The 252,189-nt window shown below is 34.6% G+C and overlaps 24 protein-coding genes and 2 long non-coding RNA genes across 54 annotated transcripts; 11 read left to right on the top strand and 15 right to left on the bottom strand.

Moving 5' to 3' along the window:
* Nucleotides 1-4,860: 4,860 nt before the first annotated feature.
* On the bottom strand, nt 4,861-10,753 carry LOC110669329 (protein N-terminal asparagine amidohydrolase). 4 transcript variants are annotated; one of them, XM_021830949.2, is made up of 10 exons: nt 10,538-10,751; nt 9,652-9,837; nt 8,731-8,795; nt 8,523-8,622; nt 8,368-8,406; nt 7,847-8,038; nt 6,928-7,106; nt 6,596-6,715; nt 6,053-6,253; nt 4,861-5,239 (listed from the first exon to the last, which is right to left on the bottom strand). In XM_021830949.2, exons 1-9 carry the CDS (start codon nt 10,580-10,582, stop codon nt 6,088-6,090), a joined length of 1,092 nt encoding a protein of 363 aa, XP_021686641.1. In that variant the 5' UTR covers nt 10,583-10,751; the 3' UTR covers nt 4,861-5,239; nt 6,053-6,087. The 4 variants fall into 4 exon arrangements, with proteins under 4 accessions (XP_021686641.1, XP_021686640.1, XP_021686642.1 ...); XM_021830948.2 differs by having other exon boundaries at nt 4,861-6,253; XM_021830951.2 differs by lacking the exon at nt 4,861-5,239 and having other exon boundaries at nt 6,115-6,253; nt 6,575-6,715; nt 10,538-10,753.
* Nucleotides 10,754-12,539: 1,786 nt separating this feature from the next.
* LOC110669359 (uncharacterized) lies at nt 12,540-18,084 on the top strand. Its single transcript, XM_021830997.2, has 7 exons — nt 12,540-13,247; nt 14,719-14,771; nt 14,883-14,928; nt 16,178-16,255; nt 16,838-16,945; nt 17,233-17,312; nt 17,506-18,084. The coding sequence occupies exons 1-7, from the start codon at nt 12,606-12,608 to the stop codon at nt 17,612-17,614; spliced, it is 1,116 nt and encodes a 371-aa protein (XP_021686689.1). The 5' UTR covers nt 12,540-12,605; the 3' UTR covers nt 17,615-18,084.
* Nucleotides 18,085-19,646: 1,562 nt separating this feature from the next.
* Nucleotides 19,647-21,103, top strand: LOC110669354 (protein FAR-RED IMPAIRED RESPONSE 1-like). The gene is made up of 3 exons (XM_058133263.1): nt 19,647-20,146; nt 20,240-20,749; nt 20,929-21,103. The coding sequence occupies exons 1-3, from the start codon at nt 19,647-19,649 to the stop codon at nt 21,101-21,103; spliced, it is 1,185 nt and encodes a 394-aa protein (XP_057989246.1).
* An 11,102-nt stretch (nt 21,104-32,205) lies between these two features.
* On the bottom strand, nt 32,206-33,912 carry LOC110669308 (homeobox-leucine zipper protein HOX11). Its single transcript, XM_021830912.2, has 4 exons — nt 33,489-33,912; nt 33,040-33,350; nt 32,870-32,949; nt 32,206-32,776 (listed from the first exon to the last, which is right to left on the bottom strand). Exons 1-4 carry the CDS (start codon nt 33,823-33,825, stop codon nt 32,392-32,394), a joined length of 1,113 nt encoding a protein of 370 aa, XP_021686604.2. The 5' UTR covers nt 33,826-33,912; the 3' UTR covers nt 32,206-32,391.
* An 11,494-nt stretch (nt 33,913-45,406) lies between these two features.
* On the top strand, nt 45,407-49,492 carry LOC131173356 (uncharacterized). Its single transcript, XR_009143664.1, has 3 exons — nt 45,407-45,922; nt 46,799-48,277; nt 48,676-49,492. It is a non-coding gene; the product is annotated as an uncharacterized LOC131173356 (long non-coding RNA).
* Nucleotides 46,096-54,925, bottom strand: LOC110669311 (disease resistance protein RPV1). Of its 2 annotated transcripts, XM_058135645.1 has the most exons (8): nt 54,584-54,925; nt 53,299-54,400; nt 52,920-53,210; nt 52,301-52,802; nt 51,621-52,018; nt 51,018-51,502; nt 50,552-50,846; nt 46,096-46,826 (listed from the first exon to the last, which is right to left on the bottom strand). In XM_058135645.1, the coding sequence occupies exons 1-7, from the start codon at nt 54,772-54,774 to the stop codon at nt 50,828-50,830; spliced, it is 2,988 nt and encodes a 995-aa protein (XP_057991628.1). In that variant the 5' UTR covers nt 54,775-54,925; the 3' UTR covers nt 46,096-46,826; nt 50,552-50,827. The 2 variants fall into 2 exon arrangements, with proteins under 2 accessions (XP_057991628.1, XP_021686606.2); XM_021830914.2 differs by having other exon boundaries at nt 50,934-51,502; nt 51,621-52,802.
* A 9,371-nt stretch (nt 54,926-64,296) lies between these two features.
* Nucleotides 64,297-65,106, top strand: LOC110669339 (protein VACUOLELESS GAMETOPHYTES-like). The gene has a single exon (XM_021830969.2). It carries the CDS (start codon nt 64,431-64,433, stop codon nt 64,992-64,994), a length of 564 nt encoding a protein of 187 aa, XP_021686661.2. The 5' UTR covers nt 64,297-64,430; the 3' UTR covers nt 64,995-65,106.
* A 141-nt stretch (nt 65,107-65,247) lies between these two features.
* LOC110669338 (callose synthase 1) lies at nt 65,248-90,946 on the bottom strand. Its single transcript, XM_021830968.2, has 43 exons — nt 90,646-90,946; nt 89,744-89,972; nt 89,062-89,162; nt 88,602-88,723; nt 88,425-88,512; nt 88,158-88,268; nt 87,947-88,063; nt 87,775-87,867; nt 87,484-87,575; nt 87,063-87,189; nt 85,854-85,991; nt 85,688-85,764; nt 85,518-85,611; nt 83,724-83,846; nt 83,494-83,611; nt 82,270-82,604; nt 82,134-82,186; nt 81,978-82,038; nt 81,271-81,352; nt 81,026-81,075; nt 80,853-80,939; nt 75,958-76,095; nt 75,727-75,821; nt 75,537-75,621; nt 75,305-75,465; nt 75,075-75,198; nt 74,890-74,987; nt 74,675-74,801; nt 74,201-74,352; nt 70,905-71,014; nt 70,665-70,790; nt 70,479-70,547; nt 70,210-70,399; nt 69,921-70,086; nt 68,462-68,581; nt 68,262-68,380; nt 68,080-68,163; nt 67,784-67,896; nt 67,462-67,691; nt 66,547-67,344; nt 66,390-66,440; nt 65,921-66,106; nt 65,248-65,794 (listed from the first exon to the last, which is right to left on the bottom strand). Exons 2-43 carry the CDS (start codon nt 89,928-89,930, stop codon nt 65,546-65,548), a joined length of 5,847 nt encoding a protein of 1,948 aa, XP_021686660.1. The 5' UTR covers nt 89,931-89,972; nt 90,646-90,946; the 3' UTR covers nt 65,248-65,545.
* Nucleotides 90,947-93,497: 2,551 nt separating this feature from the next.
* On the top strand, nt 93,498-95,595 carry LOC110669335 (uncharacterized). The gene is made up of 3 exons (XM_021830966.2): nt 93,498-93,678; nt 95,002-95,109; nt 95,243-95,595. Exons 1-3 carry the CDS (start codon nt 93,613-93,615, stop codon nt 95,462-95,464), a joined length of 396 nt encoding a protein of 131 aa, XP_021686658.1. The 5' UTR covers nt 93,498-93,612; the 3' UTR covers nt 95,465-95,595.
* Nucleotides 95,596-96,327: 732 nt separating this feature from the next.
* Nucleotides 96,328-99,275, bottom strand: LOC110669336 (uncharacterized). Of its 2 annotated transcripts, none has more exons than XM_058135651.1 (2): nt 98,945-99,275; nt 96,328-96,634 (listed from the first exon to the last, which is right to left on the bottom strand). In XM_058135651.1, the coding sequence occupies exons 1-2, from the start codon at nt 99,103-99,105 to the stop codon at nt 96,388-96,390; spliced, it is 408 nt and encodes a 135-aa protein (XP_057991634.1). In that variant the 5' UTR covers nt 99,106-99,275; the 3' UTR covers nt 96,328-96,387. The 2 variants fall into 2 exon arrangements, with proteins under 2 accessions (XP_057991634.1, XP_021686659.1); XM_021830967.2 differs by having other exon boundaries at nt 98,969-99,245.
* Nucleotides 99,276-113,227: 13,952 nt separating this feature from the next.
* On the bottom strand, nt 113,228-120,198 carry LOC110669333 (citrate synthase, mitochondrial). Of its 2 annotated transcripts, none has more exons than XM_058134846.1 (20): nt 120,084-120,198; nt 119,768-119,834; nt 119,595-119,657; nt 119,159-119,200; nt 118,974-119,039; nt 118,751-118,816; nt 118,500-118,613; nt 118,320-118,383; nt 117,920-118,002; nt 117,044-117,093; nt 116,888-116,965; nt 116,459-116,587; nt 116,264-116,306; nt 116,014-116,100; nt 114,702-114,803; nt 114,299-114,406; nt 114,148-114,198; nt 113,897-113,970; nt 113,697-113,748; nt 113,228-113,612 (listed from the first exon to the last, which is right to left on the bottom strand). In XM_058134846.1, exons 2-20 carry the CDS (start codon nt 119,816-119,818, stop codon nt 113,514-113,516), a joined length of 1,422 nt encoding a protein of 473 aa, XP_057990829.1. In that variant the 5' UTR covers nt 119,819-119,834; nt 120,084-120,198; the 3' UTR covers nt 113,228-113,513. The 2 variants fall into 2 exon arrangements, with proteins under 2 accessions (XP_057990829.1, XP_021686656.1); XM_021830964.2 differs by having other exon boundaries at nt 120,012-120,168.
* A 755-nt stretch (nt 120,199-120,953) lies between these two features.
* LOC110669323 (GTP 3',8-cyclase, mitochondrial) lies at nt 120,954-125,204 on the top strand. 8 transcript variants are annotated; one of them, XM_058134158.1, is made up of 8 exons: nt 121,233-121,251; nt 121,477-121,547; nt 122,259-122,876; nt 123,071-123,238; nt 123,330-123,521; nt 124,252-124,320; nt 124,578-124,667; nt 124,975-125,204. In XM_058134158.1, the coding sequence occupies exons 1-7, from the start codon at nt 121,242-121,244 to the stop codon at nt 124,659-124,661; spliced, it is 1,212 nt and encodes a 403-aa protein (XP_057990141.1). In that variant the 5' UTR covers nt 121,233-121,241; the 3' UTR covers nt 124,662-124,667; nt 124,975-125,204. The 8 variants fall into 8 exon arrangements, with proteins under 8 accessions (XP_057990145.1, XP_057990143.1, XP_021686632.2 ...); XM_058134159.1 differs by having other exon boundaries at nt 124,935-125,204; XM_058134160.1 differs by lacking the exons at nt 121,233-121,251; nt 124,975-125,204 and adding an exon at nt 121,036-121,100 and having other exon boundaries at nt 124,578-124,917.
* Nucleotides 125,205-126,160: 956 nt separating this feature from the next.
* LOC110669362 (VQ motif-containing protein 25-like) lies at nt 126,161-127,366 on the bottom strand. Its single transcript, XM_058134163.1, has one exon. The coding sequence runs from the start codon at nt 126,968-126,970 to the stop codon at nt 126,485-126,487; it is 486 nt and encodes a 161-aa protein (XP_057990146.1). The 5' UTR covers nt 126,971-127,366; the 3' UTR covers nt 126,161-126,484.
* A 3,070-nt stretch (nt 127,367-130,436) lies between these two features.
* Nucleotides 130,437-133,464, bottom strand: LOC110669298 (putative RING-H2 finger protein ATL71). The gene is made up of 2 exons (XM_021830893.2): nt 132,635-133,464; nt 130,437-130,765 (listed from the first exon to the last, which is right to left on the bottom strand). Exon 1 carries the CDS (start codon nt 133,352-133,354, stop codon nt 132,635-132,637), a length of 720 nt encoding a protein of 239 aa, XP_021686585.1. The 5' UTR covers nt 133,355-133,464; the 3' UTR covers nt 130,437-130,765.
* Nucleotides 133,465-133,556: 92 nt separating this feature from the next.
* LOC110669300 (uncharacterized) lies at nt 133,557-140,531 on the top strand. 9 transcript variants are annotated; one of them, XR_009143577.1, is made up of 6 exons: nt 133,557-133,860; nt 136,639-136,728; nt 136,881-136,941; nt 138,117-139,689; nt 139,863-139,961; nt 140,041-140,531. XR_009143577.1 is itself a non-coding variant. In XM_058135481.1 (6 exons), exons 3-6 carry the CDS (start codon nt 136,911-136,913, stop codon nt 140,121-140,123), a joined length of 369 nt encoding a protein of 122 aa, XP_057991464.1. In that variant the 5' UTR covers nt 133,562-133,860; nt 136,639-136,728; nt 136,881-136,910; the 3' UTR covers nt 140,124-140,531. The 9 variants fall into 9 exon arrangements, 4 of the variants coding, with proteins under 4 accessions (XP_057991463.1, XP_057991462.1, XP_057991464.1 ...); XM_058135481.1 differs by having other exon boundaries at nt 133,562-133,860; nt 138,117-138,272; XR_009143574.1 differs by having other exon boundaries at nt 139,863-140,531.
* Nucleotides 140,532-140,637: 106 nt separating this feature from the next.
* LOC110669299 (uncharacterized) lies at nt 140,638-141,414 on the bottom strand. Its single transcript, XM_021830894.2, has one exon. It carries the CDS (start codon nt 141,185-141,187, stop codon nt 140,756-140,758), a length of 432 nt encoding a protein of 143 aa, XP_021686586.1. The 5' UTR covers nt 141,188-141,414; the 3' UTR covers nt 140,638-140,755.
* A 1,564-nt stretch (nt 141,415-142,978) lies between these two features.
* On the bottom strand, nt 142,979-144,885 carry LOC110669304 (AAA-ATPase At4g25835). The gene has a single exon (XM_021830906.2). The coding sequence runs from the start codon at nt 144,738-144,740 to the stop codon at nt 143,187-143,189; it is 1,554 nt and encodes a 517-aa protein (XP_021686598.1). The 5' UTR covers nt 144,741-144,885; the 3' UTR covers nt 142,979-143,186.
* Nucleotides 144,886-150,258: 5,373 nt separating this feature from the next.
* On the bottom strand, nt 150,259-150,633 carry LOC131172478 (uncharacterized). Its single transcript, XM_058133257.1, has one exon. The coding sequence runs from the start codon at nt 150,631-150,633 to the stop codon at nt 150,259-150,261; it is 375 nt and encodes a 124-aa protein (XP_057989240.1).
* A 2,244-nt stretch (nt 150,634-152,877) lies between these two features.
* On the top strand, nt 152,878-153,953 carry LOC110669317 (non-specific lipid transfer protein GPI-anchored 14). The gene is made up of 3 exons (XM_021830927.2): nt 152,878-153,330; nt 153,497-153,598; nt 153,696-153,953. The coding sequence occupies exons 1-3, from the start codon at nt 152,913-152,915 to the stop codon at nt 153,839-153,841; spliced, it is 666 nt and encodes a 221-aa protein (XP_021686619.2). The 5' UTR covers nt 152,878-152,912; the 3' UTR covers nt 153,842-153,953.
* A 1,305-nt stretch (nt 153,954-155,258) lies between these two features.
* Nucleotides 155,259-162,284, top strand: LOC110669316 (uncharacterized). 6 transcript variants are annotated; one of them, XR_002497666.2, is made up of 14 exons: nt 155,261-155,497; nt 157,357-157,585; nt 157,776-157,845; nt 158,882-159,078; nt 159,393-159,468; nt 159,568-159,651; nt 159,736-159,815; nt 160,084-160,210; nt 160,418-160,477; nt 160,597-160,647; nt 160,744-160,902; nt 161,490-161,622; nt 161,792-162,094; nt 162,188-162,284. XR_002497666.2 is itself a non-coding variant. In XM_021830925.2 (13 exons), the coding sequence occupies exons 2-12, from the start codon at nt 157,428-157,430 to the stop codon at nt 161,691-161,693; spliced, it is 1,245 nt and encodes a 414-aa protein (XP_021686617.1). In that variant the 5' UTR covers nt 155,259-155,497; nt 157,357-157,427; the 3' UTR covers nt 161,694-161,699; nt 161,792-161,938. The 6 variants fall into 6 exon arrangements, 5 of the variants coding, with proteins under 5 accessions (XP_021686617.1, XP_021686616.1, XP_021686615.1 ...); XM_021830925.2 differs by lacking the exon at nt 162,188-162,284 and having other exon boundaries at nt 155,259-155,497; nt 161,511-161,699; nt 161,792-161,938; XM_021830924.2 differs by lacking the exon at nt 162,188-162,284 and having other exon boundaries at nt 155,260-155,497; nt 161,490-161,699; nt 161,792-161,938.
* Nucleotides 162,285-162,324: 40 nt separating this feature from the next.
* LOC110669319 (fatty acyl-CoA reductase 2, chloroplastic-like) lies at nt 162,325-165,363 on the bottom strand. Its single transcript, XM_058133255.1, has 9 exons — nt 165,176-165,363; nt 164,991-165,094; nt 164,627-164,826; nt 164,329-164,429; nt 164,009-164,210; nt 163,422-163,583; nt 163,241-163,322; nt 162,627-163,027; nt 162,325-162,499 (listed from the first exon to the last, which is right to left on the bottom strand). Exons 1-9 carry the CDS (start codon nt 165,264-165,266, stop codon nt 162,325-162,327), a joined length of 1,518 nt encoding a protein of 505 aa, XP_057989238.1. The 5' UTR covers nt 165,267-165,363.
* Nucleotides 165,364-176,598: 11,235 nt separating this feature from the next.
* On the bottom strand, nt 176,599-177,264 carry LOC110669348 (uncharacterized). The gene has a single exon (XM_021830987.2). The coding sequence runs from the start codon at nt 177,143-177,145 to the stop codon at nt 176,678-176,680; it is 468 nt and encodes a 155-aa protein (XP_021686679.2). The 5' UTR covers nt 177,146-177,264; the 3' UTR covers nt 176,599-176,677.
* Nucleotides 177,265-178,116: 852 nt separating this feature from the next.
* Nucleotides 178,117-183,578, top strand: LOC110669361 (uncharacterized). Of its 3 annotated transcripts, none has more exons than XM_058134909.1 (5): nt 178,117-179,409; nt 179,725-179,982; nt 180,053-180,144; nt 181,687-181,786; nt 182,787-183,578. In XM_058134909.1, exons 1-5 carry the CDS (start codon nt 178,792-178,794, stop codon nt 182,823-182,825), a joined length of 1,107 nt encoding a protein of 368 aa, XP_057990892.1. In that variant the 5' UTR covers nt 178,117-178,791; the 3' UTR covers nt 182,826-183,578. The 3 variants fall into 3 exon arrangements, 2 of the variants coding, with proteins under 2 accessions (XP_057990892.1, XP_057990891.1); XR_009143371.1 differs by having other exon boundaries at nt 178,126-179,409; nt 181,687-183,029; nt 183,129-183,578; XM_058134908.1 differs by having other exon boundaries at nt 178,126-179,409; nt 181,687-183,578.
* Nucleotides 183,129-185,365, bottom strand: LOC110669351 (protein SOSEKI 1). The gene is made up of 6 exons (XM_058134910.1): nt 185,219-185,365; nt 185,048-185,117; nt 184,834-184,949; nt 184,050-184,695; nt 183,808-183,909; nt 183,129-183,282 (listed from the first exon to the last, which is right to left on the bottom strand). The coding sequence occupies exons 1-6, from the start codon at nt 185,361-185,363 to the stop codon at nt 183,129-183,131; spliced, it is 1,233 nt and encodes a 410-aa protein (XP_057990893.1). The 5' UTR covers nt 185,364-185,365.
* A 25,137-nt stretch (nt 185,366-210,502) lies between these two features.
* Nucleotides 210,503-211,368, top strand: LOC131173237 (uncharacterized). The gene is made up of 2 exons (XR_009143461.1): nt 210,503-210,546; nt 211,103-211,368. It is a non-coding gene; the product is annotated as an uncharacterized LOC131173237 (long non-coding RNA).
* Nucleotides 211,369-234,093: 22,725 nt separating this feature from the next.
* Nucleotides 234,094-236,743, bottom strand: LOC110669350 (cation/H(+) antiporter 15-like). Its single transcript, XM_058133254.1, has 3 exons — nt 236,501-236,743; nt 235,421-236,410; nt 234,094-235,320 (listed from the first exon to the last, which is right to left on the bottom strand). The coding sequence occupies exons 1-3, from the start codon at nt 236,741-236,743 to the stop codon at nt 234,094-234,096; spliced, it is 2,460 nt and encodes an 819-aa protein (XP_057989237.1).
* Between the last annotated feature and the right edge of the window lie 15,446 nt (nt 236,744-252,189).

Below are 252,189 nucleotides of genomic sequence, written 5' to 3'. Positions count from 1 at the left end.
CTTTGCTCTTCCGCTGTCATCCACAGCATAGCTAATCTCTATCTGTCTGGCTCGATCAACTACCACATCAAAAGATTGATCAGACATCATGGCCAGGTTTGCATACCTCCTGTCCAGCCCCTTTAGGAATCTCTTCACCTTCATAGTTTCTGTATATACTGCTGTAGGGGCATACCTGCTCAATTCTAGAAATTCTGTAGCATATTTATCTACAGACCTGCCATTTTGTCTTAAGGCCTCAAAGGCCCACTGCTTTTGATCCCTGAAGCTTTCTGGCACAAACCGATTGATGAACAGTTCCACAAACTGAGTCCACGATAAACCCTCCATCCGAGGTAATATGTAGTCATTCATCCATTGTTTAGGCATAGGCCCCATGACATGCTGCATACACTCCATAAGTCTTCTATCAGTCAACTACAATTCTGTTCCTGCCTGTCTGCAGGAATCCAAAAACCGATATGCATCGTCTGACACATCATAAGTACCAGGCACCAACTTCTTGAAATTTATGATCTATTTGTAAGATTCCCCTCTTGGTGCGGTGGATTACTGCTGCTGTGGAGGGTGGACCATATACTGCGCCATCATGTCGATGGTTCTCTGCAACCCAGCTAGAGTAGCTGCCATGGGGTCCATGGGACCCTGTGCCATGAAAGACTGATCCTGAACTGTTGGCAGCTGCTCTTCTACTTGAGCAGCTCTAGGCCTCCTACCCCGCCTCCTCGGGACAGGCACCTCATCTTGTGCTGACACCTCGTCAGGCACATCTGGTTCTGGTGCAGTGGCAGCTCTCCTGCTTCTACGCATTTTCCTTAAATTCAGCAGCATTAGCCCACAAAATTCAAAATTACTCATTACACAGCTCTATAGACTCATATTTACACACAATATATAAAGCAGAAACTAGAAGCAAAGATAACAATGCAAGACGAATGTGGACCCTATTTTTCCGCATGTGACTCCTAGTAGACTCTTCCCAACACTTTAGATGAACATTCCCTAAGAATCTGGAGCCTAAGCTCTGATACCACATTTGTCACGACCCAACCTATGGGCCAGACCGGCACTAGGACCTGGGCCAGCCTAAAGCCCCCGAGGCCCGTAGTAAGCCTAACTATTCACTAACCCAACTCTAAGGCCCATTTGGGCCCAATATCAAGAAATCAACTGACGAGTCCCCATAAAGTGGACCTTTCAACGGGGAGTTTTTGACTCACCCGACCTGTAAACAAAATATATCATCAATTGGGGAGCTCAGCTCACCCTCCACATACTCATATCAACATAAAGATAAATGGGAGCTCGGCTCCCTCATCCAGTCCATCAAACATGCATATAGTAATTTTACAGGTCCACATAACAATTTATATTACAGACCTGAATCAATTAATATTTCTAACACATGCGAAAATTCTAGCAGTAAATAAAATTACACAAATATTGATAAACAACCTGCGAAGGAGAAAAACAGGTTAACCACAATAAAATCTTCCTGTAGCCTGAAAAAAATATTGAACAGGAGTGAGCGTTCGACTCAGAAAGTAAAATATCAATTTTAACCATAATCTCTATAACTATCTAAAACTAATGCACCCTGTAGAGTGAAATGCAACACCAGCAATAATTTCACATCATAACATCAAAAAGGTAATTTGGAGCACTCACGCACCCGGTAATATCAATCATAATATATATGGGAGTTGATCCCCTATACAGCTCTCTTAATTCCAACTGTGCCAGCAAAAAACTCAGCTCGGACTTCCACTTAATAACCAAATCGGGGTCCCAGCGAAGAACTCAAGCCGTGTCTACCCCGAAGGATCGGGTCCCAGCGAAGATCTCAAGCCGTGTCTACCCGTCCTATCCATAGTCCACACCACATCACATGCACGCCAACGCACGCACACTGCTCCAAATTACCACAACAACATACATGGCACTTTCACAATTATGAATGCAACATAAATCGTGCCTAAAGTTTATCTACATAGATATATGCATATAAGTGATGCATGGGCATGCTTGAACATATAATAATAGTGAAATTACAATTAAAATTAATATTTTACTCACAGACTTGACAACGGTCATTGTGGCGGCTGGGCGGAGGAAGAAGGCTGTCCCGGCTCACCTGACAATTATATTACAATTATTGAATACAAATGACTCAATACAAATCAAGAAAAGACCAAATACGTCCTAAGTCATATCGAAAATCCGGCAGAGTCTCCCCTATACCTAGAACTTACCCAACCTGCAAAAGGGCTCAAAATACACTTCTATATTCACAACCCATATATCCACAACTCAATCACATCACACAGCCCCTCCTGGGCCCATCAAATCAATCATCAATCACAATATGTAAATTTCAATTTAGTCCTTATAATTGATCATTTTTGCAAAAACTGCCCAAACACGCTCTAAAAATTCTAAAACTTTGCCCCACGGTCCTTAGCAATATTACTAGGCTATTGCAAAAAGAATAATAATTTTCTGAGCTACCACGAATATTTTATGGATTTTTAATCCTATTTAAACACTAGAAAATTACGACAAAGCAAGGTTCGGGTTTACCTTTGCCGATTCCGACTCCGGGGACGCGCTCGGGACGTCTGACAATGGTGGGGTAGCCAAAACCTCGATCCAGTTTGGAGACTTTTCCGGTAACGGGTCTGTCTGGCCGGAAATTCACAGACCCGGACAACTGTCAAATTTCCGCGAATTGAGGATACCTACACGAAGCCCACAATACGGGGGTTAGTACATAAATTTTACGGAATTTTCTAAGCTCATTTAATGCTTGAAAAAACACTGCGAAGTTTCGTGGGACCCACCAAAAATGGTGTTAGAAAAATTCGAAATTTATGTCGCCACGAAGTTCTCGACGAGTGGAGCGCTCTGGTACTCTTGGTTTTCTCGTGGGGTTTACGGTTTGTGAGAAATCTAGCCCAAAAGTCAAAATGGGCTAAAACTTCCCGGGCAAAAATTGGACAAACTGCTCGATGGATTTCGGTGTTCTTAGTGTCTATGGAAAGCTCTCGACGAGTAGATGAGTTTAGACACAAGATCCGGTCCGATTGGTGGCCGGATCGGCCGGATTTTGGCCGGAAGATTTAATCATGCGTCAGACGCATTGCTTCAGAGTCGCTGGCGTTCAAGGCGACAATACCGTGGGGGAGGGGTGAGGCGGTGCGCCGGCGAGCTGGGGTGGCAGGGGAGGTGGCGGCGCGGCAAGGGGAGGAGGGAGGAGAGAGAAGAAGAGAGAGAAAGGGAGAGGGGTCGGGACGCGCGAGGAGGAAGAAGGAAGAAAAAGAAAAGGCCGTTTCGATTCGACCGGTCCGATCCGGTCCAGTTTGATTCGGTCGGTTCGATTCAGGATACAAAATTTTAAATTTTTACTCTGCATTGGGAACGAAAATGAGGTCCAAAAATTTCAAAAAAATTCTAGAAAACTCAAAAAAATTTGTAGACTCCAAATATATTTTTAGTTTTGCCACGTGGTCTTTAAATAAATTTTTAAAAATCATCAAAGTTTATATTTTCGAAAAATCGAACCCGATTTTTAAAATCCGAAAAATCTCAAATAATTTCTTAAAATTTAAATAAAATTAAAATATCAATAATACTCATAAAATAATAAAATTTAAAATTTTGAAGTGTTACACTCTCTCTCACTCATTGTTATCCAATAATATATATACAACTCTCTGCTCATTGTCTCTCTAAAAAACATCTATAATTAAAAAAATACATAAAATTTTAATTATTTTTTAAATATTAAACCTAAAATAAAAGCACAAAAGGGAATAATAGGCACAAGTTAAGCTTTGTCGGCAAACATAATAAGCTTTTTCCTATCATAAAAGCGTAAAAAAAAGTGATTAATTGTATTAGGAAAACAGTACGTATTTGGGATAATATGTTTCAAAATCCTCTCCGTTCTCACTATTTTTGGGTTTTCGCGTAGGAAACAAAAGGTTGGGCGCTCCGATCAAACGGCATTTATTATTTGGGAAAAATATAAATAAATATCTTGTATTTTCGTGCTTAAGACACATGAAATATTGTAATTTAATTTTTCTTAATTTATACTTTTTATTTTATTTTATTAATAAATACGATCTAAATGGGTATGTGACGCCAATAGCATAATATTTATATAGTATCCATGTGATGTTTATATAATGGGTACATGACAGCTTATGCATCAGTCATGTCTACGCTATATATTTATCACAATAATATTATTTAATGATAATTAATTATTTAAGTTAAATTTAATAATAGAAAAAAATAAAGTATTACATTGATAAAAATTTAAATCATAAGATTTTTTTATTTTTTTATTTCTTAATTTATTATGATTTAATTATTATGAGTAGAATAAATTAAATTTAAATTAAAAATTTTAAATTAAAAATAATTTATTTAAATTAATAATTCATTCAAATGCCAATAGCATTCACCACTGGTGCAGTCACCCACCTTTGAAAAGGGGTTGATAGAGATATGGGCACTTTAGTGACCCCTTGATTTAAGGAACAATCAATGGCCTAACTAATTTAAAAATTACTACTTCCATTCAATTTTTGAATGATGATAATGAAAATGATAAAATCATTTAAATTATAATAAAATATTTTTTATTTTAATTAAATTATTACTTATCTTTCTAATTAAGAGGAGGGAAGGTTATAAAATATATTTTATAGAATTATAAAAATAATTATTACATTCAATAAAAATATGGACAAAATTAAAACAAAAATAATATCTCCCTTAATATTCTCAAAATAATTAATAACTATGAATAAAATCACTTCTAAGAGTGACAGATAAAAATGGATAAAATAATAATAACTAAAAATCTCAACTTTCTTTATTCTGTAATTCAGCACTTGCCATTGTAATTTGTATTTTTGTATAACAATAATAACTAACAATTAACTATTTCATCTCGAATAATTATAAAATATATATTTAAAAAATATATTATCTAAAACTACAAACCCTAACATCTCCCCTCCCTTACGTTAAAATATAAAAATAAATAATTAAATAAATGGATAGAGTTTATGTAAGAGGTATAGCAATGAAGTCTATATTTCAACACAGCCATATCCAAGAAGTAATCTCAGCCATCTCATCTGTCTTTGAAAAATCATGGTACACAAGAACCTTACCACCGCCAGCTTCCTCACCAGCGCTGCCTTTCTTGCATTCACGTCCAAGCCTGAAAACATCGTCTGCACCACCTTAGAACTGGTAATATAACTTTCTTGATCCTCTCCTGGAGTCTTGAAGCTGAGTCTTAAGGGTTGGAGAAATATTATTGTTTGGACCTAATAGGGAAGTCAGCCAGTTCAGTTCTACAGTGGAGGAAGGTAGGTACAGCCAACAGGCACCGGAGTGGTGAGTGAAGAGCCAAAACAAGCAACTGCAGCCCTGACTCCGAAGGTCAAATGGTTACAGGAGCCGTAGGGACAATTTGAGAGCTTGAAAAACCGACCTGTTTTCTTTTCTCCGGTTATGAATCCAGATCGGTGAAGGAAGCCTAAGATTGAGAAGGGAAGTTTTGATTTAAAGAGCGGCCTCTGGTCATTGGGGAATTTGATGGAAATGGTACTTGCTAGAATGGAAACCCTACACCAGAGTTAAAGATGGGCGGCTAAATTTGGAGTAGGTACATAGTTGGGTTTAGTTGGTACTGAGCTTTCAGTGTTAAATTTGTCAGCTACCACATTTGGCTGAAGTTAAGGAAAGCCTCTATTGACTTGTGGGATAACTTTTGAAGGCAACGTGGCAATGGTTGATCCCTCACATCCAACTTCCCTCTCAAATTAAGGACAAAACATGTTCACATACGCAAATGCGAGAAATTCTCACATGAACCTAGTCTCTATCAATTGCATAATTGTTTTGCAATCAATAATCCAGTTATGGAGATATGGTTATCACAAGAATTGCAAATGAGTTGCCATGGCCTAATAAAGTATAGTTTCAAATAAATGAAGATTTTACATTTACCATGATCATCAACACTCACTTGGTGGAGAGAAGAAGCATATTCTTCCATGAAATTTAGGTCATCTGCAATGAAGTTTCAGCCTGAGGTTCTTGTGAGGAATCCTCTGATGTTGGTAAGCAACTCTTCCAGCCTCCATCAGCAGTCCTCTTAAAAATGCGTGGCTGCCTCAGAGGAAAAGTATATTGCCAGTCTGGATGTTTAATTATGTACTCCCATTGCCTGGAAAGAAAGGAAATATTTAACTCTCTGCAATTATCATTTTTAGTGAATTATGGTCCTAAAACAAACCAAGCTGATAATGATCTGTTAGAGCTCAAAACACTAAGACCCTTTCTGATCAGAAACAAGCAAAGCAGACAACACAGCATTAAAATTGATTGATTTAACAAAGCAAGCTCGAAAAACCACATTCTTGGCTCAAAATGCAGAAACCACATCCCTGTTTCTACTCCCAGAAATTCTCAAGTCCAGTGATTATGAAATGAATGGAACTCAAATTATTGCTTATGTCCCACAGCTAAAAGCAGACAGTGAAATGGCCTTCTTTTGAACAGTATTCACCTTCTTTCATTATCCACAAAATCTGGACCCTCTGCAGATGGTGAAGTGGAACAGTTAAGTAGGATATCTGCATCAGAAAGTTGTTCCAGTCTCAAAGCAATGTATCGTTGATTTGAGGTCCTGCATCAGTAAAATAATAAATAACACCAACATATTTTCAATGAATAAAGGTTTGGTAATTACTTTAGACAGAGGTAAGAAGACGACAGAATTTGTGGAATGTATACTATGATAGTGACCAGCATGTGTAGACCTCTATAATATTCATCATCAAGGCAACAGCTTTTGAAAAATTTCAAAGGCAGGGATTTATGCAAATTAAGCAACAATACCAACAACATGAAGCAATCACAAATCGATCAGCTAGAGTATCATATGTCTCCAGCAACTTGCCATTCCAAGTCGGATCTTCATATGCTGCACTCACTCGAATTCTTCTGACAATTTCATCTGGACATCTTGTAGCTCTCTCAAAACTGGCTGGAGTGAGAGATCCAGTGGATGTTTCAACCTGACAAGGTGGAAAAAGAAATCAGAGTCTACATCATTGAAACCAAATCTTTGTAAAAGTTTTAACAACTAAATGAAATGCTACTCAATATACCTTGTCCTAAAAACATAAGTACCACACATTTAAATTATTGGCAAGCAATATTGAGTACTTATTGGTCCATAAAGAACAATTTCCACCAACAGAAATAAGGGCAAGTTAGAATCCTTTGGGAAATTCAACTGCAAAGGAAATTAATACTTTGATACTAACAAATGGTTGAATTATTTTTGATGAATTTAATATAGCTTACATTTTAACAGCATTTCATAATTGCATTCTCTCATTTATTGAACTTTACTCTTAGCCACTCTTCTTGCCACTTTGGTATTGTCTGCCTAGACTTCAGATCCAGCACTGCTACAAGTTTACCATTAAATAATAATATATTTGTCTGTATATGACTTGGCCCTTCCATCGCCATGCTCTGGTCATGAATTTACAGTTTCTTTAGCATCGCTTCTATATAAAATAAGGCTAGATGAGTAGACAGGACAGGTAGATCTAATCTAAGAAATGTTAATAAAAGAAATTTCCTAGGCTCCTCATTTCACAGGTAGATACTTTGCTCCACGAATGATATACCTTTCAACACATAGAAGTGAACTTTCCATAGTGTTTAATCAAATGTAAACAACTAGTTCATTATTTATTCATTTCAATGCAAACAATAAAAAGAAGGAATTAATACTTGAAACTACCAAGAAGCCATTGAAGATTGGGTATGCATTCCCTTGAGAATCTCTCTTGGTGTTATGCCCAAGGACAAAGAGAGTTTGAATGTGAAACTTTTCTCGTCTCTTCTCCATAGTTTCAATCATTTTTTTGCATAATGGAAAAGAATAACCATCTGATTTCGCATGGCTTTCAGACCAAGTGGTGCCATTAGCATGCTGCAATGCAAATAAAGTTAACATTTGCTTTAATCACTCCACTTCTGAAGATGAAACTACGTATCTGTAATATCAAAAAAGAAAAGCCCTGTTTGGCATTGAGTTCCAGAGCCTGAAACTGCTTTTCTGAATAAAAGCACAATTTTAGATGCTGTTGAGAAAAGCAGTTTGGAAAAAAACTGTTTTGTTATTTTAGTGTTCTTATGACTAAAACTGATCAAATTTAATTTTTAATTATTTTTTAACACTCTCTAACTAGTATATTTAAAAAAATGATTTTCTCAACAACAATGCCAAACGAGCCCAAAGTAGGAGTTCTTGGACCAGACTTTGAGGGTAACATCTTCAAAACCACCAATCATGTGCACCTGCATTTTACAATTATGCAAAGGGCTCACTTAATGCAAAAATAGTTGAACTACATTAAGAGAAATCACCAATAATGCAACAATAGTGTTGGAGGAAAATAAGCATAGAAGAATACATCCAAGTCAATGTCAACATTTTGATCAACAAGAAGTGACAACATCTGGTCAAAGCCCATATCAACAATTTTTGGAGAATCCATATGGGCAACAGATACCCTGCAAGTAAATGAAGGAATCAGAAATGCAAAGTAAAAAATTGTAACTTCAATGATGAATTTTCAAATTCCATATTGTAGCCAATCTCTAATGAAATCGATTCCTTACATTCCATTTTTCTGGTTGCGAATAACAAGGCCCACACAAGTAGTTGCTTCATCAGTGCCAACAAACTATTCGCGCATTACAAAGAACAAGAATAAGAAATGGAAGTGAAAATATCTATTTCTATGTAGGTTTGGACATTTAAAATATCAAAGAATACCAATTAACTTAATCACAAGAGACTACAATGATAAATTATCACTATATGCAGCTGAATTCACACAACTTCTGGGTATAATTTCATATGCATGATGTATCAAGCATCTGGGACCTTAATTTACAAACAAGAAAACAGAGAAGGTCCAAAACTCAGATGTCTAAAGGATTTGGTAATATGATATTTTTCTTTTGATTTTATAGCAACATGATTAGAAAAGAACCAAAGATGGTTAATAACTAAAGTCACGCTCTTGCACATAAGAATACTAAGATACTATGATGAACTGCTTTTACACATGCAAAGTCATCAAGGACTGACTTTTCCAAAGGCAACTACTTATGCTTCATCAACAACTACATATGCCTGCCCCCTCCCCACAACACCCCCCCCCCCCCCCCCTTCCCAAAAAAAATATATAAAAATAAAAATAATAAAAAAAGAGTTCTGCTCTGTCACGTTCCTGACTACATATTAACTAAGAGAAGTGTCCATCAAGTATGAGAACCATTTTATAGGTCTGAGTGTTTGTAATACCAGATAAAATCATACTGACACTTATGAAAGGGATCCAATTTTTACTAATGAAAACAAAATGAGACAGTGGAAAATAAAAAACAAATTAAGCTGAAGTGATACCCTAAGATAAAATATGAAAAATAGAAAAAGATATACATTACTGATATAGCACAAACCTCAAAGGTCTTGACTTTCATAAACATTTTCCTAAAGAAATGAATAATGCATGAAAAAAAAAAAAAGCATACATCCACAAGTGCAGGGTCGACAGTTGCGTATTCTCTTTGGAAGATGTAAACATATCGACTCTGTGTTGATCTTTGTGAGCCTGACTCCTCAGAGACAGAGAACTTCCTCTCCTGCTTTGCCTTCAATGCATGTGAGGCAGAAACCAGCACAGGATGTTCCATCAAAGCTGCCAAGGTATCACTTTCCTGATGACAAATACAATTTCCAGGTTTCTTAGCCATTGGCTGTATTAAGGGGCAAACGAAAACCAAAAAAGGATTTGGAAAAGTTGCTGAAACAAGATGATTTGACTGTTGGAACAGAGATTATTAAAACAAAAATCTAGACATAGAACAAGCCCTGAAGCACAATGGGTATAAATATGCAGAGCAGACTAAGAATCCCAGTTAGATCCTAGGTTCACAAAATTTATAAGGTTAGTATTAATATCCTTATTAATTTATTTTTTTTTTTGGGTGTCTTTCTTGGTACACCACCAATAAAACTCCAAATCATAACAGGTAAAATAGAAGGCACCCACCAAAAATATCCATAAACTTTGGATGCAAATCATTAAATACCCGATTTTCCATCAAGAATTATCATTTTGCAGTGAGTTCAGGTAGATTCAAGTCAAAAACTCTTTTCAATATCAATATTATAACCATGTCTTTGTTTTAGAGGTTAATTTCCCACGTCTTCTCAGCAACCAAAACAATTAGATAACTGCTTAAGCTCAGAGAGATGTAGTACGAATATCGTGTTTCATTATCTAGGCAACCAAGCAGATAGCTTTAAAACAAAATCAATGATAAGAGGATCAATATACTAAGTCGAAGCAGACGGGTATGTGAAAAAAACACTCAAGTATTAAAAACGAATAATCTGAAAAAGTGGAGTGAGTACCTGAGAGGAAATGGTAGAAAATGGAACCCCATCAACGAAGATCATGGTTGCGTGATAACCAGAGAGAGAGAGAGAGAGAGAGAGATGAGAATTGCCCCAAAATAGAAGCAAAAGATACCAGTTCCTCCTCTTCTTCTCGATGAGTCTGGTGGAAGGAAGCAGGGAACCTGATTCTCTTCCAAGTTGGCCTATGGTGTGTTGACTGTAATACTGAATAATTTAATAAATTTACTTAATTCTTTGTTTTAGATAATATGCTCTTTTTTTTGGAAAAATTTTAGATAATATATTTAATTCATTAATAATAAAATTATATAATTTTAATTTTAATTTATTAATATGTATTAATTTAATTCACAGTTTCTTTTAAATAATAATTTTTGAGATGTATTTCTGTTAACAGAAATATCATCTTATTATTTATTTTCAATATAATAATAAAAAGTTTTGATTATTATAATAACTTTTATATCAATATTTATTAATTTAATAGTATTTGATTTAAATCGAAATTGCATATCGAAGTAAAATAAATATATAGAAATTTATGTAAAAAAAATTCTTAAAAGATAGATTATAATAGAATTATGATGTTTTATATTTTTAAATATAATTCTTAATTTTTTTAATTTGATCAAATGTTAATTAATAATGGGTAGAAATGTCAAATTTTATTTATTATTTAATATTAATAATTAAAAAATACAATTTAAAATGAAAATGAAAATTCAAGCTCATATAAAAATAAAAATATTAAGTTAAACACTATTTAATATTAATAATTAAATTTATAATTAATAAAAGATAAGTTAAAATAAAATTTCAAATCGAAATTTATTTTATATTTTTAAATAAAATTATTTTTTTAATTATTTCATATATTAATTAATAATGAATATATATATATATATTTATATAAAAAATAAAATTATTATATTTTAAATTTTATAATTTCTGTACATTAACTGAATATATTTGCTTTTTATTTTATTTTATATTTTAAATTTAAATAATTATATATTTAAAGCTAAACATCATGTAAAACTAAATTAAAGTAAAAATTTTAAATAAATTTATTATTTTTAATTATGTCAAATTTTAATTAAAGGCAAATTCAAGTGTCAATTTCAAGTTAAATGTTTTTAATCTTTAGCTTTCAATATATATATGTGTATGTGTTGTAAATGTTATATTAACATAAACATACCTCAAAACTTTTTTTTCTTAAAAATATAAATATTAAACCTACTTTGATAATTAAATTATAAAGTACCATTTTTTTTTTAATTCAAAGAGAAAGAAAAGAAAAATTTATAGATGTTAAGTATATATTTTTTTAATTAAAAAAATAAATAAAAAATTTATAAATAGTAATAAATAAAATATTCACATAATTTATTATACTTAAATTTAATTAATAATTTAAATATTTAAAATTCATCTGAAATCTACTTAAAATTTATTTTAAACTATTTATAATTTATAGTATTAAACACAGTTCAAAGGCTTACCTAATAGATGAATTAAGTTTTGATATATATAAATAATTATTAAACTAATTAAATTTATTAAAAATTTAAAAATTTTGATGTGACATTCAGTTAAAATTTAGTGAATTTGTTAACATAAAAAATTTACTCGTGTTAATTAATTAGATCACATTAATTTATTAAAAAAATCACATTTAATTTTTTTTTATTTGATTCAATAATATATTTAAATTAATTTAAATTTTAATTTATTAATTTAATTAATAATTTCAATAATATTATCATATATTACTGTTTAAATCCATTTAATTTTGATATCTTAATTTAAATTTTATATAAAAAAATATATTAATATATTTTAAAATATTAATAATTTTATAAAAATATTTAAATTTACTTAAATAAAATTTTAAATTTAATAAAATAATAAAAATAAGACACGCTCGACGCGTGTTTTGTGGGACGAAAGATGATTCAAACTTTCCAATAAAAAGCAAAAGTAGCAAATCGCATCGTTGGTTTCAATTTCAAAACAAACTCACAAAAACCCTCCAAATTCCCCGCCACCGCCCTACCCCATGGCCACCACTTCTAATCTTCCATCCTCCACAGCCTCCGCCGCCACCACCACTACACGTCCCTTCGCCTCCACCACCACCACTACTACTGCTGCTGCAACCGTTAAGTCCCCCTCAAGGCCTCAAACTCCCCACGCTTCTCCATTCCCACTTTACCACTACTACGCATCTCAAAACATTCAAATTAGACCCCAAACCCAAACCCAAGCAAAAACCCAAATTTCAAATCCAATTTCATCGTCTCAGCAACAACAGGGGATTCTCTACCCAGTTGCTTCCTCTGGCCGCGGTTTCATCCCCAGGCCTATCCGCCCTCTAGATCAGACCGTTACCCTGGCTAATAACCAAAACCTTACCCCTGGCGCGTACCAACCACGTGCTGTTGGAGTTGCTTATAGAACTCCAATTGGGTCTGGTTCCGCGTCTGCTTCGGGAGCTGGCACCGGTTCTCCACGGTCTCATCCTCATTTGGATTCTGGATTGGCGCAACATCCTCATCCTTCTTTTCATCATCCCGTGCACATGATTAGACAGCACCCAACTCACTTGCAACATCAGCAGCAGCAGCAGCATTATTTAAGTGGTTCCGTTGGTGTCGGATTGGCTCCGATTAAGGGAATTCCGGTTGCTGGGCAACTCAAGGTTTGTTTTTGGTTTTGTTTTCGTTTTCGTTTTCTTTTTCTTTTCTTATAAGAAAGTTTTTAAACTCAATGGTTGTTATTTTAATTTTTTTTTTTTGAACTGTGTTTGTTCGGATAGTACTTACTTGTTTGATATTGTAGCAGGTATAATTGATTGCTGAATTGAATACCTTTTTCTCTTTTTTTTTATGGAATTTCTTATATTAGGTTTTCGGAGTGTGAATTGTAGTTTAATCAATATTTTTTGATTGTTTGACGAGGGCTGGTTTTGATCTTTACAGAATTTAATAGGTGTCTGGTTTGATATTTTGAAGGTAAAGCATGTTTGGCGATCGGAATGGAGCTTGAATTAAATAACTTTTTTTCATATTCTAATATTTTGTTTGAATTGAAATAATTTTTTATAATCTAATATTTTATGATTAAGAAAACATATAAGATTGAGCTTCATCTTTCAGGTAATTGTGGAATACGTGTGAGGAAGTTCTCCCTTGATAACAATTAGCCAGTAAATAATGCTATAGCAGTGCTATGTGGAATCAAGATTTCTTTTTGCAAGATATTATATTCAAATTCATTTAAATCGAATTGAATGGTTTTTGAGGATTAGGATACAGTGATAAAGAATGATGACGTTGTTTAACTTATTAAATACTAAAATATTTAAAGGATTCTTATGATATGCTGGAAATTCAAACTAGTAAAAAAAATCTTTCAAAATTTTGAAAAGTATGGGAGTTCGATCTCTGAACACATACCTGTACTCTATACTCATACCAAGTTCAAAACGAAATAGAAGTATTAATGAACTGTCCAGGGTTAGTTCTAAAGCACGTAATACTTTGTTGTGTTTGTAGCTAACCTTTCTTCCAATCAAACACAATCAAGAATCCTAAAAACTTCCTCTTCCACAAGATGGGGCGTTGCTATGAATTTGTGCACTGTTTTAAAGATCATTAGAGAGGAAAGATAAAGTATTTGCTAAGTACAAATAAAGTATTTGCTAAGTACAAAATTATTTAAGATCTTCTTTACTTCTCTTTTACCATTATCATTTCATTGCATCCTATATTTTTTTTGCTTTCCAGACCTGTTTAAGCACTATTTTGGCTTACATTCAATATTCTCAACTTATTCAACTTAAACATGTTTGAACTGTTTTTGCAATGATGGTTTCTAACACTACTAGTTGAATAATTTTACGAGTTCAATGTATCTGTGTGAGTAACTGAATATTGTGGAGCATGTTACACTTCAGTGAATGATCCTGATTGAAACATCATGGTTCATGTGCTGAAGCCTATAACATCAGATTGTTGCATTTGATATTTTGCTTGCAACTTCATTTTTTTTTTCCATTTGCCTAAATATGCCTTCTGCTGGTGTTCTCATAATTTCTTTTATTGCATGCTGCTGGTGTTCTCCTAATTTCTTTTATTGCATGCATTAAATTTTTGCTTATTTCTGTGTAGGCTGCTTCATCTCCATCACCAGTTTCTGATTCTAATGTCTATAAAAGTTTAAGGTAACTTTTGTATTTATATTGTCCTATTATTTTTTGTTGCTTTTGGCCCCACTTTAGAAGTACGTATGGGCATTCAACAATAGTTCTGCTTCTTTTGCTTTGCTCATACAGGGACAGAAGCAGAGATGATACTCTTACTGTGATTAGGGATCGAAAAGTAAGAACCACCTCCCTCCTTTTCGGGAACTTGTATACAAAATTATCATGAACAAGTTACTATATAAGTAGGAATAAACAGATAAACTTATTGAAAACTATTTACACTTGGTTTGAGAGGTTATTCTGTCTCCAAAAAATCTTATTGATGTTTAATTTTCCATATGTTTTTCGGTTGTAGAAGCAATGTACAGATCACACTAGCACACAATTCAGGCTATTATTTAGGTTTATCAATGTTACATAGGTTTAGTAGGCCTTTTCTTTTTGAGACATAAATGGCTGGTTCCTAAGTCCTTAACCATGGGATCTAAAACCTTACACTTATGCATTACGCTAGAAATTTTAAAAGATCATCTGTTGCCTGTGCAATTAGAATTGGAGGAAGATAGCATTCAAGGCTTCTTTATGCCATTGTTCTTCCTCTTATTCCCCACCACGTCCCCCCCACCCCTCTCTCTCTCTTCCTCTTCCGCTTCTCCTTCCCCTTCCCCCTTCTTTTCTCCCCTTGATGAGGATGTTTCTTTAATGGTTAATTGGTCATGGAGTGTTCCGTGTGTTTGATCATTGAACAAGTAGTTGTTGGGGTTCTAGAATTCTACGTTGTTTAATTTGTTTTTACAAAGAAAAAAAAAAATTAAAGTCCCCTTTAGTGTGTGATAACTTTGAGTCTGACTTTCTTTTTTCTGGTGCTGTAACTTTCGAGGATGTGGTAGTGTGTCTTATTCTTGTCAAACTCAATTTGTGGTGTTCTAGGAGTCCCCACTTCCTGCGAGTGTGACTGCACATATACATATTTTAGGGGAGAGAGAGAGAGAGAGAGAGAGAGAGAGAGAGAGAGAGGAGGGGGAATCTGTTAATATCCCACATTAGTTTGGGATAGGGGTAATGTGCCCCTCATATAGCCTTGAGTACTTCTCCCCCTAGCTAGCTTTTGGGGTGAGTTTGGCCTTGCCCATTTTCTTAAGATGGTATTAGAGCCTCCTCAACTAATGTTCGGCCTCTCATAAGTGTTTTCGCTCTAGGTGTTTGGCCCTGGATGTTAGGAGGTTGTATTAATATCCCTCAATCTACAAGGGTCTTCTTAGCTATGTTTTGCCATCTTTTCCAGAGAGTTATTTGCTGCTGTGTGCTTCTATAAAATCATTTTAGATACTGTGGATTATATTGGGAATATGCTTAGTGCAAAACTATGACATATGGTTATGACATCATTTTCAATGTTAATCACCTGTTTTTTATGTTTGTAGGTAAAAATATCAGATGAGGCTTCTATTTATGCACTTTGTCGATCATGGTTGAGAAATGGATTTCATGAGGAAAGTCAGGTTCGAGTTATCTTTGGTTGAAACTGCCTTTTGCATGTATTTTAAGTCTGCTGCTTTTGATTAAATATTTATAGACATTTCATGCACTTATTGTAATAGAGATACCACCGAAATGGTTGCATATTTGTGGTGTTTATTAGAATGCCCATGTTGAAATAACTGAGTCCAAAGCCCCTTTCTCCCCACGTAGTTGTAGCTTTTAAGTCTTTGGATAGGATTGATGTTTGATATTGACTAGAGAAACACCTTGTTGTACTAGGGTTCGCTTTTACTTTTATCTGGTCGTGATTATTGGGAAGTTAGTTACATGGATGGCCATCATAAAACTGAAGTGTCATTGTTTCACTCGTGTGCTAGTCATAAAATTAACTTTGTGGGACATTACCTATTACTGCCTTCTTGTTAGCAAAGCTAACCATTTAAACTGGATATTATGCTTGCAATTTTATATATTTTTTTAGTGATTAAGAATATAGTAATGGCAATGCTATTGAAGTATGTAGAATACATAAGACAGAGAGATCCTATGAAGCATTGTTCATTGTACCCTTCTCATTCCTTGATTTTTAATGTACTGGGCAGCCACACTATGGGGATGTTGTAAAGTCTCTTCCAAGACCTTTACCTATGCATGTTTTAGGCACTCATTCGCCAAAGAAGGAAGGAGAAGAAGTAGAAGATGATGAGAAGGTTGGTACTTGTGATTATTTATTCTCTTTTGCTTAGTTATGAATCTATTGTCATATTTATAGGTCTGTCAGATCAAATTGTCTTGCCCCCTGTATGAATTATTTAATTTCTGCTTGCATTTTATTGAGTTAGTCCTCTTGAGAGATTTCATTTGTCTAGCATATTAATAGTCTACACCAGGTGGTTTTGTAGGAGTTTCCACATAAGATTATTTTGATGTCTCTTTTACATTCTACACAGAAAATTTTGATTTAATGTCCTTTCTTTTTGCCTATTTCTGCTTTTAGGATGAGCAGTCTGTTGATCATTTATCTGCACAAGATCTCTTAAAGAGACATATTAAGCGCGCTAAAAAGGTTCGGGCACGGTAAGCTTCTTTCTTCACCTATTGGTGCATTTGTGATTTATCTAAAATCTACTCAGAAGTGTTATTTAAATCTTGAATGGCATCTCAATGCTTCATTATTTCAATATGACTCGGATTTCCCAGTAAGCATGAAGCAAGGTTTTGGCTGTGTAATTATAACACAAGTGAAACAATATTTGTGTTTGCTTTGTAGTTTAAGGGAAGGAAGGTTGAAGCGAATTGCAAGATACAAAACCAGGCTGGCACTTCTCCTTCCTCCGCAGGTAGAACAGTTCAGAAATGACACTGCTGCTGGAAACTGATCCACACTGATGAGACAAGACATTTAGATATTAACACACCCTCACATAGAATGAGTGAGGGAAAAGCGAAGTGCTCAACAATGGTGGCAGAGTTGAATGATCCAAGTCACAGTTGGAGGCAATAGGGTAAAACTTGTTCAGTTGGTTTGTTTATGAAGTAACTGTGTGATGATCTAACATTGTCCAGCCTGAAAACAGAAATTGTTCTCATGTTTTTCATGGTTGAAGGGGCTGGAATAGGAAAATGTGAATCAGAAATGCCATGATTTTAGTCTCGGGAGATATTTCAACATCGCCTGATTTCCATCTTGTTGCTGTAAAATGTATTATTTGGCTGTTGAATTTCACCAACACTAACACATATTTTGTAGTGATAGCTGCAGATTTCAACATTGGATTGTTCTCTAAATGTCATTATGCTTTTATCTTTTCAATTTCAAGAAATAAAATGCTTTACGATTTGCAGTTGATTGATTGGCTAGTGAACTATGCTCGACAATGAAAATTGTGCTCCCATTATTTTCACTCAACCAATATGCGATTGAGTTAGACATGGCCAGCAATTCAGGTCGAAACGGCGAGTCCTGGTTTATTGGTTATGATTAGTTGCGCTTTCAATTTCATATCGGTTCGATTTTATTCAAATTTAATGATAATTAATCGTATTAATTTGAATGAGTTAATTTGGAGTTGAGTTATATAAATTTTAGATGTATGCTTAATTGATCTTAATTTTATAAATTATTTAAATTTAGATTAATTTAAATTTTATATAAATTAAAATGCAATAATTTTTTTTAATTGAGTCAATTTATCAATTCTATTTAGCACTCAATAAATTTGGAAGTAGACATTATAGCTATAAATTTGGATGGTTGAGACCTTGAATTCCCAAAAAAATAAAATAAATTAGCATAGTTATGAGTTTGACTCGTTCCTAATGATAATTATTTTTGAAAATAAATATGAATAGGGATGCGTGAGAAAACCAAATCAACAAGATTCAACCCACATGAAAATTCAAGTCAATGTCCACAGTATTAAATAAGTTAAATGTACTGTAGTTGCATCAAAAATTCATTTCTCTTCCACTAACGACCATATGCATTCAATTCATATCCATTTTTCCAAAGCTAATTTATATTTTCTTAATTCCAATATGAACAAACAATCCATTGAATTTTCTTAAAACTTTGTCTTCTTACCATAGAGAGTTAGCCAACAGAACCAAATTAATTTGACCCTTAATTTTAAATTGAACACTTGGGATTGGGATTAAGGCAGATAAAATTTTTTAAAAAAATTGAAAATGGGAAGTGGTGATGAATTCAAGCAATGGGAGTTGAAGTTGGTAGAAAGTCATTAGTGTCATATGTTTTCGCCAACCTCATGCACCACAACAAAATTCCTATTGAACTTTTCTTCAATCTCTTCATCATCATCATCAATGACTATTGAGTAAATTATTTATTTATCATTAAATTTTTTTATTATTAACACTTTCATCACTTTATTTTAAAAAAATAAATTAAAATATCTTTAAAATTTAGTTTAGTCTAAAAAAATATCCTTTCAATCCATCACATTTTAAAATAGATAGAGATATTATTTTATTAAAAATGGTTGTTGGATCGATTCTATCTGGATAGAATGACCTTCTAGCTGGATTTTGAAGCTTGAATGACCAAACTAACCTCATATGGTTTCGGGGGGAAAATATGGGAGGGAATCATAATAGTGGTTGGCCATGCATTGAGAGGGAAATGAAGATGAGTTTGGCACTAACCAGTCTTGCATCGAGAATTACTACTCTTGTATCGTGAATGAATATCATTAATGAGTTTTAGTAATCCTAGAGAAATGGTTCATTAAACCGATTATGTAATCAAAAAAATTGGAGGGAAGCTTGCAATTAAAATGAATTATGATCAACAAAACAATAAGTTTCTTTTGCTTAAACATGTAAACTGATTGTATTCACTTGAAAAATAACATATCATTGCCTCATAAGTGTGAAGTCAGACTGCTGAAAATGGAAGACATGAATATGGCAGACATTAATAGGGTTAATCGTAGGATGATAATTCAAGATGTGTTTGGGTGTAGTGAGGATGACAACATTTTTGATGAAGATGGGGAAAGTTTTGCAGATGTAGAGATGAACCCATCAAGTAATGCATTTTCAAATGCACAAATTAACCACAGTAATGAGTCCTTCATACTTTCAATTGAGGAAGGTCCAAAAAAGGGCATGTGGTTTGATTCTGTGGATAGGTTATATGAGTTTTACAAAGAACACACGAGGTTAAAAGGATTTAGTGTTGCTAAGAGATGTGCTTCGAAAGGAAAAGGAGAGATGTATAGATATCAAACAATCTATTGCGACAAGGGAAGAAGACCCGACGCTGAGAAATTTACTAAGAGGATTAATTGTCCTGTATGGGTGAATGCGGTTTTGAGAGATAATGGGTTGTGGGAGGTCACAAAGATTATTTCAGAACACAACCATGAATTGGATCCTTCAACATCTAGGTTTATGGCAGGTCATAGGAAAATTACTCCTAATATGAAAAGGGTATTGGAGGCTAATGATATTTGAGGTATAAGGCCTTGCAAAAGCATTAGGTTGTTAGAAGTCCAAGCAGGTGGACCTGAGAATTTGAGCTGCATCCCCAAAGATATCAAAAATTTTATAGAGAGTAACAGGAGGTCACATTTAGAAGATGGTGATGTCGAGGCAATTCGAAGTTTGTTCGTTACTATGCAAAAGAAGGATGGAAATTTTTTTTATACAATAAGAGTGGACAATGAAAATAGGCTGTCTGATGTATTTTGGGTTCATTCGCGTGGCAGGGCTGTGTACGAGGAGTTTCACTATGTAGTCAGTTTTGACACTACATATCTAGTTAATCGTTATAAGATGCCTTTTGCTACTATTGTTGGTGTTAACCATCATGACCAATCCATTCTACTTGGATGTGCCTTAGTAGCACATGAGGATGCAGAAACCTTCAGGTGGTTATTTAATGCATGGCTTGAAGCAATGGGAGGCATTCATCCCACTGCTATCCTAACTGATCAATGTGAAGCCATAAGGAGAGCAATTAGGGAAGTAATGCCGAACACTAGGCACAGGTATGTTCGAATGATGAATATGACATGGACTTGAATATGAAGTTCAAGTGGATGGACTGGAGAATTTAATGTATAAAATTATGTTAACAAATTCATGATATCCGATATGCTATTTTAATGTGTGTGTGCGTGATTTTGTTTGTCACAATTTTAATTATATTTGGCTTTTCGTTTGGGAGGTTCTGTTTATGGCATATTTTATGCAAGGTTCCAGAAAAGTTTCAAAATGTTGCTGATTTTGGCAATGCAGTTCAAGAATTCAAGGCTGTGATTTACGATAGTTTGAGTATTGAGATGTTCGAAAGTAACTGGACAAATCTTAAGACAAAGTATGGATTGGAAACCAATGATTAGCTTGCAAAGTTGTAATATTATCGAGAGCAATGGGTGCCTATGTTTCTAAATAAGTGGTTTTGGGCCGGTATGCTTTCCACACAGAGAAGCGAAAGTATGCATGCTTACTTCGATGGTTTTGTCAATTCGAGAAGCACGCTAAAACAATTTGTTGAGCAATACGAAATTGCAATGCGAGATAAGAATGAAAAGGAACTACAGGCAGAGCACAAGTCAAGATATACTGTTATTAAATGCAAGTCGCATTTTAGATTTGAGAAACAATTCCAAAGATGCTTTACAAACTCAATGTTCAAGCAAGTTCAAGATGAAATTCAATGCATTATGTATTACCATGTGCTTCCTCCTAATGCAGATGACAATGTTATTGATCCTCCTCTTGGGGTTGAGGTCTTTATGGTGAGGGAGAAATCATTAATCAATCATTGGTACGTTAAGGAACTTATGTACACTGTGGAGTTTAGGTCAAATGGCCAGTACTTGAGCTGTATTTGCAGAAAATTTGAATCAAAAGAGATCCTTTATTACCACATATTCAAAGTGATGGACGTGAAACATTGAACAAGAACACAAAAGGTATTTGAGTAGAAGGTGGCAGAAAGATGTGTTAAGGCCTCATACCAAGATTTTATTTGATGGAATTTATCCACAAATGACGAATGAGTACAAGCTGTACAAGGAGGTTGAAAAATCATTTGTGGAAGTTGTGGATTTGTCATTTGATAATGAGCACAAATTCCGATTAGTGAAACAATGATTGCTCACATTAAAGCAAGAATTGTTGAACTTTGATATTGTAGATGATCATAAAGGTGGTCATACTGGTAACACAAATGTCTCAGACAGTGCAAAGCAAATTGGCGGTGTTGAAAGTGAAGGAAATGAACCAAATGTTCGTGATCCACAAGTTACTCGAAGTAGAGATCGGCCTTATATAAATAGGTTGAGGTCACACAGAGAAGTAAATCGGCGAAATACACCTACTAAAGACACAGATGTTAGAAGTAGTGGTGGCGATGATCGTGGCGAAAGAGGTAATACTGGAGGCAGGGGTCATAACTGTAGAAGGACAAGTTAGTCTAAGTTATTTGACTGTGTTATTCATGGATCTTTTCATATTAGTATTATAAGCAAACGATCTGTTCTATTTATAATACCCCTATTTGCATAGCTTGGTATATTTCACTATTCCGATGACCGGTGTCGGTCCGGATAATTAAGGAGATTAGAACCACACTTAAGACAACTAGAAAAGCCCTGAACACAAATAATTAGTAATTGTCAATTAGTTAAGTATAAATAAGAAAAACAGAACATAAGAAGTTAAATGAGCCGAGAGTCACAGCGATGGGTGACCTTTTCGGGAAGGATTGCGAGGTTGATTTAAACTCGAATTTCGAACCATAAAATGTGACGCCGCAGTCCTTAGGACTATTGCGAACATAGAGGAAAGGAGAAAATCACGAAAGATAATTGTTAAGCCGGTCAAATAATTAGGTCAAGGATTCGAAAGAAATATTCAATTATTTATAAACCGGGTCGAATCGACGATGGGCAATTTGGTCAATTGACCCCAAGAGCTGACTCCTGACCTAACTATCAAATAAAATCGAAGAAAAGAAAATTTCAGAATCGGGAATTAAATTAAAGAACTAATAGAAAAATAAAAAAAAAAAAGAAAAAGGAAAAGTAAAAAGTGATGACATTATGCATGACCTCATGCATGATGCAATAATTATTATAATTAAAATTTATTTTATTTAAATTTTGGTCTTCCTAAGGGATAAACTAATAAAAGAAAAAGAAAAGAAAAAAAAGAAAAAGAAAATACTCATCTTCATCCTTGCCGTCCCTCACCTCTCTCTCCCTCTCTCTCACCAAAACTCTATTGAAGCTTGCACTCAAGCTTGAATTCCCTCACTTAACCCTAATATTTTCCATAAACACCTCATCAAAGTTTGTTACCTCAACTTAAGAAGAAGATTGAAAGAGGAAAGAAAGGCCAAAAGATAGAGAATTGAAGGATTTGAAGTTCTAAGAAAGGTTAGTAAGCTAAACTTTGTATTTTTAGTTTAATTCTAGTGTTTATGATTGAATGAACTTAGAAATTAATATAAAATGAAACAAACATAATTGTATGTGGACTATACATGAATTTCGACCAGCCTAGGGTTGATGGGAATTGGAGTGTTTGATGAAGCTATAATATGATTTGGAGCTTGGGTAATGTTGAATATGTGATTAGTGTAATGATTTGATTAGGAATTAATCAATGGCATGAACTAGGGTTTTGGCACCTAGGGTTTTGAAAGAAAAAAATGTGAGAAATTGTTAAATGATGTGTTTGACCTAGTTTGAGCTGAAAAATGGTCATTTGTGACCTATTGGAGTATGTTAGAAGTGTTGGAACCAAATGCAAATTCGGATTGCTTAGGGTCATGATGCAGGCAGCAGGACCAAGGTCCCTTTTAGGGACCAAAACTGAAAATTTACAAGACCAATTGGTGTGAGACCAATTGGGAATGAAAATAGACACAAAATGGAACATTTTTCATTTAGGAATCATGCCCAAAAAGTGACCAAAACCTAGTGAACAAATTGACCAAATCTGGACTTAGGCAATCTAATCTGTACAAAAATGACCAAATGAACAGTATTTGTTCATTTGGCCATAACTTGGGCTAGGCAGGTCTAAATGACCTGAAATTTTACCAGTGGAAAGCTGAGATATAGAAATAAAACCTTCATGAAGAATACAAACCCAAATTATGCCCTTAACCAAGTCATTTGGCCACCCAAAATTGGTGACCTAAAACTGCCAGAACCAGTTTGGTGCCCAAAAATCTGGGTTAAGTTCAATTCGGTAGCCATGATTCAAATGGCTATAACTTGAGCTACAAAACTCCAATTGGAGTGATTCAAAAAGGAGAATAAATTTAAGACAATAGGGAACATTTTCTATGAAGAAAATTTTGCCAAATTCTAACAGTAAAATGACCAATGGAATAGTGCAACATAAGACACCCAAAACTGAAAATTTGCAAATTTGCCTAAAAGACTTAAAATTTGAGTAAACAACCAAAACCAACAAATTTAGTGACCAAAATGTGGTATGTGAGTATAGTTGGAATTCCCATACCTATTAAGCTTTAGAAAGTCAACAAATTGACTTAAATAGTATCGTGAATAGTAACCCCAAAATACAAATTTTAAAGAATGTCAAGTTTAGTATATTAAAGCTAGGTATAAGTGAATTTGAATTTATTTTTCGATTAATAATAAGTTATGATACTGAAACACTGTAAAACTGTGTGTTTCAGTGGAAAAGAACACCAGGAAAGAACCCGAGGAATCGAGTCGAGGCCAAGAGGCGACTCGCTTAAGGTTTGTGCACAATATCAACATGCTTTAAAATTCATTTACAAAGTGCATGAAATGTGTAATATGCTTTTGCTTTGAAGTGTTGAAAGTTTATTTGTATATATTTGAAATGACAATGAATGTTTAGTAAATTGTTAAGACAGTTTTAAAACCACAGTGTCATGACCATATATTTGAACACCTCACTAGCATGACTAGTGGGGGAAATTAGTTTCAAATTTTGATTCCTTGGCTGAATTGTTGAAGTGTGTGCCAGTAGAAGAAGAAAAAGAATGGGTTTCCATATATTTGAGCTAGCTAGCCTTGTGATGTGACTTCTCCTTAGCCTTTGGCTATTGATATGATATTTATTTCAAATGGCATGATATAACTGTGTTTTTATGTAAATGGTTTTGAGACTTTTGAAATAAAATTGTTTGAACTAAAATCTTGTAAATCATGTTTTCTATTGATATCGCATGTTCAGTTTAATTTTTGAATAAATATATTTTAAATTCCGCATAAAGATTATTTTAGTATGTTGTGCATCACTAAGTCCTAGTACTCAGCGATAGCTGTTATTGCTGTCGTAGATATAGAGACTAGAGGAGCAGCAGAGTAAGCTGCTGAGGATTGAAGAGCTGCCTGCCTTGAAGTCTATCAGGTATATTTTATACCCTGATTGTAAAAACTATTTTGATGTATGTAAATGTATGGACATGTAAAATTGGTTATGAGCAGTTGTATAAAACTTGTAATAAATTTTGGTTTGGATTTTTTTTAGTGTAAATTTTTAGTATGATGTATATAAATTGTTTTACATTTAATTACATATGAATCGAAGTATTTTGTTTTAATTTGAATGAAATTAATTAGTAATATTTTGGATGATATTTGAATTGGAAATTGTGGATTTGAATTTTTGGAAATTGATAAGTGATGTTGAAATTGATTGGGATGATTGTGAAATTGAAGAATTTATTGAGACAAATTATTAGAAGTGCTTTTTACAAGAATTTGAAGAACTGTTTTCTCAAAATACAGACGGCACTCTGCCGAAATTTCTATAAAATTTGCAAAAAAATAAAATGGGACAAAAATTTTACTAGTTTTAAAACTTTGAATAAATGATTTTAATATCTATTTAGAAATGCTCACCACTTATAAAAGTAAGAAAATTGTTTTAAAATCCCTTGTAGGGTACTTAATGAGTTATCGATAGGTAAAGTTCGGTAGTTCATTAGATATTTTACGGGATCATGTTATGCCTTACAGACGGGTAAGGTGTGACATGTTTTAGTGGTATCAGAGCAAATTTTTAAAGTATGTTTTAACTTGTGAAATTGTGTCTTTTCTTTGTTAATTACAACACTCAATGTCCTTTTTTGTTACATACAGTGCATTACATCATAAATATGAACTAACGGAGGGAAATCTCCATGTGTTATTTGTTCAGGAGCTATCCTACTCCAGACTGTTATGGAAGAAGGGGATCGCTCAGTTGAGCTTTGTGTTGAAGCTGAGGCATAAGGGGAAGCCCCAGCTCTACAGAATGTCAGTGGGTCAGTGGCACCAGCCCCACAAATGCCGCATTTTTCTGCACAATTCACACAGCAGATGGCGGCAATATTCCAACAAATGGCTGGGGGTATGCCTGTTCAAGCTCCACCCCAGACACCTGTGATACAACCACAGCCTCCAGCCAGACAGTATGACAAGCTGTTGAAGTATGGGGCTACGGAATTTAAGGGTACAGTAGACCCAGTAGAGGCAGAGCAATGGCTGGAAAGAATGGACAGAGTGTTCAAGAAGCTGCACTGCCCAGATGAGCTGAAATTTGAATACTCCGCGTTACTACTGCAAGGGGATGCATATGATTGGTGGAAGACCATTCCCCACAGTTTGGCTAAACCACCAGTACTGACCTGGGATGACTTCATCAGAGAATTCAGATAAAAATACATCCCAGATGCATACGTGGATCAAAAGTTATAAGAATTTCTGAGTCTAAAACATGGCAACAGAACAGTGGCAGAATATGAGAGGGAGTTCTCTTGCTTAAGCCACTATGCTGGGAGTCTCCTTTCTACCAGCAAGGAAAGGTGCAAGAGATTTGAGACGGGTTTGAAGCCCAGCCTTCGGATGCAAGTAGTGGGATTTAGACATAGTAATTTCTTAGAGCTCATCTCTCAAGCACTTGAGTTGGAAAGAATTGAATCAGAAGCGATCCCAGCAGAAGAAAAATCAGAAAAAGCTGAGAAATCAGAGAAAGATAAGGGGGAAAAGTCAGTAGAGCCAAGTTTTGGTGGTACTTATGGGAAGAGGAAGAAATTTGGTGGACCTAGCAAAGGTCGAGGTGGAAGGTTTGGAAGGGGCAGATTCTCTGGACAAAGACCCCCTAGGTCTGGTCAACAGTCGAGCAGGGGTTCACAACCTCTCCGCCCCTGTGACACTTGTGGCAAGATTCATGGGGGAGAATGCTATTGGGCCACAGGAGCCTGTTTTAACTGTGGAGGCAAGGGTCATATTGCAAAAGACTACACTAGTACTCCTAGATTCGGTCCAGCTCCTACGACTGCAGAAGGAACTATTTAGAGTCCTGCTCTCAGAGGTTTATAACCGGTTGGCAGAGGAAGAGGTAGAGTTAGAGCCTTTGCAGCGATCGAGTCTTGTTGGTCGATCGGCCTGAGGAAGTATTTCAGCCAGAGTTTATGTAATGAGACAGCGAGAAGAGGCTGAGACTTCTGATGTTGTAGCTGGTACATTCTCTATCTCTGATCAAGATGTATTTGTGTTAGCGATGGCTGTTATTGCTGTCGTAGATATAGAGACTAGAGGAGCAGCAAAGTAAGCTGCTGAGGATTGAAGAGCTACTTGCCTTGAAGTCTATCGGGTATATTTTATACCCTGATTGTAAAAACTATTTTGATGTATGTAAATGTATGGACATGTAAAATTGGTTATGAGCAGTTGTATAAAGCTTATAATAAATTCTGGTTTGGATTTTTCTTAGTGTAAATTTTTAGTATGATGTATATAAATTGTTTTACATTTAATTACATATGAATGAAAGTATTTTATTTTAATTTGAATGAAATTAATTAGTAATATTTTGGATGATATTTGAATTGAAAATTGTGGATTTGAATTTTTGAAAATTGATAAGTGATGTTGAAATTGATTGGGATGATTGTGAAATTGAAGAAGTTGTATAAAAGTAAGAAAATTATTTTAAAATCCCTTGTAGGGTACTTAATGAGTTATCGGTAGGTGAAGTTCGGTAGTTCATTAGGTATTCTACGGGATCATGTTATATCTTACAGAGGGGTATGGTGTGGCACTATTACTATCTTAAATTATCTTCTTATTGTAAAAAATTCTTCAATAATCGTAGTTGTTTTCTACTTATGGCAAAAAATGAAGATAATTGGCCTTTGGGGTTACCCTAGATAGTGCCAAAAAATGGGACTTAAAAAGAACATGTGATTGGTCGTATAACTCTTTAAAAATAATACACCTCATAATGTTTTTAATGGCAATATGAAGTTGGCAACCTTATATCAATTAATAACTAACTTCATATTCAAGTCCATATCACCTAACAACTAACTCCATATCCAAGTCTATATCCAAGTCAACATAAGTTACTGCCTGGAATGCTATATAAAGATTGGAGAATGAATTTTTACTCAATATCCAAGTCCATATCCAACTTCGTGTCAATTTTTCACTAACTTCATGTTCGAGTTCATATTTAAGTCCATATGAATTATACGCATTAATGGCCTCATCCATAGTACCATAAGCCTTGTAAATACTTTTACTTACGCCTAAGACAAGAGGAGCACATTCTTTCCATGAATGATAGATTCCGGGTTTGATTCCCTTGAACATAACATATAGCTTAGATCTTTGTCACGACCCAGGGATGGGGTTGGGACATGCTTGTTCAACCAGCTATGCACTGGGGTGGAACTTCATGTCTCACATAGGAAACGAGAAGGAAAAATTTGGGCCATATATGTGGGTGCCTTTCTCACCTAGTCAGCATGCTTTTGGTAATGAAACCTCTCAAGGGACAAATCCGTGAGGCCCACGAGCCAAAGCGGACAATTCTAACTGGAGATGGATCGGGTTGTTACATTGTGGTATCAGAGCTGGACTCCCTCTTATATGGTGTGTGGTGTGAGGACGCACCAGGCGAAAGCTGGTGGGCTTGTCACGACCCAGGGATGGGGTTGGGACGAGCTTGTTCAACCAGGTACGCACTGGGGTGGAACTTTGTGTCTCACATCTGAAACGGGAAGGAAAGATTTGGGCCATATATGTAGGTGCCTTCCTCACCTGGTCAGCGTGCTTTTGGGAACGAAACCTCCCAAGGGACAAATCCGTGAGGCTCACAGGCCAAAGCGGACAATACTAACTGGAGATGGATCGGGCTGTTACATTGCAAAAAGGTGCCTTAGGCAAATCCCACATCGGCAAAGTACGGGAGAGATCCTGGACTTAAATTAGGTGGTCTTGGAATACTGGTTAGCGCACTTTTGAGTGTAAAAGTCTAAGGGACAAATCCGTGAGAGGCCTAGTGGTGTTTTGCCAGCAGCGCACAATATAGGATGGATCGGATCGTTTTATTTTTATTATATTATACTCCTCTCTCTGTGTGTGGTGTGTGTGTGTGGTGCAGGGCGTGCAGGTGGGCTTCCACCGTCACGACCATGGAATGGGGGGGGTCGAGCACTCTGGTCTCGGTCTCTCTGGTGGGTGACCGGCAAAGCCCGAGGCCCCCAAAAAGAGGGGAGGAGGGAGGAGAGGGGGGTGCAAAAATCCCACATCAATCCCAAATCGGAGAGAATCTTGAGATCTTGGAAATCTTCTTGAAATTGATTACTTGCCTAGCGCTAGCCGGGACAATACTAGCCATGGGGAATACAATATGCTTATTATGTTACCACATGTTTTACGATTCTTCATAATCTTCTGAAGAATAAAAAAAAATGCTCTGATGGTTTTTCTATGAATGTGAACGTCCCTTTGCTTGAACTTTGTTTAAATAGAAATGAAAATGGTGAAACGAAAACCGTGGCATGAGTACTGGAAATCAAATAAAGAATTAAATGCTGAAGCTCTATTCAATTGAAATACTCCAACTAATAAACGCTACAGCTGGATATCTTCTCAATTGTAGAGAAACTACAGCGAGATATCCATTTAATAGAGAGAGAGTTAAATTCAAAGTCAAAATATAAGAGAAAGAGTAAAAAATTTTAAAAATATTAATTCAAATAGACAAGGGTTAAAGTGACATTACACAACAAAAAAAAATCAATTCTATCCGGATAGAATTGATCCATTTAGCAAAGCTCTTATTTTATAAATGGACTAAATTTCTTTTAAATAATAATTAAAATTAATCATGCTGACCTAACTACCACCATCCATCTATCTTCAAATTATAGATAATTAATAATTGAATTTTTTATTTATATAAAATGTAATTTTTAGGTTTGGAGGGGATAAGAATGAGGTTTGTGAAGAGTCAAAAAGCATTTATTTTTTTTTCCAAATTTCAACTCCTTTAGGGTTCTAACTTCTAATGTATTGGATTGTTGCCTTTCACACTTCCATATGATTGCAATTTAGCGTGTGGTACATGCCACCCTCCTCATGTGGGTCCTTGACACGTGTATTTGAATTTTTTTTTTAATTATGATTCTCTCCCAGATCGCAAGAATTGAATAAGAGAAAAATAGAAAATAAAGTGTTCAAGATCTTATAAATGTTTATTGATTGTACACCTGTCCTTTTTCTTACTCGTTCAATGTGAATTTAATGAAATATATATATATATATATATATATATATATATATATATATATATATACACGAAGATGATGAGATATTCTTGTGATGCTGTTACGTGGCATTGTTTTTCATAATTATAATATTTTTATAAATATTTCTACATAGATGCGAAAGGTGTGTTATCCTATATCAATTTGAGATAAAAAAATTATAATAAATATAAAAATTTAGACAATTTTATTTATTAAATTAATAATTTTTTAAATGAGTTGAATTCTATTTATTTTCTCTATAATAATATTAATTATATAACATATATTTTATAACATTTTAATTAATTTTAAAGGAGAAACTCATTAATTGATATAAATAATAAAATTTTGATAAGAAAATATTAGCTAGCAGAGTCAATCCGAAATTGACTAGGCAAGAGAGGAATGGTTGAGTTTTGAGGGAGTGGTGGCAATCTAATCATAAATCAATTCATGCAAACCTTTAATTTATAACCCAAACCTAAATAAACAAATTTAACAAACTCTTTTTTACTTTAATTAAGTGATATCCACATCTAATTCGAAAATATTGTAAAAAAAAAAATTAACAATTAATTCAATAATTTATGATTAATATATAATTTAAAATTATTGAAAATTTGACCTGACTCATTTATCACCTTTAATTATATCTATGAGAGAGAGAGAGAGAGAGAGAGAGAGATTGGTGAAGAAGTGTTCCATTGGGGAGCAGACCCCACAGAGAAGCAAAGGGGCAGGCAGGTAACAGGTGAGACCATTTACGAGAGAGTGTAGTTTTCTTGGAGCCATCAGTTCACAATCTTTGAATCCACTATCAATAATGGCTCTTTACCTAGGAATTCTTCTCCACCATATAAACAAGATAAACCCATCTGCATGCCCCCTTTATTTTAATAGGAAAATTAGGAGAGTCTGCCTCTTTCTTTATCACATTCTTTCAAGAGCTAACAAATATCTTAATTTGTACATCGATGTTTCCATTGAACAAATTATATATTAAATTTTATTATTCTATTTTAATGGATGCTTATGAAATCATTAGTGAGATAGACACAGCACAAATCATTGGATTATATATAATAATAATAATGTAGTTCAACTTTCTAATTAGGTGATTAGGTCATGTTCTCCTTTAGCTTATATAATTCCCAATAAGGATTTCAATGTGGGCCTTTGGTCGTTATTATTATTATTATTTGAAGTTAAAGATGGTGCTATATTATTAAAAAAAAAATAAGATAAATAAAATCTGAAATTTCAATATATATATATATATATTCTGGTGAGAATTCACGTGCCTTGCAACCTGTGTATGCAGAGAAAGAATAATGAGGAAACGTACTTGCCTTGTGTACACATAATTGGGAGTGTCCCAAAATGTGTAAAGGGTACCCTACTTTAAGGGACATATTAATGAATAGAGCATCCCTAACGCCTGACCCCTGTCCTTGTTCTGTCCCTACTTTCCTAGAATATAACACTTTAATTTCCTCTTTATAATCAATGTTGGCTTTGAATGCAATCATCAAAACCAACCCCACACATATATAAAATCTACCCTTTCTTAAAGCAGCCCTTAATCCACTCCTCCCATTTCTTTCATTAATCTATTCCTTTTTATTCATTAATTACACACTAATCCATTCAATATTTACATATCATATCAACTATATTTTATTACCGACTTAAAAACTGAAGAGATTATCATATTCTTTATGTATTGCACGTCAAAACTTGTGTAGATTCTCAGATAAACATCAATACTTATGAATTGCATTAATTTTATCGAGTATAATTTATTGATTATATTATACAATAACATTAATAGTTAACGCATGAATATCCTCTATTTTTTTTTCTTAATTACTCTGTTTTTCTGATGCATTCTTTCATATGACAAAATTAAACCAGAATACAAAACTCCAAGTTAATTTAAAAATTCCCCTCCAAGAACATGATCCCAATAACTAAGTAATTTTAACCCATCAAATCATCAACAGAATTAATTTGCCTATCAAGATTCGCTCCAAAACTTTGCATATTTATGTACAGATCTTCAAAAACGAGAACCTTTATCTATCTCTAATTTCAAGAAGATGAGGGCTGATGATGAGAAAATGGATAGAACCGGCCGGGTCTTGCCAGGGACAACCCTGTGGCTGTGACTGTGGGTTCAGCACTGCTATTATTATTATTATTATTGGTGGTGGTATTACTGGTGGGCTTCATCGTTGTGCTTGGAGTAACGGTGGTAGTGGTGGTTGTCACGGTAGCCGACGTGGTAGTGGCAACTCTCTCACAAGAAGGGCACATAGTTAGAGTGGTGGCAGGTAGTTGCATGTAGAATGGATTTGAAGTCTTTAAAGCTCTCAATTCTTGAAGCTCCTTATGAAGTCTTCTATTCTCTTCTGTTAATGTCTCGCAGCACCTCTTCAAGTACTCACAATCCACCTCTGTTTGCTTCAACTTGGTCCTATATATAAACATGTATCAATATTAAAAATCCAAGCCAACGATTCACTAGATTTTTCTTTCAAAGAATCAAGATCGGAAAGCACCAGCATACCTTGCTCTTCTGTTCTGAAACCAGACTTCTACTTGGCGAGGACGGAGATTAAGCTGCTTTGCAAGTGCAAGTTTTTGTTTCTGTACCATTATTAACCAAGAAATATCTAATCAAAATCAAGAAATCAAGATTAATAATAAATTACAGATTAAAGTTGTTTAATTCCTTACAGGATTTAGAGTACTGTGTTCTTTGAAGCTTTCTTCAAGGAAAGCAGACTGTTCCTTAGAAAGCCTGAGTTTCTTCCTGGTATTACCGTTGTCATCCTCATCACTAGCTCTAGAAGAAGCTCTCTCAACCTCAGTTTCTTGATTTCCATTTTTACTGTATATGGAGAAATCCATCTGAAACGATGAAGCAGCACTGTTGGGAGGAGAAGATGAAAGTGCAGCCCCATCCTCAGCCTCCTCAACAGCTGGGAGCCTATTCACATCTAACCCTGATCTGGCCATGTTCCCTGATGAAGCCACTTCACAACTCCCTGTAGAAAACAAAAGGGAAAAACACATTTAGATAGAAGCACTGCAAAGTCTGAGTTCGAATCCGAGTCGAAACAGATATAAGAAACAAGAAGATGCCAAAATGAAAAGAAAGAAAAGGGCATTGGGAGATAGCATACCGTTATCAGAGGAAGGCCAAGGAAGGGCATGGAGGTTGCTGCGAGTGACAGGAGTGTTTGGTAGAAGATCAAGTTGGATCAAAGGTGGATCTAAGGGGGAGAGATTAGTTGGTGTTTTGATTTTGGTTGTTGTTGCTGAATCTGTAGAATTATCATTGCTGTGTTCTTGTTCTTGTTCTAGTTGCAATTCTTGTTGATTTGTAGGATTTGGACCAATAGATAAGGCCATGCAAAAGCCTAAGCTGCTGCTGCTTCTGTTGTTGGTGGTGATATCTCTAGATTTATCGATGAACCCAAATGGCTTTGAAGCATCTCCTAAGCTTAAACCAAGCTCCATCTTCTTTGCATGAATCAGAGACAAAGAAAGAAAGGTGGTGTTGGAGTGAAAGCAGTAGAAAGTCTCTTTATAGAGATCCTTTGCTCTTCTCCTGTCTGTCAAATAATATATATTTTAAATATTTAAAATTACAATTAAAGAGAAAAATTTTCTTTTGCTTGATTTTGGGGTTGGTTGTGGGAAAGCAGTTTGACCAACAATCCCAGGTTGACAAATACACGTGAAACCCGGGTAATTATCACACGCCAACTTTAATTTTATGAATATTTTTATAAAAATTATTAAAATTTAATTTAATTTTATAAAAATTATTATAATTAAAAATTAAATATTTTTAAATTAATTTATTGATTTATTAATTATTTTATAAATAAATTATTTAATTATTAATTAATAATAAAAAAAATAAAAAAATAAAAGAAAAGATGTGTTTTATTCATTATATTTTTTTAAATTAATAAAATAATATAATTTAATATATAAAATAATTAATAAATTAATTTAAAAATTTTTAATTTTTAATTATAGTAATTTTTACGATGTTAAATTAATTTTTATAAAATAACTCATAAAATTAAATCTGTATGTTTACCCGTGAAACCCTATTTTGATTGGGAGGGTGGGAGGGAGATGAGATGTTAGTTTAGTAAACCCAGTCTCAGAGGAGCAGCGCGTGGGCAACAAATGATTGGGAGTATAATAATTGGGAGAAGATTTGAGAGCAGGCGTGATTCATAACTTCTCTTTGAAATTTTTGGCCCTTCATGTTTTAAATGACTATGGACATCACATTGCAAAATTTTGTTTATGATCGCTGTAACATGAATTCAATATATAAAATATATAATCTAATTTATATATAATAATTTTTTTATATAAATTTTATTTATTATTAATTTAAAATATAAAATTTTATTTATTTTATAAAATTTTTTATTATTTATTTATAATGTTAAAATTAATGATATGTATTTATTTTATATATGTATAATTATATTTGTATTTTAATAAAATTATTAAAATTTATAAAATAGAAAATGATTTCCACTTTTGAGAAAATAGAAGTCATTTTCCTTAAAAATGACTTGATTTTCTCTTTAACTAAAAAAATATTTTTTGTTAACTAATTTTTCTGAGTGTTCTAAATACTAAAAAATATAGAAAATATTTTTCAGTAAAATATTTTTTATGAAACAAACGAAGTTCAAATATGTAAAATTTATTTATTTTATATATTAAATTCATAAAAAATCAAATTTAAAGTAATTATACATACTTAAACAAGTCACTTAAGCATGAATATTATATGAATATTTGTATGTCCATGTTTAGAACATGATCTATTAATCCAATTTTCTACCTTCATTAATTATTTTGTGGTGTTGTTTCAATGATTAATTCTGATTTTATTTAGCAAATCAAAATCTCATTTGACATCTTTGAAAGCAAGGTTGAAAAATACATAAATATAATTGAGATATGATAATAAAAAAAAAAAATATTGACGTTGAATAGGATCATAATGGTGTCAAAAAATTACTTGACATTTAATTAGACTTTTGTTGTTATCTATTAATTATGATGAAATTACCCATTTATAAACGTGATTAGTTCAAGAGTCAAATTAATTAATTGTCTCTTTATATAAATAAAGCAAGTAATTAGCTAGGCTTGAAAATATAGAAATGAAAATTCATAAACCCTAAAAGATTAGTTAATTTTGGTTGTAAAATCCCATCCATTAGCATAATGACAAACATAATACCACATTTGCTTCAATGCTATTATTATCACTCCATGTTATTATATCTCAATATGATCTTAGTCTTCTTAGATGATAATAAGAGAGTGTCTTGATTATGGAATAATTGATTTTATGAATTTTATCTTTTAATATATTCAAAATTTTTATGGGATCCACATAAATAAACGGTTCAAATATGTGCTCGTAATTCACGTTAATATTTTTCTTAATATAATTATTGTATATGCATATATGTTGCATTCACATTGTACAATGATGAAGATGTTGATCATAATATGACTTGCATTATATGTATAGACATTGATCGCAATACATCATTGTGAAACATGCATGATTAGTTGAGCTCATTATAAATGTCTGTAACAAGTTGATGAGATTTCAAAAACTTTGACTGGGGCTAGGGATGTGAAAAATGCAAGTCTCGAGTTAATTAATTACATGGGTATGCCAAACAATTAATAATTAAACAATTTATATAAATCCTTTAGAGTGATGATGTGGTTCCCCTGCCATACTCAAAATTGTTAGCAATGTATGTAGAGATGTCTACCCCACCCCAAACAAGCTTCATCATGAGCATATACACCATATAGTTTTATGGAAGAGCATCATTTCAACAACTTTTGTATGTGTGTGTATTTTTTTTTTCTTTTAATATGCAAAGTGGCATTCAAAGTAAAAAAATAAATGGTAGTATGGGGCCATGGAAAAATTATATAATAAAACTGATGACAATTTCATTGTAACGATTGATTATAGTGGGTCCTATAATAATTATGATTAAATTGTTGTTTATATAACGGTTACGCTAAATAAAAATTCAGAGTGATGGTTGGAAGAACATGTGAAAATGGAGCGTAGTTAAGGGGGAAATGGCTTCCCAACTAACAAAACGCACTTCCGGTTAAATATGGACACATTTCAAAATCAGTTGGCCAATGGAAACAACTTTAGAAGTATGAACCGTTGGAATTCGTTGGAAAATATATGATAAAGCCAGACTAAGAGTCTAAGAAAACAAAGAAAAATGCATCCATTAAGCATAGTTAATTGGCATTGGAGCTCCCTTTTTAGCTCATGCATTTGTCAAATCCACTAGATTTTAGTTTATATAATAAGATTCACTAATAATAATAATAATAAAATTTATTATAAATGATTCACTAACTTATTATAAAAATAAAATCATGTAACAATGATTAAAATAGTTTATCTATTCATGTGCCCTAACAAAATCCATTAGTAAAACTCTTCTACCATAATCAATACTTTAATTTAAGTGTATAATTTCAAAGTTGAGCCGAGTAGGGTATTGGATCTAATTTACTCCCTATTATGTTGATTAAAGTTTAAATTTTGAGGTATTAGAGTAATTCTTTTGATGTGGAGGAAAAGACCCCAATGATAATAATGGTGAAGGCATAGTCCAAGTTAGACTTAGGGTTAGGAATAATATAGGGATGTGATGTTTGAAAATTTAGAAGAATGCAGAGAGTTGTTTTATGATACGTAAGAAATTAGGGTGAAATTAAGAAGAAATATTAGATTAGAGAAATGTGATAATAATCCAATTATATGCCATATATATAATTAAGAAGGTGATTAAGATCAGTTGCACATGAAGCCTAGGCCCAGAGAGACTAACTGTAACACCCCTAATTTTCAAATCATTATTTTATATGCAAATATAAATATTTTATTCTAACCCTTGGTGTTGTAGGCTTTGCGTAAATACTTTCGTTTCGTGGCAATTTGATCATCGCTCGGATTTGTAATTTCGGGCCGAGCAAATAAGCTGCTGGAACCACTTCAGAACTGAATCGAAGTTATAGGCTATCCCATCATTTTTAGATGCCCCGAACTCATTCCAAGCGTCAGAATTAACGTAGGTAAACCCGAACCCTAAGTTTTTTCAATTATATAGTGCCTAGTTTAGATTAAAAATCCATAAAATATTCGTGGAATGTTAGAAAATTATAATTCCACTTGTATTAGCTTCATAATATTGTTAAGGACCGTGGAGCAGAATTTTAGAAATTTTGGAGCTTGTTTGAATGATTTATAATAAAATGATAGTTATAGGGACTAAAATATAATTTTTCAAATTATGAGTATTGAATATTTTAGAGGGTCCAGGAGAGGCCATATGATGATGATAAGGTGTGGATATGAGATTTGGGTATTAGAAGTATTATTTGGATCATTTTGAAGGTTGGGTAGGCCCTAGGTGTAAGAGAAATTTTACCGGATTTTTGGCAAAACTTAAAATTTGTCCTTTGACTCTTTCAAATTTTGTTTGAATAAATATTGATAAAATTTTTTATATAATGTTTAGGTGAGCCGGGCCAGCCTTTCTCCTCCGCTCAGCCGCCGCAGTGACTTTCGATTAATTTGTGAGTAGATATTGATTTTATTTACAATTTCAATATTATTATATAAATATATGTATGTAGTTAAATACTAGACACGTTCCGTGTTGTATTTTTTTATTTGAAAAATGGATGTAGATGTCACCTTAGGGTAATTTTGAACTGTGTGCGTGTGTCGGCGTGCATGTGGTGTGGTGTGATGGATATCGGTAGGACGAACAAATAGACTTGAGCTAGTCTCGCTTGGGGCCGGGTCCTTTTTGAGAAAGTCGGGGTGAGTACGGCTTTGAGTTGATCTCGCTGACCCCCGCATTTAAATTATTAAGAGAAAGTCCGGCTCGAGTTGATCTCGCTGACAGGCCTTGGATTAAGAGAGTTGTATAAAGGATCAGTTCCCATATGTATATACATGTTGTGATGTATTGGTGTGTGTGAGTGCTCCAAATTATTCTTTGTGCGAATATTGCTTGAAATTGGTGAAGTTGCTGATCGGTGTTACATTTCATCCTTAGAGATTCATTAGAACTAGATAGTTATAGAAATTGTTTTTAAAAATCAATATCTTATTCTATAAGTCGAACGCTTACTCCTGTTTACCCTATTTTTTCTAGGATACAGGGGGAGTTCCTTTTTCAAAGTAACATATTTTTTTCCTTGCAGGTTTAACATCAATTATTTATTTATTTTATTATTTTCTAAATTTGAAATTTAGAACTCCGTATGTATTAGCTGTAGCATGGCTCTTGTTGAAGACTATGTTAATTTAAGTTTTTGATATCAATAAATAAAAATTTTTATGATATTTATATAGTTTGTAATTGATGTATCAGGATTGAACTCAACTCCCTTGGCTTTAGATTTTAATAGTTATCGGGTTGGGTTGACTTGAATAAAAATATAACATAACACTTTATTTTTATTTTATTTACTTGTTGGACCTCAGTTTTTGGGTATTGGTTATGGATTTGAGAACAAAAAGACTTATTACGGGCCTTGAGAGCTTTATGTCGGCTCAGGTCCTAGTGCAGGTCCGGCTCATGGGATCCGATTGTGACACTAACTGGCAAATAATTAATACCTAACCAGTCTTTGGACTTGTACGGCTGCATGCGATTCTATAACACTAATTTTTTAATTAACCTTTTAATTTCAATCAACATACATAAAAAAAAATGTAGAAAAAACTCAAAAAAGAAAGGCAAAATCTGGCTTTAGGTGGAAAAGTCTGAGAAATGCGTAGGAAAAGTGAAGTTTCAAAGAAAGAAAGTAAAAGCAAATGGAAAGATGAAAAATCATGAGAAAGGATCTACGTGGGAATCTTGTTTAAAAGATGATTAATTTAGCGGGTGATGTCATGGCATGCGTTCTTCAAACAGAGTCTACTGCATGAATTAAGAGAATGTCAAATTTATTAATTATGTACCCACCATGCATCAAATCATCCACAACAGCTACTTTTTATTAACACATTTACAATCACTCAGATCAAAACTTAAATTAGAGTTAATTGAAATCCACACACCCAATGGCGAATTTTGTCGCCTGTTTTATATGGAGAAGGTAATCCTCTATTCCATGAAGAGGATGAGCTTTGGGGTGTGGATGAAAGGGATTAGATGAGCCAATAATACAAGTAATGCAATGAATAAAGTGTGGGTGGGTTGGGATTGGAAAGTTAGGTTTCCGGCCAGGGAAGGAGGAGGGACAGCTGCACCGTTTGAAGGGGACAAGTCCTACCATTTATTTCTTCCAAAATTTCCTTTCATCTTTATTTTTTCAATCCTTCAATCCAAACAGAGTGCTAGTACAGTAGTAACTTTTTCCAATTTTAATTATTATTTTTTTATTGCTTGAGTTATGTGGTAGGGGGCCACTTTTAAGTGTGCAATAATTATATGTGTGATTGAAACATATTGAATAAGGGATTATGCCTTGTTTGGGTAGGGCAAATTGTCCCTTCCTCATCATTGCCTAATTTCTTTTCTCTCGCAACATTATTCTTACATTCTTTATTTCCTTCAATATTATTAAGTGTACATGTTTTTCACCTGAAGAATTTAATCATTTTTCATTGAAGCATGAGCAGTCCCACCCATTAAAGTTGTCAAACTTAATTATCCAGATGGGTAGATATCAGTTGAAAGTACCGAGAAATTTTATTTTTATCAACTAGAATTTGATTTTATTAAAGTATTTTATAATTTTTTTTAAAATACATTAAATTGATATAATAAAATATATCCTTAAAATTATCTAAAATAAAAATTTATTCTCTATGGGTGAAAATTAGTCTAATTTATGAGATTAAAACTATCAATTTCGACCGAACCAAACCGTAAGCCAGGCCTACATTGGTGGAAGCGTGTAATGTGATTACCTGATAAGAAGATAAGAAAATGATGAAGAAGAAGAAGAAGGGGGTGGTAGGGTAGGAGAGTTGCTGTCTAAAAAGTTAGGCCCTCCCCTACAATGGTCACATCATCTGTTGTTAGGCGTGCATATGACAGTCAGTCAATCCTCATCATTGCATATATATATATATCATCTCCACATCACTTTGATAACATTTCATTTTCATCTACAAAATCACTTGTATATACATATATTTCATTTGGACTTTTGTTGGTGATGACAACGGATATGAATCTGCCACAAAATCTGCCAATTATTGATTTCTCAACATCTCCCAACTTAATATATTAATCAACAATCAAGAGCAAGAGATATTCACCAAAAGGAAAATAATAATAATAACAATAAATCATATCTCTTGCTTTGTGCGTGCTTCCCACAACAGTACAAGCATATTGATTGATTCTTGTGTATGCATGCTATGCTTTCATTTGCAAGGATCATCATTCAATATACATAATATTTATATTGGACATGATCAAAGTAATCTAGACTCATGTACATGTCAACTGTTGAATATAAATATAGATATAGACATAGAAATACTCCTCTCTCTCTCTCTCCCCCTGCTTCACAATCATGGCCATTGTCTGGTGCAATCATTATTCAGAGACTGTGCTTTCTTTTTATCATTGTCAGCCCCATCACCTTCATATCATCATCATCATCATCAGATGCCTCCTACTGGGGCCATCTAAACAAGTTGCCAGGCACAAAGACATGGCTTAGATCAATTTTGCTAATTCAATTCCTATCATATAATTATAAGGTGTTCCCCATGGGCAGAGTTGTAGGGTTCATGCTAAAGAAAATGAAATAACAATAAGAGACAATAGATGACCACCCAACTCATAATGCATAAGAATTTACAATATCATGTATATAATTAATTTTTTGAAGGAAGACAACCCCACCCTGTGATGTATTATTACACAGCCAAATATCCAACATGATCATGAGGCAAAATCCTCCACTGTCAGCCTGGTCAGGTTTGATTGAATGATGAGCACTTGATTAATCAGCCATAATCAAGAAAATCAATTTGACATAAATCTAATGATATTTATATAATTTATTAAACAAAAACATACAGAAAGAATAAATTTAAAAGCTGTAGCGTAATTTTATGAAATGATGAACATGATTATTTACAATTGATAGAGTTTTCTATGTAATCAATGTATTGTATGAAGTCGATAGATGATGGTAATGTAATGATTCTTAACTAGCATCCAATAAAGACCAAAACTAAAGCCCAAGGCACAGTTTGAACACAGGCATCATAACAGGACAGTTGCATTTGTGCTAGTGGACCAATCTCTGCTCTTTTTGTTAAAAACACTCAAATAGAAAGGAACTCATGACTGCAGATAGAAAAACTGATGGCTAATTCATTTTAGTACCTTATCATTTAAGGTTTCCAAAGAATTCTATGCTTCAAATGAATGCCACGGTCAATATATAGCAACCCCATAGTAAACAGGCAACTAATTCGCTAAAAAATCCACATGAAAGGTACCTTGTGGTTAGGCTCCACTTTTATTGAGAAGCACAGCAGGTAAACCCATTCTCAGGCTCAGCACCATAAAGCATATCTAGCGTGTGGGAATTTCCTTTTCTCTACTCAAAGCAATCTAATGTAGTTTATGCATATTCACATTCTATGAAAATGTTTCATTCCTATAATAATGTTGTATGCACATGCAAGAGCTTTATTGGAAGATGAGTCTTGGAAACTGTCAGGTTACCTTTTCATGACTGAGAGTGGTGCATTGAGATACCTTAACACAAGATTGAGGATGAAGTTTTAATGCCTTCTTACCCCCTACTGCCCCACACAAATGATGTTGTACCGCATCAGAAAAAACAATGAATTTCAAAATGACTGTTGCTTTCAGAAATAGTCTACACTGACGATTACTTCATATCAGTTCATAAGTAGTTGCTCCTGTAGCAATTCAAGTCAATCAAAAGAGGATGTCATTTATAAATTGAGCAATAATCTGAAGATTCAAGGATAAATATTTGAAATGGGAAAGAGTTCAAGATGGAGTTCAAAAAAAAATTTACATTTTTCATTTGTAAGAATCTGTCTTCATCTTCACTATCGAGTTGAAACGCAGACCAAGCTCAACAATCAAGTTACAAGACATGCATATGCAAAAAGGCATAGGCTTAATTGATTTCTTAACATTACAATAAAAATGAATTTCCCTGGTTCTCTAGGCAAAATTACTCAATCCATTATACATTTTGTCTGGCAAGTCCTATGAATCAAGGACTAAACTTCAAAGAGCAATATATTCCTACAAACCTTTCCTAAAAGAAAGTTGCTGCCAGTGCCAATACAAATAACTAAATCATCTGTTTGGGCTACTTAAAGCCAACCGTTCCTTGCTTTCTTCTGAGCATACTACTGGTGATGGATATTTATTCAGATTAAGAGAAAGTAGTCTAAATTATTTTATTTAAGTTCTTCTAAATTTGCAACTGCATTACAATACTTAAAAGAATTAAATACATCAGCACTTCAAATATTTTAAAAAGAATCTGCCTCAACATGTGAAAGCAGATTTCATTTCATAATTGCAAAGTGCACCTTTTGACTTGTCAAGTAAGGGTATAGGGACAGAGGGGCAGGGGGGCGGGGGGACGTGGTGGGGAGATATGGCCAGCGCTTCCTTTTTTTCCTTCAAGATGAATCCCATTAATCAGGAACCCATCTTAAGTGGGTTTTCTTCTTCCAGATAATTCATCTCTTTTACAGAAGTCTCTTCTCAATCCCTCACTTCATTTTCTACCTCATCAGTTTGAGTCCTCTAACAAACTATACCATTCCAATGTTCGTGGGATTTAACTATACCGCTCACATTAGATTGTTTTGGAAGGTTTCACAAATCAACTCGCCATTATTTAATTAGCCAAATGAAATAACTAAAATTTATATATGCCAAGCATCCATATATGGCCTTAAATAATGATTAAGCAAATGCATTGAACATGAATATGTACGAACAGGGTCTGTGCAATTCAACAAGTAGATAGGCAGTACTTCCATCCGTGTAGAACTGATGCACATAATATGTTACAAAATAGGAAGGAAAAGCCACCAATTTGTATATCTATTGGCAGTATAATACTATGGGTTGGCTAGAAAGATCCACACTCAAAACCAGACAACGGGTGGCATCGCCTTTTGAAAAAAGCATCACTAAGAGTTCTGGTTAACAGTTTGATCTAAATAATTTTGATTAAAGCATAGTGTCACAAGACATAGAAAAGAGTAGCTAGTAGTTAACAATTAGAACATACCACTGATAAGGCTGAAATATGATTAGAAGGTGTTAAGTTTGTAGATCAAAAGAGTGGGAAAGCAAATGAAGGGAAAAAGAAAAAAAGAGAAGGGCGAAATCACCAATAACTTCTAAGCTGTTAAACATGGATAATACTAAGCAACGAACAAAAACAAACGAATTTTGCACCAGCAATTAATACACTTGCCAGTTAAAGGACTGCTCCCTAGATTAAAGAAAGACCTTACGATGTATCCAAAAAATATATTGTATTCCCAATAGGCGGACAATTTTATCAGATGCTTCCATAAAAGGAAATACAAATTTGCAACTATTTACTGTCAACACTTTCAACAATTCTGTCACTTTAATGCCCCTATGCTAATCCCAACACTGGTTAAACATCAGCTCAGAGAAATAAGGACACCTAAATTTTAAGAACAATAAAAAATTGCGGTAAGCCAAGGAACAGGTTATCAATTGAGTGCTCCATTCTAGGGCTGTATTATGTCAACCTTCTCCTTGTACTATCGCAATACAATCCATTATCCACGTCTGAAACTCTGGGAAATTCGACTCTTCGCCTGGAAGATGAAGAAGAATGGAGCATGGTTGAATTGACTTCCATACCATTGTCCATTTCTGAAATTCTTGAAACATCAGCTCTTCTGCTAGAGGATGATGAACAAATAACCAGAACATTATTGTTTTCTACAGAAGTATCCCTTCTCTGGCTTTCTAATAGCAAAACAGTGGCAGCACCATTGGTCCTGAAAGATGAAGCAGGATGGGCCACTGTAGAATCAGTATGAGAAGCATTATCTAGAATTTGTCTGTCTTGTTGAGTAGCAATAGCAAAGTTAGAAACTGAACCTCTGTCAACAACACTTTCATAAAGCCTAAATCACTCATCCTCTTGAATCCCCTTAATTTTTCTCAGAAATCAGAGTCGTTCAGGGATTAAGGAAGCCAAAATTCTGCTAATTGAAACTGACAATTATTTCGTTAATTAACTCAATGGAACCCAAGAATTAAAAGAAGAAGAAGAAGCAGCTCACTCAATCTTTTTTTTTTTGCATTATTTGTTAAACCTGGAAATTGAAGACTCCCTTCTTTTCGTTTATTTATCTCCTGCTAACGTTAATAAACGGACCCACTATTTTTTGAGGATGAAAGATTGTAAATTTCTAATCAAAACCTGAAACTCTAACAAGATAAACTAACTGCAAAAAAAAAAAAAAAAAAGATGATGAGGTTACAGGTCTTTGACGATATGGAAGGTTGTCATTTAGCGACGATAAGGCAGATTGAGAAGGGTTCATTTTTCATGGCGCAAAGAAGATGAAACGTGCTTGAGTTGCGCTTTTGCCTTTGTCTGCTCAAGCCCAGCGGGCCACTAAACGTGGTGCAAACGATGTCGTTTTATCTTCGGCTCTTGCAATTGCAACTTGGAAAATAGATGGCATTTTTATTTTAAATATGTATATTATTGAGTTATGATTGGGCCTGGCCAGGTTCGGCCCTTCAAATGGATGGAGATCAGCTGAAGTCAAATTTCAGATCAGCTAGAGTCAACAGTTCAATGAGTTAGTTTCGTCCTGAAATGGGTTACAGGGGTCGGTTAATAACCTCTCTTAAGGCTCAAAACTGAAATCGATGGTCCCGTTTTAATTTGGTTCAAATTATATATATATATATATATATATATTTAAAAAATGGCTGAGCTGTATGGGCTAAATCGTTTTCGAACTGAAAATAAAATTATAAAAAACTAAAAAAAAATTAAGTCGGACCAGAACCGACTGAGAGTTTGATCAACCTATCCGATTTCGGTTTATCCCCTGGACTAGTCTTGAACCACAGCTTCCTGGCTAAAACCGGTGGTCAGGCCAAGTTATCATTGATATTTATCGAACTAAAATTTACTATTTACTACAGGACTCCAATAAAAAAGAATGAGATTCACGGAAATGTTCAAATAAATGCAAATTCCACCAGCCCATGGTTTTGTAAATCATGATGTGAGATATGAAGAAAGTAGTTGCAACTGGGTGAACATGGTCAAATGGGTGAGTGATCTGTTGAGGCAATTGACAACATGAGACATGGAAAAAGTAGTGGCAATTGTTGCAAGTGCAGATACATCCAAAGGCTATGAGCATGCGAGCAGAACATGATCTGAGGACCTGCGTTTTGTGGTTGTTAATTGGAGAGCTGCTATAGGTGTGCGTGGCTGGAATGCTGAATTGCAGGTTGAGGTTGGCTAACTAGTTTCCCATTCTAACTTTGCTATCTAATTTCTCCTCACTTTTTAATTAAAACTTTATGCATTATGTATGGTGAACACACTTTATGCATTAGGCCTAAGTAAGTTTTTTTTTTCTTTTTTTTTTTTCAAATAAATGCAAATTCCATCGAACCACAGTGCCTCTGAAAGAAAAATAGAATACATAAACCCTAGAACTATAATGGCTTTTAAAATGACCCCATATAATTGCATATAGTCTAAGATACATGAATCCTCATCGATCCTGTCAAGTGAAATCCAATTTCCTGAGTTTCAGAATTAATTAAAACAAAGACTATACATCTTGTTGTGTGAAATCCAATTTCATGATCCATGGCAGTGGAGTTTAACCATGTAGAAACTCCTCAGCCTAACCCAGAAACTGCTGTAATTTGACTTAAGAAGAAGACTATGAAGTACTAATTTGTCAGCCTTTTTTTTTTTTAACAATTTCCACATGATATAGAGAAACACTGCACAGATCAAAAGAAACACCGCGACGAATGCATATCACAAATGTTAATATACAAGCAGCAGTGCTATTACAGTCCAGTTTCCGAGCTACAAGTACCTGAGAGTGAACAGATGCTCGCTCATTCCAAATATTGTTGGGCATCCATCATGCTTTTGAAGAAATTCTTGAACAAGTTCCTTAATTTGACGGCTTCTTCATCCTATTATATTTTAATCAATTCAGTTTCTGTAAGAAGTTGCATTTCTTCTAATTTACAATGTAATGTATTATAAATATGGTACCCGATTCATATTTATTGTTTGCAATCCTTCTCCCCGTGTAAATATAATGGCATGATTCTGATGTTCAAGCTTCACTTACCTAATATTGCAGGTTCTGGAAGCTGTATCTGATATATTACCTGGGCGAGAATTCACGCAGTAATTACAATGGATTGCTAGGGATGCAGTGCCTTTGTGTAGATTCAAGTAATGTATGCTTATGTGCTCATGTATGTTTGAGCATGCATGTACATGCTTATCAATGGCATACAACATAAATCCAACATCATAACAGTCATTGGTGCTCCTATCAAAAACTAGGTAGTGAAATGGCCAAATTGACTTCAACCAACCAAAGCCTCTGATAACTCTTCTCCTGTTAAATTTAATAGGTAATTATAAGGATTTGCACACAAAACTTTCCTCTTTAACAACAAAATAAACTAACTTGTATCGGGTGACATAAAACTCTCTAGGAAGATATGAACATCTAGAGTACATTCATCATTTCATCCTCTGCATTTGTGAGGTGGAAAAGGAAAAGAAGGTTCAAAATGTTAACTTACATTCCTGCAGTATTAGAAAAAATTTACAAGTGTAATATAGCTATATTTGGTGGGATGGAACGTAGAAACAAAGTAATGGAATGAGAGATGCAATGGAGATCATGCTCTTCTTATGTTGGATTACGGAAATGAAATCAATGCAATGAAATGATAATTACCATCTTTTTTCGTTTAGTTTATTTGATGATGATGGCAACAATGGTGGATTGGTGAGAGTGAAAAAATAACTTTTGCTGAATTTTAATTCTTCATTTAGAAAAACAGATGGGGGGTTAAGTCTTGGTGTATTATGATAAGGCTGCTCTTTTGAGATTAGATCAAAGTTTTAAGGCACCAAAAGCAACTAATCTTTTCCTAATTTGAGTAGGAGAAATATTTCTCAACAGGATGGAGGAATATTTCCTATAATGAATAGAACTTTTATTTTAGTATTATTCCTAAATTGAGTGACTCCTAATCTGATGTAGTGTTATAATAGTAAATATGTTGGGTTATGTTTAGAGGAGAATAAGAGGGACTAACTAATATATTTACTATGAACAGTTTGATGTACTGTGGGATCTCTTGAGTGTAATTAGATTGATGGGTAGTATAGTTATGAGTTTGTAATGATGATTTATTTATTGATGATAGTGGAAGATGACATGTCTGTAAATGTAGTCCTATGTTGAGAGGGTGAACCACGTAAATATTAGTATTTTGTATGTTTGCTTTATTTCTTTACAGTTTACACGCTTTTTGCGGTGCACAACAAATTGATATCAGAGCATGGGGATGATCTTGGTGAGTTTGGTTGAAGGTGGAGCTGTTGCTACATGTAGAAAATCGCACATGCAATAATGGTGGTGATAGAGAGTTAAATTGAGATGGAGCTCTTGATACAAAATCAAGATAGTTGATGACGTGAAGATTTTTTGAAGAATAAAGCAAGTTACACCCAAGATAAAGATTGAAGAGTTGATGATTTGAAGGGTTTAAACTCAAACATGGAGATTTGATAATTTGATGACACCCAATAATTTGAGGTATGCGATGGTTGATGGATTTTGAGTCAAGGTGGAGATTGTTGAAATTATGACTCAAAATTCTAATAGGATTTGGAGAGAAATCTTGTAACACCCCTAATTTTTAAATTTATTATTTTTGGGTAAATATTGATATTTTATTTTATTTGAATTTTAGGAAATTATTTGAAATTTTACATATTGTGATGGATGACTATTTGGATGCTGTGAGATGTGATTGAGTTGTGGATATATGGATTGTGAATATAGAAGTGCGTTTTGAGCCCTTTTGCAGGTTGGGTAGGTCCTAGGTATAGGGGAGACTCTGCCGGATTTTCGGCATGACTTAGGACGTATTTGGTCTTTTCTTAAGTTTGTATTGAGTTAAATTTATTAAATGATTGTAATAAAATTGACAGGTGAGTCGGGACAGCCTTCTTCCTCCGCCCAGCCGCCACAGTGACCGCTGTCAAGTCTGTGAGTAAAATATTAATTTTAATTGTAATTTCACTATTATTATATGTTCAAGCATGCCCATGCATCACTTATATGTATGTATCTATGTAGTTAAACTCTAGGCACGTTTTATGTTGCATTCATAACTGTTAAAGTGCCATGGATGTTGTTGTGGTAATTTGGAGCAGTGTGCGTGCGTTGGCGTGTGTGTGATGTGGTGTTGACTATGGATAGGACGGGTAGACACGGCTTGAGATCTTCGCTGGGACCCCGATTTGGTTTATTAAGCGAAAGTCCGGCTTGAGTTCTTCGCTGGCACAGGTTGGATTTAAGAGAGCTGTATAGGGGATCAGCTCCCATATATTATGATTGATATTAATGGGTGTGTGAGTGCTCCAAATTACCTTTTTGATGTTGTGATGTGAAATTATTGCTGATGTTGCATTTCACTCTACAGGGTGCATTAGTTTTAGATAGTTATAGAGATTATGGTTAAAATTGATATTTTACTCTTTGAGTCGAACGCTCACTCCTGTTCAATATTTTTCCAGGCCACAGGAGGATATTTTTGAGGTTAACCTGCTTTTCTCCCTCGCAGGTCGTCTATTCATGTTTGTGTAATTCTATAAACTTCTAGAATTTCTACATATGTTAGAAGTATTTATTAAATTGGGTCTGTAATATAAATTATTATTTTGGACCTGTAAACTTATTATTTTATGCATGTTGATGGACTGGATGAGGGAGTTGAGCTCCTATTTATTTTTATGTTGTTATGAGTATGTGGAGGGTGAGCTGAGCTCCCCACTTGATATATATTGTGTTTACAGGTTGGGTGAGTCAAAAACTCCCCGTTGAAAGGTTCATTTTATGGTTGGACTCTGTCCGGTTGAATTCTTGAAATTGGGCTCAAATGGGCCTTAAAGTTGGGTTAATGAATAGTTAGGCTTACTACGGGCCTCGGGGGCTTTAGGCTGGCCCAGGTCCTAGTGCCGGTCCGGCCCATAGGTTGGGTCGTGACAAATCTTTTCCTAATTTGAGTGGGAGAAATATTCCTCAACAGGATGGAGAAATATTTCCTATAATGAGTAAAACTCTTATTTTAGTGTTATTCCTAAATTGAGTGGGACTCCTAATCAGATAAAGATTGAGAGAACTCTTATTTTAGTGTTATTCCTAAATTGAATAGGACTCCTAATCAGATAAAGATTAAGAGAATTAACACTATAAATAGGAGAATGATGAAAAAAGTTATTTAGCTCTCAGCCCATGGAGTGAGGCTGTCACTTATTGTAGAAAGGGGTTTTGTCAATTGCTGAGGATTTGACTCTGCCCATTGATGAATGGCACTTACCCATTGCAGTGGAGAGATGTTTCAGCCTAAGGTGGAGTAAGGACATAGAATTCAAGAGGAAGGAATTCTTGTTTATTGGTGAAATGGCTCTTACCTTTATAGTTGAAAGCACTCTTTGTGGTGTAGTATTGTAATAGTAAATATATTGAGTTATGTCTAGAGAAGACTAAGAGGGACTAATTAATATATTTACTATGAGCTGTGGGATCTCTTGGGTGTAATTGGATTGATGGGTAGTAGAATTATGAATTTGTAATGATGATTTATTTATTGATGAGAGTGGAAGATGGCATGCCTATACATGTAGCCCTATGTTGAGAGGGTAAACCACCTAAATATTGGTGTTTTGTGTGTTTGCTTTATTTCTTTACATTTTACACGCTTCCACGATCAAATCAAAATTACACAACATGACCAAATCAAAATTATGAGTTATGGAATTTCGCCTATACCTTATTTAGAGTACGTTTCCGATCATTTCTTACCTCTCTGTGTCACACCTCTCTTTGTTCAATTGTCGGCTTGCTGGCCACAACTTTGGTTAGCAGAGGACTTATCGACGGCTAGAGGAGACAGAGAACTTCTTGCATGCACCACCATTGAATAACTGGTGGATCCGATGAGTCCTCTTATTGCTTGGGTGTATATACTTTGGTGCAACTAGGAATTTTCGGAGGAGACGAGGAAGCTCGCACTGAGCTCTAATGGCGTCAGAAATGGCGCTTGAACCCCAGAAGCCGCATGGGTTCTTCTTCCTCAGACTACGATGTCGCAGGTTTTCTTGCAAATAAATTAAATTGCATTTAGTCCCATTTATATAATTTAGCAAACGTCAAAAATCTATTCTGGAAGGAAAGTACAACTTACCAACGTGTTAAAAGACAATGCAAATCCATGAAGAGACAGAAAACTGAACAAACGAAGGAAAGCAAGTTCAAACAGAGAGTTTACTTTTCTTCGTCTTTCGTCTTCCCTCTTGGTTTCCTCTTATGTTTGAATATTGGATGAACCCCACATTCAACTATCAACTCCTCGCTTATTTCCTGCTTCCCACCATCATAATATTGAACGAAGAACTGAAATGAGGCCTTGCAGATACGGTCTATGGAATCCAGAATGTCACGTTTTGTGATTGGTGTAGACCAAAGTAACACGTTTTCTGATTGGGATTCGCTTCCATAGAAAGACTCAAGGAATGCTTCGCATGAATTTCGTGTAGACTCGCCTGTGAAAAGGGCCTCACAATAAATAGTCGCAAATTTGGGAAAAGGATGAATTTTAGGATCAAGGACAGCGCAGAAAGAGAACCCCATCAAGTCATGCGGCCCGTCAAGTGAGAAAGACAAAGAAGATCCATTACTATTCCGATACCTCATCCCCCGCGGCACTTTACTTCCGGCAATTCGTAAACTAACACGACAGTTATTGACCATTGACTACATAATTAAACCCAAAAAAAAAAATTAAGTTTAATAAAATTGTCCATAATTTATATTGTAAGATAAATATTTAATTAGAGAAAATTATAAGGGTTTTCTAAGGCCAGAGAAATACCTGAAGTTGTGCTGCCAATGCACATTCCATAATATTTTTACATGAAACTTCATATAAATTGATGCAATTTTCGAATTGTAAATAGCGAACCGAACCTCGAGGGCCATTTTTCACTTGAAGTAGGAACAAAATTGGTGCAGATGCCAAAGACGTGCAATTTGATGCACATAAATAATAATGAAGAGATGACAATGAAGACTCTGGTAAAACTTTAGGTCTCTTGCAATCTCTTAAATCAGGACTCCACAGCTTAGGAAGTTGTTTAGTGCTTTCATGTATGCTCTTGAAACCATTCCTACGAAATCTTAATCTATCCCGTGAGGATAGAGAGCCAATACTGTTGGGAAATTCGAAAATCTTACAGTAGTCCAGCCTAAGACTCTGCAGACTGGTCAAACCTGTCAAAGAAGGCAATATTAAACCTTTACATCCAGAGCAATTCAATATTTGCAATTGCCTCAATTGATTCACGGAGGATGGTAATTTCGTTATTCCACTTTCATCTGCATCAAGTATCCATAAAGATTCTAAATTTCCCAAGTTCTCTGGCAATCCACCGAGATTCAAGCATTTACTTACGACAAGCATTCTAAAATGTATGAGATTGCAAATAGTGTCAGGAAGACTTGAAAGTTTGAAGCATCCACTGAAATCAAGCTGATATAGACATATCAACTCACCAATGCCACTTGGAATACTCTTGAGGTTCTTGCACGATTTCAACTTCAATGCATGGAGCTGAGGGAGGCATCCATTTAACGAAGTTGAGGGAATTTTAACCAAATTTATACATTTAGAGCAATCCAATAGTTCCAATTTCCTTAATTGATTTATGGAGGATGGCAGTTTCGTTATTCCACTTTCAGCTGCATCAAGCCTCTTCAAAGATTCTAAATTCCCCAAGTTCTCTGGCAGTCTATTGAGATTCTTGCATCCACTTACGTTAAGTTCTGTAAGAGATTTGAGATTGCAAATGGTGTCAGGAATACTATTGAGGCTGATGCATGATTCCAAATCCAAGATCAAAAGTTTAGAGAGACACCCAATTGATGAGGGAATCTCAACCAATTTTGTGCAGCCTCCGAAAATTAAAACCTCTAGTTTTGGGGATTTAGACAGGTGTGGAATTCTGATCAGATCCACAGAGTTCGCCAATTCAATAACCTTCAAATTTTCAGCAAACTACACATAACAAGAAGACAAGAATAAAGTAGTATATTGGAACCTGAACTTGATAATATATATATATATATATATATATATATATATATATATATATATATATATATATAATTGAACCTGATCTTCATTCCAAAGTTGTTCAAGTTGACTTCTGGGCATGTGAAGTTCAACAAGATTCTCTGGACAAAATTTTGATGGTAAACATTTCAAAGGATAATTTTCCCATTCCAAATATCTCAGCTCTTCAGGGAGAGATTCAAGACCTTCAGGAAGAACTAGTTTGATCTGACCATTAGAGTATAATTTGAGTAATCTAAGATTACTCATTTTCACGAAAGCTGTAGAACTTAGTTCGATATATCCAATCTGGGACATGTTTGCTAAAATGCTTTCAACTCTTTTAGTCCTCTAAAAAATAAAACAAGAGCAAATAAGCATTAACTATATAAATAAGAATTACAAAGAGACAATGAAAGCAAATATGTTTGGTTCTTACCATATCTTTGTTCAATAATTTGTATAAATCCTTAGAATTATACAATCTACTTCGTTTCCCAATCTCTTTCTCCTCACCAACAATATCTTTACCCATTTGTTGTACCAAGTCATGCATCTGCAATGTATTATTTCCTGAAATGCTTATGAGAGATTTATCAATGAGCCCACTTATTCCACATTTTGCATGGAACCCACAACCTTCTAATATACTTATAGCTCTATTTTTATCCCACAATTTGAAGAAGCATGCAATGTCAAGAAATATTTCCTTTTCATTCTGATCCAGGCCGTCATAACTAATTCTCAATATTTTTTGAATTTTTCTGTCAGGAATATCTTTTAGTTTCTCCAATTCATCCTCCCATTCTTCCATACTCTTGCGAAATAAATTGGATCCCAAAACTTTAAGAGCTAGTGGGTTACCTCCAGCATAACCAATTGCCTTGCTTGACAAGGCCATAAACTCTTTCTTCACAAAATTTTGTTTGAAGGCATGGAAACTAAACAGCTTAAGGGCTCCATCATCTTTCAATTTCTTGACTTCATATATTTTGGCATCCAGATTCTTGAGCAATTGTTTATCTCTACTTGTTACAATAATTCTACTTCCTGGACCAAAAATAGCATGCTTTCCTATTAAGGATTCAATTGGCTCCAAATCCATATCACTCACATCATCGAGAACAATGAGAACTTTTCGTCGTGAGAGCTTTCTCATGATGACAGAGGATAAAACAGATGGCATCCCTATATTTAAACCTCCATCGTTCAATGCATTATAAAGAACTTCAAGTTTTCGATTAAATGAGGTGTATTTTTCTAATTTTTCTATCACATTTGCAATAAAGCATTTATCTTGAAATTGATTGTAAATTTGCTTAAATAACTTGCTAGCAATAGTTGTTTTTCCTATCCCTCCCATTCCCCAAATTCCAATACACTGCACATCTACTAACTCAAGGCATAATAATTCTTCAACATCCTTGACGCGTTTGTTAATACCCACCAAGCCATCATCATAAGAATCACTTGGAATCACACGATCATTTAGTTTTTTTAAGGTGTGATTCATAATTTGCTCGATTAATTTAGCGTCCGGCCTGACCATATAAAGAAAAAAAAAATGAAAAAACAGTAATGAAAGCCAAATCTTTTATTATATTTTAATTTTATCCCAATTTTTTATTTTAAAAAATTTTCCCAATCAGCAAAAACGTAAAATAACCTTTTTTTTAATTAAACCTAAAGAAAATGCATAATACAAATTTTTAATAAAAACTTACTTAATATTCCTTGAAACACAGCCTGAGAGGTTGCCTACTGTCCTCAAAGCATTCATCCAACTGTCCAGCTTGTTTGAATTATAATTGGGATCTTTTTTGTGCTTGACAAGTGCATCGCCATAGCTACTTTCCAGCTCTTGAACATGGGTTGGATCTACATGGTAAAAAACTGGTAAGATCATTTGTTTCATCTCTTTGGAGCATTCAAGTATTTTGACCAGCTCGTCCAAACACCATGAAGAGTATGCATAATTCGCTGAAAAAATGACAATTGAGAGATAGGCATCTTCAATTTTTGCCAAAAGGGATGATGAGATGTCTTCTCCTCTCTCAAGGCTTTCATCCACATTTTGGCTCAATTCTTTTTGGAGATGGCTGAGAAAACCATCACGGGTATCTTTGACATAAAAACTAATGAACCCGTCATATGTCTTCAATTGAGGGGCAATGGAAGAACAAGAAAAGGCCATTATTACAAAACCAAAGCTAAATTCTGAGCAATGAAACAAGTAAGAAAAGGAAGCTGGGTGGTTGATGATAGAATGGGTTCGTGTCTTTTTATTAACGTGTGAGAAGTGAGGAATAATCCTGCCATGTGAAAGGATGACTACTAGAAACTTGAGAGGCATCTTCAAGGAAGCTGCATATATTGACTCACTTTATCTATAGCGGATCGAAGACATCAAGCTTGAGTAGTTTTTCTTCTTAAGCTTTTGTTTTCCTTTCTTTTCTTTTTCTTAGAATTTCCTCTTCCTCCTCAATTCCGCTTTCTGTTTCTCCTTCTTCTTCCCTCTAGTTTGTGGTTGGCAAAATGTGAACTGTAAATGATGAGAAATTTAGTGTTTTAATTAGTTATTGACTCTTATAAATGGGTCAATATTTATAACACTATTAATTATATTTTTTTTTTGTGATTTTTTTTATGACAATCACAAATCTGACACATACAACACATATAATAAAAAAAAAAGAATAAATATAAAATTATGTTGATGAATAAAACAAGTAATAAATATTAAAATTTTATCATTTTAAAAAGAATAAATTACAATTTTAAAATTCTCAAAACCTAATTCTAATATATATATATATATATATATATCTCTTAGGCCCTACTACAATTTGTCCGTATCAAAGGAGCAAGGTTGATTGCGGTAGCAAAAGGACCAAGCTGATGAGTCGCACTGCCAACTTTTGGAGTCAAGCCATAATTTAGATATTTTCAAATTTTATATAAATTACTTACATTCAAATCTCATTAATTAAATGAATTTAAAATAAATTGATTAAACCTAATACGGTTAGTTCAATTAATAAAAATTGAGCCCTTTCTTAGCAATTAGGGTTTGAATTTTCTATTGATTACTTCAAAATTATTTTTCTTGATCAATGCACTAAGTCAAAGTCAATGTCGAGGAGTATATCTTTAAGGTTTGTGTTTAATGTCATTTTCGAGAAAAGTTACAAAAGAAGCTTTTATATCAAAGCTTTACAAAGAGTAAGGGTGAGCATTCTATTCAAACTGAATCGAACCGAATTGAACTAAATTAAATTATAAAAATTAAATTATATATTTTAGAAATCAAATCGAATCAAAATAGATAAAAAATCAAATCGAATAGAATTAAACCGCTCTATTTCGGTTCGGTTCAATTCAAACCGATTAGTTTTGATTTTTGATTGATTTTTTAATTTAAACTTGATTTTCAAGTTATTTGGTCTAATTTTGACTTTGGTTTGAACCTAATAATCATTAATCAATGAAATTAAACAATTTATATATATATATATATATAATTAAATATAATTCATAAATTCCCCATAAAAATAAATCAATTCAAAAATCAATTTCGGTTCGATTTGAATATATAAAATTATTATTCGATTCGGTTCGATTTAATCAATTTTTTTCCTTTCAAAATCAAATCGAATCAAAATAACCGAAATTTTTATAATATAAACCGAACCAAACTGATTGAATTTTAAAATCGAATCGATTGAACCGAATTGATTCGATTCGATTCGATTTTTGGTTTGAATCGAAATCCACTCACCCCTAACAAAGAGTCAATACCTAACCTTACAAACTCTAACTTTTACAACACATGAATCCATAAAATCTGGATCACTACATACAAAATAATAATTCAGCTAGAATTAAGGCTAAAAATAATACAAAATATCCTTGACTGGTTTTTAAAATCCATCTCAGTCAGCTTAATAAGATTATGTTTAGTAAAGCGTAATGTAATGCAATCTAATTAATTATATAATATAATCAAAATTGTAAGGTAATATAATTGTCATTACATTTCTATATTTAGTTATAAAATAAAAATATAAATGATTTAATGTAATGATATTTTTTATTTTAATTTTATTTTAATATTTAATTTATTTATATAGTATTAATAATAAGTGGTAATGACTGCTATAATTGGTAGTCGAGTGATAGTAGTAATTAATATAAAGGAAGAATGAATCTTCATTCCTTAATCAAAGGAATTCATTATCAGCACCTCTAAAATAGCATAATATAAAGCACAATATCAGCTTATGTAAACTAGCACATTTTTTGATTTGTTACCTTGTATTCTTAGCATTCTTTATATATATATATATATTCACACTACAACATCAATAAAAATCAACTCAGAATTCCACAAATCATTCAATCTCTTTATGGCATTAGAGCCTCTCATGCTCTAGCGAGTTTTTGGTTTTCTATTTGTCTATCTTCTATTTATCACCATGATTGAGTCCCCACCTCCAACAGTTAGCTCACAAAGGGTTGTCCAACCCATGACCCAAACCTCCTTAGACACAACAGCTACTCTTATTACCCATAATCCAACCTCACAACTGCCAATAAAACTCACTGGCAGTGGCAATTTTTTGACCTGGCAAGCCCAAATTACCACTCTTCTCCTTGGCTATGACTTAATGTCATACGTTGATGGCACTTTTCCATGTCCTTCACCATTTATCACTGACAACAATAAGCAAATTGCAAATCCAGAATATAAATCATGGCAGTGACAAGATAATCTCCTCCGGAATGCTATTATGGCCTCTGTAGATCCTACCATTGCATCTATGGTTGCATCTGCAACCACCTCAGAACAAGCATAGTAGAGGCTAGTCACTACATATGCCAATAAATCCCAAGCTCGAATTTATGGTCTCCGAGAGAATCTCACACATGTGATGAAAGGGACCAAGTATGTTGCTCAATATCCCAGTGAAATTCGTAGCTTCGCCGATGAGCTATCTCTTGTAGGCTCTTCTCTTGGACAAGCCGAGCTTATTATCAAAATACTAAGTGGTCTTAGCCCAGAGTTCAAAGAAATCAGTGCAGCTATTTGTGCTCGTGATCATCCAATCACCTATAAAGAACTTTATGACAAGCTTAGTGCACATGAAAATTTTCTCACTCATGAAGCCTTGAAGAAAGATGCTCAGACAATTTCAGTTCATCACACCCAGCATGGACAACAGAATTCCAATTCAAATAGGTCTTTCAATGGCAACAAGGCTACTTTCAACAATAATCGCAAGAATGGTGGAACAAATGGAGGTTTTTCCCAAAACTACAATCCTCACCAATACTCACAACACAACAATAGAAATTTTAATGTCAATTCAGGATGGCGCAACGCAAACAATTGGTCTTCTCAACGTGTTCAATGCCAACTTTGTGATAAATATGGTCATGTGGCAAAAGTTTGTCGCTCTCGTTCTCACAATGCCTTGGAAGCTCAGGCCAATTTTACATCTCGGCAGACATCTCCTGCACCTGGTTGGATCATGGACACTGGAGCCTCTCATCATGTTACACAAAACATTCAGAATCTTCAAGCTTACTCTGAATATGCAGGCTCAGATGATATTATCATAGGCGATGGTAATGGTATCATTATCACACACACTGGCACCACCACTCTATCTGCTCCCAAACACAATTTTAAATTAAATGTTGTCTTATGTGCACCCCAAATACACAAAAATCTCATTTCAGTATCCAAATTATGTACTGATAATGACACCTCTCTTGAATTTTTTCCATCTTACTTTATTATGAAGGATTAGAGCACGGGGGTTCCTCTCATTCTCGATCGGAGTAACTCAAGGTTATATGAATGGACTAGCGCACCCATTACATCACAACCAGCGGTCTTACTCTATCAATCTTCAAAGCAAGCAGTCTTACTCTCTCAACCCTCAAAGCCTTCCTTATCTATTTGGCATTGTCGTTTAGGTCATCCTCATTTACGCATTTTGAATAATATTATTGCTCACTCAAACTTATCTGTGTCATCCTCACAACTGGATTCATGTAATTCCTATTTATGTAATAAAAGTCACAAGTTACCATTTTTTACTAGCACTCTTACCAACTCTCATCCTCTTGAGCTACTTTATACTGATGTTTGGGGACCATCCCCTATCGTATCTGATCAAGGATATCGTTACTATGTCATTTTTTTTATCACTTCTCTAAGTATACTTGGCTATTTCCTCTAAAACAAAAATCTGGAGTTTCATAAGTTTTTACTAATTTCAAAGCCTTGGTTGAACGTTATTTTGCCACTACTATTCTCGCTGTTTATTCAGATGGTGGAGGTGAATATGATGGGTTGCATCACATACTGGTTCAACATGGTATCCAGCATCTCTATTCTCCTCCTTACACTCCCCAACGTGTAAGCATTGCTGAAAAGAGACATTGTCACATTATGGAGAGCTCTCTCACCTTATTACACCAAGCTAAAGTTCCCTTAAAATTCTGGAGTCATGCCTATCAAATAGCAGTCAATCTCATAAATCGCATGCTAACTAAAACTCTGAACTACAACTCCCCATTTGAAAAATTATTTAAGCAGACACCAAATTACAAAACACTTAGCATTTTTGGTAGTCTCTGTTATCCATGGCTACGACCATATACACCTCACAAATTGGCTCCAAAGTCCACACCCTGTGTTTTTGTCGGATACTCAACTAGTCACCATTGTTACAAATGTTTTGATCCCATAACAAACAAACTCTACCTATCTCGACATGTTCTATTTGTGGAAAACACATTTCCTTTCTCTACTATCTCCCTTAATCAGCCATGAATAACTACCGCAAAAATAGACCTCTGGCTTGATCCTCAAGATACTACTGTCACAAATGATGTAGTCCAATACTCACCTCCTCCACCAGTGGACGCATTGTCAAATGTCCCTACTGTTCCTCCTGTTATCTCTAATCCATCACAAGATGAGCTTTCCTCACTATCGCAATCACAGCTTAGTCCACCGCAGCATGTATCAGCACCACCATTTACTTCTCATGAGTTCACTCGTGCCCCGAACGTGAGTCCCCCTGCAACCTCTTCAACTGAGGTAAGTCTTCCACATCCTGAGCCACCTCGCACTATTACTCGATCCCAACATAACATATTCAAACCAAAGCAACCAATAGATTACTCTGCACTTGTTGTTTCTCCTGGTCTCTCTATTGTTCCACACAGATATTCACAGGCTGTCAATAGTCCACCATGGCATCAAGCAATGGAGGAAGAGTTTGATGCACTTATTTGAAATAATACATGGACCTTAGTTCCACCAGATCATTCACGAAACATAGTTGGGTGCAAGTGGGTTTACCGAGTCAAACAGCAAGCAGATGGTTCCTTTGATCATTTCAAAGCTCAGCTTGTTGCCAAAGGTTTCCACCAATGCCTTGGGATTGATTACACTGCTACCTTCAGTCCTGTAGTCAAGCCTACAATAATAAGGTTGATATTAACTCTTGCCACTCAGCATGACTGGCCGATCTTCCAACTTGACGTCAACAATGCCTTCTTGCAGGGTAACTTATCAGATGAAGTCTACATGGATCAACCTCCTAGATTTGTTGATGCTAAATAATGTTTGTAAGTTAAACAAAGCCATTTATGGAATCAAACAGGCTCCACGTGCTTGGCACATTACTCTTCGAGATTTTTTAATCTCCTATGGCTTTGTCAACACTCACTCAAATTCATCTCTCTTTGTCCTCCACAAGAATGAGCAACTATTATATCTTCTAGTATATGTGGATGACATAATATTGACAGGTTCTTCATCTCAATCAATTTAGGATGTTTCTCAGGCTTTATCATCCAGATTTTCCTTGAAAGATCTACAACCTATCACATATTTTTTGGGAATTGAAGTTTGCAATACCGATCTTGGTCTCACTCTAACTCAGACAAAATATATCATAGATCTGCCACATGAATTTGGCATGATGGAATCCAAAAGTGCAGCAACACCTCTATCTTCCACTACTGTGCTCAAGTTAGATGATGGATCAGCAGCCACAGATGCCACTCAATATCAACGTCTACTTGGTGCTCTGCAATATCTATCACTCACTCGTCCTGATTTTGCCTTTGCAGTTAACAAGCTGTCTCAGTTCATGCACAAGCCTAGCATGCTCCATTGGCAATCTACTAAAAGAATTCTATGGTACTTAAAGGGAACCTTATATTCTGGAATTCTGCTGCATTGTGATTCTACTCTTTCTTTCCACGCCTATGCTGACTCAGATTGGGCAAGAAATCCTGATGATCGTACTTCAACCTCTGCATATATGGTATTCTTGGGGTCTTCTCCAATAAGCTGGTGTTCCAAAAAGCAACGTACTATAGCCCATTCTAATACAAAAGCAGAATATAGAGCTATTGCCAACGCTGCTGCAGAACTTAATTGGATTACCAATTTACTTCAAGAACTTCGCATTTCCTTACCCAGGTCACCAGTCATCAAATGTGATAATCTTGGTGCCACTTACACAACACAGAACCCAGTCTATCATAGCCGCATAAAGCATGTGGCGTTGGATTTTCACTTCATCCGGGACCAAGTTCGGGATGGTAGCTTGATTGTTGAACATGTTCCTTCAACAATGCAATTGGTATGAGGCGTATAAAGGAAGAATGAATCTTCATTCCTTAATCAAAGGAATTCAATATCAGCACCTCTAAAATAGCATAATATCAGGCACAATATCAGCTTATGTAAATTAGAACATTTTTTTATTTGTTACCTTGTATTCTTAGCATTCTTTGTATATATATATTCACACTACAACATCAATAAAAATCAAGTCAGAATTCCACAAATCATTCAATCTCTTTAGTTAAATGGTAGTGGTGGTGGCGGCGATGACAATGGTAGTTAGATGGTAGTGGTAGTAACAAGATGAGATAGTGGTGATGGTAATGGCCAGGTGGTAATAGAGGTGACAATGGCTAAATAGTGATAGCGATGGTCAAGTGGTTATAATAGTGATAGTGGTAACATGATAGTGGTGGTGGTGGTGATGGTGATGGTTATGGCGATAGTAATAGTGGTAGTGGTGACATAGTAAGGCAATGGTAATAGTAGCAGTAATGATTGGTAGTCGAGTGATAATAGTGGTTAAATGGTAGTGGTGGTGGTGACGATAATAATGGTAGTTAGATGATAGTTGTGGTAACAAGATGAGATAGTGGTGATGGTAATGGCTAGGTGGTGATAGAGGTGACAATGGCTAGTTAGTAATAGCGGTGGTCAAGTAATTATAATAGTGATAGTGGTAACATGATAGTGGTGGTGGTGGTAGTGGTGATTGCCGCAGTAGTGGTGACATAGTAGGGCAATGGTAATCGTAGCAGTGATGGTGGTAGTGTTGATAATTAATAAATAAAAAAAATTAAAATAAGTAATTAGAATTACATCTATTTTGTATATAATGATTATTACACTATTTTAAATATAATTGATTATATTATGTAATTATCATTTTATTATGTTATTTTTTTTATAAATAAGGTAATCAAATATATAATATAATTATAATTACATTATAATTTTAATTATACTCTATAAAATATAGAGCAAGATACCGAGAAAGAGAACTTAATGAAAACCATTATAAAATGAGATGCAACTTTGAGGAATCTACATATTGATTCATTTTATAAATGGTTAAGTGTTCTATTTACTAATATTTAAACCTAAAAAAAAAAAGAAAAGAAAATCATAATAATCTGTTGATGTTGATGTTGATTGTTGGGGTTGTGGTAGGCTTCTTCAACTTTCCTATAAAATGACATTTCATAAAATTTGGTTATTTTTCTATTAATTAATTAGGGAATATTCTTCTTTTTAACTAAAATGAATATGAATTTTAATTTTATTGATTTGTATATAATTGAAATTAAACATACAAACAAATAGGATTAATTTCCTGAAACATCTCAAAAATTATAAATTAGTTTCTGCTTTTTTAATGATTAAGAATTTAATTTTTAAAATTTGATTTAATTAATATGCCAATCTCTAATCGTCGAAATTAATCATTAACTTTATTAACCTGTTAACTTACTTATTTTCAAGTTGAAATAATTTAATCTTTAATAGTCAATTAGATAATAATATGCATTTTTAAATATAGTAAAAAATAATTAATAAAAAATGTTTACTAAAATTTTTAAATTATGGTGTGTAATTTTGCAGTGATATTTTTATAAAATTATTTTATTTATATTATTTTATGTATAGTAATATTTTTTAATAAATAAATAATTATAAAATTTCTTCTAGTATGATTTTGAAAATTAAAAAAAAATAATAATAATTACTATCCAGAATGTTATTTTTCTCTACCCAAATCATTTCTCAACTGAAGCTTTCAATTATCTATATTTGTATTTTTGTTCTCTCATGAAAACATTTTGATGTACTTACAATTTGATACTTATTAATAAATTGTCCAATTTTCTAAAAAAAAAGCCAACACTTCTATGATTTCTCAAATAAACTCTAATTAATTAAAAAAAATGAAAAATTTAGGGTAAAAATTATAAAGGATTAATTTTGAAATGATTCATGAATTGCAAATTAATATGAATTTGATCTAAGAGCCTCCGTATGACAGGTCTCAATGCAGAACAATATTAGATCAATTTGTAGTTTACAAATTATTTTAAATCAAAAAATTGATTTTATTAAAAAAAATTATTATTTTAATTTAACTTTTGAATCAAAATTTGAGTGATCATATCAATTTAAAACAAGTATTTTTAGATCATATTATTTAATTCACGGAATTAAATTCTCAATTTCATCAATCATTTTATTCAAATTATTTATAATTTTATGTAAATTAAATAAATTTAAATTACTTTAAATCAAATAAATATAACAAAACTTCAACAATGGAAAATTGGTTTTGAAAAATTGATAAGAGTTATATACGATTGAAATTTCTTGAGTTTGATTTTACTGATCGCAGCAGAAAACAGCATTTGAAGACAAACTTGGTTACAGAGAAATACAAATTTTAGTCTATAAATTCTAATGCTTCTCGTTTACTCTCACTTGTTGATCTTTAGTTTCCCAAGAAAAGGATCAGAGTACACATGTTCACATTCATTTACTTGAAGAAGCAGCTTCACTTGGTGTTTCCAGATGTGGACCCATAATTCCAGGGCAGTAGAATCAAAGAAATTAAAACAAGGCTACTCAGTGTTTTTAAAATATTAAAGCACCCACAAGTCAAGTGCGAAAACTTCAAATTGCCTACCCTAGATGGTCACAAAATGAAACACTTGTGCTGGTGAAGTCTGTGTAATCTTTAAGCCATCTTATTATATATATGCCAGCTTGGCCTAGAGATCTGCAAGTAAAGAAAACAACTAATAGCTTCATCTGGTTTCCACCATACAGATAACAAAAAGATTTGTGAGTGACAATACCTAGAAAAATTCTATATATAATCATGCAAAAAGATGGATTTGAATGCAGAACCTTGATAGAAAAGGGGAGAGATGGCAACAACGTTCAGGCATTCTCTATTGCTCCGTCGTCCATGCATAAAGCATTCCAGCCATTCCCACCCCTTACGTCCGGTAGATGTGAAAGAGGAAGAGGAAATTATTTGCTCGGGATGTGAGCTAGACCTTTCAGGCTCAGCTTACAAGTGCAGCAAATCCAAATGTGATTTCTTCCTTCACAAATCCTGCTTTGAACTTCCGGGTGAGCTTGAACACAATTCTCACTCTCAGCACTTGCTCACCCTTCTTCCCTGCCCACCTAACCATGACTCCAAGTTCACTTGTAATGCCTGTGGTGATTATGGCACTGCTTTTACCTACCATTGCCTCACTTGCCAATTCAACCTCCATGTTGGATGTGCTTTCTTGCCCAACACCATCAAACATGTGGATCACAATCACCCACTTACCCTCTTTTATTCCTCCTCAATGGAAAGAGGCTGCACAACCTTCACTTGTGATGCTTGCAGCAAAGATGTTCCTCAGAGCCATTGGATCTACTACTGTCCTGATTGCGATTATGGCACTGATCTAGCTTGTACAATTCCTCAATGCTGAACCCGCCCCATAGACCACTTGTTATATCCATATTCTTGGACTATTTTCTGATGTTCTTTAGATGCAAATTAGTTGTGTGTGTTTACGGCTTTGACATTATTCACTTTTTATATTTCCTCGTGTTTCATTCACTTCCTGTAAACACTACGGCACTATTTACCGTAATGACTACACCAAGGATTTTTATTATTTCTAACCCAAGTTAAATGATTACACACTGTGCAGGCACTCAGAAAAATCTACAAGGATTACATATAGAAAATGGGCTTCACTGGTCCTTCATCAGCTAAATTCAAAGACATACGCACACGTTATGTACATCCATCCTACTCGAAGAAATAGACTATAGCATTCTTGCAACTCGTATAAATCCTGATGTCCTATGATCAACAGCTACTAAAAACTCTTAAAGCATTTTAGTGTACAACATAATAATATCCACAAGACCTATACAAAGATATATACAACTTGATTTTTTTATGTGTTGGGTAATAACTATGGAAATGGATGCAAATTCCCATTGATGATAAGCAGCTCTGTTTGTGATCCATTTACTCTTTGTTTTTGGAGGATTGGTCTTTCCTGTGTCCACCAAGAATACGGGAAATCTGTAGACCTCTGCTAAATGCTTGGTTGAACAGCATACGTGTTTGGAACTCGGAAACAAATGGGAACCAAGCCAAGAATGCAACAGGTGTGAATAGAAGCAAACCCATGATTATTTCGTAACCACGAGCTAGCGTCCGTACTGATCCCCAAAATCCAGCATTTTGTATCACAGGCTTACAAGCTTGTGCAATCTAAAAAAATAAAATTTAAATGAAAAATAATTATAGAAATAATATGCATGTAATTCTCACAGAAGTAGCTTTCATTAAAATGTAATATGATAGGGTTTGGAATTTGGATTAATGAATCACACTGACCAGTAGCAGTCCCCATCCAGTAGGCATGAATGCAAGAATGCAGACCAAGACGTCTCGAAGTGTCATATGTGGGAGTGCTATCAAAGTAATGAATATTGAAACAAAAGTCACGAATATGAGGCCCTTTATTAGCCGAAACAATAGTTGGAAGTTTGCACTCAGTCTTCTCCTTCCAACAGACATAGCCTGTAAATTCAATCTAATTATCAGAATTAACCCAGCTTAATGCAAGTCTGCTTAATTAGCTCACAATTACATAAAAATAACCAAACACATGAAAATTTGACAGTCATATCTAGCTAGCAAGATTTTGACAGATAAATTATAATGCACAATTAAGATAAGCATCAAGTCTTTATGGTCAGAATTCAAGATTGAGATTTTGCAACCATGGTGCTATTCAAAAATAATGCAACTGGAGGTGAAAAAGGGTTGCAACTCTGAAAGTATGAAGAGTTTTGAAACTTACCTTCATTAATAACAATATTACAATGATAACAAGCCATGAAACACCATAAACCTGTAATTCAATGAAAAGTTAAGATCAATTATTCTGCTTGCTTTTGAACATCTTAACTTTCCTATCACAAACAAAGGGCAAACAAAAATGAATATAAAGAATATACCAGAAAACTTTTGGTATTTTTAATGATGCTGAGGTGATACACAAGGCCATACTGAAAGATGAAAAAGCGCAATGCCAACAATATCTCCACAATGATACCGCGCTTCCCAGAATATCGAAGATGTTCCTGTTCCTTTTCCCACCAGGATTCCCAACTTTTTTCTGGAGGCACACCAATACCTCCACGGTTATCTATCCACTTGTTCCAATCCGTCCAGTCATCAACAATCTTTTGCCACTCAAACCCTGATGGATTGAAAAGGAAAGGAGCAAAAAGCCATGTCCCCACCATGAACCACATGGATACAGTGATTAAGATGTATGCAACTACACCTCTATATGAATGTCCAAAAATATGGTACACAAGTAGCAGAATCATCAGTTCAATCCCTTTGACAAAATGGCTGCGGGAATACATCCTATAGTTATCAGCAAACTTGGCATGGAACACTACAAAACCACGACCAGTACCTCGGTATTGTGCACCCCCATGAAGCAATGTCCTTCCATAATAATGAGTCTTTGTTCCAAGAGAAAATGTGAAAAATACAGGGGCCAATTGTAATTGCATCAATATGAAATCACTTAATGCACTACGGAATCCCCTTTCCAAACCCATTTCCATCATCATTGGCAAGGCCATCAAGAACCCAATCTGCACCAATGACTGAGAAGCAAGAGCTACTTGAAGAGGCTTGTTGTCTCTAATAGCTGGTTGAGTAATCAGCCCTTCTTCAAGTCCACTAAGAACAAGATAAAGGCGGCCGTAAAGAAATACATACACTATGAGCACAGTTAACTGGAAAAGAAGAACCAGGGCATTTTGAATTAGTATAAGGACATTTCATGCATACCAAGAGGAACTAGAGCATTTTGAATTAGGATTCCATATAAAGGAGGTATATTTCACACATACCAAGGTACTGAAATAGAAACCAACAGTAGTAAAATAGCAAGACAGCATTCTGAAAAAGTCAAATCGATGTCCCAGCCTGTAAATGTCGCGACTCAATGTCTGTTCACCATTTCCATTAGCTATCTTTGCCTCAAACATAGAAATCTGATTAAGGCCCACATCCCTTCCTTTACCAACTTGAATGTATTCATGATGAGTGATGTTGCCTTCACGTAATGTTGAATTGAAACCTGATAAAAAAAAAATCATAACAAATGTGAGAAATATTTATGTGAAGCAAACTAGCATCTTCATCAAATAAATACAAAGCCGATGAAAATGCCTGCAAATATGTCCTCGCTTAAATTGATGACTTTAGAAGCTTTGCTGACACCCCCTCTAGTCAAGTGAAACAGTCTATCAAACACGTCTGGATGACCATAGTGGAACCGCACTCTGCAAGAAGAGTAGAATCAATAATTTAGCACATCAGACATCAAAGTAAATAAAACTGAAAAAATGTGTATGAAAATTCATCATTATGATAAGAAGAACAAGATTGAAAGAGGTAACACCAGACTATTTCTATACAATGCGATCAAGAAAACTTTTTGAAGTAATTGAAAACTGAAATCTTACTTCAAAGGATTAGCCAACAATCTCTGCCCAATGGTAACAAAACTAGTCTCCTGATTTGACATAAACCATGCAAGAGATGAAACACTGCACAGATCAACAAAAACACCACAATGAATGCACATATCAAATGTTGATATACAAGCAGCAGTGCTATTACAATCCAGTTTCCAAGCAACACCAACCTGCCAGTGAAAATATGCTCCCTCAGTCCAAGTACTGTTGGATATCTTACACCATCACGCTTTTGAAGAAATTCTTGAAGGAAGTTCCTCATTTTGAAGGCTTCTTCCATATAGTTATCCTATCGCATTTTAATCAATTCAGTTTCTGTAAGAAAGTTGCATTTCTTCTAATTTGCAATGTCAACTATTAAATATAGTACCTGATTCATATCTATTGTTTGTAATCCTTCACCCCGTGTGAATATAATGGCATGATTCTGATTTTCTGGCTTCCCCTCACCTAATATTGCAGGTCCAGGAAGCTTTATCCGATATATTACCTGGGCAAGAATTCAGGCAATAATTACGAAGGATTGCTAGGAATGCAATGCCTTTGGTTAGATTCAAGTAATGTATGCTTGTGTTCTCATGTATGGGCATGCATGTACATAATTATCAATGGCATGCAACATAAATCCAACATCATAAGAATCATTGGTGAGCTATCAAAAACTAGGTAGCTAAGTGGCCAAACTGACTTCAACCAATCAAAGCCTGCGATATCAATTCTCCAGCTATAAAAAATGGTTTCCAACCATGACTTTAGTTAAAGTTAAATTCTGAGAAAATAGAGATCAGTTCCCTTGGTTTTTTTATATTTGACTATCACATACAATGCATAAATTTAATAGGTAAGTATAAGGAGTTGCAGACAAAACTTTCCTCTTTAACAACAAAATAAACTACTTTTCTTTTGTGCTAAAGGAGAAACCCAAATAAATAAATAAATAAATAAAAAGAAGCCCAAATCACGTATATGCAATTTTATCCAAACCTTTTCATTTTGTCAAATTTACCCTAATTTGACAAATTAGTTGTAGTTTTACCCAATAGGCCAAAATTGAATAAAAATAGTATTTCATTATCAATTTTACTCTATGTTGACAAATTATTTGCAATTTTATCCTGTTGGTCAAAATCGAATTAGAAAACTCATTCCTAATCTAAATAATAATAAAAAAAATCACTTAAAGATCTTTTGTTTCTTCTCTCTCTCTCTCTCTCTCTCTACCCAACACCACCAACACCCCCCCCCCCCCTCGCTCTTCCTTTCCATCCCTATCCCAAAAATTCCTCTCCCCCCTCTCCCCCTCTCTCCTTTCATCCCCATCCCAAAAATTCCTCTCTCTCTCTCTTGGTGTTATTGAGGCGGTGTTGAAGAAGTGCTTATTTAAGTGGAGCTAAGAGAGCATAATAAACTCTCCATTTGAAAAAAGCAAGCAACAATAGTGTCAATCTTGATTTGTCAAAGAAGGAGGGAAAGAAGTTCATGAGTTTTCAATAGTATTGAGTGAGAGGTACAAAGAAGGGGAGGGAAGTAAACAGAAGAATGGACGAGGAAAAGAAATTAAAGTTTATTTTTAAGATTTATATCAAATTAATAATAAATATTATTTCTATTTCAATTTTGACTAATCGCGTATAATTGAAACTAATTATTCAAATTATGGTAAAATTGTTTAATTGCAAATAAGCAAAAGAGTTTTGAGATTTTTTTTATGGTCAATTAGCCTAATAGAAAACCTATAAAGCATTCTGCGCCAAATCTTATTTTAAACATTTTTAAAAATCAAGGTTCAAACTATTCCAAGACTTGACTAAATATTTTTGGACTTGTACCTGGTCTAGATTTTGAACTGGCTCAGACGAATCAATAGGCTCAGTTGGAGGACCAGCCTTGACAAGAGTTGAATAATAAACCTTCTCAACCATCTTGTTAGAATTGGATTTATCTTTACTAGTTTCTTCAACCTCATCGATATATGCTACACGAAGAGATGGATAGCTGCCACAAGCAAAGCAAGAAATAATAACACCACTACCTAGCAAGTGCTATAAATAATCCAAAAAACATGTGATGAATATCTTTTAGGAGTGTGTTATTGAAATAAAGTGGGGCAAAACCTACTTTGTCATGAGCCTCAGAATATCTTTAGCACGAGCATCAGCTGCTCGTTTGTGAATGCCATATTGCTGGCATGACACAACATATGTGAATTTCATATCGGCTTCTGCCTGACATTGTGCCCATAGTGACCTTTCACTCTTTGACTTTTCCTCTCTACTTGATTCAGCAACCTTATAGCCTTTCATCAATTCTAATGAAAGCAAGAGAGATTTTCTGTAAGTAGAAGGAATAAGGTAATTGCACATAGCAACTAAGCTCTCACTAAGTACCTTCATTTGTTGCCCTATCAAGGAAGGCCTGAAGTTCCAAAGCTTTGCGGTAATACATCATGCCTCGTACTGAATTGTTGAGAGTAGGGAGGGAAAGACGCATAAAGTGATTATTATCAATATAAGGTCAAAATAACAAAAAAAATTCAGGTCTATCAATTATCACAGGAAAGAGAGCACTTGTACCAGTTTTTGTCAATGTTTGGCCTCTGTATGATGCCCATAAACGAAGTTTCTCTTCCAGTTCTTCACTTTCTCTGAGTTTTTCCTCACTAACACATTCAACCCGTTCAAGAAAGTTTGTCCACTCATCTATTTAAATTTCATAAATACATGAGAACATATCATTCTCAATAAATATTTACCCAAGAGGGCCATCAACAAATTGAAAATGAGAAAACCAAGGGAAAGGTAAAATAAATCAACCTGGAAAGATTTTTTGCAAGTAAAAAAGGATAGAAACCCCATCCTCATTTGGATTCTCTAGTTGATTTATGGAGTAAAGAACATCCTCATCATAGTAAGGAGTTAGGATACTGTACACAAAACAAATGTAAGAAAAGTATAAAACCTGGATCTAGGGATCATGATCTTATACATTTACAATGATTACATGGCGTTTCAACAATAAGAGAGAAGTGGGGAACAAAAAATTCAGGAAATATATTAAACAAAAATGAGCATGAACTCCAACCAAGTAGATAAAAGTTCATAAATTTTTGTTGAATTTTTTTTGGAAAAAAGTTGTGATCTGGCACTTCACTTTAGATTTTTTTTTTTTTTTTTATAATGTTGAATTTAGAAGGATAGAAAAGATGGGGAAAAAAAGTAGATTTCATTCACTCGTGCTGTGTGTCTTACATAATGCACAAAACTCCACATTTATAATGTAAGATACATGATATATATGGAATACTATCAATAAATCATAAATCACTACTAAGATTTTGGTAACAAATCTCGTGATTTTTTTAATAGTCATAGGATTCGTCAATGAGATATCCCATACATTAAGTAAAAATCTCATCGATTCCAACACTCCCCCTTAATGAGATTTTCGCGAAAGTCATAGATTCATCATCAAGCTCTCTCTCTCTCTCTCTTTTGATCTGTCCTCTCTTTCCTTTTGATGTGGGGCTTGGTCTTAAGAAACAAGGAAACATGAAAGGAAGAAAAGAGGAACAAAAGTGCAGGAAATTCCTCAGAAAACAGGGCATAACACACCCCAGGGTGTGTCCCAGCAGCCCACCACACACGCCAGGGCATGTGATGTTCTGTCACAGCAATCCAGCAGCGGGAAATTGTTGTAAAATTGATTTTTTTCAGTCCAAAACTCTTCTAACTGCAATCCTATCACAGATACTTCCTATTCCAGTAAAAGATTATGCTCCAGATTTAATTTCCAGCCGGTTTATTGTTTTAATTAGGATTTATTTATTTTCCTATTTCAATTAGGACTTGTTTCTAGTTTTCCTAATTTACTTAGAATTAGTTATTTAAGTTTCCTTCTTTATCTATGGTTTAGTTTGTTATATTTATAACCCAAAATTCTAGTTGATTTGGAAAATCCTTTTCGTAATTAATATTCCTAAATTGAGTGGGATTTGTAATTAGATTAGGATTGAGGGGATTAACACTATAAATAGAAGTATGATGAACAGATTAGGCTTTCAACTCATAGAGTGAGACTGTTACCCATTGCAGAGAAAGATTTTGTCAATTGTTGAAGATTTGGCTTTGTCCATTGATGAGGACTCTTGCCCATTGCAGTCCCATGGAGTGAGAGAGGCTTTGGCCTAAGGTAGAGAAGGACATAGTCCAACAGAAAGGAGCTATTGTCCATTGTAGTTAAAGACACGCTTTATGGTGTTGGTGTAGTGGCAGTTAAAATAGTAAATATATTGGATTATATCTAGAGAAAATTGAGAGAATTAATATATTTACTATAAGCAGTTTTTGCAAGGGTTCTCTTGGATGTAATTGAGTTTATGGGGAATATAGTTTTGAACTTGTAATGGATGATTTATTTATATAATGATAGTGCAAGATGGCATGCTTGTGGACGTAACGCTATAAGGAGAGGGTAAACCACGCAAGTATTGATGTTTTGTATGTTTGTTTTATTCCTTTATAGTTTACATGTTTCTCGATGCATAACAATTGGTATTAGAGCATGAGAATTATCTTGGTGAGTTCAATTGAAGGTGGAGGAGCTATGACATGTAGAAAGCCACACATGTAATAATGATGTGCAAAGGTCAAGGTGGTGGAGAGTTGAATTTACAGTGGAACTCTTGATGCAAAATCAAGATGGCTTGATGGCGCAAAAATTGTTTGAAGAAATAAGCAAGTTACACCTAAGATGAAGATTGGGTTCAAGCAATTTGATGATTGAAGGTGCCCAAGTATTCAAAGTATGCAATGGTTGATGGATTATGTATCAAGGTGAAGATCGTTAGATTTATGATCCAAAATCCTAGTTGATTTGGAAAACCCTCTTTCTAATTTGTGTGGAAAAAATATTCCTCAATAGGATAGAGAAATATTTCCTATATACAGTAGAATTCCTATTTTAGTGTTATTTCAAAATTGAGTGAGATTCCTTATTAGATTAGGGTTGAGAGGATTAAAACTATAAATAGCAACATGGTTGGGGCTATCGCCAATTGCTGAGGATTTGGCTTACCCGTTGATGAGAGCTCTTACCCATTGCAGTCCTTTGGAGGGAGAGAGGCTGCGACTTAAGGTGGAGAAGTACATAGTCTAAGAGGAAAGAGCCCATTATAGTTGAAAACACACTTTGTAATGTTGTTATAATAGTAGTTAAAATAGTAAATATATTAAGTTATATTTAGAGGAGAATGAGAGGACTAACTAATGTATTTACTATGAACAATTTTTGTAAGGGTTCTCTTGGGTGCAATTGGATTTATAGATAGTATAATTTTGAGCTTGTAATGGATGATTTATTTATTTATTGATAGAGGAAGATAGCATTTCCATGGAATATAGCATGTCCGTAGATGTAACCCTATGTGGAGAGGGTGAACTACATAAGTATTGGTGTTTTGTGTGTTTGCTTTATTTTTTTATAGTTTACACGCTTCCACGATGCACAACAGTTTTTGCTATTCTATCTAGATTTCCTATTATATTCACTAAACAGGAATATATATACTACACAATTGACTTTCCATAACATTAATCATTCAACGCATATGATTTTATTTGTTATAATTTTAGCACTATATTTACTAATGCTACTAAAGTGATATTTATAGGGCTTCTATATGCTATGAAATAATGAATAAGTTTTAGTCTTATCCATGTCACCTTTATGCAATAACCATATGCCACAACATCTGTGTTACATGACAACTCATTGATCTTTTTAAAATAAAAGTTTGTTGTAGAGATAATACACACACACACTTTTTTTTTTTTTTTCTTTTGGCCATGTACAAAAGCTATTAATAAACATTTGGCCTCATATAATAATATACAAGAGCTATATAAAACATATTATTAATGATAAGTGACAAAATAGTATTAGAAGTGATTAAAAAAATTAAAATCACATGTATTAAATGATATTAAAAGAAAAACACTTCATCCAAAGTGAAAAAGCCATAAAGCATAGTATTCTTTGAAATGGAAAAACGATACAAGAAATCAAATGTAATGCCTCCAGTACAATAATGGTGAATGTTAAGGGAACATACGAGAATGAAAGCATGTTGCGAACTTTGGGTGCATTAGGCATGTCCATGAACAATGAATTGGAGAAGAAAGAAATTCGCCTTCTAGCTTCCAAGTTAGATGGCACATCCATAGCGGACTCTTTCACAGTAAGCAATAGGTGAAGCCTTCTGATCTGGAATATAAGATTTACATAGGGGGTATTAATATATGTAATCTCCAACTCATTCTTCTAGTCATGAAGAAAGGATGAAAACCGGGGAGAGAGAGAGAGAGAGAGAGAGAGAGAGAGCACTAAGACAATATTCACGCACTCTGATGGTTAACCAAAGCAAATTACAAATGTGAAAAAAGGCACTTAGATCAAATACCAAAGGTAATCAAAGGGCTGTTTACAACCTATGCACACTAGTCAAACTCTAAAAGGAACTTGTATCAACTCAAATGTCCTAAGTATCTCCTACATGCTGAGCACATTAGCCAGAATCTAAAGTTACTTTTTCTTTCCAAGCTTCTGTCTCTTTCACTGGAAATTTGAGATGACCAAAAAACTGGTACTGTTGATCAAGTGAGGTCATTCCCTCTTGTTTTCCAGAAGATCCACCATGGCTTGAGTCAAGCAAACTAGACAAGAAAAATTGCAACTGTATAAATATGATATAAACATGTTGATAAGTTTGAGGAGATGATTGCACTATATATAATAATTTACCTAGGAACCTCGTCCTCCATTATGTCTCTAGTCACCACCTCTAGCATGTCAAGCAAAAGAATGACAACCTTATCCTTGTCATCTTCCTTATTTGATATCTGTAATAATTAGGCTGCCTCAGTTAGCAGAGGAAATAACCTCAACTTAGTAGATAAATGCTTTAAGTTATGTAGGAAAAAATATACCAAATATTCAATAAGATTCACAAACTGTTCATAGAGGGTCGGGAGAGCACTCATATTCAATTCCCTGATCAGCATGTCATTTTGTATATACTCATCCACTCTGATGAAAATAGCATCTATAACCCTGAGAGCAAAATATCATCAGGATGATAGTAAAATACATCATGAAAGATAAACTTAAGCTCTCTTTCAATATCTGACTGAATATTCCATAGGACTATCAAACTTACCTTCTTTCCTTCTCTCCAAGAACCAAATATTTGATGATACTTCCAAATGAGGCATAGCACTCACGAACTGCACAGTGCATATAATGGTCTGAAGCCAACCTCTTTTTCAGTTCACGGTCTTTTCCATTGCTATCTTTTGCCATGTCCAATGCTATTGGGATCTGTATAGTCCATAAGGGGGTGAGTAGATTGCTAGGTGAGGCTCACAGAATAACTTTAGGAATAAATAGACCTTGCTAGCAAGCAAAAATGGAGGCCATTGAATGAGGTCTAGACCCTTATCAGCCCAGTATGGGACAAGCATCAAGTCCATTTCCCTGCAGATTTGACAAATATTAACATTATAAAGTCAAGAGGTTCTACATTCAATCACTTTAGATGAAGGCAAAAATTTTTCCACTGCAGTTTGCTTGTTGTCATACCTATTATTTATCAAATCCTCATCCCGAAAGCTAGTGATTATTTTGTTCCACATCTGAGCAAACCTTGCTTCCTCCTCCTCTTTGTTGGGCAGGTTCTAAAATAACCAGCCAAACCGTTAAGACTCTAAACAAGGCATTTAGTAAATAAATAACAGAATGGCATGTCAAATGAGAATCCATAGCTCATTACTAATTGTAATGCTACTAATGAAAGGACAGGGGGAAAAACACCTCAGTGAATTTACGAGAAAAAGTAGCTCTCAGTCCTTTTTTCTTGATCTTTTCACTCTTTTCAACTGGAATCAAGCATGCATTGAATGCTCCTGGCAATGATTGGAATCGAGACCTCAACATTCCTAATGTCCGAATCTGAAAGAATAATAGAAAAATTAAGTTGAGCATTTTAAGTTCTAAAAACTTAATCAGCGCACCCAAGGAAGTCTCATATTCTTACACCAATGCTTACAGAAATTCTTCAAAAATAATTCACATTTATTGTACTTCTTCCATATTTTTGAATGTATGATTTATGTCATAAAATCTATAAAATCATGTGCATTAACACATTAAAGATACTAAAGAATCAAATAAACAACATATGAATTGATATATAATAATAGTTTTGTAAATGTTCTAAGTTGAGGATGTGTTGGCCACAAAATACTCATATAAGCCAGTTCAACCTATTTAACCCTTAATGTGGGAATCAACAAGCTTAAACAAATTATAGACTCATTTAATAAATGATCCAAACACAATATATGTAACGTAAGCTCCACAAGCTCTTTTAGAGCCTATTTTAGTTCATATAAGAAATTGTTTTGAAGCTCTTTTATGTCAACTTAGCAACATTGATAGAATTGTCAATGACAATTTTAGGTGACTGAAATCTTCTCTTTAAATCATATAACTTATTGGAATCAGTCTCAACTTGTAGTGTGGTACATGATCATCTCAATGGTAGTCATATGCCTAAAATGGATCCTAGGATTGTAAGATATTAGCATTCAAATATTGGTGGATAAACAAGAAAACCTGGAAAGAAAAAGAAATATTTCACACGGGTTGTTCTGCATTGCCAATGAAAGGAAGGCTAAGCTACTGTGCCAATATAAGTGATGCAGTCATGGAAGACTAAATTTAGGAATTATTTTGATTTAATTTTTAATTATGAAATTAAGATCTCTCATTCTATTATAATTAGGAAGTTTAAATTTCTATTATTTAGGAATATTTAAAAAGTTCTATTAGGTTTACTATTTTCCTAGTTAGTAATGGTTTAGTGTTTTCCTATTTTGGGATTCCTATTCCTAATCCTAACAGCAGTAGGATTAGTTATTAGTCTATAAATGCCTATGTAATTTAAGTATTTTCCTAAAACTTATTATTATTGATATTGACAATAACAGAAAATTTGGGAGTTTTATTTCTTTTCCCTTTTTGAGTGGTATTTGTTTTACATCAATTGGCATTAGAGCTTTTTTGGATCCGTTTTGTTTGTGAAAATTAGCCAGAGAATGCAATCAGAATTTTTTTTTTGGCTTTTCTTCATGGATTTTTTTCTTCCTTCACATCCCTAAAAACATCTGAACGTATAAAATCAGTCAACAAAGAATTTTATGATGAAGAACAAGAGGAGCAGTTTGAAGAATCTGAAGTTTTAATTGTTGAGACTTCACATCTTGAAATTCAAGATGATAAGACTGAGTTAAAAAATTTTGAGGAACCTATTCTAGTGAAAGAAGCTGATGAGAATGAGCCAGAAGATTTTGGGGAACTTATCCCAGGAAAAGAAGAAAAGCAGTCCATGGATAAGACAACAGAAACTGAAATTTTATCAAATTCTCTTGTTCATGGTGATTTCAACTATAGTTGTGACTAAAAATGTTCCTTGAGATATAAGGAAAGGAAATAATGAAGCCTTTCATTTCACTCTTATTGCTACCATCCAAGAAGATTAGAGTTGCTTGCTCTCAAAATTCGACTCTTGATTCTTCAGCACTACAAAACTCAAGATCAAGTTTGCTCCAACCAAGAGAGAATGATGTTAGTCAAGAAAGACTAAACTTAGGAATTAAATTGATTTAATTTTTACTTGTGAAATTAAGATCCTCCATTCTATCATAATTAGGAAGTTTAGATTTCTATTATTTAGGAATATTCAAAAAGTTATATTAGGTTTAGTATTTTCCTTGTTGGTATTGGTTTAGTTTTTCTTATTTTGGGATTCCTAATACTAGTAGTAATGCTGTATTGGGAGGAGGATAAAAATAGGATACTCAGAGATTATATTCAATGTAAAATTTGGAAGTTTATTAGTTTTATTATTTAATAATTCTATCATAATTAGGATTAGTATTCCATTTAGGAAGTACTCATTATATTTAGGAAGTTTCTCTCATTTAGTTTTATTAGTTTTTTTCCCCTTTTCCTCTCCTCCTCTAATGCTGCTGTATGGGCATTATTCTTCTTCTTCCCTATTTTGTGCTGCAGTATGTTTTGTGTACCCTTTTTTTTTTTCCTTTTCCTCCCCTTCTTATATAATTTTGCTGTATGGGTATTAGGTATGCAGTAGTCTTGTTAATTTTCTATTTTGTTCAGTTTTTTTTTTTATTTTTTTATTCTTTTTATTCTTAATATTTTGTTGTTAATTTGTTAATTGGTTGGTAATTAGTTGTTTAAATTATACAGGTAATGTTAATTTGTTAATTTTTTTTACTTTAACTTTGTTAATTTATTAATTTGTTATTATTCTTGTTACTTTAACTTGATATTCTTATTGATTAGTTGTTTAATTTATATGGGTGTTGTTAATTTGTTTACTTTCACTTTGTTAATTTGTTCTTATTTTTGTTAATTTAATTTGATATTCTTGTTAATTAATTGTTTAACTTTTATAAATATTGTTAATTTATTGTTATTCTTATTACTTTAACTAACATTCTTGTTAATTAGTTATTTAATTTATTGTTTAATTTGTTAATATGTTAGAAGTATACACACACATATAATTTAGGTAATTTAGACTACGGCGCCTTGCTTTAAAAAGGCCTCGCCTCGCCTCGCCTCTCACCTCTCGCCTAAGGCCATAAGGCCCCCTGTCGTCTTAGTGTCGCCTTTCGCCTTGATAACACTGGAACCATGGAGCCAAAAGCTAAAAAGTGATAAGAGAATTTTATGTATAGAGAAAACCTATTGTTGGAATCTCTATCCCTACATCAAAGGGATTATTACTTCTCTCTCCACCATTAGGATTTTATTGTTCTGTGCAGCAAATCTTGATTGGAATTTTGCAGCAATTCGATGTCAAGAATGCTTTTTCGCATAGAGACTTAGAGGAAAAAGTGTATATAAAAATACCTCCAAGATTCGATGATGAAAAAAACCAAAAGGAAGGTTTGTAGATTGAAAAAGGCTTTATATGGCCTACAGCAGTCTTCTAGGATATGATTTGACGGATTCAACAAGGTTTTGATCTCCTTTGGCTTCGGTCAGAGTAATATTGATCACACTTTATTTATAAAATATTGTAAAGGTAAGATCACATTATTTATTATTTATGTGGATGATATAGTAGTGATAAGGAGATGATAAGGAAGAAATTGCAAATTTGAAGCAACGCTTAGCACAGGAGTTTGAGATTAAGGACTTGGGAAAACTGAGGTACTTTCTTGAAATAGAAGTTGCTAGATCAGATAAAGGGATATTTATTTCTCAGAGGAAGTGCATATTGGATCTTTTGGAAGAAACATGTATGTTGGGCTATAAACCAGCAGAATCTCCCATTAAGGCAAATCATAGATTGCAAGCTGGAGTTGGAGAGTCAGTAAATTTAGAAAGATATCAGAGATTAGTTAGTAGATTGAACTATCTTTCACACGCTAGACCAGATATAGCCTTTGCAGTAAGTCTAGTGAGTCAATATATGCATGATCCTCGTGAATCTCATTTAGAAGTTGTTTTTCACATTCTAAGATATCTGAAATCTGTCCTTGGAAGAGGACTTCTTTTCTCAAAGTACAGACATCTTCAAATAAAGGCCTTTACAGATGCAGATTGGACTAAATCTTTTAATAATAGAAGATCAATGATAGAAGGTCAACAACGGGTTATTGTATTTTTGTTGGTGGTAACCTGGTCATTTGGAGAAGTAAGAAACAAAGTGTGACTGCTAGATTCAGTGCAGATGCTGAATATAGAGCCATATGACTCAAGGTGTCTATGAATTGTGTGGTTACGAAAGTTAATGGAAGATATGAAACTCTTAGAAACAAATAGTTTATACTTGTTTTGTAATAACAAAGTCGTTATCAATATTGTCCACAATCCAGTACAGCTTGATCGAACATATGGAAATTGATCGACACTTCATAAAGGAAAAAATTATAGATGGATCATTGAGTGTCTCTCATGTGACTTCTAAAGATCAGTTTGCTGATGTGTTCACCAAGGGACTTAGCAGCAAAATGTTTCATTCTCTAGTTTGCTAGTTAGGCATGTGTAATATATATGAACCAACTTGAAGAGAAGTGTTGAAATCTCAATCCCTACATTAAAGGGATTATAATTTCTTTCTCCTTATGTATATCTTGTTTCATATTTGTATTAGTTTCCATTAAATTAGGTTTCCTTGTAAAGTTATGATCTTATATATAAATAGGCATATGCACAAACTCATTGATACATAAGAATATACAGATTTTTCTCTCCAATCTGTTGTTTCAAATCAACACCTATTTGTTTCTACCTAGCCAAAATATAAATAGTAAGTCCCTACAAATTACGAAATCTTAATGCAAATAGAAATTTGAGATAAACTCTAATATAACCAACCAATTTTAAAAAAAAAAATGAATATTAATTAATAAAATAAACAAAGCAAGCTATTCATCAATTCTAGTAATATGCTTTGAGCAACACCAATTTCCTAAACAAACCAAAGGAGATTAAGAATTATAAATCAGATCCCATATCTTAAGTGTACGGATATTAAGCAAACCCTAAATCACTTTCCTTATAATCTATATGAAAAAATGTGTTATATATGGGCATAATACTTGCTTGGATATGGGCATCCAAACAAAAGCTACCAAAAAATATGATAGAGAAAAATAAGCTTAACCAACCTCCCCAAGACGGCGAAAGGCACCATATACACCTCCAAATATGGTCGAGTAGATAGCATACCAAATCTGTGTATCCATAAAATAGACCTACCAAAGAATCACTTACGTTCAAAAGCTGTAACTAGAGGTTAAAAAAGAATCAATGGAGAGAAGTAGGTATAGAATAAACATACAAGGACAATGGGAGCCCACAATGCAATCACAACACCAATGTTGTTCTTGGCTGCGCATAAAAAACGATGCCATTAGAAAGTGTAAAGAAAATGGACTGTGCCTAACTCCACCCCAAAAGCTAGCTCAAGGGGAGGAGATTTAACCAAGTCTTATATATAGCTCAAATACGTCATCCCAAACCAATGTGGGACAACAGAAAGCATTTTCACCACATAAGAAAAAGGCACTTCACTTGCATAATTACCTCGAGGAAAAAACTCATGCCACTGGTAGGTTCCAATGTGAACTTTCATGATAGCTTTTGTTGGACCAACAAGAGGCTTAATCTGTAACAGAGGAGATTTAGTTGAATTTTCCAGAGTGTGGAAGGAAGCGGGACCAAGTTAACTTCCCACTAGAAATCTTGTCCTTGGTTTTAGCATTTTCTCTAACTAGACCACAGTGGCATGAATACATTTAGTTGTAACTGCTGTTTCCAACCAGCATCAGGTAGGAATCTTTTTTCTCAAAATGCAGTTACAAAATTCACCATGCTTGAATTTGGAAAACTTTTAGCATGCCTCCAGATATGCAATTACTCAAATATACATTCAAATTGGTTGAAACAATTTCAGAAGAAACAATGTAAATAATTTATCATAATGAAATACATGTTTACAGTAAAAATTAAGCTAAGGTTTATTGACTCATGGATCATAATTAACATACAGCCATGTTTACATCCAAATAAGGTGGAACAGACATTCTTAAATTGTAACATAAGTTTTTATGTTTCAGTCGATGCAAACTATGAGCATTTCAGAATTAAAGTATGCTAATTGATCATTGAATCTATTTCATTAGACCGGACATCTGAAAACAAAGCAAGCCATATTACTTACCCAGACACTACTTACTAGGCACAATGACAAAATTTATTATTTGAGTAATGAAGTTGAACACAAAACATACCTCTACATAATAACTGAAAGCTAATTTTGACAAAATTAGGAGAACCCAAAACATAGTGTACCTATAAAATTGAAGTAGATAAAAGTTTATGAGCAAGATGAGTAAATACATAACTTAAGGCCACAAGCACCCACAAACCCAAATCTTAACTCTTACTTAAAAAGTGCAATTGAGCTCTCATGCATTCCCCTTCCAACATAGAGACGAGGCTGCAAGGCATCAGAGTTAGTGAGTAAGGCAGCAACAGTAGTCACACAGAACAGAGTTATGATAGAAACATGCTTCTGTATACCTGAGACCACCACATCATGAGCATCACAATTTTATAATTTGACCGCTCAAGAACCCGGCGAACGAATGGGAACAGAAATAACAATGCAGAGAGTATGTTTGGAGATAAATAAATAAGGATGGCCAAAATGAACAAAGAAGGTGAACTTGGACTATTGCCAAACCATTTCTTAATGGTCTGGCCAAGTCCAGGAGGATTTTCCCAACTATAAGCATAAGTAACAGGTAGAACTATGACCCATGCTGCAGCTGAAAGAACCTTCAAAATGTATCTTAGTTTGACATAAAATGGCATGGCCTGCTTTGCCTTCCAGCTCAGAATTACATCAATCACAGCTGCAAAATTACAAGAGCATATTAATAAAATCACAACTTTTACAAAGAAGAAGATCGTCATATGGATCACTATAATGATGTGTAGTATATAGCATTTTTTTCTTGGTTCCATAGAATTTTGAGCCATTGGAGAGTGTATATGAAAGATGTAAAAGTGGACACAAACAAAATCTGCAGTTTTAAGGATATCTTGTGAATCCAAGAAACGCAGAGAATTACCATTAATGCAGTCTAGCAGGCTTATCAAGACAGCCAGAAGACTTTAAAAGCATGGGACCAACTGTTACTAGCTTTATTTCTCACTTTTTCTTCCCCCATTTAACCTATTATCAATCCATCGGCAGCAGGGAAGTACATGTTTAAAACTTTGCAAGATTTGTCACAGATTTCATTATCTCAATCCAAACCAGCCAAACTCCTAGCCCCACCTCTACAAATTTCCTGAAAATTTAATGCTGCCAGAGAATGGAAACTATTACCCAATCCCAAAATAAATTCTCGTACAAAATTGCTGAACCATTTTCCAGTTATGTCATATAAAAGGATCTTACTAGTCTTGCTATTCATCAAAAATAAATTAATTACCAATTTACCATGGACAGCAACAATTCTGGCTTTTCATGTCAAATCAGAGCAGTTTGGACCAATTATCCAAAAGAATTGAAATCTTTTTAATGGCAGCCATGCTGAGACTATAAATAAAAGAACTAAGGGCATGTCTTGCAGAGCATGATGGAATATATTAGCCATAATGAAACAAAAATTCATTATAACAATGGATAAAAAGTGTATTCTTTTACATTCCATGAGTGTCAGCATCCGTACACTAAATGCATGAGACAATGAATATTGCACCAACACAGAACCTTGAGGATCAATTGTTGTCTACCTTGTGCAAAATTTAATATAGCAGAAGTTATGAAGATGCTTAGAACTTTCTTGAAAACATCACCCTCAAATATGGAACTCAATTTGCCTGATCCATTCCAACCAATGATGATCATCGCCTTAATTGGACAGCACATGCCAACATGAGTCATGATGTTGAGAAGACAATATATCAAACAGTCAACAAGAAGAAGGAAAAAGAACAAGAATAATATATAAAGTTAGGTTTACCTGTAAACACAAAATAAAAAAGCTCCACATTCTATCAAAACTTCTGAACACATGCCAAAATGATCGTATTTCTACAAAATTAACTTTGCCAGTCCATCTATCACCAATAACTCGTTTCTTCTCCTGAATATATGATGAATGGCAAATATCCATCATAAGAAATGAAAAATTCAAAACCAAAATGCGGCTGCAAAACGTAATAATAATCATTATGTTCCAACTTTCAAGTTTCAACAGCTGTAACTGACAATTTTGTTCACTCACAAAGTTCATCAGAAATGAACTCCACTTCAATAAGTCAGGACTTCAATAAGTCAGGACACTGACAAGGATTAAGTTCTTTCACAGAAAAGAAGGTGCAAGAACTTACTATTAGATAAGAAAGGCATTGAAATATATCTTTAATAAAATATATTTTCACCCGTAAGGATAAATGCATTTATAATTGTCTGCCTGCAGACATGTAAACACAACTATTTTTATCATTCTCTTCCCTATACTTATTTTAGCTCCTCTTAGAAGCTATATCCTATATGTTCAACCAGTAAAAGGTACCACGACTTTTGATACAAGGAATGAGAACAAATCTGGAATCTAATCTTATTAATGCCTTATCATTCCTTACTGAGGTAACCTCCAACCAATGCCATCCCTCTCCTGAAGAAGGAACATATTTGTGGTAGTTAATTCTAAATAGAGGTATAAATAAGTCAAGATACCCATGTGATACTCACACTCGAATTACAAATATTCGCACTCAACTTGGCTTTAATTGAGTTGAGCTTGAACTCAAAACAAGCCAAGTTCACAACTTACATTTCTTAACTCAAATAGCCCAAAACCCTTTTATAGTATTTAATATTTTATAGAATTCTGAATACAGTTTATTTTATATATATATATATATATATATATAAATGATAAGTTATGATATTTACCATTTTACCCTAAGTATAATGCCGATTCAAGTTTGAACTAAAGCTCGTTCAAGTTTATTCAAACCTTAATTCAAGACCAATTTAAGTTTGAACTTAAGCTCTTTCAAATTCATTCCAAATATAACATTGTTGTTCTCAAATGCAAACCAAGACTCCTAGCAAATGGTTATGAATACCCAAGAGCCGTTTGATGTATTTTCCTGCTTTTATTCACAATAGAGAATGAGGTTTTATTATACTAAATTTTGTGTAAAAGACTGATGCAAACAATCAAGAAATCATTATATAGTTAATTTACTGGGTGAAAGAGGATTCCAACATGATTGTTGACCCAGAAATTTTACATAAGTGAATCAAGTCTACCTTATTGTTAAGTTAAAAATTGAAGAAAGGAAGCTTAGTGACTGATGAGAAGGCAAACAAATGAAGTACTTGCCCAACAATTGTTAACCTTAATTCAAGACTAATTCAAGTTTGAACTTGAGCTCATTCAAATTCATTCCAAATATATGATTGTTGTTCTCAAATGCACAAACCAAGACTTCTAGAGAATGGTTACGAATAACCCAAGAACTGTTTGATCTATTTTCCTGTTTTTATTCAAAAGAGAAAATGAGGCTTTATTGTACTAATTTTCATGTAAAAGATTGACGCAAACAATCAAGATATCATTATATAGTTAATTTACTAGACGAAAAGAGGATTCCAAACAAGATTGTTGACTCAGACTATCAGACACTTTATATAAGTGAATAAAGTCTAACTTATTGTGAAGTTATAAATTGAAGAAAGGAAGATTAGTTACTGAGGACAAAGGCAAACAAATGAAGTACATGCCCAACAATTGTAAACCAACCTCATCTTTATCAAATAGAAGCTCCCTTGGAGGAGGGCAAAAGAAACTGGCATCAGCACGCATGGGCCAACCTAATCGAAAACAATCAACCGACCTATTTGACACCAACAGAACAATTTACAATCTATAAGATTAACATATGGAAATTCTGAGCAAGAAAAGTATTGTACCAAAAGTACTCATTTAAATCATCATAGTTTCTCCATTGAGAATGTTTTGACCTTCCTCCTTTACTCTTTTTGGCTTCCTGTAAAACAAAAACAATTGATAAAAGGTATATCAAGTAATAATATAACAATATAATATTCAATGTCAAGAAAACATATAGGAGCAAACCTCTGCTATTGTATCATATATTGGTTTTACCACTTTCCTCAAAAAAGCCTCATCTTCACCTCCATAGGCTGGTTTTATGTGCTCACCCGTCATTGGACTGACACTCCCAGCCAACATTCCATATAGTTCAAATGCCATCTATAACAGTTCAAGTGCAAGAAGTTCAAAAAAATAATAGAATAATAAAAAGCTGAGATTCAAATAAAGCATCAAAATGATGAGATACCAAACATTGAAAATGCGAATGTGTTAGCAATTAAAAATGCTTAGCAAGAGGTAGTGTCGTTTCTCCATATTAATTCATGAAAAGTAGATATGTATACCGTGGTTCAATCCACTTGTCACATAGCTTATTAACTTATATTATGAACATGAACTCTCTTATCACAACATATGAACATATATTATGTATACATTAATAGACATTTTAATCTAGCAACTTCCTCATGGCTTATTCCCCAAGAAAGAGATGAAAAAGTCATGGTTTTGTAATATATCAGATCTCCCCCTTAGATCATCTCTTTAGTCAGTGCAACTCCTGCAAATTTCTAATGACTTGCCACCAGATAGATCTCACAAGTAGAAGAAATGACTGAAAATATCTTTGTAGTAATCTCCTGCAATCTCTAAAGGAAACACACACAATTCTAGAATAAAACTGGGATACTAGTCAAAAGCATAACTCAAGAATTGTATTGACTATCTTGATAAACTCATCAATGTATGAACGTTACACCTTCACAAACAAGTTAAATGTTTATCCTTGAATCAAATTTTTTCTTTGAATTAATGTGATCAGCATTTTAAAAAAATGCATAACATAATATTAAAAAATAATCCAGTCTTTACATTTTTTATTCTAGTTGTTTAGGTACGGTCTTATTGTAGGATACTTACAAAGAGAAATTTCCTTCTTTCTTTAATAAAATTTCTTTTTCTTAATAGAAACTGGTTATCCTGTAATAATCGAAACAACTTTTGCAAAATTACCTCATGATAATGCTGTATCACCAATGTTATTCAAATAAAATCCCAAATAGAAAATATTGAAGAGGACATTATTAAATTTAACAAAGTGAATTAACCAGAGATGAAATATGCCGCAATATTGGAAATTACATGCTAGGAATAAGGAAAGAAGTAACAATTTGAAATGTGAAGAGGTTATGAAATTTAACTATGTCACTAAAGTTGACGCTTAATGCATACGTGATGATATATATAGCAAAGGCATTCTGGCATGAATCTCAAGTTTGCTGCTTCTCCCCATATAAGAAGATATAGACCCATATATAGTAATTTTCTTTGCTGCACTTCCTGTTGAATGGTTGGCAACCTGTCACCAGTTCAATAAATAGTCATTAATTATGACAACATGGAGAATTGGAGAGAGAGAGAGAGAGAGAGAGAGAGAGAGAGAGAGAGAGAGAAGGGGGGAGGGGGGCGGGCGTGGAAGCAAAGCATAAATAATGAGAGTAAGGTGCATTCTGTACCCTGAGTTCTAATTGAAACAAAAAGACGGAAGCTACACATTATAGATGGGTATGAGAAGACCAAGTTACCCGCTGAGCATCATGACAAAATAATGATGGGGCAATAAAATATTTTATTTGCAGGTCAGAAGTCTCACCAAAGGCTACTTTTGCGCCCCAAATACTTGCACCATCTTTTGTAGTTCTTAAACAGTCTCTTCATCACATCGGTTAGAGCACAGTCATCCAACTAGACAGGAAATGTTGATCAGACATGAACATTAGCCCCAAATAAAGTAAAAATGTATAAACCTAAGTAATATGAGAAGTAAAAGTACAAAACCTTTGGTCGCTGATCAGTCAGGAAATGTTGATCAGACATGAACATTAGCCCCAAATAAAGTAAAAATGTATAAACATAAGTAATATGAGAAGTAAAAGTACAAAACCTTTGGTTGCTGATCAGTCTCTGGAAACAGTCGTATGTGCACATTTGCAAGCAACAGAATCAAATGTTCCCTCTGATTTGCCACATTATCCTTCTGCATATAGAAATTTAAATAACAAGATATATAGAAAAGATTTACCGAGAAATGGATTGCATGTTAATCAGTTAGTCACCTGAAAACCAAACATAGCTTGAAGCCAATCTAGAATGTCTTCATTTAAACTCTTATTGTGGCCCTTTGGCCACGGTAAACCCCTGGTGTTTCGAAGTGCAGAAACAGTTGCTCGAATCTGCAAGTTACAGAAGCAACTAAGGTATTTGATTAGTATGCTAAAAGGCAAAAACTACAAAAACAAATCATACTGTATCAGAATTGGAATCAACCTCAGGGAATCTCATGATAGCCTGATTTTGACTATCAGGATCAAGAGGAAGAATATTGTAAGGTACATATATCTTTGTCTTTTCTTCAACCTTCGTGTGAGCTTCCAGAATCTATACACAAAAGAAAGAGGAAAGAATAGAATACATTACATAAAGATCACTTGTATCCAACAGGTGTGTTTCTAGATGCCTAACATCAGTTCCAGAATCTTGGCATGATATGGACATAAAAATCAATTATTCGTAAGGAAAAATGGTTAACCTAACCTCATCAGGCACAGCCTCCGTCTGGTTGACAGCCTTCAAAACCTCGAAGAGGACAGCAGCAGTTTGATATGCTTTTGTAAGTTGGGCACTGAACTAGGGACGTGAAACTTGAGATCAGATAATCAGATTGCAGAACCAGCAAACCTATCAATCTATAAACCCTCAAAATAAGCTTACCGATCAGCTTTATCAGCTGCATTCTGTAAAGCTTGAATATACTTTTGATAGTAATCCCGGTAAAATTTCTGCATTTCTCGAGCATCACTCATTGTCCTTCCTTGCATTGTAATTTCATTTTCCTGGAAAATCTCAAAAGGATTAACAGTGTTTCATGTAACTCAAAATAAATCCTTCAAGGGAAAGAGGGAAATGTTAGTCCAACAGATATGATCTATTTTCAGAAGGCAAACAAAGAAAGCTTAAAAATGTATTAAAGCTAATTCATGGCATTCACATTTGATAATACAGACATTCATTTTGGGATAGGAAAACCATCAAGGGATTATCCTCCATGGCTCCACCAGACTAGATTTCTCATCCTTACAGGGTCATATTGTACCAAGTCTCTCCTTCAAAACATAAGACTCATGTGATCAATCAAAAATTGATATCTTGAGTGCATGAAATGAGGACTTACCTTTTCCAAACGTTGTAAAAGTGCAGTTTTAAATTGGCGAACACCACGCCCACTAGATGTGGGATCCAATCTGTGAGCTTTCTCAAAGGCATAGAACCGACCTATGTCCAACATTCAAATTGTAATTAACTGGAGTTCAGATATAAAGTAGAGTTCATAAAGAATACCACTGCATTTATAGAGAGATCATTATTTGATAAACAAAATTGCTATAAACAAGCCATCTCCTTTTGTAGTGACAAATCCCAAAGTAAACAGTACTAGAAGAGACAACAGATGGAAATTCAAGAGATTATCTTGACTACTCTCCAATCAGTAATAGACAGTATATAAGATAGTGGCATTATTTGATACGAACTTAGGAGAACCACACCCCAAAAGCTAAGCTAGCTATTGAGATTGTAGAGTCCAAGTCCATATATGCCCCCATATAACATCATTCTTCTTATCTTTGTCTCCCTAGGAAGATGTTGGAGGCTAAAACTCAAAGGAACTTGTTAACTCTTCACTTACAACGTTCCTTTCTTATAAAGAATCTTTAATTATTAAAATTATTCTTCAATCAACATTATATTTCCCCCGTGATGGTTCAATTAAGATTATTTGGTTATTCACTGATATCCATAGTAAATTAAAGGGCAAAATAAGTACACACTAAAATACAAATAAAATAGCAACTTACAGAGATAAGCAACTCTAGGGTTGCTAGCCTCCACTTGGTTAGCCACACGGAGAATTGGAGCAATCTCAACCAGCGAAGAAGGCACCACCTCACTGTCCAACATGGACTCACCCAGATTACCGGCTGTCTGGGTCCGCTGAATCCGCCTTAGTGGCGGTTGGTGATCCGAACCCCTTCTACTTGACATGTTTAACTCTACCAGTGATCAGTTTAAATCCTCCTTGTTTGCCTGCCATGAACCATGTAAAATAACTAAAGAGAAGGAAAAGGAAAATCACCAATAACCCCTTAACCCCAACCTCAAACCCACACAACCACCAACTTGGATTGGCCGCTCTGTTTCATTGCAGAGATATCACATGACATGAAAGAATCAAAATCAAAGTTTTAAGACAACAAAATTGCGTTTTGAAACCACAACAAGCGGTTTTGCTTGCTTTCTTTTTTCCTTTTCATCCCTTTGGTCAGCGACCAAACAGAGACAAAGAATCCAAATTGATTTAGGAGAAGTAATAGAAAAGGGCAAACGAAAACAATAATTAAAAAACAAAACAAAACAATTCCCATGATCACAAAATTCATCCTTTTCTTAGAAGAAACACAAATTTTCATCCTTGGCAGAACGCGGACCCTCTGCTTGATTGCTAATAAAACTTAGACCAGTCCAGAAAGAAGAAATTAACAGACTAAAATTGACAAAAATTAACATTCCAAGTCTAGTTAAGTAAGCGGATTATAAGCTCAGTTGTGAATTATTTCTTAGGTTTCTGGGTTGTCAAATTTGCAAACTTTTTACCTTCCAAGCTTTTCTAAACAACCCAGCAGAGAATACCAGAAATTCCACAGGAACTAATTAAAGAAGAGACAGCAAAAGAAAGGAATCAAAAGCAAGTAAAAATTACCAGGGAGGGATCAAAAGTTTCAACTTTCAAGAACAATCTTAAGTTATGCTCTGCATGATCAACCCATAAACTTCCGTTTCCAAAAACTGACTGCTTTATGGAACAGAAGAAAAGAAAGATAGAGAGAAAGTTTCAAAATTCTCTACAGTGTACATGTACATAAACAAAAGAGATTAAAAGATGCACATGGCAGTCCTTAGAGAGAATGGTTATATCATAGGTGGGAAACTGGGAACTGGGAAAGACACCAAAAGAGGGGGGCAAATGGCAATGCAATAAGCAAGAGGAGAAGAAACCAACAGCAGCAAGGCAGTCCCTATAGACTACAGTATAAGCACTCTTACACATTTTGGTATTTGCAATAAGAAGCTGACACCTGTCTACTTTAATGCTCTCTGGCTACTTCTTGCACCTGATTTAGACAAATAATAATAAAGAAAGAAAAAGACTTGTAACTAAAATAATGTAAATAAATCGGTGGATTATTCATCCATTTCTTACAAGTTTTGGCAATGCCAATAGGAAGATTGACCCCAAAATAAAGTTTGGACTTTTTGAGTTTCTTGGTGTGCTTGAGTTCACAAGATTGCTGCTCCAAATGAGACATTTGGAATTTGTTGGACACTTGGACTTATATCTGCCGCCCGTTTGCTTGAGTTTTGTACAAGTACTTTCTCTTCTGGTGTATCAAAATTCTGTGTCTTGTGCTTTTGGTAAAATTTCACTCCCAATAAAATGAAAGATGGTGAAAACTACTTGTTTTATTAAATGATTTCCTGCTCAGTTATGTCAAGAGGGCCATTGAAAGTAGAACCAATGCTAAAGCTTTTCTCCTTGGAAAATGATTATTGGCTTAGGAAATGTTTCATAAATATTATATGTTAATAAAAAAATTAAATTATTTACTCCTCATACTTTTCTTAAAAAAAATTATTTCATCCCTCTGAATAAATTTTCTATCAAAATTTTTTAGTCAGAAAATATAATTTTGATCAAGTTAATGAAAATTCTTATTAAAATTTTGACCAAAATATATTTTTTTTAGCTATAGATAAATTTTTATAAAATTATGTCACTTACAATATAAAAATGAATTTTTATGCTAAAAGAATTAAATTTTATTAATTTAAACATAAGGATTAGTTAAATAAAATTTAATTGAATTAAATTCTTTTATTTATGAACACTCAAGCTATATGATACATCTAAAGCTAAATGAGAAATACCACTTGATATAATCCAAGGGTCGCAAATGAGATTACCTGTGAAATTAAAAAAAGCACAATTATAAAAGTGAAAAAGGTGAATGATGAATATAAAAATTGAAGACATAGATTGGAGTAGAAGCTCTTGAAAATCATAGCAAAAGAAATTATATAAGAAATAAAAATTTCAAAGTTAGGCAAGTGTTACATCACGAGTAAGATGAGATCATTAGGAAAGGAGGGAGAGGTAAAACCTTTTGTGAAATGGATGAATAGTTAAGTTGGGAAGATAAGCTCAAGTAATTCATGAATGATTGAGAATTGATATCCCAACTAATGAGAGACCTAACACAGTTAACACTTGATGGTCCACAAAGATGGCCAAGACTTTAATTCTTTCATCAACTTAGGGTAAAGATAATGCAACAAGGAATAAGGTGACATGCGTCTTATCCTATAATAATACATTATTTTGATAAGAGGGTATTTGTCTTTTTTGCTTACATCATATTACATGGAAAGTTGTGGAAAAAGTAAGTATTTGCTAAGGAAAGCATACTTTGCAACCAAAATCTATTTGGGAAATTAGCAACTTTATAATATTCTCTCTTTTTCAATCCTTATAGTATAAGTGATCAAACTATGAGCGTTGGTTTAATATTGTGGTTAGAAGGTTAACATTGATTTTTAAAAAAGTCATTTTAGATATTATTAGAAAAAAATTATTTTGTTATTTTTATATTTATATGATCAAAATTTATTAAATTTAATTTAAAAATACTTTTTAATTAATATAACGATAATTTTAACAACAATGCTAAATATATCATACAATATATATTTTTTAATATGAGTAGAGAGAGATTATATTTAGTTTATTTATTTATCTATTTATTAAAATTTAAATTTAATTTTTTATAATTTTAAAACATTAAGAAAATTGTGGTGATTATCGATCTTTGACCCTAATTTATAAAGCCTGATCCAAAATAATCAGAGTTAATATTTAAATACTAAATATAATGGGCTTTGAATTGTGAATTTTTTTTTACAAAGAAAAGACACTCAACGATAAAATGGATCGTTGTTAAAATCATAATAATTTTAATAGAGTTCATTTTTTATATAAGTCACTCATACAGATATACACTCACTCCTCCGACCAACGTGAGAGCTCAAAGGCTCGGCTCATGAGACACGCCTACCAAGTAGCGGGACCTCAAATCACAGCCACCCAAATAACACTCCTCACTTGTTTTCACTCACAAGGTTCCATTAATTTTTACAAAGAAAAAACAGCAAATGGCTTAGAGGTGAGAAATTATCGCTATTAAAATCATGATAATTTTAATAAAGTCTATTTTCTCATATAAGTCACTCATATATCTACTCATTTAATTGATATAGGAACCGAATGCTCTAATTGTGATGATTACGTTTAATTTTAATGGTCTCAGAAAAATAATTTTATTTTTTATCTTAAATTATTAATTTTTAAATGTATCCTTATATAATATGTATCAAAAATTAAAAATTAATTGATTTTAAGAATTATTTAGTGGCATAATTTATTTAATTTTAATAAAATAAGGAGTATTATTTTATATGGATTCGGGTTGGGTTGCCTGTTTCCCTTGGAATCTACCAATTACTCCTCACGTGTCATAAGGGGCGTGCTAAGACGCGCTCCTTCTCCTCAACAAAAGCGTAACAGGAAGACGGAAAGAAGCAGAGAGAGGGAAAAAATTTCAGTTGATGCAAAATGGCAGAAGAAGGCACCAAAGCGGATGCGCAGCTTTTTCAACTCCTTTCCAATCTCCTCCAGCAAGTGGGTTTGATTTCAATTTCGGTTTCACAATGCTCTTCTTGCTTCAATTTCATTAGTTATTGTTATTTTTCTCGTAATGGATGGTTGATTTGGGAGTTGGAATCGGCTTCATTTAATCATATGGGTAACATAAAAATGGCGTCTTTTTGTTGATTTCACGATGTTTATGATCGGGGTATCATCGAGTTGTTTTTGTGGTTGGGGTTGATTGAAACTCAAACAGCCTGTCTTTAGTTTGTTTATATGTTCTTGTCAATTCAATTTCGTTTCACCTTTTGGATTTAGGAATTGTTTGGCAATGATCCTGGGTTCATTTAGGACCTTTTTGCAAATATGATTCCGTTTTATTTTGTATCCGAGCTGTTAACTATGAGTAATGTATAATTGTGAATGCTTTTTGAAAGAAATGTCTTTACACAAAATAAAAAGGCAATTTTTATTTGTTTAATTGTGGGAATTATTGGAAAATAATGTTCCTACCGCTCGAATACAGTTTCTCTCAACACCGCTTATATCTGAAGCACCTCTAGCAGCTTTTTCCAACTGAATTGCAAGCTTTTGGAAATGTTGTCCTATTGCCTAAACTAAACCAAGTCATTACACCAGACCCAGGATGTTATCTGAGTTCCTAATTTACATTGTGGCTGGCAAAGAGGACTTGTGGGTTCTTTAATGGGAGAGTAGATGATATGGCTTGATGAAACTTTGATGAGTTGATAGAAAAACTTGTCAATTATTTCAATTTATTGAGTTGGGAAATAGCTGAAGAAGCTTGCAGAGCTAGATTAAGATTGCATGATTTCAATGGAAATATTTTTTATATATAGATTGTGTTTGTTTTGACAACTATAGATTGTGTTTGTTAATAATCAGTTTGCTTATGTGCTTTGGCCCCTTGGATATTCGTGACGCTGACGGCATTTAAATTGTTTAATATAATAACTAGCTGCATTTGTTATGGAAACTAGTTTGAATGTACCTTGAGCATGGCGTGAGGTCCTTTTCTTGGGGAAGATATGAAGGATGCAAACTTGTTTTCATGATTAAGGACAATAATGCTGGATGTTATCTCTTTTTTTCTAATTTGGTTGGAGGGAGGAAGGTGGTTAAGATGGGGGAGAGGAGGGACTCAAACTTGGGACCTTATCCAATTGAGAGGTGCACCCACAACAAAGCTAAACTTGTGCCTTTGAAATTAAGGGTTAAGAGGGCTCCACTATCTCTTGAGTTGCAAATAATTGCTGCTTGTATGCATACATGATAATGTGAATCTTTGATCTTCTCTATCTGTTCATTTTTGTGAACTTTTCTTCATCATTGTAGGTGGAGGCACTAACCAATCAAGAAGAAGTTGAATTGCGATCCAAAATTGAAGCACTGGGATTAGAGGTTACCAAAGTTCCTTCAAAGTCGACAAAGAATCTTGATGAGGTAGATTAAAGTCCTACTTAAACTTGTTTTAAATGTTACGAGATTCTTTCATTTTCTCCTTTATATCCGCTGTTGGGATAAACATTGTCTCTTGTAGAGTCAGCTTATTATATCTGTTCATTTTAACCGACAGCTGGAAATCGCAAGAGAGTTGGATAAATTATCAGCAAAATTGGATGATGTAGATGAAATGATTTCCTCAGCCATGAATGCAGATCCACAGGTACAGTCACTCTTGAGTGGCACTGCTGATGTATGGATGCCAGTTATTACAGCTACTGCTGAAGAGAGACGTAATTTTACAGCAGCACTTGGAGATGATGCTACTGAAGAAAAGGGGAAAACTTCAATTTAATTGCCGCTTGTCTGCTCTCACAGAATATAATCTTTCTTATAACCTAATGTGTTTGCCATATCTTCCTAAACATTGAGATCATTATTTTTTTTTCCAATATTTTTCATATATTCCATTTTTCTTGTCCTTCACCTTATCCTTCTCATTTAATGATAACATATGCATTTCTTAGCTAATTTGGTATAATTTAGATTCATTCAACGGTAGGCATGTTAGCTCAGTGGGTACAATCTTATTTCTCAAACAAAATGTCTCTCTTTGGCATGATTTCGGACATCATGAATTTCAATTCACATAATACTTGAATACTCTATAAAATTAATAATTCAATTCAAGGTTTAGGATTGATTCTACAACTTAAATTTTGATTTAATAATTCAATTAATAAAAAAATCATTTTTATGAAAAAATATTAAAGCTTTGACTCAAATGATTTATAATTTTGTATGTATAGTGACTCAGTAAATTCATTGAATCAAATATTCGACATGGTCGTAATCAAGTCATTTGAGAGAGCTTGCATGTATGCAAATTTAACAACGGTACGAGTGAAATTATACTATCATAAAAGCTCTTCCTGATTCCATGATGGCTGGAATGAAGGATGAAATGATTAGTTGATTTGAATGAAGGCTGGAATGAGCAATGGGATAATCATTGTCCAGAAGTGGCGGCTCCATCCTCTCTACTCAGCAGAACCTTAAATTACATTGTAGTCCAAGAATGGGTCAGTCTCAAAAATTTACCAAATCCCATTTTTATCATTGTAATGCCAATTTTGCTGTCATCTTCTGCTATAATTTTCTTATTTTACTTCTCCTTTCATTAGATTTCAATCAAAGAAGTTAAGAAGGTGAAAATAGTTGTGTCCATCTAAGCACATAAACTACCATTTCAACGTTGAGCAAAACAAATACAGCAGCCTAACTTGAAGGAGGCGCCTTAACAATTAGTCCAAACAACCACATTATAATAGATCCAAACACCCAGAATATGATGAACAAAACAAGGAATCCTGCCAGAATAGTAAGGAATGGAGGGCCTTGGGCAGCATTACTTTTGTTCCCATCTGATTTATCTTGAATGGAATCGCCACTAGAAGGATTAGATTTTGATGCAAATGCAGCAAATAATCTCCTCTTTACTTGCAAAGTTATAGCATTCTGGAACCTGCATGAAGAAAAAATGATTTAAAACCATTGCCAAAGAAGAGAAACTCAAGTACCATTATTTAGCACCATAGAAGTATCACGCTAGTTAGTCCAAACAAGCATGTGTATGGTTGTGCATGAGCACATATACATATAACAATAGCAAACCACTTTCTCATTCCAATGACCACCTATAAAGCAAACATGACTTCAAGCAAGTCATACCAATTTATGAATAACACCTACATGTTTTCAATGGTACGAGCTCAGGCACGTAAAGCTAAGCTATCAGACTAACAAGTTGAATATAAACTTGAGGAATTTATTGGGTGAACAAGTCCGACAATCTAAAGCAAACATCTTAGATCATCATTGAAGCACATTTGCAAATTTACACAAAATAAACTTCAAGATGAAATAAAGGAACCACCAATAACTAAAACTTTAGAAATGTAAGATTCCTTATAACCACAATCAAATGTTTGATCCACCTTAAAAGTGAGTCAAGTGAGATTTATTTTCCAATTATATCATGTAATGCTGGTAAGTATGCTTGAAGACAGCCTCTAAACCAGGAAAATAGGTATTTTCTACATTGTGTCTTTCTAACTTTACGCTTAACAGATATTGGATTACTTACTACGTAACACTTAATACATTCAGAGGATTGTTTAATATAATCACATAAAATTTATATCACCAACTACTAACAACTGTAACCTAATAATCAGCTTAACAAACAGGTAGCAATAGTCTCAACTCTCAAGTTCTAACTATCCACGACCAAATTGTGCCTAACCAGCTCAACCAAAGGAGAATTTGGATCTGAAACTGCAAATTTACTTTTGGTCAGGTTCACTGACAGTTAGTTCATTTACTTTAATGTAAATTTATATGATCAAAACTAAGGTCCTTAAATTATTGGGAACAGTAAAAAATTTCTGATTTGTATTTCACAAAAAAAAAAAAGGTGTAAGAGTCCCGAAATCAATACCCTAACAATGCATATCATGGATCAGTGGCCATCTTGGGTTTGGATATCCAAAAATTCTAAATACATACAAGCCATTTATCCATCCATGCCTCAAAATCTAGAATTATATACCATTTCACATTGTCAAGTGCAGTGCAACAAACAGAATTCATGTAAATTTTGTAGATCCTGCAATTTAAACCCAAGATTTGCCCTCATCTCCTTTAAAATATATATATATATATATATATATATATATTAAAGGATATGCCTCACCCTCCCTTCCTTTACCTTGTATTTAGATGGGAGAATTTAAAATATGAAATTTGAATTTGATAAAAGTATATGTTTTATACATTTGATTAGAAACATGAATATATATTAGGCTCATAAACATTGCGAGAATCATATTTGAGTATGGATTTGAAAGTCCAAATTCCTACTTTCAAATATTGGGTATCCAAACATGGCATTAAATTTTTTAAAGGATTGCCCCCTTCCAACTTATTGCTACTGACAATCAATTAGACATATATCATTGATGTGAAGTCCAATTGTGAGTTTTCAAATATGATTAGTGATCTCGCTAAAAAAAAAAGATCAAAACAAATAAGTATATTTTGTATCCTTTAATTTACAAGTTTATACCTTTGGCTGTCGTCTTATTAGTTGCAATTGCATCTGTTAAAAGGACATTTTCTGTTATAAACAATTTTGAATAATTGGTTACATAATAGAATTAGAGATCAACAGATAGTAGATTGGTTGATCACATACATTGAAAATGATATTTTTCATAAGATTGACAATGAAACTATTATTAAAGCATGAAAAGTCGCAAAGGACAACTGTAATTTTATTTTTTCTAATTCAAAAAATATTAAGAGTTTGCCCCCCTTGACTTAAAATCAAGCCTTCGCCCTGCCATAGTCATTAACATCTTGTGTTAACAGTCAATTTGTGAGAGCCGCACGATCTTATTATGAAACAAATCATAGCTAGTCGCTAACTTAAACTATCTAGTATGACGACGTATTAATACAAAAATGCAATCACAGCTGATGAAACAACGACCAATGAGGGTGCATTCACAGATTAATCAACAAATGATATCAGTTTATGCTGGCCCGTAAATGAAATGGCAGGCAATGATTCCCCCTTTCTATTGTCAAAAAGTGACATAAAAAGAAAAAACCTAATTCCATGAAAATGCCAACACAGCACACCCAGATTCATTTTCACTACCATTAATGACTGAAGAAAGTGACTTTCTACTTAAACAACTCAGACCCACAAGCATAAACAAAAATCAGAAACAGGTTGGAAATGTATAGCATCAGTAGTAGGCATGACAACCTGATTGAAGTGGAGAATAAGCACCTGGAATTGAAAGGGGGTTGAGTGAGTTTGAGGACGGTGGTGATGGAGGGGATTTCAGCTCTTGCAGTTGGACGATGAAACCGTTGAATCAATTGGGAAGGTCGAGCAGAAGCAGCGCAGAGAGAAGCCATTTTCATTCTCGTTTTCGATACAAGCGACAAATGGCAAAGCTATGATTTTTTAATAAATTATTAAAATATAGTTGTTTTTTAAATATATAATATTTTATTAATAAAACCAACAAAAACTTGTTCATTTCACACTCAAAGTTAATAAATCTCTTTCATAGACTTAATTTAAAATTTAAAATGTAAAAAATAAAATATTATATAATAAATTCCAAAGCCTAATCTAATAAATGAGATTAGAATATAAAATAGTTATTTTAGCAAAAAGAGAATAAGCAATTTTATTAACTTGTTTTTGAATCTAAGTTAAAATTTAATCAGAATGAATAAAAAAAAATTTAAGTGAATTAAATATATAAAACGTTTGTAGTGAAAATGTAATTTATAACACTATAACTCAGTGAATCAATGATAAATCTTATATAAATTTAATTTAGATGTTTAAGAAAATGTTATAATGTTATCGTTCAAGTTTTGAAAATGCATTTAAACGTGTTCACAATCTCAAATATATATATATATATATATCTTATTACTTCATTTAATAACAAAACCTTTGATCTTAGAAATATTTGTTATTCATGCTTCGTATAATTCTCTTACCAATTTATTAGATTAAAAATTTTGGTTTGTGAGAATAATGAAAAGACGACAAAATACATCAAATGCCACAACGAAATGCCTTGCCCTTGACCAGCAAGATTCGATTTTGATTAAATCAAATCATTAATCAATTCTCGAAAAAAAATCATTAATCAATTTTTTACGGAGTGTTTGATTTATCTGTTGAGTGTAGTTGATAGTTGATGGACACCCAAACAGATAAATTATAGTGTTTGACAAACTTAAAAAAATAGAGTTGATAGCTGATGGATAACTGATATGATACACATCAGCTGTTTATACCAGCTCTAATTTTAGGGCTGTTTCTCATCAACTGATAGCTGATTTGATTTTATTTTTTATTTTGACTATATTATCTTTTTTATTTAACTTAAAAATTAATATTATTAATGTTTTTATTTTTTATTTGTAATTTTAACATTTTAATTAACATATTTTAACTTTATTAAAATATTTTTTATTAATAACATAAAATATAAAATATTTATTTATATCTAAAAACTTAAAATTAGTTATAAATTTTTCTATTAACAATAATAATTATTTTATTATTTTATTTATATTTTTAAAATTATTTAATTATCTTAAAAAATAATTATTTTCTTATTTTAATAATAAAATAAATGATATAATATAATAGATTAATAATTATATATTTATTTAAATAATATAATATATTAATTTAATAATTATATATTTAATTTAATAATAAAATAAATAATATAATGTAATAAATTTATAATTTTATATTTATTTAAAAATTAAATAAATTATGTGATATATACCCTTATTAGTCATTTCACATATCAATAGTAACAGTTAAATATGATTTTACCAAACACTTAACATAAAAACAGCTATTATCAGCTATCAGTTATTATCAGCTAACAATAATAGCTATAATCAGCTATCAGTTATTATCAGCTAACAATAACAGCTATAATCAGCTATCAGTTATTATCAGCTAACAATAACAGCTATAGCTATCAATTGTATACAACAGTTAAATCAAATAAGTCATACCTCGTTAAAAGAAAACGACGTTGAACCCGTCCAATCAAATGAGTATTTTTCAAAAAAAAAATTAAAAAATCAACCGTTTTTTTTTTTTCCAAAGATATAAGGAATCAATTCATGGCCTTAAGGAGGCAATTTGTGTAGTACAAAATGATATTGAAAAGTAGGATTACATCGAAAGGATGAATTATGAAGAAATTGTTGAGCCGGACAATGGGTTGCTGAATTAGCATCTCTTCTGATAAAAACAAAAGAGCAATCCTGAAATTATTTGGAGATTTGAGAGATATCAAAGATCACAGCTTGAATGGAAAGAGGATTCAAAGCACCCTTAAGAGAATTGATAACTGTCTCCGAGTCGCCTTGGATAAGCACTCTGGAAATTCCCATTTTCTGTGCAAGAATGACAGCTTCTCGACAGGCAATGTAACACCCCAAAATTTTAAATTTTATGAGCATTTTTGGTATTTTAATTTTATTTAAATTTTAGGAATTTTTTTGAGATTTTTCGGATTTTAAAAATCGGGTTCGATTTTCCGAAAATATAAACTTTAATGATTTTTAAAAATTAATTTAAAGACCACGTGGCAAAACTAAAAATATATTTGGAGTCTATGTATTTTTTTGAGTTTTTTGGAATTTTTGGACCTCGTTTTCGTTCCCGAGACAGAGTAAAAATTCAAAATTTTGTATTTCGAATTAAACCGACCGAATCGAACCGGACCGGATCGGACCGGTCTTCTTCCCTTTTTCTTCCTCCCGCGCGCGACGTTCCCTCTCCCTTTTCTCTCTCTTTTCTCTCTCCTCCCCTCCTGCCACGGCGCCGCCTCCTGCGTCCCCACCTCGCCGGCGCCTCCCGTATCCCAGTGACGGCCGCCGCCAAACGGCGGAACGCAGCGAACGCCCTCCCTGCGCACGGGCGTTTCGGATTCTCTGGCCAAAATCTGGCCGATCCGGCCACCAATTGGACCGGGTCTTGTGTCTAAAATCATCTACTCGGCGAGAGCTTTCCATAGACACCAAGAACGCCGAAATCCATTGAGCGGTTTGTCCAATTTTTGCTCGGGAAGTTTTTAGCCCATTTCGACTTTTGGGCTAGATTTCTCGAAAACCGTGAATCCCACGAAAACCGAGGCTACCAAAGACGCTCCGCTCGTCGAGAGATTCGCAGCGATATAAATTTTGAATTTTTCCGACATCGTTGTTCGGTGGGTCCCACGAACTTCGCAGGTTTTTCCGAGCATTAAATGAGCTTAGAAAATTCTGAAAAATTTATGTACTAACCCCATGTTATGGGCCGTGTAGGTATCCTCAATTCGGAAGTTCGGCGATTGACCAGTGCTGTGAAATTCCGGCATGCACTACATCGGAAAAGTCTCCGAATTGGACCGAGGTTTTGGCTAGCCCCATTGTCGACGTCGAGCGCGTTCAAGTCGGAATAGGCAAAGGTAAACTCGAACCTTGCTTTTTCGTAATTTTCTACTGCTTAAATAGGATTAAAAATCCATAAAATATTCGTGGTAGCTTAGAAAATTATGATTCTTTTTGCAATAGCTTAGTAATATTGCTAAGGACCGCGGGGCAAAGTTTTAGAATTTTTAGAGCTTATTTGGGCAGTTTTTGCAAAAATGGTCAATTATAAGGACTAAATTGAAATATTACATACTATGATGGATGACTGATTTGATGGGCCCAGGAGGGGCTATGTGATGTGATTGAGTTGTGGATATATGGATTGTGAGTATAGAAGTGTATTTTGAGCCCTTTTGCAGGTTGGGTAGGTCCTAGGTATAGGGGAGACTCTGCCGGATTTTCGGCACGACTTAGGACGTATTGGTCTTTTTCTTTGTTTGTATTGAGTCAAATTTATTAAATGATTGTAATAAAAATTGTCAGGTGAGCCGGGATAGCCTTCTTCCTCCGCCCAGCCGCCACAGTGATTGTCGTCAAGTCTGTGAGTAGAATATTAATTTTAATTGTAATTTCGATATTATTATATGTTCAAGCATGCCCATGCATCACTTATATGCATATATTTATGTAGTTAAACTCTAGGCACGATTTATGTTGCATTCATAACTGTTGATGTGCCATGGATGTTGTTGTGGTAATTTGAAGTAGTGTGCGTGCGTTGGCGTGCGTGTGATGTGGTGTGGACTATGGATAGGACGGGGTAGTCACGGCTTGAGTAATTCACTGGGACCCGATCCTTCGAGGGGTAGTCACGGCTTGAGTAATTCGCTGGGACCCTCGATTTGGTTATTAAGTGGAAGTCCGAGCTTGAGTAATTCACGGCACGAGTTGGATTTAAGAGAGTGTATAGGGATCGGCTCCCATATGTTATGATTGATACTACAGGATGTGAGTGCTCCAAATTACCTTTTGATGTTATGATGTGAAAATGTTGTTGATGTTGCATTTCACTCTCAGGTGCATTAGTTTTAGATAGTTATAGGGATTATGGTTAAAATTGATATTTTACTCTCTGAGTCGAACGCTCACTCTGTTCAAAAATTTTTACAGCCACGGAGGATATTTTTGAGGTTAACTGCTTTCTCCCTCGCAGTCAATTATTACCGTTGTATAAACTTGTTAAATCTTAGAATTTCCGCATGTGTTAGAAATGTTTATTTGATTTGGGTCTGTAAACTAAATTATTATTTTGGGACCTGTAAACTTAATATGCTATGCATGTTTGATGGATTGGATGAGGGAGCTGAGCTCCCATTTATTATTATGTTGATGAGTATGTGGAGGGTGAGCTGAGCTCCCCAATTGACTATATATTGTGTTTACAGGTCGGGTGAGTCGAAAACTCCCCGTTGATAAGTCCATTTTATGGCCGGACTCTGTCCGTTTGTTTTCTTGAAATTGGGCCCAAATGGGCCTTAGAGTTGGGTTAATGAACAGTTAGGCTTACTACGAGCCTCAGGGGCTTTAGGCTGGCCCAGGTCCTAGTGCCTGTCCGGCCCATAGGTCGGGTCGTGACAAATGTGGTATCAGAGCTTAGGCTCCAGATTCTTAGGGAATGTTGTCTAAAGTGTTGGGAAAAGTCTAATAGGAGTCACATGCGGAAAAATAGGGTCCATATTCGTCTTGCATTGTCATCTTTGCTTCTAGTTTCTGCTTTATATATTGTGTGTAAATATGAGTCTATAGAGCTGTGTAATGTGCGCTTAAATTTTGTGGGCTAATCTTGCTGAATTTCGGAAAATGCGTAGAAGCGGGAGAGCCGCCTTGCACGAGAACAGATGTGCTGACGAGGTGTCGGACAGATGAGGCGCCGCCGAAGAGGCGGGTAGGAGGCCTAGAGTCGCTCAAGTAGAAGAGCGACTACCCACGGTCAGAAACAGTCTTTCATGGCACAGGTCCCATGGACCCCATGGCGGCTACTCTAGGTGATGCAGAGAACCATCGACATGATGGCGCGAGATATGGTCCACCCTCCACAGCAGCAGATCCACCGCACTAAGAGGGGAACCTTATAAGCAGATCATAAATTTTAAGAAGTTGGTGCACGATACTTATGATGTGTCGACGATGCATATCGGTTTTGGATTCTCGCAGACGGCAGAACATAATTACTGATTGGTGATAGAAGGCGATAGAGTGTGTGCGGATGTCATGGGGCCTATGCCTAGACAATGGATGAATGACTACGTGTTACCCCGGATGGAGGGTTCGATATGGGCTCAGTTTGTAGAACTTTTCATCAATCGGTTTGTGCCAGAAAGCTTCAGAGATCAGAAACAGTGGGCCTTTGAGGCCCTAAGACAGAATGGCAGTGCAGAGATGAATATGCTCTGCATTTCGAATTGAGCAAATATGCCCCTACAGCAGCTACTGAAACTATGAAGGTGAAGAGGTTCCTAAAGGGGCTTGACAGAGGTATGCGAACTGGCCATGATGTCGGATCGATCTTTTGATGTGGTGGTTGATCGAGCGCATGATTGAGATTAGCTATGCTGTGGATGACAGCGAAAGAGCAAAGCGAAACAGAGCAGAGGGTTCTTCAGGTGTTCCCCAAATGGGTACTCCGGATAGTGGTGGCCAGAGTAATTACAGAGGAAAAAGTAGGAACAAGAAGAGTGGTTTTAGACACAAACCTCGAGGATTCAAACTAGGGTACGGATCCAAGGTGGTCACGAGCCAGATACAAAGCCTGGTCCAGTTCAGATCCTCCTTGGCACCTTGTGCACAAGTGTGGAAGAGGACATTCAACCTTGTTTGATGGGATCAGAGTATGCTTCAGTGTGGCCAACCGGTCACTTTGCTAGGGAATGCCCGTGTTAGTGAGCCACGGATGGGGTCACAGGTTCTGCAAATGTTCCTCGCCATTGTATCCAGTGCTTCCAACATGGCAGTGCCGTACAACAGGCCGAGGACAAGGGGGACGTGGATTTGGAGGCGGTCAGAGGTAGAAGTCGTGATCGTGGTTACGCCACTCGGGTAGGGGTCAAGCTCGAGTTTTCACCCCGACCCACCAGATGCTCAAGCTTCAAATGCGCTTGTGGCGGTGTATTCTTCCAGTCTGCTCTATGAAGCTCGTGTTTTGATAGATCCGGGTGCTACGCACTCATTTGTCTCCCCTGTGCTTGCCATGAGGTTGGGTAGAAACCCTACAACTTTAGAGTGCCATTTGTCAATAGCTACCCCACTTAGTGATAACATAGATGTAGATATGGCTTTTTCGGGTAGCCCAGTGGTAGTGGATGGAAAGATCCTCCTAGCAGACTTGGTTCCTCTACCAGTAATGGACTTTGATGTAATTTTGGGGATGGATTGGTTGGCAACTCACTATGCCACTTTAGACTGCAGGAACAAAAAGGTGTATTTCCACATACCTGGTGTGGAAGAGTTTAGCTTTGATGGTGACAGGAGCGTGGCTCCATATAATTTGGTGTCAACAATTAGTGCTAGAAAAATGTTGAGGCGTGGATGCCAAGGGTATTTGGCATTGGTGAGAGATACATCTGTAGAAGGTGTCAGCATGGAAAATGTTCCTGTTGTCAGAGAATTTATGGATGTCTTCCCAGATGAGCTTCCAGGGTTACCACCAGGAAGGGAAATAGAGTTTTGCATTGATGTTGTGCCGGGTACAAACCCCATATCGATGCCACCTTACAGGATGGCACCAGCAGAATTGAAAGAGCTGAAGGAGCAACTACAGGAGCTTTTGGACAAGGGTTTTATACGTCCGAGCACTTCACCTTGGGGCGCTCCTGTTCTATTTGTGAGAAAGAAGGATGGGTCATTGAGGTTGTGTATCGACTACAGACAGCTGAACAAGGTGACTGTGAAGAACAAGTATCCACTTCCTCGGATCGATGACCTGTTTGATCAGCTCCAAGGGGCTAGATTCTTTTCCAAGATAGACCTGCGATCAGGCTACCATCAGTTGAGAATCAGGGATGAGGACGTGTCCAAAACGGCTTTCAGGACAAGATATGGTCATTATGAGTTCTTGGTGATGTCTTTTGGACTCACTAATGCACCAGCAGCCTTCATGGACTTGATGAACAGGGTGTTCAAGCCATTTTTGGACCGTTTTGTCATCGTATTCATAGATGACATTCTGGTATACTCTCGGACCGAGGAAGAACACGTGTGGCACTTGAGGATGGTGTTGCAGACTTTGAGGGAGCACCAGCTATATGCCAAATTTTCAAAATGTGAATTTTGGCTAGAAAGCATCTCATTCTTGGGACACGTGGTTTCTAGTGACGGCATTCAAGTGGATCCCAAGAAAATTGAAGCTGTAACTGATTGGCTTAGGCCTACAATCAACGAGGTGCGAAGTTTTACGGGTTTAGCACTACTACAGCGTTTTGTGCAAGACTTCTCCGGATAAGCGGCTCCTACTAAGTTGACCAGAAGAATGTTCCATTCATTTGGACAGATGATCGTGAGGAGAGCTTCCGAAGCTTAAGGAGTGTCTAACCACCGCCTGTGTTGACACTACCCGTGAGTGGTGAAGGATACACTGTATTGTGACGCCTCGAGTTGGCCTAGGGTGTGTTTTGATGCGAATGGAAAGGTAGTGGCTTATGCTTCAAAGGCAATGAAGAGGCATGAGCAGAACTACCCCACCCATGATTTGGAAATGGCGGCTGTAGTCTTTGCACTAAAAATCTGGAGACACTACCTGTATGGTGAAGTGTGCGAGATATACACCGACCATAAGAGTTTGAAGTATATCTTCCAGCAGAGGGATTTAAACTTGAGACAGAGGAGATGGATGGAGCTTCTGAAAGACTATGATTGCACCATCCAGTACCATCCTGGGAAGGCCAATGTTGTAGCAGATGCCTTGAGCAGAAAATCTTCTGGCAGTTTGGCGCACATTTCAGTAGAGAAGAGACCATTGATTCAGGAGGTACATGAGTTGATGGATCAAGGTTTAATCCTAGATCTTTCAGATAAGGGGGTATTGTTGGCTCACTTTTCAGTGAGGCCAGACTTGAGAGATAGAGTTAGAGTTTCCCAGCACAGAGACCAACAATTGATGAAGATTATAGAGAGAGTACAGCAAGGTGAAGGTGGTGAGTTTGGATTTGCCAATGATGGCGCCCTAGTACAAGGTTCTAGGATATGTGTGCCCGATGTGGACAACCTCAGGAACGAAATCATGCGAGAGGCACACTATACACTGTACAGTGTCCACCCAGGTTCCACCAAGATGTACCATGATGTGAAAGATAGCTACTGGTGGAATGGCATGAAGAGAGACATAGCAGACTTTGTGTCCAAGTGCTTGACTTGTCAGAATGTGAAGTTTGAGCACCAGAGACCATCAGGGAAGCTGCAAGAGCTCCCTATCCCAGAATGGAAGTGGGAAATGATCACTATGGATTTTGTGACTGGGTTGCCTCATACCACGTGAGGATATGATTCGATATGGGTAATTGTAGACCGTCTAACCAAATCAGCTCACTTCTTGCCTGTGAAGACTACATATTCTGTGGCACAGTATGCCCGGCTCTACATTCGAGAAATAGTCAAATTGCATGGAGTTCCGGCTTCCATAATATCTGACAGAGGGCCCCAGTTCACTTCTCGGTTTTGGAGAAAGTTGCAGGAGGCACTTGGCACACAGTTGAACTTCAGTACGGCTTTCCACCCTCAGACAGACGGACAGTCCGAAAGGACAATCCAAACACTGGAAGACATGCTTTGCATGAGTGTCTTGGATTTTGGAGGTCAATGGGATGAGCAGCTAGCTTTGGTGGAGTTTGCCTACAACAAAAGTTATCACTCCAGCATAGGGATGGCACCCTATGAGGCATTATATGGAAGAAAGTGTAGGTCTCCTCTGTGTTGGACAGAAATGGGGGAAGCGAAGGTGCATGATGTAGACCTAGTGCAGTACACTTCAGAGGTAGTTCCTTTAATCAGAGAACGATCAAAACTTTCAAGAGGCGGAGGAGTTATGCGGACATCGACGGAGGATGTGGAGTTTGCGATGGCGACTATGTATTCTGAAGGTTTCTCCAATGAAGGAGTCATGAGATTTGGAAAGAAGGGCAAGTTGGCACCTCGGTATATCGGACCTTTTGAGGTTCTTGATAGAGTTGGAGCGATTGCCTACCGGTTGAGCTACCACCCAACCTCTCTCACGTTCATCCCGTGTTTCACATCTCCATGCTCAGGAAATACATTCCCGATCCTTCTCATGTACTGCAGCCGGATGTGATAGAGCTAAAAGAGAACTTGACATTTGAGGAGCAGCCTGTAGCCATAGTGGACTACCAAGTAAGACAGTGAGATCCAAAGCAGATCCCTATGGTTAAGGTTTTGTGGAGGAGTCGATCGGTGGAAGAGTGCACTGGGAGTCGAGCGGGACATGCGTAGCAAGTACCCTTATCTGTTCAATGTATAATCATGTGCTTTATTCTGCCTTGTGTAAAATTCGAGGACGAATTTTCTGTAAGGGGGGAAGAATGTAACACCCCAAAATTTTAAAATTTATGACCATTTTTGGTATTTTAATTTTATTTAAATTTTAGGAATTTTTTTGAGATTTTTCGGATATTGGTAACAGAATATTGGTAACGTCTATCAGTCAACTGTAATTCTGTTCCTGCCTGTCTGCAGGAATCCAAAAACCGATATGCATCGTCTGACACATCATAAGTACCAGGCACCAACTTCTTAAAATTTATGATCTGTTTATAAGGTTCCCCTCTTGGTGCGGTGGACTGCTGCTGCTGTGGAGGGTGGACCATATACTGCGCCATCATGTCGATGGTTCTCTGCAGACTAGCTAGAGTAGCTGCCATGGGGTCCATGGAACCCTGTGCCATGAAAGACTGTTCTTGAACTGTGGGTAGCTGCTCTTCTACTTGAGCAGCTCTAGGCCTCCTACCCCGCCTCCTCGGGGCAGGCGTCTCATCTGTCTTGACACCTCGTCGGCACATCCGGTTACAGTGCGATGGCGGCTCTCACCTTCTACGCATTTTCCTGAAATTCAGCAGCATTAGCCCACAAAATTTAAAACTGCACATTACACAGCTCTATAGACTCATATTTACACACAATATATAAAGCAGAAACTAGAAGCAAAGATGACAATGCAAGACGAATATGGACCCTATTTTTCCGCATGTGACTCCTATTAGACTTTTCCCAACACTTTAGACAACATTCCCTAAGAATCTGGAGCCTAAGCTCGATACCACATTTGTCACGACCGACCTATGGGCCGGCACTAGGACACAGGCCACCTAAAGCCCCAGGGCCCGTAGTAAGCCTAACTGCTCATTAACCCAACTCTAAGGCCCATTTGGGCCCAATTTCAAGAAAACAAGCGGACAGAGTTCGCCATAAAATGGACTTACCAACGGGAGTTTTCGACTCACCCGACTGTAAACACAATATATAGTCAATTGGGAGCTCGGCTCACCCTCCACATACTCATCAACATAATAATAAATGGGAGCTCAGCTCCCTCATCCAATCCATCAAACATGCATAGCATATTAAGTTTACAGGTCCCAAAATAATAATTTAGTTTACAGACCCAAATCAAATAAACATTTCTAACACATGCGAAAATTCTAAGATTTAACAAGTTTATACAAACAGTAATAATTGACCTGCGAGGGAGAAAGCAGGTTAACCTCAAAAAATATCCTCTGTGGCTGTAAAAATTTTTGAAGCAGAGTGAGCGTTCGACTCGGAGAGTAAAATATCAATTTTAACCATAATCCCTATAACTATCTAAAACTAATGCAACCTGAAGATTGAAAATCAACATCAACAACATTTTCACATCATAACATCAAAAAGGTAATTTTGGGCACTCACACACCCTGTAGTATCAATCATAACATATGGGAGCTGATCCCCTATACAGCTCTCTTAAATCCAACCTGGTGCCAGCGAATTACTCAAGCTCGGACTTCCACTTAATAACCAAATCGAGGGTCCCAACGAATTACTCAAGCCATGACTACCCCTCGAAGGATCGGGTCCCAATTACTCAAGCCGTGACTACCGTCCTATCCATAGTCCACACCACATTACACGCACGCCAACGCACGCACACTGCTTCAAATTACCACAACAACATCCATGGCACATCAACAGTTATGAATGCAACATAAATCGTGCCTAGAGTTTAACTACATAAATATATGCATATAAGTGATGCATGGGCATGCTTGAACATATAATAATATCGAAATTACAATTAAAATTAATATTCTAATCACAGACTTGACGACAATCACGTGGCGGTGGGCGGAGGAAGAAGGTCACTCACAATTTTTATTACAATCATTTAATAAATTTGACTCAATACAAACAAAGAAAAAGACCAATACGTCCTAAGTCGTGCCGAAAATCCGGCAGAGTCTCCCCTATACCTAAGACCTACCCAACCTGCAAAAGGGCTCAAAATACACTTCTATACTCACAATCCATATATCCACAACTCAATCACATCACATAGCCCCTCCTGGGCCCATCAAATCAGTCATCCATCACATTATGTAATATTTCAATTTAGTCCTTATAATTGACCATTTTGCAAAAACTGCCCAAATAAGCTCTAAAAATTCTAAAACTTTGCCCCGCGGTCCTTAGCAATATTACTAAGCTATTGCAAAAAGAATCATAATTTTCTAAGCTACCACGAATATTTTATGAATTTTTAATCCTATTTAAGCAGTAGAAAATTACGAAAAAGCAAGGTTCGGGTTTACCTTTGCCGATTCCGACTTCGGGAACGCGCTCGGGACGTCTGGCAATGGGGGGCTACCGGTAACGGGTCTGTCTGGCCGGAATTTCACAGACCCGGTCAACTGTCGAACTTCCGCTAATTGAGGATACCTACACGAAGCCCATAACACGGGGGTTAGTACATAAATTTTTCAGAATTTTCTAAGCTCATTTAATGCTCGGAAAAACACTGCGAAGTTCCGTGGGACCCATCGAAAAACGGTGTCGGAAAAATTCAAAATTTATGTCGTTGCGAAGCTCTCGACGAGCGGAGCGTGCTGGTAGCCTCGGTTTTCTCGTGGGATTCACGGTTTTCGAGAAATCTAGCCCAAAAGTCGAAATGGGCTAAAAACTTCCCGAGCAAAAATTGGACAAACCGCTCGATGGATTTCGGCGTTCTTGGTGTCTATGGAAAGCTCTCGCCGAGTAGATGATTTTAGACATAAGACCCGGTCCAATTGGTGGCCAGATCGGCCGGATTTGGCGGAGAATCCAGCCGCAGCGCCCGAGGAGGCGTTGCGCGTTCCGGCCGTTTGGGGCGGCCGGGTCAGTGGGGCAGGCGGAGCGCCGTGAGTGGGGACGCAGGAGGCGTGGCGGCCGTGGCGAGGGGAGGAGAGAGAAAAGAGAGAGAAAAGGGAGAGGGAACGTCGCGCGCGGGAGGAAGAAAAAGGGAAGAAGACCGGTCCGATTCGACCGGTCCGATCCGGTCCGGTTCGATTCGGTCGGTTCGATTCGAAATACAAAATTTTAAATTTTTACTCTGCCTCGGGACCGAAAACGAGGTCCAAAAATTCCGAAAAAAATTCCAATAATTCCCCCGGAAGACCAAGGAATTTGTCTTGACCATCAATATTGGTAACGTTAAGAAGGGAAGCAATGCGATGTCTAATACTAGCTGGAGTGTTGGAGCTGAAGACTATAGCAGATTTGTTCAAATTGATGGTCTGTCCACTGGCCACCGAAAAATCTTGAAGGACTTGCTTAATGACTTATGCATTTTCCGGTGAAGCTTTAGGAAAAAGAATTGAATCATCAGCAAAAAGGAGGTGTGTGATAGAAGGTCCATATCTAGAGATAGATAAGCCCTGCAAGGGAAAAGTTTTGATAGCATGGGAAAGACCTTTCATGCAAAATAAGAATAAATATGGAGATAAAGGATCTCCCTGTCTAAGGCCTCTTGAAGGGTTAAAATGACCATGACGATGACCATTAATCTGGAGAGAAAAGGAGATGGTAGTGACACACTGTGGGATCCACCCAATCCATTTCTCATGAAACCCAAAGCATTGTAGCATGTGTTGGAGGAAAGGTCATTCAATGCACTCATAGGCTTTACTGATGTCCAACTTCACTGCCATACCGTGATTTTTGCCTTGCTTCCTTAGCTTGAGGCTATGAAGGAGTTCATGACTTATGATAATCTTGTCCGAAATCAGCCTCCCTTTAATAAAAGCACTCTGCTTGACACCAATGAAAGAATCCATGAAGGGTTGCAGACGGATGGTTAGGATCTTAGCTATGATTTTATAGAATACATTACAAAGACCAATTGGTCTTAAATCTTTCATGGACTGCACGTTTCACTTTTGGAATCAGGGTGATGATAGTGTGGTTGAAGTTTCTCAGCATTCTGCTACCATGGAAGAAGCCCTGAATAGCCCGACAGATGTTTTCGCCTATGATATGCCAATACTTTTGAAAGAAGAGACCACTTAAACCATCCTCTCCTGGAGCTTTGGAAGGGTGAATAGAGAAGGTAGCTGTCTTGATTTCCTCTGAAGTTACATCTTGAATAAGATGTATATTCACCTCATCAGTAACTCGTTTACGGAACCCTTCTGTGATAACATGAAGATTTGAAGGACCTTTAGTTTCATAAATAGATTGGAAATAGTCAAGAGCAATACCTTGAATGTCTTCTAAGGACGGTTTCCAAGAACCACGATTGTCCAGTAATCCTGTAATAAGATTACTGCGACGTCTTTGGATTACCTTAGCATGGAAAAAATCTGTGTTCTGATCACCAGCTTTTAACCATTGTAGCCTAGCCTTCTGGGCCCAGAATTGTTCTTCTTTCACAATTTCCATCAACCATTGGATCAAACTGAAAATGACAATCCAATCCCAAGCCCCCGGCTTCATGAACCAGAACTCTCGATTCCGACTCAGAACCAAACCTTCGCCAGGACTACTTGCCTAGGTAAATGAAGGTGTCATTGTAGCCAAAAGAAAATACAAAACATCCCATGTCTCAAGAAAGATCGAGATATTGGATAGAAAGAAGCATCACCACAACATTTTATTCAAATGGTTCCACTAGACCATGAATTCTTGTTTCAGCTAACATTGATGTGACATTTGTTATATATCAACACCAGTTTAGGGATTGAACCCTTGTTTACAAGTGGGGAAAAAAAATGTAAAAGAAACTCAACATTGTCACTGTCAAAAATGTCCCAGTAATTTGACTACACAAGTGAAGTTCGCAACACCACCCCTTCATGGCAAAACCTATGTTTTTGAGCAATTATTACTGTGGATAAATGATTTGGCATTTACGACGAAGCTGCTTTCTTGCAGCAATTTTCAAGCCAATCCATTGTAACACTTTTTGGCCTCTCAAGTGGCAACCCAAGAGCTCGGTCCCATATTAGCTGAACCAGTTGAACCATAATTTAGACAAATTCATGGTAGCAATCACCAGACAATAGCAAAGCAAAATAATAAGATAAACAAACCTGAGAGCAAATACCAATACTTCTTGATACCCCAAAAAGAACAGTGAAATACCTGTCCACAATCGATTTTGAAAAATATTATCCCTTTTATCTTAGCAGTAAAAGTGGTTATAGCGTATTATTATTATTATTATTATTATTATTATTATTATTATTATTATTATTTCAATATATTGTGAGATGGTATGGAGACACGATACCTAGCTTCAGTTAAACCATAATAGTTCAGCAATACCCCACTGTGAGCATCAACATTGGGCCAGGGGTTTTTAACCTACAAGATTTCAAAAAGCCAAAAGAAAATCAGGCATAGATCCCAGTTAAAATTCATAGGAAAAGGCCCCTGGTTACACTTGGATCTATGGATAACTTTCATTCTTAGAGCCTCAGTAACACATGCATAATTCTTCAAAATGGTTTTTGTTTAAAGCAAAACAATAAACCCACTTACCTTGCCTAGCTCAGTAAGGATTGGAGGCACAACTTCATACAGCTTAGAAACCTGTCAAAGTCAAAAGTTCATTAGCTTATCCAGGAATTATCTATAAGAATAACAGATAGAAACCATCATTAAATTTCTGCATTTGGTGCATGGTAACAACCAGCTGGAACAGTGGATCATTAGGTAAGTGCTTCAATGCAAACTCCCTTTGGCATGTGTATCTTGGATCAGTTTTACGTAGAACTCCATGACCAAATCCAGGAACAACCTATAAAATAGGGAGGAAGACAGCAGCAAGAATGGAATTAAACACAATGAAAACAACAGTTCACCAAACTAAGCTTCAAATAATTTAACATTAAGATGATTTAGTGATGGTTCAATATAAAAGAACATTAAGAAAAATGTTCAGGAATAAATCATGTGCTTGTGTATATTAAAGAAAGGACCGTTCCCAGGGTAACTGAATTTGAAAGCAGTCGACAAGCTAAATTAATCCAAATTAAAACTTTCCACCATAGAAAACGTTTGCTAAACAAAAACCTTCAATTCAAGCAAGTTACCTTTCCACTATTTAATGTTTCCCAGACGTAGTCTTTCAGTTGTTCTGTGGTTATATTCTCCCCACACTCCTCCACTACAGATTTAATCCAAAGCAAAACTTCCTGGAATAAAAATATTGTGGAGACAATAACTAAAAATAATCATCTTTAGATAGAAGCAAAGTCATGCTACCATTCAAAAGCAGTTTGGAGCAGAGAAATAATGAAAATAGGCAAGCTAAAGCCAAAACTGGAAGGGGTGGAAAAAGAATCTGCAGTAGATCATACAGTTGGTAACAGAACGCTATTAACTAGAGCTAAAAGCCCAACAATTTTAAGCAATGAGACGATTTTTTTTTTTTTCACTTGTAAACTTGTTCAGGTATTAATTTCAGCTGTCAAAGGAAAAAGAGAAGCGGTGCCTATTTTTACCAATCTTAAATTTTCTTGAAGGATAAATGATGTGGTCACCTTGTTTTATATATATATATATATTAAAGCCAAGCCTTAAAAGTGGCTTTACAAGAGTGTGCCACCTCGCTTAATAAGAGGCCTTAAAAAATTGACATGTGGCATACTTCTTTTCTATTTTTTATTTTTGTATTTTTATATAAAAATTAATTTATCATATTAAATATTATCTTTTATTTAAATATTTTTAAATTTTAATTACTAAAATCTTATCTCAGACATAAAAATAATAATTATCTAAAATTCTATTTACTATATTTTTTAAGAATTTTAAAATTCCTAAGTTTTCAATTTCAAACATTATAAAACTCTATTCATCATATTATATATCTCCAAAATTAATCACTTTTTAATTAATTTTTTTATTAGATTCGAAAAATGGTGAATATATATATATATATATATATATATATATATATATATATATATATATATAAACAATTATTCATAAAATTTAAAAATTTATTTTTAAAAACATTTTTTATATTTAAAGTACAAAGAATTTTAATAATGATATTTTAAAAATCGTCATGTTGCATTTTTTTTCTCCTTTGTTTATCATTTTATTAGTATATGTCAATTAATTTAAAAAAAAAATCTATGAATCAATTTATTTATTTATTATCACCTGAATAAAATTATAATTAATTAAAAATTTTATCTTTAACATAATTTTATAATATGATTATGAAAAAATATATTAATTTATATTACTAAAATAAAATAATAAATAATCCGCGTAATACGCAGGCAAAACAACTAGTGATAAATGTATTACTTCAAATAAGAAGAAGAATATTAGAGAGAGAAAGCTCAAGAGATGAAGGATGTCAACTAAATCAGGCGGCACAAGTTATATTACCTGATTAGCCAAGCCATGGAGTGGTCCAGCCAAACCATTCAATGCAGCTGCAAATGAAAGATAAGGATCTGAAAGTGCACTAGCAACCTGAACAATACAACAATGATTTCAGAAGAGCATTCAACTAAATGAAATGTTCCCTACACCCCACCATCCCATCAGAAAAATGATGAAATTTCATTCTATGGATTAAATAAAATATCAGAAGTCCCAAGGGTGATTAATACATTTAAGAATTCTATCACCTTACCAGATGGCCGGTATGAGCACTGACATTGCCACCTTCGTGATCACTGCAACACATCATTAAAAATTAAAAAGAGAAGGATAAACAAGGTAATTTTCTGTCTGTAGTATAGATTGGTTGAAAAACAAGTATACATCTTGTAGATCAATATCAGCAATGCCATAATCTGTTTCTAAGAAGGGAATACAATAGACAAACCTATGGATTGTAACATAAAGCCTCATAAGCTCTTGCATCTGGGGGCTATCAAATCCCAACATATGTGAAAAATTTCCACCATAATCCAGAGAGTCATCCAGGGGAATAATTTTCCCATCTTTGTATATCCTGTCACAAATAATTTCATGTGACAAGGCAATCTAAGTAAAATAAGATATGAACCTCTGCAAGAGTTTAAAAATAGTCGGATATATGCAAGAGAGAGAGATGTCAAGGCATATTCATGGCACTCAAAATAGTTGTTTACCAAAAACTATTGAAATGTAAAGTAGATTAAATTACAAATATTTAACATAAAAATCTGTACTAGCCTTCATAGAACAAAACTTTTCATAACCCTATATTCTGCATCATGATGCAATCAGCCTAAATGTGCAAGGCTGAATATAGTATGAAATGCTCACTAACCTCCGATAAACATAAGAAGCTACTATTGGCAGACGGGCAATCAGATTGAGAGAGTCCTCATACGTTGGCTCCCAGTACCTAAAAGTATTAATATGTTATGATGTTGATATTACCAACAGAAGGTTATGAGAACCAAACCATCCTTAAAAACCTTACTTTGATTTGGGAATCCCTTTGTCATATGCTTTCTGAAATTCACTTTGCGCCTGAAAGACAGCAACAAGAAATTGAAATTGTTGATTTCAGATAAGTATTAAAAAATTTAACCAGGCCAACTACTATCTTTTAATATGTCACCAACAGAGTAAGTTGGTTTTCACTACATGCAAATATAATCTATAAAGGGAGGGGCTCAGTCATCTCTATAAAAAAAGCAGAGATCCATTTATTTATTGTTTGTCTGTCTCACACTAAGTTGGTCACTAGCTCTAATTATACCAAAATTAATACTATAATAATTAAAAGATGAAAATGATTAAATAATTGGGCAACTTTGTAAGATTGCGGAACTAGTAATGGTTTTAGTTGCCAGCTTATAGTAGGTCCTAGATATGCATGCTATATTAAGAGCAAAAAAGAAGGCACACAATCCCACACTTTCTGCTTGTCTTGCCTGCACCAAATCCTATACATTACCCAAACCTAAAACAAGTTCTCATGTCTACTCTCATAAAAGAAATAAATAAGGGTTACACTCTTTTCCATGTAACTCAATATATATGGAGTCCACTATTCGATCATTTCAAAGTTTTAAACTTGCAGTGTCCAAACTATGCCATGTAACTCACATAAGCTCTTATTGTTCAGGGAAAAAAAAAATAAAACAACAACAACAACAACTCGCATAAGCTCTTAAATAATTATACCAGTAGTAAGAGCAAAAGCATCAATAATCACATCACATCAATTATGCTTGGGCATGACTCTAAAGAAAATGCAAATTAAAGAAAAAGAAATGGGAGGAAGAGAGAAAACAAAACACTTATAACAAGAGAGATGATAAAAAATATTCTGTTTAGAACATTTCCCTACCTGAAGGGCCATAACACCAGATCCAAACTGAGTCATTGGATGAGCTGAGACAGGTAAAGCATCAATGGCCTTATACACATAATCTGCAAGAACATGAGATATTGCCAATTATAAGCACAGGAAAAGGATGAAAGATATTTCACTCAGAGATGATAAACCTGCCAAAACCACTTGTGTGAACTAAATTTGAAGCCCAAGGATTAAGCGGATAAAGAAATCCAAAAATGAAAATCTCGCATAATCGTTCATATTATAAGATAAACACTAAACACCCTCATATTTACAAGAAAGGAGTCAAAAACATTCAATAAGACCAGCTGCAGCAAGAAGTATGTTAAACTAACTATACCACCATTGAACAATTCACCCACAAGATAATAGAGAAACATAAGCTTCAAACCTGGAACAGTGGCACGATCACGTAATTCCTTTGACAAGGCATCAACCTGCTCTTTGCTTGGTACCTGAAATACAAAAGAGAAAAACAGATGCCAAATACTGTTACAAAGCAAAAAGTTCACAGATCATACTTTACGAAGAAATCTTGTATGGCTTATCGTCACAAACACAAAAACTACACCTTTCCAGTTAGAAGAAGCCAAAGAAGACCCTCAGGTAAAGGTTCTCCACCAGGCTTTGCACCTGGTAGCAATTTTTGGCATTCAGGAATTGAAAGCCCCCTAAAGCGAATTCCCTGAGAAACAGTAAAAAAGCTTTCAGATCTACAAGTAACAAAAACTTCCTTGATGACTACAAAATGATAATTAATATAAACAAAATAAGTAGTTCAGGGTGTTCCAACTCTGAGTAGTGAATAAATGAGCATTATACCTCATCTGGATCAAGTAAAGAGGTTTCCCACAACAATCCTGTCATTCCTCTCATCCCACCAAGTACCTTCAGAAATTTAATGCACAACTATTTCAGCAAGAATTTACAATACAGTGAAAGGTTCCAAGCCTAGTTGAGTTGAGATCAGCAAATAAAAATTTAAACATAATTTCTGTTGATGATCTAAAAACGAAAAGAAGAGAGAAGTGGAAAATAAATTTACCATGTCAACAGTAATATTTCCCAATTGAACTTTTCCATGTTCTGTCTTGATTTTATTGAGGCGCTCCTGGAACAGAATAAAAATGAGAAAGTAAATTCCTAAGAGTCATTAAGCAGTCCTTCTCCTACAGGCATACTACAAGGAAAAAAAAAAAAAAAACATATTAAAATGCTAGCATCACAGACCTGTTGCTCTGGGATCAATTCCTTTAGCTGAGAATGAAGGTCCTAAATGTCCAAAAGAAAGAAAGAAAAACTATAAAACAGCCATTAACGGAACATAAGAAAACAAATCCATACACCAGTAAATCTCAATCAATAAAAACTCTGAAAATCTGACAAAAATATATAACCCAGAGCATTTTTATTCACTATACGGAAAAATCATTATATGTACCAATGTACACGTCTTCTCCCAACGTGACTACATGCAGCATGCGTTATACTTCCTGTACCATCTAGCGCACAGCAAAGACAACGTTCTAAATCTTTCTAAATTCAAACATGTCAAGGTAATATTTTTTAAGTAGGTGGTAAATGCTACATAATTATTAATACAATCACACATCCCCATGTGTATGGATAGATAAAGGAGGCGAAAGAGAGACACAGAGATGATTACAAGATGGGAAGAGCTCTGCATCTGGAGCCATCTAACGGAATAGCTGAGATTAGACTGTTGAACCTGTAAATATCACATTTTTCCAATAAAAAAATAAATCAGTCTATTACCAAGCAAGTACAAACAAAAAATAAATAAATAAATAAAGTTCTCAACCAATTGAGAGAGCTTACAGCACAAGAACGAAGTCGCGAAAACAGAGAAACGCTTCTAAAGAACACCATCGCTTACTTACTGACACTACAATCACCAAAAACCATCAAATATGAATTCAAACAAACAGACACATATTACATGATCAAATTCAGCAGTTCGACGAGAAAAGATGTTAAATTGGATCTCAATGAGCAGCGACTGAAAGCCGAAATGGAAAGCAACAGAAGGGAAACTAAAATTGGAGGGAAAGGAAGAAGGTACCGAGTCAGAGGAGCGATGCTAACAAGAGAAACAAGTGGAGAAAGAGATGTGATGAATGAGAAGTGTACATACAGGAATAAAAAATGCTGCTGTTTCCTTTCAATGGGCTCGGGCGCCTAGTTAGCGTGAGAGAAGATCGGCGATGAGCGAATTCTCATTAATACCCTTGGTTTATGTTTCTAATTTTTGAGTTTTCTTTTTGGGCCTTGGGTAGAATGGAAAAATCACACGCTATCGTTGACCCATCTGTGTGGACATGCAGGTGGTTCTTATTTTTGACAAGCATATGGTAAAAAATGCCCATTACCTTTTTCTTTCTTTTGTGCTGTAGTGGGTTGCTGCCTTACTGGGTGACCAGACCACCGTCCGGTTACGGTTTTTGCAGTTCGGTCATTTTAGCTTTCAATTTTAATTTTAATTTTAACTTAATTCAATTTAGGCCAATTTTAAAAAAAATTTTACCATTAAAATTTTTTTAACATTTTTATTGGTTTTCAATCTCATCTGATTAGAGATTTAATAACGATTTTAATTCAGCTTAAGTTTATGATTTGTTCTTTAACTAAATTTGAATATTTAATAAATTTTAGAGGTCTCTTATGCGCACAAGCGAATGTGAAAAAGCACAACGTTTGGCTGTTGGGCCATATTCGATGCCCTGCCCCCCGCAATGATCGAGAATCAACTTGATCTTGATAACTCGATGCAGCTTTTTGACAACTTTGGCGAGATCCTAGTAAGTAGTAATTGGGCTGGTCTGAACCATCTATTTTTCGTTGGGTTTGGGTTATAGTCTCACAGATGGAGCTCCCAGTCACAAGCTTTTCATCATTCTGCTCTCATGTGCTACATTTCATTCCCACCCACATAAAATGCAAATTTTCGACCCTTCGGCATCGGCCCATTTGTAAACGTTGTCGCATAGTTGCAACTTGGAAGTGCGAGGTGCTTGGCCTGCTTCGTTCGTTAGTACTGAATCGAAACGACGTTAAAAAAAAAAAAAAAGGTGCAGTTTGATGTAATAGCATTGACACTTGTCACTGATGGGCTGATGGCTGACTCATCTCCTTTGGTAGAGCCAGCGTAGAGGTAAATTTCGATTCGCATTTGCTTCTTAAAGAAATTGACAAATTATATATATATATATATATATATATATATATGGCCTTTAGTCAACAAACCCCACCAAGCTGCATCGCTTGTTTTGATCTCAATCTTGAGGCGGTGAAGATGACAGAAGGTTTGGCCCTCAACAGCAGTGAGGAGTTGTTTCTTCATAAAAAATTGGAGCTTTAGATAAGAAAGTCGGATTTCTGGCCTTTTATCTATTAATTTTCAAATTCTGGAAAATAATCTGCTCGAATTCCTTGGTTTTACTATCCACAGCATCAAAGCTTTTGACTTTTTATTTGTTGGTTCCCTTATTAAGGGATAACTTTATTCAATACCCTTTCATTGTCTGCAGCTATGATGAGGCGTTGCGTCCTAAAGGTTGTTAATTGGCATTTGGGATTCAAGATTTCCAGTTTCTCTCTAGTATGTATTTCTACTTCCCACTTACCAAAAAAAAAAAATCCCTTTTGTTGCGTGAAATTGTCACAATTTATATTTCTTAATAGGGTATGTGCAAAGATTTCATTTGTTTGCATTTCTATGCTTTGCTGATTAGTAGCCATGGAAGCGATCAAGGGAACTTTTTCCCCAGTTAATGGTCTTGATTTCATTTCTTTTTGTGTTTCCCATTTTTCAGATGGTAACCTGTATGGATCATGCTGGAAAACGTGTTTGGCCTGTAACTTTAAGTTTTCCTGGTGTTCATTATCTCATCCAGGGATTATCATGACCAATTTCTTTCAGCTAGTCTAATTACGTTTATCTATATAAAAAAGAAACAAAAAAAAAAACTTCGTTTTGAACAACAAATCCTCAATTCTATCTAGTATCTTGGCATTCACTGTGTTTAGTGAAGTTATCAGTATAAGTGGAGAAGTATTTAGGTTGATAAATGATGAGATGTCGAGTGATCATTGTTTTTATTACTTGTTATCAACAAATGTCTTAAGGATCTGTTTAGAATTTAAAGGTGGATGCAGAACCCTTGTTTTCGCTTTATGTGCTATAGGTAACTTGGAGTTGTGTACAATAACTCATTTATGGTTTTTAACTGCTATTTCTGTTACACCTAAGCAGTCTTTATGTTCAAGTTTGAAACTTGAAACGTTAATATTGTTCATACTTAATGTGCAGGTTGATTGTGAAGTTGGATCCTATTATGCATCAGGATACAAATGTCATGGTTTAATTGGTGGTCATCTACATGGATTACTGCCAAGAGCATATGCAACTGCTTTTGCTAAGTTGTCAGAAGACCCGCGGCATGCTAATTCTGTATCTGATATGTTAATTGATTCTTTTGGAAGGATGCACACTTACTTGAGGATCTCCTTGACTGAACGTTGCAATTTAAGGTGTCAGTACTGTATGCCAGCTGAGGGTGTGGAGCTTACTCCTAACCCTAAATTACTGTCACAGAACGAGATTGTTCATTTGGCAAATCTCTTTGTCAGTTCAGGAGTGGATAAAATTCGTTTGACTGGTGGTGAGCCAACAGTTAGGAAGGATATTGAAGAGATATGCTTACGGCTATCTAAATTGAAAGGACTCAAGACGTTGGCCATGACTACCAATGGAATTGCTCTTGCAAGGAAACTTCCAAGGCTGAAAGAATGTGGGCTTACTTCTATAAATATCAGCTTGGATACATTGGTCCCAGCTAAATTTGAATTCATGACCAGGCGTAAGGGGCATGAAAAGGTCATGGAGTCGATTAATGCTGCTATAGACCGTGGGTACAACCCTGTAAAAGTATGTGCCTTCTTTGCAATTTTGTGCTCCTTTCCTTTTTTTCCCTTCCAAATTTTGCTCCTCCAACTATTGCCTTCCTAACCAGCAAGAATATGTTATTTATTGTTAAAAAATGATGAGTCTTATATCTACTTTCCAGGGCTCCTATCAATGACAGCTAAATTTTTTCTCCCTTCTGTCCTGGGTACTTTTAGGTGAATTGTGTTGTAATGCGTGGGTTCAATGATGATGAGATCTGTGATTTTATAGAGTTGACGCGTGACAAACCAATTAATATTCGGTTCATTGAGTTCATGCCTTTTGATGGAAATGTCTGGAATGTCAAGAAACTGGTTCCCTACTCAGAAATGTTGGATATAGTGGTAAGGTAGAAATCTTGACAAGTGGCCTTGTATGTAGATTTCTGAATGTCCCCTCATAGGCTGTGTTTGGTAACACCTTGAAATTGAACAGGGAAAGAAGTTTACAGAACTAAAGAGACTTCAGGATCACCTAACAGATACAGCTAAGAACTTCAAGATAGATGGGCATCTTGGTACTGTTTCTTTCATCACATCAATGACTGAGCATTTTTGTGCTGGTTGCAATAGATTGCGACTTTTAGCCGATGGAAACTTTAAAGTATGCCTCTTTGGTCCTTCAGAGGTGAACCATCTCCTAGTCCTTTATAGTTACCCCAATTACTTATGTTGTTGCCATTTCTTAATGTTACCATACGTGCATTTTTTTTCTATAACCTGATTAACTTATGAATATATTCATGCTTAGTCTGGCATAAAATGCAATGTGTATTTCTTGTATATAAATTTAAGAGTCCAGATGATGGAATTGATGCACTTTTCAGTTTCCTAATAATCAGAAACTTGTTATTCTGACCTTGTCAGTTTGTGCTTGATGGAAAGGTTGTAGTCCTTTACAGCATTACAGTGCATATATCATTTTTTTTGTGGGTTGAATTTAGGACTATTGTCAATAGGCTGTTGTTGTGTCACATTGCATATGCTGTTTGTTATGTGGATCAAGCTAAAATCTTTCCACTTTGGTCATCTTAATGCAAATTGTGAAGAATTAGCTAAAACAGGTTTCATGAAGACAATTAGCTAGTGAAAAAAGCAAGAGAAATAATTGACCATTGACGAGGGAATTTCCGCATTGAAGATTGAATTTCATTTAATATAGCCAAAAGGTGCAAGTTGATATAGGCATGTTGAAGATGGTTATAGCTTGGAGGGCATTGGAAATTTTTGCTGAATGATTTAATACAAATTGATTGTTAATTGTTTTCTCCCCCTAATTTCATTGTTGTTTTATTGTATGATCCACATTTGATTACAACGCGCTCATTGAAATTCTTATTAATTCTTTATCTTTGCAGGTTAGCTTAAGAGATCCCCTTCGACGTGGTGCTGATGAACTTGAGCTTAAGGAAATAATTGGAGCAGCGGTATGCAGTTTATGCTTTGTAGTCTTGTCAGCTTTGTGCTTGCAGACTTAAGTAATAGAATTTTGAAACCTTTGTTTTCAGTTATGTATAAGTTGTGTTTTGGTTTGTTAGATCTTCTTTGGTTGCTTTTGATAGCAACAAGAAATAACCAGACATTGGACCATCATAGCATCTCCTTCAAGTCACATGCATCATAAGTTTGCTTACCTCTGAAGTTTATGCTGCTTGTCTCAAAGAATTTCTCTTTCATGCTTCAGGTCAAGAGGAAGAAAGCTTCACATGCTGGAATGTTTGACATTGCAAAAACAGCAAATAGACCTATGATACATATTGGTGGCTAAGACCTGGTACACCCCCAGACACCTCTGTAACTGTATTATATGTTTGGAATTTGAAGATCTGCTTCAGTGTGTTCTCTTTTACTAATTTATTCTTTTGTTAGATATTCTTTACGTTATCAATTTGACACTTTTTTCTACGCTACCCCTTTCTCAAAGAATAACCCTCGTGTCATTTGGCTAATTGTAATTTTATGGTGTTGTATGTTTGATTCTTAACCCAGAAGAGTCTATGAAATATGTAATTTGGCTTGACAAATTTCCTTTCTGTTGAAGACAACTTATTTCCTTTCAACTGAATTCGAATTGCGTGCAGGTTACTTTGGGAAGTAGAAGTATCCTGTGTCATTCTCTTATTCAGTTGATGTCATTGTAATAATATGGAAAATATGTTGCTGCTTACCATATCCCTCATAATCCATGGGAAAACAGGAAATGTGGATCTAAACAATCATAGACTCTGGATTTTTGTATTTGTTCCTATATGAAGGTTGTTATGATTGAATTTTATGAAAAATGCAATAAATCTTTTTACCCTCTTCTAAATTCTGTAGTGGAAAGTGAAAAAATAAACTTTATCATGTAATCCTTATATGTGCTGTTGATACTGTAATTGCATGGAGATCATTTAGGGGATGATCTCAAAGATTAGGGAGTCGACTGGTTAGTCTGAAAGTCATTTCAAGCACTTCCCAAGTATGAACAAAATTTTTATTTTGATTCTCTTTTATTAATATGAACAAAATTTTTATTTTGATTCTCTTTTATTATTTATTTTAGTACCTTAGCTGTTGAAAGTTGAGATTCCCATATCACTGTAAGTTCAAGTCAATGGAAGATGATATCAGTAGGCTCCTAAAAGATCCCAAACCTTGAGGCCTTTGGTCTTCTCTTTCTCTTCCTTTTGTCTTCTATTCTTTTTTAATGTTAGATTAATCATTGTCAACCACCTCCATAATATAATTAGCCATATTGAGGGCAGGGAAGGTCGGTGAGCTAGCTTGTTAAATATATAGATATATTCCACATGTAATTTATTAATGCTTTAAATCATCCAAATAAATAATAGACAGATCTCAAACCAAATCTCTATCTTGTGGTGTCTTTATTTTAAATTTTATTGAATTTATTAAAAAAATATTTTTAATTACACCTTTATTGCTTTCTGAAAAATAATCAGTCTATTTAACCATTGAAATTAGCAGCGGCTTGGTCGGAGTTATCATTTTCATGGATGGGAGAAAAACTTAAACCTAATTAATAATGGACTTAAGATATAAATATGTCAATGTTATTTATTTTAAATATAATTTTCAACATACATATATATATTGTGTCTCAGATTTAGCAAGATCTTACTTTAATTGAAAAATGATAGGTTGAGTTGACAATGTGGCATTGCATAGGCGAATGTCAATGCTCGTTTTAGGCCTCCATCTCAACTTGGATTTCCTCCTTGCCTCTTGATCAATTAAAACGAAGAATCCAGTTCAGAAGAAGGATCAGCAAGTGTACATTCCAATTTACATCAATGAGAAGTGACGAGTCAAAATACAAAAACACCAAGGAAAAGAAAAGAAAATTAAACTAAGATCTCAAACCCTTTTTTCTTGAAATCAATCCTCACAGAGTGACAGAGAATTGCTTCATTAGAAATTACAAGTGTATGGCCTAAAACCCCATCCATGAGAAGATTGAGGTACTAACTCAAGAACAAAACCATCCAAATCTGCAATATAAAAGAAGCCAAATACCTGCAGCCTGATAATTCTTCTGCGAGATAGAGTTGACTATAAGTACTGAATTAAAAATGAACCCAAGTTCTGTTAAGCAAGTTGCATGTCGCCAAACATATCCAGGTGATGAGAAGACTGTTGGGGTGGCAAGGAGAAGTTATTGCTCAAATCATGTATAAAGCCACTGACATCTCCAAACCCATCAAGGAAATCACTTGAATTATTCTCACCACTTCCCCATATCTCATTTTCTTTTTCTTGAAGTTTCTCCCTTTGTATCAGACTAGGTAGCTGCCCATCTTTCTCCTTCATCCTTCTTGTTTTCTTCTTCCAGCTTCTGCTGTTGCGGCCTTGAGTGCTTATTCCATCATCACCAGGTTTGCCAGTGAGTCTCTGAACAAGCTCTCTAAAATTTGCAACATCAGTCTTGATGATCTCTGGTGCAAATATGTGAATTATGCGAACCTTGGGCTTGAATTTGGAAATTACATGTGAATCTCTGTGCATGGCTAGCTTTGAAGCAGGTGAAGTAGGGTTACATGAGTGTTGCCTCGTTATTTTGTCTTCCATGGTCATTATAATGAGTGAGCAATTATAAAGGAGAGGAAGAGAGAACGAGAGAGGAAGGGTTGTTAGGTTTTGGAGCAAAAAAGGGTGGCTTAAATAGAGTGGAAAAAACTTGCTACGACTTGATTATAAAAAAAAAAAGGATAAAGCTTGCTGTCTTTTGGAAGCTAGCTTCGTGTAGATCATAAAACTAAACAAGAGTCAATGAAGCAAACCAATTGGCCTAGTGGCCTTTGCCCATTTAATTAGCTGAAAATTACATGTATGATTATTTTATGAAAAAGTCTTGATGTAACAAGTCATAGGCACGGAAACAGCTTCTCTCAACCCTCCGCAAAACCCACAAGTGTTAATTTGTTGAATCACCCTTCACTATTATGGCATCGTTTATCACATTGAATCACAATAAGCGTATAACTTGAACTCACCAAATTTAAGAAGTATGATTGAAGAAGTGCATTGACTGTGTAAAACTACAGGTATAATCTGAGGAAGCGCACGTGAATAGGGTAGGGAAAGCTTACAACAACTTGAACAGAAACATCAGAAACAGTAACACACACAACTCATGAAAATCTCCACATGACATGCACAGAGATCACGGCTGACACTAAGATTTTGTCACAGGAAACCCATGCTCTTCCAAGATCATCCTCTGTTTTTGTTTTTGTTAGGGCCATTTTAACAATAATATTATTGAAAAACAATTATATATCTAAGTGATAATTATTAAGACAGAATGCTTAATCAGATGGATTGTGGTGAAATTTTTATAATTATAGTCGACTATATAGTTAAAAGCATGAGTTGTCGAATTATATAAAAATGACTTTGTGAGCTTGACTTTGCAAGTTGGAAGTTTATATATAATATATATCTTCTTTAAAAAAAATTTTAATCATTATATTTACTTGAAATCATGCCGAATCAAAATCTAAATCAAGAAGAACATGAAAATCCTGCAATCCCATTCCAATTTCTCCTTGAACCAATGAATCCGAACCGGCCAGGCCTGGCGAAGCCTATATATCAGAGTTAGCGGCTAGGTTCAAATGCATATTAGAATGTGCGTATAATTAATTAATTTACATACACCACTATGATCCTCTTGCGGTATTAAATTATGAAATATTCTCGGATTGATAAAGATATTAAACTACCGACAACTTTTTAGTTTTGTTTTAATGAGGGTCAGTCAGAATGTGGATTTAAACTTCACAGTGTATATAATGTATGTCAACTTTAACCAAAATATTATAATATATATGAAAAAGGTTCGATCTATGGTAAGATTCATTCAATCTTTCATTTAATGCATTAAGTTGGTAAATATGTATGAATTTAAGCCAACATCACAAGAATGGTCAGGCAGCCACTGTTAGTATCTTTAATTTCCAATTATGTGTTAGTTATGGACTTATGGTTATTAAGTACCTCATAGTCCTGGCTAAAATAACTTATATATATATATATATATAATATTTTATATAAAATTTATTTTTTAAAAAAATATATTTTTATAAATTTTTTAATGAATTTTAATATTAAATTAATAGTGTATATTTATTCGATAAATGCTTTTAAAGTAGCCTATAAATTTCGCATAAAAAGATTTTGATCTCATGAAAGATGGTCCCATTTTGTTTGGCAGAGAAAAGAGGAAGGAAAGGAAAGAAGAAGAAAAAGCCTCAATAATATTGGTAGGCTAGAAAAGAAAGGACACATCTTCTCTTTGTTGACTCTTCTTTCACCTCATCATTTCCCCTGCTTTCATTCTATATCCAACTCCATCCATAGTTCTTCGGAAAAAAAAAAAAAAAAACTCCATCCAAAGTTCAAAGCAAAAGCAGTGTTGAAGAGTAATTAATATGCAAAACAAAACCCATAACAGATTAAGAAAAACCCATCGCTTTACTCATTCTAGGATTCCAATATTGAAAATCAAATCAAATAACTAAAGAATCATATTATCAAATACTCAAATCCATATATGTATATGCACAGCTGTAACAAACTGAATATATAGAACTTGTATACATAATCAAAACATATCTTTTGAAGCCTATGATCTTCGATCTTTATCTGTTGACTTATGCGGCGTAGAGGATGATGGTCAATTCTTTGGAGAAGGAGAGAGTTCACCACCACTAGGCAAGTCTTCTAGAGCAGCAAGAATCCTTCGAATGCTAACAGAACGAGCTGTCTTGAAGCTAGATGATCTATCTATGGTCTTGGAGAAGATGTTTGATGATTTGGAAAGGATGATATAAACCAGTGCTTGCACCACAGCAAACACGGCCACCTTCAATAGCATGTCCTCTAAGCTGCTTTCCGTCATCATCCCTTTGCCTTGTGAATAATGAGCAATTCCAGAGAGCTTAGAAGTTAATAGAAACCTTTGATTTGTTGAGCTGATGCTCCACGAAGCAGTGCAAATTTGTAGTTGAAGAGAGGTGATGGAGATTAATGGATACATGTATATATATACAGGGAGAGCATGAGCCTTGCATATTTGACCACTTGACTTTTCAAAGCTAGTACATTAATTTTGGCTTATGGGTATTTATTTAATGGTATCTTTAATCTTTGGTACCTGGTAACACGTATTGGATGATAACATATGTTGACTACTTTAGAAATTTCCTAATTCCTTATGTTCCAGAATAAATTTTACTTTTATTACCTATGATGATCCCTAGAAGTTGCTGCTCTAGATAAGTCAAATAATGGGCAATCCTGAGTTCTAGAGCTAAGACCAAAATTTATCTTTAATGTCTCGAGTTTAGACTAAAGTTAATATGAAATAGTAAAAAAGTAATAACAATTATGAGAAGTTTATTAGGCTTGCTTATTGGTTAAAAGAGTGTTTAATTTAATATATTTCTTGAAGAAATGAAAATGATTATTCAATGGTGGACCATAAGGGATGATGCAAAGGAAGGATTACTTGCAGTATACGAGTGATCTTTAGCCATCATAGCAATCTCAAGAGAGGAAGTCCCAAAGCAAGTGTTGCTTCTAAATTCTAATGTTATGTGGAGCCACCTCGCTTTTTTTTGTTCATTTCCTACATGTGACCTCCTTCCAAACACTTGTTAGCCAATTAGTTACAGAAATTGCCAACACAGACCTCATCTAAAGCTAATAATATTTATAAAAGGCTAAGATGATTCCATTAGAGTAAAGATCCCAAACACCAAACGACCTTTTAACAGACAAGAAACCCTTAGCCATAGGTGGTCTTTCATATAACTCAAGTTGCTGCCGACTTTTCTATTTGTTTTCTCAACATCCAGTGAAAAATTATGAACCAGGACCACTGCCTTAAGCAACACTGACAATCAAACAGTTGGATCTTTCTTACTCAACTTTTTCTTTGCTCAAGCCAAGAAAGAATGATGAATGGAGAAAATCATGGCAAAGTAAAATGATTAGCTGAACAACAGAATTATGAGCTCCACAATTTCCATGCAAATTGCAATTAGAAGCCAGAGTTGCAACTGACCTTTCTATTTATTAGTCAAAATCCAGTCCCAAAAGTAGATATTGGCTTACACAATATTCTTAGAGATAGAGAGAGGGAGGGAGAATGCACAACCGTAAAATATTATTTGCAGTTGTACGTTCATCTGCTGCTGATTTACAATTCATTAGACTGATGGATGATTACAAAAGCCCAGCAAGTCCTTCATACCGTCAATCGTTATTCGCAGTACCATGATCACTCGGTGCTGATTTACACTTCATTAAACCGTTTTAAGATGAGAAAACCAACGAAAACCTCAAATAATACTGTTAAATCACCTGCACTCAGAGTACGAAATGGATTATAAATAGCAATTCTCAGCCTCAATTGTGAAATGAAGCAGACCATATCAAGAAATAATTAACTGACATGCTAGCTAAAGAAGTGGGCTACTAATCAAGCCAGTACCAGGCTAAGCAGGACATCTAGAAACAATCTCATGATCTCAGATGGGCTCTGCCCAAATGGTCTGATTCCTGTGTAACTAGGCAGCAAAAGTCTCACCATACTGGTGTCTAGAGTCCTCCACTCTATCTAATATGGTGATATCACTCATGTCCAGTCAATTTTTTAGGTGCAGTCTTGTTGTAGTTAATTAGAATACCTAGGAGCAAACTTCTTGGGACTACAAAGAAAACAATCCATATTTACTTTAAAAAGGGAAGTTCAGTCATGTCTTCATTTAATTCATGTAAAATTTCAATAAAACAAGTTTACTTTTGCCTCAACAACAAGACTTGCCTCAACAACAAGACTAAGTAAAAAATTTGCATTCTTATATGATAAAACTCATCAAATGTAGGTCTAGAATATCATACGGTCGAAGATTTTAGAAAACCTTTATGCCAGTCAAAATTCCTTAGACTATGTAAGTCTATCATCACTTTTTTTTCTTCTTTCAAGGCTTGCATTTACTTGTATAAGTCCTGAATGTTCTGTATTTCTACAACACAATATCAATCCTACTGTATATATTCACCCAAGAACATAAATTAGTTTTCTGTTCATTCTTTGGCCTAGCTCAACTAGAATTTGATCTTGAGTCAAGGTCCATCTAAATAGATGAACTGCTCCTAGCCTCCTACCTTTACATCCTCACCTTTTATACCACCAAGACCTAGCTCAAGTATCTAAACATGATTATTTTGTTCCGCCTTCTTTAAACTTGCATAGTCCTATGCACAAATACACATAGACAAATTAACATACGTTAAGCTGTTATTCATGAACTAAAATTGTAAACTTGGAAAATTAGCATGATTAGGCACGAAAATTGTTCTTTAAGGTTGTAAAACACAAAACTCATGCATGAATATCTATTTGCCAGACATTAGTATTTAGGAAAACAATAAACGAATGCAGTCAAAATTCGATGATTATTGAAAGTAGAAGCTTATAATGTAACAAGAACAACGTCAAGAAATGGTAATCTAGGTGGAAGCCTTCAAAATGGTTTTTCATTTAAAAAGAATTAGTTGAATGGAAGGGAAATAGAGATCAGTGAGCTAACAGAAAACAAAAGTTGACAAAATTCCGTAAATACTTGAAATTTAATCATCTAAGAAATATGAAATTCAAAAGCAGTAAAGGGAAAGTTTCAGCAAAAATATCTGATCAAAAGCCACTGAAAACTACGTACACAATTCCAAGATTAACATAAATTTCATCTTTGTGGCTTCTAATATTGCCTTCTCCAAAAAGGCTATTGTTCATCCTGGTATCTATTAACTGAAAAAAGCAAAATTAAAGGCTAAAAACAATAGTTTTAAAGGCTTCTGAGACTAAAATCAGTTGTAAATGCTACCCCTTGTTTTTAATTGAACAGGAGATGATTTTAAGACGCATATTGGGAAAAAAAATGAGATCAGCAAATAACCCAACAGTGACCCTGATCCCATATGAACTCTGAAATTAAGCATTTCATACTCCTATGTTATAATCCATTTGACAATCCTCAAAATCTGAAACACCAATAGTCAAATTAGTAAAATATTTTGGAATTGAGAAGCAAAGTCTATTAATTCACATTCCTTTGAAAATGAACATGTAATGAATAGATTAGCTAGGCACAAAGCACCAATGTGAAGACCCAAATCAAATGCATATTACATAGCTGATTATATGAATAAAGAATGCAAGTTACTTACCTAAAAGTGTGAAGGAAGATAGCTGGATAAAACCCCAACATCAGGGAAAGCACAATCAGCAGTATCCTGATGAGTAAATCCCGTTTCCATCCCAGCATTATTAAAGCTTCCAATGCAGTCCACCAACTGCTCAGGCTCTCGCACTTCCGCCATGTGCGATGGAGATGACAAATGAGAGGACGACTCGCTCGTAGGAACCACCGTTCTATCGTTCTTTGATGGTGTAGGTAGCTGGAAGCGACAGAGAGGACATGACCTGTGGTTGGAATTAAGCCAGGGCAGAATGCATTCGGGATGGAACAAGTGATTGCAAGGGAGGAGCTTTGCATCGATGTCGATGACAAACTGGTCCTTGCATACCGCGCAGAGAAGCACTGGGTCGTCGTCCTCCCTTCCCTTCAGATGGAAAGATGTGATTTTGATGGTGGGAAGGATGGAGTCTATGGAGGGGGAGAGAGTTCCACTTGTATCATCGTCGGAATGGTTGATGTCGTTGAAAAGTGGGAGAAAGAAGCGGCGGAAGGAGGGGCTATCGAGGAAGAAAGAGTTGGTGTCGGTGGTTCCGGTAGGAGTAGTGGGGGTGGGGTCATCCATGAGTTCAAGACGGTCACGGAGGCAGTGAGGGCAAAGAAGGGGATCAGCAGTGGTGGAGAGGAGGTGGAGGCTCATGTCGCATTCGTGGCACCAGTATGTTTGGTGCTGTGTTTCGGTGGATGACATCTCTTCACTTCTCTTCTGCCTCTGTTATCTTCTCTCCTTCTGTTCTCCTCTAACACAAGTGATGAGTGAGAGTGAACTCTTTCTTTATAGTTTGGTCGTTTTGGTTGGGCTTGCATGAACAGTGTCTTGGTGGGGTCCATTGATTTGATGTGGGGTCTGTCGGTTTCTATTCACATGTTCTTTTCCCTTTGCCCCTTTGCTACTCTAGGCGTTTCAGTTTGGTAGCTTCCTTTTTCTCTTATCTTGCCTTCACTCTCTCATTTCCTGTCTTTTGCCTTTGTCATTGACAGAAACATAGCTCCTTCTTATTATTGGTTATTAATCGACAGATACATGGGGAAGTTAGTTCATCAATCATAATTTCTTTACCTCACTCAGGATGGATCAGGGTTTCTCTGCTACACAGAAAGCTCCATCTCTTTTGCTGCTCATTCATTGAGCACCCGATCAATTGGATCTCATCACATATCGTTTTCCTCCAATGCTTTGGTTCCTCATTTCTCAAGGTTAGAGCTTTATCCCTTTCCCTTAACCTTCCCATTGTTGCTTGTGCTTTTTTCCCCATCTTCTGTGACTCTGATCTCTTCTTGGTGCCCATTTTATCTTTACCTTTCTGTGTCTTAGCCACTGTTTCAAATTTGTGTTTTCCCTCGCACCTTTAGCAGTAATCATGGATTTATTGCAGTCCCCAAATTTTCTTTTTCCCTTTGCCTCTTTCTCCTATTTGCAGAAGCAAAAATGCTGGGTGGAGGCTGTGAGGATAAACTTATAACCATGAGAGCTTTTCTAAGCTTGTCGAATGTTGGCCCAAGCACAATGATGGGCTTCACCCATCACATGTGCATCGCCATGCATATGCATATGGCCATACAATTCCTCTTACAGAGGAATTAATTCCCACATAATGAGGAACTAGTCATTTTACCCCATTATTTCGGAACTAGTCATTTTACCCCATTATTTATTATTTTATTTTAATAATGTAAATTATATGTATTTTTTATTTTATATTTTATTGTAAAATTTTTAATTAATTATAATTTTATTTTAAGCATATATAAATAAATAAGTTGATTAATATATTATTTTTTAAATTATGAACAGAAACTAGGTATAAACTTTATGCTCTAAATCTTTTTATCAGAACATCTAATTTTTTAAGCGCAATATATATTAATGCACATAAACAGATGAGATTTGACAAACAGTTTATAAAACATAAACATCAATATTTTGAAAAAAAAATTAATTAAAAATATAATTATGTAAAGAATAATTAATTACTAAAATCAACGAGTAAAAAGAGGGACATTTTAATAAGCACTATGTTTAATGTCCAAAAAGAGTGAGAAATGAATTTATTTTCTAGTATTAAAAAGATTTATTATTTAAAATTTAATAAATAATAGATTATTTGTATTTTTTAAGTAGTTCATATATATATATATATATATATATATATATATATATATTATCGACTAAAAAAAGTAGAACCAATATTCAATATATTTCTTTAATCTGAATTTTAAAAGTTAAAAGGATAAACTCATTCAAGTAAATTTTAAATAATTATTATCTTTATATCCTTATTTGCATATTAATATTCTTTGCCAAGTGGCATTTTTTGGCTTGTACAAGTCAGTATAAGATAATGACAATTAGCTGACAAATAAGTTATTTAAATAGGTAGCATTCGTTTATGAGCTTATGTATGCTTCAGCTTTAATATGTATATCAATACTACTTAGGTTAGGAGTTTGTAATTATATTGGGAATTAATCTTCTAATACCCTAAGAATTAGAAGGACACATAAATACTTAATATTAGCAGAAAATTGGTTGTTGCTATTAGGAAGTATTTACCATATTAATTTTTCTAACATTGAATATTCTTTCCATCAATCATTGCTCTGTTAGAAATTCTCTTTTCGCCCCTTATTCTTTTGCGGTTGCCTTTAATTTTGTTACTGATGACTTGTAGTAAATATGGCACAATAGTGTTATTATTTCAAGAATTTTCTAACTGTTGCATATATGAGCTTCAAATTCAATAAACTAGAAACTCTAATTGGACTTTCTTGATTGTATTTTTAGGGTTGTACATTGCCTGTTTCAAATACAGATGCAATCATTATTGCATTTGGTTCTTTTTTATCACCTGGCTAATGCATTGATAATTTCATTTATGTCTTCTATTTACTGTTTGCTATAAGAAGCTTTTGTTAAACTTGTTCCTTCTTCAAATGTGCCTGCAATCTACAGCAGTAGATCTTGATTGGAGTTATTGGCACAGTCCCATTTGCATATTTGGAGAAACTATATTTCATTTAGGATAGCTTGTGTTCAACGTGTCATGTACAGTAAAGAGAGTTCTTTTTAGTTATGTAGTAAAATAGCTTACATGTAAAATAGCTTAAATTACTATCTTATCTGTCCAGATAAGATGATTGGAATTTCATTATATGAAGAAGAAAAGCAGGAGATTTGAGAGAGAGAAATCGGAAGGAAGAAAAAAAAAAAAAGAGAAGAAATAGAGACAGTGACGGAGCCAGAATTTTAGTTTAGGGGAGCCCAATTAAAATGCACTTGCTTAGGTATTAATTGAAGGAATTGATTAACTAATAATGATAACAGTTTCATAACTATAAATAAAATTTATATAAAATTATTATAAAATTCACTTAAAGTTTTTAAAATCCTCAAGGTCACATACTCATTAAAAGTTTATATAGGAATAGAAAAAAAAATTTTAATTATGATTAAATCCTTGAAAATTTCAAAATTTCAGGGGGCCCCAATGCCCCCCTTGGCCCACTCCTGGCTCCATCCCTGAATAGAGAGGCGAAAGAAAGAATGGTGTAAAAAAGTTTTTTATTTAAGGGTATTTGAGTCTTTTTAAGCTCTTTTATTATTATTATTTTTTTAAATAATGACATGTCAACTTTCCAATCGGGAAACTGGTTATAATGGTTGAGTGGGTGTTTTAAGTTTGCTCAAATTAATGTTCAATTCAGTTGGTTTTACGTTATAAATTAAAGTTTAGGTATCATGCTGTTACAGTAGCCTAAATTCAGGTAATTTGAGTGAAATTTACCCTTCATTTATGCTTACTAAGATTGCTTGGATAAGTGCTTCTTTAGTTACATTTGCGTTCTGATGAGTGTCAAAACATATGATTTTGCATGCAAGCTACGTGATTAGCTAGAGGAGTACAATGGCTGTGGTTTAGTCCAGGGAGACAATTTGCAGCTGATTAACTAAACTTTTTCTTATCTTCTTTGCAGTATTACTTGCAACATATTATAGAAAGAACTGATGGGATAAGCTGGTATTGGCAAGGTACAGGGGTTTCTCATAAAGTTAAATTCCCTAAGGTAATATTATTTTGTTTGTTTTAGTTTAATCCTTCGATCTTTTTGTTGTCAATGTATGATCAGAAATATATTTTTCGTCACTTAAGCTGATATAAAAGGTCTAGTTCAGCAGTGACTAACCAGTTGTATTTGGGTTTTAACCTCATCATCAGAGGACATATTGAGGCTTCAACCACTGAGAAATGGATCAACTTGAGAGCAAGGCTGAATCAGGTTAGATTGTTTTTAGTATTAAATCCTTGGTACAGGTTTCTTTGGGTCTTTTATGTACGTTCATCTGGTGCTTCAGAACAGTAGGCCTTGACTCACACCAGGGGTTTACAATCTCCGTCAATACTACCTCCCACACCCCCAACAACCCCCTCCTCCCCCCACCACCCCCCACCCTTCCCAAAAAAAAAGGCACCACTTAAGAAAATAAGTCAGGCCTAACTCACTCCAAAAGCTAGCTCAAAGGGAGAGGAGTGCCCAAGGCCATATAAGAGGCACATTACCCCTATCCCAAATCAATGTGGGATCTTAACACACCTCCTCATGCCTAGGATTCAACACTGGAGCGTGAAATACTCATGAGAGGCCTAAACATTGATTGGGGAGGCTCCGATACCATTATAAGAAAATGGGCGGAGCCTAACTTACCCTAAAAGCTAGCTCAAAATGGGAAGAGTGTCCAAGATCATATATGAGGCATATTACCCTTATTCCAAATCAATATGGGATCTTAACACCACCCACCGCCTAGAAAATATAAGTGGAAGAAGACCAGTGCGAGACAGCTAAGGGGCGACTGCAGCGTATAGAGGACTTGGTTCAATGCTAAAATACTATTACTATTACAGATTATTGGTTTCTCTTTCAGTCATTCATATAGTTGATATGCTGAATTTGTGCTGCACTTTTACAAATATTGCAAAGTTTCATTCATGTAGACCTGATTTGGAGGAGGATCTAAACAAAGGCTTCTTAATAAATAAGGATCCGCCCTATCTATTCATGCTTTGTAATAAGGAATTCTTACCTAATCTTTTTGGTTGCTTGACCCATTAAAAAGGATGACCTTGTAGGCTGCATAAGACTTGACAATTAAAAGTGGTTTTGGGAGCTCTTGTTCATCCATCCCCTTTATGATATTTCCTGTTTTCTCATAACAATTATGGAAGGATTTTCTTTCATTTGCAATTTCACTTTCTTTCATATGGTTTTACTTCTTTACTAAGTTGAATATTTTATTATTTTGATTTCAAATGAGTGGATTGTACAACTTACCTTTCTTTTCCTGCATGTTACAATCTGAACTTTCTCTTGTAATGTGCTATTTTGTAATATATCTTGCATCTTAAACAGGTTTGTTGCTTTCTTATAATTTGAGCAACTCTTACATCTTGCAGATATTTTCAAGAAAGATACAATTGCAAGTACTGAAACTTTAGGTGTGGATACTGAAGAATATGAGACCTCCTTTAAGCGGACAAAAACAATGTCTAAGGTGTGGGATGTCTTTGAAAAACTTCCAATGCTACCAAATGGAGGTCTGAAGGCTATATGTAAGTTCTGTAAGAAAGCTTTAACAGCTAAAGGTGGTACTTCTCATTTAAAACGGCACATGAAAGCATGCGTTAAAAGAGATAACCATGACATAAAAGAACATGCATTTTCTCCTGTGACTTTGCCAGCTAGGACTAAATCCTTAAAGAATCATAAATTTGATTTGGGTGAGATTCATAGAGCACTCGCAATGATGGTTGTCCTTGATGGAAAACATTGAGGATGGTTGAAAATGTAGGTTTTAGACATGTAATGGCTGTTGCACTCCCTGACTTACCAGTGATGAATGTGAGAAATATTAAAAAGGATATGATGTCCATATATGTCAAAGAAAAGGAAAATGTTTGTGCATTGTTGGCAAAATGCCCTGGTCGAATTTGCTTAACATCTTGTAGGTGGAAATCCAATACTGATGATCATTATAATTGTGTCACTGCATACTTCATGGACCATGAGTGGAAGTTGCAAAGAAGGATTTTGCAATTCAAACTTATACCACCCCCATATGATAGTTTGTCTATTGGAGATCAGATAACTTCGTGCATAGTCTAATGGAATATTGAACACAAAGTTTTTAGCATCACATTGGACAGCTTGTCAGTTGATAATTGTGTGGCTTCCATACTTAAATCACGTCTTGATGCAAAGAAGTATATTCCCTGTAATGGTATGTTCTTTAATGTGCGCTGTTTTGCTCAAATTATGAATTCAATTGTAGAAGCTGGTTTGGATCTTATCAGAGAAATCATTGCAAAACTGTGTCTTGGTATCAAGTATGTGAAACAGTCACCACATAGGAAGAAAAACTTTTATATCATTGCTAAAATTTTGAATTTGGATGCTAGGGAAAAGTTGTGCCTAGATTATCCTGCTAGGTGGGATTCTGTATATCACATGCTTGAAATTGCTTTTCAGTATAAGAGGGCATTTCTTTGCTTGGGAGAACAGGATAGAAATTTTGCATACACACTATCAGAATATGAGTGGGAAAAAGTTAGTATCTTGTGCAAATTTTTGAAGGTCTTTTGCGTGGTAGCGCACATGTTTTCAGGAAATAGGTATCTGACTGCTAATTTGTATTTCAAGGGGGTGTGGAAGATTCATAGGCACTTGTTGGAAGTAGTGACAGGCCCAGAAAATTTCATGACATATATGGTCAATGAAATGCTATTGAAATTTACTGAATATTGGTCAGCATGTAGCCTAATGTTGTCATGTGCTGCAATATCATATTGATAGGATTGTTGACAGTCTCCATAGTTTTTTCAACGAGTATGCCAAAAATTCTTCCTCCTTTTCTGGCACTAGTGCGGGACCTGCTGTTACCGCTAATGCCTCTTGTGATGGATATTACAATGATGGATTTGAAGACTACAAAGCATTTCAAAGTGCTAGTTTTCAGACTCGAGTGCAGAGGTCAGAGCTGGATCTTTATTTAGAGGAGCCTAACCATGATTTAAATAGTGAAATAGATGTCTTAGAATATTGGAGGTCAAGCTCAGTCAAATATCCAGAGCTTTCAAAAATGGCTCGTGATATTTTGACTGTTCAAATGTCCACAGTGGTTTTTAATAACTTGTTTACCATAGGTTGTCCGGTGATAAACCCATGTCGAAATTCACTAAAACAGAAGACAATACAAGCCTTGATATGTCTTCAAGATTGGCTGCAGCCACTTGACACGGCAGGTCATTAATTCAACTGTGTTTCAGCTTCAAGTTTTTACCATTCCATGTATAAAATCTTATTCATTTACAACTTGTCTAGGGCAATCTACCAGTTTGGAAAGTCTACCTGATGATGATGACTCCAGTTCAAATGATGCAATTGATGATGATGATGCTAATTAGGCACTCCAAATTATGTGGATTTTCTATGGAATGAGATCGTTGGAAAAATGTTTGTTGCTGACATTGTCAGTTTATATGCTACATTTTCCAAGCAAATCCTCGTTACCCTTTAGTTTCTTCTTCGATTCTGACTGTTGACAGGCTGTTGCTTTTGCTTGACAACCTCTGACAGGGATCTGCACTCGATTGAAATTGTTGGTTATATATTTTTCGTGCAAGTTTCTTCTTGAGCATCTTTATTGTTACCGTAGGGCAATAGTCACAGTTGTGAAAGTTGACGATTGTTCTACTAGTTTGATTATGAATGCTCCAATGACCCTTTCAAGCAGTAATGAATAGGTATGTAAATGGAAACACTTGCATTCTGTGACTGAATAGACATCATTCTTAGCCCCTCTTGGAATTGAATTGCCATTTGCAACCTTTGTTAGAGCCTGTATTGCCATTTACCATCTGAATTGCAGCATAATACAGATTCATCTGAATGGCCATTCCATCCTTTTATGGGTGAGAATTAAAGAAATTAAGATAGGCCAAAATTTTATTTCAATTATGGAAAACATAGAAAGTAGCAGCAACACAATACAGGCTACAGTATTTGACAGTACAAGTATGAGCAAAGGCAGGGATAATTAAGCAGGAGAAGGCTGGTGAAGCTTAGAGGCTTCAAGATCAGCTGCTTGCTTGAGAAAGTTCTGGTTATCATCCTCAAGAGCCATCTGGATAGGACTTGAGCCCAAACCATCAGCAATAGCAAGCAAGATCTTCTTGATCTCAGACCTAAACTCTTCAAGATCAACCGTTCCACTCTTATCACAATCAAATTTCTCAAATATGGAGTCATACAACTGGGTGAGCTGCTCTGGAGGGGTAACGATGTCGATTCCAAAGTGGGATTCGATCAAACGCATGGTCTCGAAAGCCTTTCGAAGCTCAGAACGGGACAAAACTCCATCGCTGTTGAGGTCAAGCTTGGCAAAAGTTTCATCCACGCTCTTCTTGAAGTGGGCTTCATCGTTCACGAAGTCACGTACTGTTGAGCCATCTATGATCACCACCGCCATATTTTTTCTTTCTTTCTTTCTTGTTGTTGTAGTTGTTGTTGGATAAAAGGGGAGGGGATGCAGGTTGGTGGATGAGATATTTTTCTTTGTGTTGTGGGGGATGCGAACGGTGGTGGGTGGCTTAAAGAAGAGGATACAACTGTAATTGTACGAGATGGTGTCATTTCGTGGTTTGATAACATGTGGTTCCTCTGCTTTGCTTTACAATTCGATCCGTCTTTTGTGATACCACGTGCCGCTACCAAGTTTCTGAGATTTCAATGGGTGAGCATCGCAAGTTGAAATTTTAAATTATTAATTAAAACTAATTTTTAAAAAAATTAGTAATTAAATAAATTAATCTTAAATATGGTGATTATAATTGTTGTGTACAAAAATAAATGAGGGTTAATTATGTTTCTGTGTATATAAAAATAAATTAAAAAGACATACTACTCTTCCTCTCACAAATATATTTTTATTTTTATTTTCATATAAATTAAAATATAATTAATATAAATAAAACATTAAAATTTATCTATTTTTTTAATATTTTTTATTCATATTGTTTCATTAAAAATTAAATTATTTATATTACTAAACTATTAATGAAATTAATAAATATTATTTTTTTCAACAAATATTAAATAGGAGTATATTAATAAATTAATAAATAGATTATTATTTTTAAAAGGAAAATAACATATAATTTGAAATAAATGAAAAAGAAAAGTAGGTTTATTTTTATAGGACAGATAAAGTTAATAAATAATTTCAATAAATTTTTACTAATAAGTTCCATTAAATTATTTACCATTTTAAAAAGAAATTGTAGTATTAGTTAATTGAAAATATAAAGTAATACATAATAGTAATGGAAAAAAAAAACCTCAAATTATTATGATAAAAAGAAAATTTGTCGTGTAATTAATGCTTCCGATCACAAGCAATTACTTTAAGCAACCGCTAATATATATATATATATTTCTTAACAAAATTATATAATACATCCATGATGCCTAATGTGATCAATTTGACCTTCATTCATCATCATCTTTTTATATAATAATTTAATAAAATCATCTCTCAACTGATCAATATAATCTTATTTAAATTCATTTGAAAAAAAAAATCTAAATAATTCCTAACTCAAAATTATTTAAACCCACTTATAAAAGATAAGATTTAGTTGTAATGTCAAATTAATAATGTGTGTTTATATCATATATGTATAAATATTTTATATTTTAATAAAATTATAAAGTCTGCAAAATGAATTTTTTAAAAAAAAAAATTCATTTAACTCTTTTTACGAAAAAAATATTTTTCATTAATTTATTCTATAAATGCTTCAAACGTTTGGAAAATATTTTTCTGTGAGATTAAATTCATTTGCTTCAGACTGTTTACTATCCTTAATATGTATCTTTATACATATAAATATAACATTTATTTTTAATAATTTATGAAAGATTTATATATATATATATAATTGTAAAAAGTATTATTTTAAAACGTATTAATTAAGAGTATTGACATAGGTGGAAATTGGTCGTTAAAGAAATTTAATTATTAAAAAATAATTTGAATTAATCATTTTCAACTTAGTGGTTTGAAATCTAAAAGTTATCTGGAGTTTGAAATGTTACCTTTAGCATCAGAACCACCGCCATGAATATGTTGGAGTAAAGATACAGAAAAACAAGCTCATGAATTTCTTCTTTTTTTTTTTTTTTTTTTTCCGAAGGCAAGCTTGTGAATTAAGTAGTTGAAATTAACTTGAAACCAATCCATAATGTTAAAAACTTTCAATAAAAATATATATATATATATATATTAGTTGCCAAAATTACATCAAAATTTACATCTAAACAAAAGATAAACAACCCAAAATAAAGCCTAAATTTCTTACAAGTCTATGAGTGAAGAGCCAATATTTCACCTACATGTGAAAAATTATACTCAGTTCATAATCAAAATAAGAAGAATCTTATCCTGTTGATGGTTCAGCTGCACTCGGTCACACACCCCTTCTACCAGAGTCAGACTTGGTCAAAGATCTCAGCCTCACAAGAAGCCTTGCCTTCTTCTCCCAGTTGTTACCACCTTCCTTTCTCTTCTTCCCACCAATCCTCCCCGGCGACGAGTCCCAATTCTCCGGTGACGCTACTGCCAGAACGCTTTGTGGTGACCTTGTTACCGCGTCTTCATAATCTATCAAATGCTCCTTTTGAGTCCCGCTGCTCAATATTCTTGCCTGCATTGCACCCACCACCTCCTTCATCGCTACATCAGCATTCCCTCTGTTCCGCAACATTATCTCCCCTATCTGCGCCGGAGTGAGGGCACCGGCACCAGATCTTATGCAGCTCTCTACCACATCAAATAGTGAATGCGATTCTATCCCCAAATAGTTCATCGCCAATACCTTGAAGGCATGCATCCCACAATTGCCTAAACTAACATGCACATCCATTCGGCCATATCTAACCAGCGCAGGATCCACATTCTCTCTGTGATTGGTTGTGAACACTATGATCCTCTCTTCTCCACAGCATGACCATAATCCATCGGTGAAGTTCAGAAGCCCTGATAAAGTGACGCGGCCGCTCTCCTCCTCATTGCCCGAGTCCTTTCCGGTTGATGGCTGGGATCTTTTTCTTGTACTCTTTAGCATTCTATCAGCAGTTAAATCCACGGAACAATCAATGTCTTCGATCACAATGATAGACCTGCTGGTGGTTTGTATTAGCAGAGCTCTGAGCTCGGAGTTGTCGGTGACTTTGGTGAGCTCAAGATCATATACGTCGTAGCACAAATAGTTAGCCATTGCAGCGATCAAACTGGACTTTCCGGAGCCTGGTGGACCATAGAGCAAGTAACCCCTCTTCCAAGCGCGTCCAACTCTGTGGTAGAAGTCTCTTCCATTAGCAAATGATTTCAAGTCCTCCATTATCTGCTTCTTCAATTGGGGATCGAGAGCGAGTGTTTCGAAAGTGGAAGGATGACGGAAAGGAACTGAGACCCACCCAGACTCGTACGAGGCATTCCCATTGTTAGTAAAGAGCCTCCTCTCCCTTGACACCCGCTCGAACTCCTCGGCACGTGATGTCACGTGTTGGAGATACGGTGAGAGCAGTGTGGTGCAGTGGCGCTTTGGTAACTTGAGAGTGAAACTACGCTTCTCTTCTAGCGAGTCTTGGACAGTTTCGACTTGGTGAGTCCAAGAAATAGAGTGGCCATTGAAGGTGTCATGGACAGTTTGATTAGGAGCTACAGTGAAGGATATGCGGTTGGAGGACTTGGAGCGGGAGAGGGTAAGGCGACGGCAGGCAGCGGCGGAGGTGGAAGAGTTGACAGAGTTGAGATAGAGATTGATATGGCGGTAGAGGTCATTTATCTCAACACCGCAGTAGCCATTAAACTCAGGGATATCGAAGTATGAATAAGGAGAGATGAGATCTTGGAGGGACTCATAGATGGAGTGGAGAAGGGAGAGGAGCTGTGTTGGTAAGATGTTTTGGAGGACTGTAAGAAGGCCAAGGAGAGACCACATTTGCGACAAAATCTCCATGTTTGTATTTTGGTTGGTGAATTGTAATTTTGTCTTTGCCTAGCTAGTGGGTGTGCTTCAATTTATATAAATTAGAGGTGCAAAAGATGAGAAGTTCTGGATAAAGAAGATGGTTGAATTGGGTCACCATTCAGCAGAGCAGATAGTACAACTATAGCTAGATTGATATGGAATCGTTTTAGCAAGCAAGAAACGCTGCCATTGGAAAAGAAAAAGGGTAAAGACACTGTTGAGGTCTGAAAAGAAAAGAAGAGTAGAGGCAAAGATAAAGCTAAAGGTGAAGCCGACTACTCTTCTTTTGCTTTTTCTTTGTTTACTAAATTAACTATAATTTCTCATCAAATCAATCAAACACTTAACACTTTCATGCAAATGCTAATTTCTTCAAGTACATGAATTTTATAAAACATGGAAATTTATTTATAAAATGAATTTTATTAATTTGCAAATTAGTAGATATGTATACATATATAGCAAGGGGTGAGAATTTAAAAGAACAAAAATCCTGAGTGTAGTAATTTATTATAGTTAACAGTGATAAAAATTCTATAAAAAAAAATAGAATATATAAAAATTCTATGATTCATGCAATCACACGAAACGCAGACTGCTTTTGCTTTTTTGACAATATGCTTTTGTTTCTTCTTTTACTTGCTATAATTAATCTTCTTTGTTTTCTTTTTCTTTTTTCTTCTTGAAATTGAGTTTCTACTTGGTAAGAGAATGTTCTTTAGAATAATATACCCATCATCATCATAATAATGGTGTGATGTGACGATATTCTGATCCTAGTTTTTTTTTTCACTGTTGTATATATGCATGCCCGATTATAAGCATCCACCTCCTCTTCATCCTTTCCTTTTTTTGGGATCTTTTCCTTCATAGTCTTAGAGATATGGAGGGAAATTAACGAATGTATAAAGAAATATATGTGTGTGTTTTGAGCTATGGTTTAAAACTCCAAGGACAAAGATCCTTTTAAAATCCCAGAAATATAATTCACCCAGGAAAGGCCATTTAGTAAAGTTTGGGAAAATTTCAATTTTCCAAATTAAAAAGATCCTCCATTTTTCACTCTTGAAAAGAAAGAGCCCCAGGATGCAGGATCTTTATAACTTATTTGGTCCTTTGGATTAAATGATTAACTCCAACTGATGGATTTTATTTATTTATTACATATATAAAAAAAGTAAGAAGTCAAACCAGAATCTCCAAGATTAAATATATACAGTTATCACTAAATTATATCAATCATTGTCCAACAAATTTTAGTTTTAATTGCCAATTGTATATTTAATTGAGCTCATTTCACGATATTTTAACGGTGAGAATTTATTAGTTATACATATACTAGCTAGTTGCATTAAATAATTATTTGCTTGGAGATTGAAGGATAGCTTTGTAGTTGAAATGGATGGAGCCTATGCAAAATGAGGTTTCGACTTTTGTATTTCCTTTTCACACTTTCTCGGGTTTTATTTTTCTGGGGGAAAAAAAAGAATAAAGAAATGAAGGGATGTTGATGGTGGATTAATTATATAAATAAAAGGGGTGGTGAACATATTCCATTCTTTTGCACTTAGCATATTTGTAAACTTTTATGGGAGTGCTGCTTTTAAAGAATTTAAAGTTTCATTTACAGCTCTTTCTACAAAAAATTGAGGCTAAAATTCTTTCAAGAAAGCGAGTGACCGTGATTCAGATTGAAATCTAGAGTGATTTTGGTTGCAAACTTTTAGTTTTTTAGGAATGAAAAATGGTTAAAATTTGCTAAAGGGGAAAATAAAGCTAAAGGGAAAAAAGAAAAGAGGTTATGTGTTGACATGAAAAGCCACAAGAACGAGCATGGAGGTATTAAAATTAGGGTTTAGATATATATCAGCCTTGCACAAGATAGCAAACTTGTAGGAGAATCAAGAATAAAGTCACCACACATCTCGAATGTCAAAGATCGAATGGCTCAGATTCCATAAACGAAGTGGTTCTTTAAATTTAAAGGAGGTATATATCCTTGATGCATGCAATCAGTGAAGAAGAGGGTTGCATAGAGAGTAGTCGTCCTTTAATTATATGAGTGGGTACCTGAAGTTGAGACAATGAGCGGATAAAGATTCTTCTTTATATGACACAAAGATGGAGGAGAACAAAGAAAGCCGCCAAAGAAGCTTTAGCTTTGGGCTGTGTTTGTGTTGGGACATGACAATGAGATGGACAGTTAATAATCGAGAATTTTAGATAGATTGAATATATTATATCATCAGTAAATTAAATTATTATTATACATTATTGGTAATTTAAAATAAATAAAAATTAAATTATATATTTATTTATAATTATATAAATATAAAAATTAATTAAAAATAAATTATTTACTCAATATTGTATCTATAAATCTATAATCCATAGGCTATATCTATAATCTATAATTTATAAAAATATACGAATGATGGGTAAACTTTCGGTAAATAAAAACATCTTTAATATAATAATAAAATTACTACTATTTAATTATTTATCAATTAAAATTATAATAAAACTTAAAGTAGACTATTAAAAGTAGAAATTTATATAAAATCAAACTAGGTCTTATGCAAAATATTAAAATTTTTTAAAAAATATGACTATAATAATAATATTAATAAATATTATAAATACTAAGTAAATATAAAATTTGACTAATTAAACATATATTATTAAATTTATATATTTACAAAAACTTTAAAATTATAAACGTTTAAATTTAATTTTAGTTATAATTTACTTATTTAGTGCCACTATTTTCTCATTTGTTTATGACACAATAAATAAATAAAAAAAAGTAAATTCAATTGGATATGTGTAAAAAACAACATTCATATATGTTTATTTTAATTTTTCTATTTAGCTCTTTAATTTGATTAATTGAGGTTGTTAAACTTTATACATTATTTTTTTATATTAGTTTCTTTAATTATATAATTAATTTTAATTTATAAAGTCTCAATATATTTTTATTTTAAATATGATATATTAACACTTAGATTTTTAGTATAATATTTTTCCTTTTTTAACTTGTCTATAATTAATTACTTAAATTTCTATTATTTTTTTAATATTTCTTTTCATAAATATGTCATAAAGTTAAATAAAAATAATTGTATTTAAGATAAAAATTACAAGTTAAAAATATCTTTATTTTTTTGTATATATATCTACATTATTTTAATTATCTTATAACTATGATTTGCTAAAAATAATATTATACAACTAGCATTATACAGCCTATCAAATTATAGTATTTATTTTTCTTTTAAGTTGTAGTTTATTTAAGTTGTACCATAAATGATTTGATGAGTTTATCTAAGAATTTTTTTTTAAAAAAGTACAATAATATAACGCAAATCACAACACTAAATAAATTTTAATTTAATAATATTAATATCGATACTAAAATAATAATAATATGAGCAAGAGACCGAGTTCTGCAAATTAATCAGGCAGTCCGTAGTATGGCCCATTTTGAATTTCTAGGGCTGAAGGTAACTGAAGTTTTGCTATATCCATTTGTAGCCAGTGATTGCCATCGAGCCGAGTAGCAGCACAGTGCCATCTTCACAAACAAATTATTGTAGTTGTGGGCCTAGCTTATATCACAAGGCCATCGTAGTTTCTCCCCTAATTGATAATTGCTGTTGCTGACTGCCATGTCTTTTTTCCGTCTGCCAATACTCAGCTAGGTAACATAATGATCGATTCTGCAAACTTATTTTGCATACCCATTTTGTTATTTCCAATCAATTTTTTTTTTTCATTTGATACGACAATTATATTGTTTCTAATATTGTTGCATGCGTGAAGGAGTGTGTCCGTTTTGAACTACACTGAAATTTTGTATCAAATTCATCAAAATTATATTGAATTCAACTTATTTTATTATTTTTTAATTTGATTTTGATAATTTCTATATAGACAGCACACCCCTGTCCTTGAGCAACTTTCAAAGTGGCATTCTACCTACTGCATGACGTTTTTCAGTAACAAGTTCAGTTGTTATGTCACCCATAAAAGTTGATGTGCCCTCTGGTCCAAATATGGAAGCTTCAATTCTTGGTGCATCACAACTATTAGGGAAATTTAGATGAATTCTTTGATATTTAACATTTACTTTCATCACTAATTTCCATTACCCAATTAGTATGAGAATAACAGCTCTCCTTACTCGTTAATCTAAGTTCTCATTAATCTAAGTTGAACTCTAATATTAGAGTATTTTAGTAATAATAATTTTAAATACACTAGGTGAATATATGTTCAAACTTGTCTAATAAAATAAATAAATAATTTAGTCCTTCAACATATATAATTTCAAATTAAATCAGGTCAATTTCCATGCAGTTTCCAATCTAAACTGAACTGTTGTCAAGTTTAGTCTACCGCCACCTTGTCCATAAGTACTAAAAGAATCTTTAATTTCTTATACATCGAAATTATTTGTCAATTCACGTGAACTGAAAACTGAAAACACGAATCAAGCTCAGATATATATGTGATTCTAGGATCCTGGGTAGATTAAAAGTTAAATACTTTAGGACAAACCATATACTGCTGGACTTCACCACTTCTCATCTCATCTTTTTCTAATTATATTCATGTTATTGCCTGCCAAAGTGAAAAATCAAACAGCGATGTTTGCTAGAAGTCGTGATGTTTGGCTGCTGATGGTTTTGGTTTTCAAGCTGCAGTGACGTTTGCTAGAAGTCGTGGTTTTGCCCGTGTTAGTTTTGAAACTGATTCGCTCCAACTCTCTTTGATGTTGGCTGCTTCTTCTGGTCTCTTTCCATGGGAGTTAGAAGCTATTGTTCATGATTTTCAGAGCATTAGTGCTAATCCTCTTTGTTTAGTTAAGTTTGTGCATAGGTCAGCTAACTCCTGTGCTCATTGAATAGCTACTCTGTAAGATGTGGTTGCCTTCCTTTAGGGTGGCTTTCTAATATCCCAGTTCGTTTAGGTACTCTAATTGACCATGATAGGTTGTATGCTTCCTCTTTTTCATGAATAATATTTCAACATTTGACCAAGAAAAAATAAATAAATAAACAGGTCCTTTTTCATTTTCCTTTGAACCAAATACGCCATTGTCATCATTACAGATCAATTGTGCAAGAACAAAATTAATCACCGACCAGCTTATAATTATTAATTAAGTTTGTATGTGACTAGTGAATTCCATCAACATTATAACCAGAAACACTAATCTTTCCCAGAAATTTTACCCTTGAAGCTGCAGCTGAAATGCTATAAAGAGAAGGTTCTAGCTAGCTAGCTAGGAGCTTAATCATATAGATAACACAACATTAAAATTCATCACATAATTACAATATAATAAAACAAATTGGCAAGATTATGTATATACTAAGCCCTTAGCAAATAGTGCAGTACCAACCTCATCCGACTAAAAGAAAAGAAAGAGGTTTGCATAAACGCAAGCTGGATCACACTTCTTGAAGATTACATTAATTTTTCTCGAAGATTACATTAATCATCTGCTTAAAAGTGGAAACCAGCGTTCTTGGAAAGAAGACTGGTAAGAAATCATGAACAAGAGAAAAACGAGCAGAAACCCAACTCCCCAAGGAGTTCCTCCAGCCCTGTGAAGAGAGTCTTTCTCTGGCAAAGGAATGAAGTAGGAAAGCCTTCTGCTTTCATTATTGGAAAACCAGTGAACTACTAGCAGAAGTAGCAGTGGAGACACCATGAGAACCAGCTTCACTTGATCGAACATGCTCTCTAGCACTGGTTCGTAGTTCATGTACCACGAGAAACCTATCAGCATGAGCAGTATCAGAAGGAAGAAGCAAAGGTGCACAGGCAAAGGAGGCTGAGACTGTGGGGATGAATAATTACCATTTGCCATTTTCTTGAATGTCTTGGGACCCAAAAGGAAGTGTTAGAGATATATTATGAAGAGAAAGAAGGCTTGTGGGTTATATAGAGAGGTGATTACTGATAATGGCTTATGATTGTGTATGTTTGCATAATTAAGGAAAGGGTGAGCTTTACTTGGAAAATAAAGATTCTTCTGTTTTTTTAAATCGAGTAGGCGGTGGGATAGTCGCAGGCGGACGGTGAGAGAGAGAGAGAGAGAGAGAGAGTTTATATAAAAAGTGGACTAATGAGGAGCTGCCACGTACCACCGACCATAAGCCAGACATGAGCCAACCCATGTATAAAATAAAAACCACAGACCAGATATGGAAAAGGGCTGCAGCATTATTTATATCTGATAGAGATGGGAACCCATCTCAATTTTTCGAATTAAATCATAAGTCCTTTATATATATCATTTTTTTTCTTATCATGCTAGCAAGTGAATGAAATTCATAATATATATGGTTAAGGTTAGTAGATTTATAACCATGGGTTCATTGCCAAAAGTAAAAAGTTGATTCTCATCTATGCCTCGAGAGAAGAATATTAATTGATTGCCATCTAACTGTTCAAAAAGGAAACCATGAATAGTTCTTCATGTGAAAATAAATAATTACATATTGCTGTCTTTTAATGCATGTAGTCCATCTAAATCCCAGTAATTAATTGATAATAGAAGAAAGTAGGTTATCACTGGCCAACCACAAAAGAATGAACACTTGTTTGCCATGTTTAAAGTCGGTGTGCATACACCCGGCTAGAATTCAGACTCTAAATCATATTAGAATTGGTCCGAGTTAAACATGAAATCAACCCGAGTTAACGATTTAAAGATTTGAATTAGAATTGGACACCATTTAAATCATATATATATATTTTTTTAAATGGCTATTTTAGGACCAAACCATTTGCAAATCAGGATCAAAACTATTAAAAAATTGGAACCAAAATAAAATTAAATTGGACCGAAGTCAAATTGAAACCAATTGAAAACTAAAATCATAACCAACCAATTCGATTTTAATCATTTTTTGACTAAATCTTAAATCGCTGATTCAATTCGAAACTGGCTCGGACCGGTGACTAGGCTAGTTGTGCTTTTGAATATAAGCAGCACCCGCGCAGGAAAGCTGAAGTGTGTCTGTGTAGGATGCTGCTGCTTTCCATGTGGCAACTCAGGCTTCTTAATGAAGAATCTCCTTAGCTAGATCCACCATGCATGGATATGACTGGTTCACATAAAGTGTTTTAGTTTGTATACTAGCTTTAAATCTTAAGCTCTAAGTAATTCATGTGATTGAGGATGACAAGAAAGCTCTCTCTTTTCTTTCTTTCTTTTTTCTTTTTAATCATTACCTGGTTAAAAAATTAAAGAAAGGTCCTACGATATCATAGCATAAGATCATTAGTTTCAAATTGGTGCAGATAGAATCCTAACTGTATCCAAGGTGATAGACTTTTTTTGTGTACCTGTGATTTCTTTTCCTTGGTTAGGTACTTTTCTTTTTCTAATAAGAAAAAGTCCAAAATGAAAATTGTTTTCATGGGCCTCGGTTAGTTGTGAAATTTGAAAGATTGGGTTGTGACATAAATGGGCCAAATAGTGCAAAGATAATGGCTCAGTCATATAGAAAGTTGAAGATTTTCCTTTGCCGGAATAAAGCAAGTTAGCTTACACAAACATCATCCTTGGAAGTTGGACTCCAACCACCTTGAGCCCGGAAGCAACTTGGAACTGATTACATCTGAAGATAAGATCTCATCAACGCCTCTACTTGTTATTGCTTGATGTCATTAAAACGAAGCCTGAGGTAATAACATCAACTTTCCTCTCTAGTGCCTTAAGCGATCATTGTTTTTTGCCTTTGGTGGGTTGGTGAACTGACGCACTTTAGCAAATTTAATTCTTCTTTCAATTCTCTGTGGGAGTCTGGACCCCCCAAAGCCACTTACCTACATTCTTCTTTTCCCATTACACATCACAGTACCATCTATCCCTTGAATTAATACTATAGTGAAACACAAAAGTAGCCATCTTTTCTACAAGAAGCAAAAACCTAAGCGAAACAGCTTTTCTTTATTCATACACACTTAACATCCAGTAAGATTAAAAATTATGAAGTTGTGGACTTGTGGTTGGTCTGGACGTTCTATACTCTCTGAGGTGTTGCAATTAGAAGAAGATAGGGTCCACCATCTACTCATCTTAAATTCCGCATCTATTCTATTGAAGAAACTTCCAAAAAGCTTGTTTAATCAATTAAAATGACTGCAACGATATATATATATACACATCTCTCTATGCTTGAATTAATCAAGTTTCTTTCTCTACACCAATTTCTTGAAATGGGTTTTCATTATTTCACTAAAGTTGCACTTACATTAACGTTAATGTCAACCATGGTAGGTTTTTCGATGGCGGTTTCAGACAAAGACAGAGAGGAGTGCGCAGAGCAGCTGGTGGGTTTAGCTACATGTCTGCCCTACGTTGGAGGTAATGCCAGAACTCCAACGCCAGATTGTTGCAGTGGTCTGAAGCAAGTCCTCAAAAACAACAAGAAGTGTTTGTGTGTCATTATTGTGGATAGAAATGATCCTCAATTAGGTCTCAAGATAAATGTCACTCTTGCTTTAGGCCTTCCCTCTATTTGCCATGCAAGTGCCAACGTTTCCCAATGCCCTGGTAAGCATTATCTACGTACTAACTCAGTGTGGATTTTGAGAAAATGAAAAGAAAATCCATCTGGGTTCACTAAAAACTGCTAAATTGTGATGAAATTTCAATACTTTGTTATGATCCATATCCTTTTTATTAAGTTATGATGATGGGTATATATGTATGGATGCAGCCCTTCTACACTTAGCACCTAATTCTCCAGATGCTCAAGTTTTCTATCAATTTGCTAATAGCACTAATGAGAGTAGCAGCAGCCCCGCCCCTAGTCCTAGTGGTAATTGTGATTTTCCTTCTATGTGACAATTTATTGTCCTTAAATTGTTCATCATATCATCACTATAATGAGCAATATTTACCTTGGATGAAAGCAGATGAAGCGGCCAACAGCAGAGGACAAATTGCTCAAACGAGGAGCAATGGATGTAGTAGCAATGCAAAACGATGGGTTGGGTTGGAGTTGGTTTGTGTGGGGTTTTCACTTTGGTATTTCCTTTATTCAATGTTGTTGTTCATATAGGTCTATTTGGTTGTGATGGATCATTGTTCTTCCATGCCCTTCTTGTAATATTGTGAATTTTCGCATTTTATTTTCCTAATTGAATGTTAAGAGCTTTAATTATTGCTTGACACAGAGTGATATTTCATTGAACAAAATTTAATTTTTTATATTGACGAATATGTTAGACACTACTTTAATATTCTTTTTTTAATTCCATAGAAGTATTATATTCCGTTAATTAACAAATACTTGAGATTTTGGGAGTGGATGTATATACATGTTCAATTTTATTAAATTTTACTAATATAATTCTTTTATATATATTGAGGAAATTTATTTAAATTTTATTTATTATAAATATAAAATAAAAATATATACGTATATATATATATATATATATATATATATATATATATATATATATATATATATATTTATATTTATAATTAATCCATTAGAAAATGAGCAATCTGATAACAAACGACTGGTTGTTGATAAATTAAGGATATATGGTTGTCTTATGAGGATTTATTTAGTACTATTTTTTTTTCTAAACCCACTAATTTTATATGTAAAAAATTCATCAAATTATGTTTTGATTTACATAAACTAAATATATATAAGAATTATCCATATTTTATAACACTGCCACGTATTATAAATAAAGAATATTTAATTAATTCAATTGAAATAAAATTTAAATTAAATTTTTGAAAATAATTTTTTTATTGTTTTAAATGTCTACAATTTTATATTATGCAATAAAAATAAAAAAGATTTTTTTTTAAGTATTTGAAAACTTTAAAAATAAAATCTTTTAAATTCATCGATCTAATGAGCTAAAAAATAAATATTTTAATTTTTAAAATTTTATTTTAAAAATTATAAATTCTCCTAAATATATATTCAAAATTTCAAAATTTTTGAAAAACTTCCTATCAGTTTATGAAACATACTCCCAAGTAAATGGCTTAAAGTCTTATGATCATGATGAGTGCGATTTATTAAAATCAAATGGATGGTTTTTATTTATCAAAATTCATTTAATTATAAAATAAAAACTTCACTATTAACAATTTAAAAAAAAAAATATTAATACCTTTCATTGTCCAAATTATTAAAATTAGCAGAATGGAAAATTTCATTTATTTTAAATATGAAATTTTGAGTTATATAAGTATGTGTATTAAATAATATAATTTTTTTAAAATGACATTATATTTATTATTTTTAAATTTTAACTAATAAAATTTTTGTTTTTTAATAAGTTTTAATATTTTTAAATAAAAAATGCGGTGCAAGTGAAATAATTAAAAATATAATTAAATAAATTTAAAAATTCAGCTTTTTATTATTTTAATTAATAATAATGTGAAAGACATTTTGATAAATGACAAGCTATTTTTATATTAATTAGTAATTAAGCGTGTGTATTCCAAATTCCGAAGTCCGAGAGGAGTGGAGCACAAGAAAACAAAATGCACCGCTTTGATGACTGATTCAGCGGTTGCGACTCATCTTCTCTTCTCCTAATAGCTAGAGTTGACATTTTTGGATTCTTACGTGAATCCAATTTACCATCTCAGCCATTGGTTGCTTATTTCTTCGTCCTTCATCATCTTGTGCTTCAGATTCTCTTTCGTTCATCAGTGCTCCCACGGTTCTCTTTTCCTGGTATATTTCTTTTATTTCTTGTCCGTGAACGCCTTTTCATTACATGTTTGATTCTTTGGCTCGTTGGATTGCCAAAGTTTGGATCTTTACACTTCAATTGTTTATTTCTTTTGTGCAATTTTATTTTCCCTTTTCATTTCTGTTCGTTTTCTGCTAATAATAGTATTTTTACTCTCTTACTTCTTTCTTTGTATAGACCTTTTCGCTGATGGGCATTCTTTATTCCAATATTTTGGTATTGCTTATTACCTGTTCCTTCTTTCTCTGTTAATTTTGTGTCGAGAACACGGGTTTCGGGGATTCAAGTGGCAAGCTTGTTCTTGTTTTGTATTTACTATCGATGTGCTTTGATGATTTTTTCTAATGTGTTAACTGGAAAACAATGATTCAAAGTTAGAATTGGGTTATCAGTAAGACAAACTTGATGAAATGTCCCGACTCTAGAGTGGTAGAATGCTTCTCATTTGAAAGGAATGAGATGTGGTTTGACGGACTGTGTTTTTAGCATTCACGCAACACTATTGCTAATTAACGCACATTCGAGGACCTGACTGGTGGAGCGCTAGCTAAAGAGACATTCTCTTTCAGTTGGAGGGAAATCCTGAAGGTTTTGGGCTTAATTGAGGCCCGTTATCACATGTGTTGGGGGATAGGAAAAACCAAAAAAATTCCATATTTGGTGTGAAAGTTGGCACGCCAATGGTAATCTGTTTGCGGGTTGCCCCTTTTATGGAGGACAGATTATAAATGTGGATACCTTGCCTTTAAGCAAATGTTATCAAAGAAGGGAACCTGTTCTCTTAGCTTTCTTTCAGGTCTCAATGTTGCGAGCATTTGGGCTGCTACCCTGTGATATACTCTTTTCTATGCAGGGTTTTTAGTTTACCATTGGGGGTTTCCTTTTAAATGAGCACTTGGAATGAACTTAGGCAATCAAATGGGCTGGATACCTATAGTGCTTGGTTTCCAAAGGATATTTCCATGCTTAGCTTTGTTGCACTGTTAGCCATTTTCATAGGCTGTCGATTCACACTTATTTTCATAGAATCATCATGGAAGCTAAAAACCATACATATCATGGTGCTTGGTTTGATTATTGTGTCGATGAAGTTTGCATTATGAGGAAAGTTAGGTGTTTTGATCTGAATATTACTGTGATAATAAAACTATAAAAGATAATTTTAAAGTAAAGGTTTTTTATCAGAATATTACTATGATCAGTAACCTAACAAATTTGTAAACGTAAGAAAATCAAAGTATGTTTCATCTAACCTCCATGATGAGTATGATGTCGTTCAGAAATATCACCTCTGATATTTTAAATGACATTGTAGGTTGGATGGGGAGCTTCGTAATTGCATAGCATTGTATGCAGAGGAATAAATTATTTTTTCCTCTTAAAAGGCTTCTAATAGTTTTATTTTGTTTAGTGGTTTTTATTTATTAGCCTATAGCTCTGCTATATGCACTGGTAGTGCTTTTTAGCAGTGTCCTTTCTTTATCTGGCATTTTTTTTCTGCAAAGATATAAATTTCATGTATCCAGGAGGGAAAAAAAATCTTAGGAAGATGAGAAAGTTGCGGAAGTATGGTTAAAAAAAATAATAATAATAATAAAAAAAACAAGCTATAAAAGATATGAAAGCAGCTCTTCAAATAACTTGGGTTTGAAATTTCAATAGGTCATAGTTGTGGATATCTGATGTGCCTACTAACATGTTAAGACTAAATCTTATATGCACACCCTCTATTTTTTTTTTCAAAGCAGTTGCCTTGGGGAAATTATGGTTGCTTTTGTAGTTAATTAGTTGAATAATTGGTATCTACTTTTCATTTCTGAATTCGATCTATACTTTTCAGGTTTCCACAGATCTGAAACTACTCTTCTGGACATGGTTTAAGAAGTTAAAGATTTAACCTTTGTAGGATAAATGGGTGATGATATTGAAGATGATATTTCACATCCTAACCCTGTTGGAAGATTATCTGTTTTCTATTATGGTGTGGGCCACATGCTAAATGACATCACTGCTGCCTGTTGGTTTACTTATCTGTTATTGTTTTTAACAGATATAGGACTGTCCCCAAGGTATTTATCTTTACTGATCAGCAGTTCACATGTTCTATTGTCATTGGTTTTTTTTTATACCTTAAATGTGGCTGAACTTTTTTTAAATAGAGTGTTACTTTATAAGTGGTTTCTTTCACACACACACACACACACACACACACACATTCACATTCTGATAGGCTTATATTCTATTCAATTTATTTTGCAGAGATGCTGCTACAGTAATGCTTTCAGGTCAGATAGCTGATGGATTTGCTACCATATTTTCAGGCGAACTGGTAATTTGCTCAAAATGTTTATCGAATTGATGTTATGTGATTTTTTTTTTAAGGAAGTTTTTCTGACAAATATAGAGCTTCCTTGAGTTTTTTTTTTCTTATTTTTTAATGTGGACGTTTTGAGCATGTACCTTCAGTTGGGAAATTGTCAATGCTCATTTATAAAGTCAAATATGGTGGACAAGGGAAAATTCTAGTTTATGCAACATGAGCTAAGACAATAAACAGTAAAAAGAAACATTAATTGAAAAATATCTAGGGAAGCTGATAACAATGAGGCCTCAAATATGGTGGTCAGGATTGAGTATATCTTACTTGACATGGTTTATTGGAGAAGAATCTTAATGCGAGTAAGATGGCAAATTAATGTAAACTCAACTCAACGAAGCCTTTATCCCAAAAATTTGGGGTTAGTTATATGGATTCGCTTTCTCCACTCTAATGCATCTTTCTCCTGATTTATATATTTTTCTGAACCATTTCATGTTATTTTAGTGTCTCTATTGCAATCATCAGCTGCATTTAACATTGCTGTAAAGTTTGTGCATTTGCTTCTTGCTTAATGAGGGGAAAAACTGAAAAAGGAAGCAAACTGTCTCTCTATCTATTTGAATACATGAGTCTCTCTATCTATTTAGATCATGAGCATTTTCACTGGGATGTATTGATGGACCTTTTCTTTTAAATTTAAGTTGGTTCATTAGAAATTATGTAGTAGTCGTCTCTGCCACAAAAGTCAACTGTCCATGACTCTAGCAGTTGTGAAGCTTTATGCCTGAAAAATCCATCTTATGGTGATTGAAACAGGAAAATAACTTGTTCTTGGTATTATTTTTGAAGTTCCCCTTCAGATTCATACATATGTTGTGTTAGACATGTGAACAAGCATTTTGGGTGCATATGATATAAGTCCATGCTTTCTATTTGAAATTGATACTTCTTGTCAGAAATTGCGCATCACATAGATGATTTATTGATAAGAACCTTGATGTGTATTTCGGGGAATAATTATTTTTTCAACGGTTTTTCTTGACAGATAGACAGGTTTGGGCATTTCAAAATATGGCATGGTGCAGGATCTGTTTTGGTTGCCATTTCATTTTCTTCTGTTTTCGGTGGCTGCTGGCCTTGTGAAATCTTTGCTAACCATTCATCAACAATAGAAACGGTATCATATAGTGTCTTTGCTGCAATCTTCAATGTGGGTTGGGCTGCTACTCAAGTTTCACACATGTAATGTCCTCTAATAGTTTAATATTTTTTGGTTGAAATGTGTATGGCATTGTTCTTAATTCTTCAAAGCAGAAAGAACAAGGGCAGGTCTAATATTTAATTCTTTTAATATGCTAAAATTTGTACCAACGCCTAATGAGTAATTGTTTGTTTTCCCCCCCTCTCCCCCCCCCCCCCCCCCCACAACATGAAAACGATGTATATTTCTTAGGGATTTGGTGGGAAAGCTATAGATATTCAATGCTTGCATTCAACTACACAGATGTGTACTACCTAAACTACTGACATGGCATATTGTTACTGTTATGTTGAAGGTCTATGATGAATTGCATCTCCCTGAACTCAACAAGCAGGGTGGTGATGGCAAGTTGTCGAAATGCTTTTACAATGGTAAGCTTTTCTCTCTGAACTACTGTTTTAATGTATGATTTTCATCATATTCTTAATGCTGCATCATTGAAGGTGGTGCTCATTTGAAATGTTTTACAGGTTGCTAATCTCAGCCTCTATGCAGTTGCCTTGATAGTATTCAATGTCAGTGAAGCAAAAACACATGCTGATATTGAAAATCAGGTATGAGTTTACTTTGGTTTTGATTTCCATCTGACAGTTAGGAATTCACTTTGGTGCCTTTTTTCATTGTTCACAAATGAACAGTACCGATGGATTGCGTACCTGTCAATTTTTATTGGATGCTGCTTTGTGGGACTATTTCATCTTGGAACCAAGGAGCCAAGGTATTGCTAGACGTCTTAAACCTCAAATCCTGTTCTTATGGGTTGTTCTAATATGTGCTTATGAAACTATTGTATGATAATTGCTATCAATATGTGTAAACCATTATCATTTTTTACACTGGTTTCAGACAAACATGCTTGTGGTTAATTATTAATATGCAGCACAGATGAATCATATAAATCGTCCGTGATTTTTATGCATGCTTTGATGGCCTCTGTAATTACTGCTACTTGGTTGGAGTAATAGATTTCCCTTTTCTTAATCTAGATTAAAGATAAGCGTACATGGAAATTGTTGTTCAAGGGTATCATGGACTTACTGGTTCAAGAAAATATTATACTATCAAGTTGGAATTGTGTATTTGCTTACCAGACTTGTACAAAATGTTTCACAGGTCAGCACACATTTCCTTTTGTAAAATGGAACATATTTTCATTTTTTGTTCTACAAGTTTATTGTTTTCTTGAGTGATGAGACTCTAATTCTACTCTCTATAACTTGAGGGAAGCTAAAATTTCCTAAGGATGTCAGGTGAAGTATTTTTTCATAATTTGGCATTTCTTGTGAGTAGTTTTACATCAAAATGGCTTCTTTTTCTCAGGCATATCTTGCATTCTATGTGATTAATGATTTGCGCATGGCTCAATCAGCTAAAGCTTTGGTAGGTACACAACTGTTTAACATTCATTATTTGTGCATATTCACACACACACATGCACTCATATATATTTTTAATTTGGAATATGAAGAAAGCTGAGCTCGTCTAATTGATGGGACTAGGTACCTGCAATTATCTACATCAGCAGCTTTGTCATATCTATCATTATGCAGGTGGCCCTCATTTTCTGATTTCTTTATTTAAAACATGATTTGTTTATGTTCATTGGTTTTTGTTGATTATTAGGCTTTTCTGTTTTCATAATGTAGGAAATATCTTGGACTGGACAACGCCTGAAAGCCTACTATTCTGCTGGTGGCATTCTTTGGATATTTTGTGGTGCTAGCATCTTTCTTTTACCTAGGAGCATGAGCGGTTTTATGTATGTCATATCCATATGTATTGGAATAGCAAATGCTCTAATGACGGTATGATGTGGGATTCTTTGCTTTAATCTCTGCTTTATTATGTGGAATATCAATCAATTGTTTTTTCAACTACATTATGGTGTGTGAGGATAAGTCTTGATTGCTTCCCCCACCTTCTTCTGTGCATGTAATAATTGTTCTCTGGTGACATGTTGTAATCTCTCAACAAGATAAGCTGGGGTCAAATTGTTACAAAATCATGGGTTAGCATTATTTTTGATAATGGGGTTGCTATTATTGGTTTTTAAAATATTGTTATGAAACTCAAAGTTGTAGAGTGTTGGGGAAGAAATGGATTAGCTGTTGCATATAGGTGGAAATATGGAATGAACTATGGGTTTGTCAAATTGATGATGAAGGCCTGGATTTTCTGCTTTCATCTTATTATACTTCTCAAATATATATATATTTTTTCTCATTTCTTTTGTATATATATTTTTTCCTGAAATGCACCTAATCTTAGCAGTTACAGATTACTTAATTTTTGCTGCTCTTGTTGGTTCTCCCTCCTCTCACACCAACCCCCCAAACACAACCCCGCCCCCCAACCAAAACCCCTCCCTTTCTTCTGCAAATATGAATAATAGGTAACTGGAATAAGCATGCAGAGTGTTCTCGTTGGTTCAGACCTCAATGGCTGTGCATTTGTATGTGGTTCGTTAAGCTTCGTAGACAAGATTTCATGTGGTCTGGCTCTGTATGCTCTTCAATCATTTCAAAGTAAGTTGTCTTCAATTGCAAGGCCTGTTCCAACCTTTTCTTCTCCTACAAAAGGGAGAGAACGAAAATAAGGCAACGTATGTTGTTTTATATGCATGGTAGATTCAGTAAACACGGTTCCTTATCTATAGTCCCCTATTCCTACTTAAAACTGTGCCTTTTGTTGCAGGCATGTCACCTAAAGTCCAGAATTCCCTTTCCACAAATTATATTTCAGTCACAAGATGTGGTTTGGGTCTAGTTCCAGCCTTCTGTTCGCTTGTTGGTGTGGCTGTTACATACACTATGAAACTCAACACACCCTGCTCCAAACCTTTGATGGAACCACTTTTGGAATAATAATGTACTAGAGGGGCCAGTTTGTTGGAGTAATCACTGCACCTCGATTATCTGCGCGAGAACTAACATCCAGCATTCCACTTAGCTAGAGGAAGAAGTTTCTGAATATCAGATCAGATCAACCAAGTTCAGGGTATAGTTTATTTATTTTCTTCATTCTCAGAAGTCGTAGCCAATGTTTGTTCTATGCTCAGAGAAATTTATTCCAATATTCTTTTTATACAAGGTCATTGATATGATGTTACATTACATAAAAAGCAGACCAACACAATTGTTTTCTCACAAGATCATGTATAAGCAAGCCAAGGTTGATTTGTGAACAAGCTTGATAGTTTAAACAGCTATTTCTTACTGCGAGTGTGATCACAATCTTGCAACTGCCACAGGTTTTTCTTTGATAACATGCTTCTGCAGGCCTGGAAGGTGAATGTTTTTTATGTAATGCTTCCAGTTTATGCTCTCTACATCAAATGTGAACATTTTCTTCTCTTCAGTAGACATGTTGTCAATCAAATCCTTACTGTTGCTGTTGTTGAACCTGTTAGAAAAGGTCATTTGTTGCCATTTTAAGCAAGAAATATTGAAAACGGTGAAGTGAAACGTGTGTGTGAGAAATGCCAGTAAATTAATGTTTTAGTTATAGAATTTAGATTGAACATGCTTACCGTCCTTCATAAAATGCATAGGGTTCATATAATCTAGCTATGTGGGCAAGTCGCTGAAGCCTTTTGGTGCATTCTGTTTGCATCTGGAGACGCACCTTGGGATCTAAAATGGACAGATCTTCTTTCAGTCCAATTTGCCGTGCTGTTTCGTACCTAATGTAAGATGTGAAACTGTTCAGCGAGCTGAAATACTTGAATTCCTTGATGCCGATTTTCTTCCCTTTCGAGTTCAGTTGTGGAGAAGAGGTGAAGTGATCGTAGGCCAAGTCGCATACTTCACCCAGGGAAATGGGATTAGAGACGGATGATGTAACATGGTACACATGTAATTGTGGTTCAGCAACGGTCCCATGCTTTGCCATGGCTGCTACAATGGCATTCACCACCATGTCCACAGGTATCTGGATTTGCATGAAGCGCATATTTTGTGATGAGTGCAGGAAAGCATTGGCATAAGGTTGATGAAGTAATAAACAATATCTCAAGTTTTGGACAGAATTAATGCATCTAAATCGTCAATTTATGTGAATCTTATTATTTAATATAATTGAATTTTCATGATTCAACAGTCTAAATACGTCATTTACGGGCCAAAACATAATTAAGTTGCTTACAATGTCAACAACTGTTCGGGGGTTTCCTACAAAACCTGGAAGCTGACCTTTCCCATAGGATATGAGGAGTGGGTCAATTACCCTGATGACAAATAGAAAAGAGCAAATCAAGAAAATATATTCATACATTATCAATGAAACTAAACCAATTGGAGATGCATATTTAATCAGATATACGTACTTGTTCCCCTGTATCCATCCTGGGAAGGGCTCTGAGTAGGTGCTCTCAATAGTGCTTGGACGGATGATCACAACTGGTAGATTCTCTCTATTGCTATTGATTAGCATCTCACCCATGGCTTTGGTGAAAACATAAGTGTTTTGCCATCCGTAGATTCTTGCTCTGTCACAATTCACATGAAACATTCAAATGCAAATAATGAGCCAAAAAGAAGATTACCATTAAATGGTGGTGTTGTTTTTCTTTAAAGTTCAGATTCGATTTTCGGTATGCTCTTATTTTTACATTGATTAAGAAATTATAATATAGTTTAAACAATAAATTTTGTTTACTCTTTTCTTAACATATCTACTTATATCGTTTCATTAAAATTAAATAATTTATACTATTAAATTATTTTTAAAATTAATAAATTTTATTTTTTAATACATATTAAATAGAAATATATTAATAAATTAATAAATAAACTATTATTAAAAAGGAAAATCATCCATAATTAGGACTAATAAAAAAAAAAGCCAGTATATAAGAGAGAGGGAGCATCTAAAAACACCAATATATATATATATATACACACACACACACACCTCTCCCAGCCCAAATCTCTCATGTTTTGAGCTCCTCCAATATTATCCTCGAAAGATTCAATCATATCAGAAGCCAGCTTCATTTCAGCACTGACATCCAACCTAGGTACAGAAACTTGGGGGATTGTCTTCTCTGCTATGCTTTGTCCCAGGTCGAAAGGCTTCTCCAAGATTATTCCTTTTCTTTCCCCATTAACATAGGCTGTTCAATAAGATGATTAGTTTGAGTTTTTAATACAAATATACATTTTTTTTTTGCTATATACAAATATATGGGGTGAGATAAATTAATTAATTAATTTGGGTATATATCTACTTACCAGATGAGACGTGCAAGAACAGTTTAAGCTTTTTGCACTTCTTTGCAAAGTCTAATAACCGAGCAGGTCCTTGGGTGTTTACGTTAAGAGCAACATCATACCTAAACAATGTTCATTATATATTGTTAACTGAAAACTACATGATTACTACGCTGAACACTAACGTAGAGAATATAGAAATTGAATAGAGTTGGCTGAGAGAAGTAATATATTATTAATATTGAAGTAATATATTATTAATATTTAAATTTATACTTTCAGCATTATATATAACTGAGAGAAGTAATATATTATTAACCTCTCATCAAGGGTAGTGTTGGCTGCTGAGTTTACAATCACATGGACGTGTCTTGCAATTTCGGTAGCTGTATCGGCATCCATCCCTAGATTATATTCACATACATTCCCAACAACTGGAACTAGCTTGCTCATCATGAACGCTTCATAGGATTTTCCGTGAATTTGTTTCAAGCACTTGAACAGCTCCTCATCTATGACCTAATCAAAATAACATCACTTCTTTAATTAGGAATAAAATATATACAAATTAAAGTAAAATTAGAAGGAAAATGATTTACTATTTAAAAATTTTAACTTAGATCTCTATCTTCTTGTTTATTTTTTCTTATTGTTGTGTGTGTGAATAATTTTGCAACACATACCTCATTTTTCAATCTTTCTATTGCAGCATCCTTGTTTTTCTCCCTTATTAAGACATAAATTCTTCCCACTCTAGGAACTGTTCGCAACATCTTCTCAATTAAAACTATATAAAAAAAAAAAAAAGAGAGCGCTTTTTTAATAGAAGTCATGGTTGTAACTTTGTTACAGAATAAAGTATAGGTACCTTTAGCTAGAAAGCCAGTTGCACCAGTAACGAAGTAGTTTTTTCCCTGGAGAAAATCAAGAATCCCAATACAAGATGATAATGGAGGCATAGTCCAGTAAGTACTCACCGCTAATGAGGAGTGAAAAGCTAGCAGTGGCAGTAGCAGGTTCCTTCCAAGAAATATACCCACTTAGCTATTGCCTGCAGCTTGTCATATCTCCTTTCACTACATGCACAAAGGTGTAGCAGAGAACCCTAACATATATAGCCGTGGTGGGACATGATTTTAGGTTAGGAGGGCAGAATTATTAAATATATGCCTAATGGTCCTCCATAAATCCAATGTGAATCTTTTTCATTAACTACTTATTTAAATAAAGGCGTTTTAAAATAGTAAAAAATTGTTATGATCACTATATTATAATTAAGTAATTTATTATAATATGGTATCATTTGAATTAAAAATTATTCACTGTAAAATATATTATGACGCATAAATTTTCATAATATATATATATATATATATATATATATATATATATATATATATATATATCAAAGTAATGAATCTGTAAAACAAATTTTCAGAAAAATCATTGAAAAGGGAATTACCTTAAATCTTTTAAGAAATTTGATGATTTTAAGTTCATACTTATTGGAGAAGTTTATATTGTCAGCAAAAGTTTTATATTGTCAACGAAAGTATTTCAATAAAAAATAAAAAAATTAATTCCAATACATCATTATCACTCACCATTCAATAATTTTTTTTTGAAATTTTAGAAAATAAATGAGAAATAATTATTGGTGAATGGTTCCTTGCTAGAGAAAAATAGTAAGTAGTGAAGAAAAAAAAAGTGAACGCTATGGTTGAGACTTCAGAGGTGTTCCAAATGAGGAGAAAAAAAAAATTAAAACTTAGTTTGTTATAATTGTAAATATAATAAAGCCATATATCATGAATAAAACTAATGTCTAATGGTTAATAATGGGATTTAATAAACAATATAATTAAGAATGAGTGGTTCAAAATGAGACTAAATAAATTAATTGTGTTTTTAGGTCTTATTGGGTTAATATTGGATCAAAACGAAACTAAATCAAAATGAGTAAGTAATTGAGTTAATATTGGAGGAGAGGGCCGCAAATGAAATTGAGGGGCATAACTCCAAAAAAATAAAACTAAATTATTTTTTTTAACAATTAATTGTAAAATCTCAAACCTTCATAATTAAATTTATTATTTAGAAACTTATTATATTATTTTGTTAATTTATCAAAAATAATAATAATATTGCTTTTTCAATACTCATACATCTCATAATATGAATATATTTTTTCTTAAATATTATTATATTAATGTTTTAACTTTTCTTTAATTAATTTTTAATTATATTTATTTAATGATTAAATTAAATTTATTTCGAACAGTTCTTTATTATCTTGGCTATAAATAAAAATTAAAAAAGTGTTTTGTGTCATTTGATTTGTTTTATTTTACAATTGGTTTCCATTCTCATTTACATTTTTGTTGATTCCTAATTCCCTATAATATTAGGAAGAAACCATTGAATTCAAAATTAAAATATCAAGTAATACTAATTAAAAAAAAAACCAATAATAATAAGGCAAAGATAATTATTTGTAAATGCATACGAAGATGAGCTTTTAATATTAATTTTGCATGTGCTTATTTTTATTTTTATTTATTTTAATTATTTTATTATTTATTTATTGATTATCATGATGATATTTTTATATATTTTTTTAAAATATTTTTCATGTATTTATTTATTTTTATAAGTAATGATATATTTTAATTATGTATGTTAACTAACTTATTTTTTCATAAAAAATGGATTATAAAAAGTAATAAAAATGTAATTTTATTAAAAATTTTAAATTAAATATTTAAATATTAAAAATAAATTATTTAGGTAAGAGAATTATTCACGCTATAAATTTTCATAATTAAATTATATAAAAAAAAATTATACAAATATTTAGCTAATATTATATTATAACTAATCGTTTTACTCGTATATTATATAAATTATTTTATTTTATTTTATTTTAGTAATGTAAATTAATATATATTTTTACATTATAAATTTTTATAATTATATTATAAAATTATATTAATGAAAAAAAAAAATAATTAATTATAAACTTATTTCAGGTGATTATTTTCAATATGTAGCCGTCAAAGTTGCTATCTAAAAGTTCGGTAGCATTAAAGTTGCTCTCAACTCAGAGTTATGGCCACTCCCCCCTCGACAACTAATTTTTGGCCTTGACCGCTGCTTTTCATAAGCAATAGCGGACAAAGAAATCAGGTGCAAATTGGAATCGTTCATGGCGTGCTCCATTAATTAATTCGGTGTTGGCCGAATTTAGATAGCAAACCTTTTTTTTTTTTTTTAATTTCCTCCTAATCAAAATTTAAAGAAAAATTTTTCTAATTTTAATGGTACTTGAATTTCTATCTCCACTCCAAGTCAAATAAAATTAACTTTCACAGTTAAGCTTCTCTTGAATAGCTTCCTAACACTCTTATATTTTATTTGTTTCGTAAAAAATAATTTACATATGAAAAATATTTTTATTAAAAAATATTTTCTAGCAATATATTTTTCTTGAAAATATTTGTTATTATTTACTTGTAATATTAAATTAATGGTATATATTTATATCATATATGTGCAACACCCCTATTTGTATAACCTGGTATATTTCACTGTTTCGGTGATCGGTGTCGGTCCGAACAATTAAGGATATTAGAACCATACTTAAGACAACTAGAGAAGCCATAAACACAAATAATTAGTAATGTTCAATTAGTTAAGTATAAAGAAGAAAAACAGAACATAAGAAGTTAAACAAGCCGAGAGTCATAGTGATGGGTGATCTACTCGGGAAGGACTGCGAAGTCATTTTAAACTCAAATTTTGAACCGTAAAATGTGACGCTGCGGTCCTTAGGACTATTATAAACACAGTGGAAAAAAGAAAATCACGAAAAAGAACTGTTAAGCCAGTCAAATAATTAGGTCAGGGAGCCGAAAGAAATATTGAATTAATTGCAAACCGGGATGAACCGGCGAGGGGTAATTTGATCAATTGACCCCGAGAGCTGACTCCTGACCTAATTGTCAAATAAAATCGGAGAAAAGAAAATTTCGAAATCGATAATTAAATTAAAGAACTAATAGTAAAATAAATAGAAAAAAAAAAGAAAATGAAAAAGTTAAAAAGGTGATGACATCATGCATGACATCATGCATGATGCCATAAAAATAATAATTAATATATTTAATTAATTAGATTTTTGATCTTCCTAAAGATATAAAAACAAAAAGAAAAGAAGGGGGGGAAAAAAAAAAGATCAAAAGTCTTCTTCCTCACCTTGTTGCCGCCCCACTCATCCTCATTCCTCCATTGTTGATCCTCTATTGAAGCTTGTATCCGAGCTTTGAAATCCTTACTAAACTTCAACTTCTCCCATAATTGCTTCATAAAAACTTGTTCTAGTCACTTGAGAAGGAGATTGGTCATCAAAGAAAGAAGAAAAAAAGGAAAGCTTAAAGACACCTAACAAGGTTAGTGATTTAAGATGCAAAATTAGTTTATTTGTTGTGTTTTTAGCTTGATTAACTTGTAAATAAACTTAAAATGAAATGAAACAAATTGTTGAGGGACTAAGCTGAAATTCGGCCAGCATGTGTATGGGGGTTTATTGCATGATTTTAATAGTTTGAATGGGTATATGAACTTTAATTAGTTGAATGGTTATGATTAAAGGCTTTGAAAGTAGCTAAATGCAAGAGTTTGTGAATTAGGGTTTTGGACATTAGGGTTTAGAGACAAAAAATGTGAGAAACTTGTAAATGATGTTTTGGACCTAATTTGAAGTGAGAAATGGTCATTTGTGACCAAATGAAGTGTATAGGAATAGTTGGAGTTAAGGCCAAATTCGGATTGAGTGTGGTCATGCTGCTGGCAGCATGACCAAATCAACTTTGAAGGACCAAAAATGAAAATTTACAAGTCCAATTGGTATGAGACCAATTGAAAATGAAAATAGACATTAAATAACACAATTTTCATTTAGGAAGCATGCCCAAAAAGTGATCAAAATCTAGTGAACAAATTGACCAAACTTGAAAAATCACAGTCTGCCTCTGTACAAACTGACCAAATGAACAGTATTTGTTCATTTGGTCATAACTTGAGCTAGGCAGGTCAAAATGACCTGAAATTTTACCAGTGGTTAGATGAGATATAGACCTAAAACTTTCATGAAGAATACCAACACAAATTATGCCATTAACCAAGTCATTTGGCCACCCAAAGTTGGTGACCTAAAACTGCCAGAACCAAAAAATTGCCCAGAATTCTGGGTTGAGTCCAATCCGGTAGCCATGGTTCAAATGGCTATAACTTGAGCTACAAAAATTCAATTGGAGTGATTCAAAAAGAAGAATAAACTTAAGACAATAGGGAACATTTTCTATGAAGGAAGTTTTGCCAAATTCTAACAGAAAAGTGACTAATGGAACAGTGCAACCTTAAACTCCAAAACTGAAAATTATCGAATTTACCTAAAAGACTTAGAATTTGAATAAACAACCAAAACCAACAAATTTAGTGACCAAAATGTGGTATGTGGGTGAAGTTGTAATTCCCATACCTATTAAGCCTTAGAAAGTCAACAATTTGACTTGAATAGTATAGTGAATAGTAACCCGAAACACAAAATTTTAAGAACGTTGAGTTTAACACGTTAGAGTTAGGTAAAAGTGAAGTTAAATTTATTTTTGGATTTATGCTAAGTTATGGTACTGAAACACTGTAAAATTGTGTGTTTCAGTTGAAAAGAATACAGGGAAAGAACCCGAGGAACCAAGTCAAGGCCAAGAGGCGACTCGCTTGAGGTTTGTGCATAACATCACTATGCTTTAAAATTCATTGATAAAGTGAATGAAATATGCATTTTACTTTTTCTTTGAATTGTTGAAAGTTTATTGTGACCTTATTTATGATGTTTTGATTTAAATTGTGAAAGTTGTTGTGTATATTTGAAATGACAATGTTTAGCAAATTGTTAAGATAAGTTTTGAAACCACAGTGTCATGACCATATATTTGAACACCTCACTAGCACGATTAGTGGGGGTAATTAGTTTCGAATTTTGATTCCTTCTTTGGAGAAGTATTGAGGTGTGCTAGTAGAAGAGGATGTGAATGGATATCCATATATTTGAGCTAACTAGCCTTGTGATGTGATTTCTCTTTAGCCTCTGGCTATTGAGATTCTATTTGTTTCGAATGGCATGATCTAACTGTGGGTTTTATGAAATATGATTTGATACTTCAAAATGAAATTATTTGGGATTAAAATCTCATAATGCATGATTTGTATTTAATTATCATGTTCAGTCAATTTTTTGAATAAATGTGATTTAAGTTTTGCATAAAGATTCTTTTAGTATGTTGCGAACCACTGAGTCCTAGTACTCAGCGATAGCTTTTATTGCTGTCGCAGATATAGAGACTAGAGGAGCAGCAGACTGAGCTGCTGAGGATTGAGGATTTATCAGCTTGAAGTTATCGGGTATAATTTATACCCTGCCTGTAAATATTTATTTTGATATATGTAATGCACAGAAATATATGGACATGTGCAAATGGGTCTTGAGCAGCTTGTACAAAATCTGTATAAAATTCGTAATAAATTTTAGTTTGGATTTTTTTAATGTAAATTTTTGTATGATGTATATATAAATTGTTTATCTTTAAAGAAATATGAATGTATGAAATTGATTGACAGTACCTTGAGGATTATTGAATTTTAAACTTGAGAAATTGATTGAAATGATTGTGGAGTTGTTGAAATTGAATGAGTTTGATTGTGAAATTAAAGTAGTGGTTGAGAAAATTTTTGAAAGTGCTTTTATTTCAGGTATTTGAAGAACTGTTTTTTCAAAATACAAACGGAACTCTGTCAAAATTTTTATAAAATTTGCGGAAAAATAAAATGGGCCAAAAGTTTTAATTAGTTTTTAATTTCAATTAAATGTTTTAATACCTATTAGAAAATGCTCATCACTTAACAAAAATAAGAAAATTGTTTTAAAATCCCTTGTAGGGTACTTAATGAGTTATCGGTAGGTGAAGTTCGGTAGTTCATTAGGTATTCTACGAGATCATGTTATGCCTTACAGAGGAGTAAGGTGTGACAATATGTATAACTGTTTTCATATTTTCATAAAATTATTAAAATTTAAAAAATAGAAAATAATTTCATTTTTTAAAAATAGGAAGTCATTTTTTTTAAATCACTTAATTTTTCCTTTAACCAAGAAAATATTTTACATTAACTCATTTTTTTGAGTATCCTAAACGATAGAAAATGAGAAAAAATATTTTCTATGAAACAAACAAAACATTAATTGTTATTATTTTTTCTTTTAAAAACTTGCATTCTTTCAATTATTGTGATTTCCTTGCAATTTGTAGAGTTTTTTTTTTCATAAAATTACCCGCCCTTTCACAATAGCAACTCGGCTAATTTTCATAACTCTATCTATAACATAAAGAATTCAATTTACCTAAAAAAAATCAAGTTTCTTTTGAGCATAGGAGCATACCTCATTTCATAAAACACTTTTACACTATCACCATGCAACTTGATCTTCATTCTACAAACACCTTTAACTTCCATCTTTTTAATTACCATTGACTAGCTTCACTTTCTGTCATTTCTTTTCTTCAATTATATTAAACCACTATTTCTTTGAGCAAATATAGGATAGGTAAATATAATCCATTAACCACTCATGTAACAGATTCTTTGCCTTTTCTTTACTATCATCCACATTCATAACATTACATCATTATCATCACTTGCAATTGACACGGTTCTTTCTTTTCCACAATTCTTCTTGAATTGTTTGAACTATATAAGAATTTTTTTTTTTTTTTATAAATAGATCTAACTTATTTAATTGATATAGAAAATAAAAGATTAGAAAATTAGTTGTGAAGGAGAACTTGAACCAATAGTTCCACCCATTACTTTCTCCTACAACTAAACTCCACAACTAAAGGAAAGCTCCACCTTCAGAGATACAAAACAAAACTCAAAGATGCACAATATAACAAATGAACTAATACAAACCACACAAAACTAACACCAAGAGAAGCATTTTTTTTTCTTCTCACAAATGTATTGAATAAGCCCTTTTCATGACAATATTAGTATTCCTTATCTACAAAGTCTACTCATAGTCTTAAGCTTGATCTGCTTTTTCTTCTTGAATTACTTTCACTTAGATTGCTTCTACCATGACTAGAATTAGCAACAAAAGTTTAACCATCATTATTATTATTTTGCTTATTGAATTTCTCGTTATCCAAGATGATTGCAGTAACTTCTTTCACCTTCAAAGCCTCTTTTCCAATTATTAGGGCCATAACCAAGCTTTCATAAGACTATGGAAGAGAGGTAAGAAGCAAGATGTTTTATTTTCATTATCTACCTTCACACCAACATTAGCCAATTAGGTTTTTAATTTATTGAAGTTATCAATATTATCTCTCATGTCAATGTCTTTCTCCATTCTAAGTTGATATAACTCTTTCAAATACAAATGGTCTGTGAATGACTTTGGCATGTGCTTTATAGTTTTTTTTTTGATAAAGCAATAGGCAATATCTCTTCCAAAACATTATAATTCATATTAGGAGTTATCAGCAATCGGATCATGCTTCTGTCATTTGTTGAAACTTTTATCAATTATCATTTTTTATGGTTATCCATTGCTTTTTGTGAAAAGTTTTAATTAATCATTGTTGCACAAAGATATCCTTCACGGTATTTTGCTATATACTAATATTATTTTTCACATTAAATAACTCCATACTTAAATTATTATGAAAATTCACCCACACAAAATCAAAGAAATACAAAATTAATATGATTCATCCTCAACCTACTCCATAATAAATTCACTATTAAAAAAATATTTTTTGGCCTTTGCTACTTCCTTTTATAGGCAGCAACGTACAAAGAAACCAAGTCCAAATTGGACTTATTTTTTTTGCCCTCCTCCATCAATTCGGTACTTCCATTTTTTATTTTTTTTAATTAAAATTCAACTAAAACTTTCTAGTTTATTTTATTTTCTAATTCTAATTGAATTTTTAACATTTATTATTCAAAATTTCCTAAAATTGAAAGTTTTAATTTAATTTTGAATCTAAACTTCTTAAGGATTTGTTAGTAATTTAAAAAAAAATAAAAAATTAAAAAATAAAGTTTCGTGTTCACATTTTTCAAGTGAAAAACTGAATAACTAATATTTTAATTTCTCAAAATTTAAATAATATTTAGAAAATAAAATTTTTCCTCTATTTTTCTTTATAATAAAAATTCTGTTTCCGAAAAACAACAACTTTTTTATAAATGAAATTATACTATAATTTTTTTACAATTAAAATTGAGTAATTATATAAAGTATATTTATGTATAATGATAAAAAATAATCATATTATTACAAAATAAATAAATATCACACATTAAAAAATTTTTAAAATAAAATATTTTTAATATATAATACATATATATTTGTCTTTTTAAATTAAAAAATAATTTTCTATTATAAGCAAGTGAACACTTTCTTTTATTTTTCTTTGCTTTCCTTAAAAAACAAACATTAAAATTTTTTTAAAAAATGAAAAACAGAAAATTGTCTTTTACAAGTAAACATCCGTTTCTCTAGAATATATTGTTTTCATTGGCGAAATATAATTCCCTGAAAATTTTTGCCAAAAAAAAAAAGTAACATTTATTGATATACTAATTTTTTTAAACTTAATTTATAGATAAATCGTTGAAACTTTATTTTATTTTAAAATTCTTTTAATAATTTGTATCTTTTGATATATAAAATTTTAAATGAAAAATGATTACTTTTGTGTGTTTTTCTTTTAGTAAACAATAATTTTAAATCAACATCAATTGTGTTTATTATTGTAAATAAAATACATGGAATATTATTCGAAATAAATTATTATAGTTGCACCTAAAATAATCATGTAATTTTTAATATAAAATAATTAAATGTTTATAAAATATTATCTTTAATTAATTTTATTTATTTATCTTAAACACAAGCTACTTTCTCTTTTGAAATGATTATTGATTAATTTGTTAGTATACTCTTGTTTCATTTTTATTAAGAAAATAAAATTTATTAATTTAAATAATAATTTAGTCACATAAGTCAACAAAAAAATCTAAAAATTAATTAACAAATCTAAAAATTAATTATCAAAGCAGAGACCAATTAAAGTAATCCTACAGGTTCTTAGCGAAGGCGAAGCATGCACTTAATTGCTCGTCTAATCTCTCAACAACAACTGGATCCATCGCTGTGACATTCGATCGATGTGTAGTCCACCATCTATATATATAGGATTAAATTGGCTCACAAACAGAATGCTCGGAGATAATTAATCCTCAAGAATATGGATAATTGACTATTCATTTTTTATTTATTAACCATAAATTAGTGTTATTTATTCGTGATTAGAACAATATATATGATGATGCTCCACTAGATTTGGCTCTTAATAAATAAACTCAATTTAAACTTAAATTATTAATTTTAAAGTCTATTTAATAAACAATTTAATTAATTAATAGTCAGGCTTATTTGCACTTTTATATATCTTAATTTGAACCGATCATTCATATTTTGTAAGCTACATCAATAAGATTATTTCGGTTGATATGGATAAATATTTTCTATCTTTTTTTTATTTTTATTAATTAGAGTCTAATTCATTTTAAATAAGAGTATTTTTAAATTATTTCTTCTAAACAATAAAAAGCTAATTTAAAGACATCCCTAATCGTTAAATTTAAAAAAGAAAATTACAAGTTTATCCCAAAGGTAACGTTGGCAATACATTATTGGACTAATAGTGCAATGGTTGTTCAAAGTTCAACTTCATATATCCTGATTCGCGATTATATCGATTTTTTTTTCTTAATCGTGTATGAAAAATACTAAATATTTAACATTTGTCATGATTGTATATATTTTTTTTCGATAGGAAACACTTAGTATCCGAAATTTATTGATTCGATTAATTTAAATTTGTATCAGGTAGACTCGCAAAGAGACAAAGTGCTATCTCTCAAGTTTTATCATGATTGTATTTAAATGACTAAATTAAATTTTAAAAAAATTAAGAATTAATTATAATATAGTTTCTAAAATTTATTTCATTAACAAAATAATTTATTATATTAAATTTTATATTTAAATATTTTTTTATTTGCTATATAAAATATATTTACTAAGTAAAATATATATTATATTTATTTTTAATTAAAATTTTATGAGAAATATTTTTGTTAAAATCAACTTAATTATTTTTTGAATCAAGCAAAATAAATTATCATATTCAAAAATAAAATGTAAATATTTTACAAACAAATTAATTAATATGTTAAATTAAAATTTTTTCTAATTCAAAAAAATCTGATTAAAAAAATAACTTTTTAATAAATGTGTCACATAATATTTTCTAATAACAAATTAAAGCAGTCTGCTATAGTAAAGTGAAATTAAAAAAGGCTTACAAGTTTATTCCAAAGATATAGTTTTCTTTATTTTCAACATTTTAATGGATTAAGAGCTTATGATGTAATTCATCATATATATAGATCATATAATGAAAAAATAATGGGATATATATCACAATCTTTGCAGTTGTTATAACTAATGAGTTGTACCAAAAAAAAAAAGAAGACTTATAAGAGATATATAGGATTTTACCATATTAATTAGTAGTGAACTTCGAGCATATATATTAATTAATTAATTAATTAGTAAAATTCGAATTCTTTCCTATTGGTTTGGGCCTATTTTATATTTGGAAAAAAATTAATTAATTAATTGGACACATAGGGTCGATATAATTTAGCCATAGGAATACTTTTCACCATTTCCATCTGAAGCCTCAACTACTTCCTGGCTAATTAATATATTAGGTTTTTGAATTTTGTTCAATGGGATGAAGGGTAGGTTTATGACGAGAAATTATATAATGAAATCGCAATTCCATATAGATATTCTAAATGAATTAGCGAACCAATAATATATATATATATATATATATATATATATATATATATATAATCTATCTCATACATAGAATTTATATAATATTAAGTTATATCTTAGTATAATTTTTTTGTTCTTTCTTTTCTGACAAAGAATCCCAAAATCGTCTCAACTTCGAGCCCTCATAAATGCCATAAAATTTTGTACAAATATTGATGAATATTTGTAAGTAAAGGGAAAACATGAGAGCCCTGGCTCATAATTGTAAGCTAGATGAGCTTATAGATTCAGGAATCAAGTATGTATATATATAAAATATAATATGCCAATAACCATGCAAAAGCAATAAAAAAGGATCACCCACCGAATGAGTATATACACACCCTACATCGCCAACCGGAGGACTGGCTTTTTTCGAGATCCAATATTATTACGGGTAGAAGAAGAAGACTCGCGTTTGGCCTTGATCAAATGGCTCAACACTTTAACATAGCGACCCATCATTCCTTTGAGCTTTGCTCCCTGCATGATTTCTTGCTTCTGTTTCGTTACCAGTTGAAGCTGCTGCTTCTCTTCATCTGAGAAGTGCTGTCCAAGTGAGCTTCTGAGTTTGCTCTTACTTTCATCACTTGGGTTCCCTTTATTATTGGTTCCTTCAATATTGATATTACCATTGATCATGAGTTGCTTCAAACTCCTACGCTGGCTGCTGTCTCCAGCTTGATCCTTTTCTTGGGAACTTCTTGTGTGATCATTTACTTTGGCTTCTGGAAGATTAAATGGCTTTCTTGTTCTCTTTGACATGGTAATGTCATAACGATGTTTGCTTGTTGGATTGCACTCGCTCCCCATATACTATTCTTTTTTCTTTGAAAGAAACTATGCGGAATAGGAGGGCTCCTGAGAAGAACACAATAGCATAGTTAATGGAGAAATGGCGAGAGAATAAAAAAACCATCATGTGTAGGAGGAAATTGTGATTAAAGGATTGAGTTTGCTTACCAAACAATTAAGGGGTGGTTTGAAGGCCTAAACAAAAAGGTGAAATGTCTGTTTTCAGTTGTGCAAATAGTTAATATCATAAATTCAGCAGAAGGTGAAGTCGCACCAAACACCAAGAGAATTCGTTGTAGTCACTCTTCACCTGATATTTATGGTCGGTGAAAATTCAGCCGATCTTATTTTTTAAGAGGCCCATTCTCAAACAATGAAACTGTCTTATCAAATTTTAATTTGCATTAATAAAATTACTTTATTTTAATAAGCTTATTATTTTTCAATTTTTATGCAGAATTTAAGTGAATCTTAGATTTTGTATTGATTGAATAAAGACAAAAAAACTCCTAATTGTGGAATTATATTAGAAATTACAAACTTTTGCTGCTATATGACATCTGAAAATGAATTGAGATGCAAGAAATGTAAGAACTAAGATGTTATAAAAATCAAAATCAAAATCTTTTTATCTAGGATCAAATGTTCAATTTGAATTCTAAATTATGAGTTAAAATTTAATTCCATCCTCAAATGAATTTTGGGTTCAAATTAGTCCTTTTAACTGCTGTGTTGGCTCACTTGACAGAGAGACAAAGATTAATTTTAGGTTGAATAATGCTGTCAAGTTAACGGCACTGGTACTCTGTGAGCCACCCCATCAAAAAAGGGTTAAATTGAGTAAAAATAAAAGCTAAAGAATTTAAGTAAGAAAATTAACAATCGAGTCCTCCGCCAGAGCCTTCATCGGCCTAGTAGGTGGGCTCAAAGCCTCAAGCTTCTCTGATGTTGGGTGGGCTTTCTCCCTATCGAAAACAAAAGTGGACGGAGTTTTCACTTTGTAGCCATCTAATGTCCTTGAAATTCATGTACTTTTTCTTGAAGCTTTGGCTATACCTGTAGGCTTTAAATGCAGTGAGATTCTTTATGAAGTTATGAGCATGTACAGCCGAGCCAATGAAGACAAAGCAACAGTCCTCTGCCTTGCCTTGCTTGTGTCTGTATGCAAGTTGCAAGCTAGTGCGCAAAGAAGAAAGAAACTATTGTCCATCAAAGATTTGCTTGTTGCACCCAATCAAGACAAAAAAAAAAAAAAAGGATTGCTTCTTGCAAGGCCAGCCCCAGGAGCAGCATATTTTCATTTGAGACCACCGGGACAGAGCAGTAGCAGTACAATAGATGTTTGTCCCTATTAGCTTTGTGCATAATATAAACCTAGGAACCTGCGCCTTTTAAACCTCTTTTCTGCACCTTTGCTGTGTTCTCAAACCCCAAGATTCACATCTCTCTGACAGGTGAGTTTTCTTGTCAAGCAAAACTGAAAAAGTAAAGAAAACGCAGCTTCCCCAATGTCTCTTTGAGATTCTGATAGCGACACATCTTTTTCCCCTATTCAATCGCTTCACTACAATCATGGTGGTGATTGTGCATTGCCGCGAAGGAGGGACCCTTGCTCAAGGAAAAACAGAGAAAGAAACTCCCTTTTCCTTTTCCATTTCCATTCCATGGCGTCCCTCACGCCTGGGCTGCTATCGAAGCTTCTCGAAAATGCAGGCAACAAGGACTTGAGGGTGACTGGAGAACACCGCTCTGCTCTCCTCCAGGTGCTTGAGATCTTGCCTTTTCTCGCTGGACCCGACGATCCTTGGCAGAGCAGAGGTTTCTTCTTGAAGGTTTCTGACTCTCTGCATTCCGCTTATGTCTCCGTACAAGATGAGGACGTGGATTTGATATACAGCGACAAGATTCAATTGGGTCAGTTTGTCTACGTTTCTAGACTGGATTCGGCTTCGCCTGTTCCAGTGCTTCGTGGGTTGAAGCCCGTGCCCAAGAGGCGACCTTGTGTTGGAAATCCCAAGGATTTGGTGTCCAGTGATATGTTGCCTATCAGACCAAGTATGAATTTTAGCAAACAGAAGAAAGGATCCAAGACTGATGGGTTGCCGAAGAAGATAGCAGTGGATTGTAAGGCCAGGAGAAGGGATTCACTCGGGAATGGGACCAAGGCAGAAGGGTTGGAGCTGAGGAGATTGAGTTTAGACTCGTCCAGGAGGATCTGGAATCAAACTCCAACGCCCAAATCTTCTTCTACACCTAGTATGACTTTGAAATCGTCCAAGAATGTACGGTTTGCTATCACATTTTCTTTTTATTTCTTTCCCTTCTGTTTTATATCTGCATTTATTTGTTTGTTTTCAAATTCCTCAGCTGTTTTATATCTGCATTTCCCGTCTTTTTTTTTTTTTCCTTTTGAGTGAATATGATGAGAACCCTATACAATCTTTACTGGAATCATATGCCTTTTGTGTATTCTTAATTAAGGAGTTGAAAGCAAATGACTGCCTTTACTGTACATTCATAGCTACTAATTCATACCAAAATCCACATGTTCCTTCTCATGTGTGTTTCATAATGCTTATTGCCTGATGTTGCTACAGTTTAAATTTGATAAGAAAACTTCTTCCAAGAACGATTTATCATTTAAGCGCCCAACTTTAAGTATTTCACCGTTGAAAAGCAAAAATGAAGTCTCTTCACCTAAAGCCACTACAAGACCTTTGAAGAAAGAATTAAAGTCTACAACTGACCACGCCATTCCCAGCTGTCTCGTGAAGTTGCCTCTTAGTTCCACAACCTGCTCTGCGCAAAGGATTTCATGGGATGCGGTACCTTCCGCCATTCAAAATCTTGGAAAGGTTTGAAGCCAAATCCATTCTACACTCTTTGATACCAAATCCGTGATTCTTACATAATTCATGATTTCAGGAAACCGTGCATCACAGAAACGTTGCGTTTGTGGCCGCTGTAAGTGCACTGGAAGAGGCGTCAGCTGCTGAAAATGTCATTCTTTGTGTTCGGTATGAATCTTGTTCTTCTGAACAATGCTTTCTTTTTATTTTTGGCCGGTTGGCATCTGCTTAAAATTTTGTTCATTTGTTGTCACTCAGACAAAATTTAAGAATGGAATTCCTTCTATTTTTTTTTTGTTGATTACATGTTTGATTCAGTAAACTAATTTTCTTTCACTAATCTGTAAACATATAATGGTGACCTATGCTCTTCGGTTCTTCTTGTGGAATTAAGTTACCACTTTCTGCTGATCCATGAAATTTGATGATCATAGTCGGTGAAAAATGAAAAGGACTCATTTTTGCCTATTTCTCAATCAAGTTGCATGGCTTGCCTTCATACTTACTGTACGCTGAAAAAGGCATTTATATTAACTTTGTCCAAGATATAGTTCAGAGCAAAATAGGTTTTGATATTTTTTCTCATTGAAGGACCAAATATGGGACACTGAATCATTGTTCTGTCAATCTGTCATCAGAGGACTCAGAACCTGATACTAAGAATATACGTGAGAGAAGTGAGGGCAGCTGCATAGCCCTTGATCATCCTGAGAGAAACAAATGTGCATTTGTTATAAGAAAATGCAAAATTATTTTGTCTTTGTATTTGCTATTTAACATTTTGCAACTGTTGGACAAGAAGGCGGTTTTTGTTATTTTGCTAATTCCGGCTTGCTATCCCGCCAATAGATCAGCCCAGGACTAGAAAAAGGCAATAGGAAGTATCCCTCTCTCTACCTTCTTTTTTTTTTTTTTTTGACACAGAGCATGACATGTGGTAATAGGCTGTCTAAAATACTGATGTCTATCTGCTTATTAACTCCTTTAATGGTAATGATGATTAATTTTTCTTCTCCTAGCATATTTATTGAGCCCTGTTGCTATCTTGCTAGTGTGCTTTTGGAGATGAAACAAATTTTGTCTTAGTTTCAAAATGGGCCTTTAAATTTATGGTATACCCATGTATTTAGATTACTAGAATAACAATTGGCTTACTCTTTATATTTGCTTCCCCTTTTAATATCTTTGTGTATTTTATTATTTTAACATACATTGAAGAGGAATTCTTTTTGTTCCTCTGTCGCAAAACAATATTTTGTCTTTGTCCGTACCCTCCTCCCTTCCTTCCTCGTGCAAACATAAATAGGATCTCTTGTTGATAGAATGCCAGTCTCTTGTTAATAATTAAAGAAAGGGGTAAGTTGCTGTGCATGACAACTCCTGAGGTTGTTGCTAAAACTATTATATGAGTTCTTGTTATTCCTTCTTTGCTGGAAAAAATAAAAATTCTTCAAAGGCAAAATGCAATATTCAAACATTTTCATCTATATATCACTGACTTCCTTAGAGATTCTGGATGATATATTATATGTTGGAGATAATTTTTCTATAATGCAAAGCATGATGCAGAAAAGAAACATTGAAAAGAAATCTGGTGCTTCCCCTTTTTTTAGGCTGTGTTCAATGGAAAATATGTTTTCTTTTATCCTTTTTTCTTTCAGTTGCAATGGATATGTTGATCATCATCATTACTAATATATTCTTTTTCAGAGAATTTGCAGAACTGTGCAAGTCTTCTCAGAATATGTCTTCAGTATCACTAGTGGAAAAGTATCTGGACCTCCATCAGAATATGCAGAAAGCAGCGAAGGTGATTAATTCATTAATCAGTGATAGCCTTTTAGAAGCAAAGTCAAGCTTTTATGATAGCCTACAATGTTTATTGCCTAATGCAAGGAAAACTAAAATGAATAAGAATGCTGCATTGTGGGTTCATGCTGCCATAGAGACCAACTTTTCGAAATTCATTTTGCTCAAGGAGCCAGAGAAGAGTGAAATGGTGGATAGTGATAAATGTCATTATGTCATCCTAGGAAGCATCCCAGAGGAATTGCATTCTGAGAATCAATCACCTCAAATCAAAGGAAGACCTAGAAACCATGGCAACTTGTCAGATGCAAGCCCTGAGCAAGAGCCATCTTCATGGAAGAAAATGGACCCAAAAAAGAATGATTGTCCTAAAGGAAGTGGGTTAAAGGAAACAGCAAGTTTAGCAGAAAAGCTGCTGTTGCATTCTCATGAATGGTTCTTGAATTATATGGAGAATTCATTGAACAATGGATTTCAGTTTTGTATGGGGGGAGATTCTGAAATTGCCTATCTTCTAAGGCAGCTTAAAAGGGTGAATCAGTGGCTAGATGACTGGGGTGGTTTGGGAGTTAAGGTTGATGGGAGGATAGAAGACTTGAGGAAGAAATTATATGGGTTTCTACTGGAGCATGTTGATACAGCTGTTGCTGCGGTTAAGTAGTCATATAAAATGAGAACTAACTGAAATCATACTTTGGAGCTGATTGGTTTCGAATTCACATAGACATTGGGTATATGGTTAACTGGTTAAAACACACACTGCAAGTGCCTTCGGATTGCTAGAAGTTATTCAAATGAATCTTATCTAACATCTCCAACTTTTTAACTATTTTTGAACTAGGAAAAGCCTACTACCAGAAGGGTGGCATTGACTTAAACTTTATAATCTCGTTGCTCTAATGGTGTATATTTAAATGTATTTGGTTTGCTAATGAAATCAGGATGGTGGCGGTTCCCTTTTAGGAAAGCATATTCAACTTTTACCCGTTCATGATATGTAGTTATGGAATGTAACCGATGGATGGGCTGAACTACATTAGGCACATGGTGTCACTGGAGGTCCTAAAGCTGTGGACATTTGGATGCTTCAGGTTCACTTTCTATTTGAGCACAAGCGCAGGCGTTGTTGTTTCCAGGTGAAGTGAATTCTATACATCCTTGAAAAAGAGAGATTCTCTGTAAAAGTTCTTGCACTCAATTTGTGCTTGGTGCTGTTTCTTGGGGACGTTTAAATCTCCTAGAAGGTATTACTTTAGAAATCAAATATAAGAGTATGCTCCACATCTCCTAAAATGTAAGAGTATGCAATCAAATATTGATATTTGTAACCGTTGCAAATGTAGTTAGGAAACAGCCATTAGTTGATTCATGGAATTCATTGATGGTGATGGAGTCTTGCTGACGGAAGCTGCTGCATTTTTTGCAGAAGATTTCATTCCTTTGCAGGACTTCATGTGTATGTGCAATTTCTCTGGCTTGAAAGATTTCCCACATTGCCTGCATTTCGAGGGTGGAAATTTGTCATTATCTGGCAATCACAAACTTTTAGTCGAGCAGGAAATTTCATTAATGAATTTTCAACTTGGTGGTATTTGGTGAATTCTTAAGTTACTGCGCTAATTAGTTATTATAGTTTGAGGTTTAATAATTGACACGATTTCCGTCTGTTTCAATTGGAGCTACTTTCTTGTTAAGATTGACAATTGTCAAGCCTGCAGGGGCTCTACTTTAGCTATGACTTTAACCCCTCTTGTGATCTCAACTCAATTCAATATATGTCATCTTTTTTTTTTTTTCTTTTGACTTTTTGTCTGTCAGGATCTGTAAGCTTAACGTTTCATGTACTTAAGTCAGTCAAAGGCATAACTAGGTCTTATTAGATTATGATGAATGGAGTTTGAACTTTAATCAAAGCCAAGTGAACGAGGTTTTTAGTTCGAGCTTTTTCTGAGCCTAATGAATAAGAATGAAAAAAAAAAGAAAGAAAGAAAAGTGTGCCGGTAGTGAGGTTAATTCACTTACGAGCAGATTGGTGCAGCCACTGGCTTGTAAGCAGCAGCTACCCCCTTTGGTTTACCAAATCCGCTTTTATGTTGCTTCTGCTGCTGCCTCGAGTCTTTCATCCTATCAGAACTTATGCTAATTAATAAACAACCCAATTGAAGCATGTATCGAATTGGTATTACTACGATACAGTAGTATTAAGTTAGATCATATACTTGTGGTACTGGCAAATTTAATTTTATAGAAATAATTTGTTATACCTTGCATTGAGTGGTTGCTGCTGATTCCAAAGAGTTCCACAACCTCTGCTAGACCCACCTTTGGAAATCTCCGCTTTATTTGAAGAAGATTTATTAATCACAACTAATGCAGCATCATTTGCATCAGCAGCACCGCAAGTCATCAAGTTTCGTAGCATTTTCGACGCTTCACTCGAATAACTCTTACTTTTTGCAAACTGCGATTGTGATTGTGTTGAGGATGATGAGCTCGGGGTACCCGCCTTTTCAATGCTACAGCTGCTTCTGTCGATGTTTTCCTCATTGCGAGGGCTTGTGTTGCTGTTTGTTTTCTTTTTCTTCTTCTTCTCCTTTTTACCTAAAAGACTGGAGTAAAAGGAAGAAGATGAGAGACTTTCAAACTTGTCCATTTCTTCCTCATGAGAATCGTCTCGTTGCTTCAAGGAATCTTGGGAAAGTGTAGACCTCTCTGAACTGAATATAGGCGATTCATGATAAACTTCAGATGATGTTTTCACTGAGATATCGATACTAGTATCAGGGGATATTTGGTTCGTTTCTTTTGTTGAAGATTGCTCTTGCTCTAGTTGTTTGTCTTCAATTCCAACCTCAACATGCTTGTCATTTCTGAAAATGGAAGCCCTTTTCTCACCGTGAACAGTAGTATCTGTTTCATGCTTAAAAGAGAAACGGATTACATTGCAAAGGAAGAGAATAATTACAAATGGATCATCCATTTAAAATACAAACATGTAGGCTACTCTTATTTTAAGTATGATCCCACCATATCGCAAGAATTAATTACCTAAAGGGGTGGTGGGGAAAATCTCGGATCCTTTAAGAACGTATTCATTGTCGGAGATTGGGGTGATGAGATCATCATCCAGTAAATCTTGCCAAACGTAACCATTTTTGTATCTCCTGTACAATCAACGCAAAGAAACTGACCGTTATTAAGATATGCCAATGGAATTGAAAATGGTGTATCGGCGAACATGATGATAAATGGACACACAAACCTCTTATAGGACCAAGCAAAGGCTTCAGGCATGTCTTTCCCTCGCAGATCGGTCATCCATCGCTTAACATCTTTTTGAAGAAGCAATATTATCAAAATTTTAACCCCATAAAAAGAAGGGGAAAAAAAAAGGTAGTATGATAAGAGAGTATTAACAAAGTAGACAGAAGACCTCGGAGATGAACACCATTGCGATTGAGATGATGAACTCGAATGAGATGAGGATGCTCAACGCGACCCATGTGGCTAAGAAAGTAAATTATGTGAAGACGCCTCACTTCTCCTCCACCTTTGGGTATGGTTTTTGATGCTTCCATTCTTTTTCTTCTGTTTCCCACAATTTTAATTAATATTACATAACAGAAACAGAAAACATCAGCAGCAAACAACACTACTAATGACTCTGCTTTTCAAGCACTACCCTCTGATTTATTATATCGATCAAAATTGAAAATTATAATAATTAGTTAAAATTCATCTTTTTGTCCCTATGCTGCCGGCCCTGCTCCAATGCATGTACCGTTTCTTTAATTTTTACAAGCTCAAAGATAAACTAATGCAGGCGTACTTAGCTATGGCTTATTATATATATAAAAATATTTCTCGTACAAGCGAAAAGAGTGATGGGATTTCAAGAATACCAGATGGTTGCCTTGTTTTCTCTTTGGACTGTCTCTGCTCTTGTGTGTGTATAGTGTTCGAGAGAGAGATATGGATATTATATTGCATAGAAAGAGAGCGTATAAACAAGAGATAAGGAGATCTGTTTGCAGGCATTTATATACATAGCAGGCTAGCAGCAACTTTATCAGATTTCCCGCGATCTAACAAACTTCACACATGCGGCCAGCTTTTGACCAGAAACGTTATTCCCTAAAAGGGTTTCTTTTCCACTTATATATATGGGAGTTTCCTCCTAAATTATTCGTTTTTATTATCTTCGAAACCAACTTAATTTTTGGATCCTTCAGATTGTCATTGATATAGACAATCGCATTGATGATCTTATCCAACCAATTAAATCCCAATATTTTTAACGAAAATTATGGAACATAATAATAATTTTTTTTTTTAGAAAATAATCAAAGGCAACAATTTCTAAGATAATATTTAATGTTTTGATCCTATCTCTCTTATTTATATTATTTAATGGCATAAATATTTAAAAATTGAGAGAATAGTTCATGAAAAAGTTACCCTTAGATATTGAAGACGCATTTTAATTAGAGTGATTAAGATTATATTACAAGTTTTACATCCAACTATTTTTATTAATACTTCTACTTTAGCAGTTATATAAATAACTACTATCTAATTGTTAATAGCTAGTGATACAACTGACAACTATTTAGCTACTAAAATAATTAATATTGCTAAATATGAGCTTGATCTTAAGATAAAAATATATTGTTTTTATTTAATATCTAATGCACCAAAAAAATTATTTTGTTGGCAAAATACTAAAAGGAGAAATATGGATTTTAATATTTGTTAAATTCGAAAAGAATGTTGGTTAAATTAATTCATTTTAATTTAGATTTATATAAATGATTAGATTATTTTACACATCAAAATGACTAGTCAAGTTAATGTTACAACCCAACTATTTATGTTCACTTTTTAACTTTTATTTATTCTCGATATGGGACTTAAATTCCCAACAATATCTATTTCTATTTAATTAATAATTCAATATCTGGATGCATGTATGAGAGTATTTGATAATATTAATTTTTTTTAAGTTGTGAGATATTTGAATTTAAATTTTAATTAAAATTAAATTAGTTAAAAAGAAAATTTTATTTAACTTAACATAATAATAATAATAATAATAATAATAATAATAATAATAATAAGATATTTAAATAAATAATGGGTTAATAGTTTAATAGTGGAGTCTTAAATTTGGTAACTTTTATTCCTTTTAAGAGTTTTTTTAAGCATAAAAAAAATTAAATAAGAGGGAGGGATGGGTCAACCAATTAATGCCCTGAGGTTAACCATTTTAACATTGATTGGTTGATTGATGGAAACCTAGAAATTATGCTCTTATTTGTCCCTATTTAATTTGTGATCAACTAGGTATAATGGTTTTTAGTGGAGTCATGAAAAAAAGTTCAGAATATTCGAAAATGATTAAGTAATTCAATACCTAGTCATGTTGTTGTCGTTCGTTAATGCCAACTCTCCCCTTAATTCCATTGCAGCCATCGCTGAGCATTTTGGATTCATATGCCACAAGTGTCCTCCAACCTGTTTTCTGCAACTTCAATGTACCGAACTAATTAACAAGCTGAATAAGTGTAAATTTTTTTAACAAGAAAAGAAAAATAAATATTATCATAACTATAACCAGTAATATAAAAACGTGAAAGTTAACTAGCTTGACCAACAAAGTAGTCATGGGATTAATTACTATAAAAACATTTGTGGCTTATGTCATGCAGCGTATTATAATATTATATTATTAGGTGGGATAATTACATACGATTCGATGATTAAAATGGGATGGTTAAAATTGTGTGTGAGTTGAGTTTGGAATTTTCATGCGTAATCAAATTGAGCATAAGGAAAAAGGAAAAAAAAAAAAAAAAGGGGAAGTGCAGACTGATGAAGCATTCCTGTTTTGGTAAGAGATTGAATATATCTTGGAGTTCTTACCTTTTTCCTGATTTCCTGACTTGTTTATCTCGGAATAAAGAGATTATTAAGACTATCCTCCCAGAAAGCAAAGCAAATCCAATGAGATTCTCTCTCTAATCTCTATATATATACATACAAACATGCAATAGGTGGGCTGGCGGGAGTGAGAAAGAAAGAAATATAATGACAAACAGAGAAGAAGGAGATGGATTACAGGCATAGGTAACTTGGACGCGGGGAAATGCAATGTTAGACAATGAAATTGTATAGTTTTCATGGAAAAGCGTGCCGTCTCAGTTGCAACTCGGGACTCGATTAGTTTATATATTATATAATCTTAATTTTATATAAAAATAAATTTAATAATTATAAAATTAAATATTTATATCAAAATTTATTCATAATTCATTAAAATGTATATAATAAGATCAACTAATTTATGTACGAATAATACAAAAAATTAAAAAAATAACTGCTAAAGTTATTAACTAAATATAAAAATATTTAATCAATAAATATTTAATTTAATTATTGTTAAACTTATATGATAAGTGCATAATGCCTGTACCCTTATATTTTATGATATGTCTGGCCTACCGGTGCCGTTTTCATGAAGAAATATAAATATTATCACATTAACTAATAAAAATCAATGTTAAATTCTCTAATGGTTATAGTTGTATCCCATTAAATATAAATAGTATCACATTTTGCAAGCATTAATTACATATAATATTTTGTTTTGATTTTGAAAAGTTTTTGATAAATAAACAATTATCCAATGAGAAAACAAACTGAAGAAATCTCTAAATGATTGATAAAATTATCATAATGTTATTAAAAAGTGTGTTTCTTTTTTAAATCGTGAGTGTGTCTATTTATTTAAAAAAAAAAGTTCTCTAATTGGAGCCTTTTAAAATTAGCTGTTGCGGTTATTCAAACTCCAAATAGTTGCAATTTTGTGTGTAAATTGACTCATGGGATAAACTTGCCCAAAAAAATTCTGTTTATTTCTAAACTATAAAATAAACATCGAAATCGTAAAGAGTAATTATACGGTGAAGTCCTGATTTTATATAAGTAGTTTATATGAAATTACAAATCAATTAAATATAGACAAATATTTAAAATGATTAAGTAATTATTATTTTTTTAAATTCATTATTTATTATTTGATGGAATCATTTATATACACTTGTCTACATTTTATTGATTTTCAATTTCATGTAGAGCATCTACATGAAATTACCTTTTTATTTTATAACTAATGGAATACTCGTACGATGTACGGTAGTATGTGTTTATATAATAATAGTAATAATAATAATAATAAATTTTTATTATCAAATTAATTTTTGCTTAACTAATTTAATTTAAATGTTTTTTGTTTTAAGTTTAATTTATGACACAATTATTTAAGAAAAACATTCTTCAATTCTTTTTTTACATAAATTAATGGTAGTTTATGTAATTACTTTATTTAAAATATAATAAATTATTTTATTCACAAAAATAATTTAAAATTTATTGATACTACCTATCAAATAAACTGGATAACATTAAATTACTACCTAATCTAATAAGATTACAAATTTGGATTATTTTAACATTTAATTTATTGACCAAATTATTATCTATTTTATGAATTGTCTTTGGGTAATATTTCTAATTATTCTTATTTGTATTTAAATTTTTGATATAATTTTTTTTTTTTTTTATGTATTTTAGACATTTTTTCAACAGAAAAAAATTTAACTAAAACAAGAAAATAAACTAGCGCAGAAAAGCAAATGATAAGGAAATGAGAAAAATAACCGCTAATACTTATGATGAAGATTTGAAAGATAACTTTCAACTTTTTAAGAAAATTTTGTTTTAATCGTAATTTTTAACTTAATTTATGGCATAATTATTTAAGAAAAACAGTTTTTTAGTTCTTTTTTTTTACATAAATTAATGGTAGTTTGTTTAATTATTTTATTTAAAATATAGTAAAATTATTTTATTCACAAAACATGTTACACCTTACCCCTCTGTAAGGCATAATATGATCCCGTAGTATACCTAATGAATTACCGAACTTCGCCTACCGATAATCCATTAAATATACTACAAGGGGTTTAAAACCAATTTCAAACTGCTCTTCTCTTTCCGGAAGTAACCTTGATAATTCTTCAGGAAACACATCCGGGAAGTCACATACTGTAGAAATGTCCCTTAATCCTGGACTCCCTACTTAGGTGTCTATCACGTGGGCCAAATATATTTCACACCTCTTTCTAATCATCCTTCTAGCAAGTGCAGCTGAAATAAGATTTGATGATAATAACTGTCTCTTCTCATGTATTACCACATCACCATACTGAGGGAGACCAAAAGTGACTGTTTTCAGTCTATAGTCAATCATAGCATGATGCCTGGCTAACCAATTCATGCCCAAGATGATGTCATGATCTCTGAAGGGCATTTGAATTAAATCGGATAGAAACGTGTGTCCTTAGATCACTAAAGGATAATCCTTATACATTCTGTTTACCCTAACCTTTTGTCCTAACGTACTAGTTACTAGCACCTCAAAATTCATCATCACATAATGAAACAACAATATAACAAGTGATGCTGACACTAACATAAGAATGAGTAGACCCGGGATCAAATAGCACATGCACATCTTGGTCAAAGAGAGAGAATGTACCAGCTACAATATCAGATATCTCAGCCTCTTCTCTTTGACGCATCGTGTACACTCTGGTTGGTGCGCCACTTGGCTCTGGCTGATTTACTATACTTTGACTACCAGGTGTACTACCCTACCTCTGCCTCTACCTCTGTCAACTGATGGTGAACCTCTGGGGGTAGAAACTTGGGCTGATCCCTCTGAAATAGCAGGTGGTTTAGAATGGTGTGCACTCATACAATCCTTAACCAAATGACCAGTGCCACCATAGTTATAGCATGCCCCTGTGGCCTTATAGCATGCCCCACCATGCACCTTTCCACATGTCTCACAAGTGCAGACTGACAAGGTTCCCTTGGATGTCTGTTGGGTAGACTTGGGTGGCTTTTGTCCTGAGGATCTACCTCTACCAGACTTACGTGAGCTGGATCTTCCAAAATGTTTTCTCTTTCCTGACCCACTATCAGGAGCTTGACTATTAGTCTTTCCACTTTTCTCTTTCTCCTCTGATCCCTTCTTAACTGTCCCTTCCATTTCAATTCTCTCTAACTCCAAGGCTTGTGAAATTAACTCTGAAAAATTCTAGTGTTTGAACCCCATAACTTGCATTCTCAAACTAGGCCTGAACCCGGCCTCAAAGCGTTTACATCTGTTTTTAGCAGTGGTAAGTAAGCTTCCCGCATAGTGACTCAGCCTGGAGAAGTCCCTCTTATACTCTGCTATTGTTCTGTCCCCTTGCTTTAAACTCAGAAATTCTTGCAGTTTCATGTCGATATATGTATCAGGGACCCATTTTTGTCTGAACTCCCTCAGAAAATCTAACTAGGTCAGAACAGGGGGCTCCACTAGACTATGTGGGATGGTCTTCCACCACTCATACGCATCCCTTGAATAATGAGACTGTGTATTCAAACTTCAGTTCATCTGTACAATGCAACTTCTTAAACACCCTCTCCATCTGTTCCAACCATTGTTCAGCTTCTAGGGGGTCTACTGTGCCATTGAATTCTATTACCCTATATTTCATCAATTTATCATACTGCCTGACTGGAGGCTGTGGTTGCACTACTGGTGCTTGGGTTGGGGCTTGTGTCAGCATATTTCTAGCCATTTGTTGGAATAAGGCAGTCATCTACTGAGTGAACTGAGCAGGAAACTGCAGCATGGGTGGAGCTGGTGTAGCTGACCCACTAACATTTTAAAGAGATGGGTCTTCCTCTTGTGCCTCAGCCTCAACTGATTGCTCAACTGAGCAATCCCTTTCTTTCATTCTAGTTTACAAAATTCTACTCCCTGGCAATCAACACAAGAAGAATTATCCCTATTACTTCATATTTATGACGTAAATGCATCATATGTATTAATTAAGGACACTTGAGTAGTTGTACTAATCAAGAAAATATTTCAAATTCATAGTTCAAAACTCATTTCAAAATATTGCTCTGATACCACTAAAATATGTCACGCCTTACTCCTCTGTAAGGCATAACATGATCCCGTAGTATACCTAATTAATTATCGAACTTCGCCTATCGATAATCCATTAAATATACTACAAGGGATTTTAAACCAATTTTCATCCATTTTAAATAGTAGGTAATTTTGATTAATTATTAAAAACCTTTAATTGAAGTTTATGTTATGAACTCAAATTTTGATTAATTTAAGATTTCAAAAATTTTACAGAAATTTTGATAGAATACTGACTATAAATTGAGAAAATAGTTCTCCAAAACCTGTTAAAACACTTATAATATGAATATTTTCTACAACTCCAATTAATTTCAACACCATTCAATACAAGCCAACACAATTTCAAGAAAACTCAATATCATTTCATTTAAATCATTTCACATATACACGTCTCAATTCAAGAAAAAAGAACAAAATAATATTATTACAAAGTTTATTATACAACTCTTCAATTGGTTCTTTAGATACATATGAACAAATAATTTACATCAAAAAAGAGAAATGTACAAGGGTATAAAATATTATACTCGTAAAAGATCCCAAAATGGCGTTACAACTGCAACTATAGCAGCTCACTTTACTGCTTTATCCTTCTCCTTATCTGCAATAGCAAGAAAAAGCCATCGCTGAGTAATTTACTCAGTGGTGCACAACAATAATTTCTAAAATCATCAAAAATATAATCATTAATTGATAATAGAAATTTAAAATTTTCACAATCACAGTTCACAAAGTTGATGTCAAAATTTTTAATAACAATTTATCAAAATAAATTGTAAACAATGGTGTTGCCAATTAATACATAACTTAGGTTATGACACAAAATTTCACGATCAATACCGTGTTATACACCACGACAAAGCAATATACAACCTCACTAATCAAAATCAATGAGGAAGGTGACTAGCTAGCTATGTGAGTACTCATCCGATCTCAACCTCAAACTGGCAAGCCAGAGAGGGAAGAATATAATCAATCTCAACTCCATAGATGGAGGAGGAATACAATAATATTGCCATTCCAAGTGTGATTTCAAAGTCCAATTCAAAACCAAATCATTCAAATATTTCATACAATTCACAAATCATATTTCATTTCAAAATTTTCATTTACAAAGTAGGCAACACACTATTTTTCAAATAAGACTTTCAAAGCCATAACAATCAAAATTATTCACAACATTTATTTCAAGAATTGTAAAGTAGAAATAAAGAATATTAAATTTGTTATGCATAAACCTTTTATGTTGCTTTGACTTAGTCCACCCTTCCTCCTTCCTTGGAGGGCTCCTTTCCAACTAAAACACATAATTTAAGGTGTTTCAATACCCATCCAATTTATTTCTACTAATTAATCCAACCATTAAATTTTGCATACCAAATTTTACTTATAAGTTCTCCTACGAGTTGAGTTCTTTGTATTTGATAATATTGTAATTACTATTCACATTACTATTCATGCAAATTTTTTGCTTTTTCATAATTAATTAGTATACCATTTCTAAATACATGGTTATACTACATTTTGGGTCACAAATTTATTGGCATTGGTTGCCAATTACAATTTAAGGCCTATTAGATAAAATTTCAAACTTTCAGATTTGGTCACTTAAATTTACTGTTTCATTAGACTAATATACAGTGAAAATTTGACTAAACTTTCTTCATCAAAATTGTTCCTTAATGTGTCTAGTTTAATTCCCTTTTTGAATTACTCCATTTGGAGTTTTGTAGCTCAAGTTATGGCATTTTTACTATAACTGGCTGGATTGGTCAATTCTAGATTTTCTGGGTAAGTTTTTAGTTCTGGCAGTTTTGGTGACTTAAATTTGGTTAGCAATTTGAATAAGTTATGGTCAGAATTCAGGTTTCTGTTCTTCATGAAAGTTGTTCTACTATGTCTAAGCTTTCCAATGTTTAAAAATCAAGTCATTTGGACCTCTATACACAAAGTTACGACCATTTGAACATATACTGTTCATTTAGTCAATTCTGCTCAGAATCAGAGCACCAATTCCGAATTCAACCTAATTTTAAACTAACTTGTGGTCACTTTTTGGGCAAGGTTCCTTCATAAAAAATGTAGCATTATGACCTTAATTTCATCTCCAATTGGCCTCACACCAATTGAAGCAACACAATTCAACTTATAACCTCTTAAATGGACAGAGGTCAGGCTGTCTAGAATTCATCAATTTCATAACCATAACTCATCTCAATTCCAATTATCAATTCACAATTATATGTACACCAAATGACCAAAATTAAGCATCAAAATACCAATTGGTAATCAATTCTCAAAAATCCCCAATTTGCAACTAAAACCCTAATTACCAAGAACTCTAATTTTTCAATTGCTTAATTCATGTTAAATTCACTTCCATAATCATACATATAAGTTCCTTTAAGTTCAATTTCATGTTTAATTAAAATGTATCACATTAACACCCTTAATTCCCATGGCTGACTGAAATTTCATCTCTCCTCACATGCATAATTTTTCAATTTTTCCAAGTAATTTCTACTTATTCAACTTCAATTCCACCAATTATACAAAAGAAAAGCTTGGAATCACTTACCTCTTTGTTGAATTTCCAAAGCCTTCACTACTCCTCTTCCTTTTTGCTCCCAAAGTGTTAAGCAAGGTTCTAGGACAAATTTTTATATTGAAACTTAAGAAAATTATGGAAGAGACTAGGGAAATTTTGAGCTTCAAGAGTTCAAAAATGGTGGAAGAAAGAAAAAGAGAGAGAAATGGAGAGAGAGAGGGACGACATCATGAAGAAGATGATCTAAATTTATTTTTTTTTTCATTTATTCTCTTTTATACTTATCTCAAAATAGTTTAATTAAATTTTAAATCTTTATTGTATCATGCTAGTGTAATGATGATGTCATAAACATTTTAATTTTTGAATTTTCCTTTTCTTCTTCATTTCTTCCATAAACCTCTTCACTTTTAATCTATTTTTCATAATTTTAATTTCCCACATTTTAATGGACATTTAGGCCAAGAGTCACCTCTAAGAGTGAATTGACCAAATTGCCCCTTATCGGTTTGATCAATTTTTCTAGTAACACTGAGTTACTTCCTGAACTCTGATTCAATTATTTGAGCTTGTTCTCTATTCTTTTTTGTGGTTTTCACAATACCATTAGCTTCGCAATTTTTCCTAGGCCTGGGGTGTCAAAGAGTCTCACACGAAATTAGGATAGCAATTTAGCTTGCAATCACTTCCTAATTCGGTCACCCATCGCCTGGACCTTGGCTCATTTAATTGATTATGATTTATTTTTCTTATTTCCATTTCACCTTCATATAATTTCTATTAATTTTTATTTATGACTTTTCTAGATGGCATAAATATAGTTCTAAACATCCTGACTATTCAAATAGACACTAGTCACCGAAACTGTAAAATGTATAGACTACTTAGTATAGGGATGTTAAAAAACAATTTTTAATTTACTGATACTATCAGTCAAATAAACTGGGTGATATTAGATTACTACCTAATTTAATAAGATTACAAACTTGGATAATTTTAACATTTGATTCATTGACCAAATTATTATATACATTCTATTTTTTGAATTGGTTTCAGCTAATATTTCTAATTATTCTTACTTGTATTTAAATTTTTGATATAATTATATTTTCATGTATTTTTGACAATTTTCAACTAAAAAAAGAAATTTTTTAACAAAAATAAGAAATTAAACTAATGCAAAAAAGTAAATAAAAAGGAAATAAGAAAAAACAACTGCTAATACTTAGAGCGAAGATTTGAAAGATATCTCTTAATTTTTTAAGAAAAAAATGCATTATATAAAAGTGTGTGGATTGTGCATTTGGGTGGCCTTATATAGAGTATGTGGATTGATTATATATTGATTGAGAGATAGGAAAAATTCATATCAAAATTAATTAGATCATTAAACCATTGTTAATTAAAAAAATACTTTTTTAATTAAAAAAATTTTAACGTTGCTATTTATAATATTAAAACTCTAAATCATAATTAGTTGGGCAAATAAGTTGATAGTTAATCACAAATCAATGGCCTTTGTAACGTCCTAAATTTTTAAATAATTATTTTGCGTGGTAATTAACTGGTTTGGCAGGCCCAGGAAGGGTATTATGTAATTGTTGTGTTGTGAGCCTGAGACCTTTTGGATTGAAAAGTGTTAGTTGAGTTATTTTGTAAGTTGGGTAAGTCTTAGGTACAGGAAAAACTCTGTCAAATTTTCGGCATAAACCTAGGGCGTTTTAGGCTCTTTAGTTCTTTGTTTTGAGTTAATATTAATAAATTTCTTAAATATGATTGTTTAGGTGATCCAAGTAAACCTTCTTCATCTTCTCAGGCGCCCCAATGACATTTGGATAATCTGTGAGTAGATATTGATTTTATTTATAATTTCAATATTAATATTATATATTCAAGGCATGTTCATACATACACTTATATATATATATATATATATATATATATATATATATATATATAGTTAAATGCTAAGCACCACCTTATGTTGCATATTTTATTAATGAAATTATTATAAATGTCACCTTAAGGTAATTTAGAGCTATGTGTATGTGTGTTGGCGTGTGTGTGGTGTGGATATGGATATGAATATGAATAGGGCGAGTAGTCAGTTGGAGCTTGACTTGTTGAGACCCGATCCTAATATGTGGATAAGTTGGGGTGAGTACGGTGTTTAGTTGATCTCGCTGACTCCCGCACTTGGATTATTAAGAGAAAGCCCGGCTTGAGTTGACTTTGCTGGCAGGTATTGAAATTAAGAGAGCTGTATAGGGGATCAACTCTCATATGTATATATATTGATGTGACACACGGGTATGTGAGTGCTCCCAATTATCTTTTGTACGAATATTATTTGAATTGTTTGAAATTATGTGTGTATGTTGCATTCCATACATAGGAATACATTAGGTTTAGATAGTTATAGAAATTATATTTAAAATCAATATCTTACTCTATGAGTCAAACGCTCACCCTATTGAACTATTTTTTCTCAGGTGACAAGTGGACTTGTTGAAAATAATCCGCTTTCTTTTCTCTCAAGTTGAACAAGAAAAGTTTAGTTTACTTTTATTATCTTTTGTTAAATTCTAAAACTCTGCATGTACCAGTAGTATATTATCCTTATCTAGGGTTGTATTAACTAAACTTTTAGAGTTGTAACCTTATTTATGTGAAAATATTTGGATGCATGAGATATTCATTCTTTTAGGTGAGAAAGCTGAGCTCCCATTTGATCATTTATCGGTTTTGAGGATTGGGAGGGTGAGTTGAGCTCCCCATATTGTTGTTTTATTGGTTTACAAATCGGGTGAGTTAAGGCTCCCCATTAGATAGTCCAATTTATGATCGGACTCTGTCTTTTTGATTTCTTAAAATTGAATTATATTTATGAGCTTTATAGTTGGGCTAGAAATAGTTAGGCTTATCACGAGCTTTGAGGGCCTTATACCGACCTAAGTTCTAGTGTCAGTCCGATTTAGAAAATGGATCGCGACAAAGTTAATATCAAAGCTTAGGCTCTAGATTCATGGGAAAGTGTGTACTTGGGGTTGTCACATGTGGAGTATAGATTCCTATTTCATCTTTTTCTTTAACTCATTTTTAGATTCAGCGTTATTTTTTGATTAGTATAAGAGTGCTTCAGTTTAGTGTCTCAATCTTCATGGAGTACATGGTGATATGAACTTAAGCTAGCATGTAACACTGTAGACCCTTATTTTATGATGAGTATGTGCACTGAGGCCGTGGAAAACCCGATGATGAAAAATTATATGACTGTAAGATATAAATGGAGGCATGGAGCTGAATTATTAATTCCGTAGCATGATCTTGAAAAAATAAAAATAATAATAAAGTAAATTAATTTAATTAAATTTAAATAAAATTTTCTTCTATTTAAATTTAATATGGGTAGTTCTTAAATGGATATAATTAAGTTTAATTGGGCTCTATGGGCCTAAGAAAGCCTAGTTAAGAATTTTAAATGGGACCCATTTAATTATTTTCTAAAAATTAAAATAACAAAATATCTCTCTCCTCCTTAGCCCCACTCTCTTCCTCACTCCCTGTTGGTGTCACCCCCTTTCCCTCTATTTCTATTGGTTGGAACACCTCACCTATATTCCAGTCTCATCCAAATTCATCAATCCTAGTCATTTAAGTTATCTGAACTTTATCACACTAGGACTCCACACCTCTTTCTCACTCCCTATTGGTGCCTTCTATTTTTTCCTGTCTTCCTATTGGTTGAAACACCTCACCCATATCCCAGTCTTATTCGAATTCTGCAATCGTAGTTGTTTAAGTCATCTAAACTTTATCACCCTAAGACTCCAAACCCTATCACACCTTTCTCCCAAAACCCTATAAATACCCTACTAGAGAAGGGAAGAAGGAGGATGGGAAAAAAGAGGAAGAGAAAATTCAGAACTATAGGAAATTTAGAGATATTCAAGACTCTTTGAGTTCTTCCTTATTTTTTCTTTTCTTCAAGAAGATTTTCACACAAGATTTCTGGAAGGTCAGTTTTTATTGTTTTCTTTTCAAGATCTATGCCACACAATATTTTAATTCTATCCTCTTTATCTTCAATTTATTTTATATGTTCATATAGATCATATAATCATGTTTAATTTGAGGGGATACACAACTCTGCACATGTTTAGTTTCTGTCTCTCATATTTTTATTATTTTTCTTTATTTTATGAATCTGTAAAAAATTTGTAAAAATTATATTCATATTCTACACGAAATTCCATTAATTTTAGGCTCAAGAATTACCAAAAAAGCTTTAATATTTTGTAAGTTATGGCTGTTTGAAGTTAGGGTTCCTGTAAAATCTGATTTGCAGGATATCCGACTTGTGGAGCCCATATCTCCCTTGTTCCTTAATATTTTTGTGCAAATCTAGTGTCTAAAATTAACTTCAGAATCTTATGAATCTTTTCCAATTGGATTTGCATTCATATCTGTTAATGAGTTATAAATTTTACAAAAAAGTAGTACGATTCTGTCACTTAGAAAAGTTACGATTTATGTAGACCATTCGGCTAGGGTTTTATTTGATTTATAAATTTTATGATCTTGTATGATATGTAAGCTATCTTCTGTAATTTTTTTATTATTTTTAGGCATGTATAACTATTTTTAAAAAATCGGATTTCTTGCTACTGTTAATCTACCAGAATTTAGAAATTGTATATTTATGCATGTTCTTGTATTTTCTTGGGTTTTAATTGATATTTGATCTATTTTTCTGTGTTCTTTTAATTCAAGAAGTGTTATGAAGTGTTTGGATCATGTTAGAAGACTTAGACTATTAGGTAGTTGTAACTAATTAGGAATCTTAACCCTTTAGGAGACTAGAGTTAGAATCCAATATAAATTGTTATTAATATTTTCTTTATTTCTTCTATTTTCTTTAGTTTCTTTATTTTTTATTACAAACAAAATTGGTAAGTAGTCCTAAGGTAAGTACCAAAGAGGGCATTTGCGTGGAGCTTATATGGAGCTAAACGGGAGTAAGCTAGGGATATCATTGCCATACTAGAAGAGAAGACTCTTTTTTAAGGGTAGCTTGCCCCAATGGCAACTACATTTATTAATAGGTAAGTAGCTCTAAACTTCTCGAATAACCATTGGCATGAAATTGTAGTAATAATAGAACTTTTATTTGGTAAATTAAAATTAACTTTGTTTTTAATTTAACTGACTTTTGCATGTAATTAATTTAAATAAATACTTTGTAAATTAAAATTAATCTTATTTGTAAATTAAACTAACATTGGCATGTAAATAAATTTAATTTAATACTTGGTAATTGTAAAATAAATTTGCATGTTAGAAATTTTTATTAGGTTGTGATTGTTTGGGCCTTATGTGATATTAGAATAAATTACACATGTACATAATTAACTTAGTTTAATTATCCTTAGGGTAACTTGGTGAAAATTAATTAATTAGGTTAAATAGAAACGTAGGGTTATTTGAAATTGAATTTGTTTGTAAATTAAATTCTCAATAATAAATTAATTTTAGTCATCTGATAAATATCATTTAAATAATTAGTAACCCCATAGATAGGAATTACTTGTGCATGAAAATTGTGTGTAAACAACAATCCTTTTGTGAATTACTTGCGTGTGTAGGATTAGAATTGCATTTTTAGGATAAAGTTTAATAAAGGAATAATAAACAAGACTTCTAGAAACATTAGTAGAGGACTGGCACTCGAATTAACGAGGTTAGACCAGGCGTAAGGGGTGCCTAACACCTTCCCCTTACGTACCCACTATCCCGAACCTAGACATTGGGCTATGGTAATGACGGTTGTGAAAACTCTGCAATGAGTAAGTTGCCATCCATGACCCTCAGAAGAAACACTGAATATGTCCCGGTTATTACCCGGGTGGCGACTCCTGTCTATCTATGCCTTCGTGACATAAATCCTTAGTACCGTGGTAGTGTTATGGGAAGACGATACTTACCAGTGGTTTGATTCTATTAGGATTGTATGAAGTTCATGTCTTGGAAATGTTGTCTAAGGAGGTGGTGCTTAAGTGAGACCATTGTGACTCCAACATCTTTCCTGGGCATTACGTGGTGCATTTTATATAATTTTAATGGATGATATTTCGCCTCACGCCACGCTCCCCTCCTACAGTTTGGCGACTCCACTGGGGACTAAATGGATAGTTACTCCAACATGTTTCTATTAGTCTAATATTATTCCTCTGTTAAACTTTTTGCATTGCGCTACACTATCACACGTATCACCCTTACCCTTTTTAGCCCCGTTAGTACTAGCCAAGGAGACTGAAATGGCCCGGCCCATTAGTGATATTGTCCGCTCTAGGCTGAAGCCCTCACGGTTTTAAAACGCGTCAATAGGGGTTACGAACCATCAACTTATAAACCCAGCATCTCTCCCGTGTTTTGTCGATGTGGGATTTGCCTAGGGTGTTACAATCCACCCCCCTTATGGGACTCAGCGTCCTCACTAAGGTTTGCCCCACCATCGTTCAAGGTTGCACGCGGAGCGGCTCTGATACCACAAATGTAATGGCCCGGCCCACTAGTGATATTGTCCGCTCTAGGCCGAAGCCCTCACGGTTTTAAAATGCGTCAATAGGGGTTACAAACCATCAACTTATAAACCCAGCATCTCTCCCGTGTTTTGTCGATGTGGGATTTGCCTAGGGTGTTATAGAGACCATAGTTTCACTCGAGCTATGACGAATTGGTGAATGCTAGCACCCCATGCCCGTACCTTCGAGTATATAAAAGAGCCACAGCTTCGGCCGTTGTGCTTAATGGACAAGCTCTCGCATGGGTGACCCTTTTCCTACCCAATAAAGCCCATAAGCCATAGATTTCAACCCTAGGTACCCCGTAGATTTTTATTGTGTTGGATTTATAACCTTATTATTCAAACCATAAGTTCTAGTGGTAGTTGAGATGAACTTAGGCCTATGCATAAACCCAATGTGTGTATAGGCCCAAGTCCATTTCAAAACCCGTGTTAAGCAAGAGGATGCTTACTTATGGTTACACTTTAAGGATGTAAATCCTTTGTTTGTGAGGTAAGGATCGTCCTGGACCACCCCCTGTTAGTGTGTCCAGTGTACCATAGCTTAGGATAGAATTTTTTCTTACCCTGCACGTGAGAGTTAAAGGTATAAGGGGTTGAAGATTCAGTTCTAGAGAATTTTTTTTTTTTCGGTTTTGATTCAGTCTTTGGTCCGATTTTAGTTCAGTTTATATGGTCTGGTTTTGGTTCAGTTTTGGTTCTATTGGTATGGTTCGGTTTTGGTTTTATAAAAGTAAAGGTAAAAAAAGAAAAAAAGAAAAAAATGGTCCATGCATGCATTACATTCATGTACGTAGCATGCTTAGGTTAACCCTTAAATCCTATTTTTTTGAGCAAACATAGCCTCAAAGCACACCAAAGAGACTTCTAATTAGGTCCCTTGGGTTAGGGAAGGGAAGAGACTAGTAAGGATTTCACTTGTACTACTTAAGATGGAAGAAACTATGGCCGTGCTTGATGAAATATTGAACGCCAAGATGTTTGAGCTAGAAGAGAAAATTGTGGTCAACTTTAGAAAGAGGCCCCGAGGTAGGCCAATTAAGTGGCATTAAAGTTATTGAGGTTCAAATTATGTCTCACACTTCAAGGAGATTTTTCCAATTCAGCTAACCCTTATCTGAAGTCTTGGAGTGTCTCAAAGCTCAAGACCTCCCACAGTTCTTAGCACCCAGACCACTACCAAATCCACTCTCACCTAGCTATGATATCAACCAATGTTGTCGGTCCTACCAAGCCCACAGTTATGACATCGACTGATGCTTTCAACTTAAGTATGATATCTAGGACCTAATTGATGCCAAAAGGATAATTGACCCAGAAAATCAACCAAAAAGCCCCATGCCTAACCAAAATTTCCACCTACACCAGGTTTCTACATGATCTCCATCACCCCAAATAACCCTAACAGAATTATTGACTTTATCCAACCCATCCAAAAGCCCAATGAACCTTAGTCTATAATGGTTATTGACATTTGTGATAATTCTAGCTATGATGAGGGTCCTTTGGATGTCTGGACTGATTCTGATGAGGAGATAGTTACATTACAACTAGATGGTTCAGTTCCACTAGTGTCTGATATTCAAGTTGTTGGGATCTATAAAAACTAAATGGATCTAAAAGTGGCTACTATGAAGAAAGGGCTGAAGTTTTTTCTTAGCATAGGCCTAGGAGAAAGTATAGATGGTCTGGTGACTTTTCTTGAGATGAAGGGGCAGATCACGAGTCATGGTTTAGGCTATGAGCTAACAGAAGAGGAAGAAGAGCTAAAGCCTCCTAAGTTCTTGAAAGCGGGGGCAATTACCTTGACATATGATTAGGGGTTATCACATGTGAAAGAGCTAAAGCAGAAAATCAGCACCATTGATCTAAGGACTGCATGAAAAGCCAAACACGTAAAGCTACACCCCTATGTTTGAGTCTATCTTTTGTAATGCTCATAGTAGTGATATTGATGTTTCTAATTCTGATGTACTTGATAAAGATTTTGAGGCAAAGATCAATAACATTCCCAGTCCTTCTGCTTACTTGTTTGATGTTTATTCTAATGGGCATATGCATGGCATTCATAATCATTTAGAATCTATTTTTGTTAATGCATAAAAAACGATCTCTATTAATTTGGGTACACCAAATAATCCTAAAGACATTAAGTTAGCTGAAGATTTAACCCAAGAAGAAAGAGATAAATTTATAACCTTGTTAACAAAGTACCAAGAAGCACATGCCTCGAGCTTAAAATCAGATGGCCGATTCCCAAGCCACGCTGGTGTCCCCATAGGAAAAGAGTGATCAAAAGTTGACTTAGCTAGTTATCCTAATGAGGAGTAAAATTTCATGCTATGAAGGATTAATAGTAGCAAATGTGGACCTAGAGAGAGAAGGAAAATGATATGAAGACATAAGGAGGTCTCTAGAAGTGAGAGAATAATTATAATAAGCCTAAAAAAGAGATAGAGCAATAATTCATAGATTAGCCACTCAATTTACTTTTGGCTGGGGAGCAATTCTACAAACTCTTATGTGTAATAGAAAAATAGGCTGAGCAAAAAATGAAAGAAGTACATGCAGGAATGTGTGGTCTCCATATGAATGGAAATGTTCTAGTTGAAAAAAAAAAATTGTTCAAAACATATAAGGATTGGCCTGAAAAACTCCTTTATGTTCTTTAAGGTTATCGTAGTACTACAAGGACATCCACGAGGGTAACCCCATTCTCTTTAGTGTATGAGACTAAAGTAGTGCTATCCATTAAGCAAGAGGTCAAATCCTGAAGAGTGATGCTAGAAGTTAAGATCCTAGAAAATGAGCGGGCCTAGAATAGATATGAGGAACTAGCTTTGATTGATGAAAAGAGGATGTGAGCCTTGTATCATATGCAGGCTTATCAGAGGATGATATCTAGAGCCTTTAATAAGAAGGTGAAGCCAAGAAAGATCAAAGAGGGAGACATGATTTTGAAACAAGCTTGGCCCATCCCTTTTGATTTAAGAGGAAAGTTTACCTAAGCTAGGATGGTCCATACATAGTCAACAAGATCTTACCACAGTAAGAATATCAGACTTGGATGGGAATGAATTTCAAGAACCAGTCAATTTAGACAGACTCAAATGGTACTTTGTGTGAGATAGGCCCGCTAGGCTGAAAACTTACAAAAGATGGTCTAGGAAAAAGTAAGGGTCAAAGAAAAAGAAAAGAAAAGAAAAGAAAAAATGCTAGATTGAAAACCTGCAAAAGGCAATCTAGGCAAAAGGAGAGATGAGAGAAGATCTGGATGGAAAACCTGAAAAGGCCATTCGGCAGGTTATAAAGCTTATTTCTAACTTTGGAAGGTTAGAAATTTGGCAAAACTAAATGTAAGAGGGAGTAATGGTGTACCTGAATAAATAAAGAAGTTTTTATTGTATTAACCAGGAATAGGTTTTATTTAATTATTATTGTGAATGTTTGTGTCTTGAGGGATACATAAAAAGATTAAGTAGTTGAACTGCATTGTTTTGATTTAACCTATTGCCTTATGAGCATGATAGAATAGGTGCTTGATATGAATATCCTAGTGATTTTCTAATTTCAAAAAAAAAAAAAAAGAGAAAAAGAACAAGAAAAAGAAAAGAAAAAAGAGAGCTCGCTAAGTGGAAAACTCGAAAGGGCTGCTTAGGCAAAAGTTAGAGCAAGCTCGCTGAAATGAAAACTCGAAAGAGCATTTCAGGCAAAAGTTAGAGCACAAAGAATTGAGTTCATGGAAGATAAAGGAGTCAAGGCAGAAAAGTTTTGAAATAGCTGTAGAATAATGAAGCATGGGGGAGAGAAGAAAAAGAAAAATCAGAGGGAAATTGTATTGTGACCTTGAGGAAGTCTTTTTTGGTGAACAGTTCTTCTCAAAAATTTTGAGGTTATAAGAAAGTTTTTGCAAAAAGAGGCCCCCCAGAGGACTAAGTTTTTTTAGAATCTCTAGCAAAATCAGCATGCCCATGATAGAAAGTAGCATATAGGAAGCATAAAAATCAGAGAAAATTTTGAGACCCAGTCATCCTAATTTTTTTTCAAATCATGAATTAGATTTTTTTGGTAAGTCCTTAGACGTTATTTAGGACGCAAGACATAGTTGTGTAAGGCATAGAAGAACATGCATCAACATGTCACCTGTGGGTGTGTAAGGCATAGAATAACATGCATCACCACAGTTTCAATTGTCGAACTACGAGGGGGTCTGATTCTTCCTCAGGATAGCGAGGGGGATGCGTAGGTAGTTTAGGACCGCGGTCCTAAATACGAACCCACAACATTTCATGACAGATGTTTTTTGTAAGTCCTTAGACGTTGTTTAGGGCACATGGCATAGTTGTGTAAGGCGTAAAAGAATACGCATCAACATGTCACCTGTAGGTGTGTAAGGCGTAGAAGAACATGCATCACCACAGTTTCAAGTGTCGAACTACGAGTGAGTCTGATTCTTCCTCAGGATAATGAGGGGGATACGTAGGTAGTTTAGGACTGCAGTCCTAAATACGAATCCACAACATTTCAAATCACACAGTTGCCATTGTCATGAGATCGTAGCTAGTCTCATGACACAGAGTGTATCGACAGAGCAAGATGCACTCAATTTTCACATGACACAGTTATCACTGTTATGAGACCGTAGCTAGTCTCATGACGCAGAGTGTATCGACAGAGCAAGATACACTCATTTTTCACATGACACAGTTATTACTGTTATGAGACCGTAGCTAGTCTCATAACATAGAGTATGTCGACCGAGCAAGATATACTTGATCCTCATAGCCAATGTTTCATAGTTATTAGAAATTTGAGTTTCACTTTGACGAAACTTGAGCAATGCTTTCGCATTGATTTCAACTTTCGCCAAAGTGGGGGGCAAACTGTAGACCCTTATTTTATGATGAGTATGTGCATTGAGGCCGTGGAAAACCCGATGATGAAAAATTATATGACTGTAAGATATAATTGGAGGCATAAAGCTGAATTATTAATTCCGTGGCATGATCTTGAAAAAATAATAATAATAATAAAGTTTTGGGGAAATTAATTTAATTAAATTTAAATAAAATTTTGTTTTGTTTAAATTTAATATGGGTAGTTCTTAAATGGATCTAATTAAGTTTAATTGGGCTCTATGGGCCTAAGAAAGCCTAGTTAGGAATTTTAAATAGGACCCATTTAATTATTTTCTAAAAATTAAAATAACAAAATATCTCTCTCCTCCTTGGCCCCACTCTCTTCCTCACTCCCTATTGGTGTCACCCCCTTTCCCTCTCTTTCTATTGGTTGGAACACCTCACCCATATTCCAGTCTCATCCAAATTCATCAATCCTAGTCATTTAAGTTATCTGAACTTTATCACACTAGGACTCCACACCTCTTTCTCACTCCCTATTGGTACCTTCCATTTTTTCCTGTCTTCCTATTGGTTGAAACACCTCACCCATATCCCAGTCTTATTCGAATTCTGCAATCGTAGTTGTTTAAGTCATCTAAACTTTATCACCCTAAGACTCCAAACCCTATCACACCTCTCTCCCAAAACCCTATAAATACCCTACTAGAGAAGGGAAGAAGGAGGATGGGAAAAAAGAGGAAAAGAAAATTCAGAACTATAGGAAATTTAGAGATATTCAAGACTCTTTGAGTTCTTTTTTATTTTTTCTTTTCTTCAAGAAGATTTTCATACAAGATTTCTGGAAGGTCAGTTTTTATTGTTTTCTTTTCAAGATCTATGCCACACAATATTTTAATTCTATCCTCTTTGTCTTTAATTTATTTTATATGTTCATATAGATCATGTAATCATATTTAATTTGAGGGGATACACAACTCTGCACATGTTTAATTTCTGTCTCTCATATTTTTATTATTTTTCTTTATTTTATGAATCTGTAAAAAATTTGTAAAAATTATATTCATATTCTACACGAAATTCCATTAATTTTAGGCTCAAGAATCACTAAAAAAAGCTTTAATATTTTGTAAGTTATGGCTGTTTGAAGTTAGGGTTCCTGTAAAATCTGATTTGCAGGATATCCGACTTGTGGAGCCCATATCTCCCTTGTTCCTTAATATTTTTGTGCAAATCTAGTGTCTAAAATTAACTTCAGAATCTTATGAATCTTTTTCAATAGGATTTGCATTCATATCTGTTGTGGTTAATGAGTTATAAATTTTACAAAAAAGTAGTACGATTCTGTCACTTAGAAAAGTTACGATTTATGTAGACCATTCGGCTAGGGTTTTATTTGATTTATAAATTTTATGATCTTGTATGATATGTAAGCTGTCTTCTGTAATTTTTTTTTTTATCATTTTTAGGCATGTATAACTATTTTTAAAAAATCGGATTTCTTGCTATTGTTAATCTGCCAGAATTTAGAAATTGTATATTTATGCATGTTCTTGTATTTTCTTGGATTTTAATTGATATTTGATCTATTTTTCTGTATTCTTTTAATTCAAGAAGTGTTATGAAGTGTTTGGATCATGTTAGAAGACTTAGACTATTAGGTAGTTGTAACTAATTAGGAATCTTAACCCTTTAGGAGACTAGAGTTAGAATCCAATGTAAATTGTTATTAATATTTTCTTTATCTCTTCTATTTTCTTTAGTTTCTTTATTTTTTATTACAAACAAAATTGGTAAGTAGCCCTAAGGTAAGTACTAAAGAGGGCATTTGCGTGGAGCTTATATGGAGCTAAACGGGAGTAAGCCAGGGATATCATTGCCATACTAGAAGAGAAGACCCTTTTTTAAGGGTAGCTTGCCCCAATGGCAACTGTATTTATCAATAGGTAAGTAGCTCTAAACTTCTCGAATAACCATTGGCATGAAATTGTAGTAATAATAGAACTTTTATTTGGTAAATTAAAATTAACTTTGTTTTTAATTTAACTGACTTTTGCATGTAATTAATTTAAATAAATACTTTGTAAATTAAAATTAATCTTGTTTGTAAATTAAACTAACATTGGCATGTAAATAAATTTAATTTAATACTTGGTAATTATAAAATAAATTTGCATGTTAGAAATCTTTATTAGGTTGTGATTGTTTGGGCCTTATGTGATATTAGAATAAATTATACATGTACATAATTAACTTAGTTTAATTATCCTTAGGGTAACTTGGTGAAAATTAATTAATTAGGTTAAATAGAAACGTAGGGTTATTTGAAATTAAATTTATTTGTAAATTAAATTCTCAATAATAAATTAATTTTAGTCATCTGGTAAATATCATTTAAATAATTAGCAACCCCATAGATAGGAATTACTTGTGCATGAAAATTGTGTGTAAACAACAATCCTTTTGTGAATTACTTGCGTGTGTAGGATTAGAATTGCATTTTTAGGATAAAGTTTAATAAAGGAATAATAAACAAGACTTCTAGAAACATTAGTAGATGACTGGCACTCGAATTAACGAGGTTAGACCAGGCGTAAGGGGTGCCTAACACCTTCCCCTTACGTACCCACTATCCCGAACCTAGACATTGGGCTATGGTAATGACGGTTGTGAAAACTCTGCAATGAGTAAGTTGACTAAATGAAAGTTTAACATTGAATTAGATTTTTAATCACTTAGTGCTCCATTAACATATGATAATTGACACATATCCAAGCTTTGGATAGCCAACTCCACTAAACATCCTTCTTCATCATCTTTTCTTCTTCATTGCTGAACCAAACTCTCCCAAGCTCATCCATGGCCGTCCACCATGCAAGGACCAATTCACCATGATCAAGCCACCCAATCCTCAAGTTGTTTTTACTAAAGTTAGAGTACACCTCTTGGGCAGCAGTTTGGGAGCAAGAAGGGAGAGATTTGAAGGAGTTTTGACAAGCTCCACTTGAGGTACATGTTCATTTCTTCATCCTTTCTCCATTAAAGCTTGTGTGGATGTTGTGGTGAGTTGATTCATGGAAGAATTTTGAAGTTTTAATGAGTTAAGGTGCTACTCCATTTCGACAGCCATGGGAGTTCATCATGTACAGCTTATTTTTGCATATAAATAGTAGTTTGAGATGTTAAATTAAGTGCTTATATGTATTGAAGTTGATTCCCATGTGTAAAGTTTGAATGGTGAGCTTGAAAAGTGAAAATGGAAGTTTGATTTGAATGTGTCATTTGGACAGCCTCATTGTAACACCCCAAAATTTTATTAATTATGAGTATTTTTGATATTTAAATTTTATTTAAATTTTAGGAATTTTTTTGAGATTTTTCGGATTTTAAAAATCGGGTTCGATTTTCCGAAAATATAAACTTTGATGATTTTTAAAAATTAATTTAAAGACCACGTGGCAAAACTAAAAATATATTTGGAGTCTACGTATTTTTTTGAATTTTCTGGAATTTTTTCGGAATTTTTGGACCTCGCTGGTCCCGAGGCGTAAAAATTCAAAATTTTGTATTTAATCGAACCGCCGAATCGAACCGGACCGATCGGACCGGTCGAATCGAACCGCTCCTTTCCTTTTTCTTCTCCCGCGTCTCTCTTTCCTCTTTCTTTTCTCTCCTCCTCTCCTGCGCTGCCGCTTCCGCTCCGGCCAAATCCGGCCGATCCGGCCACCGATTGGACCGGGTCTTATGTCTAAAATCATCTACTCGGCGAGAGCTTTCCATAGACACCAAGAACGCCGAAATCCATCGAGCGGATTGTCCGATTTTTGCTCGGGAAGATTTTCGCCCATTTCGACTTTTGGGCTAGATTTCTCAAAAACCGTGAATCCCACGAAAACCGAGGCTACCAAGACGCTCCACTCGACGAGAGCTTCATGGGATATTAATTTCAAAATTTTCCGACAACGCTTTTGGTGGGTCCCACTAACTTCGCAGTGTAATTTCGAGCATTAAATGAGCTTAGAAAATTCTGAAAAATTTATGTACTAACCCCCGTGTTATGGGCTTCATGTAGGTATCCTCGATTCGCGGAAATTCGACAGTTGACTGGGTCTGCAAATTTCGGGCCGAATGCACTGCACGGAAAAGTTCCGAATTGGACCGAGGTTTTGGCTAGCCCCATTGTCGACGCCCCAGCGTTCGAAGTCGGAATCGGCAAAGGTAAACCCGAACCTTGCTTTTTCGTAATTTTCTAGTGCTTAAATAGGATTAAAAATCCATAAAATATTCGTGGTAGCTTAGAAAATTACAATTCTTTTGCAATAGCTTAGTAATATTGCTAAGGACCGTGGGCAAAGTTTTATAATTTTAAGAGCTTGTTTGGTCATTTTTTGCAAAAATGATAAATAATAATGAATAAATTTAAATTTTTAGAAAAGTGATTGATGATTGATTTGATGGGCCCAGAGGGGCCGTGTGATATGATTGAACTGTTGATATATGGATTGTGAATATAGAAGTGCGTTTTTAGCCCTTTTTCAGTTGGGTAGGTCCTAGGTATAGGGAGACTGGGATTTTCACGACTTAGGACGTTCTTGATCTTTTTATTTGTTTGTATTGTGTCAGACTGTTTTAAATAATTGTAATATAATTGTCAGGTGAGCATTGACAGACTTCTTCCTCCGACCAGCAGTCACAGTAATTTGTCGTCAAGTTTGTGAGTAAAATATTAATTTTAACTGTAATTTCGATATTATTATATGTTCAGCATGCCCATGCATCACTTATATGCATATATTTATGTAGTTAAACTCTAGGCACGAATTATGTTGCATTGATAATTAATGTGCCATGAGTGTTGTTGTGGTAATTTGGAGCAGCAGCGTGCGTTGGCGCGTGTGATGTGGTGTGGACTAAGGATAGGAACGGTAGACACGGATTGAGTTCTTCATGGGACCCGGTCCTTCGGGTAGACACGGCTTGAGTTCTTGGGACCCCGATTTGGTATTTAAGTGGAAGTCCGAAATGAGTTCTTCACGGCACCGTTGGATTTAAGAGAGTCAGATAGGATCAGCTCCCATATACTATGAATGATGTTACAGGGTGTGTGAGTGCTCCAAATTACCTTTTTGATGCTATGATGTGAATATGATGTTAATGTTGCATTTCACTCTACAGGTTGCATTAGTTTCAGATAGTTATAGAGATTATAGTTAAGATTGATATTTTACTCTCTGAGTCGAACGCTCACTCCTGTTCAAAAATTTTTACAGGCCACAGGAGGATATTTTGTTCTGGGTTAACCTGCTTTTATCCTTCGCAGGTTGTTTATCCATGTTTGTGTAATTTTAATTACTCCTAGAATTTCCGCATGTGTTAGCGAGATTTATTTGAATTTGGTCTGTAATATTTTTATCATGTTGGACCTGTAAACTTAAATATGTTATGTATGTTTGATGGATTGGATGAGGGAGCTGAGCTCCCATTTATTTTATGTTGATGAGTATGTGGAGGGTGAGCTGAGCTCCCCAATTGAGTATTTATTGTGTTTACAGGTCGGGTGAGTCAAAAACTCCCCGTTGGAAAGTCCATTTTATGGCCGGACTCTGTCCGTTTGGTTTCTTGAATTTGGGCCCAATGGGCCTCAGAATTGGGTAATGAACAGTTAAGGCTTACTACGGGCCTCGGGGCTTTAGGGTGGCCTGTGTCCTAGTCTTGGTCCGGCCCATAGGTTGGGTCGTGACAAATGTGGTATCGAGCTTAGGCTCCAGTTCTTAGGAATGTTGTCTAAAGTGTTGGGAAGAGTCTAATAGGAGTCACATGCGGAAATATAGGGTCCACATTCGTCTTGCATTGTCATCTTTGCTTCTAGTTTCTGCTCCATATGTTATGTATAAATATGAGTCTATAGAGCTGTATAATGTGCAGTTTTGAATGTTGTGGGCTAATGCTGCTGAATTTCAGGAAAATGCGTAGAAGCAGGAGAGCTGCCACTGCACCAGAACCAGATGTGCCTGACGAGGTGTCGGCACAGGATGAGGCGCCTGCCCCGAGGAGGCGGGGTAGGAGGCCTAGAGCTGCTCAAGTAGAGGAGCAGCCAACCCCAAGAGCAGTCCTTTATGGCACAGGTCCCATGGACCCCATGGCGCTACTCTACTGCAGAGAACCATCGACATGATGGCTCAAGATATGGTCCATCCTCCACGCGATCCACCGCACCAAGAGAGGAATCTTACAAATGCATCATCAACTTCAAGAAGTTGGTGCACGGTACCTATGATGTGTCGACGATGCATATCGGTTTTGGATTCTGCAGCAGAAAGCAGAATTACAGTTGACTGATAGAAGACTGATAGAGTGTATGCAGCACGTCATGGGGCCCATGCCTAGACAATGGATGAATGACTACGTGTTACCTCGGATGGAGGGTTTGACATGGGCTCAGTTTGTGGAACTTTTCATCAATCGGTTCGTGCCAGAAAGCTTCAGAGATCAGAAACAGTGGGCCTTTGAGGCCTTAAGACGAACGGCAGTGCAGTAGATGAATATGCTGCAATTTGGAATTGAGCAGATATGCCCCTGCAGCAGAGCTACGAAAAGATGAAGGTGAAAAGATTCCTAAAGGGGCTTGGCAGAGGTATGCGAACACAGCCATGATGTCCGATCGATCTTTTGATGTGGTGGTTGGCCGAGCAGACAGATAGAGATCGATTCTGGTGGATGACAATGAAGAGCAAAGAAGAACAAAGCGAGGGTTCTCGGTGTCCCACCCATGGCTACTACTGATGGTGGTGGTCAAACTACTTACAGAGGAAGAAGCGAGAAATAAGAGGAGTGGTTTTAGACATAAATCCCGAGGGTTCGAACAGTGCACGGATCCAGCGGTGGTAAGATTCGGGCAAGGCGATTGCTCGTTCAGATCCTCTTTGGCACCGTGTGCACAAAGTGTGAAGAGGACATTCAGACCTTGTTTGATGGGGTCGAGTATGCTTGGTGTGGCCAACCGGCCACTTTGCTAGAGATCGCCCGTTTTGATGAGCCACGGATGGGGTCACGTGGTTACATTGCAAATGTTCCTCGACAATTGTATCCGGTGCTTCCAACATGGCAGATCGAGTGGCCACAGGCCGAGGACAAGGGGGACGTGGATTTGGAGGCGGTCAGAGGTAGAAGTCGATGTCGTGGTTACGCCACTCGTAGGGGTCAAGCTCGGGTTTTCACCCGACCCACCGGGATGCTCGAGCTTCAAATGCGATTGTGGCGGTATTCTTCAGTCTGTTCTTATGAGGCTCGTGTTTTAATAGATCCGGTGCTACGCACTCATTTGTCTCCCTGTGTTTGCCATGAGATTGGGTAGAAACCCTACAACTTTAGAGTGCCCTTTGTCAAGAGCTACCCCACTTAGTGACAACATAGAAGTAGACATGGTATTTCCGGTAGCCCAAGAGTAGTGGATGGAAAGATCCTCCCGGCAGACTTGGTTCCTTTACGATGTGGATTTTGATGTAATCTTGGGGATGGATTGGTTGGCAACTCATTACGCCACCTTAGACTGCAGGAACAAAGGTGTACTTCCACATACCGTGTGGAAGAGTTTAGCTTTGATGGTGACAGAGCGTGGCTCCATATAACTTGGTGTCGGCAATTAGTGCTAGGAAAATGTTGAGGCGTGGATGCCAAGGGTATTTGGCATTGGTGAGAGATACCTCTGTGGAAGGTGTCGGAAGGAAAATGTTCTGTTGTCGAGAATATATGGATGTCTTCCCGGAGGAGCTTCGGGGTTGCCACCGGGAAGGAGATAGAGTTTTGCATCGATGTTGTGTCGGTACAAACCCCATTTCAATGCCACCTTACAGATGGCACCAGCAGAATCGAAAGAGTGAAGGAGCAACTACAGGAGCTTTTGGACAAGGGTTTCATACGTCAGAGCACTTCACCCGGGTGCTCTGTTCTATTCGTGAGAAAGAAGGATGGGTCATTGAGGTTGTGTATTGACTACAGCAATTTGAACAAGGTGACTGAAGAATAAGTATCCACTTCCTCGGATCGATGATTTGTTTGATCGGCTCAAGGAGCTAGATTCTTTTCAAGATAGACTGCGGTCGAGCTACCATCAATTGAGAATCGGGAATGAGGGCGTGTCCAAAACGGCTTTCGAGGACAAGATATGGTCATTATGAGTCCTTGGTGATGTCTTTTGGACTCACTAATGCACCAAAGACCTTCATGGACTTGATGAGCAGGTGTTCAAGTCATTTTTGGACCGTTTGTCATCGTATTCATAGATGACATTCTGGTATACTCTCGGACCGAGGAAGAACACGTGTGGCACTTGAGGATGGTGTTGCAAACCTTGAGGAGCACGGTATACGCCAAATTTTCAAAATGTGAATTTTGGCTAGAAAGCATCTCATTCTTGGGCCACGTGGTTTCTAGTGACGGTATTCAAGTGGATCCCAAGAAAATTGAAGTCAGAATCGATTGGCTTAGGCCTACAACCAACGAGGTGCGAAGTTTTACGGGTTTAGTGCTACTACAGGCGATTTGTGCAAGATTTCTCCAGGATAGCGGCTCCCCTAACTAAGTTGACCAGGAAGAATGTTCCATTCATTTGGACAGATGACTGTGAGGTGAGTTTCCAGAGGCTCAAGGAGTGTCTAACTACTGCCCCTGTGTTGACACTACCTGTGAGTGGTGAAGGATACACCGTGTATTGTGACGCCTCCAGAGTTGGCCTAGGGTGTGTTTTGATGCAGAATGGAAAGGTAGTGGCTTATGCTTCAAGGCGGTGAAGAGGCATGAGCAACTACCCCACCCATGATTTGGAAATGGCGTGTAGTCTTTGCACTAAAAATCGGAGACACTACTGTATGGTGAAGTGTGCGAGATATACACCGACCACAAGAGTTTGAAGTACATCTTCCAACGAGGGATTTAAACTTGAGACAGAGGAGATGGATGGAGCTTACGAAGACTATGATTGCACCATCCAGTACCACCACAGGAAGGCCAATGTTGTAGCAGATGCTTTGAGCGAGAAAATCTTACGCGATTTGGCGCACATTTCAAGAGAGAAGAGACCACCGATTCGGGAGGTACATGAGTTGATGGATCAAGGTTTAATCCTAGATGCATCGGATGAGGGAATCTTGTTAGCTCACTTTTCAGTGAGGCCAGACTTGAGGGACAGAGTTAGAGTTTCCCAGCACAGAGACCAACAATTGATGAAGATCATAGAAAGAGTACAGCAGGGTGATGGTGGTGAGTTTGGATTTGCCAATGATGGCGCCCTAGTGCAAGGTTCTAGAATATGTGTGCCCGATGTGGACAATCTCAGGAATGAAATCATGCAAGAGGCACACTACACACTGTACAGTATCCACCCAGGTTCCACCAAGATGTACCATGATGTGAAAGATAGCTCGGTGGAATGGCATGAAGAGAGACATAGCGGACTTTGTGTCCAAGTGCTTGACTTGTCGAGAAGGTGAAGTTTGAACACCAGAGACCGTCAGGGAAGCTGCAAGAGCTCCCTATCCCAGAATGGAAGTGGGAAATGATCACTATGGATTTTGTGACTGGGTTGCCTCGTACCACGCGAGGATATGATTCGATATGGGTAATTGTGGACCGCTTGACCAAATCGGCTCACTTCTTACCAGAAGATTACCTACTCGTACGCAGTATGCGGCTCTACATTCGAGAAATAATCGATTGCATGGAGTTCCTTCCATAATATCGGCGAGAGGGCCCAGTTCACTTCTCGATTTTGGAGAAAGTTGCAGGAGGCACTTGGCACACAATTGAACTTCAGTACAGCTTTCCACCCTCAAACAGACGGACAGTCCGAAAGGACAATCCAAACACTGGAAGACATGCTTCGCATGAGTGTCTTGGATTTTGGAGGTCAATGGGATGAGCAGCTAGCTTTAGTGGAGTTTGCCTACAACAACAGTTATCACTCCAGCATAGGGATGGCACCCTATGAGGCACTATATGGAAGAAAGTGTAGGTCTCCTCTATGTTGGACAGAAATGGGGGAAGCGAAAGTGCATGATGTAGACCTAGTGCAGTACACTTCAGAGGTAGTCCTTTAATCGAGAACGATCGAGGCGGCTTTGATGAAGCAGAAGAGTTATGCACGGACCCAGACGGAGGGATGTGGAGTTTGCGATGGCGACTATGTATTCTGAAGGTTTCTCCAATGAAGGAGTCATGAGGTTTGGAAAGAAAGGCAAGTTGGCACCTCGGTATATCGGACCTTTTGAGGTTCTTGATAGAGTTGGAGCGATTGCCTACGGTTGGAGCTACCACCCAACCTCTCTCACGTTCATCCGTGTTTCACATCTCCATGCTCAGGAAATACATTCCCGATCCTTCTCATGTACTGCAGCCGGATGTGATAGAACTAAAGGAAAATTTGACATTTGAGGAGCAGCCTGTAGCCATAGTGGACTACCAAGTGAGACAGCTGAGATCTAAACAGATCCCTATGGTTAAGGTTTTGTGGAGGAGTCAGTCAGTGGAAGAGTGCACTGAGTCGAGCAGGACATGCGTAGCAAGTACTCTTATTTGTTCAATGTATAATCATGTACTTTATTCTGCCTTGTGTAAAAATTCGAGGACGAATTTTCTGTAAGGGGGGAAGAATGTAACACCCCAAAATTTTATTAATTATGAGTATTTTTGATATTTAAATTTTATTTAAATTTTAGGAATTTTTTTGAGATTTTTCGGATTTTAAAAATCGGGTTCGATTTTCCGAAAATATAAACTTTGATGATTTTTAAAAATTAATTTAAAGACCACGTGGCAAAACTAAAAATATATTTGGAGTCTACGTATTTTTCTGAATTTTCTGGAATTTTTTCGGAATTTTTGGACCTCGTTTTCGGTCCCGAGGCAGAGTAAAAATTCAAAATTTTGTATTTCGAATCGAACCGGCCGAATCGAACCGGACCGGACCGGATCGGACCGGCCAAATCGGACCGGCTCCTTTTCTTTTTCTTCTCCGCGCGCGTCTCTCTCTTTCCTCTTTCTTTCTCTCTCCTCCTCTCCCTGCGCGTCGCTCCGTTTCTCGGCCAAATCCGTGATCCGATTGGACCGGTCTTGTGTCTAAAATCATCTACTCGTGAGAGCTTTCCATAGACACCAAGAACGCCGAAATCCATCGAGCGGATTGTCCGATTTTTGCTCGGGAAGATTTTCGCCATTTCGACTTTTGGGCTAGATTTCTCAAAACCGTGAATCCCACGAAAACCGAGGCTACCAAGACGCTCCACTCGGCGAGCTTCGGGATATTAATTTCAAAATTTTCCGACAACGTTTTGGTGGGTCCCACGGAACTTGCGGTGTAATTTCGAGCATTAAATGAGCTTAGAAAATTCTGAAAAATTTATGTACTAACCCCGTGTTATGGGCTTCGTGTAGGTATCCTCGATTCGCGGAAATTCGGCGATTGGCCGCAAATTTGGGCCGACGGACCCGTTCTGGAAAAGTCTCCGATGGACGAGGTTTTGGCTAGCCCCATTGTCGACGTCGGCGCGTTCAAGTCGGAATCGGCAAAGGTAAACCCGAACCTTGCTTTTCGTAATTTTCTAGTGCTTAAATAGGATTAAAAATCCATAAAATATTCGTGGTAGCTTAGAAAATTACGATTCTTTTGCAATAGCTTAGTAATATTGCTAAGGACCGTGGGGCAAAGTTTTATAATTTTTAGAGCTTGTTTGGGCGCTTTTGCAAAAATGATCAATAATAAGGACTAAATTGAAATTTTCGTATTGTGATGGATGATTGATTTGATGGGCCTGGGAGGGGCGTGTGATATGATTGAACTGTTGATATATGGATTGTGAATATAGAAGTGCGTTTTTAGCCCTTTTTCAAAGTTGGGTAGGTCCTAGGTATAGGGAGACTCTGCGGATTTTCTACGACTTAGGACGTACTTGATCTTTTTCTTTGTTTGTATTGAGTCAGACTGTATTAAATAATTGTAATATAATTGTCGGTGAGCGATGCCTTCTTCCTCCGCCACGTCACGGTAATTTGTCGTCAAGTTTGTGAGTAAAATATTAATTTTAAGTAATTTCGAAATTATTATATGTTCAGCAACCACATGCATCACTTAGATGCATATATTTATGTAGTTAAACTCTAGGCACGAATTATGTTGCATTGATAACTGTTAATGTGCCATGAGTGTTGTTGTGGTAATTTGGAGCAGTGTGCGTGCGTTGGCGTGCGTGTGATGTGGTGTGGACTATGGATAGGACGGGTAGACACGGCTTGAGTTCTTCGCTGGGACCCGGTCCTTCGGGGTAGACACGGCTTGAGTTCTTCGCTGGGACCCCGATTTGGTATTTAAGTGGAAGTCCGAGCTGAGTTCTTCGCTGGCACCAGATTGGATTTAAGAGAGCTGTATAGGGGATCAGCTCCCATATACTATGAATGATGTTACAGGGTGTGTGAGTGCTCCAAATTACCTTTTTGATGCTATGATGTGAATATGATGTTAATGTTGCATTTCACTCTACAGGTTGCATTAGTTTCAGATAGTTATAGAGATTATAGTTAAGATTGATATTTTACTCTCTGAGTCGAACGCTCACTCCTGTTCAAAAATTTTTACAGGCCACAGGAGGATATTTTGTTCTGGGTTAACCTGCTTTTATCCTTCGCAGGTTGTTTATCCATGTTTGTGTAATTTTAATTACTCCTAGAATTTCCGCATGTGTTAGCAGTATTTATTTGAATTTGGTCTGTAATATTTTTATCATGTTGGACCTGTAAACTTAAATATGTTATGTATGTTTGATGGATTGGATGAGGGAGCTGAGCTCCCATTTATTTTATGTTGATGAGTATGTGGAGGGTGAGCTGAGCTCCCCAATTGAGTATTTATTGTGTTTACAGGTCGGGTGAGTCAAAAACTCCCCGTTGGAAAGTCCATTTTATGGCCGGACTCTGTCCGTTTGGTTTCTTGAATTTGGGCCCAATGGGCCTCAGAATTGGGTAAATGAACAGTTAAGGCTTACTACGGGCCTCGGGGGCTTTAGGCTGGCCCAGGTCCTAGTGCCGGTCCGGCCCATAGGTTGGGTCGTGACACTCATAATGGAAATTGGTAATGTTTAAGTTCATGAAATGTTGTTGAGGTATTGTACAAAAAAAATGGCAGCATATGTGTGTGGAATAGTAGTGATAAGGTATGTAAATTGATAATGGAAGTATGTGTAATAATTAGAAAGTTTATGTTTATATATTGTTGGGTTTGAACTTTGTGAATTATGGCTGCATTTGGTGCATTATGAAACTGTTATATTCTGTCCAAGTTGACCTATAATGTAAGGTAATGAATGGATATAGTTAGTGCCAAAAGCAAAATGGTGTGAGGAAGTGAAGATGTAGTTGGTAATTATATGTTTGGTTTGGTATTTGAAAGGCATGTAGAGAGCAGTGTGCAAATGAGCCTATAACCCTAAGTGTGTGGCTCCAATTGGTATGAGGCTAATTGGAGGTGAAACTAGGCACAAAATGTACTAACTTTCATGAAGAAAGCCTACCTAAATTCTGTCCAAAAAGTGCCATGAGAATTGAGCAAATCCGTATTAGTGACTTGAAAGCCTGAAAATTGACCATTTGGGCAGTAGTTAGTGTTTTGGCCATAACTCACTCAAAACAGGTCCAATTGACCTGAAATTTTTACCATGGATAGCTTACACCTAGAGCTACAATTCTTATGGAGACATCAAAACCCAGAAATGACCAGAACCAAGTCAAATATCTTGCACAAATGCAGGTACCAAAACTGCCAGAACTAAAAGTGACCTAAAATTGATCAAATTTTGCACTAAAGGTGAAATCTGTCCAGCTTTAGTAAATTGAACATATCTTGGTCTATACAACTCAGAATGACCTGAAATTTTGCCCTAAGTGCAATAAGATATAGAGCTACAATTTTACTTCTTTGACAAGAAGCTAAAAACCAAGAGAAATAAGACTTTAAGCTAGATCAATCTAGCACACAAAAATTGAGAACTTGACATTTACATACAATGAGGCTTTAAATAATTTGGCAATGACTACCAACTTGTAAAAATGGTAAATTATACTATATTGATAGCATATTGAAATGCAAAATGTGACATATTGGTAACATTAAAATTTATTAACTTAGAGTGCATCAAAGGTCAACATTATAGGTTGACTAATGAAATGAATTGAAGGGAATAGTACTAAGAAAATTTAGATATTGGATTTTATTATTAGAAACAATTTAACAGAGTACTGAAGCACTTTAAATTATGTGTTTCAGTTGAAAAGGATATTGAAAAGCATAAGGAACATCGAGTCAAGGCCTAGAAGCGACTCAAACCAGGTTTGTGCACAATACTTTTTATATTCACTGCTTTATTAGAAATTTTATTTGGAGAAATGAGTTATGAATAATTTTTTATTGTTTTGGTTTTGGGAAGTTTATTTGGAAATTATTGTGTTGCCTACTTTGTAAATGGAAATTTTGAGATAAATTGTGTTTAGTGGTATCGGAGCAAAGTAGGGATAGCGATACGTAACGCCTAGGATTCTTGGGAACTCTCACGCGTGAACTCAGGAGCTTGCAGGGATGGCGATACGTAACGCTTGCAAGTGCTCTGATAGGTACACTATATTCCTCCCTTTTTGACTTGTCAGTCTGAGGTGAGTATGGATGTTCAGTAGCTAGCTAGCCACCTCCCTCATTGATTTCGATTAGTGGGGTGAGTATGCCTTGTCATGGTGTACAACACGGCATGTTCGAAAAAGTTTGTATCATGACCTAAGTTGTATTATTGATTGGCAACACTGTGTTATTCAATTATTTGATTAAATTTGTGTTATATGAACTTTGAAAATTGTGACAGGAAATTGTAAATTATTTGTATTGTAAATTGTCAATAAATATTTTATATACTGCATTTTAAATTGTTATTGTGCACCACTGAGTAAATTTTATTCAGAGATAGCTATTTTATTGCTGTCGCAGGTAGATAGACAGATAAAGCAGCAGAGTAGGTTGCTTGTAGTATGCTTTTGGGATTTTGCCGGGTATATTGAGTATACCACTTCCTTGTAATTATTATTGTAATGTATGTGCACTGTATGTATTGGTCTTGAGCAGTTGTAAACTAAAGTTATAAATTATTTTGGCTTGTAAAAATATTGTACTATAATTTTTTTATCTCAGCTTTGAAATACTTAGTCATTTTGCATTCTATTTTTGAAACTACTGAAAGTGATGTTGAATTGAGTTTGACTTATATTTGAGAAAATTGATTTGTGTTGAGCCATATTGGAATTTGGAACTGAAACAAATATATTGAAAGTGTTTTCTACAGGTTTTTGAAGAACTGTTTTGCTCCAAATACAGACGACGCTCTGCCGAAATTTTTATAAAATTTGTGGCTATTTCAGACCTAATATGTGATTTAACTTCAATAAAATTTTTTTTAACACATGTCAAAAGTGCTCACCACTGTAAAAAGAAATAAGAAAATGTTTAAAATCCCTTGTAGTGTATTTAATGGGTTATCAGTAGACAAAGTTTGGTAATTCATTAGGTATACTACGGGATCATGTTACATCTTACAGAGGCGTAGGGTGTGACATAGCAGACATGTTGAGGTTTGCCAAGGAGATACATATTCTAAGAAATGTCATGTTTCTGTCAAAATAGGGCTAATTAGTGTGCCTATCTTGTGCAAGGCACAAGTATATAAATGTGAATTATGGCAGTATAGTTGCCTTAGATGGAGGTAAGAGTACCATTATTGGTAATTATCAGTGGACAGCTAATTTGGGCAAGTTTATGGTATCAGTGGATTAAAGAGAGATAAAATGTTAAAAAACCTGATCTATTGGTACGTATTGTAGTGACCCACGTAATGCTATAATTGTTTGTATGGTAAGTTGCATATTACAGTACCGATATGGGATTATTGTGTAAAATTACGTGTATCTCTAATGTGTTATATGTGAATGTTTGTAGTTAGCTTTTGTTTTGGCATGGATATACCAAAATAGAGTTTTGTTTATACAAAGGAGTTTGGGACTCCTAGTTAGGGATTTAAAACCCTTGAGTTTGAATATCAAAGGTTTTAGTTGGGCGGTAACTAGAGTTAGTGACTCGGTTACCCTAGCATGAGCTAGAGTTACATCAGGAGTTATTATAAGATTAGAGGTTTCAGTATAATCATAAGTCAAGGTAGCACCTGCAAAATGAGACCATTTGGTCTCCAATATAGGGTCTTAGACAGTTTTAGCATTATAATAGACATTTTACCTAAAATTTAGTGAAAATAGTATCTTCTTTACGACTTTGCTCCCCTAAAAAGGAGACTAGATGCTATGAATAATATTTATAACTTGTGAAATAACGCTTTAAAGAGTTTGCAGTATGATAAGAGAGCAGATAGCTTGATATGCTTATGGCAAGGTGATAGATGCAGTACCTCCTTTGTAATTAATTGTACTATAGGATATGGTTTTATCCTTTCAGGAGGGACAGAAGGTTACTATTGGTGATGGTGACCTACGAAATAGTGTCCCAAATAGGATTGTAGAGTGAGGTAAAGAGTTGTTAACTCAGGTATCCTAGAGAGGGTACAAGTTCCATTGTAGGAATCATAAATGATCAGATCATGATGGATGTAAAGCCTTTGAATTGAATGATAGGTTTGGGTACCCAATATCTTAAGTGTTAACTAATTGAGTGGATATGAGAAAATAAAATCCCTGCAGATCCCCTCCTTAAGGTAATAGGGGATAGTATGTAGTCTAAATGATAGGAACATAGATCATACAGTAAATGTATAGCTGTAATTCTCTGAGTTCCTTTTCAATTTCTTATTACTCAAGAAAAGAGTATACTCTAAACAGAATAATATTAAGGGCAGTAAGTCAACAAAGGAAAATTGCAAAATGCTAGTAAATATAAGAAGTGTAGAAATAAAAATTTTGACAGTTGGTTGCAGATACAGCATAACTTGAATACCAGTGAAAGTACTAGCTAGAGTAGTCAAAGGACCAATTTTGAGTAACATAGAGGTGCAGATGACTTGATAGAGACAGTGAAAAGGTACAAGTTTTTGACATGATAGTCATATCAAGAAAGAGAATAGAGCTAAAGAATAAAATAGTCAAAGTTCAGATTTGGGTAAGATAAAATGAGTTAGCTAAAGAATAAATTGAAATGCCCAAATTAGGATAAGATTAGGAAGAGTAGAGTCAGGATACAAAGGAGAATGTTTGTCACAGTATAGATCAAAATGCAAAACTCAGAGCAGGTTGTAGTTGGTGCAGTGTGAGGAGCCAGAACATGAAGCTCAGAGTAGTAGTATTTGAAATAGACTTTGTCTATTTTCTGTCCCTAAGGTAGAATAAGGGACAATGCAACAAGGACCTTTTAGATTATTAATAGTATAAGGAAAGCTAAATTAGGTATATGCAACCAAAGTAGATAGTAACCAGAGGGCGTGCAATGGTAACTTGAACTGTCTTATCAAACAAAGAAGCAAAGTCAGTAAATAGTAAGTTGAATAAAACTTAACCTAATGGATTCAAATATGCCTAATGAGAGAAAAGAATGAAGGATAATGACATAGAGATTTGATGTTAGAATTCAAAATAGTAAGACCTCGAGTTTGTAATTGGGAGTTAGGCAAGTGTTTCAATGTGACCAACGGGGTAACTTTGCAAGGAAACATGAGTGACAGTTTGATAATAGGTAACAAAACAATAGTAGAGAACAAAACAGGTATAAATGTTACTCACAGGTTACTAAGAAGTACAAAGATTAAAGTAATGAATGTAAGACTAGAGATTGTTCTGGAAGGATTTGATAGTGAGAGGTATCTTCTAGAATATCACAGAAGACAATGACACAGGATAATGATGCTAAGCATGAAATACAAATGGAGTATAAACAGATATAGTAAAATATGAGATTATAAGCCAGGCGGAGGAGTGGTACAATAAGGAGTTGGTGCAGTGAAATCCTATAGGTAGAGCACAATAATTTCGAAGAGATGATGAAAATTGAAGAGGAGGATCCAAAGATATGGGTGAATTTGAGGCTAAAAGATATGGGTGAATTTGAGGCTGAAGTCTAGAAAGCTGTAGGCAATAGATGTGGCTATATCAAGAAGAATGAATACATAAAGTATCTTGTCTAGGATTATGGCACAATACCCATTTCTCACTACCATGATAGTTCAGGTGGAAATTGTAGGTTCAAGGACACTTATCTAACCATAAAGAGCAATTCCTTGCAAAGAATAGTAGGGAACGATAATGTTTTAATGGTCATGTTAAAAAGAAGATATAGGAAGAATCATCCATGGTGAATGGCCTGTGTTCCATAAAATGAATAGTAGGTTAATACTATAGTATGATACTACATACTGGATGTGCTGGTGGAAACCAATCACAGAGTTAGAATTTTAGAAGTAATGGAGTTAGCAATCAAGTTAGGATTAAGAAATAATAAAAATGTGTATTTTCATATTCCTAGAGTGGAAGAGTTTAGCTTTAATGATGACAGGAGTATAGCTCCATACAATCTAGTGTCAGCCATAAGTGCCAGAAAGATGTTAAGGCGTGGCTGTCAAGGTTATGTGGCATTAGTAAAAGACACATCTATTAAAGGTACTTGTGTGAAAAATATACATGCTGTTAGGGAATTTATGAATGTTTTTTCTGAGAAGCCTCCTGGGATGCCGCCTGATAGTGAGATTGAATTCTTCATAGATACTATGCTGGGTACAAATCCCATCTCTATACCACCCTACAGGATGGCACCAACGGAGTTAAAAGAATTCAAAGAACAGCTGCAGGAGCTTCTGGACAAAGGTTTTATCCAGCCAAGCACATCACCTTAGGGTGCTCCTATTTTGTTTGTAAGGAAGAATGATGGGTTATTGAGGTTGTGCATTGACTACAAACAAGCTGAATAAGGTGACAGTTAAGAATAAGTATCTATTCCCTCGGATTGATGACTTGTTTAACTAGCTACAAGGAGCAAGATACTTCTCTGGCTACTTGGATCAGGAAATATGCATGTCTCAACCACTGGGATTTGAAGACTCAGACCATCCAGCTTTTTTGCCGTTTACATTGATCCTTATATGGATTAAAAAAAAGCCTCGCGAGCTTCATTTCATCGGCTCCAATCATTCCTCTTCAGTATCGGCTTTACTTCATCCAAGGCAGATTATTCTTCATTTATTTTGCAAGATGGCAGCACACAACTCTACATCCTTGTATATGTTGATGATATCCTGAGGACATGTTCCTTAGATGCTAAATTCCAGTGGTTTTTATCTCAACTTAAGTTTCATTTTCCAGTACGAGACATGGGCAACATACATTATTTTTTAGGAATACAAGCAACACATCTGCCATCGGGATTATTTCTTTCTCAGGAGAAATATATAAGGGACTTATTTCATTAAACTGATTTGACACATTGCAAGCCATGTCTCACCCCTATGGCCACTTCTCTATCACTCATGAAAACAGGTGGTAATCTATTTCATGATCTAGTTCTGTACAGACAGGTGGTTGGAAGCTTATAATATTTGACTCTCACTTGGCCAGACATAGCATTTATGGTCAACAATCTGTGTCCATTCATACACGCTCATTCTAAGGACCATTGGAAAGTTGTTAAAAGATTACTTTGGTATTTAGCAGCTACTAAGTCCGAAGGTTTGTTTTTGTCCAACACACCATCGATGCATCTACAGTGTTATGCTGATAGTGACTGGGGCAATGATCCACACGACAGAAGATCCACAAGTGGCTATGCTATCTACTTGGGCACCAATTTGATATCCTGGATGGCTAAAAAGCTTGCTACTATTGCTCGAAGTTCAATTGAAAGCAAGTACAAAGCCCTGGCCAATGTAGCTGCAGAGTTGATGTGGCTTCGGAATCTCCTTATGGAACTTGGATATTCTCAGCTGTCACCTACTGTACTTTGGTGTGATAACATTGGTGCCATTTATCTTAGCTCCAATCCTATCTTCCATGCTCGAAAGAAGCATATTGAGCTGGACTATCATTTTGTTTGGGAATAAGTCCAGGCCAGCACTATTAAAATTTAGTACATTTCTACAAATGACCAGCTCGCTGATATTATGACGAAGCCACTGGGCCTTAAGCTATTTACTCGGCACAAAGACAAACTATGGCTTCTCTCCATTATGCCTTCAGTATCATGGGGGGTATTAGGGAATAAAGGCTATCTTTATCCCATATCTTACCAACTTTTCAAAATTAAACTTTGTAACTTTTACTCAGTCAATATCACAATATTCTATTTCTTGTAATCTCTATATATAGTGTCTTGTATACAACATATCAATATAAAGCAATATAAAATTTTCCCATGCCCTGAATCTCTACAAACCATACATTAGTTTTGGCTATGCTTGAAGTGATGAAAAGATTTACAAAATTTTCTAGAGTGATGTGATAAAAAGACATTTAAATTTCTATATAATACAATTTGAACAAAAACTGAATTCATACCATAATTGTCGCAGGGTATTTTGCGGTTGCCTGGACGAGCACTCACTGAAGTGGGAAAAAATGAGGAGTCGCCACTTTAATTTTGAGGAAAATTAAAGAAAATCATTTGTGAAAATAAATTAAAATGAAACCACTTCGAAAACAAAGATTCTAGGTTCGGGGTCCGTATACGGGGGGGGAAGGTGTTAGGCACCCCGCCTCGTCCCTCTATGAGGGCAAACAGATTTGACATTATGCCCTTTATAAATTAAAATCAGTAGTTAGGGGGGGTTAGAATGAAGATGTTAATCCCTTTGATAAAAGAGAATATTTAATTTTTCAATGGTTCGGGTTACCCAGATACATAAATAAATGAGACGACCCTTAGTGAGTTGGTGTTACGTATCAGCTTTTGTTTAGGGGGTTACTCTGCGTATTGTGCTATTTTAGTTTGGATTTGAGAAAATCCGGGTAAAGGCTTTTCCCGATCTCTGGGGATAATCTATTTAAAGTTTGAATGAAGGATCTCGGATAAGAACTCTCCTCCGATCTCCACATATTTATTAAAATTTTGGTTGAGAATCGGATAAGAACTCTCCTTCGATCTCTTTTTAATATTCCTTAAAATTTTGATTGAGAATCGGATAAGAACTCTCCTCCGATCTCTTTTAATATTTATTAAAATTTTGGTTGAAAATCGGATAAGAACTCTCCTCCGATCTCTTTAAGTATTTATTAAAAATTGTGATTGAAGATCGGATAAGAACTCTCCTCCGATCTCTTTGAGTATTTATTAAAAATTTTGATTGAAAATCAAATAAAAACTCTCCTCCGATCTCTTTTAATATGCAATTTTAGAGTCTTGATAAAGGATCTCGGATAAGAACTCTCCTTCGATCTCCTATTTGGTTTGGATGAGGATCAGGTAAGAACTCTCCCCCGACCTCTTGAAATTTAGTTACGATTGTATCGCGCAAAGACCTTAGGCTAAGGGTTCTGGCCTCCGAAGACACTGGGAACCCGGATTAGGCTTCTTTTAATTCATTAGTACCTTGTGACTAGATAGGGGATACCAGACTGAATTTTTACCGATCTCTTATGTGATCGCCTTATCAGTACCTTTCGGCAGGCAATACTTGCTCTATTTCGTTTGCTAGTCTGAGATTCGATTTTACTCTCACTTCCCACCTTACCCAATCATCTTCTTAAGCTAGTCTAGTGGTTCGACTTCATAATTTTCTCGAATTTATTATCCAAACTTTTATTTAAAGAAACTCTTGTGTTAAGATACAGCTACCAACATTTTATCAAACTACTTATACGTTACTCGGGACCAGAACACCTACATTTGAAAGTAACAAAGGCTAACAAAAAAAGAATGAACTGATGAACAAAAAGTAAACTCAAGAATAACCTTCTTCGCGGGTTTTTTAGCATAACATAAATTTGGTGAAAATTACAAACATGAATACAAAGAAAATACATAAAATAAAAACGAGCACTTGATAAAGCAGTGGTATAGACACTCACCTGTAGGGAGTCGAATCTATAGAACTAACTATGGAGTCACAAAATATAGTAGAGCTGCGCACTGATAGCCGGGGGACTAATGTTCGCCTTGGAATGAAAAATGCCAAGTTAAAATGCAGTCAAACCGAAATGACAACAGCCGGGTTTGAATGAGGTTGAGCTTGGAAAATGAAAGTGGACATGAAGACAAAACTGAAACTAAGAGAGGGTATCACAGAGTAATGAACGAACTGAAAATAGAGAGTTTCAGTATTCAATACCCCTTCAAAGAAAATACTTTAGAAAACTGGTTTTTGAAGTTTTTTTTTTTATTTTTGAAAGCTTAAAAATAGCAGAGTAGCAAAACTGAATTAAGTTTCAAAGCCTTTCCACTATAGTCACCACCCTTTTTTCGTCCCCCTTCAACAGTTTTCATGCAGGTATTTATAGGGACCGGGTGCTCCCAATAAAGGGTCAGGATTTTCTTGGAGGGAGATGGAAGGTTTGGATTTTAAAGGACATGATCTGATGCTTGGGAATTAAAGAAAATCAAAATGAACAGCTGAGATCCTTTTCAGAATATTTGTCCTTTCTCTTTTCTAATCTGACGGCTCAAAATTTTCTTATCAAGAGCGATTCGAGGGCTGGAAATAAAAAGCGCCAGTCTTGTCGTCTTCTTCTTTGATCCAAGGGCTCCGGACTTATCCTTACAAGTAAGATCAACGGTGGAGATTGAGATGTACAGGACTGCCATAACACGTCCTAGCGCCTGTCAGTAATGTGGGCAATTCTGCAAATGAGGTGTGCGGTGGAGATTTGATCTCGTCTGCAAAGCTTTAACTACCTCGGCTCTGATTATGACGACAGTTATTGGAAGTTGTCTTATTCTCTCTTTGCTTTTCGATCTCCCATTCCTTCCGACCTTCCTAATACGATCTTTTTTCGATCTCTCATGCCGGGCCCCCTCTCCCGATCTCTCCCATTCCTGAGTCTTCTCCTTTATCCGGGCCGGTTCAGTTAAAGAATTTATTACTTCGGTTTCCGAGGCGTCCGCTTCGTTTTCTGCTAGCAATAAATGCTCAGACCTTCTCTATATATACCTTTAACGGGAAATCCTTCCGCATTTCATTTTCTCCTCTTTCTTTCTCACTTTTCCTGTTCTAGCTGCTCCGGCTACAATCCGGCCATGGTAGCTGTTTTTGATCTTTTTTCGACTGTTCCCTTTGTTTATCGACTGAAAATTTACGACCCCGGTGATCAGAAAATCAAGATGGCCACCTCTAATGACAAAGAGAGAACCGGACTAACTTACTGATCCAGATCGAGAATGTCGATCATGTTGATCCCGAGTTGGTCGACCGTATCGATTTCGAGCGAGAAGACCACTAATTTTCCTCTTATCATTGGTGACTGCCCTTCAAAGTTCACTTGGCTCCTCACCACATCGGGTGTCCCGACCACGGCTCGGTTTCGAGCGATAACATTGACGATGACCTCTCTTATCCTCATGAGAGTCATAGTCACCCCATCTGAGCTGTACATCTATCCGATGTCGATGGCTGATTTCCTGATCAAGCACATCTTTTGATTCAGCCACGAGACTAGGCTTTGACGTAGGTCTTTACTAGGTAGGATGTACTACTGATCTTTAGAGATCGCCCAAATGATGTGATCTGACCTTTAATGTAATTCGATCTCTAGAGATCGCCTAAATGATGTGATCTGACCTTTAATGTAATCCGATCTCTTGAGATCGCCAAAATAATGTAATCCGACCTTTTGGAAATAAAATCTTATTTTGACAATTATCATTATTACATTGGTTATTTTCCGATCTCTGATGTGTTTATCCGATCCAATTCCTAACTGAATAGCCCTTAGCCGATCTGTAATTCTACTTTAATCTGCAGGTCTTTAACCAGCTGATCTCTCCTTATTTAATTATGGAGTTTCCGGAATATTCATGAGACGTGTCAGAAAAAAGCTGGCGAATCTCGTTAACCGATGCGCCGCTTGGGGCACTGTGAGCATTAAATGCTCAGACTGGTATAAATAGGGGATGAGTCAGCCAGTTGCTCTCTTATGTCATTTTCAGCATCTCGCGAGTGATTCCAAAATTCTCTAGTTTTTTTCAAGTTCTTCCGACACCGATCACACTCTGGTAAGGGTTTTGATCTTTCTTTTAGTTTAAATTTTCTCTTTTCTTTGAAAATGAGTGGCGCCGAGGGTCAGAGAGCGGCGAGCCCCCTTCTCTTCACGTCTCATGGTCATCAGATAAAGTTGAGGTGGTCGGACCAAGTGATCGATCTAAACCTCCTACATCCTCCATTCCAGCCAGTGGTCAAGCGGCACCCTTAAGACGAACACATACCTCAGGGAGAGAAAGCCTTCCCGTAGATGAGCTTCCGTCAATCCTTCAAGAAACCGATCTACAGACGATTAGCCAAGAATATAACCTTCGGATCGACTCATACGAACTCATCAGATGCCATGGCGATCTCTGAGCCAATCATTTCTTCGAAGAAAATAATATGATCATGATTATATGAAGAACAATTAAAAGCCGGGCTGCGGTTTCCTCTCGATGACTTCTTCAAGGAAGTTCTAAAATTCCACCAAATATGTGTAGCTCAAGTACATCCGAACTCATGGCGGATCCTATTAGCCTTTAGAGGCCTCTGCCGGGCTAAGGGACTCAGTCCAACAGCGAAGGTGTTCGCTGAGCTACATAGGCTAACTCGTCGAAAGGACGACGAGTATTGGTTCTTTCAGGCGAAGCCGCATTGCGGGCTTTTTGCCGATCTGCCTTCCTCACTGAAGAATTGGAAAAATCGCTTCTTTATTCTGAGGAGCAAGATTCGGAACGGTTTTGAGGGTTTCCCACGTAGCTGGCTGCATCTGGGCCCCTCACTTCTGAAGCGCATCACCCTGAATAGGGAAGAGGGCATAATGGTGATGGAGCTGAAAGATCAGGCGGCCACTCATAAGTTCTCCTGTTTAGATGCGGTGACGACCGAACTGCATCATTGGACGATGCAGCTGATTACCGACGAAGAACGCGGGCTTCAGCTCTCTGACCTCGACCTCGGTACTTTCTATATCTTTGATCTTTGGGCCTTAGCAAACTCACTAACTTTTTCTTTGTGCAGGCATGGCGAGCGGCAAGGCTTCCAAGGAGAGCCGAAAGCGGAAAAGAGAGGTTTCCAGAAAAGTGAGGGAGATGAAGTACGCCGAGGCCTCTCAGATGCCAAGGCACGATCCAAGGGAGATGCAGGGAGGTTCGTCCCGACCCTCGGGACCGCCGATCCCTGAAGTAGAAGTGGTTCGGTCTCCTCCTCGACAAGAAGAGCCACCACCACCTCCTCCAGTTGCTTTGAGTGCGGAAGGGGGTCCTTCCCAACCTACTTCGAGGACACTCTCCCGTGGCGTTCAGGTCTTGATTCACTCCTTGGAGAAGAACCGAACTGTTCGAGAGAATTTGAGTTTGGCTAAGGTTTTGGGGGCCTCCATCTGCCTTCAGGAGGATCGGAATAGGCTGACCCCGAACAGTCTCGAAGATATCCTAACCTAGACTATGAGCCTGAGTGTGGAGAGTTTGATGAATCAACATATCGTCTGGGAAAAGGCTCATCATTTAAAGCAGGAGATCCAAAAGGTGGGTCAGGAAGCAGCTTCCGCCCGAGCTCAACTTTCATCCGCCCGAGAGTCTATAGCTGAAATTGAGGGGCGGATGAAATTCTATGAAGATAAATTGGCTGAGCAGACTCATGTTCTAGAAGAAGCTCAGGCGTTCCGAGCTGCTGATGTCGCTCGCCTCACTGCAGAACTTAGAGCGAAAGAAGAAGAGGCAGTGACGAGGGAGGCCGGTGCTTATGTGAATGCCCACGGGGACCTTTTGGCTAAGCTCAAGAAGCGTTATCTCAAGGAGGACTTTTCCTGGATGGTAGACTTGGCTCCCCAAGACGAAGAGGATAGCGAAGAGGAGGCTGAGGGTGATAGAGAGGGTGAACAAAATATAGAACAGGCTGGGGGTGATCCTCCAACCGAATGACTTGTATTTTTTTAATTTTGAAATGAAATGAAGTTCTTTCTTTTGTTCAATGAATTGATGAGATCGGAAAGAATCTAAGTTGTACAAGCGCCTGACTGTCTGAACCAATTAGAACATCAAACTTAAAAGTGATTATTAATCCAAGTATAAGAGGTCGGAAAAACATTGTAAGCATGAGATCGGCTGAGAACAAACACCGAACGGGACTTAAGATTATTAAAATTGGAAACCTGATTTGAACACTTAAGATCGGAAGCATCATTAAACCGGATTAAAACCTTAACTTTATTAAATGATTATCCATAAAATTTTAAAAGGGAGATCGGAAATAAAACTGGATGGCACGAAGACCTAATGTTGGTTTGATTTCTTTTGACGAGAGATTGGAAATGTGATTAACTGGCCAAAAGACTTAATAATTGGTTCAAAAGACCTAATGTTGTGTAAGTTAAAGAAGGAACATATCTATCAATAAGGACCTAACAACTCCACAATGCTAGGGGACACATGCAACTACAAAGTTTGCAATCATTTAATCAAGATGATATCAATTTGACTCAACCAATATATAGGTTGAAATATGGTTAATTGATAAAGTTTTCTTTTCCCTAGTATGTATAACATTTCACAGCAACAATCTAAAAATAAGAAACCACAGTTGCAATTCACTTATCCATAGCAATTGAAGTTCAAAATGCTAAAAGAATAGAAATAAAATGCAAGGAAGGAAGAAGCTACAAGTACCAAAGCCCACTCACACAAGATGGTAAATTGCTACCTGCACATGGCTCCCACTTGCTGGAGATGGATTACTCAATTAGAGGTGGCGATAGTTAGAGAAAGCTTAGGTGACCTCCTTAGTGGCCATCACTCACGGGTTGGTTGTTGGAGTTCTGAGAATCAATCATAGCAAGTCTGGACTTTTAAATCTTTGAATCTATGCCCTTTTCAATTTTGGCAAGAATGGTATCTTAAGGGTGGTTAATTGCTATTTGAGGGAAGTAAAGGACTTTGTTCAAAGCTTTAGAGGAGGTAGAAACATTGTTAATGCCAACTTAGAACTCAGACAGTCGAAATCCCTCATTTCACCTTTTCATTTTGTGGTGATTATGAGAAATAAAGGTAACTGAGCTTTTATCATCATGGGGTTGCTGTCAGAGAGAGAAACAATTGGAGATGAAGAATTTGTTGTGAATTCGGTGGCTCTATTTTTTTTTTTTTCAAAAGAGTAGGATTTGAGAGAATAAAATTGAGCTAGATGGACATTTGGAGAATCCTAACCTATGGCTCCATGGAAGATAACAGGAGGAAATGAAATAGAAATTTTTGGTGAAAGTAAGTAATGGAGAAGGGAGAGTGGGTCCTTTTCTTTGGCTGGATCTTTTTTTTTTTTTTTTTTTTTTAAATATTTGGTCCACATATTGCCATGGATCATCTATTGGGTGATGTAGGGAAAATTTACTTATAACTCCTCCCTTGTCTATTAAGTTCTCATCTAAATCCTTGGTTTTTAACTTTCATTAATACAAACCCCAAACTTTTTTTTTTTTATTTTTATTTTCATTCTAAGAACATCAATATTAATCAATCATATAAGTATAGCACGTTTGGGTACTCATGATGCTCCCCTTTGTTATTTCTACTCTGTTCTTGAATCTTCATTTACTGTTTTTTTTTTTTTTCCTTTCTTTTACTTAGCTATTTCCCTTTTTGCTCTTATTTTGTTTATCTTCTTATTTTTAGGGGCTTCTAGAACATGGGTATTATATTATATAATTACTTTATCTCTTTATAATTTATAGGCTTTCGCAGTGCACAACAGTTATGATTTGAAAAGTTTATCTTGAACGTCTCATTGTTCGATCGTTGCTTAGATAAATCCAGCACTTTCAAATATGTAGCCGTCTAGAATTTTAGAATATGTGCTTAAAATTATAATAACTTATTTTTTTTTTTATTGATAAAGTGTATAAATCAAATTATATACCCCAATAATAACATAGGTAAGTATCTATTTTTTCAAGGTGGAACTTTGCATGTGTTAATGAAATTAAGCTAACTAATCCTCACTTTACCAGTTAAATCAATGAATGAAAATCATGCAATTAATATTGCAAGTCATCTTCATAAATTTTTGTGGGTTACAGGGGAGACTTAAAATCATTTGGGTGAAAGCCAAGTCATACGCCCATGATTAAAATGGAACTTATTGTGACCGTGGGCGCTCTTGCTTCCTCCATCTGTGGCTCCATGAACATAATGTTGTTGAATTACCAGAATGGATGAATTCTCTGCAAAATCAGATGAAAGCAACGTGTCTCCTAATGCTCCCAACTCCTCACAGTCACTCCATTCTATTAGTCCTGATGTCAATTGCGGTAAAGCTCCTTGTCCTCGCCCTACTATAAACAAGTCATAATCACCTTCCATTCTTCTCATTGACGTGATAATGTCATTCCCAGAATTCACTGCTGCTTCTATGTATGTTATGGACTGATCATACATTGTCCTGAACCTGAAGTCGTTGATATACTCATCATCTAGCTTTCTCTCCCTTTCCTGCTCTGTTATAGCTTCTGTTTCATCATCTACCGTCGGTGTACTTGGAAGAAACCGCACTACTGTGAGTGTTACGCTTGCTGATCCTGCCATTCTCCATGCATAAGCTAAGGCCTCGCGGTTGTCTGCCCCGCCAATGAAGAGCATGATGAAGTGGCTTTGAGCTTCGGACTCTCCAAGGCCTCGATCGATAAGTATTCCCATGGAGCAGGGTGCTGTTGCCAAGAGGTTTTGGTTCACGGCTCTCAAAGAAGCGTCCTCATCCTCCTGCAATTTCCCATAAACGTCTGGCTGTTTGTGAAATGGAACCAGAATGAGGTTGACTCTCTTGTCCTCAGCTAGTCTGCTAACGTCTTCGTGCATTGAGGTGTATGGAGACACAACTGTGAGTGCTTGAATTGACACAGCCGTGGATTTGCTTTCATAGCTTTGGAAGGCATTGATGATATGCTCAGACTCTTCTACTTCGCGGCTGTGGTTCTCTTGCCCAGAGCTAGGCGCGCGATTGTAAGCGTCGTGGACAATTAGCATCGCAGAAACACGTCTAGCAGTGAGTTGAACCAAATGGAGAGCGAAAACGCATATGGGAGACTGCTTGGTGGGGTTAGAGACTTGGAGGAGATTGATCATTCCTGATAAGTTGGTGACCGAATGAATGCACGAAAGTATTCGAAGTTCGGAGTCATGTTTACTCCTCTCAATGGTCCTGCGTTTGTACTGTTTTACATTCTTTGTGGACTTGGTGGTAGCCATGGCAATGGGCTTTCCTATCAGAGTCATTAATATCAATGCAATCGTCATTGTGGCGAACATTTGTTGGTCAAAACCCTACAGGCACACAATTTAATTGTTGTCAAAAATTAAGAACAAGTTAATACAATATTTCAATAAGATCAATAGTCTCAGAAATAAGATATGAGAAATATACCGGTAAGTCTCGCCCGGAGTTGAGAACAATCAAAGCCAGGACTCCTTTTGTGTTCATAAGCACCCCAAGAGCGATGCCTTCACGAGCAGACATGCCCTGGAACATTGAGAAGATGAAGGCGCTTATGATCTTGCTGAAGCAAGCCAAAACTACGACTATGAACAGCACAACAAAGTTAACGCTCTTGCTTAAATCTATGAGGTTGACCTTGAGCCCATTGGTCCAGAAGAAGGCCGGAAGCAAAATTCCAGTCACCATGTCTTCAAGCTTCTCCATGAGCCTCATTCCCAGTTCCCCCTTGGGTATAATGAGTCCGAACATGAAAGCTCCGATCATGGACTGCGACCCACAAGCGTCTGTGACGAATCCAAAAATGACTACGCCGCCGAGAATGAAATATATGAGAAGCTCGTAATCCATGCCTCCATTGGAGGTGTTGTTGAGGCGAATAAGCCATGCGAGTGCAGGACGCACCACAAACCAACATAAGAACATGAACACAAGGATTGCTAAGACATTCAAGTAATAAAAATGTTGGTTAACGATTGTTATTGTGGTGACGAGAAGAGCCCAAGCAACAAGGTCAGAAACAACTGCTGAAGATAAGGCCAATCTTCCTATGTCCGTTTGGAGAAGCTTCATGTCCGAAAGCACTCGAGCAAGATCTGAGAAGCTTGTGACAGTGAGGGTAATAGCCCACACTGCACCACCCATGCCTATTGTTTTTGGTTGTTTGAATTCCATGAAGAGGAAATACAATCCAATTCCCATGCACAGCGGAAGTAGAATTCCGACGGCGGCATTAGACAGAGCCTTCTTCTCAATGTGTCTCAACATGGTTAGATCCATCTCTAGACCCACAAGGAACATATAGTAAACGAGACCCAACTGTCCCATGGTGTCCAGGGTCTTGGTGGACTTGATAGGATGTATATATTTTGCAAAAAAGGGGGTGTCTGCCCAGAAAGTTGGACCAACGAGGAGACCACTCTGGAAAAGGACAAGCACTCAACCATTAGAACAGAGAATCAATATATCATATCATTTGTAAAATAGAAATCAAGAAAAGGGTGTACTTACAAGTAGCTCAGCTAAGAAACGTGGCTGACGAAGAGGTTTGAGGAGAAAGAAGAGAAGGCGAATGCACAACATCATGATGCTCAATTGAATGACGAAGAAAGGGAGAGCACTAATCAAGGAATTTTCACTTTTCCAGAAAGCCTTGTCATTGGTTACATTTTCATAATAACACACCGTCAAGGTATTTCCAGATCCTCGATGAATCATATATTCTCCAGTATTCACCAGATTATTGTCATTCATCTTTGCCCTGCTTCTTCTTCTTCTTCTTCTTCTTTAAACACAATCAGTCGACGTTTTATTTGAATAGAAATTAATGAATTAGGGAATGCAATATATTAAAGAATAATTAAGACAGTTGCAACTTATAAAAAAACATAAATCTGTTATTAAGACAGTTGCATGTAGTAAATGAATTAGATGGCTGCCCGCACATAGTGCTCTTTTGCCTCTTAGTTTGTATGAGTATGAAGTTAGGCTGGAAATTCCTTATTGGTTCTCATATATAGCAAAAGCACAGCAAAATCTCTTATATTATTGGAAACTGGTCATTATGTATTATATATTTACTTTTTGTCTATGCCCTAATTGGATGATATCAATTATATTTACCTTCACAGCCCAAACAATTCCTGCTGTCAATTTCCCTTCCAACCCCACTGACTTTATTAGCAACTTCCAGCCTACATTTTATTATTAGTTTTTTTTTTTTATGAAGAAAAAATTTAAAGCGAAACTATTATGTAAAATAATAGCAAGTCAATAAAAAATGGCTATATAAACAAATGCCGTTATTAAATTTTAATATATATATATATATATATATATATATATATATATATATATTTGAAATAAAAAGGGTAATTAAGTAATTTTAAATTTATAGGGTTAATTTTATATATATGACAAAATTTACTAACAAAAGAAAAGAAAGAGAGTAAAAATCAACGGTTGAACATGTGCTTCCTAATTAATTTTCATAAGGCACTGCCCAAGCCCTTAGAATTCCAAGACAACACTGATAACATTTTATAAAAATAGTGTGTAGCGCGAAAAAGATTACACATGATCAAATTTTTAAAATAAATAAGATTTAATTCAAAACTTTAATAAACACAAAATTGAATCTAGAATTTAAAGATTAAAAAAAAAAAGCTTTGTGAAAAAATTATGAAAAAGAATACTTTATTAAATAAATCTAAAAATTTGTATATGATGAAAATATAATGGACACTTATAGAGTTTCAAATTCTAATTTAAATAAGAATATATTTAAAAAATCTAAACTAAATAGGAAAAATATTTTATAATCCTAAATAAACTAAAAATAACAAACCAAAATTAGATAGAAATTAAAGAATTCAAATTATAATAGAAATCCTTGTCTAAGTGGACTTCAAATACTCCTCTTCTTTTTTTTTTCTTTTTTTTTTTTGTCTTAGTATTGCATCATCAGAATGGCAACAAACTATAGGTATGTGTTTGTTAAAAACTAGACCATAGGACTCTATTGAAAAATGCTCTAAACTATAAAGTACTTTTGTAACATTCAAACCAATCAAAATAAAACAACAACTAAGAAAAAGGAAGAAAGAAAAGCCAAGAGAGGAAAAGTTAAAAAAAAAAAAAAACAAAAACAAAAAGAGAGATAAAAACAGAATCAAAACAGAGCAGAATCGGGTATAGAGCAAAAACAGGGGAAATAAAGCAGCAACAGGGGAATTGAAAACCCTTACCCAAAAACTCAATTCTCCCAATATAAATTATGCTAAATTACATCACTTTCACATTCCATAAAGTCCCTATTTACAACAGATCCTTCTCATGAGCCATATTTCCCTCTCTCATCTTGCAATCTCTATTCCAAATAAAGGAGAAGAATGGAGAGCAGCAGCCATCATTTTCAATTCTAGTGTCTTTGGTTTTTTCTTTGTTATTTCTTCATAAAGGTAGCACTAATAGCTTCCTCCCTCCCTGATTTAATAAATTGTTGATATTCCCTTAGGTTAACAATGAAACTAAGGAAAGATATGGACAATATAGGTAGCCAAACCTCAACTTCTCTATGCTAGGATGTTCAAGTTGAATTTTCTTTATTTTAGATTGTTAGGCTATATCATGAGCTACCATAGTTGCTTAATGTTATTGAATAACTTGTAGTAAAGTTTGTTCATTGAAGAGTTGAGTAAAGAAATTTCATATATATGTCCTAGGATTTGTTGCGTAAGCTTAACATTAATTTTAATTCCAATTTAGGTATGTTATTTTAAGAATGAGTTAAGGGATTGAAGTTATTGTCATTACGTTGCTAAATTCTATTTTAAAGAATAGAATTGGTAGGAAATATAAGGGAAGTGAATGGACATATTATGAATGAGTAAATTTGGGATGGATGGTCAAGCTACTAATGGTTTGATAATTGTTGAGTATATTAAATCTTAACTAGAAATATAGGAGATAATTAGCATGTTGTGTACATAAGAAATAAAGTTAAATATTATATCTCTAGTATTATTGAAAGTTATAAGCTAGTGAAAAATTTTAAGTGTTGTTAGAAATAGGAAAATTTGTGAGTGGAGAGGTGGATTTAAGTTTTACATCTTAATTGCTAGGTGGATAATGAAGTGTTTAAAGTATGATGTAATAATTGTAGAGCTATTAATGGAGATTAATAGTAATTAAATTAGCAAGAATTATGATGTAGTAAAGGGAAGGACTTTAGCATGAAATGCTAAAGGAGAAAGAAATATATATCAAATGGAGAAGGTGAAATAAATGGAAAAAAAAATATGAAATTTATTATATTATTTGGTGTAGGCCACATATAGATATTTTAAATTTATTTGTAATGTGTTGTAGCTTGTTAAGAATTAGTTGAACTGTTGAAATTTTGGGGAAAGTTTGGGTTATGCCGGAGTGCCGCGGGCTTCCTTTTAAAATTTTCGTATATAAATCATGCATTTTATATCCTATAATTTCAGCTTAGGATTTAAATTCCTTTCTTGATGCCTATTTATTTTCTTTAACTTTAGGAAAGGATCCAGCTGCTGTAGTAGATACTAGGGATGCTCCAGCGGTCTAACCTTTAATCTATCTTTAGTACATGTGAGTGGATAAATATATGACACTGGTATTTTATTAAATATAAATTATTTACATTATTATTATTGTATGAAAGTGGGAACAGAGAATGATAATTTTATATTTTTTTATTGGATAAAAGAAGATTTACAATTACAGCTGAATAAATGGTCGAATACACTCAACATATGCACCGAATAGATAACACTTTGATGACAGGTGAATTACTTTCAACTCAGCTTATATTTATACTATCTTTAGGACAGCGCTTGATATACACATAGTCTTTGAGGCGTATATCAGGTGGTCGTCATTTGGAAATAGCTCTGCACATATGTATGACCAGTATTTTTATTGCTCTTAGGTTATTGTGGTGTCATTATAGAGCCCAGGATGCCAGCGTTGCTCTCAGACTGCTAGAGTTTATTATTACGCCTAAGATGCCAACATTATCTACAGGAAGCATATTGCGAGTATATAAGGATATTGCAGGCTTTATGATTTTGATATATTTATTTTAGCGATATTATTACAGCATGAATTTTATTTCAGCTCAGCTAAATGATTTAGATTAAATAATATTTATTCAACTGACTTGTTCTAACATAGCAGAATTGGTACTATTAAGTACCAAAACCTTATCTGTTCCCCTTTGTTATTTATTTATCCTCTCATTGAGTAGTTGTATTTACCCTCTTAATTTTTAATATTTCAAATTTCTTTTGCTGACTCCACCACTAGCAACCTCTCTTTCAGTGTTGTCCTCTCTTCTACTTCACCAACTATAAAGTCTAGTGGAGGTTGGGCCAATATGTTTCCCTTGGGATATTTATTTGTTTTATTGTACATATGTAAAGACAGCTATAAGCTCTGATCTGTAAATATTTTATTTTGATCCTCACAATGAGGATATATGAATATTTGTGTATTTAAATATGTTTGATGGGCACAGAGCCATATTTTATATATCAAATGTATTTTAATAGGTTTCATGGTCTCTTTTAGCTATAGACTTAGGGGAAACTCTGTCAATTTTTCAAGTTACATCAGTCCCTAGAGGGTAGGGAGGAGTGTGACAACTTTTGTATAATTTCTCTTTTTTTTTTTTTTGATAAGCTAAAAATTATATTAAATTTGAAGGAAATGGGTGAACTATCACCAGTACAAGGAAATTAAAAATAGCAACTTCAAACCTAGACACACAAACCCCAGCAACAACAAAAATCCATCAAGAGAGCTACAACCAATGGAGATGTAGGGTTGCATTTAACTTCTTCAAACCACAAGATTTTAGATTCAGGGCCAATAGAGATGTAGTCATCTCTTGTTTTGATTGAAGAGTTCATGATCACAACATTAATTAGTGGATAATTGGACATGAGAACCATTAGCGCTTGGACTATCTCCAGCAGCTATCACTTTGATCCCTCCAACGTTCACAATTTTGGCAGCCATTAATCATGATGCAAAACATCTGGCTATATAACGACAATAAGCTATTGATCTTTATGTCATTTGAGATGGCAAAGCTTAGTTTCGTTGATGCAGGATTCCAGAGGAAATTCTTCTATATGCGAAAAGAGTTTCACTTGATTCAAGAGAGCCAATGAAGAAACAAGCAAACCAAGATTCCATCAGAATTGACTTCTTCTCCAAAAGAGAGACCATTCTCTTCAAACTTTAACTATGATCTTAACTTTACATTGCAACCTTAGCATGAAATAGATTATTCAAAAGCCAGAACTGGAAAAAAATCTTGATAAAATGTTTTAAAGCCATTGAAAAGGAGAAATCTAGCTCAGCAATAAACTTATAAGCCTGAAATGATCTAGAGATTTTGGATTTTAAGGCAACAAAACTACATTCAAAGGAAAGTAACCCACTGCACAAAACTCTACCAAAACTGAAAACCTTATGACCACTACTAATACCTAACTAAAATGAGCCCAGCAGTCCAATAGGCCAAGCATGAAAGAGAAGAGCTAAAATAACCCAAGGGGAAAAATATGGCAATCAAAGATTGCGCTGCTAACTACAATTGCCCTCTAAAGAATTAGAACCTCCATGATCAAAAAAGTCAGCTAGGAGTGAGCACTATTTAGTTTGACCCAAATAAATCAAACTAAACTACCTTAATTTGATAATTCAGTTTGGTTTTTAAGAAAATTTGATTCGGTTAGGTTTGGTTTTGCATTTTAATAATTTCGATTATTTTGGTTTGATTCGATTTTGGAGAGAAAAAATTTTATTAAATCGAACCAAACTGAATTATTTTATTGATTTTTATGTTGATTTATTTTTTAAGGAATTTATGAATTATATGTGAATATATATATATATATATATATATATATATAAATTGTTTAATTCCATTGATTAATGGTTATTAGGTTCAAACCAGGTTTAAAATTAGACCAAATAACTTGAAAATAAGTCTAAATTAAAAAATCTATCGAAACTTAAAAACTGATTGGTTCGAATTGAACTGAACTGAAATAAAGCAGTTCAGTTTGATTCTGTTTTTTATTTATTTTGGTTCAGTTTAGTTTCTAAAATATGATAATTTGGTTAATTCAATTTTGATGATTCGGTTTGGTTCTATTCAGTTTGAATCGAATGCTCATTCCTAAAGCTAGTATACATAGAGAGGATTCAATGAAAGGGGCAACAAACTAAACAAAAATAGCAAATTCTTTGACAATAAAAGCCAAATACCTCTTGTGTAAGCTTGCAATATAGAGGAAACCTTTCAAGCACCAAAATTACAAGAGGACATCCACAGAAAACTCAATATTGACAAACCAGAACCAACCAAAATTATAAAAGGACAAAGATCAAGTGCCAAACTCAAACCAATTGTCCATTCTTCGAGTTTAGCTAAAGGACCCCAAAACCAAGAATAAATATGACAGCTTAAATTGACACCTAGCCATCTATAACCATTGAATGTTTCAAACCCTCAGCCTTATTGTTCACATAATGTAATAGCATTTGTAACCCAACAAGACAAGTGTTTAGTAAGCAGCCTTTCATCACCTTTGAATACAAATCCAAGATCTTTAGCAACACATAGTGTAAGTAGCTTCTACATCAAGGGAGAGAGTTGGTTGATTTTTAACCACTTTAGGATCTTTAGAAGACCCACGAGGGATATTGTTACTCCTTCTAATATCATTACCAGAACCATGAAAGCAGCCCTTACCGTTCGACTATCCCTTGTCTTTATTGGCATCTTTTGAATCTAGTCTTGTAAGACTTTCTCTCTCAAATAATGATAATGTACCTCCATATGCTTTCTTCTGGCATGAAATACTAGATTCTCTGTAACGATCGGGCTCCAACCACTAGAGGAATTGTCCGCTTTGGCCATAAGTCTCACGGTTTTGTCCCATAGGTGGAATGAAGAACTTCTCAGGAGGTCACCCATCCTAGGATTTCTCTCAACCGAGCACGCTTAACACTGGAGTTCTTCCAACTCTCCAGGCCATTCCACCAAAAGGCGCTTCTAGTGGTTAGTTCCCCCATTTTATATATCATTACTTTTTGAACCCAGGACCATCTCCGTGCTTTGCCGATGTGGGATTTGCCTAAGGGACCTTTAAGTTGGAAGAACTCCAAGGTTAAGCGTGCTCGCTTGAGAGAAATCCTAGGATGGGTGACCTCCTGGGAAATTCTCCATTCCACCTATAGGACAAAACCGTGAGGCTTATGGCCAAAGCAGACAATTCCTCTAGTGGTTGGAGCTCGATCGTTACAATTGGTATCAGAGCCGCTCGGGTGTCCTCTTGGGCGATGGTGGGGCAAACCTCAGCGAGGACGCTGAGTCCCGAAAGGGGGGGAGAAAGGTCCCTTAGGCAAATCTCACATCGGCAAAGCACAAAGATGGTCTTGGGTTCAAAAAGTAATGATATATAAAATGGGGGAACTAATCACTAGAGGCGCCTTTTGGTGGAATAGCCTAGAGAGTTGGAAGAACTCTAGGGTTAAGCGTGCTCGCTTGAGAGAAATCCTAGGATGGGTGACCTTTTGGAAAGTTCTCCATTCCACCTGTGGGACAAAATCATGAGGCTTGTGGCCAAAGCGGACAATTCCTCTAGTGGTTGGAGCCCGATTGTTACATTCTCAACTAGACGGATTATTAATAGATTATCACATTATAATTATACTATATAATTTACTAGTTGATGCAAATCCTTCAATAACTGTATCAACCAAGTGTATTCCTGTGCTGCCATAGCTATTGCTCTATATTTTGCTTATGTGTTTGATAATGACATTGTTGATTGCCTTTTACTGCACTGAGAAATTGCTTCTAAGCCAAAATTAAATACATATCTAGTTATTGATCTGTGGATATCAAGATTGCCAGCATAATCTACATTATAATACCCTTGTAATTCACATGTGCTTCCTTTCTTGTAGAAGACACCATAATCAATAGTTCTTTTACTATATCGCAGTATCTGTCTAGTAGTGTCCAAGTGATATTTTTTTGTCTTTTGCATATATCTACTAGTAACACTTATGGCATACGAAATATCCAGTCGTGTTATAGTGAGATAGAACAAACTGAAAACTAGTTGTCCATACATTGTTGCATCTTCCAAGTCCTTTCCTTCTATTAAACATAGCTTGGCATTAACCTCCATAGGAGTTGAGATGGACTTGTAATTAAGCAACCCAAACTTTTGTAGCAAATTCTTTGCATACTTATGCTGACACAAGAATACTCCATCTCTTAATCGCTCTACTTCGAAACCAAGAAAATTCTTCAACTCTTCAAGTTCCTTCATTTGAAACTACACACCTAAATTCCTCCTAACCTACTGGATTTCTTCCAAGTCATCTCCTGTGATAATTAGATCATCTACATACATAAGCACAGCTACCATTTGTCCATTTTTAGCTTTTATGAACAAATTTGAATCTACTAGAGATACAATATACCCACTGTATATTAGAAATTCAACAATCTTGTCATACCATGCTCGTGGTGTTTGTTTCAATCCATACAAAACCTTTTTTAGTTTGCAAACATACTCTGTATGAGATTTGTTTACAAAACCTTTTGGTTATTTCGTGTAGATATCTCAATCTAGCTCTCCATATAAGAATGCATTTTTGACATTTATCTGCCAAGGTCTCCAAGCTTTGCTAGCTGCAATCTATAGCAACACATGAATTGTGGTGATCTTTGTGTCACACCTTACCCCTCCGTAAGGCATAACATGATCAATGAACTACCGAACTTCACCTACCGATAACTCATTAAGCACCCTACAAGGGATTTTAAAACAATTTTCTTACATTTTGGAAGTGGTGAACATTTTGGTAGGAATTAAAAACCATTTATTCAAGTTTAAATACTAGTAAAATTTTTTGTCCATTTTAATTTTTCGCAATTTCTATAAAAATTTTGACAGAGTTTCCTCTGTATTTTGAGAAAACCGTTCTTCAAATACCTGTAAAAAGCACTTCTAAAAATTTTCTCAACAACTGCTTCAATTTCAAACTCAATCTCAAACAATTTCTCAACACATTTATCAACTTTCAATTTCAAATCCAGTATCCAATGATCATCAAAATACTAACAATCCATTTCATTTAAATTAAATAAAATAGTTCCATTCATATTTCATTAGAAACAAAACAATTTGAATAGATCATTACAAAATTTACATTAAGAGAATTTCAAACTACAATATATATTACAACTTTATACAAATTTTATACAACTGCTCAAGACCCATTTTTACATGTCCATACATTTATGTGCAATATATACATCAAAAGAAATATTTACAATTAGGGTATAAATTATACCCGAAGACTTTAGGCTGAATGACTCCTCACACCTCAAGAAATTTCACGCTTCCTCTAGTCTCTCAGATGCGACAGCAATAGAAGCTATCGCTGAGTACTAGGACTCAGTGGTGTACAACATACTAAAATAATCTTTATGCAAAATATAAATCACACTTATTCAAAAATTTGATTAAACATGAGCATTAAACACAAAACATGAATTATGAGGTTTTAATGCAAACCAAGTTCATTTCGAAGTATCAAAACACGTTTCATAAATCCCACAGTTAGATCGTGCCATTCGAAACAAATAGAATCTCAATAGCCAGAGGCTAAAGAGAAATCACATCACAAGGCTAGCTGACTCAAATATATAGATATCCATTCACATCCTCTTCTACTGGCACACATCAACACTTCTCCAAAGAAGGAATCAAAATTCGAAACTAATTACCCCCACTAGTCGTGCTAGTGAGGTGTTCAAATATATAGTCATGATACTGTGGTTTCAAAACTTATCTTAACAATTTGTTAAACATTGTCATTTCAAATATACACAATAACTTCCAAAAATTTAAGTCAAAACATCATAACTAATGTCACAAATAAATTCTCAATAATTCCAAGCAAATGTAAAATACATATTTCATTCACTTTATCAACACATTTTAAAGCATAGTGATGTTGTGCACAAACCTCAAGCGTGTCGCCTCTTGGCCTTGACTCGGTTCCTCGGGTTCTTTCCCGGTATTCTTTTCCGTTGAAACACACAATTTTACAATGTTTCAGTACTAGAACTTAACACAAATCCAAAATAAATTTAGCTTCACTTATACTTAGGTCTAACGTGCTAATTTCGACGTTCTTAAAATTTTGTGTTTCGGGTTATTATTCACTATACTATTCAAGTCAAATTGTTGACTTTTTAAGGCTTAATAGGTATGGGAACTCAAACTTCACCCACATACCACATTTTGGCCATTAAACTTGTTGGTTTTGGTCATTTTCTCAAAGCTTAAGTCATTTTGGCAAAATTGCCAATTTTTGGTTTTGGTGCTCCGAAGTTGCACTGTTCCATTGGTCAATCTACTGTTGGAATTTGGCAAAATTCCTTCATAGAAAATGTTCCTTATTGTCTTAAGTGTATTCTCATTTTTGGATCACCCCAATCAGAGTTTTGTAGCTCAAGTTATGGCCAAAATACAATTCGCTCACGCAATCGCTCATGCTGAGATTTTGGTTCTAGCAGATTTTTTGTCCAACTTTATTTAGTAATTTGATCAAGTTAAGTTCATAATTTGATCTAACTTTCTTCATATGAAATGTTCTAATATGTCTTACGTTTCCATCGGTTTAAGAATCGCCTAAATCAGAGTTTTCTAGAGAGAGTTATAGCCATTGGAGCTTTACTGCTCAATGGCAATTCTGCAGAATCACAGGTATAGTAACTCCACTTTGCTCAATAATTTGACTAGGTTAATGGCATAATTTGGGATGGTGTTCTCCATGAAAGTTTTAGGTCTATATTTTATCTAATTGCTGATAAAATTTCAGGTCAATTTGACCTGTCTAGCTCGAATTATGACTAAATGAACAGTTAAGTCAGTTTGGTGCAGAGGCAGCCAGCTCTCATTTCACTTTGGTCAATTGGTTCACCAAGTTTTAGTCAGTTTTTGGCCATGGTTCCTTAATGAAAATTGTGCTATTTTATGTCTATTTTCATCCCCAATTGGTGGTATATCAATTGGACTTGTAAAATTTCCGTTTTGGTCCTTCAAAATTGGTTTGCAGCATGACCATTTGACCTACGAATTTGGTTTTCATTCCAACAATTCCCACACATCTCTTTTGGTCATTATTGACCATTTTGTTAGTAGTATGCCCTAGAGCATATCATTTAGTACGTATCTTGTACATATTTTATTAATAAAAGGCATTTTCACTTTTCCGTTTACATAATATATTTATGTGTAATAGAAAAGGTCCATTGATATTTTGTTAGAAATATTATTCTTAAGTTGTTAAGAATATGAGTGACAATATTTCTAGCACAAAGTATCATAAATAGGTTCACAATCAAGGATACTTCATAATAAGGACATGACTTATCCAGAAAGATTGTATTCATGTTTGTTCCCAAGTTATTTATATGAGATATAAATAAGATGGAATGGTGAGTCTCATGCCATATAACAAACATGATAGGCACTTATAAATGATAAGTAGGCCGAATCAGTGACACTTATGACAAGCACATGGAGTTTACTCTTGTCAATGTTTTGTCATAAATCATATCAGTGAATATAATCTTTAGACCTGAGATAACACAGTTATCTTGTATATAGGTAGTTTGAGTTTGATACTGCTTTCATACTTGTACTGTGTATGGGTATATGGGCATGTGTTGGCTCCTACTAGTTATATATGGAGGTAGGTGTTGATCAAGATGGAATCTGTTCCTCTAAGTAAATAGAGATAAAATCCTATGTTCATTTAATTGTTCTTGATGTTTCAAGTTCCTGGCCAGGGCAGATAGATTTATTCAGAAAAGAGTTTCTGATGAGAAAATCTTTTTAATCAAGAACTGGAATTAAAAGAGAATATAATATTCATAGCAAATGGAGTTTGACATAAACCATGACTCCAGCTTGAGTTGGGATTTTGTAACAAAGAGATTCTAGTGCATGGTAACATATGATTATAGGTTCATTTAAGGTAAACCTTATTACTAATTGGGTGGCTATGGCATGCTATGCTAGGTGTTAACCATGGTCTATGAGGTTCATAAAATGATTTAGAGAAATCATTTATGGTAAGAAAGAGTTCTGATGATATTAAGAGTTGATATCATGTCTCATTGCCAATTAGTGATGAGCCTAGTAAGTCACACACATACACAAGTTATCACCTAATTAAATATGATTTAATTAATTAATTAAAGAGTTTAAATTGATTAATTAAATAGGTTTGGTTTGCAATTAGATTGTAAAGTCCCTAGCATGACTTGAAACCAAATCTAGATTATTGGATGTATAATATAAGTTAAATTTATATTTAAAGTGTTTAAATATGAATTTAATTAATGAGAAATTAATTAATAGAGATTAATTAATTAATTTATATTTGATATAAATTAATTAGAAGAAGAAAATAATTATTTTGGGTTAAGAACTCAAAATTAAGACACAGGGGCATTTTGGTCATTTTTGCAGTGTGACACGTGGCACCATGAGATGGTGACACATGGCATAACACATAAGCTTGTCAAATGTTTTTTTAATCATGTAAGATGATTAAAATCAAGATTAAATATAGGTTTGACACTTTGGCACAATGTGATTGGGTTACTTAAACCTAGAGCTAATCAAAAGGTGACATGTGGCAAGGTTTAATGTGTTAACCTAGCTATTTAAGTGTTGTTATGAGAAAATAAAATACAACCAGCAGCCACACTCCTTTGTCACGCCATTTTGCAGCCCTCCCTCTATTCTTCTTCATCTCTCATCAATTCAAAGAGATTAGCCATCAATCTCTTGAATTAAGAACACTAGAAATTATTTATAGTGTCCTGTTTACATCTTTAATCTCTTAAAAGGCAGAACTTGATTTTCTAATTAATAGAAAAAGCTTTAGAAGCTCTTCAAGGGCTGCCATAGGTGTTCTTGGTGTGGACAAGCTAGAGGGACAACATCTGGTGTCCTGAAGATGAATCTCAAAGGCGCAGACACGCAAAGGCATCAAGAGGTTAGTGTAATCGTTCTTGATTTAATCTAGGGTTCTAAAATTAATCTGATTAATTTTAAAATCTTAAATGGCAAATACAGATCCAAAAACATATTAAAAGAATTTTAATATGTTGTTTATCATTGAAATCAAATAGATAAAAATAAATCTTGCATGATGCATGTGACCCTAGGTGAAAATTTTTGAATTCAATGGTATAAACTTGTGTTTTTCACGCCTGCCTTCAATTGGTATCAGAGCCACTATATTTGCCATTTAGATTGTTGATTATATGATTTAATTGTGTGTTTGATCATGAGATCAAAAGTTCATTGCTGGTTGCAAAGCAAGTTGGCGGCATACTTGAAAAAACACCATCAATGGTGCGCATGGTTTGGCTTCCATGGGTGGTTTAAGGTTTGGCTTTTAATTCTGCAATTGTTGTATGATCTAAGGCCTATTCTTTGACTAATTAAAGTGTTTAATTAGTAGTTTTTATCACACAATTAAATTATGATTCAAATCAGAATTTTAAAAATTGTTTGAATGTGATTCAAATCTGAATTTTAAAAGTTGTTTGAATGTGATTCAAATCTGAATTTTTAAAGTTGTTTGAATCATATTTAAATCTGATTTTTTAAAATTGATTGAATAAAATTCAGATATGATTTTTTAAAAAATGTTTGAATGTGATTCAAATCTGATTTTTTAAAAAATGTTTGAATGTGATTCAAATCTGAATTTTTGAAGTTGTTTGAATGTGATTCAAATCTGAATTTTTAAATTTGTTTGAATGAGATTCAAATCTGAATTTTTAAATTTGTTTGAATCATATTCAAATCTGGATTTTTAAGTTGAATATGAGATATTCAATTTAATTTAAGTAGGTATGTTTTATTTAATTGTTAAATAGTGATATGCATGATGGATGATCATGGACTATAAAAGACCAATGTGATTGGATTTATTTCTTTTATGTTTCTTTGGGATTGTAAATTAATTAATTTATTTTAATTTATTTTGGGCATGTATTATTAAGTTTGTAATAATTTTTGGGTTGTAATTTCATTTATTTAAGTTCTTGTAAATTCGCCTTGGTATGCCAAGGATTACTATGTAATATTGGATTGCAAGAAGTTCAAGGAGGTCAAGAGCATTGGTGGGACCAGTGGGAGGAATTCAAGATCAAGTGTTGATTATGTACTCCTTCAGCAACTCTTGTAAAATGAATGAATGAAATGCACCTAGGAATGCCCTGATTCAATTCTTGGTGGCTCAGAATTGAATCCTTAGAAAGTCCATGATCATACCATATTTATAGCTTATCCATGAATGCATGAGATGTATGGGAATGTATGCAATTATATGATATATGCATGCTAAATGGATAATGTGCAAAGTGAGACCTTAATAGTAATTAGAATGACCATAAAATCTTCCAAACAAATGATTAAGTTGGAAATGCTATAATTAAAGTAATTATAACATAGGCCCTCCATTGGGGCAATTATTTTAAGAAATTTTAAATAGTTGCATGAGATGCAATTAATTTAAGAGATTTTCTTAAGAATAATTGTTAAGCATGAGATGTTGTAAATATGTAAATGGTTTAGTGGCCAATATTGGATGTACCTGAGGACATTAAAATTATTTGCATAATTACTGGCTCAATGGGATCAACTTAACTAATGCAAGATAAGTCAATAATGGATGTACCTGAGATTTTGAGCATTAGGGGCTAGGTAAAGGATTGAACCTCACATGAGATGTGATGGGCAAGGAGTTGCTCACTTATAGTTTATTGTAATTCCAATAATGGATGTACCTGAGGATGATCAATAGAATTATAAGAATTCAATCACCCACTAGAAATCCATCCAACTAGGATTTCCGTTTTCTACTTTGGAAGTGTAGGATTCGCTAAGTTAGTGGGAGGACCAATTTGATTAAAAGACCATAATCATATTTGGATAATTACATGATATATTTACTAATTAATCTGGTTATTTCTGCAATTAATTTTCTTATAATAATGAGCACAAAACAACCACCACCATCCAATATCCTTGCAAGCATACTTGATCACAATAGGTTGACAGGACCTAATCTGTCTGATTGGTTAAGAAATTTGAAACTTGTCCTGAACCTTGAACATATAGGATATGTTCTAGATTCAAATGTTTCTGGTCCCTTACCTCCAGAGGCCACACAAGAGGAACATGAAACTTTGGACAAGTGGAAGGAGCATGATATGAGAGCTAAGTGTTACATGCTTGCTTCCATGAGTAATGAGTTACAGAAGCAACATGAGAACATGCAGAGTGCGAGTGAGATCCTCCTTCACCTATAAGAGTTGTATGGTGAGCACAGCAGGAATGCTAGGTATGAGATATCTAGACAGTTATTCCGTATGAGGATGTCTGAGGGACAGAATGTTGGGGATCATGTCCACAAGATGATTCGGATGATTGAGCAGTTGGAACATCTTGACTTTAACATGGATTTCCAACTACAGACGGATTTGATCCTTCAGTCCCTTCCTGAGTCTTTTGGAAATTTTGTGACAAATTTCCATATGACTAAACAGGAATGCACCTTAGCTGGTTTACTCAACATGCTGGTTATTGCCCAAAAGAATATGCCAGGCAATAAAGGAAAAGAGGTAGCTTTGGTTGCATCTTCTTCTACTGGAAAGTCCAACAAGAAGAAGGGCAATAAGAAAAAGAAACCTCAGATTCCTGGTCCTTCTAAGAAAATAGCTAAACAGAAAAGGAAGACTAAAGCTGACGAAGGCAAAGGAAAGTGTTTCCACTGCCAACAGGAAAGTGTTTCCATTGCCAATAGGAAAGTGTTTCCATTGCCAGAAAGAAAGTGTTTCCACTGGCCAGAGTATAGCAATCTAAAAGAATGCAATGCCATGGTGAAAACCAACTCAAGTTCAAAATATATTTGGCACTTAAGGTTATGTCATGTTGCAGAAGATAGGATTGCAAAACTGGAGAAAATGGGGATTCTATCCTCATTGGGCTCTGAGCCTACTCCAACTTGTGAATCTTGCCTTCAAGGCAAAATGACTAAAT

Source organism: Hevea brasiliensis, chromosome 14 (assembly GCF_030052815.1).
Source record: "Hevea brasiliensis isolate MT/VB/25A 57/8 chromosome 14, ASM3005281v1, whole genome shotgun sequence".
Classification (NCBI taxonomy): Eukaryota; Viridiplantae; Streptophyta; class Magnoliopsida; order Malpighiales; family Euphorbiaceae; genus Hevea; species Hevea brasiliensis.
Note: the sequence above shows the minus strand (reverse complement) of the source record. Positions and strands in the feature narration are given on the sequence as shown.

Excerpts from the sequence above, each read along its gene's own strand:
- LOC110669299 (XM_021830894.2), bottom strand. The coding sequence starts at position 141,187 with ATGGCGGTGGTGATCATAGATGGCTCAACAGTACGTGACTTCGTGAAC.
- LOC110669300 (XM_058135480.1), top strand. The coding sequence starts at position 136,911 with ATGGATCAACTTGAGAGCAAGGCTGAATCAG. Across the intron at positions 136,942-138,116 it reads TGAGAGCAAGGCTGAATCAG|ATATTTTCAAGAAAGATACA; the intron begins GTTAGATTGTTT and ends TACATCTTGCAG.
- LOC110669354 (XM_058133263.1), top strand. The coding sequence starts at position 19,647 with ATGGAAGACATGAATATGGCAGACATTAATAGGGTTAATCGTAGGATG. Across the intron at positions 20,147-20,239 it reads TTGGATCCTTCAACATCTAG|GTTGTTAGAAGTCCAAGCAG; the intron begins GTTTATGGCAGG and ends CAAAAGCATTAG. Across the intron at positions 20,750-20,928 it reads ATGCCGAACACTAGGCACAG|GTTCTGTTTATGGCATATTT; the intron begins GTATGTTCGAAT and ends TTCGTTTGGGAG.
- LOC110669359 (XM_021830997.2), top strand. The coding sequence starts at position 12,606 with ATGGCCACCACTTCTAATCTTCCATCCTCCACAGCCTCCGCCGCCACC. Across the intron at positions 16,256-16,837 it reads GATTTCATGAGGAAAGTCAG|CCACACTATGGGGATGTTGT; the intron begins GTTCGAGTTATC and ends TGTACTGGGCAG. Across the intron at positions 17,313-17,505 it reads GCTAAAAAGGTTCGGGCACG|TTTAAGGGAAGGAAGGTTGA; the intron begins GTAAGCTTCTTT and ends TTTGCTTTGTAG.
- LOC110669338 (XM_021830968.2), bottom strand. The coding sequence starts at position 89,930 with ATGTCAAGTAGAAGGGGTTCGGATCACCAACCGCCACTAAGGCGGATT. Across the intron at positions 89,163-89,743 it reads CCCTAGAGTTGCTTATCTCT|GTCGGTTCTATGCCTTTGAG; the intron begins GTAAGTTGCTAT and ends TGTTGGACATAG. Across the intron at positions 68,582-69,920 it reads CAGTTCAAAATCTAGACCAG|GTAATATATCGGATAAAGCT; the intron begins GTACAAGTCCAA and ends ATTCTTGCCCAG.
- LOC110669361 (XM_058134908.1), top strand. The coding sequence starts at position 178,792 with ATGGCGTCCCTCACGCCTGGGCTGCTATCGAAGCTTCTCGAAAATGCA. Across the intron at positions 179,983-180,052 it reads CCATTCAAAATCTTGGAAAG|GAAACCGTGCATCACAGAAA; the intron begins GTTTGAAGCCAA and ends TCATGATTTCAG. Across the intron at positions 180,145-181,686 it reads AATGTCATTCTTTGTGTTCG|AGAATTTGCAGAACTGTGCA; the intron begins GTATGAATCTTG and ends ATTCTTTTTCAG.
- LOC110669317 (XM_021830927.2), top strand. The coding sequence starts at position 152,913 with ATGACTGCAACGATATATATATATACACATCTCTCTATGCTTGAATTA. Across the intron at positions 153,331-153,496 it reads CAACGTTTCCCAATGCCCTG|CCCTTCTACACTTAGCACCT; the intron begins GTAAGCATTATC and ends GTATGGATGCAG. Across the intron at positions 153,599-153,695 it reads CCCCGCCCCTAGTCCTAGTG|ATGAAGCGGCCAACAGCAGA; the intron begins GTAATTGTGATT and ends GGATGAAAGCAG.
- LOC131172478 (XM_058133257.1), bottom strand. The coding sequence starts at position 150,633 with ATGGCAAATGGTAATTATTCATCCCCACAGTCTCAGCCTCCTTTGCCT.
- LOC110669335 (XM_021830966.2), top strand. The coding sequence starts at position 93,613 with ATGGCAGAAGAAGGCACCAAAGCGGATGCGCAGCTTTTTCAACTCCTT. Across the intron at positions 93,679-95,001 it reads TTTCCAATCTCCTCCAGCAA|GTGGAGGCACTAACCAATCA; the intron begins GTGGGTTTGATT and ends TCATCATTGTAG. Across the intron at positions 95,110-95,242 it reads CGACAAAGAATCTTGATGAG|CTGGAAATCGCAAGAGAGTT; the intron begins GTAGATTAAAGT and ends TTTAACCGACAG.
- LOC110669336 (XM_058135651.1), bottom strand. The coding sequence starts at position 99,105 with ATGAAAATGGCTTCTCTCTGCGCTGCTTCTGCTCGACCTTCCCAATTG. Across the intron at positions 96,635-98,944 it reads TTATTCTCCACTTCAATCAG|GTTCCAGAATGCTATAACTT; the intron begins GTTGTCATGCCT and ends TTCTTCATGCAG.
- LOC110669350 (XM_058133254.1), bottom strand. The coding sequence starts at position 236,743 with ATGAATGACAATAATCTGGTGAATACTGGAGAATATATGATTCATCGA. Across the intron at positions 236,411-236,500 it reads GTTTCTTAGCTGAGCTACTT|AGTGGTCTCCTCGTTGGTCC; the intron begins GTAAGTACACCC and ends GTCCTTTTCCAG. Across the intron at positions 235,321-235,420 it reads ACTCCGGGCGAGACTTACCG|GGTTTTGACCAACAAATGTT; the intron begins GTATATTTCTCA and ends GTGTGCCTGTAG.
- LOC110669351 (XM_058134910.1), bottom strand. The coding sequence starts at position 185,363 with ATGGAAGCATCAAAAACCATACCCAAAGGTGGAGGAGAAGTGAGGCGT. Across the intron at positions 184,950-185,047 it reads TTTGCTTGGTCCTATAAGAG|GAGATACAAAAATGGTTACG; the intron begins GTTTGTGTGTCC and ends TTGATTGTACAG. Across the intron at positions 184,696-184,833 it reads TTTCCCCACCACCCCTTTAG|ATACTACTGTTCACGGTGAG; the intron begins GTAATTAATTCT and ends AGCATGAAACAG.
- LOC110669304 (XM_021830906.2), bottom strand. The coding sequence starts at position 144,740 with ATGGAGATTTTGTCGCAAATGTGGTCTCTCCTTGGCCTTCTTACAGTC.
- LOC110669319 (XM_058133255.1), bottom strand. The coding sequence starts at position 165,266 with ATGCCTCCATTATCATCTTGTATTGGGATTCTTGATTTTCTCCAGGGA. Across the intron at positions 164,827-164,990 it reads TAGAAAGATTGAAAAATGAG|GTCATAGATGAGGAGCTGTT; the intron begins GTATGTGTTGCA and ends TATTTTGATTAG. Across the intron at positions 164,430-164,626 it reads AACACTACCCTTGATGAGAG|GTATGATGTTGCTCTTAACG; the intron begins GTTAATAATATA and ends AACATTGTTTAG.
- LOC110669329 (XM_021830948.2), bottom strand. The coding sequence starts at position 10,582 with ATGATCTTCGTTGATGGGGTTCCATTTTCTACCATTTCCTCTCAG. Across the intron at positions 9,838-10,537 it reads TTTCTACCATTTCCTCTCAG|GAAAGTGATACCTTGGCAGC; the intron begins GTACTCACTCCA and ends ATTTGTCATCAG. Across the intron at positions 7,107-7,846 it reads CAATCTTCAATGGCTTCTTG|GTTGAAACATCCACTGGATC; the intron begins GTAGTTTCAAGT and ends CCACCTTGTCAG.
- LOC110669333 (XM_058134846.1), bottom strand. The coding sequence starts at position 119,818 with ATGGTGTTCTTTAGAAGCGTTTCTCTGTTTTCGCGACTTCGTTCTTGT. Across the intron at positions 114,804-116,013 it reads TCCATGGCTTGGCTAATCAG|GAAGTTTTGCTTTGGATTAA; the intron begins GTAATATAACTT and ends TTTTTATTCCAG. Across the intron at positions 114,199-114,298 it reads ATGATCCACTGTTCCAGCTG|GTTTCTAAGCTGTATGAAGT; the intron begins GTTGTTACCATG and ends TGACTTTGACAG.
- LOC110669323 (XM_058134158.1), top strand. Across the intron at positions 123,239-123,329 it reads CAGAAATGTTGGATATAGTG|GGAAAGAAGTTTACAGAACT; the intron begins GTAAGGTAGAAA and ends GAAATTGAACAG. Across the intron at positions 123,522-124,251 it reads GCCTCTTTGGTCCTTCAGAG|GTTAGCTTAAGAGATCCCCT; the intron begins GTGAACCATCTC and ends TTATCTTTGCAG.
- LOC110669308 (XM_021830912.2), bottom strand. The coding sequence starts at position 33,825 with ATGGAGCTTGGTTTAAGCTTAGGAGATGCTTCAAAGCCATTTGGGTTC. Across the intron at positions 32,950-33,039 it reads AACACAGTACTCTAAATCCT|AAACAAAAACTTGCACTTGC; the intron begins GTAAGGAATTAA and ends ATAATGGTACAG. Across the intron at positions 32,777-32,869 it reads TTTCAGAACAGAAGAGCAAG|GACCAAGTTGAAGCAAACAG; the intron begins GTATGCTGGTGC and ends GTTTATATATAG.
- LOC110669311 (XM_021830914.2), bottom strand. The coding sequence starts at position 54,774 with ATGAAACAAATGATCTTACCAGTTTTTTACCATGTAGATCCAACCCAT. Across the intron at positions 54,401-54,583 it reads TGTGTTTCAAGGAATATTAA|GCCGGACGCTAAATTAATCG; the intron begins GTAAGTTTTTAT and ends TTATATGGTCAG. Across the intron at positions 52,803-52,919 it reads AACTTTGGAATGAAGATCAG|TTTGCTGAAAATTTGAAGGT; the intron begins GTTCAATTATAT and ends TGTTATGTGTAG.
- LOC110669362 (XM_058134163.1), bottom strand. The coding sequence starts at position 126,970 with ATGACCATGGAAGACAAAATAACGAGGCAACACTCATGTAACCCTACT.
- LOC110669316 (XM_021830920.2), top strand. The coding sequence starts at position 157,428 with ATGGGTGATGATATTGAAGATGATATTTCACATCCTAACCCTGTTGGA. Across the intron at positions 157,586-157,775 it reads GATATAGGACTGTCCCCAAG|AGATGCTGCTACAGTAATGC; the intron begins GTATTTATCTTT and ends TTTATTTTGCAG. Across the intron at positions 160,903-161,489 it reads TAGCAAATGCTCTAATGACG|GTAACTGGAATAAGCATGCA; the intron begins GTATGATGTGGG and ends TATGAATAATAG.
- LOC110669339 (XM_021830969.2), top strand. The coding sequence starts at position 64,431 with ATGGCAACAACGTTCAGGCATTCTCTATTGCTCCGTCGTCCATGCATA.
- LOC110669298 (XM_021830893.2), bottom strand. The coding sequence starts at position 133,354 with ATGTCATCCACCGAAACACAGCACCAAACATACTGGTGCCACGAATGC.
- LOC110669348 (XM_021830987.2), bottom strand. The coding sequence starts at position 177,145 with ATGGGGAGCGAGTGCAATCCAACAAGCAAACATCGTTATGACATTACC.